Source organism: Crinia signifera, chromosome 1 (assembly GCF_055691185.1).
Source record: "Crinia signifera chromosome 1, ASM5569118v1, whole genome shotgun sequence".
Classification (NCBI taxonomy): domain Eukaryota; kingdom Metazoa; phylum Chordata; class Amphibia; order Anura; family Myobatrachidae; genus Crinia; species Crinia signifera.
This window is the reverse complement of record NC_139217.1, coordinates 246,855,979-247,124,146: the sequence shown is the minus strand read 5'-3', so window position 1 is coordinate 247,124,146 and position 268,168 is coordinate 246,855,979. Positions and strand designations below refer to the sequence as shown.

Here is a 268,168-nt window from a genome sequence, read left to right as displayed (position 1 = left end):
ATTGGTGAAACCCCTGGGGGTTTGAAATGTACACTATACCCCTAGATGAATTCCCTGAGGGGTGTACTTTGCAAAATGGGGTGACTTGTGGGGGGGTTCCACTGTATTGGTGCTTTGGGAGTCTTGCTAATGCAACATACCACCCACCATTCATTCCACCAAAATCTGTGCTGCAAAATCCAAAAATCACTCCTTCCCTTCTGAGTCCTGCCATGCGCCCAACTGGTATTTTTTGGTCACATGTGAGGCATTGCCGTACTCGGGAGAAATTGGGGCACAGACTTTGGGGTGCTTTGTCTCCTTCATTCCTTGTGAAAATGAAAAATCTTGAGCCAGAAGTGCATGTTTGTTTAAAAAAATGTAATTTTTCATTTTCACAGCCCAGTTGTACCAAAATTGGTGAAACCCCTGGGGGTTTGAAATGTACACTATACCCCTAGATGAATTCCCTGAGGGGTGTACTTTGCAAAATGGGGTGACTTGTGGGGGGGTTCCACTGTATTGGTGCTTTGGGAGTCTTGCTAATGCAACATACCACCCACCATTCATTCCACCAAAATCTGTGCTGCAAAATCCAAAAATCACTCCTTCCCTTCTGAGTCCTGCCATGCGCCCAACTGGTATTTTTTGGTCACATGTGAGGCATTGCCGTACTCGGGAGAAATTGGGGCACAGACTTTGGGGTGCTTTGTCTCCTTCATTCCTTGTGAAAATGAAAAATTTTGAGCCAGAACTGCATTTTTGTGTAAAAAAATGTAATTTTTCATTTTCACTGCCCAGTTGTATCAAAATTGGTGAAACCCCTGGGGGTTTGAAATGTACACTATACCCCTAGATGAATTCCCTGAGGGGTGTAGATTGCAAAATGGGGTGACTTGTGGGGGAGGTTCCTAACTTTTAGCACTTATGGTGCCTAGAAACCTACATGGTGCCTAAAAAAAAATCTCATAAAAAGGAGGCTCCAAAATCAAGTAGGTGCTCCTTCTATTATGAAGCCTGTGGTTTGGTCAACGTGCACACTAGGGCCACATATAGGATATTTTTGAAAACAAAATAATTGGGGGAATCAATTTTTAGTCACATTTCTCTAGTAAAATCTACTGTATTCGTTAGAAAAATGTATTAAAATTGAAACTCTGCAAAAAAAAAGAAATTTTGAAATTTCACCTACACTTTGTTTTAATTGCTGTGAAACACCTAAAGGGTTAACAAACTTTCAAAATGCTGTTTTGAATACTGTGAGGGGTGCAGTTTTTGAAATGGCATCATTTATGGGGGTGTCTCACATACAAGTCCCTCAAAGTCACATCAGAACTGAACTGGTCCCTAAAAAAATCAGTGTTTGAAATTTTCTTGAAAATTTGAGAATTTGCTATTCATATTGTAAGCCTCCTAGTGTCCAAAAAAATGAAAAGGAAGTTGAAATAATGATGGAAACATAAAGTAGACATATGGTCTATGTTAGTTATTAACTATTTTGAGTGGTATGATTATTTGTCTCACAAGCAGAAAATTTAACATTTTGCAAATTGCTAAATTTTCCATTTTTTCACGATATTTTGGTATTTTTCACAAAAAAACACAGACTGTATCGACCCAAATTTACCACTAACTTGAAGTACAATGTGTCACGAGAAAACAATCTCAAAATCACTTGGATAAGTAAAAGCAAAAAAAAGTTATCCCCACTTAAGTGAGACATGTCAGATTTGAAAAAAAGGGCTCTGTCATGAAGGCACAAACTGGCTCTGTCATGAAGGGGTTAAATTTCCCACAGGTCAGAGCAGCTAGACCACTGCTTCCCCTCATGGCCATTAGACTGCACCTTATATTAGCATACTGTCCCAACATCAGTTGTAACATGGCAAGGCTGGGGGCTACATGATCGAGCATTGAGGTGCGTAGAGTGATTTCTGCCTCTAAAGGGCACATCAGCAGCGGAAAATTTGTACGATCATGTAACAGAAACAGATTTATATATAATCAATGCTACAAAACGGTGATGCTAGGTTGTGGCCATACCCTGTGGCAGTATATTCTTCTTCCTGTATCAACTTATTCCTTTTCTCCCAGTTGCAACATATATCCCTACAGTCACCTATGTAGCAGTATCATCACAGCCCCAATACAATACATCCTCTTGCACTGCCACACTGGACATATGGTGAGGTAACCCTGCAGCCACAGTCAGTAGTGGTTCCATCAAACTATTGCAGTCCTGAAGCTCTTAATGTGCCCATACAAGGTGCGATGAACTCAGTGCTTTTAGTACTAGATTGCATTGTATCTAGTACAAAAAGAATACAATGTGCCACACAATGCAATCTGATACTAAAAGCACGAGCTGCACAGACTTTCTGTGCCGTGCGATGTGCTGTGTGCGGTAGTGCACATTGCATCGTACCCAAAAACCACACCGTGTATGGGCACCATTAGAGTGATTGCACTCTCTGTGACATGATTAGGTGTAGGAAGTTTTCTTTTTGTTTCAGGCATGTAAATAAATGTGACCTTGTGTGCTTTGCACACAATAGTTTACCTTGACACACACAAACACAATATATATTGTGGATACATATATGTTACTGGAGTATTGTGTCCTAAAAGTGGTATTGCTTTAGTATAAGTTAAAATCCATGTCAATGACTTTAGTCACTCAGGAGTGCATTCACTAAGATGCGAGTTCTATTGAAGATGTGATGTTGCTATGGACAACCAATCAGATTATATCTATTATACATCTAGAAGGTGCTAAATAAAGTAGATTCTGATTGGTTGCCCATAACATCATCCCATCTTAACTAGAACTCCTATCTTAGAACCCCTCAGTATGTGATACACAATAGTAAAGCTAATTTAAGTCTTCTTATTAGACAACCTCTCTAATAATGAAAAATACAATCTTATTGTCAATATACTGTATGTTTGCAGTGCTTTTGTTTCAGTTACAGTATCTGTTCTATCTATATGAATATTATTTTCTAGTTAAAATAAAAGCATCAGAATATTGCAAAAATAAAAAACAAGAGAAAAGCAAAAAGAAACGCTGTTTTAAATGTGAGACCATGAAAGAAAACTATTACGTGACCTTTTTCATTATCAAAAATGTTACCTTTTGACAAAATATACCAGTAATAATGTTTCCTCTTTTATTGGATATGACAATATATACACACAATTATTTTATTAACAACTTTCTGTAAATAAAAATTGCTGTAGAATGATCATGATACTAATAGGAATCCCTGCATCTCACAGTGAGAAAAGCTGTCCGTTTCCATTTTATCACGAATCAATATTTTTATAGTGGATCTTTTACTGATATAATTAAGAAAAAGCAACTTTTACATTGACATTCTCCTATACTATAAATGATTTACACAAAATACTTTTTTTTCAATTACATGCAATAAAATTTAACTTGCGAGGTACTCTATCCCAGGTTAAAAAACATTCTCATTATGACTTTTTCATTATCCTTCTTTTTTATTCTGAATTCATTACACACAGCCATTAGCATGTATATAGCATTTATTATTACATGCAGGACATAATTTTGATGCAGTGTGCCTATATTCATTTCCACTTATTATCTAGAAAAGTTACCTTTGGCATGTAAGGTATCACATTAAAGCAAATCATTGCATGAAATGAAGAATATTCTCCATTACACTCCATTAGATAGTTTTATTCTTGTTAAATGAAGAGCAGTCAACTTTATCAAGTATTTTTTAGCTCCCTCTGGTCCTGCTGGTCCAATCTATTCTAGTGGATGTCCTATAAATGGTCACATATGGCAATGTGTCTCCGGGAGTGATGACAGTACAGCTGGCTTTCATTGCACACAAATTTACCGAAGCCCCCTTTATTGTGAACCTGACAGCGCCAAGGAGCTTTGTAGATCAAGCAAAATATATCTATTTTCTAATTGTCTATTTATCACCTTCCAGGGATTTGTGGACCTCTTATAGGAAGGGGAAAGGAGAATAGCCTTGAACAATGATTCCTGACAAGGCACTGACTCACTTTAAATTAGGATCTGGTTGCTAAATAACTAATTTAGTCCTGCTATCGAGCTGAAAAAGTAGGTATTCAGTGTAAAGTGCCAACCAGGGAATTGATTATGTCTTCTCTTAGTGTGCATGATAAAACTGCCAGACCTGACCAGTGTTGAAGACTGTAGGTAGTTCCCTAGAGACCAGCGGCTTTTCATCATAGAGAATTAGCACAGATTCTACCAAGCAAGCTGCTCAGCCAGACAGTTGAATGGAAAAGATCATGCACAGGCGGAATATATCTGTTAGTTTTGTATTGCCTTTCTTTACAGAGATTTGCAACCTGTGATTAAATATAATTTTCCTTGGAGAGGAGGGATAAATGTGACTTTGTCTGTCACTCTAACAACTGAACACATGGAAATGCTGTTGAGTAAAATTATTTTGTGAATTTATTCCCTTTTGCACTACGTTTTTTTTTTTTTATGATTACTGTTCTCAGTATATGTTTGGTACACATTTTTGGCTTTGGAGGAATCATATTCCATTATTAACTATTAACATTTGTTATAATGTGCTTTTATGAGCAACTAGATAAAAGCAAAAATGATGGCTTCATCAATGTACTTTTACTTTGAGCTGGGACAGTTTTTAGTCCACAAACTCTCTCTACTCCCAGTTCCAATTTGCTCCTACCTTAATCTCCACAGCTCTCTCTCCATGGGCCTTATTTTGGTTCATTCTTTCTGACAAAATCCTTCTTAGATGGACAAAACCATGTGCACTGCAGGGGGGGCAGATGTAACATGTGCAGAGAGAATTAGATTTGGGTGAGTAATTTTGTTTCTGTGCAGGGAAAATACTGACTGCTTTATTTTTACACTGCAATATAGATCTCACTTTGAAGTAAAACCCCACCCAAATCTAATTCTCTCTGCACAAGTAACACCTGCCCCACCTGCAGTGCACATGGTTTTGCCCATCTAAGAAGGATTTTGTCAGAAAGAATGAACCAAAATAAGGCCCCATATCCAGTAAGTTTCAAACAGACCAGTGTCCCTGCAAAAATTACTTTCACTTTCTTTTATGACATCTATTAGCACACAAAGGAGTAATTTGGTCTGTGAAGTGGCCTCTAGTTGTAAGTGGTGGTACTTCACCTCATAGAAGTGAAGAGTAGTTTTATATTTATATATATATATATATATATATATATATATGTATCCCCAATATTCCAACTTGCGCTAGAGCCTATTTGACAAAAAAAATTTTTGTTTTACAAAGTGATAGATGTTTATATGTATGGCAGCCTCACCACTAAGTTCCCTGAGGGATAGGAAACGCACAAAGCCCAATGTTTTTACCCAATAGTGGTATGGCGCCTATAGTAAAGTCCAAATGCAAAGTTTGCAAATTCCGTATCAAGTGAAGTAATACAGGAGGTCTTTTCCAATATTTTTGTTTGTTTATTGTTCTTCACAGGATAGTCAGATAAAAACGCTTGTAGACAATCCCAACGCGTTTCGTCTCACAGAGACTTCATCAGGGGAAATACAATAATCTTGTGGTCGTGATTTTTGTGAAAAATGTAGAATACTTTCTCCATTAAACAGATATTTTCCGGAATAGGTTAATTATGTAAGACATGATATCTCTTAGACCTAGAATACGAGTATAAATTAATATCCGCTGGTAGGTTAGTATAAAACCAATTAATGTGGCCTAAAATGGAACAGATCTTAAAATTCCTGTCGACCTTTTTTTGGGTTGGAGTGGGTAATCTTTGCCTATGAAGTTGCAGGTATTAGGAATCCTGTCAGCCTCCTTTAAATCATGCTAAAAATTAATTTTCCTAAAAACGAGGATGATGAATCTTCATCCAAATAAAAATATGTAAATCTCCAAAGAGACTCCTGTGTGCTTCAGAGAGGCTAGCAGAATCTTGATCTTTGATTCTGCTAGCCTCTCTGAAGCACACAGGAGTCTCTTTGGAGATTTACATATTTTTATTTGGATGAAGATTCATCATCCTCGTTTTTAGGAAAATTAATTTTTAGCATGATTTAAAGGAGGCTGACAGGATTCCTAATACCTGCAACTTCATAGGCAAAGATTACCCACTCCAACCCAAAAAAAGGTCGACAGGAATTTTAAGATCTGTTCCATTTTAGGCCACATTAATTGGTTTTATACTAACCTACCAGCGGATATTAATTTATACTCGTATTCTAGGTCTAAGAGATATCATGTCTTACATAATTAACCTATTCCGGAAAATATCTGTTTAATGGAAAAAGTATTCTACATTTTTCACAAAAATCACGACCACAAGATTATTGTATTTCCCCTGATGAAGTCTCTGTGAGACGAAACGCGTTGGGATTGTCTACAAGCGTTTTTATCCGACTATCCTGTGAAGAACAATAAACAAACAAAAATATTGGAAAAGACCTCCTGTATTACTTCACTTGATACGGAATTTGCAAACTTTGCATTTGGACTTTACTATAGGCGCCATACCACTATTGGGTAAAAAAAAAAAAAAAAATATATATATATATATATATATATATATATATACACACACACACACACACACACACACACACACACACACAAACATACATACATCCTAGAAAGCCTGCTCGAAGCTAATGCCTCAAAAGCTAGTACGTGTAGTTTTACTTGCTGCCAACAGATGGCAGTGGACATATATAGATGGACAGATATGGGTCATAAGTTTGTGGCACAGCAAAAAAAAAAGTAAAGCAAGAAAATGTGCCTCTTGGTTAAAACATGCCAGACTTAAAGTGGGGCAGATGTAGTATGTGCAGAGAGATGTAGTATTGAATTTCATTATATATGCCAGGAAAAGGGTGGTAGCCTCAGGCATTTACTCTTTTGGCCTATTTCCCCATTAACCTATAGAATCCAGGATAAGTTCCCAGAGTCATGGGTTAAAGGGTTAAAGGTTACTGGAAAGCACAGGGCATATAGGGGTGATTCTGATGGTCTTGGTAAGCCGCGAGGATCGCCCTGCCGCTGACGATTCCCCTCTTTATCATGCAAGGAGATGTGTATTGGAAACACATCCCCTCACATGTCTCCGCAGCAGGAGAAATCATTGAATGATTCAAAGGTCCAAAAGTAATTGTCAATGAAGGAACATTAAACCTCTATATTAGTTGTTGCTGATCTTCTGTCAAAGTACAGTAATTGAAGCATCTTTGTGTGTACCTCAACAAGGGAGGGAGAGGAGGGAGAGACCCAGTGCATGACAATGATTTTTTTTTGCCAACGTTATCAATATCGTTAGGATAGGAATCCAACGAGTGTTGTTTCCACCTAAGTCCCAGTTTTTTAAATTAGTGCATATACGGGGCGTGGCCTGCACGGAGCAAGGGACAGCAGCTTTCCCCAACAGCTCCTGATTGAAAAGCTATTAAAAGCATAATAAAAGCTTTCCCCACACCTACATACCCCTCATACCCTGCTACTCCTGCCCCATAGGCATTGGGGAACCGAGTAAGAAGCGCTGCGGAGCCGGGAGACCCTTTATCAGGTCTCTGCAGGTTGCGGCCTACTCGCTCTGAAAAGCCGGGACCTAGATTTTGGAGGCCTGCCCGCATTCGAGCTCCACGGCCGAAATCGCGGCCGAACGGGACCCGGGACAGCGCAGATCAGGCCACCCACAGCCTGCCCTACCTTAGGGGCTTCCCCTGCAGTTGGACATCACACACCCTGAAGCCTTCTCCCCGCTGACAGGGAGGTAAGAAGTCCTGCAGACGCAGTTGCTGGATTTCAGTGCAGCTGCGGCGGCCATCTTTAATCTGCTTCCTAGCTATACAAACTATATATCAAGGCTTGCTAGACTATCTATATAGCAGTAGAGTGAATACCCAGGCTAGCCCTTGCCCTCCAGCCCTCTGGGCTTGTGTGCCCCTCACACCCCTGCCTTAAACCACCCTCACTGGAAACTGGCAGTATTAAAGCTGCTTAATAGGGCTACTGTGTGCTCATACAGTTAAAAAGGAGTCTGCTGACATCAATACTGGGCACATCTGCCTGCAACCACTGAGGTTTATGAACCTCATTACAGCAACTTATACCCTGTAGAACACAGCTTGTGGAGCAAACAACAAGTTTGTGGTGCAGCAGTCAGCCACTCCCCTTTTCATATACATCCCTTCCTGCACACTACCTGCCTGGATAAATATATTCCTCCTGCATGATACCGGCCATGCTTTGCAGGTGGGCCAGGAATCCTCTAACATGAGACGGTAGGCACGACACTGGCTATGGCTGTCCCACCCCCGTTCTATGATATTGTTCCCAACGTGAACATGGTCTAACTTTACCACGCAGAGGGGAATGTGTATTGTGTCACTGCATTGAAACCATCCAGCCATTTCTCCTATACCACTAATGCATACTTGACTCTGGACCTGACCGTCCTGGCACATGACGAAACGACGCTCCAACAAAAAACATACGGGATCCGCATCCAAACCTTCACAAGCGAGAGCATTCCACTCCCTGTTCCGGACATCAGATACTGACCACCGCATACCTACGTCTAAACCCGTACAGGTGATGGATACACAGATGGAAGGTACCAGCACTGTAGAGAAGAGCCAACGCGCTCCAACGCCTCACCCCAGAGCAGACTCCATCGACATGACAGCCATAATGGCACAATTACGCTCCCTCCCGACTCGCCAAGAAATACAGCAAGATTTACTGTCAATGGAGACCCGCCTCCAGGATTCTTTCCAGTCTACAATTTCAACCATACAGACAGACCTGACTCAAATAGGAAACAGAGTGGAAAAGTTGGAGGAACATGCAGATGGTGTTAACTCCAAAATTGCGGATTTGCATGATCTGATATCACGCCAATCCCGCTCTCTCACAGATGCTACACGCAGACTCACAGATATGGAAGACAGAGGGCGTAGAAATAATCTCCGAATCAAAGGCCTCCCGGAGGATATCCCACCACAAGGCATCATAGATGCTTTAACGAAAATATTCAACGAGCTTTTGGGCGCCTCCCCGAACGCACAGATCCTATTCGACAGGGCCCACCGAGCCCTTCGCCCTAAAGGCCCTCCCTCAGAGAAACCCCGTGACGTCATCTGTCGATTGCATTATTTCCATGAAAAGGAAGAAATTTTGCGCAAGTCGAGGCAGGTACCGACCATAGACTTCAATGGATGTCAGGTCCAAATCTTCCAAGACTTATCATGGCATACCCTACAACAGAGACGCCTCCTGAAACCGCTAACAGATGCTCTCCGGAAAAAAGAGATTAAATTTCGCTGGGGCTTCCCATTAAGCATCCAGGTGATGCATGAGGGAACTCGCATTGTGTTACAAGAATACGATGACGTGCCCCAATTCTGCAGTTCGCTTGGATTACCGTTGATTAAGTTGCCGAACTGGTTAGACCCTCTTACACCTCCTTCGCTCCTTCAACCACAGAGAGAGACCTGGAAAAAAGCTGGGCGCCCCCGAAGACGCTCAAGATCTAACCAACCTGGACAGACACCCAGGGACACATGAATGTCTTGATTCCTCCCTTGAATCCATATCCTTTTACAATACGACATACAGTATGTTAAGATACATATTTACTGATGAAGTTGTCATTCCATTATGTTTTCTCTCTCCCTGGTTAATAGTTTCCATTAAGTGTCCATTTTATGAGATGCTACAAGTCACGCAGATGACGGTCACCTAGCATTGGTGTTGTTGGCTTGTGATGCTGATCGAGTCCTTGGAGATATCATACGTATATGTTCGATGAGATGGCTGATATGTTAATTTGTAGTGGCGCATTCACTATTCCCCTCTCACCCCTGTTCTGCTGTAGATTGTTGAGACTGTGGGCTACTGGTAGATGCCCATGGCTCTAAATGCAGAATACTACCACTTGAAACTGACACTGTTGTCTTTTTCACTATACTTTTTTCTTTGTGCAAGCAGACTGGACAAATTGTTTGTTATGTTTAATATCCCGGCTAAACCATATACAGATCTGAACTTGCTAGATTATGTTCCCCTCATGTGTTTCCCTAGTCTTTCCTTTCCCCCTTTCCCTTATACAGGTAATGATGGTGACCTCCCAACAGATATCACACAAGATTCCTCACAATGGCTAAGTTGAAAATTTGGTCCAATAATGTAAAGGGCTTAAATATACCCGAAAAAAGATCACGCCTCTTACATACACTACATACAGAGAAGGCAGAAGTGGTGTTTCTGCAAGAAACTCACTTTAAGAAGGGGGCATCGCCTCGTCTCAGTTCCCGACACTTCCCTATTGGTTTCTTTAACAATTACTCAGGAGCAAAAGCAAGGGGGACAGCTATCTTGTTTGCCAAACACCTTAGGCTTAGTGATATAACAGAAAGAACGATAGGAGATGGCAGAGGGGTGATGGTAAAAGCCACCATAGACCAACAAGTGTTTACGTTTGTAAACCTCTATTTTCCTAACCATAACCAGATACATTTCCTCAGAAATAGCCTGGAATCCATAGAGGATTGCATAGAGGGTGTATTGGTGGTGGGTGGGGATTTTAACTGGACTTTAGAACCAGCACTTGACTCCTCTGTCGGAACATCTAGGACTTCCATGAAACAGGCAAGGCAATTTAGGTCGATCTTGCATGACTTTCAGTTGATTGACTCTTGGCGTCTCCTCCACCCAGCGGATAAGGATTATACTTTTTACTCGAGTCCCCACAATTCTTACTCTCGCATTGATTACCTCTGTGTGGGCCATAGACACCTGGACCTGATACTAGATGCTACCATTGACCAAATGGTAGGATCAGACCATTCTCCTATCACACTCATGCTCTCACTCCGATGTTCAATACCTACTCAATGGCAATGGAGGTTTAACGAACAGTTACTCAGGGACCCCGACTGTCGAGCCCAATTAGAGAAGACTATAGATGAATATATATCACTAAACTCTACAGAAGACTGCTCGGCGGTAACCATTTGGGAAGCCCACAAATGCGTAATAAGGGGTAAATGCATTCAGATGGGCACTCTCATTAAAAAGAAAAAAAACGAATGTCGTTTGGCCCTTCTATCCAAAATCAAAATGTTAGAACAAACTCATAAAACATCCCATACGAGCGACACACTATTAGAACTTCAAAAAGCGCGTACGTCACTCAATAATATGCTAGATGACAGTACCCGTAGAGCCTTCAGGTGGTGCCGACATAAATACCACAGATGGGGAAATAAGCCAGGTAAATTGCTAGCTCGGGCACTTAGAGCACAAAGGTCACTTACATACATAACTAAAATGAAAGACTCTAATGGCAACCTACATGCCAAAAGCAAAGACATAGCTGAAATATTTCACAAATACTATACAGACCTGTATAATCTGACTTTACATCGCTCGTCGGATGCTCTGGCCGCCCATAAATTAGAGTTGGAACAGTATTTGCAAAACACTTCTTTCCCTAGGCTACCCACGGCAGTGACCCAGGCATTAGAAGATCCCTTTACAGAGGCTGAGTTGGTTAAAGCTATCGGGACCTCCCCCTCCGGCAAGAGTCCAGGTCCAGATGGCTTCCCAATTACGTACTATAAGGCATTTAAGGAGAGACTGGTTCCGTTACTTCTACGGGCTTGTAACACAATCTCGGACAAAAAACCCTTTACTAGCCAATCTCTAGGAGCACACATAACGGTGTTACCAAAGGAGGGCAAAGATCCCTCACTCCCATCTAGTTACAGGCCTATTTCCCTACTAAATGTAGACATCAAGCTTTACGCCAAACTCCTGGCCAACCGCCTGGGCCCGCTTCTGCCGGGGATAATTCACCCCGACCAGGTTGGTTTTGTGCCAGGAAGAGAGGCAAGAGACAACACCATTAGAGTATTCGACCTAATTGCACATGCTCAGTCAAATAGCTCACCCATGATGCTTCTCTCCACGGACGCAGAGAAAGCCTTTGACCGTGTGGACTGGGCTTTCATGGAGGCAATATTACGGAGGTTGGGACTGGGCGACTCGTTCCTTCAAAAAATCCTGGCTCTCTATAGAGCCCCGACGGCACAGGTTAGAGTGAATGGGATCCTGTCTGAGCCGATTACTATCTCCAACGGCACCCGACAGGGATGTCCACTTTCGCCTCTGCTCTTTGTCTTGGGTATGGAGGCCTTAGCACGATCGATCAGGCAGAATCCCAACATCACAGGCCTACAGGTGGGAGACATGAACCATCGACTGGCCCTATTTGCTGACGATCTACTCGCGATCTTGACAAACCCAATATCTTCACTTCCAAACCTTATGAAAGAATTTGACCACTTTGGTAGATTATCCAATTTCAAAATTAATTTCACTAAGTCCACTGCCCTAAATATATCCCTATCTGCAACAATAACCACAACTTTAAAAGCTACCTTCCCATTCGAATGGCATCCATCCTATGTTAAATACCTGGGAGTTCTAATACCCTCCTCCCTTCAGAGGACTACCTCCATTAACCATGACCCCTTGTTGCAAAAGCTGAAACGAGAAATGGCGCAGTGGCTCACGCAGAAATTTTCATGGCTGGGACGTATGAATATAATCAAAATGAATGTACTACCCAGACTACTGTATATCTTCCAGACGATACCCCTCAGACTTCCCTACCGTTTCTTGATAGATACTCATAAAGCAATCAGCCACTTTGTCTGGGGGGGAAGGAGACCCAGGTTCAAGCATTGCCACCTTTCCAGACATAAATCACAAGGGGGTCAACAACTACCTCTGATATCGGCTTACTACCAATCATCAATCCTTTATAGGATAATGGATTGGACGCGCCCAGACTCTAGCAGAAAACAGTGGGTGACGCTGGAATCCTGCTCCACACAATTAAACCTCAGACAGGTCCCATGGCTCTCCAAAATTGGGAAAATCTCACATCCCACAGTGGGCCCCACTTTAGATGTATGGAAATCGATTAGGTTTAAATATAATATCTCATCCGTTAATTCCCCGCTCCTACCTATCATAGGCAACCCTTCCTTTTCCCCAGGGCTATCTGGAAGGATCGCTGCCAGATGGGAGAAAAAGGGACTAGACAGGGTGCACCGGTTATATTGTCAGAGCACACTAAGATCCTTCTCAGAAATATGCGAAACAGAAGACATACCCCCCAGAGACTTTTGGTTTTATTTGCAACTCCGCCATTTTATCCAATCACAAGACAAGACGCTAAATCTCAATAGGGAGCTCACTCCCTTTGAGAAACTATGTACACAGAACCCAGCCCCAGCACACGTCATATCTAGGGCATATAAAATCATCTTAGATGGTACATTCCCCAATATTCCCTCTTTCTGTAAAGCATGGGACGACGACCTCATTCATAGGGGGATACAAATTGACTGGAGGAGGCATTGTGGTATGATATCACAGTGTTCTACCAGCTTAGATGTTAGCGAAACCCAGTATAAATTGTTCACCAGGTGGTACAGATGCCCCACATTACTTCATAGGTGCTACCCTTCGGTGTCGCCTCTATGTTGGAGATGTGGCGGGGAGAGAGGTACCCCAATACATATCTGGTGGGATTGTCCCCGTATAGTCCCATTTTGGGACGCAATTATAAAATTGACATCCAAAATAGTGGGGTATAATGTACCCAGCGGCCCTGACCTCTGGCTCCTCTCACACTCCAACCTATCAGTGACTAGATATAAGAACTCACTTTTGAAACATTTATGCAATGCTGCGAGAGCGGTCGTACCCGTTCACTGGCGCTCAGCAAGAGCTCCTACGATAAGGGAATGGTGTCAGAGAGTGGACTTCTACATGCATATGGAGGACATCTACTTCTCTGCACTAGAAAAACACTCCACATATGCATCCACCTGGTTACCGTGGCTTGAATTTAAATCCACAAATGAATACATTTCGCTAAACCCTCCTGTCCAAACGGAATAGAAGCCCCCCTGCGAATCACACAACTTTAGTCACTTGCTTTAGTTAATGTACTGTACCTTCATACCTGTACCCAGCCCCTTGTCTTGCCCCCCCTTCCCCCCCCCCCACCCCCTATTCTTATTTAATTTTGTTAAGAATTTCTGTCTTTGCTGAATATAAAGCTTTTTGTTTGTATATATGATAGATGCGAGACAATTGGTTTTGTTACCTAAAATTCTTTTTTTTTTCCACTTGTGATGTGCAAAATGCGTGTACTTATGTCTCACTTGTTATTTGAAAAATTGAAAATAAAGAATCTATAAAAAAATTAGTGCATATACAGGCTCAGAGGAAGTTTTAATCTGGAATAAGGTATTGATATTATCATGCGATTTATTCCAAAAGCATATGATTTTACCACAATCCTAGAAGCAGTGGAAGAAATAGGAATTAGACACATGGCATTTAGGGCATTCACCTGTGGCGGAAGGGACACAGTGAGCTACAGTAGTCATGCCGGGGTGATATATGCACGCTGGAGAGTTTTAAAGTCTACTTCCTGGAGATAAGAAGATCAAGGATTCTCATGGTAGAAATGTGATGTTTACTAAAGAGGTTCATGGTCAGGAAGATCAGAAAGGTCAGGTAACCATTGATTACTAAGAGTATGCCATCTCACCTCAGAGGCAAGATCACTTAATAATTAGTATAATGGGTTGATGCTATATGTATGCAGAGGATCTGTGAGTAAGATGGTGGTATCTGAGAGCCTAATTGGCTGGAGGGTAAACAGGTAGTGTCTGGTTTGGAGGTACATGAAAAAATGGGAGTAAGGTAACTGGTACTCCTCACGAAGCTGCGTAAAGGTTTTATTCTGACCTCCAGGGTCAAAGACTTTTAAAGGAGTCTGACAGGACTGTGGGCCTTATTCTAGTTCACTCTCTCTGACCAATTCCTTCTTAGATGGACAAAACCATGTGCACTGCAGGGGGGCAGATGTAAAATGTGCAGAGAGAATTAGATTTGGGTGAGTTATTTTGTTTCTGTGCAGGGTAAATACTGGCAGCTTTATTTTTACACTGCAATATAGATCTCACTTTGAAGTAAATCCCCACCTAAATCTAATTCTCTCTGCACAAGTTACATCTGCCCCACCTGCAGTGCACATGGTTTTGTCCATCTAAGAAGGATTTTGTCAGAAAGAGTGAACTAGAATAAGGCCCTTTATCTCTATAAACATAAAAATGGTTGTTGGAAAAAACAAAGGACTGGTTACCCCACAAGGGAATGCGTTGAGTAACGAGGTGATTCTACCCATCCTCCTATTAATCATAAGCCAAGTGTGATAGACGTCATGGAAGAGTATGTTATGCATAATGTGAGTAGGAATGTGTGAGGGTTTAAAGTGGAGCAGGGCACTGGGGGAGAACGGTTAAAAAAGAGCTGAATCGATCGCTATGTCTGTGTACGAGCATTTATTGTTCAGCCAATCAGCGATGCATCTAAATAGAACAGTAGCATCGTATGTGGCAAAGTCTAGTACACCGATACCGCCTTGGCTCTTAGGGGCCATCAGCTTGGACAGGGCAATTCTGGGTCTTTTATTGTCTACAAGTCTGGATGAGATCATTTCAGAGGGAGCATCAGGTAGAACAGTTTAGGTAATATAATACTGTGTAAAATAGCTGTGCGGCCTAAAAGAGATAAGGGCAATAGAAGCTATCCCTCTAGTAGAGCTAAAATTTTCATGATTGCAGGGGTATTATTCCTATATTAGAGGCTGGACAAATCTGCCCAGAATCTGAACACCTAGATATTTAATATCTGATTTGACTATGTTATAGGGAAGTGCAGATAAGTAGTCAGACATTACAGTCTAGATTGGGAAAATGTAAGATGTTTGATTTAGATAGATTAATGGGGTAGCCAGATGTTAAACCAAATTAATCAATTAGTCTGAGTATTTCTGGTATGGACGATGAGGGGTTTGAGACAAAAAGTAACATGTTGTCCGCAAATAAGGATAGTTTCGATTAAAGGGGACCAATATGTACAGTATGCCAGAGTATAGAGAGGAAGATCTAAGGGCGATGGCTAAGGGTTCTAATGCAATAGAAAAAAGGAGGGGGGAGAAAGAACATTCTTGCTTGGTTCCCTTCTCAATAATAAAGGGGTCTGACACCAGACCATCACATGCTATGTGAGTGGGAGGTTTATAATACATAAGGACATGGAGAAAGCCCTCAGGGAAGCCAAAGTTGGTAAGAGTAGAGTAGAGATGATCCCACTCCACTAGATAGAAGGCCTTCTCCACATCCAAGGAAAGGAGCATGGGATTGGAGGAAGTGGAGGCAGAGATTACACTAAGCGCTATACCTACATTAGTCTCAGAGTGTCTACCCCATATGAAACCCAACTCATCAGGGTGAATGATCGAGGGAAGGAGAGGTTTTAGTCTATTAGCGATCATTTTGATGAAAAGTTTGTAATCTAAATTGAGGAGGGGGATGGGGTGGTAAGAGCCAGGTCGAGCAAGGTCTTGACCCGATTTAGGGAGTACTTTAAGTATAGTGGTGTTAAAAATAAAGGGGGTGGGTTGTCAGAGGAGAGGATATGATTGAAAAATTAGACTAGCATGGAAGAGAAGGAGGACCGGGAAAGGAGGATTTTATAGAAATCACCACTGAAGCCATCAGGGCTGGGGTCTTTGTCACTTTTCAGTAGCTTGGATAGTTCCCTCTTGAGAAACGAGGAGTAATAGAGCCTGTGCAGTCTTCTGGGATATCTGAGGGTGATGAAGAGAACCTCAGAAAGATCTAGGGAGTGAAGGAGGAGTGGTGAATGAGGTTGAAGGAGGGGGAAGTGTATTCGTATATAATTGAGTGTAGACGGTCTAAGAATTTCTGCAGTTTCATCATTGTTCATGGTGAGGTCCCCTCGGGAGTTTTTAAGAGGATGGACAACCATCGGATGCCCAGTACCATTCAATACATTTTTTTTTAATTATTTTTTTTTATTAATTATCTTTATTAATGAAGTTTTAAACATACTCACATACAAATACAAGTTTTTGCATTTTTTTTACCGTATTTGTCGAAACGATAATTTCTAGAGAAAAGGTGCCTATCACCTAGTGTCTGCAAATATTCCTCATCAATAGTCTTGGTGGTGAGATAGGCGGTTTTAGAAAGGGGGTTGGACTGGGATTTGTATTGTTGAAAGGCTGTTGTTAATGCTGCCTGAAAACTTAGGTACTTGGATGTATATTCCCTATTATTGTTGGCAATATAGGAGAGTATTTCCCCCCTTATGACAGATTTAGCAGTCATCCAAAAAAATGCAGGGTCAGATTCCTAGTGTGATATGTTTTTAAGGTTATAAGTTTCTCAGGTGGTATCCAGGTGTTTCTGAAATTTGAGTGATTTGGTTAAATAGGATTGGAATTTCCATAAGTGGGAGGTGGGATTTGATGAAGCGAAACCTAATGTCACTGATATGAGTGCATGATCCGATAGAGAGATAGCATTAATGTTGGCGCTATCAACCAACGGAAACAGAGAATATGATAGAAGAATGTAATCTATTCTATAAAAAGTTGCATGAGCTGCTGACAGACATGTGTAGTCCCTTTCTGTGGGATTTAGAGCTCTCCAGACGTCTACCACCTGAAGGCTTTTGGCTAAAGCAGAAATCCCCAATTTAGGGAGTCTGGGTGACTGGGTGACTTGTAACTGATGAGAAGCGGTCCGATTACTGGAGACCAAATTGAAATCACCACATACAGTAGTACCAGTGGGGTGGGTAATAGAGGGGTTAGGGAGGCGGTCAGTTTTTTGTAGGAAAGAGCTAGAGTAATTGTTGGAAGCATAACTGTTTTATAGGGTAAAAAATACAATTAAATATCACCTATCAGGATCAGTACTCGTGTTAGACACCTCATGAGAAATGCCAGCTTTGATAAGAATGACATCCCTCCGAGCTTAAGAGTTGAAGGGGCTTGACCCTTTAACCTGCCAGCCATGCATGTTAAGTAAAGTGAGTCTCCTGGAGAAATGCCAACTGAATAGCTTGTTTATTCAAATGTATGAGAATTTTCGGTACTTGTTTCCTAGCACGGCCACAAATCTTATGGAACGTGTACCTTTAGTTAAGGTACACGATCCATAAGATGGACCCGATTTCCTTTGAAATCAGGTCCATTTGGCCGGCTAGGATAAAATATCGGGGGCATCGCGTCGGTCGGGACCGTTAACAATGGTCCCGACGCGACCGACGCGATGCCCGCGATTTCCCCATAGGCTTCAATGTTAAAAAATATTTTAACATTTAAATCGTGTCGGGAAAGGTAAAATATCGGGGGCATCGCGTCGGTCGGGACCATTAACATAGGTCCCGACGCGATGCCCCCGATTTTTACATATGCTTCAATGTTAAAAGATTTTTTAACATTGAAATCCTGAAAAAATGTGAAAAATGTGAAATGGGCCAATATGACCCATTTCACATTTTAGATGTCCCCGTCGTCACCCCACGATAGACGCCAACCCGAAGCGTGGCGAGCGCAGCGAGCCCGCGAGGGGCGGCGGTGCGCGTCCTCCGACCTTTTCATTCCCCTACTATCCACGTCGGCGTGGAGTTGAGAATAGAATAGTGTGGCGAGCGCAGCGAGGGGACGCGGATACCTTCACAGTTATACGCGTCCCCTCGCGGGCTTCACAGGTGTCCGTGGCGACGCGGACACCTGTGAAGTCCGCGAAGGGACGCGTTTACCTGTGAAGGTATCCGCGTCCCCTCGCGGGGCTCGCTGCGCTCGCCACGCTTCGGGCTCGGTGGCTCGCTGCGCTCGCCACACTATTCTATTCTCAACTCCACGCCGACGTGGATAGTAGAGGAATGAAAAGGTCGGAGGACGCGCACCGCCACCCCTCGCGGGCTCGCTGCGCTCGCAACGCTTCGGGTTGGCGTCTATCGTGGGGTGGGGTGTACGCCGTGACATTTGGGGGGGTTGGGAATATTTTACATTGAATCCAATGTAAAATCGGGTCCCAGGGACCCGATTTACATTTAATAAAAAAAAAAAATCGGGTCCAAAATCGGTCGGTCGCGACGATCGCATCGCATGCGACCAAATCGCATGCGATGCGATCGACCCGATTTTTCCGACACGACCACCCCGATGTAAATCGGTGTGGCCGTGCTAGGAAACAAGTACCGAATTTTCCTCCATTTTGCAGGGGAATTGAACCTCCAATATTCCAGGAACCAATCATCAGGTCAAGCATAACACGGGAGTCGGGGAACCAGACACATACACATTCTGAAATATAAATATAGGTCTCCTAGGCAATTTTGACAGGGGAGGGGGCAACAGGAAATACAATAGCAAAATATAATGGAAATATATTGGAAAAAATAGAAATTATCACTAACAGTCATCTGATGCCTTGCCTTTTAGTGACGTTAGATAAAGGCAGGGTAAAGTCACTGAAGTACTGAATAGGAAAAATGTAGAAACTGTCATAGCATACCTCAACTTAAATCCCAGACATCTCTAACAATAGGGAGGAACAAAAGGTAGTATACACATAGGGATGAGGAAAGGAACCTATACCACTGTGCAGTAAAACAATTACACAGATGTAACAAAAAAAGTAAAAAAGATAAAATACAGACAGATATAAAATACAGACATAAAAAATGCCAGCAGTCGGGCAGTGTAGATTAAGTGTACTGTATATGCAGAGAGAAAGGAACACTGAAGAAATAATGCCGAACACCATCAGGCCTGGTAATCAGACAGGAGCAGGTGCACTAGTGGGCGGTGGGACAGGGTCACTTATGTCTTAGTTGTGATCCATAGCTACAGTTGGTAACGTAGAAAGGCCTTTGTGTTTTTGGGTGAAAGAAAGTCTGAAAAATCATTTTAATGATGTTAAGGAAAAGATAAGGTAGATTAATTATCACCCTCTGTGCTCTGCACAATGAGTCTGATTCAGATATTTTAGCTGTCATGTTTCGCAAATGGACAAAACCATGTGCACTGCAGGTGGGGCTGATGTAACATGTGCAGAGAGAGTTAGATTTGGGTGAGTTATTTTGTTTCTGTGCAGGGTAAATATTGTCTGCTTTATTCTTACACTGCAATTTAGATTTTAGTTTGAACACACCTCACTGAAATCTAACTCTCTCTGCACCTGTAACATCTGCCCCACCTGCAGTACAGCCTGGTTTTGTCCACCTTGAAAAATTGCAGCCTTGCTAACAGGTCTGAATCAAGGTAGAATTTGCAGCCCGAGCGATTATCGAATGACAGCGTATGATGTTCACCCGATTGGCAGCGAGCGAAGGCTAGACTTTGCTCACTGCTTGCAGGGATATTGACACCCTGTAGGCGTTTGGGGGAACACCACCTGCGTTTCCTGGGAATGTTCCATAAAATGCAGGCATTCCCCAGCCATTGGGAGGGAGAGCCGCTGATGTCATCAGTGGCCTTCTTCTCCCAACGGCCTTCGCAGCGCCGAGTGAGTCATGGCATCTGGCTACAGAACTTATTCATGTCTACTACTGTGCCCCATATTGTAAAGTGCAATAAAATATACTATATAAAGTAATGTGTATAAATAAATTCATGTAGCATGTTTGTTTCATAATTCTTAGATAGTATCATTCTTGCACTGACACAATAGTAGAGTTTTTAGCATATTTCTCAACTTTCCGGTTTTCAAAAGTTCCTTCCTTTAGAAGAGGTTATAACCACTATTTGTAGGCAGACGTAATGGGGTGTTAAGAGCTCATCCTACCCAGTAAGATGTTTCTTCACTGAAGGTCCTTTATCCAGGTCACAGCTTTTCTGGTCCACACATTCTCTTGGGAAATATCTCTGCCTAAAGGGACATCACGAGTTTGCCAAATAGGGGTTAACGGCAAGTAAGTGTTCACAAGCTTTAACTTTGATCCGTTAAATAGAAATTATTTTAGAACTTGTATAAAACTTAAATAAAGGTGTTATATATCCTGCTGACCTTTATAATATCTTAGTAATATTTTCTCAAATAGTCATCATCTTTAGAATTTAAGTACAGTACATTACAAAGCTCAGTTTAAAAAAAAAAAAGATTAACTATGGAAGTTATTAAATTTCATGCTTCTTTTCTGGCACCAATTTTCATATTGCCTAAAATATTGCTGAGAATCTATGAATTTAAATTGACCCTGCAGGTGATTTTTGCATATGTAGTAATATCATACTAGAGAATTGTGAGCTACACAGAGAAGTTCTGTATCTGAATCGCCTGTACTAAAATATGCTGAAACATTTTATTGTAATTATTTAAAAATATCTTAGGCCTCCTTTTAAGTGTAGAGCAATTATTGATTTCGCTGTCCAACATTGCCTTAAGGTTCGTACACACGGGGGCGATATTGGCTGAAACCGCGGGGAATATGGTAGCTGAGCGACCACATTGCCGGTGATTTGGAGTGCTGCTGACGATGAATCGCCAGCTGCGCGCTCCCGTGTGTACTCCCTAATGGTTGCTGGTTGCAGGAGCATGCTCCTGCGACCAGCAACTTCCCCCGGCGCTGAGCAGGAGGTCAGCACTGCTGCTCCCCCCCTTCCCCGTGGCAGCAGATGGCTACGTACTGCTGCTCCCTCCTGGTCTCTCTCCCCCTCACCCCGTGAAAGCAGCAGCGTGAGCGTCTGCTGCTGCCCCCTCCTCCCTTCGGATCTCTTCCCCCCCGTCCTGTGTCAGTAGCAGTGTCTCCTTTTCATCAGCGATGAAAAGGAGACACTGAGCAATATGATTGCTGGCGATATATTGCTAGCAATATATCGCCAGCAATCATATCACCCGTGTGTGTACACAGCATTACTGCATACCTCCCAAATGTGCCGATTTTCAAGACACAATCACGTTTTATTGTGATTGTCTCCTAGGTCCCACCAGCAGGCAGCAGTGTCCTGCAGTGTGTGCGCGGGGGTGGGGGGTTGTAGTTGGGAGTTCATCAGTCACTCGCTGCTATACTAAGCAGAGCAGCAGTAAGTAGTAGATGCTGTGCATACAATTGGAAGAACAGACAGATCACCCTACTGATGTGGGTAGGAGGAAGAGAAAAACATCGGCAATTGTGGCTAGCGATGAGTGAGTTGGGATCTCCGAGATCCAAATACCCCGAAATTCCCGATCGGAGGCGGGATTCAAGTCAGGCTCTGGTTTTCCCACCAGACTTGGATCCCAGAGCGTGGCAAAACATCATCATCCAGCTGTTGGATTCTTATGGGGTTTTGGATCCTATATAAGCAGGGCCGGCGCTACCCGCTCAGCACAGGATGCAAAGCAGGGAGGCGCCAGGCTGGAGAGGCGCTCCATGCTTTTGCTATCCTGCTGCGTGCAGATGCTGCGCCTGAGAAGCTAGTCATGACAGCTTGAGGCGCAGGCATCATTAAGCGCGGCTCTCTGTGTCAGGTCCTTTCGTCCTCTCTCTCCTCCCCTGTGAAAGGTCCCTCTGCTCGGTCCTCTCTACTCGACGCTAACCTGTGTAAGTTCTGTCCATCCTCTCTCCTCCCTGCCCTGTGTCATGTCCCTCCGCTCCGTCCGTCCTCTGTGTAGTTCCCGCAGCTCACTCACCTGTATGTGTGTAAAAAAGAGTGAGAAGGGCGCCTCCTAGTGTAGTATCAAAGGTTCTAGTTTCCCTTCACCACAGGTAAAGAAACATAGGCACCCCCAAAGTCAAAAGGTGTACCGTAGTTAGTGGCCTTCCACCACTTTTTTTGAGCGTGATCTCAATTATTCCCACAGGGTACTCTCTGGCTTTCTCCAAAACCACTTTTTCTCTAGTATTCTTCTCCTCTGGTGACTCTCATCGTCATCCCAATATATAAATGATAGGAAGGAGAGAAAATAGAGAAGCAGACTAGTATGATATAGTTTAACACTTTTAATAGTCACCGCAAATGACACAATAAAAACTCGTACAATAAAAAGAGAAATATAAAGCTTATCTGATGCTGCTTTACATAATCATCCTCTCATGGTCTGGAACTGTGTCCCCTCAATGCGTTTCATCCCTTTAGGACTTCCTCAGGAGTGGGTTCAGGTTAGCTCCATACCCTCTATTTATAGCAGGATGACTGATTCAATAATGATTTCCCCCTTTCTTTTCAGACTAACTTCCTGTTCCTGTATTTGGAACGCATATGACGTCACTTGGAACGCATATTTCCTATATCCATATCTCTAATACTAGCCTCTGCAGAAGTTTCTGATGTCTCTGGCATTTGTTTTTAAGGTGCGCATATGTACCTCCCTCTGGTGGTTCCTATAATTGCGTTTCCTATAACCCGTATTACTTATTAAACAGATTTTGCCGCACTGATGACGCGGCTTCCGGTTAAAGGAACGCAGAGCTGTCTGCCGGTGGAACGCAAGTTCCTTCCGGCTTCCTTAGACAGATCTCGCCGCACTTGCGTCGCGGCTTCCTGTTAGTGGAGCGCAGTGCTGCCTGACGGTGGAACCGGCAGACAGCTCTGCGTTCCTTTAACCGGAAGCCGCGTCATCAGTGCGGCGAAATCTGTTTAATAAGTAATACGGGTTATAGGAAACGCAATTATAGGAACCCCCAGAGGGAGGTACATTTGCGCACCTTAAAAATAAATGCCAGAGACATCAGAAACTTCTGCAGAGGCTAGTATTAGAGATAGATATAAATGGAAGTTGTTAGGCCTATGGATATAGGAAATATGCGTTCCAAGTGACGTCATATGCGTTCCAAATACAGGAACAGGAAGTTAGTCTGAAAAGAAGCGGGAAATCAGGCTGATTATTGCATCAGTCATCCTGCTATAAATAGAGGGTATGGAGCTAACCTGAACCCACTCCTGAGGAAGTCCTAAAGGGATGAAACGCGTTGAGGGGACACAGTTCCAGACCATGAGAGGATGATTATGTAAAGCAGCATCAGATAAGCCTTATATTTCTCTTTTATTTGTACGAGTTTTTATTGTGTCATTTGCGGTGACTATTAAAAGTGTTAAACTATATCACACTAGTCTTCTTCTCTATTTTCTCTCCTTCCTATCATTTATATATTGGAATGACGATGAGAGTCACCAGAGGAGAAGAATACTAGAGAAAAAGTGGTTTTGGAGAAAGCCAGAGAGTACCCTGTGGGAATAATTGAGATCACACTCAAAAAAAGTGGTGGAAGGCCACTAACTACGGTACACCTTTTGACTTTGGGGTGCCTATGTTTCTTTACCTGTGGTGAAGGGAAACTAGAACCTTTAATACTACACTAGGATGCGCCCTTCTCACTCTTTTTTACAGATTTTATATACGGTGTTCCAGGAACACATAGGAACACATAGGAGAAGGAGCTGCCACCCCGGAATAAGAGAGGGGGAGTGTATTTTTGTCGGAAGCACCGGACAGTGTATACTTGAGGATGTTCTGAATCCAAAAAGTGGGGAGAGAAACAGCGCTAGTACCACTACAATCCATTCATATATATATATATATATATATATATACATATATAAATATATGTGTGTGTGCATATATATATATATATATATATATACATATATATACACACATGCACACACATATACATATGTTTGCCAAGTCAGAGAGGTGCTTCCCTCCCCTGGCTATCCCTTGCTGAATCCCCAGCTGCCCGGCTACTGCCGATTAAATGAAAATGCCTCCAGAGCCGGGATAAATGGGCAGGGGAAGGGGAGTGCGCCTGCATCCCCAGGCAATGCAACTCCCCCTGACAACGGGCATGTAAACGCCATGGCAACAAGCATGTAATCTTTCCCCCATGGCAGTAAAGCCCCTGGAAAGGAGCATGTAATCCCTTGCATCAAGCAAGAAACCCCTGGCAACGAACATGTAGGTAAGCAGAACTTATATGGCATAATATGTAATAGGCTTTACGGTGTGTGGCATAATGTGTAGTGGGCATTACGGTGTGGGGTATAATATGTAATGGGCATTATGTTGTGTGGTATAATGTCTGTGTAATAAGCATTATGGTGTGTGGCATAATATGTTAAAGGCATTGCGGAGTGCGGCATAATGTGTTATGGACATTACAGTGTGTGACAATGTGTAATCGGCATTACGTTGCTGGTGTTGTGTTGAGGTTTTATCTGGTGCTGTGTTGAGGTTCTACCTGGTGCAGGGTGTTTAAGGGGCTATACCTGGCACAGTGTGTCTTAAAGGCTCTACCTAACGCAGTGTGCATAAGGAGCTATAGCTGGCACAATTTGCATAAGTAGCACTAATGTGTGGTGTAATGTGAATAAAAGACACATTGTTATATGGTGTAAGGTGAATTGGTACTATTATGTTGCCATGCTCCTTCCCCACAAAGCCACAACCTAACTGTCCCTGTCTTTGCTCTGTGTGTTATTGTGTGGCGGGACCCAATTATTTTTCTGGCAGAGGGCACCAAAATGTATAGTTACTGTACTACTGCTACTGGGCACATTGTTTGGCACTACCACTACGGACATTATACACCTTTTTTTCAGGGTCTGCATTTGGCACTTGCTGTCTTTTTGGAAAGTATAGAAGGGCGCAAATTTATAGTTTGCAGGAGGGCACCGAACAACCTAGCACCAGCCCTGTATATAAGACCCGGCAATCAGCACCATCGTCACTACAGCATTGGAGAGGGTAGAGTACGGACTTCTGGCTGGCTGTGGGTAGCGTGGGGTGGGTGTTGGGTGCTGTCTAGGAGTGCTGTATAGGGCTGCTCTATTGGGGACGGGTGCAGTCTTGGGGTGCTGCACAGGGTGCTGCTGTCCTGTGCTGTACAGGGGTGCTGTACCCCTGTACCTGCTGTCCTGTGTTGTACAGGAGTGCTGCTTTCCCATGTACCTGCTGCTGTGTTGTACAGGGGTGCTGTCCTGTGCTGTAATAGGGGGGTGCTGTACAGGGGTGCTGTCCAGTGCTGTAAAGGAGTGCTGTCCTGTGTGCTGTAAAATAAAGGTGCACTGTCCAGTGTGCTGGAAAAAATTAAATAAAGTTGCACTGTCCTGTGTGCTGTAAAAATTAAGCAGTGCTGCCCTGTGTGATGTGTAAATAAAGGGACACTGCCCTGTGCTGTAAAGTGGTGCTATCCTGTGCTGTAAAGGGTGCTGCTGTTTGGTGCCGTACATGGGATGCTGTCCTGTACAGTAAAGAGGTGCTGCCCTGTGTGCTGTAAAATAAAGGGGACCTGCCCTGTGTGCTGTTAAAAAAATAAAAATAAAGATGCTCTTTCCTGTATGCTTTTAAAATAAAGGGGTGCTGCCCTGTCCTGAAAAGATAAAATGGCATTGCCCTGTGTGCTGAGTAAATAAAGGGGCTCTGTCCTGGGCTGTAAAGGGTGCTGCTGTCCCTTGCTGTACAGGCGTGCTGTCCTGTGTGTTGTAAAAATAAAAGTGTGCAATCTGGTGTGCTGTAAAAAATAAAAATTAAGGTGCGCTGTGCTATGTGCAGAGTAAACAAAATAAAGTGGCGCTGCCCTGTGGGCTGAGTAAACAAAGGGGCACTGTCCTGTGGTGTAAAGGGGGTGCTGTTTAAAGGTTGCTCTTTAAAGGTTGCTGTTGTCTCTTGCCATACAAGGGTGCTGTCCTGTGCTTCAAAGTGGTATTCCTGTCCTGTAAAGGGGTCCTGTCCCATGTTGTACAGGGGTGCTCTCCTGTACTGTAAAAGGGTGCTGTCCAGTGCTGTAAAGGGGTGCTGTCCTGTGCTATACAGGTGTGCTGCTGTCCTGTGCTGTAAATATATGTTGCTTTCCTGTGCTGTAAAGGGGTGCTGCTCTGAGTGCTGTAAAAATAAAGGGGCACTGTTCTGCCCTGAAAAAATGAAACAGCGCTGACTTGTGTGCCAGGTAAATAAAGGGGCAATGCTGTCAGTGCTGTAAAAGGGTGCTGTCCAGTTCTGTAAAGGGGTGCTGTCCTGTGCTGTACAGGTGTGCTGCTGTCCCATGCTGTACAGGGGTGCTGTCCTGTAAAGGGATGCCGCTGTCCTGTGTGCTGTACAGGGGTTCTTTTGTCCTGTGCTGTGCAGGGGTGCTGTGCTGTACAGGGATGCTGCTGTCCCATGCTGTACAGGGGTGCTATCTTGTGCTACAAAACAGTGCTGTCCTTTAAAATGAAGAAAAAAAATTTGGAGGAAAATTATGAAAGAACCACTTCCTAGTGCTGACTCAGCTGCCACTAGTCATGACATTGATGATGCAATTCCATCAACGTCATCTGCTAAGGCCTATGCCCAATATTAAAGAAGGCATGCAAAATCCAAGCTAAAATTAATAACAAAAAAAAATGTTATTTATTTGATGAGAAATGTAAAATTGGCAAAATGCCATTCACGACACAAAGTGGCAAGGAAAGGCTAAGGCATTGGCCTATGTTCATGACTAGTGGTTCAGCTTCTCATACAGATGGAAGCCCACCTCTCTCTCAAAAAAAATTAACAGAAAACAACTGTGAATTCTACAGAGATATCACAAATCTCCAAGGAGAGTCTAAGTGTGTCAGCGGTTGCGATATCTAGGCCAGACCTTCCCAACACTGGACAGGAAGAGAAGGCTCCTTCCTCAATTTGCACACCGTCTACAATTGCAACTGTAAGGAGTACAGCCAGTCCAGTTGCTGAAATCGACATTGATGATGTTACTGTAGAGGTACACTGGGAGGATTCTGATGGTGATGTGGTTTGTTTAAATAAGGCACAGGTTGAGACAGTTGTTGGCCGTGGGATGAAAAAGCCCATTGTCATGCCTGGGCAGAAGACAAAAAAAATCCACCTCTTTGCACCGGAATTATTGCTATCCGAATGTGGACAGCAACTGTCTTGCCTTATGTAGCCTGTATAAAAGTGTAATAAGTTGGGGTAAGGACGCTAGCAACCTAATAACATCCTCCCTTATACAGTACATCACCTTCAGAGCATTCATAATAAGTCTTTGCTATGTTCAAAAACTTTGGCTAAGAGTGTATATAAGCAGTCCAGTGACACCTAAATACCTTTTTTATGTTTTATCTAAGCACCTGCAATCCACACCACCAATTCCCGCCTTGTCAATTTCCTCCTCAATCAGAATTGGGATTATGACTGACTCCTCTCCCATTCTGGATTCCACTAGAGCATCCTTCAGCACTACGCTTACTGCTGCTGTTGTTGCTGCTGCTGGGAGTTGATCGTCATCCCAGATGGGGAGTCAGAAGACCACTTCTACTACATTACCTAAGAATTTGACTGTCCAACAGTCCTCTGTGAGGAAGATGAGGATCCTGCACCTCCATAGGGCTGATCTTGTGTCTGATACCTCGTTTCGATTGCATTCAAAATTGATATTTGAGAGTGTCAATAATTAAGGTAAAAAGGCTTCTCAGGTGTGTAATGTTCTCTTTTTCATTCTGATTTCCCAACAGACCTGAATGTCATTATACTGCACCTCATACCAATCATACTGTCCAAACATGGCTACACATTGAGGTAGCCATCTTGTCAAGGTGTATGGTGACAGTGTCATAACATCGAAACAGGTTTGGGTCTGATGTACTGCCTTTGAAAATGGCAGGACAGATGTCAAGATGAGCACTACCATTGGTAGGTAGGTACTGGACATTCATTCCTTCAGCCCTGACCTGGCAGTGATTTCCATCTCTTTGGACTTTAAAGAAGCACCAGGGTGAAGTTCAGCAAGCTGTCATACCTGGCTTCAGGTGCTTCACGCTGGTACTTCTATGCCTGGATAGTACCCTTGGTGACAAGTATGTGGACTATGTGGACAAACACCAAGACCATACTATTGATTATACATATATTTTAAAGTTTAGAGGTCTTGTTACCTTATGTACTGAACCACCCTCATACTACCTGCGCTCCAGGAAATCTACAGTATGATTAACATACATTAAGGTCCTTTGTTGAAAAGGACCATCTTCAGGGAGGAGCGACATTTTAAGTATAAATTGGAACTCAAATCATCAAAACGGTACACTGGAATCTTTTTAGCCTTTTCTTAACATATATAACAGTCTGTGGAAAAAATAGATAGGGTATTCAGTGACCAACAGTGGTAAAAGTTCAATAAATTGACATGAACATGAAATAATCAATAGGTATAGCTTAACTTAGCAAGATGTAGGATAACCCTCAATGCCTTTAGTCATTGGATTTCATCAAGGACGAAGTCCAAGTACAAAATGCAAATGGGAAGGTCTGAGCCTTGAGAACTATGTAACTATAGGCTCATCTTCTCCTTTTGTAGACTTAAAGCTGTTTTAAAAATGTACAGAAATTTATTTTTAATTACTTCTGCCCTGCCTCATTCACTCACACCAGGTATAATTGTCCCAGGTCTTGCAGCGTGAAATAACACCACTTACATTTTGGATATGATTGATGTATCTCCTAAATATTTTTTGCTTCTAATAACAGATGGCAAAAAAAGTGTTTAAGATTATTTAGGATTTCCTGAAGGGCTAATTCTGGCACTTGTACTTGTAGCTGGTCAGGTTACATTGGATTGGTGCTCTATATCCTGAGTAATGAAAGGCACATTTGGTTCCCGCAGCACACAATGGCTCTGAGGTGGGACACTATTACGTTCCACTAACACTTATCTCTTACTCATAATTTCACTAACACTATTCCTTTAATATTTAAATTCCATTCATCACTATTGTATTACTTTCTGTATATACCTCCAGCTTTCTAACACTAACACTTATTAACTCTTTAGATTTTTCACTGGTGTGCTGCTTTGGGCTTTTTGGCTTATACTGATTTTTAGGGTGCCACACCCTGAACCTAGATACAGCAATAGGGACCCTTAATACTCAGAGAGGCCTTGACATTTGGCTTGGAGGCTTTCCATATATTTGCAAATATATGTAATCATGACCTATTATATTATCATGTAGCTTTAAACATGATTTCTGATATCATATAATGTGCCGGGGGTTGGTGGGGACTTGTCAGACTCAGTGGCCATTTCCAAGGCGGCTCCTTCTCTCCCTTAATATTTGTGCTCACATGGAACCCCTAGCACAAGCCGTTTGACAAAATCTTAATAGAACGTAATTTAAAGTTGGGAATGGCAAGTACAAGATGGCCCTATTTGCAGATAATCTTGTGGCAGTAGTTGCTAACAAGATTATCTCACTCCTCAAACCATACTGTGTTTTCCAGTGGTTGAGTCCTGTAGACACACACGCGCAAGTAATACCCTTCATCAATACCCTTCAATTATCTGTATTGGCTTACCTCATTTTCTAAATTGGAACTAATAATTAATTATTGTGTATAATCACTTTCTAATTAAGTGTTTATTATGTTTCTTTAGCTTTGTGTAATGTGAAACTTGAAATAATTATATTTAGTGTTGGCCAACCACGTCCTGTGGAAATCCCATAATCCACAAGGCAATTTTCCACATAGGGGATGTAAAAGCACACAAGAGTGCCTGATGACGCACGTCAACTAACAATTCTAAAAATATAGTAATGGTGAGCTTTGAGGGTAAGGAAATAATGTTTATGAACTTTATGATCATGCAGGATGAAAAGGATCAACATTGATGGATGTTGACATTGAGTCGGCTAATCAAAGAATGTCCACCATGGTTTAGAATATGGAAGCACTGTATAATGTATTAACCCCTTCCTGACAGAGCCAGTTTTTGCGTTCCTGACAGAGCCCTTTTTTTCAAATCTGACATGTCTCACTTAAGTGGGGATAACTTTTTTTTGCTTTTACTTATCCCAGTGATTTTGAGATTGTTTTTTCGTGACACATTGTACTTCAAATTAGTGGTAAATTTGGGTCGATGCAGTCTGTGTTTTTTTGTGAAAAATACCAAAATGTCGTAAAAAAATGGAAAATTTAGCAATTTGCAAAATGTTAAATTTTCTGCTTGTGAGACAAATAATCATACCACTCAAAATAGTTAATAACTAACATAGACCATATGTCTACTTTATGTTGACATCATTATTTCAACTTCCTTTTAATTTTTTGGGACACTAGGAGGCTTCAAATATGAATAGCAAATTCTCAAATTTTCAAGAAAATTTCAAACACTGATTTTTTTAGGGACCAGTTCAGTTCTGATGTGACTTTGAGGGACTTGTATGTGAGACACCCCCATAAATGATGCCATTTCAAAAACTGCACCCCTCACAGTATTCAAAACAGCATTTTGGAAGTTTGTTAACCCTTTTAGGTGTTTCACAGGAATTAAAACAAAGTGTAGGTGAAATTTCAAAATTTCTTTTTTTTTGCAGAGTTTCAATTTTAATACGTTTTTCTAACGAACACAGTAGATTTTACTAGAGAAATGCGACTAAAAATTGATTCCCCCAATTCTTTTGTTTTCATAAATATCCTATATGTGGCCCTAGTGTGCACGTTGACCAAACCACAGGCTTCATAATAGAAGGAGCACCTACTTGATTTTGGAGCCTCCTTTTTATGAGATTTTTTTTTAGGCACCATGTAGGTTTCTAGGCACCATAAGATGCTAAAAGTTAGGAACCTCCCCCACAAGTCACCCCATTTTGCAAACTACACCCTTCAGGGAATTCATTTAGGGGTATAGTGTACATTTCAAACCCCCAGGGGTTTCACCAATTTTGATACAACTGGGCTGTGAAAATGAAAAAAAAATAATTTTTCATTTTCACAGCTCAGTTGTATCAAAATTGGTGAAACCCCTGGGGGTTTGAAATGTACACTATACCCCCTGATGAATTCCCTGAAGGGTGTAGTTTGCAAAATGGGGTCACTTGTGGGGGGGTTCCACTGTATGGGTGCTTCAGGGGTCATTCAACCAGAATCTGTGCTGCAAAATCCAAAAATCACTCCTTCCCTTCTGAGTCCTGCCATGCACCCAACTGGTATTTTTTGGTCACATGTGAGGCATTGCCATACTCGGGAGAAATTGGGGCACAGATTTTGGGGTGCTTTGTCTCCTTCATTCCTTGTGAAAATGAAAAATTTTGAGCCAGATCTGCATTTTTGTGTAAAAAAATGTAATTTTTTACACAAAATTGCAGTTCTGGCTCAAAATTTTTCATTTTCGCAAGGAATGAAGGAGACAAAGCACCCCATGCAGTGGAACCCCCCCCCATTTGGGTGCATGGCAGGACTCAGAAGGGAAGGAGTGATTTTTGGTGGTGGAATGAATGGTGGGTGCTATGTCGCATTAGCAAGACCCCCGAAGCACCAATACAGTGGAACCCCCCCACATGTGACCCCATTTTGGTCACCAGCTTTGGGAGGGGGGCTGGCGCTGCGGCTGGTGGGGGGTTGGGAGGGGTGCTGGCGCTGCGGCAGCCGGGTGGGTGGGAGGGAGGGGGGCTGCCGGGTGGGAGGGGGGGGGGCTGGCGATCGGTGGTGATCGGTGCTGTACTTAACAGCACCGGTCACCACCGATCACTGTGTTACCGAGCGGCTTAGCCGCCGGTAACACAGAAAACGCTGCAATTGGCTGTTCACATTTGAACAGCCAATCGCAGCGATCGCCGCGAGGGGGGATGTCTGCTGTCAGGGACAGCAGACATCTCCAAACTGTCACCGCGTCTATAGACGCGGTGACAGTTTATAAAACCATGACGTATATATACGTCTTCGGTCGGGAAGTACCTCCCGACCATGACGTATATATACGTCATATGTCGGGAATATCTGTCTGGAAGCATATATATATATATATATATATATATATATATATATATATATATATATATACATACATATACATATATATATATATATATATATATATATATACATACATACATACATATATATACACATATATATACACATACACACACATATATATATATATATATATATTTATATATATATATATTTCATTATAACCCAGTTTTCATTATAACCCATATTTACTGCTGCTGCTGCAGCTTGCGGGGGGGGGGGTGGGAGGGGGGAAGCGCTGCGTGCGCTGATGCTGTTGGGGGAGCCGGGTGAGCCTGCTGTTCCCCTGGAGCTGCCGGGTGAGTGCCGGGTGGGTGGGAGGGGGGTGCTGCCGCTCGGTGGTGATCGGTGCTGCACCGATCACCACCGTTTTCTGTGTTACCGAGCGGCTTAGCCGCCGGTAACACAGGAAACGCTGTGATTGGCTGTTCAGATTTGAACAGCCAATCACAGCGATCGCCGACCGGGGGGGGCACCCCTGCCCCCCCTGGGCGGCGAGGGGGGATGTCTGCTGTCAGGGACAGCAGACATCTCTTAACTGTCACCGCGTCTATAGACGCAGTGACAGTTAGAAGCCATGACGTACATGTACGTCAAATGTCGGGAAGTACTTCCCGACCATGACGTACATGTACGTCAAATGTCGGGAAGGGGTTAAGTATGTCAATGTAAGGGACATATTTTTCTGTGCAAATTTTATCATGTAATGCAAAGTGTTTTAGAAATGAAATTGTTAATTTTAAAATAATTAGTAACAGACGGCACACTATTTTATTCTCCCACCACGCCCTAGTGGATGGTAGGGCATGAAATACTGCCTGTCGGCACATGTCGGCTCAAAAATCAGTGAAAAAACCCATGTCGACCTTGCAACGTGTCGACCTAAACCCATGTCGACCTTGTCCATGTTGACCTAGACACCTGTCGACCTTCACCCATGTCGACCTAGAACCCTGTCGACTCAACGGTGTCGAGTTAATGACCGTCGACCTAAGTCGAGTCGACAATACGACCGTATCCCATTTGGCACAATGATTGTCAGTCATTAGATTGATTTAGTAGTCATGTTTCCAAATGAAAGCGTCCACATGAACACAGAAACATTTTGTAAAGCAAATGGGTACTTGTTTCCTAGCATGGCGCCCATCGCATACCGTATTTAGTGGTGTCCGATGCGATCTTCCCGTTAAATTAACAGGAGTGCTTCTACAATGAAATATCGCATAGCATCGCATGCCAGCAAATGTTATGCGATGCGATTTTTAATTGTACAAGCACCCTGATGGGTGCTTACAATGTTAAATGCACCCCCATTGTCAACGCCACCCCCACTATCAACGCCAAACCGATGCGTGGCGAGTGCAGCGAGCCCGCGAGGGGCAGTGGTACGTGCCCTCCGACCTTTTCATACCCCCACTATCCATGTCGGCGTGGAGTTGATTGTAGGCAGTGTGGCGAGCGGCTGCGGATTATGAGCCCGAAGCGTGGCCACGCGGAATACATGTAAAGTAATCCGTGTCCCCTCACGGGGGTCGCCTCGCTCACCACGCTTCAGGCTCGGTGGCTCGCTGTGCCGCCACACTATCTGGAATCAACTCCATGCTGAAGTGGATAGTGGGGGTATGAAAAGGTCGGAGGACGCGTACCGCCGGCCCTCGCGGGCTCGCTGAGCTCGCTTCGGGTTGGCGTTGATAGTGGGGGTCACGTTGACAATGCATTTAGCATTGTAAGCACCCATTAGGCTGCTACTACAATTAAAAATGCATGCAATGCGATTGCCTAAGATGCACTTCGATCAAAATCGGGTGCGCCGTGCTAGGAAACAAGTACCAGTGAATGTTATTAAGGTGTTATATATACACACACACATATATTAGATATGAAGCATGAAAGGGATACAATTTTAAGGTGCTTACTGTGTGCCTGCATTGAGTAGACGTGGTTAGTTAATTGGTTAATGAGAGAAACATGTATGATGCATGGGTGAGTATTGTGTGCAGGTGCATGTATTTTAGCAATTGTGCGTGCTGATTGGTGTTGCGAGTGTTGGTCCGCTAAGCTGCAGCCCTGCGACCCTAGAGTCACTTTTTTCTTGCTAAATTTTTTTGCAATCCAAGCACTGCAGGTGTACCTGCAATGTTGCAAAGCCACCACCCAGCACTTGTGGTCAACACCCCTTGTATACGCCCAGGTTTCTGCCCATTATTGCCCTCTTGTGAAGCTGCGCCCAGAGAAACAACCACATCACGCCTTCATTTTAGGGTTCGTTCCCAAGCATATATCTGTGTGCAAGGGTGCGAGTGTGCACAGACTATGAAACCTGCACATGCACACTGCGGCAGTTGTACATGCGTACTGAGCTTATTTCGCCTTGCGTGTGAATTCGCATACGTGCGTATCAACCAGAATAACCTTCCTAATTCCCATTGACATTCCACACAGATAAAATACCTTGGCATACTGCTTAACAGGGAACTTTCCATGACCAACAGGTTCAGTTGTACCCTTGCTACAGAAAATCTTTACTAGTAGTCCTGAGTGGACTGGACTAGGGACCTCAAGCAGCGGAACTTTCTTTCCAATTCCTATCATCTCTTTTCCCTGGCTTGCTGTTGTATCTCCATCATAACTTCTTCTTTTTAGTCCTCCCATAGTATATTGGAGCCATCTGAGAGACAAGCCCCAGAGCTTGTCCAAATTCTATTGTCTCATGACGTTGCAGGGGACCCCAACCTTCTTTGCAAAGTTTGAGTTGTGTCGTCAAAAGGGTGTAGACCAGCGTGTCCAACCTGCGGCCCTCCAGATGTTGTGAAACTACACATCCCAGCATGCCTTGCAATAGTTTTAGCATTCCCTAATAGCAATACTATGGCAAGGCATGCTGGGATGTGTAGTTTCACAACATCTGGAGGGCCGCAGGTTGGTCATGCCTGGTGTAGACTATTCAGCTGGGAAATTTGTCTGGAGTTCTTGGATTCAGGACCATCCAAAATGAGTAGAGCTTTTCTAACATAGAAATTTTGTATTACCTTAAAGTAAAAAAATATATATATTTTCAGATGGTATCCAAAAGGCAATTAAGTGTGATCTTACTCCTTTTGAAGCCATGTTCACACATACTGTATTTTATCTACACTATATGAACTCATAGTGAATATTGAGGTTTTTACATTTAAAAAGGCCATGAGAGATTGGAAGAGAGTCTTGTGGAAGTGAAATAGAGAAGATGATTGACTAGAGATCTTTAGCACTACACAAGTCAGTATAAGGTCATGTTTTAGTCTACCATGCCAGGGGGGTATTCAATCCCAGGTCATGAACCTGGCCTGTTATTGGTCCGCTCAACAAAAAGGGGGCGTGTCCACGAGATATGGACGTGGATCGTTGCAATACGGCCATGAGCTCGACAATCATCGGCCGTTCTCGGCAAAACAGGCCTGACTGCTTTTAAAGTCAGGTCCAATCTGCTGAGATGCCTTTTCAATGCTGTTGGGAAAGAATAGGCACCCACCACTATTTCCCTCATTGGAAATAGTGGTGGGGGATTGAATACCCCCCATGTCTTAGATCAGGCATGTCCAAACTATGACCCTCCAGCTGTTTTGAAACAACACATCCTTGCCTTGCCATAGTGTTAGCATTCTTTAATAGCAAAGCTGTGGCATGATGGGATCTGTTTTTTTCTGGAGATGTAACCAAGTATTTTAAAAAATGCAATATTTCTGGCAGTTACAGTTGACAAGTTGTATAAAAAGGAGTTCAGGTGTTCCACTTGTGCTACCATGCCAGATTAATGTATTACAATCTCTATGTACTTAGCTTGTTATATAATATATATATATATATATATATACAGTATAATCAATGTAGTTGGAATTTATCAGGTCTCCTGTTTCCTTGTTTGCACTGAGTGCCGCAGTCACCATATTGTTATATATATATATATATATATATACATATATATATATATATATATATATATATATATGTTTGCACTTTGCCGGCACTCCATGTAGTGACAAGTTTCAACGTGGTGGGTGCACTCTTTCAATTATAATGCATATACTCCAAAGAAAGGCACCCCACGCAGGCAAATGTCAGCGATAAGCTGTATTTAAATTATTCCATCTGCCAAGTACTGTACTTTCAGAGCCTCCGCTCCGTCCTCAGGGCATGAACAACAGCCAGTAACAAAAACATGGTATATACAGTGACTCCCCCAGCACCACCCCACACAAAACAGACATTTATACATTACCGGCATCAGTCTCCCGCGCCCGGCGCCATGTCAGCATCCCGGAAGTTCCCAGACCCGAACTTCCGGTTTCCAGAGGCGGAAGGACTGGGCGCACTCACTTGTGCGTTCCAGCCCCACCGTTCCGCGTTCCACCCGTACTTCCGGGTCTATAGGTTATTCCAGTCTTCTTAGTACATCGGACGTTGCTGCAAATGGGGACATTAGACGGGTATAGTACAAAAATTCACATCAATAAAACAGAATCGTGCATGCATAAAAATACAGTGCATAAATGAACAAATACATAAATAACAAAGAAACCAAAATATAAGAGAAAGAGGAAAAGAAAAATACCATTACTATATAAATAAAAAGATAGAAAAATAAAAAAGATAGAAAAAGATCTCAGGGAATAAATTAGCACCTATCCAATTAGACTAAGCTATTCCAATTTATTTTATCATTAAGCCCATTGGGTCTTATAGTGTTCAGACGCAAAATCCACTGAGTCTCCCTGATGAGGAGGGTCCTGGCCCTATCCCCACCCCTCAAACTTATTGGAATCTGATCAATGATAAAATATTTCAATGATTCCAAAGAATGTCCCAGCTTAAAATGTCTAGGGAATGGCTGATCCACATCCTTGCCTTTCAATGTGTTCCCAATGGCCGACCTGTGTGCAGCCATCCTTTCCTTAAATTTCCTAGTGGTCTGCCCAACATAGAACAGACCACAAGGACATACGATGACATACACTACAAAGGAGGAGCTGCATGTTAATACAGATCGGATGTCAGAAACCTTGTTGTGATGAGGGTGCTTAAATGATTTGCATGGTTGGATACATTTGCAAGTACTACCTGTACTAATGAGTTTAGTGACATCACGCAACACACTAAACCACACAATGCACAATGCTGTGCCCTCCCCTTTCTGCCCTCCTGTATTATATTGCATTGTAAATATTAATTATCTATTTACTTAATATATAAAAAAATAATAAAAAAAAAATACGTTCAATACACAATGTAATAAGAATCCGCATTCGGTGTTGGAGAGCCCCCATGAGATATCAGTGTTCCGGGCCCCAAGATTTCTGTTGCCAGCCCTGCTGCCGCTGCTACGCTCCCTGCACATTTCGGTCCCGGCAGCCGGTCCCCTACATGGGGCCAGGGTATGCGCAGTAAGTAACAGGTTCTTGTATAGCACAAAAACATTTTCCGCAGTGCTTTACAGAGCCTAGTTATGAGCAAAAATAGATACTGAATTACAGTACAAGACAATTTTGGACATGTATATGGTAAATATGTATAGTTGCATCAGGGGACAGGACACTGAAGCAATCAGGGTGCAAAGGTTTATATATTCATGACGAGAGAGGGCATGCGCTGGCTCAAGCCTCCATGGGCTGCCTTTGCAGCAGCCTCCGGAGGCTTAATCAGGTTCCCGGGGTCCATCGCATGCGCAGTATCGTCTGCGGTACTGCACATGCGCAGAACCTTTTTTGGGGCTGCCGCGTATTTGCGCACAGAGAGGCATCCCGGAGGGAGGGAACACCTCCCAATGGGACTGCCTTGAGTGACTAGCAGGTCGGACTTCCAATAGGAAGTGTAGGGCAGTATGGATGGTGTAATGGTTAGCATTACTGCCTCACAGTGCTGAGGTCATGGGTTTGATTCCCACCTGTCACAAGTTGTACTGAACTACCCGCCTATTCAGCTCGGGAATTGGCTAGACCTAATGCAGAGGTGCGGAGTCTAACCGTGCCGAGGGTTTTCTGCCAGTGACCCCTCCAATTGCTATTTGGGCTTCTGCGGCACTCGACACGTCGGTCGCGGTCCTCTGATTAGGTTTCCCTTTATGAGCTGAAGGCCGGGAGTCGGTGATATGGAGAAGCGGTCGTCTAGCCGGGTCGGTATCTATGCGGTCCATTAGGAGCCCAGGGGAGAGGCAAGGAAGGTCCAATACAAGCCGGGTCATACACGGGAGACACTGTTGCGGTACACTTGGGATGAGATGGAGGGATAGTCGAGAGCAAGCTGGGGTCATACACGGGAAGGTCACGAATGGAGCACAAGGGGTCAAGCGGGAGAATCGTCAGTAACAAGCCGGGTCAATCACAGTAGCAATAGAGATCAGGATTTAGCACAGTAACGCTGGAGTAGGTGTGAGCCTATACTCTGGCAGAGTTCCCCTGCCAGAGACTTCCTTTTATTCCCTACAGGCTGCTGCTTATTTCCTGCCTGTGCCTTTAAATCTTAGAACGTGCGGCGCGCGCGCCCCTAGTGAGCGCGCGTCCGCGCACCCGGAAGCCGGACACACGCTGCTGGAGCTCCGACAGAGGGAGACCCCAGCAGCCTGCTAACTTGCCGGCTACTGCCCGCATCAGAACGGGAACCCCCAGACTGAACCGCCCGCTGCTTAGACGGCTCAGCCTGCCGCCCTCCATGTCCAGCCTGCCGTCCGCCCTGCCTGACCTGCCGCCCGCAGAACGCACGTCCCCGGACCCGGTAAAAGACTCCCGCGGTCCGGGAGACTGTGACACCACCATGGCTCTAACTGTGCAGAGTTTGTATATTCTCCCTGTACTTGCGTGGGTTTACTTCGGTTTCAGTACTTGTGTATTATAGCGGCGCCCCCGATGTGCATCGCGCAATGTTTTTATCGCATCGCATGGCATGCGATGCGATGCGACTCAATGTTTGCCCCCTATGCAATGAAAGATCGTATAAGCACCATAAACGTGAACCCGAAGCGTGGCAAGGGCAGCGAGCCCGCGAGGGGCGGCGGTACGCGTCCTCCGACCTTTTCATACCCCCACTATCCACGTCGGCATGGAGTTGAGAATAGAAAGTGTGGCGAGCGCAGCGAGCCACTGAGCACGAAGCGTGGCAAGCGCAGCGAGCCCCGCGAGGTGACGCGGATACCTTCACGCGGATACCTTCACGCAGATACCTTCATGCGGGCTTCACAGGTATCCGCGTCCGCTCGCCACGCTTCGGGCTCGGTGGCTCGCTGTGCTCGCCACACTTTCTATTCTCAACTCCACGCCGACGTGGATAGTGGGGGTATGAAAAGGTCGGAGGACGCGTACCGCCGCCCCTCGCGGGCTCGCTGCGCTCGCCACGCTTCGGGTTCACGTTTATAGTGGGGGGGGGGTGGCATGGGGGTGCATTTCACATTGTAAGCACCCATTAGGGTGCTTATACAATGTTTAATCGCATTGCATCGCATTGTATGGCATTGTATGCCATGTACAATGTCATACAATTTTAAAATTGTATGACATTGTACAGTATCGCACGATATTGCGTCGCATCGCATACCATCGTATGCCTTATGGTATGCGATGCGATGGGCGCCGCCAAAATACACAAGTACCCCGGTTTCCTCCCACAATCCAAAAATATACTGGTAGGCTAATTAATCCTAATATGTCTGTGTGTGCATGTAAGTGTGGTAGGGAATATAGGGGCAGATTTATTAAGCTTGGAGAAGAGATAAACTGGAGATAAAGCGGAGAAAAGGTAAAAGGAGATAAAGCACCGGCCAATCAGCTGTGTTTGAAAAAGACAGTTGGGAGTTGATTGGCTGGTGCTTTATCTCCTTTTACCTTTTCTCCGCTTTATCTCCAGTTTATCTCTTCTCCAAGCTTAATAAATCTGCCCCATAGATTGTAAACTCCACTGGGGCAGGGACTGATGTAAATGTTCAAATATTCTCTGTAAAGCGCTACGGAATATGTGTGCGCTATATAAGAAACTGTAAATAAATAAATAATACCAGTCACAGTAAAGCCAGTACAGTCTCACAGACTGCATCTGGCTTCATTTTAGGCAGAGACAGTGGCAGATTTTACCTGGGGGGCTGCAGTCCTGCAGCCCATAGGTAAAAACCGCCACTGTCGACAATGCTAATGAGTATTATGCTTGTGCGTGCCTTGAAAGTAATGACTGACTATGTTAATTTATTTTCAAAAGAGGTAAAGATGGAAAGATGGATATATAACCATTTTTTGAGAATTGAGACTTTTATCATTGAAAACATTTTATACTAAACACAAAATGTTTTCATTAAGGCAAAATGAAGCATCAGAATCTTCATTTAATCCCAACTAATCCTTTAATTAAAACAACAAAGATGGCACATTTGTTAATTCAAAAGAGTGGAAATGTGAGAGAAACAAAATCTTAGAATGTTAATCAGTTGTTCATAATACTGATTAATAGGATGAAAAGTGCAATAATGTAAAGTAAACATTCAGGTATGTGTTCAAAATTAATTATTTTTTTTACCCCCCAATGTAATCACTGTAAATGCATATTGCCTGCAAAGTAAGGGGATACTTAAGCTTTGTGTTCCTGAGCAGAGATACATCTGTCAAGCTTACTACTATTTAATAACATGATTCACATTCCACAGTATCTGTTTTGGAAGTGCATAGGGATGCAGAAACGATGCCATTTTGTACTTTAGTAATCATTCATTTGCAGTATTTGTTTATGCCATTAACACAGGCTGTCTGTACATACTACATTTTGTACATCCTGCATCACGACAATGCATCTACTGTGCTTACAATTCTTTCTTGTAACTAAAAGTACAATGCATGAAAGTTACAACATGGAGAGTGATAAATTACCAACCAATCAACTCCTAACAGGCTGTGATTGAAAAATGACAGGAGCTGGTCGTTTACACTTTATCACTTTCAAGACTTAAAACAGTACTTCTCACCATACATACACTGCCACCTCCAGACCTTTATTTTACTTATGTGCTTTGTACTACAATATTCTTACATTTTCAAGAAACTGAGCTTTGTCACATGTTGCTCTCTACTGCAAGATTCTTAAAGGAATACTAACTTATCTAACTAATGCACATAAACTATCTTTACATATACTGTCTACTACAGACAGGAAACTATTTTTAAACATAACTAGCATTAAGTGGGTGAAATCAGCCAACCTGAAAAGTGAATTGTTTTTCTTTTTTATGCAATCAATTTTTACTGAAATAAAGTTATGCATTGACCATTCCAAGATGAATGCAGGCTAGTGGTATTCATGTGTCTTAAAAGTGCGTACACACGGGTATTTTTCGCTGGCAATATGGTCGCTGAGCGACCATATTGCCAGCGATTGGAGTGTGCACCGGCGATAAATCGCTGGGTGTGCGCTCCCGTTTATAGCCCCCTTATGATCACTGGTCGCAGGAGCTTGCTCCTGTGAACAGCTGATTCCCGCTGTGGCTCCCCCGGCAGAGGTTCCCTTTCATCAGCGACCATCTCTGGTTGCTGATGAAAAGGAGACACTGAGCAATATGATTGCTGAGCAATATATCGCCCCGTGTGTACACAGCTTTAACTTGTGGAAAAGTCAGACTTAGGGTGTGTACACACAGTGCAATATGGTTGCTGAGAAATTTTGGCTTAATATCTCTCAGCAATATATTGCTCAGTGTATCGTTTTCATCAACGACCAGCAATTTTGGCTGAAAATTGCAAGCTATTCTTTCTCATTCTGTCTCTACCTCATTTTGACTAGAAATTGCTGGTCGCTGGTGCACAGTGCATTGTGCACCAGCGACAAGCAATTTTTAGCCATAAGCCCCATACACATGGGGCGATTTCAGCCATAATTGCTGGGGCTATGGTCGCTGAGCGACCATATCCCCATGTCTATGGGGCGACTGTCGCCGGGAGCACCCCAGGGCTGGTCGCTGGCTCCTGCGACCAGTGGCTTCCCCCAGCAGAGACTTAATTTTTATCAGCAACCAACTCTGGTCGCTGATGAAAACGGGACATTGAGCAAAATATTGCTCATCAATATATTGCTGAGCAATATATTGCGCCGAGATCATATTGCTCCATGTGTATGGAGCTATAATCGCAGAAGCATGCTCCTGCAACCAGTGACCATTAAGGGGTGGCTGCGGGAGCGCGTTCCTAACTCCCACAACACAAAAAAATAAACACAGGCGATATGGTCACTAAGCGACGATTTAGCTAGCAATAATGGCTTAAATCACCCCATGTGTACAGGGCTTTATTTTTTTTTAGGGCAAGCTATTTAAGTGTGTCTTTATTGGTTAAAAAAGCCCATTACAAGGCCATGAAAGAACTGTCATAGGGAAACACAGAAGGCATTTCCGGTTGCCTGTAAACCCCCTTCTATACGCAAGTGGCTCAAATTATGAAAATAGCAATGGACGGTATAGAGCAGTGGTGGGGAACCTCAGGCCCGGGGGCCGTATGCGGCCCCCATACCCGGTCTGAGTGGCCCTCCTACCCACCCGGCAGCTCTGCCATGAGTCAAGTACAGGGGACTTCTTGCGAGAGGTCGGTAGTTCTTGCGAGATTCCTCTTAATTAACAGCAACCAAAGACTATCAGTCCTATTCAGCGGCAGCTGCCGGAGCGTGGGACGGCTGCAGCAGGACAATTTGTAAGATTCATTTTTATATATGGCCCCCGAAGGATTTCTCCACCATAAAAATTGGCCCTTGGCACAAAAAAGGTTCCCCACCCCTGGTATAGAGTATGTTTACATGCAGTTTGCAGAGCTGCTGCACATGCCAGTGATAGCGCTTCTTTTACCATGCTTGCTGTGTGTGTGTGGATTTGAGTCCTACAAAGACTGTAGTTCTGGGCACAGAGAGGAAGCCCACAGCTTCTGTGACTATCTACTAGTGCTGACCTACTCATTCGCTGTAGCAGGGGTTTGATTGGCAACAGGGAAGCACTATAACCCGGTCCCATTTTGATTCTGCACTGCAGCTAACTCCAGCCTCGTCCCAGTCCCTCTGTGGTCTGGGACAGATATCTCCCTGCCTACTCTCTCATTGTCATCTCTTTGGTAACTCACTGCTAGTTTCTATCTGCTGGATGCAGGACCATGAATGGAGTGGCTTCTGGTCCCTGCTCCGTAAGAGGAAGTACCTCTTCTGGCAGTGATCTAAATGTCCAGCGCTGGGACCAGGCTTGTTAGTGCATTTGGCAGCTGAGCTACCTGAATCTGTGGTGAGCCCTTCCAAAGCCACTGCCTCATTTTGCTGAGACAGATACAGAGTCTGCTGTCTCTTCGGTAAATCTTCCTGTTAAGGATTCAGTGAGTAAAGTCTACCCATTCTCCTGTATATAGTACTGTACTCCCATTGAGCCTGTATAATAACAGCTTTTAATTTTCTCATAGGTGCCCTTTGTTTTGGCTCACTTCCCCAATTATCATCTCTTTTCAACTGTAACAAGCCCTGGACCTTTGTGCACTTCATTGCCACTAGTTCTCAAAATAAGTTCAGGATTACGAGAATTTTATCTGGTCTAAAGGGGCCTATTCAATCACCAACATGTTACTTTAGTAGCAGCATTAATTTGTCACTAGTTTCTGTGCATGTGACCGGAGGTCAGGCATGCACAGAGCCACTGCTCAGACTGTGAGGAGATGGAAGAGGAATCCACTTGGTTCCCTCATTGCATCCTATGAACTCATTCCCATTTTCTGAGTTTGTTGAATAATACTGTAGGTGGCCCTACCGGTACTCAAATGATGATTTGTCACATAAATTATGCAGAAACACATAGGGCGGTATTCAATGAGAATACCTGCGAGGTGCAGCGAATCCTTTTTTGGATTTGCTGCACATTCGCCACGTTCCGGAGCCTCACCGGCTCCGGTATTCAACGAGTCAGGGGCAGCGAGCCCCTGACCAGCGAATATGAGCTCCTGCGGCGAATACCGCAGGGAGCCTGAGGACGGTGGCAGGCAGAGAGATGGAAGTCTCTCTGCCTGCCCCAGAACGTTTGTGGGGGGGAGGTGGGCTCCCCATGTGCCAGGCAGCACAGGCTGCCCCCCGGGGTTGCCAGCAGGGGACCTATATTCACTACACCCGATCGTAACGATCGGTTGCAGTGAATATATGAATATGTAATGTGCGGCTCGGCTCCGGCGCCCCCTGCTGGCTGCTGTGTAAAAAAAAAAATATATATATTTTTTTAAATTAAATATATATTCATGTGCTTACAGCACATGAATAAAAATAGCATGCCCCTCCTCAGAATAAAATTCCTGATTTTTTGACACCAAATGTAAAAAACAAAAACACTTTATTTTAAAAGTTCACATTCCACATCACCATAAAAAGATAGCGATTGCTACTCGGTGAATCATGGCGAAAAAAACCTTGAAATGTATTCGTCATCTGCTCATTGAATAGGGTGATTCACCGTTTTTGTCAGAAATTCGCCAAACAGCACAAATTCGCCATAAAAACATCGTGAATCAGGCTCATTGAATACCGCCCATAATCTTCATGTGCGTAACAGGTTATTTTAGTGATGATCAATAGGCCTCTAAGGCCGTGTAATTTCCTTAATTGGTACTTTTTAAGAATAAAATAGCATACGGCTTTCTGTTTTGCGAGTCCAGAGACCCACAACCTCTAATGGCAGCCCTGCTTAGCCTATGCTCTCTTTGTATGGCAAGTACATGTATAGATACTATTCTACTAATGTCAGAGTGCCACAGTAATAATCGCAATCCTGATGTTTCCTCTTTTAATGCGTTATCAGGAAACAATGAGACTCAACTGAGCAGTGCTTACTGAAGTGACCCTGTCAAGTATCATAATAAGATTGTTCCCAATGCATATTTCAATCTGGTCCTGTAACCCCCAAAATAGTCATATAGATTGTGGGAAAGAACTTCCAGAACCAAGCTCCAATACACCCACAAGATGAGTAAATGACGTCATAAATAAATTCACTACAGAGTATATCATTTCTTTTTGCAAATTAATCCAATTACCCAGAGTTGGAGTATGGATGTACACTGTCTGCTATTGTGATCACGAAGAGTTCCCTAATGTCACCAAGTATAAGAAGTCCACCATGGCACCACCATTACTGTAGAAAGGGTTCAAGATAATTTTTACTTTGCAGGAATCACTGTTGGCAATGAGCTAAAATAGAAGGATTATAAAGTATCTTTAAGTTGCCATTACACCAAAATCATTATATTGACATCATCCCATAGTATATTTACATTATTTAACATTTAGAGCATCCTTGAATACAATGGATAAAATAGTGTTGTCAGATTGAAAAAAACTAAGTGAATAACAACTGCAAAAATCAATCAAAACCGTGTTTGTCTCATTAAAACTGTTTTGAATTTACAATGTCTCGGAATGTAGATATCTTCCAGCTGTGCTACAATGACAATGTTGTCTCTCCAAGGAGTCTGTTTCCTTGACTAGGGCTCTCCTCTCTCTCTCTCACCTCCATGGAATTGTCATCAATTTCACTTCAACAGCAGCAGTTACAGTAAATGGATTCATTTGTGGGCATTGGGAGCTGAGAGACAAAGGTGACATTATAATTAAGGTTTTTAATTCTATGCCTGAACAGTTAAGTCCAGTATTCATGATAATTAGCCGTCTGTAATGAAAGATCTTTAGTCGTTATTTATCCCTTTGTTTCCTGTAATTGTTCATTTTTGCTGGCTCTATTTGTGCTTCAATTTACATTTTTTTCCATCAGTTATATACTTCTAGTTATTTCTTTTGGACATTTTATAAAATTATTTTTGATGTTTCTTTAATGACACTTCATTGGAAAGATGCAATTAGCAGTTTGTGTCAAAACATTTTAATTCATTTTGTGTTGAATTTGGACCTTATTCTGGTCCGTTCGCAGCTGGCACTCGTTCGCACGGGGATCGATGTTTGGCGTATGCGCAGCCACATTTCTGCACATGTGCATACACCAGGTGTGTGTGGCCACAGTGAACAGAGCGTTGGCCGGGTGGATGCAACCAAGTCTGTGGTCGGGAGGCGTGGGGCAGCGGCATATAGTCGCGCCCATATTCTGACTGTCGGGAGCTAGCCGCATCCCAGTATTGAATGCTGAATAGTCTTGCAAAGATGCAGCCTGATCAGTGCAGTCATTATAGCAGGGAATATTTTTTTATAAAAATGAGAAGTAGATTAGGATAGGTGCATTTAAATTAGGGATGTGCTCCTGACACTTTTTGGGCTTTGGTTTTGGATCTGGATCTCTGTTCATGTTTTGACAAAAACGACCCTTCTGAGTTTTGGTTTTGGATCTTTTTTTTTTTCCTTTTTTGAGAAAAAAAATCATAGAAACTGCTAAAATTACTGGATTTGTTTTTTTTTTTTGTTCCTACAGTATTACTGCCATTAATAACATTCATTTCCACTCATTTCCAGTCTATTCTGAACACCTCACAGCTCACATTATTGTTTTTAGGCCAAAAGGTTGCACTGAGGTAGCTGACGTCTAAGGCGTGACTTCAGAAGGAAACCGTTTTCTACAAACATCCTTATCATGTCCTGAGTGGTCCTGAACATCCAGCTCCTTATCATGTCCTGAGTGGTCCCTTCGGCCGGTTCAGCTGTGGACAAGTTTTTCTCCCTGCACCCACTGACATCTACATGGGTGCCGCAGATTTATGAGTAAGTTCCATACACCAAGACCAAAAGAAGTCTCCCTGGTGGGTATACGCTGACTTAATCTCTGGATAACCCCTTTACACTATTGCAAATACGAGGAATCATATCCTCGACATTTACTACTAGCCGTAAGTGCTGGCCAGCAGGTTATTCGAGGGGTTACAGAACATAAGAGAAAATATTGCTACCTAAATATGCTAATAATAATACCACCTTTACCCAAGTGGAAACTAGTGGTTGATTTAAATTCCATTTATGCATTTTATTTCTATTTTTTGTCTTTTAATTCTATTGTGATGATTTTATCTATGCTTAGTTAAGAATACTATATAAAATAAACAAAACATTAATACTAAACTATTGCGCTCTCTGAGAGATACTTTCTCATATTTCTCTTTCTTATTAAAAAAAACAGGTATTGTAATTAATTATTATGGTGGTAATCAATATTAGGGGGGTTCCCCTATTTTACAGAACAACAGCATAATAGTATCCGTTTCAGCAGAGAATAGATGGAATTTGCAGTCCATCTATTCAACCTTTTCCCAATTTTTTATATCAATTCCGAAAATCGGAATATACTTGGATTTGCAAATCTTTAAATCATGTAAATTTTGCTATTAGAAAATCCAAAATTTAGATTTAAAAATCAAATTCTGAGCCATGAGAAGCTTAGAACCGAGACTTGTTTCCAATCAAATGTCTTTGGGGGATCTGGACTGGGTTTTGTTTTGGTTCGGATCAACAGAATTTGTGTGGATTTAGCTATCTGGAAAACCGAACTGCAATCTCTATTAGGGAGCTCAGAAAATGCCTCCGCAGTGACTTCGTTCTAAGCAAGCCTCCACACAGGAAAGGTGTGCTAAATGTGACAACATTAGAATGAAAGCTCTCTTGAGCAGGGCCCTGGGTCTCTGCCACCCTAATAATTACTTGAGTGTCCTGTCCCTAAATTTTCTTTGTTTTGATTTTGCTCCTTTTTAGTATTGTTGAGCCTTGTACACACTGGGCGACACCAGCCTCCACAAAGTTACAAAATAATTTAATAAAAGACTAGCGCTGTAATAAGTAACAAGTGAATGTTATCTTCAATCTGGGATCTTAATTCTTGGTAATGAATCCCTCCTGTTATCATAAGGAATTGAACTTACAATATGGTTCAATCAGGTGTGCCCGTAGCAGATTCTTTAAACACTTTGAAATAGCGGGGGATACCAGCATGGATTAGACTTACATGAGATTTCTGTCCCGAGTTCACATAAAAGGTTTCTTTGCCGGAGGATAAATGCAGGCACCAGATGACAGGTACAACGAATTTATTACAGCAATCCAAGAATCCAAATGGTAAGCAATAAAATAATTAAAAGAGTCCAAACGCAAACGGAGCAGAGGTGGATATTCAGCAGCTAGTTCCTCACTGCGGCGTGCTGCAGACAAGCGGGGGAAGGAAGTCTGTGTAGCGCTGTTCTGATCCGTCCTAATCTGCATCCTGAAGCTGCGTGATGGTTGCTCTCACTACTTATGTAAGAACAACAATCAGTGGGCTTTGTGTAGTTTTTTGTGCAGACCTCTAGATTATCTATAAAAATGGTAAGGTCAAGAAAATTTACAAATGAATCACTGATAGTATATGTTAGTTCAATATTTTGGTCGTTTTTATTTAAATATGAACAGAAGTCATTAAGGGTGTCCTGACCTCCCCTCCAGACGAACAGGAGGTCATCGATATATCTGACCCATAGCACCAGGCTGGCACTCCAAGGATGGTCGGACCACACTTGTTGGTCCTCCCACCTTGCCATGAATAAATTAGCATAGCTTGGTGCCAGCCTGGTGCCCATTGCCGTCCCTGCCGTCTGCACTATTGCCAAAAGTGCATAAAAGCACAGTGAACCCCCCCAGCCACCCTATTGTGGCAGGGGTGGGGTCTATTACCTCAAATTTGTCTAATTTTTTAGATCATAAAATACAGCCACTTGTAAAAACAACTAAGTTGTACACCAAAGATACCACTGCCGTAATAGACAAATTATCAGGATTGACATGGGAGGAGGGTGACCTCCGATGTAAGAGCCCTCTATACTATCATTCAACACCATCATGGTGTGGCAGCCACTGAATACCATCTTACAAAAGCTGAAATAGAGGGCAAAGATAAAGAATTTATTTTAGAAGGCATCGCCATGATATTAAATAACAATTTTTTCTGGTATGAGGGCGACTTCTACCTCCAGACGGCAGGGACGGCAATGGGCACCAGGCTGGCACCAAGCGATGCTAATTTATTCATGGCAAGGTGGGAGGACCAACAAGTGTGGTCCGACCATCCTTGGAGTGCCAGCCTGGTGCTATGGGTCAGATATATCGATGACCTCCTGTTCGTCTGGAGGGGAGGTCAGGACACCCTTAATGACTTCTGTTCATATTTAAATAAAAACGACCAAAATATTGAACTAACATATACTATCAGTGATTCATTTGTAAATTTTCTTGACCTTACCATTTTTATAGATAATCTAAAGGTCTGCACAAAAAACTACACAAAGCCCACTGATTGTTGTTCTTACATAAGTAGTGAGAGCAACCATCATGCCAACTGGATAAAAAGTATCCCATCCAGTCAGTTTTACAGACTGAGGAGAAATTGTGGTACTTCTGTAGTTTCACGCGCCGCCGCGCGCACACTCTGGCTCAGAAACTTGGCAGACTGCCAGAGGCTCTGATTAACCGTGCGCGTGCCACTCTAGCTCAGACAGAGTGTGCTCGCGCCGCTCTAGCTGTACTGACAGCTACGTAAACAGCGTGGCGGCAGGGCAGCAGTAGCAGCAGCGCGCTGCCCAGGTGCTGGCAGGTCACTGTGGTACTTGTAGTTCCACAGTGAAATAGGCAGCGCCTGGGCACCGCTGACAACAACGGGGGCAAGTGGACACACCCCGGGCACAATGCTGACGTGCCGGGGCTTGTAAAGGACACACCCCGGCACACCGCTGTGTCCCCCATGTACACGCTAAATTCAATGGCTTGCAGTCTAGATCTAGGTGCTAATGCGCCTGGATTCACACTCCCTGCAAGCCGATAAGAAGGAGGGGTCGCCTGGATTTAGGCGCAAAACCCTCTGAATCCAGGCGCCTTGCAACCCGCTAAGAAGGAGGGGGGCGCCTGGATTTAGGCGCAAAAGCCTCTTAATCCAGGCGGCACCCTGCTGGCCGCTAAGATGCGGGGAAGTCTGGATTTAGACGTCTGAATCTAGGCTCCCTGGGAGCCGCAAAGGTGGTGGGGCATCTAAATTTAGACGCTAAAGCGTCTGGATTTAGTTGGGTGTAGGGGTACATCTAAATTTAGACGCAAAAGCATCTAGATTTAGCTGGGTTTAGGGGTACACTATTAAAACCCGTCCACAGTGGCACTAGTCGACGCAACAGCTGTCGACCGTGTAAATCCCACTATCCACGCCCACCCGAACCCGCGAGGGGCGGCAGTACGCGTCCTACGACCTTTTCATACCCCCACTCTCCACGTCGGCGTGGATTCGAGAATAGATTAGTGTGGCGAGCGCAGCGAGCCACCGAGCCCGAAGCGTGGCGAGTGGACACTGACACCTGTGAAGCCCGCGAGGGGACGCGGATAGCTGTGAAGGTATCCGCGTCCCCTCACAGGCTTCACAGGTGTCAGCATCCGCTCACCACGCTTCGGGCTCAGTGGCTCGCTGCGCTCGCCACACTAATCTATTCTCAACTCCACGCCGACGTGGATAGTGGGGGTATAAAAAGGTCGTAGGACGCGTACCGCCGCCCCTCGCTGGGCTCGCTGCGCTCGCCACGCTTCGGGTGGGCGTGGATAGTGGGATTTACATGGTCGACAGCTGTTGCGTCGACTAGTGCCACTGTGGACGGGTTTTAATAGTGTACCCCTAAACCCAGCTAAATTTAGATGCTTTTGCGTCTAAATTTAGATGTACCCCTACACCCAGGCTTGCAGGGATTGTGAATCCAGGCACATTAGCGCCTAGATCTAGACTGCAAGCCATTGAATTTAGCGTGTACATGGGGGACACAGCGGTGTGCCGGGGTGTGTCCTTTACAAGCCCCGGCACGTCAGCGTTGTGCCCGGGGTGTGTCCACTTGCCCCCGTTGTTGTCAGCGGTGCCCAGGCGCTGCCTATTTCACTGTGGAACTACAAGTACCACAGTGACCTGCCAGCGCCTGGGCAGCACGCTGCTGCTGCTGCTGCCCGGCCGCCACGCTGTTTACGTAGCTGTCAGTACAGCTAGAGCGGCGCAAGCACACTCTGTCTGAGCTAGAGCGGCACGCGCACGGTTAATCAGAGCCTCTGGCAGTCTGCCAAGTTTCTGAGCCAGAGTGTGCGCGCGGCAGCGCCGTGAAACTACAGAAGTACCGAAATTGTACTAACACTGAGGATTATGAGATTCAGGCTAATGAGATGAGAGATCATTTTTATCAGAAAGGGTACAAACAAACCTGGGTACAAGAGGCATACAGTCAAAATCTTGATGCTACGAGCACCAGTAAAAAGAATACAGCTAAACCAGAATGTAAGGAAATAAGGTTTATTTCCAAATACACGTCCCAACATAAAGAATTGGAAAAACTCATAAGTAGACATTGGGGCGTCCTTACTAAAGATCCCCTTCTTAAAGAATATGTAGGACAGCGTCCTAAATTCGTGGACCGCAGGGCAGATAATCTTAGTAACATCTTGGTCAGAAGTGCCCAAACTGTACCAAAAAGAACAACTAGGGTTCTGTCCAAAGGCTTCTACCGTTGCGGTACATGTCCAATGTGCAAAGTCTGTAAAACTACATCCAAAACTACAGAATATAAATCCAATATGAATAATGAGAATTTTACCATCAATGACTTTGTCACGTGTAATTCCAAAAATGTAGTGTATTTGTTGGAGTGTCATTGTGGGAAGCAGTACGTGGGACATACTAGCAGACACCTTAAAGACCGTTTAGCCGAACATGCCCGCAATATTAAAAAGGGTTATGAACTACATAATGTCTCCCTACATTTTAGGGAGAAACATGACTGTGATATAAAAGGGCTAAAATCCTTCTGTGGAATTAAAATTTGTAAGCCAGAGTGGAGAAAGAATAACATGGAGGAACGTTTAGTCAAAATGGAGATGAAATGTATATTTACACTTAATACCATGGTCCCCAATGGATTAAATGTGGACTATGAGTATAAGTGGCTCATATAATAATCGGGTGGGTAGTATGGTAACATATACTTACCACTAACTATGTTCTTTTATATCTCCTTTCCTCCTTTTTCTCCCCATTCAAATGTCCGGCTTCTTATAAGTTATTATCAGTCAGCCATTATCCCATTGTTACATTGCCCTTCCACCCGAGTGTTTTGTATTTTTGTATTTTTTGTATTTTTTGTATTCTTAAATTATTTTATCTACCAATGCTGTATAGTTTTTAATAACTTCAGTGTTACAATGTAATTGAATGTTTTAAAATATTTATAACATACATATGCACTTTAAATATATCAGCTAGATCTTTATAGTCGTAATATAGAAGCCAGACACAGGTCATTTATGATTGGTCAATTGAACACCATGTGATAGAACAACCCGGCATTAAAAGCACCGACTATAATCATGGCAACACATCTTGAAAAAGGATAAACCCATTATCCGAAATGCGTTGACTGGGCCGCTTCCAACACGCAGCTTCAGGACGCAGATTAGGACAGATCAGAACAGCGCAACACAGACTTCCTTCCCCCGGCGCTTGTCTGCAGCACGTCGCAGTGAGGAACTAGCTGCTGAATATCCACCTCTGCTCCATTTGCGTTTGGACTCTTTTAATTATTTTATTGCTTACCATTTGGATTCTTGGATTGCTGTAATAAATTTGTTGTACCTGTCATCTGGTGCCTGCATTTATCCTCCGGCAAAGAAACCTTTTATGTGAACTCGGGACAGAAATCTCATGTAAGTCTAATCCAGGCATGTCCAACGTTGGCCCTCCAGATGTTTTGAAACTACACATCCCAGCATGCTTTGCAAAAGTTTTAGCATTCTCTAATAGCAAAACTGTGGCAAAGCATGCTGGGATGTGTAGTTTCACAACATCTGGAGGGCTAACGTTGGACATGCCTGGTCTAATCCATGCTGTTATCCCCCGCTATTTCAAAGTGTTTAAAGAGCCTGCTACGGGCACACCTGATTGAACCATATTGTAAATTCAATTCCTTATGATAACAGGAGGGATTCGTTACCAAGCATTAAGATCCCAGATTGAAGATAACATTCACTTGTTACTTATTACAGCGCTAGTCTTTTGTTAAATTATTTTGTAAAGACTTCCGGTGGGCAGCGTGCACAGAGCAGCTGCGTTTTAGTGAGCTCCTGGAAAGAACCTCCGACGCGGCATAGAGAGAGGGCTCTGCCGCACTAGGAGACCAGGACTCAAAGGGGAGATTGCCCCGGAGTCGAATAGCAAGCCCCAAACAAAAGCCAACACTCACCCCAGTGTTTGGGATTCCAGCTGGGTAGGAGAAGGCGGCACCACCTGAACGCGCGGCCAGCGCAGCGACGGGTGACAGCGGCGTGTGAGAGACGCCGGCAGAGAGAGAGTTGGAGGCAGCGGCAGCTTCGGAAGCCAGTGGGGAGAGCCACAGCCCCATTACCCAGTTCCAGCGGGCGGCGTACGGAGAGGACAGCCAGAGGCTGGCGGCGCGTGAGAGGCGCTGCCAGAGACCGGGAGGAGGAGGCAAGCATTGAGGGACGGAGGGGAGACACAGCCGCAGCGCGTGAGAAACGCTGAGGAAGCAAGCCTAGAGACCCTCATCCCCACTACCCATCTGCAGCAAGCGGCGAGAGGGAGAGACGGACAGAGGCTATTGGGCGTGTGAGAGGCGCCACTAGAAAGAGGACGAAGGAGGAGAGCACTGAATGGTAGAGGGGAGATACAGCCGCATCGTGTCAGAGACACCGCCGGGAGGAGATAGCGCGGCGGGTGAGAGACGCCAGCCGGTTATAGAGAGCCAGCATAGGGTCTACGCAAGCTGAAGCCTCCAGTATCCCTTGGCAGCCCCATAACCAGGTCCCCCGGGCTTGTGGAAGAACGAGGGACATAGAGGCCAACGAGTGCTGTAAAAAAAGCTCCGTGATCAGCCCTTGGCAGAGGCGGGTGAGAGAAGCCCCTGCCTGGTAATATCGCCCACAAAACAAGCTCTTAGCAACGGTGGGTGAGTTAAACCGCTGCTCCAACAGGGCCTGCACTGGCCGGGGACCGTCGGAAACAGCGACTAAAGGCGTGAATGGTCGCGACAGGTACCCTTTTTTCTTTTTTTTTCTTTTTTTTTCTCTTTTGTTTATTGCCCCCTGATAAACTGCCGTTAAACACGCGAGTATTATCTAAACCCAGCTGGGGTTCCCAATTGTCAAGGCTGACTGTCACCGCTAATGCTGACTTGATTTGTCCTCCCAAAACTCCTTAGCTGCAGAGCCGGGGGGCATTCAATTGTCCCTGCAGGTTGTGGCGAATGGGAATAACGTTAAGGAATAGACTCTCTCAATGCCCTCTTACCAGAAATAGGGGATTACAGAATCGGGGAGTAAGGAGAAACTTCTGCAAGTTGTGACCCCCAGAACCCCTCAGAAAAGGCCTTGGTAGAGCCTAACAGATAGGTGCGTGACCCGTACGAAATTGGACAGTAGGAACAATAAAGACACTGCTCACCAAAACACTATTGGGTGTTCTGATGCTGGACTGTGTCCCTGTCTGTACCCCCTCTGTCATACCCTGAACGTTTTTGGACTGGGTGCTGATGGGTGGTGCGAAACTTTGTTTTTTTTCCCTTTTTTTCTCTTTTTTTTCGTTTTGTCCTTTTTTCATGGCCGGCCTTAAAAGTTGGGGAAATTGAACCTCTGGGACTGGACTTGTGCCTAACTTGGGATTGCTTGTGGGGTCATAGACCAGCTGCTCGGGAACGGGTCCAAACACAAAAAGGGATTGCTTGCTGGGGCACGGGCCAGCTGCCCGGAAATAAAGGACACTTGTCACCACCCAGGGAAAAAAAAGGGAAACCCTGAACCCTCCCTTTGGAGAGTACAAGCCCACACATCTGCGGCTATATTGGCAACCTTTCCCTAAAATAACTTTCAATGTGATTACTATGTGTGCAATTTTTTGATTTTTTTTTTTTTAGGTTACAGTTTTTTGTCTAGATTTTCCTAAACCTACCGCCTGTTACTAAAAAATGTAATTTGTAAGAACTAAAGGGAGAAAGGGGGAAAGAAGGAGACAGGGAAAGAAGGAAAGGGGAGAGAGAAAGAGAGAGAAAAAGCCTAATAAACTGAACTTCAGGGTCTGGACTTGGGCCTAAAGTGGGATTGCTTGTTGGGATATAGACCCGCTGTCCAAGGGTTAAACAGAAAAGGGATTGCTTGCTGGGGCACGGGCCAGCTGCCCGGAAACAAAGGACATCCGTTAATACCCCTGAGCTCTTCTCTCTGGATAGCACAAGCCCATATATCTGCCGCTATCTTAGTAAACCCTTCCCTTCCCTAAAATAACTTTCAGTGTGATTACTGTATGTACAATTCTTGTTTTTCCCCTATCTAGGTTACAGTTTTTTGTCTTGCCTTTCCTAAACCTCCCGCCTGTTATTAAAAAACGTAATTCGTAGGGACTAAGAGAAGGGAGGGGGGGAGAGGGGTAAACCCCCAACGGTTGGGGTCGGCCAAAACAAGCCCATTAGGGCATGGATAAGTATATAGCCAAAAATCAGAAAAGGCTATCAGGACCCAATACCACCCCCATAATGGTTAGAAACAAGACAGCAGCACCTAAGGTGACAACAACCCCTCCGAGGTCAGCTTCAAAAGAAACTGAGTCAAATGAGACACTAGCCCCATTCAATGTGGAGGCTATGGCTCAGGAGATCTCAAAAATATTGTTACCAATGATTGAAAAGAAATTAGATGAAAAGCTAGATGCCAAATTGGAGATAATAAACCAAAGGGTAGAGACAATACTATCTAAAATGGAGGAGCAGTCGAGCAGAGTAACAGAAGCAGAACAGAGAATCAGTGACGTAGAGGACACCTTGATTTCATTACGAAACAAGGTGGAAACACAGGCAAAACAAATACAGCAACACATAGAGAAGATAGATGAAATCGAAAATAGAAGCAGGAGAAACAACTTACGCATAATAGGGATCCCAGAGGGGGTTAAGGACTCAGAACTCCAAGAGTTTATAGGTCAGAAGATAGTCTTAGCCCTAAATCTACCCAGTGAGGCACTGAACCCATGCATTGAAAGAGCCCATCGATTGGGTCCAAGAAGAGTAGAAAAGGAAGGCCAGAGGCCTCGTCCAGTTTTGGCGAGGTTTTTGGACTTCAAAGCAAAAGAACAAATTTTAATGGCATATCGCAAAACAAGGCAAGTGACAATAGGAGGGGACTCAATCTTGATGTTCCAAGATTATTCCACAATAGTATCACAAAAACGGAAAGAGTTCAATCCTATTTGTAAATTTCTAATTGACAATCAAAAAAGATTTACTTTACAATATCCAGCAAAACTTAAAGTTACAGAGGATGGGCAAACTCATACCTTCTTGGACCCACTCGAAGCGAAAGCATTTTTTAAGATCATGTAATAAAGTGGTATAGATGGCCAACAGGCCTGTACTCATGACGGCTTTTTAAGATGGAATTAAAAATAAAGATGTATGAATATTGGGGCTTGGTGGGAGGGGGAGGGACCCCTGAGAGGGGACAGAAATTGAATAAAGTATCTTTAAATCCTAGGAGTGAGACCTGGGAGGGTAAAGATAGAAAATCAGGGGGAAGAAAAGAGGGGAAGAAAAATAAGGATTTGAAGCAAGAACAATATAGGAAATATAGAAGAGAAGTACAGGATACAAGGTCAAGTCAAACACAAAGAGGTAATCAGATTTACAAATATAAACATAAACAGGTAGAGAGAGTTAAAAATAAAGGCAACCGTAAGAATGGGAATAGAGAGAGAAGAATCAAGGGGGGGACTAACTCAGGATGAGTAAACCGGAAAAATTGAACATAGCGACCTGGAATGTTAACGGGCTAAATACTCCAGTAAAACGTAAAAAAGTTACTCAACATATTAAAAGACTAGGGGTAGATATTTTATTTATCCAAGAAACACATTGGAAGAAGGGTGAAGAAAACACTTTAAAGAATAATTGGATAGGAGAATGTTTGGCAGCATCATATCACAATAAGACAAGAGGAGTGGCAATTATATTTGCGAAACACCTAACATACATAATAGAGGACACTAAACTAGATGCACAGGGGAGGTACATGATAATAGATGTAAGAATTAATGATCTAAAACACACCCTCGTAAATATTTATGCACCCAATGAAGCACAAAACTTATTCTTTGCGCACATTTCACAAATACTATTAAGTAGGGAAACAGCAAACCTGATTATAGGGGGGGATTTTAATGAGGTAATAAACCCGCACATAGATAGATCAATTCACCCAAAAACGAGTAACCACAAATACAACCCAATGATAAAACTGATGGAAGACCTAGGGGTGAGCGACCCATGGAGATTAGCCCATAGAACTGAAAGAGCATATACGTTCTGCTCAGGGGTATACCACTCTTCCTCGAGATTAGATTACATACTTATTGAAAATAAACTGATCCCCAAAATAATAACAAGTAAAATAGATACCATCTTGATCTCGGACCACGCGGTGGTCTCCATGGCCATGAGCCTACCCCAAAATAGTGATAAAACCAGAATTTGGAGGTTCCCTAGTTATCTCTATCAATCAGACCAGTTTCGGAGTTTTCTTGAAGGTAAATGGGAAGATTATAGAGAGAATAATAAGGAACATATGGGAAACCCAATTTTAATGTGGGAGGCCTCAAAGGCAGTAATAAGGGGGGAGATAATAGCCTATACATCCAAACAAAGAAAAATAGCACAAGGAAAATTTAACACACTAAAAAAATCAACCACAATGGCATATCAGAATTATATTAACAACCCAAGAGAGGAGCTACTAGAAAAATATCAACAAGAAAAACAATTACTTGAAAGTTACCTATTGGCACAAGCAAAACAAAATTTAGACTATACTAAAAACAACTTCTTTAGATGGGGTAACAAAACGGGGGCTCTCTTAGCAAATATGTCTAAACCAACTAAAAGCAAAAATCACATAACTGCAGTGAGGGGAGAAAGTATAGGGACAATTTGGACTAAACCCCAGGAAATAATAAAGAAATTTGAAAATTATTACCAGAACATATATGAAGCGCACCCCTCAGATCAAGATAAAATAGAGGAAACACTTAAAGAAGCTAAACTCCCAAAGCTCTCACAGAGCCAAAAAGAACTGTTAGAGGCTGAAATCAAAGAAGAAGAGATCATAGATACTATTGCCAATATGGCGTTAGGGAAAGCACCCGGACCCGATGGGTTATCAATAGAGTATTACAAAATACTCCAAAAGGAGGTGACCCCAATCCTATTGAGGATATATCGCCAAATACATAAAAATCACATCTTATATCCAGCATTCAATTACGCACATACTATAATGATACCCAAAGCCGGGAAAGACCCCCTAGAACCTTCATCTTATCGCCCAATAACTCTCCTTAACGTAGACTTTAAAATAATGGCAAAAATTTTTGCAACTAGAATGCAGAACATAATAGCCCCAATCCTAACAGAACATCAATTAGGCTTTGTAAGTGGGAGACACGCGGTCAAAGGAATTAGAACCGCCATAACAGCGATAATAGCGGGTGCTAAACATGGGACAAACATACTTTTAAGCCTAGATGCACAAAAAGCATTTGACACTGTCTCATGGCAGTACCTGGAAACAATATTGCAACAAAGGGGCTTTGGGATAAACTTTAGAGAGGTAGTGAAGTTATTCTATACCACCCCAGTTACATCACTTATGATAAACGGTCAAAAAAGTAAAAACATAGAAATGTCCAGAGGAACAAGACAGGGTTGCCCCCTATCACCCCTCCTTTTTAATTTAATTCTAGACCCAATGTTACGTATAATACAGAACTGGACCCTACTTAAAGGTATTCGCGTGGGAACACAGACCATCAAAATAACCGCTTTTGCAGATGATCTCCTGCTCTATGTGGCAAATCCGGAGGAATCCCTGAAACCTCTTATGGAAAAGCTAAAAGAGATCGGTCTCCAATCTGGGTTCGGGATAAACTTTGAGAAATCAATTGCAATGACCCTAGACACTAAATGTACTAAGCCCAAGTGGGCACAGGACATAAATCTAAAATGGGCAAAAGAAGGGTTTAGATACCTAGGGGTCTATCTCCCAAAAGATATAACATGCCTACATGACTTAAACATAAACAACGCCTTAAACCAACTAAAAAAAGAGATCAGGGGCTGGAAACATCTGAAATTGTCATATACAGGGAGGCTGAACTTACTAAGAATGATATCATCACCCAGACTGCTGTACCCTCTCCAAAATTTGCCTCTTCTGTTAACACAGAAAAACACAGTTGAAGTAAACAAATTGTTCCGGGATTTTATCTGGAAAGATAAGAAGGCAAGAATCAGCCTAATCAAGATGCAACAGAAACGAAACAATGGAGGTTTTAACTTCCCCAATGTGACGTGGTACAATCAAGCAGCCGTGTTGAGGCACTTGAGGGATTGGATACAGCAGTCAGAAATCTACACAAACACATCTTTAGAACAAGAGTTTATAGGGGATATTAACTTGGTTAATTTTCTACATTTAGAAAAAGCAAAAATAGATCCGGAGATATTGAGCAACCCACTACTAATGTCACTGAGAAAACTATGGTTTATCTTAAGAAAAAGAATGCAAATAAATCCATACAAATCACAATGTATAACATTCTTACAAAATCCAGATTTCCAGGAGGGAAGGGCAGGCAACCCATTTAAAAATTTGAAGAGTCAGGGGATAAGCCGATTAGAACATCTGGTGGATGTAGAGGGGGGTAAAGCCCTGACATATGCCCAGGCGGTAGGGAAATATGGTCCATTCACGTCGCATAATATTACATTTATACAGGCCCAACACTATACAAAGCAGGTATTACAAAATTTAACAATAAGAGACTTGAATAACCCCTTGGACATATTACTAAAAAAACAAGTCCCACATAAGAAAATCATAACAGCACATTATAAATTTTTATATCAGCCTTTAGATTACGATAAAATAAAAACAGGCATAACAAAGTGGAAAGAAGTACTCCCAAACATATCATTAGAAAAATTAATAAAATCACTCGAAGAATCAGTAAAAACCATACCAGCTATAATGTACACAGAAATGTTCTATAATATATCCCATCAGACATACCTAACACCAAAAAGGAGGTTCGAAATGGGTATAGCTCCAGATAGTAAATGTCTAAAGTGTGATAGAGTGGGGGCAGATTTGTTTCACTGCCTGTGGGAATGCGGTCAGATCAACAAATTTTGGGGGGAAGTGTGGCAGTTCTCCCAAAAACTACTGAAACACACGTTCCCGCTAACCCCAGAGTGGGCTATCTTTGGGATAATAGGGAGGGAGACAAAGATAGATAAGAAGGAAAAAAAAACTGTTACTGGCAATTTCAGCTGCAGCCAGGAAAAGCATTCTCCACATGTGGATAGACACATCTGCTCCCACAATGAAACTCTTTGAAGAAAAATTAATGTATATATTCCGTATGGAATGGGTGGAGGCGACACTCCAAAAGGAAAAAAGGGTGAAAGAGCTCTTTGAATCATGGGGTGCGATCATAGAAAACCAACCAACTACAATAAAGTTACATTTAAGACAATGCTTTCAAACAACAAGTTGGTATGAAGCAAGAGTAGCAGCGTATGAAGAACCGATAAATATCGTAGACAGTTAGGAAATTGACAAAGAAAAAAAAAAAAAAATTTGTGGCTCCATAACGTTTTATATGATTTGTTGTATGATTATTTTGAAAAATTTTGTATTATTTGTTGTATGTTTATTGATCTAGTTTTTATGAGTTTGGATTAAACTTATGATTTTCTCTTTCAACGGAGCATCTAATGAACCAAAGGAACAAATAAGGGGAACATAAAACATATCAAAGTAATTGTTACAGTAAATAAAGGTGGGAAAAAGGGGGCCAGCCAATTGACTGCACCCGGAAAGATATAACAAGTTATGAGATAATCAGGAAGCTCCGCTCAGAGAGGAACGAATAGGGGAAAAAAAAAAAAAAAAAAGATCTAACTCTCTAGCCAAAAATGTATATTTGTAAAAATAACAGATGTAATGATATGAAAGCTCTGTCTTAAAAATGTAAAAATGTATAGAGGAACCTGAAGAGAAACCTCGTTGACTAATGTATCAATGTACAATTTGCTTCAAAAACGCTAATAAATAATAAATGGAAATTTTTTTTATTTTGTAACTATGTGTATCCATTTTGGGGTTAGGGCGTTAACTCTTCACAAAAGACAAGCTGCTAATTTGTCCAGCACTGGGTGCACACAAAATTGACCATTTCAGGACACCAGCCTCCATGCTGAGAGACATGCTCAACACACATCGTAGCACACAATCGATTCACCAGCGTTGTGTGCTGAGCCATCTGTGCTGAGCAGGGTTTTAGCTGTTGTTTATAGGCAAAATCCCGCAATCTAGCAGAATAGACAGTACATGCACACAAGACAGAGCATGCACAAGACAGAGCATCATTGTCACCCAGGACCATACATACATATAGGGTTAAAGATGCGATCTGCAGCCAGAGACACTGCTCACTGTAGATGGACTTTCTGAACCCTCTATATAACACCCCATTCACACCACACAAATATCCTGAGTGGACCCAAGGTTGTTGCCCAGTCCACCCGGGTGAGTGTGCAGTGTGAAAGGGCCATTTTCAATACCCAGGGTCCAGCAACCCGGGAATCCGACCTGAGGTAAAAGCAATGTTGGAACCCGGATCCCGTTCACTGCTATGGAGGAGGTAGCAGCAACAGTGCTGCCTCCTCCTCCTCCCCCACCCAGTACGATGCACCATTGCTCCACAATGCCGCCCACCTGGTGCTGACAGGGTATGATTTATTGCAAATGATCCGGGTTCAAATCCGAGGGGGGGGGGGCATTTGCAATGTGAAATCAGCTGTAGCAGTATCCTGAAGCAGGTATCTCTGTATTCCACTGTGGTGCTTTTATACAGTGACAAGATGGCGCTATGCATGCCCAAAAGACAAAATGGTAGCCCACTTGGTAAAGAAAGGATGCCCCACAATCCACAGACGAATTTTGAATATTGCATTAGCATATACATAATGTTTAATGGCACTTTATCAATTATTGTGTCATATAAAAAAGTACACTTTTTACCACCACTTCTCATATAACTGAGGTGATACAGTACCAAACACCCCTCCTCTACTGTCTGGATTTAAGCAAAGGAAACAAAGATGGATGCCTTATTGTAGTATAGATATATGTTCAGGGTTGTAACAATATTACATTTTTAAAGCTTTTAATACTTGCTTAACTTTTTACATTCCCCTTTCCTAAGAGATAAATGTATGTTAAGAATAGAATGCTTGGTAATGTCAAGGAGATATTCAACTAATTGTTTCTGGTCATTTGGCTCTTGGGGCAATGTTCAACAGGACTAATGTTACCACAGACAAAGCACAGATTTATGCAGAATATTTTATACCTACAGTATATGTTCTACTGAACCTTATCAAAATATGTAGAATTATGGCATGGCTGATTTTTTTCTGACTGGCTGATCTCATATTATGTTCAATTTCCCCTTTTTTATTTATTGATATATTTGTCAGGATTCATTAACTTCTGATACAGGTAGTTGCACTGTATTTTTCTGTATTAACTGCAATTGACTTAAATATAAGAATGCACTGAACCCATATAATAGAGAAGAGTACAGTGATTAAAGTAATGGGATTTATTTTAATTCTTATTTCAGTTATCTGGTGTTAATGAGAATTTTAAGTGAATGCCCAAATACCAAGCAGTGTAATAGAAACCTTTTAAGACTACATGGAAATTGAAAGAGCACATGTTTCCCACAATTGATGATGATTGTAGAAAACATTTACATTTATTTATATAATTTTTAATCTTTTCGTAGCATTACATTCACAAAAAAGAGTGATAATCTCATATGGCACTGATAGGGGGAGACTTGCAAAGTAGAATAAAGTAATTATTAGTCTCAGTAAATAGCTGTCAATCAGGGGTATGTACAGTATGTATAGACAGCAGATTCCCGGAAACTTAACCCGAGGAACTGCAAATTCTCAGAAGTTTAAATGGTCAACAAAACAAATCATAGCAGTAGTGAAGGAGAACAATGGTTGTCCAACCCAGGAATGTGACAGGTAAGGGCAAATTTGCTAAAGCTTTTAGAAAAACACTATTTTGGACTACTCAACTATTCCAGTTGATGGGGAATAGCTGAGAAGCTATCAGGAGTCACAATAGATTGGCTGGAACCAATGGAGGAGATGTAGAGTAAACTGCAGAAAGTCAGGCTGGGGATGGAAACACACAGGCCTGGAGACAGAATATCACAGAAGTAGATCCAAGAATACTGCTATGCTCAAGACACCAACGTACTGACCATTTGAAGGTCTTCTCCCAGTATCCTTATAGTGTCAAGGTGTTGCAGATTGGCTGAGTAGAGGGGATGTCAGAATTGGAGTTTCCATGTGACAGCAGGCAAGATGGTGGTGACCATGTTTGGAAACTGGAGGGAAACTCATGGTGGAAGTGTGGCTCGGCCTGAGAGTTTGGCAATGGAGAAGGGAATAGCAAAGCACTGTCAGGATGAGTGGAGTGCAGCAAAGCGGTGTGCGCCAGAGTGACAGGACGGGGGCTGTTGATGACTGTGGGTCGCACAGGCTGGACACCAGAGCACCTGAGCAAGCCTGGCGAAACACTTGGAAGGTAGAAAAGTTTTTCTCAGACTCCAGCTCATGACATATGTGAGGCTGAGAACAAACTCAGGGCCAAATGTAATAGGGTGAGAGTTTCAGAAAGTGAGAGATTTTGGGAGAGTTTTCCCCTTTTTTTAAAAGCAGCAATCAATTACACTGCAAAACCAGGTTTATTTTGCCATGTAATTGATTGCTGCTTTAAAAAACATGGAAAAACTCTCCCAAAATCTCTCACTTTCTGAAACTCTCGCCCTATTACATTTGGCCCTCATTGTGGTTTTAAACCTACCTGATGTGAGCTGATAGTAAAAGTACATTGGACTGCAAAGTCAATATTGAATAAACCAGATTAATAATCTTTAGGTGTGCATTTACAACTGAGAAAAAGACACTCTTAACTTATTCAGATATGAACGGAGTGAATTCATACATTGCTAAGCTGTAAAATTTAAACCAACATTTTAATAGAGCAAAGAAAAAAAGAATATCCATTTCAAACAGCGTATTATACATTAAGCTGGGTGTCTACTTTGCATGACACATACTTGACAATTACTTCATCGGGCAGCTGTATCTCTGATACTTAGTTATAATGGCCAATCCACCTATAAAGATCCTTGACTCTTGCCCAGTGCCTGGACTCAGGTCTCTGTGGGTTAACAGCTAATGCAGTAACATAGTCTAGAACTCAACAAGGCATTCTATTGAAATAACAATCTTTGGATTTGAAATGTACAGTACATGTTGTATGCAATAGAAGCCATTATTTTACAACTATCAATGCACAATATTACTCAAACGCTCTAATTGGTTATAACAAGAGCAGAAGGGTAATTTAATTTCCCCACTGCAGGCTGAAAATGACAGAGATATCAGGGTAAGGTAACGTTGGAAGGGTAATTAGGAGACAGCATGTGAAAGGAGAAGCAGGGGGAAGAAGTCAATGTCTAAAGTACGTTATAAAAGTATTCCCTTCCTAGCAGGAGACTGTAGCATTGTGTGCGCTGAAAATGACTGAAATGCAGAAACAAAATCTTATTTGTGTATAGGTACTAATGCTATTAAAGCATGAACGTATCCTAGAGAAATATGTATGAGATTAAATATTTTGCTCAGTGTTGCTAAGTGTCACTTGCTGATGAATGGCTGAAAACTACACTGCTTGGGGTAGTATACATTGTATATTTAAAAGTAGTCGGGGGAAAATTTATTAAGGTGGGAGTTCTATTTCACATGGGATGGGCGACCAATCAGAATCTACTTTTTATTTATTAATCGCCTTCTAGAAGATAATAGATAGTATCTGATTGGTTGCCCATAGCAACATTCCATGTGAAATAGAACTCCCATCTTCATAAAATTCCCCCACAGTGTACAAGGGGCACAATTTATATGAAGTTTCAAAAAAAGGTGCCAATAAAAATAAAACCGATTCTAATTTATAATTATAAAACAGTGTTAACCTCAACTAACAAAAACTTAAATATATTCGAGGTAAAAGATGTGTCACAAGAAAACTAAATTCACAGAGCAGACAAATCTCATACACAGAATGCATTTAAATGGGTAAATTAAGGGCATGTTTCTTCTAAGAAACATGCACTGAACATATGTGTATGTTCACCCAAGTGCTGAGTTGACGGAATCCCAAAAATATGATAGCACCTCTATCTTTTTCCGGTAATTACAGCAGTCTTTCATGGGGGAGAAATAGTATCAGTTTTTACATAGTGTACTACACTGGGGCGATATTGGCTGAAATCACTGGCAATATGATTGCTGAGCGACCATATTGCCAGTGATTTGGAGTGCTGCTGGTGATAAATCGCCATCTGCACGCTCCCGTGTGTACTCCCTAGCATGCTCCTTCGACCAGCGGCTTCCCCTGGCGCTGAGTAGGAGGTCAGCGCCGGACGGGCACCCACCCTCCGGTTGAGATCAGCGGCAGAAGGATATCCTTCTGTTGCTGCTCCCCCCTCTTCCCTGTCACAACCTGGAAGCTGCAGCGCTGCTTACCTGGCTGTGCAGCTGCGTCTGTCCAGCAGGGGGTGTGGTGAGTACATGGAGGTGACATCTCCCCCCCTTCCCCTTCCCGGTGGCAGCAGCAGTGTCTGCTGCTCCCTCCTCCCTTCGGGTCTCTCCCCCCCCCCCGTCACGGGCAGGCGACAGGGGGGGTCAAGGGGGACAAGTGTGACGGGCACCAGAGATATGAAGGGCCCCAGAGCTTCCATTCCTGGGCACGGCCACTGCCTGTACTAGCTGGCCTGTCAGTGACCCTTGCGGACCGGCCGTCTACTGTGCACCATCTGTTTTTGGCTGAGTCTGACTGACTCACTGTGTGCCACTGCCGTCTACTGTGTGTGCGCCCTGCCACTTGGCGCTCAGAGCAATCTACTCTGTGTGTGAGCACGGCCTGGTGCCGCAGGCGCACAGCCTTACCCACTGCTGGTGCTGTGGCCTCAGTCTCTGGCTCCTGTACTTTTACTGTGCATGTTGTCTGTTCCGCACTCTGCGAAAGACCTGCCCTGCCTGCTCGTAGCAGCATTCTTTTGTAAAAGTGACATGCCAGCAGCAGCCGGAGCCAGCAGGAAGCAGCAGCAGGAGCCAAGCCAGCAGGACTGAGAACGAGAGAAGTCCGCACCTGAAAGCAGGATCTGGAGCAGCGATAGGTTAAGGCACATGCAGAAGAGGGTTGTGTGGATTTGGGATTAGGTGGGGGGGCCCCAGAAATATCATTGTACAGGGCCCCAAAATTTCTGTTGCCGGCCCTGGCCCCGTGACAGCAGCAGTGTCTCCTTTTTCATTGCTAATGAAAAGGAGACACTGAGCAATATGATTACTGGCGATATATATTCATGGGAAAGGGGCGTGGCCACAAAATAATACTGATTTATATTACGCAGCACAGTTGTCTCCAGTATTCAAATTATGGCAACAGTGCCAAATACATAAATGCCCACACAGTGCAGGTACAAAAATCCTCCCCACAGTGCCAAATACATAAATGCCCCCACAGTTCCAAATACATACAGTACCTGTGTCAGAGACGAGGGAGGGGGAGAGCAGTGGGACACGGGTGAGTGGGCCGCTTCTGAGCGGGTGGGTGCTCATCAATTTCCGTGGGTGCTCAGGCCCTCAAGCACCCACAGAATCGGCACCTATGCCTGGGGACACGGCCTAGTGAAACCTCTAGCATCTGTCTCCTCGAACATGGTAACCATATTTGGGAGTCTGTTTTCGAAGATTCCATGCCTTCCACGTGTAACCTGCAGAGACCTGGCTAAACTCCCCCCCACACACACAATAAATCGCCAGCAATCAACCCCGTGTATACACACCATTACACATGTATGAAGTTACAGTTGAAGAACAATAAAACTTGATGTGAGAAAAAACATGTGGACTATCAAACCACAACTATACTCTGCCACATAACTGAACCTAAAGGTGCATACACTCTAGATGATTTTTTGAAAGATATCGTTAATTTTGGACCTTCTGAACGGTATTGATCAAAATATCTGCCAGTGTGTGGTCCTGCTGCTTATTCATCAAGGTTGTTCATCGACTGTGCAAACAGGGCAATTTTGGATATCTTTCACAAAAAGCTATATAGTCTAGCTAGATAATTCATCGTTTGTTACAGCGTTCTCTGTGTATGCACAATATAGTTTGTCCAGTACACTGGGGAAATTGGTCCCCAATATCTATTAGTGCAGCGCTTCCCAAACTGTGCGCCTAGGCTCCCTGGGGTGCCTTGGAGCACTTGCAGGGGTGCCTCAGGTTGGTGGTCCAGAATCAATTCAAGTTATTTATGGCCAATGAAACGGGCAAAATCAGTGCTTGTGGCTTCCAATTAAGAATATGTGGGTAAACAGAAGCGAATCATGTTTCTCACCACATAAGTGGACCTAAGGAAAACATTTAAATCACAACTTTTTTAAATATTTTTCCTGAAATTAGTCACCAACTTTTTGCCTAGGGGTGCCATGAAAAATAATCTGATACTTTAGGGTGCCATGATTAAAAAAGTTTGGAAACCATTTTATTAGTGCATACATTCTCTAGTGCACAATTTACTAAATTTCATGTTTTTTTTAATGTATAAATAAAAAACTTTTATCATAGAGGTATCATGAAAAAAATGCTAATACAGTACTTGAGGGCATCGTGATTCAAGAAAGTTTGGATACTACTGCTTTAAGGTTTTTTTTTACTAAGCATTAGGTTCTAACCCTATGGCTTTTGATCTTGTTTACTTGTTTTAGTAGTCATTCTTTGCTAGTAAAATTGGCCTTTCAAATTTCAGGCATACAGTACATGCGGTCAGTAGTGCTAGGTTTAGAACCTGACACTTAAAGCAAGTACACACTAGAAGACAGGCTCTACCGCCGACATCATTAATAATATTGGCGGTAAACACAGCTGTACGATATTGTTGATGATATAATCAAGAAAAAAAACAAGAGAGTGGTGTGCAGGGCGCTTAGGTGATATAGATAATAGTGCCTGTATATATTAAATTACTCACATTAATTACTCATCAACAAATGATTCGCCTCAAATGAGGATCGGACGATGTAGGCAAACCTGTCAGAGAGACCAGAACATATTGCAATATATTACAAACATATATGTTATAAACATATAACAATTTATTGGTATTACAATGCACTCACAAACAAGCAGATTTAAAAGCTTTGAGACCACCGATTGTGGATCATACTAAAATCACTTGGTTACAAGTCCGCATTCATTCCCAGGATGGTAGATGGGAGAGTAAGGGAGAGGATGCCAGCTCCTCGCTCCTTCACTTTGTCATTGCGTCCAGATGTTCATGGGTTTGCAGGAAATCGTCACCAGCCTAATGCATTTCGGACTATGGGGGTTATTCTAGTTCATTCTTTCTGACAAAATCCTTCTTAGATGGACAAAACCATGTGCACTGCGGGTGGGGCAGATGTAACTTGTGCAGAGAGAATTAGATTTGGGTGGGGTTTTTCTTCAAAGTGAGATCTATATTGCAGTGTAAAATCATGCAGTCAGTATTTTCCCTGCACAGAAACAAAATAACTCACCCAAATCTAATTCTCTCTGCACAAGTAGCATCTGCCCCCCTGCAGTGCACATGGTTTTGTCCATCTAAAAAGGATTTTGTCAGAAAGAATGAACTAGAATAAACCCCTATGTCCTTCATAAGAGGCTTGATATAATCAACATTGAGCATGCTGTACAGATGATGGGGAGGGTTGTTAACAATGCGTGGGACATTAACGATAAAGAGTATACTGTACATACATCTAGGCCCTTATTCAGATCTGATCGCAGTACAAACTTGTTCTCAAAATGGGCAAAACCATGTGCACTGCAGGTGGGGCAGATGTAACATGTGCAGAGAACATGAACCCCACTAGGAGGGGGCTGCTACAGGGCACCTAGTCATTTGGAGATTGGAGTGCCTGCATCCCACAAACTGTATACTGTGTGTGTGTGTGTGTATATATATATATATATATATATATATATATATACATATATATATGAATATATATATACATATATATATATATATATATATATATATATATATATACAGTTGTGCTCATAGGTTTACATACCCTAGCAGAATTTGTGATTTTCGGGCCATTTGTCAGAGTATATGAATGATGACTCACAAACTTTTCTTTCACTCATGGTTAGTGGTTGGGTGATGCCATTTATTGTCCTCTTTTTAAATCATAATGACAACAGAAACTACCCAAATGACCCTGATCAAATACCCTGGAAATTTTGGCCTAATAACATGCACACAAGTTGACACAAACGAGTTTGAATGGCTACTAAAGGTAACCATCCTCACCTGTGATCTGTTTGCTTTTAATCAGTGTGTGTGTGTATAAAAGGTCAGTGAGTTTCTGGACTCCTGAAAGACCCTTGTATCTTTCATCCAGTGCTGCACTCACATGTCTGTATTCTTAGTCATGGGGAAAGCAAAATAATTGTCAAAGGATCTGCGGGAAAAGGTAAGGTACTTGTTTCCTAGCACGGCGTCCATCGCATAAGATTGTATGCCTTAATTAAGGCATACAATCTTATGTGATCACATACAATTGAAAAGATTTTTAATTGTATGTACAATATTGCATCTTATGGATCTCATCTTATGGATCTCATGGATCTTATGCATCCATAAGATGCATAAGATCCATGAGATCCATAAGATGCCATAAGATAAAAGATCCATCAACACCAACCCGAAGCGTGGCGAGCGCAGCGAGCCCGCGAGGGGCGGCGGTACGCGTCCTCTGACCTATTCATACCCCCACTATCCACCTCGGCGTGGAGTTGATTTCATATAGTGTGGCGAGCGCAGCAAGCCACCGAGCCCGAAGCATGGCGAGCGCAGCGATCCCCGCAAGGGGACGCAGACTACTTCACATATATTATGCGTCCCCTCGCCACGCTTCGGGCTTGGTGGCTCACTGCGCTCGCCACACTATATAAAATCGAATCCATGTCAACGTGGATAGTGGGGGTATGAAAAGGTCGGAGGACGCGTACTGCCGCCGCTCGCCACGCTTCGGGTTGGCATCAATAGTTGGGTGTCGTTAACAATGAGGGGGGGCATTTCACCCATGAGGGGGGGTTAGCAATAAAAATTGGGGTTTGGGGGGCTTTTTACATTGGAATCAATGTAAAATTGGGTCTCAGGGACCATTTCACATTGATTCCAATGTAGAAACCTCGTCGATCGCGTCGATCGCATCGCATGCATCTTATGCCGCACAAACACATAAGATGCATGCAATGCTTGCGATATCGGCCCAACACATACAATCTAGATCGTGGGCGCTGTGCTAGGAAACAAGTACCAAAGGTAATTGAACTGTATAAAACAGGAAAGGGATATAAAAAGATATCCAAGCAATTGAGAATTCCAATTTTCAAATTCTAATTAAGAATGGGAAAATGAGGGATTCTGTGGAAACCAAATCACGGTCAGGTAGACCAACAAAAATTTCAGCCACAACTGCCAGGAAAATTGTTTAAGATGCAAATACAAATCCACAAATAACTTCAGCTGAAATACAGGACTTACAGGAGTGGTGTGGTTATTTCAAGATGCAAAATAAGGAGGCATTTTGTAGAAAAATGGGCTGCATGGTCAAGTCGCTATAAGAAAGCCATTACTACGCAAATGCCACAAAGCATCCCGCTTACAATACTCCAAACAGCTCAGAGACGAGCCTCAAAACTTCTGGAACAAACTAATTTGGAGTGATGAGACCAACATTTTACTTTTGGGCCACAACCATAAATGTGACATTTGGAGACAAGTCAACACCATTCCTTTGTGAAACACGGAGGTGGACCACTGAAGTTTTGTCGATGTGTGGCACTGGAAACTTGTTTAAAATTAATTGCAATGCAGCATGCTATCAGAAAATACTGGAGGAAAATTTGCACCCATCAGCCCGGAAGCTGCACATGGGACGTACTTGGATGTTCCAACATGACAATGATCCAAAACACAAGGCCAAGGTAGTCTTACATATTTATATGATGTATATGTTATTGTGTTAAAGTGTGCGATGTGTTATTACTGTGGTTTTTATGCCTACAAATGCAGACAAACAGTAGTAGAGTTCCTGATAAATCAATTGAACATTTTTTGATAATTATTGTGATATTTAATGAGTTGAGTTTGGAGAACCACCCACCTCTCTGCTGTGGGCATGCAAAATCTGGGAGAAGCCCTAGGAATGAACAGTTTGCAAATTATACCAAAACACATGAGCCCCACGAGGGGGGGGGGGGGGGGGGGCTGCTACAGGGCTCCTAGCCATTTGGAGATTGGAGTGCCTGCATCCTACAAACTGTATATATATATATATATATGTGTGTGTGTGTCCAAGGATGGTCTGGCACTCCCCGCTCTCCTCAAAAATCTCCGCCCAGGTGCCTTCCTTAGGTGGTTAACTGCCCCACCAATACTATGTGTGCCGAAAAAAGAGGCATCACTCCAGGACTTAGGTGCAAAACGTGAAAGACTTTACTGCGTGTAAACGGTCAATGCCGTTTCGGGATCACTCCCTTCGTCAGGACCTACATATATATATGGAACTAGCTTGGAACTGTTAAAAAAATGTAATATAACAGCTGGGCTCTCCCAAGGGGTCAGGTAGACGCTGCTCTCCATACTGTCTATACACATCACGCCTCTCACAGCAGACTGCACTCCAGCCACAACGTGGATTGACTGTTGCAGGCCCAGGCAGGCCTGACTGCAGACTTCCAGTAAGCCTCTTAGTACTGCTTACTCTCTTCTGTCACAGGGTCAACTCTTCTATTTCCCTTTGAGCCTGGATACCCATTGCATTGGCTTAACCCCACTTCACTTCACTCAGACATGGGGAGAAATTTATTAGGATGGGCAACCAAACAAAATCTACTTCTTATTTATTTAGAATCACTTAGTGTGTGTTCCGCTTAAAGGTGGAGTCAGGAGGCTGAACTTGAACAGTGGTTTTGCCTTTTTTTAAATGCCAGCAGCTGGTAAGAAGCAGTGGCTCAACATCCACTGTCAATCGTAACAGGCATTAAATATGCTAGCTGTTGGCATGTCATGGGAAGATCATTTTTAAAGTGCTAGTGGGAATTATGAAAATCCCTGTACACATTATGCGATTAGTACCACCCCTGATATAGTTAACTATATCAACTGTGCCACTGGGCAAATGAACACTGAATTATTTTGTCCTCCACTGTGCATGAAGTTGCTGACGATATTGTCAGATTGCACTACATGCACAGATGCAAGTTTTAAGCGATAATCCTCAGAAGGTCCCAAGATCTAGTGTGTAGGGCTTAAGTCGTATCTATCTCTTGGCATGGTTTATTAATAACTAGTGAAAAAGACCATCAAAATGACGGCTTAGTCACTAGCTGCTCCTACTGTTCCTCTAATCTGTGTCTCCACCGGTCTCTCTCCATATGCAGCTAGTTTGAAACAGATCATTTTGGTTTCACTTTCTGTTAATGAGTGATATAGTCCATTGAGTGGCCTCCAGTGGTCACTGGCAGTACTTCAGCTCTGAGGTGAGGAGTAGTTAACCAGATAGATATAGATAGAAAGAGAGAGATAGATAGATAGATAGATAGATAGATAGATAGATAGATAGATAGATAGATAGATAGATAGTCCTTTTTTTGTATGTTTGTACCTTCTTTTTTAAATTACTATTTATGCCAGTTTTATTTATAGTTGGCATTCCTAGTGTACATGCAAGTCCAACACAAAACTGTGCTGAGATTATAAGATTTGCTGTACTACTGCCAATCATACTTAACTGAGCAATTGACCCAGTCTTGACAGTGTTTAAAATATATGTCAATCCTCATTTATATAATCCACCTGCCTCATTATTTGATGACCTGTGATGACTGAGGTTTGATATCTGCTGGTAAAGGCAATATGTCATCAAAACATGCAATAGTGCTATATGTCTTTAAAGTATATTAGTATTCTGCAGTCCAAGCTCCACAAACTAAACATATACTTACAGTAGCTTATTTTGTCACTACTGTATATGGAGTTTATGTTCTTGTGTCCATCATGAAATGATAAGATGAGACATACTTCTAGGCATTCTTAAGACATTATCTACAGAATGTATACTATTAATAAAGAAGAGATGTAAAAGAATGTAAATTTAACAAAATTTTTTACAGAAAATAATCACAGTTTAAGGGGGAGATTCTGTATAGCAGAAATGCGGTAAAAACCCCGTTTTCGGGGTTTTTACCGCATTTCTATATGCTATATGCCCCCTCCGCAGTGCCAGCGCTGCGGAGGGAATCGTCAGCAAAAGCTGACGATTCCCTGCAGAAGCCTATGGGCTTCTTACCGCAGCGCTGTTTAAGGGATCCGTCACGGATCCCTCCCAGCGTGCCCTGCGGCCGGCGCCGGGGTCTGCGCATGCGCAGATGGACTCCCGGGTCACAGACCCGGAAGTCCAGTGCCGGCACCGCATCGCAAGGGACAGCTCTTATCGCAAGAGCTGTCCCTTGCGTTAATAACGGCATATGTTACAGCATATGCCGTTATTAATAATGCGGTAGCCGGCGATAATGGGCGCGGATGTTACAACATCCCGCCCTAAGGGTGTTAGCATATTGGAAATACGCACATATCACCAGTTTATTTCATTTAACACCAGTATTCAGGTGCTAACTTGTGCAGTCCAATTAAAAAATGGGGGTTATGTTTTTCACCCAATAAGTCTTACTTGGTTTATCTTTTTGGTGAACATTTGTAAATCTGACTGTACCCACAAAAAAAAAAAAAAAAAATACACTTTTAAAATCGGGCACTATTTCTAAATGGGCATAAAAAGCTTAATATATAATAAGTTGTAATTAATTATAGCAGCTGGAGAACTGATATACTTGTGAACACATATCAATTGGACCCAATGGGGGAAATTTACTAAGATGGGAGTTCTATTTCACATTGAATGTTGCTATGGGCAACCAATTCGCATTTACTTCCTATTTATTTTGCACCTTCTAGAACAGGGCTGTTCAACACCGGCCCTCCAGATATTAGCGAACTACACATCCCAGGATGCTTTGCATTAGTTTTGCTATGTGGCCATGCTAAAACTGATGCAAGGCATGCTGGGATGTGTAGTTCATTAATATCTGGAGGGCCGATGTTGCCCAGCCCTGTTCTAGAAGATGATAGATATAATCTGATTGGTTCCCCATAGCAACATCCCATGTGAAATAGTACTCCGATCTTAGTAAATTTCCCCCAATGAGCATCTAAAGCAGGCATTCCCAACCACGGTCCTCAAGGCACACCAACAGTGCATATAGTGATATCCAGGCTTTAGCACAGATGGTTTAATCAGAATCCCTCAGATACTAATTAAGTCACCTGTGCTCAAGCCTGGATATCTACAAAACCTGCACTGTTGGTGTGCCTTGAGGACCGTGGTTGGCAATGCCTGCTCAAAAGGAACCAAGAAAACGACAAAGTATTCTGCACTTAATATACTCTGAGCTGACTGGGAAGAATTCACACACAAATGTTTTAAATCACAAATAAATTTATTAAGAATGACCCAACAAATAGGTCTTCATTCACTATTTGCATGTGCACGTTATAAATTAATAGCACATAAATAGTGATTAAACATGTTAGAATGCTGAGGGGGGAATTAAATCCAGGATTCTGTATTTCTGCCTCCATTCGTGGTCCCGCTGATGCCAGCCATGCCAGCTCTCACTGGTGAGCGCTCTGATTATTGGCCAAATTTAGATAATAAAAATATGGCTCATTATTATTATGGATGTTTCAAATCAATGTTTCAAATCAAATGCCGACATTTTTACCCCAAAAAGTTTTTTCTTACAATTTTAAATTGTTCAGGTGGCAGTGAAAAATAATGTTGCATTAACTTCACATACAGTTGAATTAGAAATATGAAAACGGATCATCACCTGAAATTTAATTTCCCCTTTATAATGCAAATAGACCTGTAATGTGAACTTTATAACATGTACAGTAATACATTATTCTGTGGATCCCAATTAACACGTGGGGTTGTATTCAGTTGTTTTATCACACCTTATCTTATCTAAAGTGACGGAAAATCAGTGGCGATATTCCATTGATCATTTTTTGTGCATATTGCACTAATTATGGTAAGGTTTAGTTGCTATGATAATGAAAAAAAACATCAAAAGTCCAGTTAGGTTTCTTAAACCAGTGATTTTCATGCATCTTCGCCTGGCACCTCCATGGGTAGCAAACTGAAATTATGTTAGTTTGCCCGTCAGCAGAAACAATTGAATAACATCAGTTGGCATGCATGATTGTGGAGAAATGTGAAAACAATTAAAATCTGCTCATGGTGTCCAGCAAAGTCTAGTTATAATAAGAGAGATATACCTAATGAGGAGTAGTCTTTATATTTAAAAGAATATAGAAAAAAGTATTTATCCTCAAATTATTCATAAAGCAGCCTCAATATGTTTTTAGCAATCAAATAAGTGTCACAACAATCAAAGGTAATTCAATTGTAACACAATTAAAAGAGACTGAATAACACAAATCTACAGAAGGTGCTTATAAATAAGAGTACAATGAAAATGTATTGTGGTGAAACAGTTGTGGTTTTACAAGAGAGTGATGTATTTCTCTGATCACAACTACCCTGTGAATGGTTAAGGAGGAGCCGTCCAGCTTCAGAGAGAGTGCTTTGCAGCCAGTTAAGAGAAGCTGGTTCCTTGCAAAGCCAGGAATGGGTCTCTGAAGTGTGTTTGAGGTAGAGATGGGTGGGCTTCCAAACACACGTCTCCGGTCCAGGTTTTCAGGCCTGCATAGCCACGTGTGAGAAGTGGGCTGATTGCAATAGAAGAGATTTAAACCTTGTTCAGTTTAGTGCTCATTCTGCTGAGCACTTAGGCCTACTACCATGTTTCCCCGATAATAAGACACTGTGTTATTTTTTTTTCCTCCAACAAAAAACAGCATAGAGCTTATTTTCGGGGTAGGGCTTATTTTAAAGTAACATGCCCTCAGTCCTTCTTACACAGCCCCCATTCCTCCTTTTAAAGTAACATGCCCTCAGTCCTTCTTACACAGCCCCCATTCCTCCTTTTAAGGTAACATGCCCAGAGTCCTTCTTACACAGCCCCCATTCCTCCTTTAAAGTAACATGCCCCGAGCCCTGCTCCTCACTGACAATACAGCACTTTGCAGTTCTTCTTCTTCTTGTTTTCTGCCTGCACCACTGCTCCCTCCATGTACAGCAGCCACGTAAAGTGCGCGGTGACCTCACGCACTGGGCGCAGTGCATCCCTGGGACAGGGAGCTGCAACGGCTTCTACGGAACAGTAGAAGCATTGCACAAGCAAGGCAACGGTGAAGGGGGTTAGCAGGGGGTGGAGATGGGGTTAGAGACGTTAGTGCACGCAGTCGAATTAGGGAAATTTTTATAGGGCTTATTTGCGGGTAGGTCTTATTTTGGACCAGTGTCCAAAATCAAGGGTAAGGCTTATTTTCGGGGTAGGTCTTATTATCGGGGAAACATGGTAACTAAGGAGCCAGTTAGTAGGCCTAAGTATTGTAGTGCCAGGGACTTTGACTGCCAGTGCCGTAGGCACTGAGACACCGCATGCACCGTGCGCTGCATGGACATATACCTTTCTTTTTATATGAAGCCTGGTTTTCTGTAAACTGGATTTGTGGCTTGTATGTCCATAAATACATGCACAAAAACTGGAACCTGCCTGCTGTGTCCTATCTGGATGGTGAACCTGTTACAGTACAGTATAACCTGTTACAGTATACAATACTTCCTTTTTGCCAAGTTATAGATAGCACAGAGAGACGGGGGACAGGTACTAATTCACCAGGCCCAGAGGCTGGAGGGGGTTTGTCCCCATTCCCAGAGTATTCCTGTGGCAAGCGACATCTTCCCATGATAACTTCAGGAAGATGCACTGCAGATTGAAAGCAAAGACTCTTTGCTCTCTAGTTGGCAGGATCATCTTCCCAAATATTACTGGAGAGATGGCACTGGGTGGGGAGTAGGGACCTGCTTCCCTATCAAGTAAGGTACGATGCAGATGCCCTCCCCTGTGTTACCCCCACTACCCCTCCTTTGTTAAAGTGGTGCCCACTTTGTGGAGTGCACATCCCTGAAAGTATTTTATTTATTACAATGCATAATGTTAATGGGTGTCATCATGCCTACTTTGTTAGGTTGTGCCCTCCTCTTTATTGGGGCCTGGGAGGTCCTCTACGCACATTCTTGTACTTCTTGACTCCGTATAGTTGTGTCCATAAAACATGTAAAAAAATGGAAAGATACAATGCTGCAATTTACTAAGCTGCTGAATTTTCAATATTTCTATTTTCCAAAGGTGAAGGGAAATATGAACAAGCATGAAGCATTGCACAGATCCATGCAAGGCATCTCTGTGTAACAATTGAAAAATAAATAATTTAAAAAACTGTGTGGGGTTCCCCTCTACGAGTATTACCAGCCCCGGGCTTTGAGCCATTGCTGATTGCAGAAATACAGGGGATAGAATGAATAAGGGTCCCCTGTATTTTCAAAACCAGTACCAGGCTCTTGGCCTGGTCTTGGTTCCCAAAATACAGGGGACAAAAGGAGTAGTGGTCCCCTCTATTTCAACCCATAGGGCGGTATTCAATGAGGCTGATTCGCCATGTTTTTATGGCGATTTTGTGCTGTAAGGCGAATTTTTGATTAAAACGGTGAATCACCCTATTCAATGACCAGATGGCGAATACATTTCAAGGTTTTTTTCGCCATGATTCACCGAGTAGCAATCGCTATCTTCTTATGGTGAAGTGGAATGTGAACTTTTAAAATAAAGTGTTTTGTTTTTTACATTTGGTGTAAAAAAATCAGGAGTTTTATTCTGAGGAGGGGCATGCTATTTTTATTTATGTGCTGTAAGCACATGAATATATATTTAATTTAAAAAAATGGTACTTGTGAGTTATCCGGGCTGCCGATTTTTTGATTGTATGCCTTAAGTTAAGGCATACAATCAGATGCGATGCGATGCGATATCGCATCGCATCGCATCGCATGCGACCATCGGATGCGATGACCCGATTTTTCCATAGGAATCAATGTTAAAATGATTCCTATGGAAAAAGGGGTCCTTTTCATACCCCTACTATCCAAGTGGGCATGGAGTTGGATATAAACCTGTGGCGAGCGTAGCGAGCCACCGAGCCCGAAGCGTGGCGAGCGAAGCGAGCCCCGCGAGGGGACGGTATTCTGTGTCCCCTTGCGGGGCTCGCTACGCTCGCCACGCTTCGGGCTCGGTGGCTCGCTACGCTCGCCACAGGTTTATATCCAACTCCATGCCCACTTGGATAGTAGGGGTATGAAAAGGACCCTTTTTCCCATTGAATTCCATGTTAAAATGGACTCAGTCCATTTTAACATTGATTCCTATGGAAAAATCGGGTCATCGCATCGCATCGCATCCGATGGTCGCATGCGATGCGATGCGATGTCCCGATCCGACCCGATTTAAAAATCGGACGCCCGGATAACTCATAAGTACCAAAAAAATATATATATATATTTTTTTTACACAGACCAGCAAGCAGGGGGTCGGAGCCGAGCCACTCATTAAATATTAATATATTCACTGCACCCGATCATTACATATGCATGATCGGGTGTAGTGAATATACCCGGTTCCCTGCTGGCACCCCCGGGGGGCAGCCTGTGCTCCCTGGCACCCGGGGAGCCCACCTCCCCCCTCACAAACGTTCTGGGGCAGGCAGGGAGACTTCCATCTCCCTGCCTGCCACCGTCCTCAGGCTCCCTGTGGCATCGCCGCAGGAGTTAAAATTCGCCAGTCAGGGGCAGCGAGCCCCTGACTCATTGAATACTGGAGCCAGCGAGGCTCCGGAACGCGGCGAGCAGTGGCGAATGTGCAGCGAATCCTAAACAGGATTCGCTGCACATCGCCAAAATGCTCATTGAATACTGCCCAATGTTGCAACATCCCATCTGAAATAGAGCTCCCATCTTTGTAAATTTACGAGAGAGAGAGAGAGAGAGAGAGAGAGAGAGAGAGAGAGAGCGCTACATTTGCTTTTTTGCCAAATAGATTTTCAAGTGTCTGCAAGGAAGCTTACTAGACTGTTCTGTTTCGCAGTCTTATTTGGAAGTACTGTAATATTCTATATTATTCTTTAAGTAAAACTTCAGTAGGCACCACAAGAAATCAGTAAAAAAAAAAAAAAATATATATATATATATATATATATATAATTAAATGATTTATGTTAATTCTGAAAAAATAGATTTCCCCTTTGTCCCGGAGATATTGTATGGTTCTCGTAAATGTTATGACATATTTGATCCTAGAGGGTTTTGTGCCTCATTAGGCTTCGATTTGTATATATTAACTGTGATGAGATTTATAATAAGGCTCAGTTTTTTGGACTATAAGAAACTCGGCTGTACTGAATAGAAACTTTTGTATTGCAGATAAATAGCTCATACATGCCCAATGTACAGTACACAATACTATGCTTTTCAGAACAATATTGCCTTAGTTCATTCACTAAATATGTTTTGGATTAAAAAATAAACAGGAAAAAATGTACATTGGAATGTAAAATGATAAAGGTTTATTTTCCATTTCTATAATTTCCATCACTAATTTTGCAAATTAGGAAACAGTCACTACTTTAGATCACACAGCCCATTATGTACATCCAACATCAATATCTCATTTTTTTTACTGCAGTATCACATTATTTCCCCAAAAAATTTTTGGTAGTCAAAATAAATGGCAAACATTTTTTTTTTCAACTGGAATTTAAAATGAATGAAAAGACAGATTGTTTTTTTTTGTTTGTTTCTTGCTTCAACATTAATCCATCTTTCCAACTTTATAAATAGCTAGATTCTGCATGTAGGTTTTTTAGAACAAAATCTGATTTCTCTCTCCAACTAAATCGTTACACTGTGTTGGAATAAGTTGGTAGTCATAGATGGTCTAGAATTTATTAAAGAAGAAAACCAGGCATTAAATGGGTCCTTTTGTTGTATTTGAGATCTTTTTTTTTTTTAACTTGCGTAAATTTTTATTAAATTTTACAGATTAACAGAGATACATTAATTGAAAAAAGAAGAGTACAATGTCCAAGAATACATACGTATTAAGTCCATTGCTATTATTTAACATACATATGAACTTGCTGTGTGTGAACAAGTATTGAGATATTGGACAGTATACAGAAGAGAAAAGAAGAAAAGAGGGAAAACATAGCATAATAACAATAAATACTTTGCAAATACATTGTAAATACATTGTCCTGGTCTCCTTTTTTGCTTGGTCTATAGAATTTTCTCTTTTACTTTTATTATGTTCCCAATGTACATAGGATGCAGTAAACTAAAAAGGCAGGTAGCATATGTAAACGAGCACTGGTAGTCTTCTTTGAGCGTTCGGCTCAGTGCATATGAAAGTGTATTTAGCATACATGCTTAGGGATGCACCTAGCCCTATCTGATTTAGTGCCGGGCCTAACGATTAGGATGTAAGGGGATCGGCAGCCAATATAGAGTCATTCCACCTCTTCCATTTGGAGTGGTACAGAGCGATAGAGCCGCGTACGCGGTAAAGGAAACGTTCATGCCCCGCAACTTGATTTACCAGTCCGCACCAATGTTGGACATTGGGCGAAGAGGCAGCAAACCAATTGCGTGCAATTATGACTTTGGCCAGTGTGATCAGGCATAGAACGTATTTATATATTACTGGGGAACAGAACTCTGCCAGGTCTAATGCAAACATACATACTTGGGGTGAAAAGGGCGGGATTGATGGTTCAGTAGAGCGTATACTCCACCAGACCTTTTTCCAGAATTCCAACACATCAGGACATGCCCACAGCATATGCCAGAAATCTGCGTCTTCAAAGCCACACCTAGGGCACTCTGCATTTGTCCTCAATCCCGCCTTGTTTAACGACCTAGGGGTACGGTACACTCTGTGCAATATATAAAATGAGACCTGTTGGTATTTCACACATGGGGTGGAGCTTTTAACCGATTCTAGAACCTGTGTCCATTGATCATCTTCCATAGGCCCTAAATCACCTTCCCACCTAGCTTTGAGGTTAAGTAATATCTGGGGATTTACCCATGAGTTAAGGCTAGTGTACACCGTAGAGATCCGTTTACGTTGGCCAAGGTTGAGGACCAGTTCTTTAACTGGGGAGTTTGAGAGGGCAGGTACCCCGCCCACAAATTGAGTCTGGACTGCGTGCCTGAGTTGGAAGAACCTAAAAATGCCCTGTTAGACACCTGGAATTCGTCACATAGTTGTTGAAAAGATTTAAGGGAGTCTCCTACGAATAGTTGGTAAATGGAGGTAAGACCCGCCCTACGCCAGATATTATCATCTGATAAGCCAAGCAGTTCTTTAAATGAGTCATTGTACCATATGGGGGTGTCTCTATCTGTCCCTTTCCAGCCGGACATGATATGTGATTGCTTCCAGACCAACCTCATTTGCTGTAATAGAGGGGGGAGCCTCCCCCATGTCCTCCCCACTAGTAGAAAATGCAAAGGAGACACACCACCATCCATACACTCCATGAAATAATTAGGAAAAGTAGTGCCCCCTGCCTCACCGAGCCACTCAGAAATGTGTACAAGCTGAGCTGCTACATAGTATAATCGCAAGTCTGGGAGGCCCAAACCGCCATCTGTGCGTGCTCTTGTCAGTGTACGCAAGGCTATCCGAGGGGCCTTTCCACCCCACACAAAAGAGGAGACCGCACTTTCTATTTTTGTAAATATTCGCTTGGATAAGTATATTGGGGCATGCTGAAGGACGTATAAATACTTGGGTTGAATGGCCATCTTTATTAGGTTTATACGTCCTGTCATAGTTAGCGGAAGCTTCTTCCAAACATGGATTTTATTTTGAAAGGCGGATGTGATCGGGTCTAGATTTTGACTAACATATGTTTTACTGTCGGGCGTTATCCATATCCCCAAATACTTAAATCGGAGGGTCCACTGTAGGGGAGAGTCAACTGGGAGGCGTTCAGGGACCACCCCCGACAATGGAAACACATTGGATTTATCCCAATTAACCAGTAGACCTGAGAATACCCCAAAGTGATTAACTGTCTCCAGCATAGCTGAGAGGGAGGGACCAGAGTCATTTAAGAACAATAGCATGTCGTCAGCGTACAGAGCCACCACGTCTGGGCACCCGTTAATCGAAATACCCTTGATTCCAGTATGTCCCCTTATCAAGCAGGCCAGTGGCTCAATTGCTAACGCAAAAAGGGCCGGTGAAAGTGGGCAACCTTGCCGAGTTCCCCTGCCCACGTCGAAGCCCCCCGTGACACATCCATTGACCGCTAATCTCACCCGCGGGCCGCAATATAGTAATTTAACCCAGCGAATAAAGTTAGGGCCAAAGGCGAACCCCTGCATGACCTCCCATAAGTACGCCCATTCAACTGAATCGAAGGCCTTGGCGGCGTCAAGAGACACCACCACTGCCCCCGACCCGCCAGCATCTCCTCTCTGTACGTGGCAAAACAACCTCCTCAGGTTCTGTGTGGTTGACTTTCCAGGCATGAAGCCTGTCTGGTCATCGTGAATAATGGAGGTGATGACCGAGTTTAGGCGCATCGCAAGGATCTTTGCAAGAATTTTAATATCTGACGTAAGTAAAGAGATGGGACGATAAGATTCTGGAGCAGTGGGGTCCTTACCCGGCTTTGGGAGTACAACAACAGTCGCCTCTCTCATGGACAGGGGAAGAGTCCCCTTCTCAAACAGGCCATTATACAGTTCCAATAGATAGGGAACAAAGTATTCTCTGTATTTTTTATAGATTTCTATGGGGATACCATCGCCGCCCGGTGCCTTTCTGTTGGGAAATGAGGCTATGGCCGCTTCTATTTCTATGTGTGTAATTGGTGCCTCTAGGAGTGTCACAGAGGAGGGTGAGAGGCGGGGCAGGGGAACTCCGGCTATGTACTCCTTTAACTGGTCAAGGGTGTATGTGGCTTTAGTTGCGTAAAGTTGTGAATAGTATATTTTAAACACCTGAGCTATCGCCAGCGCAGAGTACTGTGGTTCGCCGGAGTTATCCCTGATACTCTGGATGGTACTCGCCCCCCTCTCATCTCTAGCTAGGTATGCCAGATAACTACCCCCCACCTCGGCCTGTGAGTACATAGCATGTTGATTAAACAGCAGTTTGCGCCTGGCTTTATCTGTTAGAAAAGTGGACCACTCCCGCCTTGCCCGATCCCAATGTAACCTGTCTACCAGAGACCCCGATATGACATATTTCTCTTCTCGTACTTTGCACTCCACTTCCAGCCTATGTTCCTCCTCTCTACCTCCCCTCTTAATATTAGCCACCCTCTTTATGAGTGTACCCCTCAGGTATGCCTTAAAGGTGTCGTGTTTTAAAGCAGAGTCGGTACATGTATCGTTACAGGTGCCAAAGGTTTTCCATTCATTGACCAACCCCCGATCGTCCCCAATCAATGTAAGCCAAAACGGGTTAAGCTTCCACACTCGCGAGGTGGAAGTGAGCTGGGCCTCCAGCACCACCATAAGGGGGGAGTGGTCCGAGATTCCCCTTTGTAAATATTGGATATCTAGTATTTTAGGGGAAAGATCGGGGAAGATCAAGGCCAAGTCAATCCTGGACAATGTGTTGGCACCAGTTGAGTGACAAGAGTAGTGACGCTGCTGAGGGTATCTAACCCTCCAAATATCAATCAGACCCAGCTCCCCCACCAGCCTAGCAAAAGGAGTACTCGCGCCTTGCACAGAGGCATCTGCGGGCCGTCGTTCACTCCACCTATCCATATGTTTATCCATGTAATTGTTGAAGTCCCCAACACACAACACTGGCGAGTCAGGGGACATAGAGACGAATGCCATTGCGAGCCTGAGCACCTCGTTATTATAGGGGGAGGTACATATACAGCAAGAATATGCATAAGTTTATGATTAACATAGGCCCTAAGAAAGACAAAGCGGCCATATTGGTCTACTTGGCTGTGCACCAGGTGAAAGTTAATGGTCTTCCTGATAAGGACCGACACCCCTCTAGCATTGTTGGAGAAGGTGGAGTGATACACAGAACCCACACAGGGTCTCTTAAGGGCCAGTGTTTTCCCACCTGTCAAGTGTGTCTCCGAAAGGCAGGCAACATCAACCCTGTGCTTTTTAAGCTGGCTGAGTACCAAGGCCCTCTTAATGCCCACTCCGGCAGTTTCAACAGACATCCTATATGAGGTACCAGTTTTCTATTTGTGCACGCCACTCTTAAATCACCAGTGAGCCAAATATTGGTGGGACTACCTATTATTGATGACCCTAACTGCATTGTTCGGATGATATATACGTGATAGGAGATTTGGATTAGAGAATTACTGCAAACATTGAACATCAGGAGACCAAGACATTTAGGTAAGGACATGTATCCTTCTAAACAACCTATTCCCAACCGCCCCCCACCCTGCATACCTTTCCAACTAGATATACCTTATCCCTTTAACTTTTAAACAGAAAAATAAAAATAAGAAAACGAAGGAAGACTAACTACCGTAAAGAATACAGCATAAACACAATCTACAAGATAAAAGAACCCTGGGGGTATAGGAATACAATGCTTCCTATATACTATTGTGCTACTGTTGGCCCCGCAATTAAGCTCGGATTAATTATCCTTTGAATCCTGGGTGCATACAAAAAACATAATAATGCTTCCGAGATTTTAACAACCCACACTTAGCACGTGATAGAAGACTCAAACTAGCAATTTAACCCCAAGTATTGTTCATACTGCACCCGAGATGACACGGTGGAACTGTCCACGAGTACTGACAACTACGGTTAGTCCCGGGGGCGGGGAATGCGGTCCAGCCATGCCTCCGCCTCTCCGGCTGTGTTGAAGAAGTGTGTGGTCTCTGCATGTACCACCCGAAGCCGAGCCGGAAATATCATGGAGTACTGGATCTGTTTCTCTCTTAGGCGCTTTTTGACGTTAATGAACGTAGCCCTTGATTTTTGCACGTCCACAGCGAAGTCTGGATAGACAGAAACAGCATGGTTCTCGAATTTCAGTGGACCTCGCGTCCTGGCCAGGCGAAGAAGAGTGTCACGGTCTCTGTAGTTAAGGAAGCGGGCGATAAAGGTGCGAGCCGGGGCACCCGGAGGAGGAGCCCTAGCTGGAAGGCGGTGGGCCCTTTCGACGGTGAGCTGGGGGCTGAATTCTTCCCGCCCAAAGAGCCTTATTAGCCATGTTTCGAGGAATTGTTCTGGGGTGGAGCCTTCAGCTCTTTCCGGCAGGCCCACCAGGCGAACGTTGTTCCGTCTCAGTCGGCCCTCCATGTCAGACAGCTTGGTTTTAACTGAGGCCATTTGCGCCGATAGGTCAGCCACCGTAGCTTTTAGGGGATTTGTAACGTCCTCAAGATCAGAAATTCTGTGCTCGGTCTCACCAACTCGTTCACGGAGCTTTTGCATGTCATGCCTGATCAGAGATATATCGGCTTGAACCTGACCGATTTTCTCCGTCACTCTCTGTTCAGAGGCAGATATGGCCGAGAGTATCTGTTGAGTTGACTGGGTAGGCGAAACTTGATTGGAGGCCTGTGCACTCTCCACAGGGGGAGGGGGATCATCCACGGCACCCGTTCAGCCCCTGTGTCGCAGCAAGGATTAGGTGGTTAGGGACTTTGTATGTCCTGTATACGTTGCACACGGGGGACCATACGGACTGACCGGTAGATGATGCACCCAAGGGGGCCCACCACAGAAAGGGCTAGCACTGTGCAGCGCCTGGTATGTCCAGTTCATATATCAAGTGCTGAAATAATACAACTTCAAGCTTTATATTACATAGTGATCCACCAGCACTCAGAGGGGGCCAAGGGCCTGTGTCTGCTCCTCAGTGACTGTGGAGTTTTACCATAATCTGCAAGCGCTGCTCTGTCGCCATGCAGCAGCACAGATTTAATCACTCCAGCCCAGTGCCAGCTCACCCCCCTCTTCCCTCCCTATAACCACGAGGCACCTTTGTATGGTGGCAGCAGAGGCGCCGCGCAGAGTCAAGGCTCTGAGTCCAAGTGGGTCAGATCATAGTCTGTCTCCTCTCCCCTGGGCTCTCCAGTAAGTGCCGCGCCGCGTCTGCTGTGTTAAAATGGCGGCCTCCCGCCCGTAGCGCCTGGGGCAGCGGGATCTCCAACCCGTGGCGCCACAGAATCTTCGCCCGGCTCCCCTCACCTTCGGCGCTCACCAGCCCGTCACTCCCGTGTGCAGCGCCTCTCCTCCCACCGCCGCGACCGTCTTGCCCGCCTCGCGGCCGTCTCCAAGATGGCGCGCGTCTTCAGCCGGGTCGTGGAACCCAATGAGGGAGCAGTCGGGATTCCGACGTTGGAGGAATGACCGTCGGAATCCCGACTGTCGGGGAGCCGTCCGGCACCCCTCTTTTTAGTAGTCAAGAAGAAATGTTGGTTATAAAATATAGCTTTTATTTATCTTAAGTTAAAAATTATTAGCATGAACACACAGACAAACAACATCATTTGCCTGAATAAGTATGGGGGTTCCAAACCTTATCTGTTAAGGTCAAAGCTGTAAGCTACCAAAATATATTACTTTGTATTTCTAGACCAGGGAGGAGTTGTCCTACCCTGGTGCAGTACCGACACTTTAAGACTTGCTGTGTGCAATAAGTGCTATCTACAGCAGTGGAATTATTTAAATTACCCTGATTGGGATGGATTTAAGATTGAGTCCATCTTAAATGGTCAAACAATTCCCATTAATCAATTCTTGTGGGAAAGGTAGGGGGTGGACGAGCCGTGGCTAAGTAATTAAATGCAACGGTAACCGCTAGGAGATGATGTGTGATATTAGTATATTGAAGAAGAGGGACACTCACAGTGGTAAAGAACACAGATTCTGCTGCTGACTCTATGAACCGACACAGGACGGTTCAGAGAGTCTGGCAGTTGGTGTTACTTCCCTAAGTAGAATGTTGTATTGGTCTGCAGACCCTGCTCTGGAGCCACAACTGATAACAATTTTGCCCACAAGGAGAGGGATAAACAACTACTAGCCAACCAGCATCCAACTGTCATTTTCAAATACAGCCTGTAACATGGCAGTTAGGAGGTAATTGGCTGGATCTTTATCTCTCTCCACTTTATCACGATCCATAGCTTAGTATATTTCCCCTTTTGATCACCAGACAATAAGTAGCCGGTGCTAAGTGCATGTGCAATGCCACTGCCACTTGTGCGCTAATGCTAGAACCGGGGGCGCCTACTAGATCCATTGGCTGGCTGACTTCTCTTCTCTAAACATGGGTTTATAAAAAGGTAGGAGCTGCCGCTGAATGCATCTTACTTTATGTCCTGTTCCACAATGAAGCAGAAATGAAGTCTCTAGCACATTTTGCTGAAGCCAATGGGCACTGAGCATCTCTACTCCTAGAGGCAGAAGATGTAATTACACTTTGTAATAAAGCTTAATAAAGCTGCATGTGCTCTTGTTTCAATATTAATACATATCAAATAAAAATAAAGAAGGAATCACAAATAACGTTTTTTCTTTACATATTAAAATAAGTACCTTTTAACTATTCATTAACTAGTCATAGAAAAAATATCTTTACATGGATTCGGCATGAAAAGCTGTCGGTCGGGATCCCAGTGTTCAAAATCCCGACGCCGGAATCCCGAACGCCGAAATCCCGACAAGGGGGGGACGTGGATCGCCCTCCTTGCGGGCTCGCTGCGCTCGCCACGCAGCGAGCCCGGTGCCTCGCTACGCTCGGCACACTAATTTATTCTCCGAGGGTGTCGTGGACACCCACGGGGGGAGAAAGTGTCGGGATTTCAGAGTTCGGGATTCCGGCGTCGGGATTTTGAACGCCGGGATCCCGACCGCCGGGATTTAAACTGCATCCCCTTTACATGTGTGCAAGCATTTTGAATAGTGGGAGATACAGATTCTAAGCAGACAACTGACTGCACAGAGATGTACTAATCACAGCCAAATATTTGGTTGATCTCTAAACTCTGATATTAACCCACAAGTTTTGGGTCTCTGCACATCTCTATTATATAATATAAAATCTTTCATGTAATTAAACCAATGAACTGTGTGATACAACACAAATATCCTTAGGGTGTTCCAAAATCCCCAATCAAATTATTTCTGTTTCTTTGGTCAGATAGACTTCTTTGCAGTATTTATGTAAGAGTTTCCTTACAGCTGAAGTTCAAATTACAGTATCATTACATAAAATGAAAGTTTAATTGTATTATACTTTATGCATTCATTTAGCTTAACCCAAAGTGTAAGACTCAGAAAAGTACATTTTACCTGAATGAGCATCCATGTTCATTTTATTTTTGTGTCATAAATTTTTTTTTAATTACAGGCATACTTTCATTAACACAAATTGTAACATATATGTTATGTTATTTTAACAACAGAGTGGGATTTAAACCTTTGAGTGCCAACATTTCTGTGAAGAGGTGCAACATATCTGCTAAAAAAAAGCCAGCATCACTCACAATAACTGTTTTTTTTTAATATACAGTATTGGGTAATTTTCAGACAACCAATCGGAGGCAGAGGTATTGCAAACGAGTAAGCTTTATTTCCGGCTGACAGGCAGAGCCGCTGTAATAGCTTCTTACAAAGATACCATCAACAGTTCAGATATAACAGTTCAGCTTACCTGAAGGTAGCAGTGCAAACAGGCAGAGTGTTCACATCAGTATCAGTGTGCAGATTCCTCCAGGACAAAGGACCTTAATCAGGTCTGTTCGCATTGGGGCCAATGTTTTGTCATTTCTGCACATGTACATGCGCTTGGTGCGTGTGGCCACTGGGCGGCTGCAGGGTGGGGTGGCGGTAGTGTGGCGACAGTGCGACGGCGGTGCGTTCCATTAGAATATGGAAATGCCCAGCGTTCTCTTGGTAATGGGTCGATGATGCGGGTAGTGGGGGGTGGGATCACCGGATGTCAGCTGCCCGCCCACTTCCCTCAGAATGTGCACCCATTCTGAGCAACCTTAGATCTGCATGCACGTTCCACGTCATTCGATGGTTGCCGACCATCAAATTATGAGGTTGTTACCCCGCAGGCTGCATATGGATGTTTATGTAAATTTGCAGCCAGTGCGTGCAAACGCATGCTGTGAATGGTGGGCCAGCGCACTACCATTTGCAAGGCGGGGTTTGGTTGACTCGCAATGATGTGAATTTGCATCTGAGTGAATCAACCAGAATAACCCCCAGAGAGCGCTGCTGAAGGTGCAGTCTCTCCCACACATTACCCACTACTAACTCATCTTGCCTGGTTTTTATACCTTAGCTTTTCTTTTTTTAACATCATTGATTTTTATTGGAATAAACAAGAAAAAGAGCATACATTTTCATCGAGGTGGTACAATATGCGAAGGGGGGTAAAGGGAACCAATAACAAACAAAGGAAAAAAAGATACAGAGAGGGTGTTATAGGGGGAGAGGGGAGGAGGAGGGGGGGGGGGGTGTACATGAATCAAGGTGAACATATAGTATACAGTATAGTACTCCAATAGTATATATATAAACGTAGCATACATTTACAATGACTTATACATTTATGGTCTTGAAAAATAAACCGTAGGCTCTGACAGGCAGGGGGGTCTATCATTGCTAAGGGGAGTCGAGAGCATTCTCGATAAGGCTAAATTGCCTGGGGTCAGAATTGGATGGTTTAGGGAATATTGACGCCCCAGTTCCATCTGTAATAAATTCACTCCAAGGCGACCAGAGTACTAGTGGCGATGAGGCTTTGTAGGAGTACGGCATGTATTCTGTCTCCATTGTGAAATTAAATTGAATTTTGTGAATGACCTTTAGTAAGGTGGGAGGGGATGGTTGCTTCCATAGTTGTGCTAGTGCGGCTCTTGCTGCTATCAGAATTTGTCCAAGGACATATCGTTTATGAGTTAAGATGTCATCTGGGAATAAATGTAATAGTGCGATGGAGGGGGAGGGAGAAAGCTTTAGAAGTAGCACATCATTGATTAAGTTAAATACATCCAGCCAGAACTGACGTAGAGCCGTACATGACCAAAAAACATGGAAAACATGGCCAATCTCGCCACATTGGCGCCAGCAATATTTAGAGGAGGAGGGCCAAATGGTGTGTAATCTGTCGGGAGTTAAGTATAGCCTGTGTAACAATTTCACATGCATCTCGGTGTGGTTCAGACATCTTGAGATTTTAAATGAGGTGGCTAAAATGTTTTTCCATTGGGATTCGGACAGGTTTATCTGTAAGTCTTTTTCCCACCTTTTCCGAGAGTTATATTCTGGGTCTGGGGCTAGGTCTAGAAGGATCTTGTACCAAAATGAGATTTCTCCTCTAGGTATGGGGTGGGAGATTCTAGATAGAACTGTAGGTGTGAGGGGGTTACTAGAACTCAGCGACTTAGTAGTTTTTTTCCACCAGTGTTGAATTTGGAAGTACCCTAGTAATTCTGAGTCAGGGATTTGATATTTATTTTGTAATATAGGGAATGGTAGTAATAATGTGCCATTTAACAAATCCCCAAGTGTTTTCACACCGCAGGAGACCCACTTTACAAGATTCAGGTTAGGTATAAGTTTGGCAAGGGATTTTAATGTGATGTGGGGGAGAGTGGCGGAAGAGGTATGTAGTTTATCAGCGAGTTTGTCCCATATTTTTAATGAAGACTGGGTAGACGGTAATAAAGAAGGAAGGGCTGGTCTTAGAGGCTTAGGTACGAACACTGCATCTTCAAGCGGGAAGCCGGTACAGGCCGCTCTCTCCAAGATAGCCCATTCTGTAACTGAGTCTGTAGCGCAGATATGTTTAAGTTGGGCTAAAACACAGGCTTCATGGTACAATGCCAGATCGGGGAGGCCTAGACCTCCCTTAGTTTTAGGTGGGGTCATTTTGGATTTCGCGATTTTTGGGGGTCCAGTTGGCCAGACATATTTGGTCAAGATGCGATTACATTCATTTAAGTATTTAGTTGGGACAGAGTAGGGGACAGTGCGGAATATATACATTAACTTGGGTAACAGAGTCATTTTGAATGCAGCTATGCGGCCTAGCCAGGATATCTCATAGTTAACCCAGGATTTAGTGAGGGAAGAGAGGGTCCTGATCAGGGGTGGAAAATTAACCTCAAAAGCTTTTGATGTATATGCCGGGATGTTAACACCGAGATATTTTATGGATTCTGATTGCCAGTTGTAGGGGTAACAGGTCTTAAGGGATGTTGGGATGTTGGTGCCCTTTATAGGGAGGGCGTCCGTCTTTGTTGTATTTAGTTTATAGTAGGAGGCCCTACTGTAAGAGTCTAGGATCGCGTGGAGATGTGGGAGGGTAGAGGAGGGGTTCGAGACAAACACAAGAACATCATCGGCAAATAGGCAAAGTTTGTGATTGAGGTCCCCTACTTCTATTCCTGGAAAGTTGTCGTCATTGCGGATCTTTATTGCTAGGGGTTCAATGGCCAAAACAAAGATTAAAGGGGACAGGGGACAGCCCTGTCTAGTTCCGTTAGAAATTGGAAACGTGTCGGATAGGAAGCCATTGCTGAACACGCGGGCCGTTGGGGCTGAGTACAGAGAGAGAATTGACTGTAGAATTTGACCGCGGAAGCCAAATCTACACAGAACTTCCTTCATATATGACCAATTTAGACGGTCAAAGGCTTTCTCTGCGTCGAGTGACAGTAGGAGTATTTCCTGGTCACTGGACAGGGAGTCCAGTAAATTAAAAACTCTCCGGGTGTTGTCCGAAGCTTGTCTGCCAGGGACAAACCCCGCTTGGTCCGCGTGAACCAACAATGGCAAGAACAGGTTTATACGGGTAGCTATAAGTTTTGCATATAGTTTAATGTCCCCATTTAATAAAGCGATAGGGCGATAGTTCTGGCAGTATGCGGGGTCTTTGCCAGGTTTTGGGAGGGTTATTATTTGAGACTCTAACATTTCTGAAGGGGGGGATCCCAATGTAGAGATCGTGTTAAATAGTTCCGTCAATATAGGAGTCAAAATTTCTCGGAATGAAATGTAGAAGTCATTGATAAAGCCATCAGGGCCAGGGGCTTTACCTTTGGGCAAGGATTTTATAGCAGCATCGACCTCTGAAGTGGTCCATGGGGCGTTTAATGAGGCTAGCTGCTCATCAGTAAGGGACGGTAAATTTAAGTTATTTAAGAAGGAGGTGATAGATGCGTTGGAGGGTTGAAAGGTTGAGGAATCCTGGGAGAGGTTGTATAGTTGTGCATAGTATTTAGCAAAATGGTTCGAGATATCTTTGGGATTTAAAATCTTAGCATTATTATTGGAGTATATATGCTTTATTCTATTCCTAGCTTGTTGCATTCTAAGTTTGCGGGCAAGCATCTTTCCTGACTTATTACCAAATAGGTAAAATTTCTGGCGTAATTTGTTCAATGCTATTTGGGTTTGGGCCACAAGGAGTTTTTGAAGTTGGCTACGGATGTTAGACAGTTCTTTGCGCAAAAGTGTGCTAGGTGAGGCTTTGTTTCTGTCTTCAAGTTCAGTCAGCTTAGACTCTAGATCACGTTGGCGCTGCATATTTAGTTTTTTAAGGGTGGCCCCCGCTTGGATAGCGGCACCACGGGTCACCGACTTAAATGCGCACCAATGGTTCAATACTGATGTGTCATGGGGGGCATTTGTGGCTATGTAGGAGTCGATGCTATCTGAGATAATTTTTTTCGTCATGGTATCAGATAATAGGTGAGGGGATAGGCGCCACGGTCTCTGAGGGATCTGGCGAGGGTTAGGATCCCAATGCCACAGCAATGGTGCATGGTCAGACCATGTTATAGGGAGGATATCGAGGGATTTTGAATGTTGTAGTGTCCATTTGTCACTAAGTATCATGTCTATTCTAGAATATGTATTGTGTACTGGTGAGTAGTATGTGTAATCTCGTCCAGAAGGATTTTGTATTCGCCAGACATCGTATAGATCGAATTCCGTCAGTAGATTACGAAATGCGGCGGAAGGGCCAGAATTAGTGGTGGTAGTAGAGGGTTTCAACAAAGGTGTTTTAAGGGACTTGTCTAATTTGGGATTCAAGACTAAGTTAAAATCCCCCAGGACCATTAGTGAGCCCCTAGTGGACTTCCGGATCAATAGGAAGAGTTTACGGAGGAAGGGGATTTGATTAGAATTTGGGGCGTAAATGGATACCAGAGTGACCAGTTTGTCATTTAAGAGACCTGTCAGGATTAAGTAGCGTCCATTTTTGTCTGAAACCTGGGAATGGAGAACAAATGACATATCTCTGTTAAAAAGAATAGCCACTCCGTTGCGTTTGAAAGGGCCATTAGCGAAGTATCCAAGAGGATATTTGTTGTCTTTTAACAAAGGGGGGCGTAGGGAAGAGAAGTGTGTTTCCTGTAGCATCACAACCCCAGCTTTCTGCTTAGCGAAGAAGGAGAGAGCCAGTCTACGCTTATTTGGTGAATTAAGACCTTTAACATTCAGTGATAAGACCTTTGCCATAGTGTATCGGTGGGGTTAGACGATAACCAATGTATACTATGCATTTCAGGGAGGGAGTCAGTAAGTATACATCTTCTAGCAAAAGAACACACCATGTAATACCGAAACATGTACAGTAAAGGGGGGGAGTGAGTAGGTTTAGGAAGGAGGGTGATAGGAAAAGGGGAAAACCAAAGGAGGGAAAAAAACCAAAACAGCCCAGTGTATCGGGCCTGCATGACTACTGCAAAGAATAAACTACTATGCAGTAGTATCTAAAAGGGGAGTGGGGTTGTATGCGGCTTGGCGCCACCACCCACGCAGCGGGAACGCTCCAATAACAGTAAACAGTAGAAGTTGAAACCAAACCTATACCTCAGTATATTTGGCACAGGAAAACATGTGATAATATATTGCAAACAAAAAATATGAGATTAATTGAAACTTTGAAATATACTAATAGCTTATAAGCTATGATGTAAAAATACCCTAATATGAACTCAAACATTTTAGAATCGAGGCCGTGGGGGAACACAACTATGAATACTTATCCACTTATCCAGTATGTGGTAACTGGAAGCATGTGACACAGTTTAGTTCAGTTCAGCACCTGGCCCCGAAGAGAAGGAATATAATATGATGTGTCGTAAAGTCTTCAGGTGGTTGACCAATCGGAAGATGGAATAGTAGGCCTTTTGGGGCCTGGAGGAGGCTTGACCGTAATATCCCAGTCCATCAACAGTTTAATTCCGGCATCTAGTGACGAGATGGTATAGGAGGAATCTTCATATGACACGATTAACTTCACTGGGAATCCCCAGCGGTAGGTGATATCATTGGCCCGCAGGGCAGATGTTATCGGGGCAAATGCCCGCCTTTTGGCAACGGTGAGGGCGGAGAAATCTGGAAAGATTTGTAAGCCTCCTAATGCGTCTGAGACTCCAGCTGCTCGGGCAGCCTGTAGAATTCGTTCCTTACTCTTGAAGAAGTGCACACGTAGCAGGGTATCTCTTGGTAGGGAGGAAGAGACTGTGCGAGGTCTGGGGAGACGGTGGATGCGGTCAATTGTTAAGTCCTTCTCTTCTGCGTTGGGTAGCAACTTACGGAAAAGGATTAATGCATAGTTTTCCAGTTCGGAGTTGGAAACTGAGTCAGGGATTCCCCTGATTTTTAGGTTATTACGCCTAGATCTGTCCTCCAAATCGGCTGTTTTGTTCTTGAGGTCATCTAATTCAGTCTGCAGGTTGGCATGGGAGGAAATTAAGTCGTTGTGCGACGTTACTAATTCCTCCATTTTCCGTTCAAGGTGGTCTGTACGGTCTCCTACAGCCGCCAGTTCGGTCTTGACCTCTCGGATGGCCGATGATAAATCATTGGTGAGGTCTGTTTTGAATGCCGAGAGGATTTGGCATAAGGATTTGACTGTAAGCGGGGCCTCCGACTCACAGTCCACTCCCATGGCGGAGAAGGCCTTTGGTGTGCCGCTGGAGGGTGTGGTTACAGGGGGTGGGGGTGTAGATGCCGTGTGGATCTTCTGAGCTGGGAAGGAGACACGGGAGGGGAGGACCCCTTTTGGCTTTTTAGGAGGCATGGTAAGGAAGTCTTTTACAGAGATCAAGAACTGGACTGACGGCTATTCCACTCTGGAGATTATGGAGTTAGGTTGGCGGTTGGTTATAGAAATTCACGGGCGGAAGCGCTACATGGGTGGCGGGTCTGGAGACATGTCGTTACATCGTAGATGTCTCAAGAGAGAGCGGCACTGCTGTGGGTGGGGAGGTAGTCCCCAGTATGTAGGGGTGCACAATATATATAATCAGTCTCTTGCAGTGGCTGTGGGCACTAGATGGGTGGGCATGTGTCCAGGAAAGTGTCTCAGCGCGGGCACTTACCAGGCTGTATCTTGTGGTGGCTGTGTATTCTGCTGCTGGTACCTGTACAATGTAGCTGGTGGTCAGTGCTGCAGGGGGACACCAAGATGGCCGCCCGGCGTCTATGCAGCTCTGGATTTTATATATTTTCTAGCCGATTCTTTGGCTTGCAGCTCCAAGCTGCTGCTGAGGATGGTGGGCAGGGGGCTGCAGGGACACGCTGGGGGTGCGCTGTGCCCCAGGCCGTCTGCCGCTGGTGATCAGTGCCGCAGGGGGGACTCCAAGATGGCCGCCGGGCGCACAGAAGCTCCGTTTGCGGCGGCTCCCACAGCCGATTCCCAGGTCCGCAGCCCCTCACTTCAGTCAGGGGTGGTGTGCGGGAGGGCGCGCTGCGTCTCCAGGCGTTTGTGGGTTGTTTCGCCGGCTCCGTCGGCGTCAGGACGGTCCGCCGGTACCGGACATAAATCGAGGCCCCGGCTTCAGAGGCCAAGGTAGGCCGCAAGCTGCAGCAGTCCCCGGGCAGGCTCCCCGGCGTCAGCGCTACCGCCCGGACGTCCGCGGATGTATAGAGGGGCTTCTGCAGGGTGGGGGACCGCAGGCCTGTTGGAGGTTGGTGGATTGCCTGCGTTTTTATTAGATAAGGGCACCGGAGCACAGGTAAATGGCGGCCGCTCTCCTCTCTGGCCAAGCCACGCCCCCTACCTTAGCTTTTCTTAATTAAGGAAAGGGTGTAGTTCCTCCCTGAGCTACGGCGCAATATTCAACTACATTTCAGTTCATTAGCTTCAGACCATTTTCCAACAATATCTAAAGTGAATCATATTCCTTGACTACAGCCCTGGCATTTATAGCTGATATTTTGCACATCTCTCAAAGCAATGTTGGCATTCAAAGAGTTAAAGAAGTGAAAGGATAGTGGAAGCAATTTTCACTGCAAAGAGGATCCTGCCCCCCCCCCCCCTACCTTTAAACAGCTGGCATGGCACTTCAAACAAGCCCAGGTTTGGGAAATCAGTAACAACCCCCCCCAGCCATCTCTCAGCACCTTTGTTTAATACAGTAGAGCAGTGGTTCCCAAACTTTTTTATATCACGGCACCCTAGAGTATCAGAATATTTTTCACGGCACCCCTAGGTGCAAAGTTTGTTACCAAGAATTTCAGAAAAACCATATTCAATTAAATATATTGTGCTTATATGTCATCCTTTGGTCTAGTTATGTGGTGAGACAAATGATTAACTTCTGCGTATCCACATATTTTCTAATTGGAAGCCACAAGCACTGTTTTTGCCTATTACATGGTCCACAAACAATTTGAGTTGGTTCTGGATCATCAACCCAGGGCACCCCTGCAAGTACTCCGAGGCACCCCAGGGAGCCACGGCACACAGTTTGGGAACCACTGCAGTAGAGGGTTCTCACTTGTTGACCCAGTAATGAGAGTGGCTATACAATATGTAAGATTTGGATTATCATTGTGTTTGGGGTCCTTGAGTGGTGTCAGAAAAGTGGTAACTGTAAGGGCACTCAGTAATGTGAAGCCCTGTGAATAGTGTCCTGGTGCAGAGCAGCTGTTGAGTGGTGGTTATGCTATTAAAGTGATTATGAACGATGGAATCTTTATCGGGGGTCTGTGACTCAAGTCTTGAATAGATTAATAAAACATTCTGTTGTCCTCTGCTATCATGGTAACATAACCTTTTTACAACCTAGTAGCAGAGTATAATCCTATAAATAAGTATAAATAAGATCTTTACTGGACTATGGTACCAAAAGAAATCCATATCCTAGAGAGGTTCTGAATATCCTGACAAAGCCTTAATAGGTGAAACACATTGATTGCAGAAGGAAAGAGAGTCCACTGGCTGACCCCTGGTCTAAAACCTCCCACGCCCCCCCCCCCCCCCCACCACCAAGGGGGTCCAAGTCCAAAGTGCGGTGTCTGCCAGGAGTCTCAATGGCAAGTGGAATGGTGGTATCTGCTCATATGGGGGCAGATGTATCATAGCAGCGCTTATCGCGCCGCTATGATACTTCCTGCTTCGCCTCAATAGCGAGGCGAAGCAGGAAGGGACATCGACAAGATGTATTAACATCTTGTCTGCCGAAGCGGGGGAGCGTTAACTCCCCCCTCCGGCGATGTCCCTTTCTGGAGATAGTATTAACTGATGCGCTATCTCCTGTACCCCGGCCGGCCGCACTGGGCATGCGCGGGATCTCGCTGTTCACGCGAGATTCCCAGCGCAGCCCAGACCTAACAGCAGGGACAGCGCTGTCCCTGCTGTTTAGATAGGGCTTTGCCAGCCTGATGCTGGCGAAGCCAACCCGGCTTCGTGCGGAACGGTCAGCGATGCTGACCGTTCATACATTCGGACTGCTATCATTTTGATAGCAGCGCCGATATGGACAGGGGAGCATAGCGCCCCTGTCCATTACCGCATCCCGGCTCCTTCATACATGGGGCAGAAGCGGTATCAGTGCACATACCGTGCGCTGATACCCTTCTCCCCCATAACGACGGATCATACATCTGCCCCATGGAAAGATATCCTCCCACTAGGTGGCTGGCTGGAATTCTGCCACTGGGGAATTTCAGGGAGCAGTGTCCACCACACAGGAACAATTGGGGGAATAACAGGATTGGTAGTTGTAGAGCTGAATCGAGTATGTCCACACTGGGTAAGGGAGTCCACACTGGTGATTCCTGGAAGGGAAGAGAGGGCAGTCCACTGACATGTTTCACTGCCAACTGCAGCTTTATCAAAGCTTTCACCTTTGATAAAGCTGAAGTTGGCAGTGAAACGTGTCAGCTGGACTGCCCTCTCTTCATATGCTTATATAATATGCTTATTGTGATTGTTCTTATATATGATTTTATTGAGTAAAATTTCTACATTGTACCAAAACACTTGTTTACATTCTTTTATTTATTAGCACTGCTCTCATGCCTTGTGCATGACTGGTGGTTTGTGGTTTGATGGGGACTGACTATCCCCCCTGTTGAGCAGCTGCTAATTAATATAATTACAACTACGGTCAAGCGCCTGAATTTTCCTAGGGATTATTTCCTTGGAAACCTCCTTTTTACTTATCAGAAGCAACCTACAGTATCTGTACTGAATGTTAACGCAGTATTCCTGTCCCTATTTTTCTACTGGGGATATAACTGCTTGTGGGGCAGATACTGAAAGAGGTTTGTTGGCCTTCTGGGGGGAATTTCTCATTTGTAGCATTTAGTCTCTCCGAAGGTGAAGTTGTGCTCTGAGCTGTTTATGCACAGGTTCCAATGCAACAACTATGTTCACTTACCGATAAAATTAAGCTCGTGCAATCCCTGTGGCAGGTGCAACAACAAAGCAGTCTGGATCACTAGTTGTACTACAAAACAGCAACTGTCCTTGCCTAAAAAGGTAGGAGATGCCATTGGTTTGCAGTTTTACATATGCACATTTTCTTTTTTCCATTGTAGGTTAGAGATACTGGAATACAGTTTTTCAGTCGTTTACGTGATAGCTATACGTAGGAGGAGATTGCTGAAAGCATCTGTTTGGTAATGTTTTTAAATTGATTGGGTATGAAATGTCAGTGGTGAGGTTCCTGGTGGTTAGAGTCCTGACTTGGGAATCCTGACAGTCAGAATGCCAGAAGATCCTGGTAAGTATTCGAACCCTAACACTAGTCCTAACTAGGGCCAGTGTAAGGCTTCTCAGCACCCTAGGAAATATTTAATCAACTGCCCACCCCCAACCCCACACTGCCACCATTACCCACTTTCCAGTCTATCTAGGAAAAGTGTGAAGGTAGTGTCTGAGAAGTTTCACAGCCACCTGCATCTTATTTTGTAATAGGCACCCAGATCCCTGTATCATAGGGAGCTACCTAATGGTAGAGTCAGCCCTGGTCTCAACCCAATCTGATGTAACCTAACCCTAACTGTCTCCATCCAAAGCCTAACTCTAACAGCTCCACTTGTACCTAACCCAAAAACTCTAATATTCAGTCAGAATCTATCAGCATTGGTACTCCATTGTCTGGCTTGTGACCGTTAGCATTGTGACCACATCCCTTTTAAACCTACTGAAGTTCCTGATAAATTCTTCTGACTTCACACCAAAACCAACATATATAAGGAACATCACAAAAATGTTTTTCTTCATCAGTATGTTGGTCTGTAATGATGACTGGTGAACACAGTTTTATAGCATCAAAGATAAATGTAACATATTCATGGCATATGATAGTTAACCTTTACAGTTTCTGTGAGATTTAAATAATTTGTTTAGTAACACGCTCCTCTACAGTACCTCCAGCAATGACACAGTTAATTTAATTTTGCCTATCAAAGTGCTTATGATTGTGTTGGCATCACAAAAGTATTGCATGACGTCCACAGAACAGAGGCTCCTCTTTTGCACAAGGGACCTAAGACAGCTCCCCTCCGACAGGTAACTGATTGGATTAAGAGGCCCATCTGACAGCATGTCTGCTCAGCCATGGAGGCTAATCAACCTCCCCATCCCGCCTGCTAATAAATCTTGCGCTGGGGACCATTCTGCTTGATGATCTCTCCTTTGGGAGTTTTTATGGCTTCTCTTGAAGAAAACTATTCTAAGTCTATTAAAATTGCAGGTCTACACTTGTCAGGTATTCTTAGGGAGTCATGGGAAATGCCTATCAACCGGACAAAAGTGGCTATTAAATATTCAAGCATAGCACTGTCTTCTTAAGTAAAAAAAAAAAAGAAAATAACAGCAATGAAGAGGGAAATTCTGTAATATCTTTATACTGCCCCAGTTAAAGGGTCTATTACAGTTGTGATTTATCACGTTTAAAGCCAGAAAGTGGTCTTTAATTGTTACCGTATATCAGTTTACTTGGTGTAAAATGTAATTATTTTTAGTTAAAAATGCAATTCAGGTAGTGCTAAAAAATAAACTTCAAATGATTTATAAGAAAAACAGAAGCACATCTTGTTTCATTTTAGTACCAACATTTTTTAATCTTTTTACTTTATTGAAAAGATTTCAAAATTATTTAACAAATGCATATATACAGTACTGTATAATATGTGAACAAGCTATATATATATATATATATATATATATATATATATATATATATATATATATATATATATGGCCCCTCAGTTTATTGCTAAGCTTTTTCTTTTTTTTACAATGTATCAATAGTAACCTATTCACAGGATTCCTTTGGGTCAGTCCAGTATGTAGCAATATCTGTGTATTTTATATATTCTTGTATATATTTTTACTTACTTTTCATGGTGAATGTTTACACTCTGACATCAGAAGGAGCAGCAGGGTCTGACACTGATGACGTCTGCACCCTATACAGGGCCGGATTATAATGGAGGCACAAGGGGTCAGTACCCCTGGGCCCCCCTCTAGCTAGGGGCCCCCTGTGGTTGGCATGTATTTAAAAAAAATATATATATATATTTTTAGCTAAAGATTTTCTGCATGGGGGTGGGGTAGTGCTGCAGCTTCACCTATCTGCCAATGTGACAATGATTAATGATTAATGGTGCTGAGCATCGGGAGCCAATGCACACTGACTGCACAAGTGTGCTGTGCATTACTGGGAGTTGACTAAGTCCCAAGACACTTTGCACCAGAGGGCAGAGGCTGAGAGGTTTGTGCTGAGCTATGATTGGTGGAGCTCATTACATGCTTCTCAGGCCCATGGAGAACAGCATCAGCAGCTTAGTCATGGGCGGGTTTTTAACCAGAGGCAGCACTAGGACTGTGAGGTCTCCCCCTGCATTTACCCATTGACCAGGTTTATTCTGCCTTTACTCTGTGTTTTGACAGTGTAATATTCTCCCATGCAGTTTGCAGCCAGTAATGACAAGTGCAAGGGGGCCCCCCTGTCTACAGTACCCCGGGCCTCTCGAAGGCTTAATCTGGCACTGACCCTATACTGCAACTGAGTAAGAGATAATTTCATTATGTACTGTATATAATGCTTGTACAGTACAGCAACATGTCAGATTGTTCCTGAAGACAATTAAATTCAAAACGTTGAATGCTACCTGCATGTTGTTGTTTTTTTTTTGTTATTTCTTTCAATGCCACCGTTGCCACCCATAGTACCCCATGTATGAAACTGTCAATGGGAAGGCACCCGACACATTATGAACATTTCTACAAGGACATTGAGTGCCGAGCTAACGCTCAATATATATATTTTTGGCAGACTCCAATGGAAATAAAATCAGTTTAGTTTGTAAAATACATGCAATTCAAGTAAGGTACAGTATTTAAACAGTCACATATATGGAAAGAGTACAAAATTGCAAAGACAGTGTTAGTAAAAAGGATATACAAATAGTAACCTAATTTGAAAAGGAGGGCCATTTTTAGAAAGCATTTCTAAAGCTGTGTACACACGGGGGCGATAGGGGCTGAAATCGCTGGAAATATGGTCGCAGGCGACCATATTGCCAGTGATGGGAGTGTGCCCCGGCGATAAATCGCTGGGTGCGCGCTCCCGTTTTCAGACCCGTTCTAATCGCTGGTCGCAGGAGCTTGCACCTGCGACCAGCTGATTACCTCTGCGGCACCGCCGGCAGAGGTTCCCTTTCATCAGCGACCATCTCTGGTCGCTGATGAAAAGGAGAAACTGAGCAATATATGGCTGAGCAATATATCTCCCCCCGTGTGTACGGGACTTAAGGCATGCCAAGAAGTAAGCCTTATTGCTTCACGGAGAGGATCTTTCTGTGCAGAAGGCAGGGTTTGTATATATGGCAACCATATGTTAAAAAAATTCTGCTTTTGCTTCTTTATTTATGGACATCTCTAACCAGTACATGTTAAATGCATGATATGGGGCATCAGCAAAGCAATAGAAAGAGCGTCAGTAGAGATCCATTAGGACAATATAATCTTCCTTCCTGCCGCTGCTATTTTTGCTACCAGACAGCGGTGTCCCATGGGAGGCCTGTCACAAGAAGGTAGATAAATGGCCCAGAGTGCCTATTCAGGCGTAAGTAAAGAATATTCTGAGCATGGATTGAATGTAATTTTGTACCAATGACCAGAAACTGGACTCCACCGGGCAACTGCACATACAATGGTGGAGACCCGCTTTGGGTGCTCGTCATTTACAGCAAGCTGAATCTGACGAGATGAGAAACGGCACCTTGGGCAGTAGCGCACGCAGGGGGGGTTTCTGAGTACCCAGAAACCCCCCCAGGAGTCTAAGGACCCTAGTCTGAAAGCTGAGGGTCCCCTCTTTCCATGGGTACAAGAATTTTGAAAATCGGCCCTTGGGAACCAGAGATATCTGACTTCAAAGCAGTGGTACCCATCCAAGCCTATTAATTGATTTTCCCAGTCAGATATTTCAGGTTCTGTCTGACTTGGAGTTTTGCTTAGGGTATATTCCAAAAGCTGGGGCTCTCCCCCTTTGGGGGACACTAGTAGCTTGTCTCTACTGTTCCCACAACCAGAGATATCAGCCTTCCAGCAGCTGGTTACTGCTCCAGCTCCACACACCTGGTATGTAGTTTTATATTCTCGTTGGCGGATTGCTCTGCCTCCTGAACTCTGATCCCCTAGTCCCCAATACCATTTGGTAGGAGGGATTCTCTAGTTTTATTTCCATTAAAATCTAAGAAATCTTTTTCTGGGAACTGGAGATATCTGCAGTCAAGCAAGCTATCCTCCCACCAGAAAATTATGAATAATAAGCCCACTCCACTATACACCCCTCCTCTGCATATTCAAAATCCTGTACAACCCTGGAAGTTATGTATCAGGGCCCCTTCATTCAGCCCAATGCCCCACCTCTCCCAACCCATCTCCCACCATCTGTGCAGTAAAGGGGTAATTAGTGGAAATTACTGATCCAGGCCCTACATGCTGAGCAGTTGATATGATACCCTTACCACCCGCGGGACATCAAAGCTTCCCCCACCCCTACCGCTGGAGGATCGGTAGGGGCCCCAAAACATTGCTATGCCCAAGGGTCTACACTGCTTATATATGTGTGTGTGTGTGTGTGTATATATATATATATATATATATATATAATTATTATTATTATTTGTATAAATTTGGTCTATCTATAGTACTTTAACTGACCCGCATATACTGGGTCACCTAAGTGTCCATCTCCGTGCTTTGATCCGCCCCTCTGGAAACCCCCTTCTGAAAATCCTGCGTTTGCCACTGTTGGGGGTAATATAGGACCGGTGTAGAAGTTAGACTGACTTTTATTTCCAAAGGAGAGAAAAATCATTTGATAGGCGCCAACCATCGGATGATTTCTCCCCCCTTCGGCCGCATGTGAAGGGATATGTCCACAAACATCCCCTCGCAAGATACTGAGGACATTCAGCATTGGGAGGGGGCGTGACACAAGCATTAGGTCGACATAAATGCCACCCGGCGGAACCTTGCTGAATCAGGCCCTACAGTATGTGTATCTACTTGTGGCAATGTGTAAGTGGGTGGCTGGCTCTACTTGTTATACTAATTGTTATAGTTGGGTATCAGGGTTTCATTATCGTAGAAGTTGGTTACAATTGAACCATGCTGTGAAAAGAGGTATTTTTTTAAATGTGGAAAAAAATATTTCAGGGTGTCTATTTAAAGGAAAATGATTTAAACCTGTGTGCGTGTGTGTGTGTGTGTGTTTGTGTTTTATTTACTTACTCATTACTTAATTTCATAATGGTAAGTATGTACTAAAAATAATGTTATTATAAAGTAATTTCCATGTTCTACTGTTAATCTCCATCTACTGGTTGTCTTTGGTATTACAGTATGGCATAATGTTATAATGGGGGCACTGTGGCATACTTTGCTTAATGGACTGTAGGACACCCACAAATTACTTGCCTTGGGCTCCTTCACAAACCGAGTATGGACCATAGCATAGCTACACAGTAGGTCTACAAGCATTACGTCGACATGACTGAAGATCAATATGCATGAAGGTCGTCATGACTGAAGGTCAACACGGGTTAGATCAACAGGGTCATTAGTTTGACACAAGCATTATGTCGACATGGGGAATATTGACAGTCAAAAGATGGATATGGGGGTTTTCACTTTTTTTGTCCCGAATGTCAACACAGTCGACATGGACACTAAAAAAGTGCACTGTGTCCCCTCGTATGGCATGCTTCACTCGCCATGCTTCAGGCATGGTGCCTCACTACGCTCAGCACACTATTAAATTCTCCCGCCATGCCCTATTGGATGGGGATACGGTTGTACTGTCGACACCGTTGTGTTGACAGGTGGGAAGGTCGACAGGGTTCTAGGTCAACATGGGTGAAGGTCGACAGGTGTCTAGGTTGACATGGGACATGGTCGACATGGGTTTAGATCGACATATGGGTTAGGTCGACAGGTCGTTGGGTCGACATGGTTTTTTTCACTGTTTTTTGAGCCGACATGTGCCGACGGGCGGTATTTTATGCCCTATTATCCACTAGGGCGTGGTGTGAGAATAAAATAGTGTGCCGAGCGCAGTGAAGTGAAGCATTGCGAGTGATGCGAGGGGCTGTGGTTTACTTACAACTGTGTCCATGTCGACTGTGTTGACATTTGGGTCAAAAACAGTGAAAAAACCCACGTCGACCTGTCGACCTAACCCATGTCGACCTAATGCATATGTCGACCTAATCCCATGTCGACCTTGTCCCATGTCACCCTAGACACCTGTCGACCTTCACCCATGTCGACCTAGAACCCTGTCGACCTTCCCACCTGTCGACCCAACGGTGTCCATCTAATGACTGTCGACCTAACTATGGTTGATAAAACGATCCACGCCCATTGGATGGTAGGGCACATGTTTGCTCAAATAAAGTGAAAATCCCTATGTCGACCTTTTGACTGTCAACCTTCCCCATGTCGACATAATGCTTGCTCTGTCCTAATGTCCTTGTCGATCTAACCTATGTCGACCTTCAGTCATGTCGACCTAATGTTTGTCGACCTAGTGTTCGTATTCCCACAAACCTTAATCCTGTGCTGCTATGCCTCACACAATGCCAGATGCACTAAGCTTCAAAAAGTGATAAAATAGAGAGTGATAACCAATCAGTTGCTGTCTGACATTTTTCTAACACAGTCTGTGACATGGCATTCAGGATCTGATTGGCTGGCTGTTTATTACTCTTCATTTTATCACTTTTTGAAGCTTTGTATGTAGTTGTAATATTCTGTTAATAGTTGTCTTCTGTTATCCAATAATGATGTAGAATTATATTATACAGTGCTAAACAACGTAATAGAATTTTAATGGACAATCATGATAGGGTAATATGCAGGACTAGGTGCCATTGATTACTGCTATTGCTGCAGGGAAAGTGCTCTATATAAAATCCTTCTATTGCCCCTTGTTATGCTACCCTTTCCTATCACTACTATCTATAGTAAATACAATTAGGGATTGCAGTGCCATATGGTTTACATAGGTAACCACAGAAAATCTGCAGCTTTACATCCCATAAAACACTTTGTAAAGATTTTGAAAATATCAACTACAGTATATCAGTGGTTCCCAAACTCTTCCCAAACTCTTGAATCGCGGCACCCTATATCAAAATGTTTTCAAGGCACCCCTAGGTCAAATGTTTCTTATTGAGAAATTTAGAAAAAAAATATTAAATTAAGTGCATTGTGTTTATATGTCACAGTTATGTGGTGAGGGACATGATTTGCTCCTTTTTGTCCACATATATTATGATTGGCAGCCACTAGCACTAGTTTTGCCTGTTACATTGACAATTAATAATATGAATTGATCCTGGTCCACCAACCCAAGGCACCCCTGCAAGTAGGATTGCCACCTCTCCAGGATTTCCTGAATTCTCCCTGAATTGGTGGCAACCCTCCAGGATATTTTTGCAGTCTCCCAGAATCCGGGTGACTTTGAAAGCCTCCACAGCCTTCCAACTGAGTGTGCACACTGTCAGGGGCATAGGGAGGGTGGTTCCCGGGGGAGCGCGAGCTCCAGGCGCCAGAAAGGCCACAGGGCATGCACAGTGCGTCTCCAGCACTAGCAAGTTGCTGTCCCGCCCCACAGCTCCCTCTACTTCCAGAAATATTTAAACTGGGCCACAGGAGAGGAGAGGACAGAGGACCACTGTGCAGTAAACAGCTGAGGATGCTGCAGCAGCGCTTCCTCCTAAACTGAGCCTCAGAGGAGAGATAAGCTGGCTGCTACTGTGTATCAATCCCAGGGCAGAGGCCTCTGTGCTGTCAGGCGAGGAAATAGTGAGGCCAGTGTGGAGGGGGGATTTGTCTGTGTGGACGGTCAGTGTTTGGGGCAGATATACATGTTAGAGAAGTGAGGGGGTAGGGAAGGTTGCTGTGAAGTTGTTTTCACTGGTGTCAGGGTGAGGGGAGGTATCTCTGTGGAGGAGTTGTCAGTAGGGGAAATGTGTTATTAAATGTAACAATAGGGACTTCAATACATGTCTGTATTAGAGGCCACGCCCACTTTACTGAAGAGGTCATGCCCGTTTTACAAAGCTACGCCCACTTTTCTGGGAGCGCATGCACACATGAATGTAATTTTGTACCAATGACCAGAAACTGGACTCCACCGGGCAACTGCACATACAATGGTGGAGACCCGCTTTGGGTGCTCGTCATTTACAGCAAGCTGAATCTGACGAGATGAGAAACGGCACCTTGGGCAGTAGCGCACGCAGGGGGGGTTTCTGAGTACCCAGAAACCCCCCCAGGAGTCTAAGGACCCTAGTCTGAAAGCTGAGGGTCCCCTCTTTCCATGGGTACAAGAATTTTGAAAATCGGCCCTTGGGAACCAGAGATATCTGACTTCAAAGCAGTGGTACCCATCCAAGCCTATTAATTGATTTTCCCAGTCAGATATTTCAGGTTCTGTCTGACTTGGAGTTTTGCTTAGGGTATATTCCAAAAGCTGGGGCTCTCCCCCTTTGGGGGACACTAGTAGCTTGTCTCTACTGTTCCCACAACCAGAGATATCAGCCTTCCAGCAGCTGGTTACTGCTCCAGCTCCACACACCTGGTATGTAGTTTTATATTCTCGTTGGCGGATTGCTCTGCCTCCTGAACTCTGATCCCCTAGTCCCCAATACCATTTGGTAGGAGGGATTCTCTAGTTTTATTTCCATTAAAATCTAAGAAATCTTTTTCTGGGAACTGGAGATATCTGCAGTCAAGCAAGCTATCCTCCCACCAGAAAATTATGAATAATAAGCCCACTCCACTATACACCCCTCCTCTGCATATTCAAAATCCTGTACAACCCTGGAAGTTATGTATCAGGGCCCCTTCATTCAGCCCAATGCCCCACCTCTCCCAACCCATCTCCCACCATCTGTGCAGTAAAGGGGTAATTAGTGGAAATTACTGATCCAGGCCCTACATGCTGAGCAGTTGATATGATACCCTTACCACCCGCGGGACATCAAAGCTTCCCCCACCCCTACCGCTGGAGGATCGGTAGGGGCCCCAAAACATTGCTATGCCCAAGGGTCTACACTGCTTATATATGTGTGTGTGTGTGTGTGTATATATATATATATATATATATAATTATTATTATTATTTGTATAAATTTGGTCTATCTATAGTACTTTAACTGACCCGCATATACTGGGTCACCTAAGTGTCCATCTCCGTGCTTTGATCCGCCCCTCTGGAAACCCCCTTCTGAAAATCCTGCGTTTGCCACTGTTGGGGGTAATATAGGACCGGTGTAGAAGTTAGACTGACTTTTATTTCCAAAGGAGAGAAAAATCATTTGATAGGCGCCAACCATCGGATGATTTCTCCCCCCTTCGGCCGCATGTGAAGGGATATGTCCACAAACATCCCCTCGCAAGATACTGAGGACATTCAGCATTGGGAGGGGGCGTGACACAAGCATTAGGTCGACATAAATGCCACCCGGCGGAACCTTGCTGAATCAGGCCCTACAGTATGTGTATCTACTTGTGGCAATGTGTAAGTGGGTGGCTGGCTCTACTTGTTATACTAATTGTTATAGTTGGGTATCAGGGTTTCATTATCGTAGAAGTTGGTTACAATTGAACCATGCTGTGAAAAGAGGTATTTTTTTAAATGTGGAAAAAAATATTTCAGGGTGTCTATTTAAAGGAAAATGATTTAAACCTGTGTGCGTGTGTGTGTGTGTGTGTTTGTGTTTTATTTACTTACTCATTACTTAATTTCATAATGGTAAGTATGTACTAAAAATAATGTTATTATAAAGTAATTTCCATGTTCTACTGTTAATCTCCATCTACTGGTTGTCTTTGGTATTACAGTATGGCATAATGTTATAATGGGGGCACTGTGGCATACTTTGCTTAATGGACTGTAGGACACCCACAAATTACTTGCCTTGGGCTCCTTCACAAACCGAGTATGGACCATAGCATAGCTACACAGTAGGTCTACAAGCATTACGTCGACATGACTGAAGATCAATATGCATGAAGGTCGTCATGACTGAAGGTCAACACGGGTTAGATCAACAGGGTCATAAGTTTGACACAAGCATTATGTCGACATGGGGAATATTGACAGTCAAAAGATGGATATGGGGGTTTTCACTTTTTTTGTCCCGAATGTCAACACAGTCGACATGGACACTAAAAAAGTGCACTGTGTCCCCTCGTATGGCATGCTTCACTCGCCATGCTTCAGGCATGGTGCCTCACTACGCTCAGCACACTATTAAATTCTCCCGCCATGCCCTATTGGATGGGGATACGGTTGTACTGTCGACACCGTTGTGTTGACAGGTGGGAAGGTCGACAGGGTTCTAGGTCAACATGGGTGAAGGTCGACAGGTGTCTAGGTTGACATGGGACATGGTCGACATGGGTTTAGATCGACATATGGGTTAGGTCGACAGGTCGTTGGGTCGACATGGTTTTTTTCACTGTTTTTTGAGCCGACATGTGCCGACGGGCGGTATTTTATGCCCTATTATCCACTAGGGCGTGGTGTGAGAATAAAATAGTGTGCCGAGCGCAGTGAAGTGAAGCATTGCGAGTGATGCGAGGGGCTGTGGTTTACTTACAACTGTGTCCATGTCGACTGTGTTGACATTTGGGTCAAAAACAGTGAAAAAACCCACGTCGACCTGTCGACCTAACCCATGTCGACCTAATGCATATGTCGACCTAATCCCATGTCGACCTTGTCCCATGTCACCCTAGACACCTGTCGACCTTCACCCATGTCGACCTAGAACCCTGTCGACCTTCCCACCTGTCGACCCAACGGTGTCCATCTAATGACTGTCGACCTAACTATGGTTGATAAAACGATCCACGCCCATTGGATGGTAGGGCACATGTTTGCTCAAATAAAGTGAAAATCCCTATGTCGACCTTTTGACTGTCAACCTTCCCCATGTCGACATAATGCTTGCTCTGTCCTAATGTCCTTGTCGATCTAACCTATGTCGACCTTCAGTCATGTCGACCTAATGTTTGTCGACCTAGTGTTCGTATTCCCACAAACCTTAATCCTGTGCTGCTATGCCTCACACAATGCCAGATGCACTAAGCTTCAAAAAGTGATAAAATAGAGAGTGATAACCAATCAGTTGCTGTCTGACATTTTTCTAACACAGTCTGTGACATGGCATTCAGGATCTGATTGGCTGGCTGTTTATTACTCTTCATTTTATCACTTTTTGAAGCTTTGTATGTAGTTGTAATATTCTGTTAATAGTTGTCTTCTGTTATCCAATAATGATGTAGAATTATATTATACAGTGCTAAACAACGTAATAGAATTTTAATGGACAATCATGATAGGGTAATATGCAGGACTAGGTGCCATTGATTACTGCTATTGCTGCAGGGAAAGTGCTCTATATAAAATCCTTCTATTGCCCCTTGTTATGCTACCCTTTCCTATCACTACTATCTATAGTAAATACAATTAGGGATTGCAGTGCCATATGGTTTACATAGGTAACCACAGAAAATCTGCAGCTTTACATCCCATAAAACACTTTGTAAAGATTTTGAAAATATCAACTACAGTATATCAGTGGTTCCCAAACTCTTCCCAAACTCTTGAATCGCGGCACCCTATATCAAAATGTTTTCAAGGCACCCCTAGGTCAAATGTTTCTTATTGAGAAATTTAGAAAAAAAATATTAAATTAAGTGCATTGTGTTTATATGTCACAGTTATGTGGTGAGGGACATGATTTGCTCCTTTTTGTCCACATATATTATGATTGGCAGCCACTAGCACTAGTTTTGCCTGTTACATTGACAATTAATAATATGAATTGATCCTGGTCCACCAACCCAAGGCACCCCTGCAAGTAGGATTGCCACCTCTCCAGGATTTCCTGAATTCTCCCTGAATTGGTGGCAACCCTCCAGGATATTTTTGCAGTCTCCCAGAATCCGGGTGACTTTGAAAGCCTCCACAGCCTTCCAACTGAGTGTGCACACTGTCAGGGGCATAGGGAGGGTGGTTCCCGGGGGAGCGCGAGCTCCAGGCGCCAGAAAGGCCACAGGGCATGCACAGTGCGTCTCCAGCACTAGCAAGTTGCTGTCCCGCCCCACAGCTCCCTCTACTTCCAGAAATATTTAAACTGGGCCACAGGAGAGGAGAGGACAGAGGACCACTGTGCAGTAAACAGCTGAGGATGCTGCAGCAGCGCTTCCTCCTAAACTGAGCCTCAGAGGAGAGATAAGCTGGCTGCTACTGTGTATCAATCCCAGGGCAGAGGCCTCTGTGCTGTCAGGCGAGGAAATAGTGAGGCCAGTGTGGAGGGGGGATTTGTCTGTGTGGACGGTCAGTGTTTGGGGCAGATATACATGTTAGAGAAGTGAGGGGGTAGGGAAGGTTGCTGTGAAGTTGTTTTCACTGGTGTCAGGGTGAGGGGAGGTATCTCTGTGGAGGAGTTGTCAGTAGGGGAAATGTGTTATTAAATGTAACAATAGGGACTTCAATACATGTCTGTATTAGAGGCCACGCCCACTTTACTGAAGAGGTCATGCCCGTTTTACAAAGCTACGCCCACTTTTCTGGGAGCGCATGCACACATGAAGGTGTGGGGGGGAATCTCCAGGCATCGAAGATGTCTGAGGTGGCAACCCTACCTGCAAGTGTCCTGAGACAAAAAAAAATTATTCTCTTACACAGAATCATAATAATAATAATAATAATAATAATAATAATAATCATCATCATTTAATTTTATTCATATAGCACAAATTGCGCTTAGGGCAAGATTTATTAATAGTTCACACCCTTTCACACTATTGTACTATCAGCTAAATGCATTAAAGGGCTTTGGATCTGTTTTCACCAAAACTGCTCCAACTCCTTTGATTCGTATTTATAAGTAACTAGATCGCATTTCCCCTACTTACAATTTTCATTATTTAAAAAATATATTTTTTTTATTAGAAAATGAAAAACAAATCATACTCATCTACCAAGAGAATAACAATAGGTGTTCAGGGGAGAGCTACTGGTCATAGGGAGTCACTGCTGTTCCTGTGGCACCCAGATGCTGCAAAGTGTCAGCTCAGTTTATAGCAATTGGGAGGAGGTGCCGTGGTGGCAGTAGCAGAAATGTCAGCCATTACCTGGCGTACTTTAATACCAAGATAATGATGCAGGGAGGATTTGCAGGGACAGAGCTTTCTTGCAAGCTCTGTACCCGACAGCGATACTTGATATAACCAGGCTTTATATGTATATGTATTCAGCCTGGAGCACTGCTATTCAGTTTACTTACTGTAAATAGAAATTAGTCCAATACTTTAGGATGGAGGCCTCATTTGCAAGGGATCCAGAGTAAGTAAATTCTTTGAAAGGTTGGTGAGTTATTGGGCGGGATGTTATAACATCCGCGGCCCCCCTTCGCCGGACATCGCATTTTTAATAACGGCATATGCTATAACATATGCCGTTATTCATGCAAGGGACAGCTCTTGCGGTAAGAGCTGTCCCTTGCGATGCGGTGCCGGCGCTGGACTTCCGGGTCTGTGACCCGGGAGTCCATCTGCGCATGCGCAGACCCCGGCGCCGGCCGCAGGGCACGCTGGGAGGGATCCGTGACGGATCCCTCAAACAGCGCTGCGGTAAGAAGCCCATAGGCTTCTGCAGGGATTCGCCAGCTTTAGCTGGCGATTCCCTCCGCAGCGCTGACACTGCGGAGGCGCCATATAGCATATAGAAATGCGGTAGAAACCCCGAAAACGGGGTTTTTACCGCATTTCTGCTATATAGCATCCCGCCCATATTGAGATACTCCTTACAACCTCAAATCACCATGGAACCAAGGTATCTATGTACTAACCTTGGAGAGAGATAAAGTGGGCAGAGATAAAGTGGGCAGAGATAAAGGGCCTTATTTTAGTTCACTCTTTCTGACAAAATCCTTCTTAGATGGACAAAACCATGTGCACTGCAGGTGGGGCAGATGTTACTTGTGCGGAGAGAATTAGATTTGGGTGGGGTTTTACTTCAAAGTGAGATCTATATCGCAGTGTAAAAATAAAGCAGCCAGTATTTATTTAAAATAGGCTAAGAAGATAATGTGCAAAAACAGCATAGGAGAACAATAGGAAGCACTTGAGGTAGAATATACAGAAAACATGATAACATATATACAGATGGTAAGAGTTTAATCTGCCATTTAAAAAGACTATTTTAAATCACGTAAAAAAATGCTTGAGTTCGAAATCACCGTTTAAACCTTGGGGAATGAGGGTGTTTAAACGGTGAATCCATCGCATATCATTCTGAGCTAGGAGCTTATCTAGGTCTCTTGTTCGCCATTTGGGTGTAATTAATTGTATACCCCAAAAATTTATTAAAAAACACTCCTTGGATTGGTGATGCGTTTTAAAATGTTCTGCTACTGCGTGGGTTAAAATACCTTTTTTAATATTAGAAATATGTTCAGCCAGTCTGATTTTCAGCTTATGTGAGGTTTTTCCCACATAACATAAGTGTCAGGAACACTCAAGGACATAAATACATTTTTTGAATGGCAGGTTATGAATTCATTCATTTTAAAACTTTTTTCTTTTACTTTCACAGATTTACACATCAAACAATCACCATATCTGTGAAATCCTTTTGTTCTTTCACTTTGTGGTGTCTATTGTACTCTTTACTAAATGACTTCTTAATGATGGAGCTTTTCTATAAATGAAGGTAGGTTTTTGAGGAAGGAGTTCTCCCAGTATCGGATCTTGTTTCAGAAAATGACAATTATTAAAAAATATTTTCTCTATTTTTTTATGACAATCATTGCATTGGGATATAAACGCCCATTGGTATTGATCATCTGCTTCTTTTTTTAAATACTTCTCTCGTATTAGATCATCTCTATCAATATTCTTAATACGTTGTTTTGCTTTTGATAGAATACTTTCTAAATATCCCTTTGCTGAGAGACGGTCTGCCACCTCCTCAATTTGTTGATCACATACTTGTTGATTCGAACAATTACGTTTAACTCGTGTGAATTGACCAAACGGGATTCCGGTTATTCAATTAGCATGGTGCATACTTGATGTTTCAATATAACCGTTCGAATCAGTCGGTTTTCTTAAAGTGCTAGTATTTAAAATTCCATTTTCTATATATATATGTTTAGGTCTAAAAATGAAATCTCAACTTTGCTTATGTTAAAACTCAAATTGATAGAAAAGTCATGAATGTTAAGATTTTCACAGAAAAGATCTAGACTTTCCTGCCCATTTCTCCAAATAAATAAAATGTCATCTGTAAAACAATGCCAGAGCACCAGACCCTCCCCCAGCACGCCATCTTGCCAAATTTTCAGATGTTCCCAATATGACATAAATAGATTTGCGTAACTGGGGGCGAATCTGGTGCTCATGGCTGTGCCTACACATTGCATATAAAATTCTCCATCATGATAAAAGTAATTGTTGCTGAGAATAAAATCAATGCTTTTAAGAATAAAGACTTTAAATTTCTCCTCCAATGTAGACCGATCTAAAAAATATTTGACTGCAATAAGACCCTTTTCCTTTTTAATTATTGTGTACAGGGTACTCACGTCTGCACTGCAGAGAATATCACCATCCTGCCAATTATATGCTGACAATTTCCTTAACAGGTGTCCTGTGTCTTTTAAAAATGCTCTTGTGTTAGACACCAACGGTTGCAGATAGAAGTCTATAAAGGCTGAAAGATTGCTAGTCGGGCTATTACAGCCTGACACAATTGGTCTACCAGGGGGGGGGGCAATCTGCATTTTTATGAACCTTTGGCAAAATATATAGTGATGGTACCGAAGGTTCCTTTATGTTTAAGAACTCAAATTCCTTCTTTGTAATTACTAAATTATTAAAAGCCAGTGTTGTGGGGTCTACGAGGTCCTTACTTATTCTTGATGTTGGATCTGTTTTTAATTTTTTTGTATGTTCCCCCCAGTTAAAAGTTGTTTCTCTATTTCTTTCATATACATTTCTTTCTTCATTATTACAACACCTCCTCCCTTATCAGCTGGCTTTATTATTACTGGTTTATTCTCTTTCAATGTTCTTAGGGCATCATACTCTTTTTTTGTAAAATTGCACTTCCTTTTCTTATTATCCTGAGTATCAGTCATTTTCTTAATTTCATTGCACGGGACCTTATTAAAACAATCAAGAAAACTTCCTCTACAATGTGTAGGGTAAAATGTAGATTGAAGTTTAAATGGGGTAATGATACCTTCATTTTGTGCAGTGGGCGGTAAATCAGAATTTTTCTCCGGAGTTTTGAAAAAACGTTTAATAGTTAACTTTCTAATATATTTCTGCACATCTAAAAATAGATTAAAACTATTGGGTTTTACAGATGGTGTGAATTCTGTAAGGTCCCTCCCAGAAAGGTTGAACACTTTACCTTCTACTTCACTTTATTTGTTGTTAATTCCGATCTTTGAGTACTTTTTCTTTTAATTTTTATTTTTTATTTTTATGCCTGCTCTTTTTCCTGTTACTTTTTTTTAATATTTACTGTCTCCTTCGCGAAGGTGGGTCCTGTTCTAAAAAAAAGTCCGCTCTCTTCCATCATGATCATTGGTCCGAATAAACACAGAGTATCGATTTGATACATCTATATTAAAATCATCTTTTGGTTGATATCTTTGGCGGTAAGGGTATATGGGAGTTTCCATTTATCCTGTTTTTGATAATGATAATTTTCTCTATTCCTCCAATTATCTCTTTTACCGAATCTATTTGGTGATCTTTTAAAAAAAAAATTTTGGGGTAGAGTTTCATAGACTGGCATTTGTAATCGTTCGTCTAATTTTACATTAAATCTTTTTTTCTTTTCCCATACCGCTGGTTTTTTATGTGGCGGTACATTTTGGGATCTGAATTTATTGGGATTATCTTCTAACTCTATCTTTTCCTGTTCTTTCTCTGGATTGGTATCCCTAAGAATTTTTTTTCCCTTTTCTCTCTCTAAGGGGGTTATTCTGGTTGGTGCGGGCAGACCGTGTTCGCACGGTCCGGAGGTTTTTTCTACTGTGCATGCATATCATTCACTATGCGCATGTGTGGCATCTGCAAACCGCTAATGAACGGACTGTCCCGAGGGAAAAATCTGCAATCGCATGTTGACAGTGGGCGTGATGTGGGCGTTTTTAGGGGACAGGCTAAAAAACTGGGCAAAATTGGGCATATACCTGGACGTACACGGGGGTGTGCACTCAAACTGCATGGAGGGACAACCGCCTCACTCGGCGAGCGCAATGTGCATATTTGGACAAAAACAGTCGGACGCCAAAGAGTGCGTAATACCACTCTAAGGGGCAGATTTATTAAGCTTGGAGAAGAGATAAACTGGAGAGAAAGCGGAGAAAAGGTAAAAGGAGATAAAGCACAGCCAATCAGCTGTGTTTGAAAAAGACAGTTGGGAGCTGATTGGCTGGTGCTTTATCTCCTTTTACCTTTTCTCCGCTTTATCTCCAGTTTATCTCTTCTCCAAGCTTAATAAATCTGCCCCTTAGAGTTTCCGCCTGAGTGCGGACGCCCTGGTCTGCTAATTAACGCCAATTACATGTAAATTACATACACCTGACTGCAATATTAAGCAATGCTGCAGGCTATTAAGTGAAATGCCTCATTTCAGTACCTGCAAGCCAGACACAGCCCAGAAATACATAGGAAGGTTCTCTTTCTACACTTCTCACCATGTAAAGGTTGGTTTATGTTTAAGTAGTATTAATCCAAATACACGTTTCAATATGTCCAGTTAGTTATTTTTTACCATCTACACCCTTAGTGAAAGTGTGTTTTACATCTTTACAAAGCAGGATACACAATTCATAGGAGTCGACATGTGTCAACTTTTTCACTGCAACACAAACATACAAGTCTATTTTTTTTAACACATCTATCACGTCTAACACCAACAATGTGTTTTTGGGTCACCATTTCTACTTGCAATGTTTGTTAAATGTCGTATGCTCATGGACACTATTTTGCACACAATCTCACTAATATTTACCTTGGACATAAATTTTTAACTTTGCTATCTCCTAATAACTTTATTTATCACACTCTGTATGTAAGATGTCAGGAAGCACATTATTGCAATCACATATCTCTAGCAAAGGTTCCCAACATCTGCCTATCAGTCTGTAATGTCTTTTTTGTTACAATATTAAATGATGTTTGCACACAAACCATTTTGCCATGCTTGGTAACTGAGACATCTTCACCTCTAACAATAATGCTGTGTACACACGGGGGAGATAGGTGCTATAATCGCTGGGAATATGGTCGCAGGCGACCATATTGCCAGTGATTGGGAGTGTGCCCCGGCGATAAATCTCCGGGTGCGCGCTCCCGTTTTCTGCCCCATTGTAATCGCTGGTCTCTGGTCTCTGGTCGCTTGTTGAAAAAGAGACACTGAGCAATATATTGCTCAGCAATATATTGCAAGCAATACATTGCTAGCAATATATCTCCCCCCGTGTGTACGCACCTTTTTTAAGGTGATCCGTCCGTGCACAGTGGCGTATGCTCAAATGTACACCACTCCCCTTTGTCGGTGTCTGTGTCCGTCCGTGTGCGGCTGTTCTGTGGGCGGACTCACGCTCCCCGCAAGAGTGCGGAAAAAGCTTGCTGTAAACGTCCGTATGCACGTTTCACCGATCCGATCAGAATAAGGCCCTAATTTCTCTGGTACTTTTACTGATTTTATCTAATAGAGACTCTTCATACATAGCAAAATCTTTTATGTCTTTAAATGGTCGTACCATATCCTGTAATGCAATTATTTCCTCATTTAATGATTTTAATGTTTTACCTCTCTCCTTTATGGTCAGATTTATTAGAGCAAAAGAACACTCATCTAATATGGTGTTCCAATCTGCTCTAAATGAGTCATCAGAGGATTTAAAAGATGGTGGTTTTGCAATTTTCAAACCTTTTGGTATGATTTTAGATGAGAGGTAATGTTCTAATGTAACCATCTCCCATCATATTCTGTTTTCTTTTATCATAACTGATTCCAGTTTAAAGATAAATGAACCCAAATTTTCATCACTAATGTTGATGTTTTCATCTTGTGATGTGAATGTGTGTTTAACCAGTTGGTTACGTAGGTCCCTAAATGGAAACATATTATGCAGCAGAAGAAAAACAACAAAGAATGAAAAGACAATAGAAATAGCAAAAAATGGAGTTGAAAATCTTTCTGCACACAATAAACAATACATTTTCTGCTGCATAATTAACAATGCTGGGGTGTCATTCAAAGCGCCCAAAGGAAGTTCATTGGAAAAAGATTTGGCAAAGTAATATAGTGCTGGCAGTGTTCCCAAAAGAGATGAATAGCACCAAAGTGAATAATAAACAATGGAATGTCACCAATTGCTATTCCTTCCAATTTTATGTAAGATTTTTCATCCGTTTCCTCCAGTTAGAAGTATGCACACCTTTTCAGTCACCCCTCAAAGCCAGGTCGTTAGATATACAAGAAAGCAGAGAGAGTACTTCAATCACATATAGGATTTAATAGGATGTACACTTACAATAAATAAAATTAAATGACAGCATATAAAAGGGGTAGAACCGCTCAGTTCCAGGTCCTTCGAATGTAAAGTTGGTGGAGGTCCCAGTTCCGGATCTGGTCACTCGGCAGTCACTCGAAAAGGTCCTTTCACCTGTGGCACCCACTAAGTCCAAAACGATTAGCAAGATTGCTTGAATCCCTTTTTGTAGCAGACGCCGTCTGCATACACAACATTAATTCCATTTTTTTCAATCTCCGCCTTTTGGCGGAAACAATATGGCCGTGCGTTCCACTCATACATCGAGTGCGTTCCACGGCCATTCACTATGTATTTGACATAATAAAAAAATGTTTATATAGATTTCAATGAATTTTTGATAAACGGATTATATTATCTTATAAACCAAGGTACCTAACAAAACAAATACTAATGTATTGTATATGGTCGAATTTTGATATCCATTTAGACAATCAAAATAATGGCTGTGCGTTCACACTTTGTAATTATGCGTTCCACCGCAAACACAGTAATTTATTCAATGTGCGATTTCAATTCTATAATAAATATATAGGTACCATAAGTGAATACATTTTAATATACTGTCATTTCATTTTATTTATTGTAAGTGTACATCCTATTAAATCCTATATGTGTTTGAAGTTATGCACTATATATGTGCATACTTCTAACTGGAGAAAACGGATGCAAAATTTTACAAAAAATTAGATGGAATAGCAATTGGTGACATTCCATTGTTTATTATTCACTTTGGTGCTATTCATCTCTTTTGGGAACACTGCCAGCACTTATTTCATTTATTAACTAAAGATTTCAAAACCAAAACTATAACCAAAACATGAAAATTATTCTAGATCCAAAACACATCACTTATCATGTTGCATCTTGTTTGGCGGCACATTACTCACCATATGTTTAAGACCACCATGATAGACCATTTACCATTTACCTGTACAACCAGTTGTGGTGTTACAGTACGTGCTACTGCAAGAAATGAAACTACTGTATGCCCACATCAAGAGCAAAGATTACAGAATGCCTTTGAAAAAAACAGGCAGAGACATTATCCCCCCACAAATCATATGAACCTGCTGGGGGAATAAAATTCCTGCTGTCTGAGCCTGAGAAAAATGTCATAACCACCTAAATACAAGAGAACTATGTGCAAGGGTGCATCACAAAATTCAGGTCCCCAGTACTCGATAAACAGAACAACTAGTTTTAATTGCTTGTGTAGGCATAATTTTCTCAGAACTGCATGCGTTTAGCATGACAGTGTTCGAGATGCCAGCAGTCAAAATCCCAATTGGCAGCCACAACACAGCGCTGGAATCGCAAGATCACTGGAGATCAACTGCCAGCATCCCAATCGTAAGTATGCCAGGGACTCTTAGCATTAGTCCTCAGGAGTGAAGGGGGTTAGATTCAGGCACTAGGGTGTGAGGTAGGTCTAGGGTGTGTGTAGGGCGAATGTTAGGCTGCAGGGAGGAGTGTTATGGTTAGACAGAATTATTGGTTAGGGTTAAGCACAAAGGGGGAGGCTTAGGGTTAGGTTGTAGTGGGGAGGGTTAGTTATTGGGACTAACAGAGGGTTAATGATAGGCTGTGGGGCGAAGTTAGGTTAAGGTATCAGATAGAGAGGGTTATGGGGCAAGGGGAAAGGGGAATTATACTTACCCAGTCTGTGTTGAGATTCTGGTCATCAGGATGCCACTGTCAGTCTCCTGGCCACTAGCAATCCAATCCACCAGTTTCACATATGTGTTCCCTTAGAATAACCTGGTAAAGGACTCCATGAGGAGGTCCCTTCAGCCATCCAGTATGTTCAGGATCTCTAGTGACTATGGAAGAGGCTGCAGGAGTTGCTGAAGAAAGGGGCAAATAAACAAAATAGATTGCAAATTGTATTGTCAGTGTGTCTCTACACTTATCAAAGCTAAGGCCCAAGACATTGGCTTATACCTACTTTTGGATTAAGTTGACTTTTATTCATGTACCTAAAGTTCTCTGCTCATCATATTATTCAGGCTGCATGCTGTAAAGCATGGAGGGTTGTATGGGGAGCCTGATCCAAAAGAAGGGGCCAAAGTCTGCATTTACAGTTCCATCTGCAGAAGATAGGTGACAATGCACCATCAGTACAGTATTTCTGCTGATGTTATTATAATGTTGGTTTTTCCCACAATTCTATACTCTCCAACCTATCAACTTTTGGTGATTCTCTACTGAGACTAACCATCAATCACTTACTTCGACTTCGCGTCAACCTGCCACCAGTTTCAACCATTATTGTTTTAAATGGTGGTTGGAAAGGGTTAAGTAGATATTGCTATATGTCATTATTTATGACATTACCTTAGCAGTACTTAGTAAATACAGCCCACTGTCTTCTGGGAATAAAAAAAAATCACTCATCCTTACTCTAATGATATGCAAAAAGCATTCAATTCCTTTAGAAATATTGAGAAACACTGACATTTCTATAGATTTTGATTGCCTTTAAAATTCATGCATTATTAAGTTTAGTATTGCATAATTTGGCCATGGAAAATGGCACAAAAGGTTATAACATTTGTTTGACGAAGTATAGAAACTTTTACAACACAGAACACATTTCATGTTCATCAGTGTATAAGTGGCTGAGATACGTCTTTGCATCATAATGTGATTTCAACCTTAAAATTAACATCTGTTTTTTAAAATGTTATGACTTTATTAGAAACTTTTCTACATTGGCCATATTATTAGTAGTGGAAAGAACACCTGGTATTTTTTATAATTCATTAATTTGTTCCTGCAATTGTATTCAGTCAATGCTAAAAAAGCTGCTGTTATCTTTTTCTTCAGTTTAATTTAAAAACCTTTCATGATGCTTAAATAATCCAGCATTCCCTTTTGTGTTTTCAAGAAATTCCTTAAGTAAAAATATTATGCTTTTGTGAAATTGTGCAAATGTTCAGGAAGATAGTAATATGCAAGGGCACTAATCCGCCATGTTGGAAACACGGGGATTATTACTCACTGAGTCACTGTGGCAGATTAGAGCTGGCATACATGACATGCATACATTTATATAAATGTTACTTGTTTAATGTTTTAAGATACAGATGGAGCAGCTCCCATCGGAGCTGCTTCTGGCAACAGAATCACCATCCACCAGCCAAGGAGACGCTTGGCGTGCCACATTTCGTCGGAGCCCTCCACCGTCCTCAGCAGTTCCCTTGCAGCCTCCCCCACCCCCAGCTGCCCCAAACTCTTCCAATCCCTGCCCATCTCCCTGAAGCAGAGATGGGCAGGGAAACAGCTCCCCACCGCCATGCTGATGGCGATGCGCATCCCCGACAGGTGGAGCACCTCTCTGCCGCCACTCCCTGAGATGGCTTAGAGGCGCTCCATCTGTAGTTTCAATGGTTACAAGTGCACCAATCCTTCCACTCAAATAGGCTGTGGTGATATTAAATCTGTGGAAAAATAAAAACCAATGGTCCATTGGACTAAACTGAACTCATTTTCATGTTCAAAGAGGTGTTGCCCATAGCAACCAATCAGATTATGTCTATCATTTCCCTATTACATCCTAGGAAATTATAGACAGAATCTGATTATGGGTAACATCACCTCTTTTCATTTTAAGAAGCGTTAGTAAATTTACCCCGATGGGTTCTTTGTGATATGGCAAGTTACACTACTGGAAGATAAAAGGCCTGCTCATTTACAGAATGCTCAGTGGATATTAAGGGGCCAAGTGTGTTCTGATAAAATATTCCCCAAACCTTCCCCAAACCTTTATGTCCCCAACAGCCTGAACTGTTGTCACAAAGCATGATGGATCTCTTGATTCATGCTGTTTATGCCAAATTCTGACCCCTGTCCAGTTTTGACCCATGCACTATGCACCGTGCAATTTTTGACTACTTGGATGCACAGTTGAAAGTGATCATCATTTAATAAATATCGGCATTTCATATATTCCAGAATCAGGGGCTTGGTTTCCTATTCTTATAACAGTAGTGACACCAGTGTAGTCTTCTGGTGCTGTAACTCACCCGCTTAAAGGTTCAGTGTCCTTATCTGTTCTTCTGCATACCACTATAACAACTAAAGGTGGTCGGTTCAAACGTGGAGAAATCCCAAAGACCCAAATGTAGGAGTGTCAAATAATACTGAATCATGTCCTCTGATTCAGGTTGGCTCTTAAAAAGCTGAATTTGCTGCAGAGTCCGATGCGGGTATACGCATGCATCAGAGAAAATATACATGTACAGACCCACAGTGCAAATGCCTTCAGCGAGTAATACACACGCTGAGACATTCACACACAGCGGTGCGGACAGGGGGCATGCAGGGGGCTGGAGCATGGGGACACCCAGCGATCCCTGGGAGTTCCCACAAAAAAGGTGGGTGCGCCCAGAAAAACAAATGCTGGAAGTTGAGCATTAAACGGCATTGCAGACAGGCCAATTTTTGGATGACCAAAGGTCTTTACAATACTGAGAAAAATCTCTAGTATGAGAGTCGCCCAATCCAGTGTGTGCCTGTTCCTGGATAAGGGATTGTCTAGCTAGTTTAACTCTTCTGTATCGTATGTTGCGAGCAGTAGTATGGCTCGCTTTACTGCCCAATACCAGATGTCTATTGCCTCATAATGGAGGATACAAGATCGAGTGCCTCCAATTCTGTTGAGACATAAATCTGCATTCTTGTTTTCTAGACAAAAGCTGAACTGAGAACTCTTGGGAGTCTCAGGGAAATATTGAGGATATAGCCTATCTGGTGGCTCTTAGCTCTAAGAAATTGATATCGGCTATTGAGTCTCAAGCAAACCACTAACCTATTACTGCTATTTCCTGGGTGAATGCCCCCTACGGTAATGGTTTGTTTGATGTGATGTCTATGTCCAGTTTAGGAAGTAGGAGAGATCTGTGAGGAGGAATAAGAATAAGTGTTATCTGCAAATCTCCCTGTGAACTACTGTATGGGACATAGGAGGATTTTGTATGTCCAGGCCAAACCCCGCAGAAAAAGAGATGATAGGAGATTCTGGGACTGTCTGTATATGAAAATAGCATATGGAAAGCCCAGATCTAAGGCTAGCTTCTTCCCTATCACCTTGGCCAAGTCCCTTATTGAGAACTGATGTGTGAGGATTTGAGAGACGTAGTCTTAAATGGCAGTCCATTTGTCTGTGGGAATGACCATTGATAAAGGAAGGGAAACTATCAAAAATCAAACTTGAAGGTCCTAATACAGATGTCTCAAGATTTATGGTAAAACCAAGATTTTGGAGTGACAGGATGAACTCCCTTTGGACTGAAAGGGAATCCTTTTCTGAATGTACTACCAGGAGATCATCTAGATACAGCGGACCCCTTTTGGTCTGAGGTGCATAACTGCTGGCTTCATGAAGAAAGTGAATGTGTAAGCGGCATTGGACAGTACATTGGTAGAAAACAACTCTCCATAGGAACCTTAGGAGCCTCTTGGGATTTGGATGTACCTGTATCATGTGAAAGACCACCTTCAGGTATATTTTGATACACAGGTTGTTTCGGATCAGCACAAACGGTACGTCTGCTAAACCCTCCATATGGAAAGAACAAGGTTTTACGGTATATACTGTTTTGTGAGTTTACATTTAGTGGTGGCCTGTGTGAACTGTTTCCTTACAGGAAAAAGATTACTGACCAAGCATTTCTTGTAAGTGTCTGCTAACTCTATTTTGCCTTGCAGAAGGGCCAGGGACAGTACCTCATCCATGAGGGAAATGTTTTTTTTCTAACAGGAACATAGCTAATGAGGAAAATGAACAAGGAGGAAACAGAGGCCTTTTTCTACAATTTGTAGCAACTACTTGTCCATGAAAATTGTCCTCCAATGCTTGGGAAAGACAGGGAGGAGGAAGTGAAGAAGTGTGACTTAACATATCTTCTGTCTTTTTGGGGATGAAATGTACTGCCGTCTATCCAGACAAATGGGCCACTTGAAAGGTTGAGGGCCCTTAAGGTCTGCAAAATATTTTTGGCCTTATTGCAGAGTTTTACATTGCCTATAAAATGAGCTATAAAAAGGCCAGTATTAGGTTAGGGAATTATTTTGGCCTAGGAGCTACATTCAAAAGGCCTGCATTAATTTGGTATAAAATCGAAAATGTGACCAATCATCAGAGGAGATGCTCAGTCAGTTTAGTGATATTACTCAAGGGAGGGAGGGGTAATGTTGAGTAAGAAAACATACATTGTTTCCCCCAGCAGACTGAATAATATCAGTAACCAGATTTAAAGACCACCTGGTAGTAGAATTCATAGTTACATATATTTGAACTACATGGGTAAACCAGTGGCAAATGCAAAGTGTTAAGTGCACAGGCACAAAGAATATGTATCCAAAAGCAGCTACTTTTGGATACATATTCTTTTTGCCTGTGCACTTTACACTTTGGAAAAGCCACTGGACACTTTATGGACACACTTGCACTTTATACCCGAGGACTCATACCATATTAAGCCATCTGCGGAGGTGCCGCAGACCTTCGTTTGAAGTTTAGCCCACTGCAACCCAAATATATGGTGAGATAAAGTCTTCATGTTATCCTGTGCTTAATCTATGGAAATATAAGCAGTCCATTTACCATCTTGTTGGAAGTAATATTTTTATCTTTCCATTGTTTTTCGTTTTGTATATGCTTGTCACAATAAATCAATTTTCATTAAATTAATTGGTTATTGAACATCTATTTAAGAGGCTTGCGCTCAACTGAAACATTATTTGTTTGCATTGTTGAGATTCTAGAAGGTGTTGTACCTTCTCTTATGTTTTGATAAGCTGCACCCTGCTTAACTAATTGCGCTGACCTGTTCCACAAACATCTGTTTCAAAGAGAGAAGTGTTAAACAGACTGTAATAGTATGGCACACTTAGAGTGTCCCAGCCACACCAATCCAGCGGATCCATACCCCAAACCCATGTTAACCATGTGTGGGTCCTGTAATTAACTAGTATAGATCCACACGATAATGGTTCTTACCGAAATACAGTGGCATAACTACACACAGGTGGAGCTAAATATTTCCCTTGTGATTCTGTGAGGATACCTGGAAAACATGCATTTTGGGGTTACTTGAAGAGCAGGATTGGGAACCTCTGCTGTAAGAGAACAAACTTGGTAACATCAAGCTGGCAATGTCTAGTACCTATTCTACTCTCTAAGCATTTTAACTTTATGTGTTCATTATTTTAGTGAAGCAAAATCCCAAATTCTGCATTATTAACATATATACTAAATTTCCAGCATCATTATATGTCTTGTATTACATAAAGCGCTCATGACAAACGTGAATTATTAAAAACTTCAATACTGTTAATGCACATTTTCATCCTTTAGTATGTATTAGAAAATATAAATAGCTAAATAACCACAAGCCAATAATAGATCATAGTTAGAATCCTGGTATTAAGGCAAATTAGACATCATCTAATGCAGTGAGAAAAGTAAAGACCAAAACTTAACGTAAAAAGAAAGAAAATCCATAACCTTCTGTCAGGTTGACACGTTAGAAATAATTAGCCAATCAAGTTCTATGACAAAGGTAAAAGTAGTTCAAAAGCAAATGGAACTATTGATATTTGTTTAAATGTGCCAATAGCTTAGACAATGGAACATTGAATAGACTCTAAGAACATACTGGGTGAAATGTAATAGGATGAGAGATTCAGAAAGTGAGAGATTTGGGAAGAAATCTCTGGTTTTTTTAAAGCGGCAATCATTTACACTGCAAAACCAGTTTGATTGTGGAGTATAAATGATTGCCGCTTTAAAAAAACTGGAGATTTCTTACCAAATCTCTCACTTTCTGAATCTCTCATCCTATTACATTTCACCCACTATGTCAAGCAGAAGGAATAGAAAAGTGTCCCGTAATCCAGATCCTTGGTGCTGAAATGTTTATAATGTCCTGAAGATCTTATATATTTCTGTGAAAAGGTCATATCAGTGGTTGGTACTTGTTTCCTAGCATGGCCACAATCGCGGCCATCGGGTGTAATTTTTAGTGGTCTGTGACGCGACCGACGCAATGCCCCCGATTTTCCCATTGAAATGCATTGAAAAAAGTCAAAATCGCGTCGGTCGCGTCGCAGGGGGCTAAAAAAGGCTTAAATGGTCCAGACGCGATGCCCCCGATTTCCCATAGGAAACAATATTAAATGCCTCAATTTACCCGCGATGCCCCCGATTTCCCATAGGAAACAATGTTAAATGCCTCAATTTAACCAAATCATCATAGGGAACAATGGTAAATGGCCCAGAAACCCCCCAAAACACCCCTGAACAGTGAAATGTCCCCCCAAAAGTAGTTTACGCCACCCCACGATCAACGTGAACCCGAAGCGTGGCGAACGCAGCGAGCCCGCGAGGGGCAGCGGTACGCGTCCTCCGACCTTTTCATACCCCCACTATCCACGTCGGCGTGGAGCTGAGAATAGAATAGTGTGGCGAGCGCAGCGAGCCACCGAGCCCGAAGCGTGGCGAGCCCCGCGAGGGGACGCGGATACCTTCACAGGTAAACGCGTCCCTTCGCGGGCTTCACAGGTATCCGCGGAACATTGTTCCCTATGGGAAATTGCGGGCATCGTGTCGGTACCATCGCACCCGATTTTTTGGTGCATGCAATGGCCGCGATGCCCCCCGATTTTTACTAACGATGCCCACGATCATGATCGGTGTGGCCGTGCTAGGAAACAAGTACCCAGTGGTTTCATCAAAACTATCATAAAGAAATATATAGGGCAGGATGTAATGCATTACGAGTCTGGCGGCCATGCGGGATGACAGCTGAACTCCGAGGTATCTTTAAAGGGGCAGTCATTTACAAGGCATGGTTTTGTCTTGTAAATGGGCTGCAGGAATCACAACATATTAAATCCAACGCATCATATCCCCTACATTGTTTTCTATTATCTAATATTCAGTCAGCACCAGTGCCAGATCTTCCACCAGGCAAGTAAAGAATCCCCCCCCCCCTCCCCCATCTGAGCATGGAAATATGGTTGCAGCAGTGGTGGTACAGTCACCTGGGCACAGGAGAGTTTTAAGGCTGAAGTGAGCTTGTGGTAGAACTCCCTGGTTCTGAGCTGCAAGGAGGTGCACGGTGGATGCTAGCAACAGCATGACCAATGGTTCCACCCTGAGACCCACTGAGTAGGAGCCCTGAAGCTCCCCCTGGGGACAGGATTACCCTCACCGAGCTGCCATAGCCAGTGCCCAAAGCCATCAGCAGCAAGAAGAGGGTTGTAATGTAGGAGCTAGAGTTTTATGGACAGGTCCTGGTGGTCTCCTCTACTTCAGATTTACCTAAACTGGAGGGGGACGATGAAGGCTGAGTGTAGTTGTGAATGGGGCGTGGACAATATTATTGTGCCTAGAGGTGGAGTGACCCCAAAAGCTGCTTGTAGTCAGTGCAACTCTTCTTTTAGATAACTAAAAAAAATAATGTCAGATCTTAGAAGTCAAATGGTTATTCCTATGCAGACCCAGCAACAAGTGGACACAAAGGGTACACCTGTTAGCAGGCCCCAAGAATCAAAAGCTGCATTATCTAACTTGAATATACAAACTTAGTGTTCCGGCATTACTTAAATAGGCAGAAAAAAACAGGTGAAGGTAGCACCCCCCCCAGCTCTTCCCTGCTTTCGCTCCATCACCTTTTATCTGGTCTATGCTGTGTTGACATCATTATGCTGTTTCTGTGGCACCGGCCATTCCCTTCTGTCCTTCCCACCACAGCCACCTAGGAAGAGTAGGGTTCCATAAGAGGGCAAATGGCACTGGGGACAATCCACAGAGCTGACAGCTCAACGCAGAAGCTGAAAGCACTGACTACAGACACAAACTACAGCACCCTTGCCTCATATGATGCAGCTGAAACTGACTGGCAGCAGACTGCATTATCAGAGAGACAGTGTGTGGTAAGTGTCAGTGTATTTTACTACTATATTTCCATTCATATGCAATCTCTCTCTTTCTCCTTCTCTGTTTCCCTGTCTATATTTCTCTCTCCCTCTCCCTTTCTCCCATCTCTATCTCACCTCTCTCTTCCTCTCCCTCCCTTTGTTGCTTTTAAAGTACATTGTTGCGTGTATGTTTTTGTGCACTGTTGTTGTTTAGTTATACAGATGGAGCCAGCCTTGTCTTTGCAGGGGATGGCGATGGCGACACCAGCCGCCATCCCCCCGCCACCCGCCATCTGTATCTGCGAAAGAGGACGCGCGCGCACGCAATGCGCATGCGTCCCCTTCCGACGGCGCTTCCCCCGGGTCCCTGCCAGTTTGTCGGCGGTCACTGGGGGTCCCCACCGCCTCCCCGCACCCCCCCCCTAACCCTGTCCGTCTCCCTGAAGCGGAGACGGACAGGTTCCCGTTGCCCTGCCACACGGAAACTGAGACGCGTGAGACGCACGCGCATCTCAGTCAGATGGAGAGCCGGGCTGCTGGCGGATCGTCAGCGGTGACAGTCTGGCGATTCGCCAGCAAGAGGGAGCCCGGCTCCATCTGTATATTATATTACGGCCATAGATTCTGTGTCCATGGAATTGCAGACGTGAACCACCAGCCCTGGAGAGGATGTGATCCCGTGACACATGTTATACAGTGACATTGCAGCCCTGTGGCACATACAAGGGAGAGATGTGTGGGTTCAGTTGTCGAGGTTGTGGTGTGTGTAAGGAGGGGGGGATCAAGCAGGGGCCCTCAGAGATGTCAGTGTACTGGGCACCAAGATTTCTATTGCTAGCCCTGTTCCTGTGACTCGGTAAGGATGGCAGGGGTTGATTTTAATAGGTGTGATTCAGGCAGAAGCCTCAGTCTATCGGTGGCAAAGGGCCTGAATCTCTCACCCAAGCTCACTGAAGCAGCTCTTAATAAGATGGTAAAGTGAAGAGATTTGCACTATATTTCACTTTCAGGGCCTGATTCTGGTTCACTTGCAAAAGCAAATTCTCTCTCTAATGGACAAAACCCTGTGCACTGCAGATGTGTTAGATGTAGCATGTGCAGAGAGATTTCAATTTGGGTAAGTTATTTTGTTTCTGTGCAGGGTAAATACTGGCTGCTTTATTTTTACACTGCAATATAGATTTCAGTTTGAAGTACAAACCCCACCCAAATGTAACTCTCTCTGCACATGTTACATCTGCCCCACCTGCAGTGCACATAGTTTTGCCCATTAGGGAGTGAACTAGAATCAGGCCCATAATCTCTGCAAATTGTAAACTTTTTGAAAGACAAGGCTTGCCATGTATATTAATACGCTAAGCAAGCAGGGATTAATGTGTGTTCAAATATTTTAATTCAGTGACAGCTTTAAAAGGTTATAAGCATTTTGGCTAGTAATCATTCAATAGATGAGCCCCATAACTTAGGCCTAGGGTAGGTAACATGCAGCATTGTGCATGCCCTTTCTCAATTTTAGCATGAATGGCATTACTATGGTGGTGTGAGGGTTGTAGACAACACCGGGTGACATTATCTGAGGGTGTTACTCAGGGGCGGATTGGGGACTAAAAGTGGCCCTGGAAAATATCTGGAAGAGGCCTCATGTGGGTGGCAGCAAATCATTAATGGGTGGAGCCAGCATAACAGTAGGCGGAGCCACATCCAGCTGCGCTGGGCCTTATATTTACTGCAGTGTACAGTGGGGAGAAGGAGGTGGGGTGGGAGGAGGTGGGGCAGTGGCCAGGAGCGGGCAGAGAGGAGGACAGTGGGCTGGAGAAGGTGGGGCTGCATCCAGAAGCAGGACCCTGTGCGGCATTGGCACCATTGATTGCCTGGCAGGGGAGGATCCAGAACAAAATGACAGGGGGGCACCATAACAGGGAAGAGAGGGGGGTTATTTGTGCATGTTCCCAAAACAGTTGGCGATGGGGAGAGATAGAGAGACAAAGGTGGCTACAGGGCAAGATATAGCGAGCTAGGGAAGGTGGACGGAGGGATGGGAGTGAGAGTGGGTGAGAGGTACGGGACAGTGAGGGGGTGAGTCTGAGGCACAGAGAGCGAGGGAAGAGTGAGATAGAGGGGAGAGAGGAGGTGAGCGTAAGAGAGAGAGAGAGGGGGGAGAGAGGGGATGGGGAGGGTGTGAGTGAGATACAAAGAGGGGGTGAGAGTAAGTGGAGACATAAAAATAGGGGGGAGAGGGATGACAGAGAGAATGTAGAGAACGAGAGGGTGCATAAGAGGTGAGAGGGGGTGAGAGCGGTGGCAAATGAAAGGAGGTAGGTGAGAGGAGAGAGAGAGAGGAGGGAGAGGGTTTGGGTGAGAGGGGAAAACGAGTGACAGGGATAATAGTGGGAGCGGAAGTCAGAGAGGAAGGATAGTGAGAAAGGGAAGAGAAAGCGAGAAAATGAGAGGGGGTGCATGAGAGGGGTGAGTAAGGGAGATGGGGTAAGAGTCATGGCAAAAGAAAAAGAGGGGTCGGTGAGAGGAGGAAGAGTGAGGGGGGAGAGAGAGGTTGGCTGAGCGGGGAAAGTGAGTGACGGGAGGATAGTAGGGGGAGGGGAGGGTGAGAGGTGGGCAGAATGAGAAAGGGAAGAGAGAGAGCGGGAGAGGAGGGTGAGAGTGAGTGACAGAGGGAAAGAGAGTGGGGGAGAAGGGAGAGTTTTGGAGAGAGAGAGAAAGAGGGGAAGAGTGAGAAGGGAGATAGAGAGTGTGTGAGATGGGGAGTGAAAGAGAGATGGGAGGAGAGAGGGAGGGGCCGCAGGGCGGGTTCAAGGTATCTCAACACCCTAGGCAAACTATCTGCCTACCTCCCCCATATTCCCACATACACACACTATTACCCCCAGGAGCCTGGGATTAGAGGAGGAGATGAGGTGGTTAGAGGAGGAGGTATAGGAGGAGAGGTGGTGGTAGAGGAGGAGAGGGGGCAGAGAAGGAGATGGGGGTGTAGGAGAGGAGACGGGGGTTAGAGGAGGACAAGTGGGCTGGTAGAGGAAGAGAGTGGGGTTTAGAAGAGGAGAGGAGGTGGTAGAGAAGAAGACAGGGGTTTAGAGGAGCTGGTAAAGGAAGATAATAGGGATAAATAGGAGCAGAGGAGGAGAAAGGGTTGGTAAATGGGGTGGTAGAGGAGAAAAGGGGGTGGTAGAGGAGAAGGGTCTGGTAGAGGAGGAGAAGGGGGAAGAGGAAGAGGAGAGGGAATGGTAGAGGAGGAGAGGTGGTGTAGAGGAGGAGAAAGGGTGTATAGGAGGGGAGGGGTGTAGAGGAGGAGAAAGGGTATATAGGAGGAGATGAGGTAGTAGAGAAGAGGGGTGGTATAGGGGAGACAGGGGTGGTATAGGGGGAGAGGGAATGTATAGGAGGAGAGGGGGTGGTATAGGAAAGGGTGGAAGTAGAGAATGAGAGGTTAGAAGTAGAGAAGGAATAGCAGGCAGGTGTTTGAAAGTTACAGAAATTACTTTGCGCCTCCTTATCCTTCCTTCCCCCTCAATCAAAGTGGTGAGTGTACTTAAGGCAGCTCTCAGGTTGGTAGGGGGGGGGGGGGGGGGGAGTGTGCTGCAGACTTCTGAAGGTCCTGGCATCTGTTTTGGTGCACGCCTCCCCAAGGGGTCTACGATACCCTATGGAGAGGAGGACAGCGGGCAGGAGGACATAGGCCAGGAGGAGGCTGAGCCGCATGGTATATGGTAGGGGGCTGTGTATCCTTCTGTCCCTCTCACCCTGTGTACCTCCCCTTTCCTCCCTCTCACCCTATGTACCTCTCTCTCCCTCCTCTGAACACTGCATCTTTCTCTAACAAGACTGTACCTTGAAAAAAACGATACCTATCGTTTTTTCAATCTTTGTGTTATTATTGGAGTGCTGCCCTCATCCAGGAATCGTCTCTCTCTCTATACATATACACACACTAATAAGAACATTACTTACTTCACAAAACATAAATTTATTTAAACTTTAAAAAGTTTGCTATACATACACCTGCAATATTAGCAAACGGATTTATGGTAAAATAAATAAACTGTAATTTTTAAATGGTTTTCTTACATTAACAATCAGAACCCAGATCTGCCAGTCTCCCTCTTCTCTCCATTATAATTCTGCCATAAAAAGAAACATCCATCTACCGGAACTGCAAAGATCATGTCGTAGATCTTCCCTAGCTTTCATACCTCCACCTCACACAGCAATGACAATAATGGGCCGGATGACTGTGCGGGACACCAACCAAACCGAGTTTTTTTGGGGTGAAAGTTATTTCCAAGATATGGTTTTGCCTTTGGCTGGCATTTCCCAGGTCTGCCGGACTCGAACCAAAATACATCCGGCCTCATGTCTGATAACCGACGCCGCTGGCCTGACACCCCTCCCCCTCATCTCTTAATGAAAAGCACTTTCGAAAAAAAGGCTTATGATAAGTTTTCCCAGGATACCTATAGAAGACGGGCAGTCAGGATGCTGCTGGTCAGAATACTGACACCGGCATCCCAATGGAGGGAATTTCGACAGATTTAGTTATACTCACCCTCCCCCCGCTAGCCCTCCCTTTCCTGCAGCCTAACCAGTGGAGTAACTATAGAAGGTGCAGGGGATGCCTGTAATTCTGTATCACAGGCAGCGGCTCCGGCAGCCTAAAGTGCGGCTCTCCAAAGCCCTGTCACCTGTACCTGCTGGATAAAGGGGCTGGTGTCTGCCCCCTTCACCCAGCCAAGGGTGTCTACCTCTTGCGTGTCCACTCACTGTCCCACCAAGAAATCCACACCGCCTGGTCCCTGGAGAAAATGCCTGGATAATGTCATATGCATTTGAATTCCTGCTAGGTGCTTGAATAGGAAAATTATGGTCTGTCCTGTCTCTATTGTCCTGTCCCTAATGTTCTATGCCCATTCACCTGTCCCTAGTGTCCAGTGCTTATGACTAATGGCCTGTCTATATTGTCCTTTACATATTGTCCTATGCCTATTGTCCTATTTGTGCCATGCGCCTAAGGCGCACGCTGTCTCTTTATAGGTAATGGGAGGAAGGGTGCAAAATTTGAGTTTGGGTGCAAGGGAAGGGCTGATTTCCTTAGCACTGGCCATGCCTCCAGCTCTCCATTCTCCTGTCTTTTACTTTGTCATACTCCTTCCCCTTTGCTATGATGACCCCAAACCTCCTTCATTGTGGCGGACTACTGGGGGGGGGGGGGGCTTTTAAAATGTTGCTATGGGGCCCACAAAGGTCTAGTTATGCCCCTGAGCCTAACCCTACCAGCCCTGCAGCTGATCCTACCCCCCACATGCAGTCTAGCTGACCCTAACTAACCCCACTAGTGCCTAAATTTAACCTCCCAGTCAGCCTAACCTTACCCTTGATCCACCTGCAGCCTAACCCCCCCCCTACCCCTCCCCCTTCCCTCAGCCTGACACTAACCCTCCACACATAATCACCAATTGGGATGCCGGCTCTCAGTCATCCAGCATTGGTATTCTGACGACTACCGAAATATATGGATTGTAAATCACCCCCCCTCACACCCACACACCCATCCCTTATATACATATATGCCCTTCCCACATCTATTATACATACTGTATATACATGCCTGCCTATCACCCCCCTCCCCACACCCATTATACATACACATATGACTATAACCCTCCCACAACCATTACACATACATACTGTACATACATGACTAACCCCCCCCCCCCCCCATCCGTTATACATACATACTTCCCCACCTCTTATATACTTTAACCTACATTGTGGGGCTGCTTGAGAGGATCCAGTCTGCTCTGAGGATGCTGAGCTCTGTCCTTGGCCTCTTCAGGGCAGGGAGTGGACAGTGGAGCCAGCTAGGCAGATGAGGAAGTCGTGATGGCGGGGGCTGAGTATCATCCTATTCCCTGCAGAGCGCACAGTCTCAGAGCTGCTTGCGGAGAAGGGAAAGCTAAGCAGCATGATGCTACTGCCCGCTCCAGGTTTAAAGGCAGACTGGTGGTCTGTGGGGCAGCTGTCTCCCTCCCTCATCAGCCCTTGGCTGGACAGCAGGAGGAGGCGGCGGTTGGTAGGATCTCACTGCCTGTCAGAGCGTCCCCGGCCACCGCTACCACCCATACACGCGCTAGGGCTGGCTTCTGACCATTTCCGTACTCGCGCGCATGCGCAGTACGGGTTTTCGCGCAGGGACCCCTCAAAAACCGGTAGGCATCTCTGGGATGAAGTGGGCTGCTAAACCCTGCCTCCTCATGAAGCCCTCCTAAGTGGCCACACACCGGAGCTGAGCAGCGGCCACATCCTGACACTGACAGCCAGGGAGGTAGGCAGGCAGAAGATTCTTCCCGGCTGTCAGTGCGGCCCGCTGCTGCATACTGTATTTCGGCCTCATACTGTCGGCCTCCCGGGAAACTTCCCGGTGGATATAATGGCCAATCCGCCCCTGGTGTTACTTCATTTGTGGGGACAGTGTGTGAGAGCAACCCAGCATCTCTGGTAGTGTGCCACAAAACCATGCCCTTTACCTGTGAGACCACATTTCTTTTCCAGTGGGTGTGGTCTTGTACCAGGTAACACACTAACCATAGTTACGCCACTGCCTAACAGCAAAACTGTGGGAGTGCATGCTGGGGTGTGTAGTTTTACTGCAACTGGAGTGCCAACTGTTGCCTACCCCTGGATTAGGCACATCTGATATCTGTTAGTATTTTCAATCCACCATTGAGATATACAGTACATGTCCAAGAGGTAGACTCTGACAGGTATTTTAGTTGGTCTTGTTTGGAGGATGTCTTGAATATATCCTCCCAACAAAAATGATTACAGAAGATGCTAAAAATCTTTTATATTCTAAGCTACATTTTAATTGTTTTTTTTCTAGAAGATCCTACACTAATAGATATGAACAACCCCAAAGAGGTCTGTAATACATATATAGCAAACACTAACAATTACTGTATTTAAGTTGAGATAAATGTGTATACAAATATCTGTACACATTTTTTGTTTCTTTGGGATTGTTGCTGATTGACAACATTTCAAAGATTTTGTCCTTACAGCAATGGAAATAATTGAGTTGGTTTATATGGGTCTGCGCTAACCAATTTTAAGCAGCTCTTATAAAAACAATTAGATATAAAGAAAAAAGAGCGCTAATGGTGTTTGAATAATTATAAAAATTGAGTGGTACCTGTAAGAAAGAATATGGTTAAAAATAATGTTTACACACTTTTGGGGAATAAGTGAGAGTTTTAAGAACAAGTTTTTTGTGCGACTCGGTGGACCAGTTACTTTCCCTATCTTACCCTGTGTCCGCTCAGTGTGTAGTCTCCTGGGTGTTGGAATGCTGGCAATTGGGGATCAGGGTTCTTGTTTCCAAGTGGCAGAAAACAGCTGAACCATGCGTCCGTGGCAGCCGCTGCGATTGATCCTCCGGCAAAGCCGATACCCAAAAGTTCGGACGGCAGTCACTCGTGAGCTTTGCAGTGGGCAGTGGGGGCAGGCCGCTGGTCTAGGTGGATGAAGTTTGTAGTCTCCAACGCGTTTCATGTCTAAGCGCACTTTTTCAAGGATAATAAATTGTTGCATGGTTTGTGCTTTTATAGATAAAACTTTATTGAACATAGACAGGAAGTTGTCTTCAGGAAGTGTTAAAAAATGGTGGGAAACACATGTTTTTTCCCCTCAATGAATATTCTTATATAAATTGATATTTTTATTTGATGATTTAAAAATGGGAGGAATAAAATAATTAATAGAAGGTACCACTCATTAAAATGGTTATAAAAAGGCATTTAATTCTATATCTATGTTTAGACCTCTCTGCTCTAGTTTTCATATCATATATCCATTTTGTCTCAGTTCGCCTCAGCTGTGTCACCAAATCTCCTCCGCGCCAATTTACTTTTACTTTCTGTATAACCGAACATTGGAGTCCTGATGGATTTTTATTGTGATTCAGCAAGAAATGATTTGAGACACTGTGGGTTTTTAAACCTTTTAGTATATTATAAAAATGTTCTGCAAATCTGACTTTTGCTCTCTGCTTAGTCTGTCCAATATATTGGAGTCCGCACTGGCACTCCAGAAGATAAAGGACTCCCTCTGAGTCACAAGAAAGATGATCGTTTATTTTGTATTCTTTGCCGGTTTGATTTAAAGCTGTTTACTGGTTTAGTTGATTTTTTTACTATTTCTACAAGCTTTACAATTTAGGCATTTAAAAAAAACCTTTATTTTGTGTGGATATGTTCTGTGTCTGACTTTTGGTAAAACTGGAAACTAGGTGCTGTTTCATGTTTTTTGCTTTCCTGTAAATTATCTTCGGTTTCTCAGGTAGTATTGGTTGTAAAGTTTCATCAAGTTTCAGTATGTCCCAATGCTTGTGGATCATATTTTCTACGATTGAGGAATTACTGGTATATTGCGTGAAAAAGGCATAGGTGACGATATCTTGAATGTTCTTTTTTTTCTTATTAAGTTATGAGGTCTTTTCTTGTCAAAGTATTGGTTTCTGAAAGTTGTTTGTCAAGTAGTTCCTCATTATAACCTTTCGCTAGGAAATTTGTTTTCATTTCTTCACTTTGCTTTTGAAAGACCTGCTCGTCTGTGCAATTGCGTCTCACACGCCGGATTTGGCCTATTGGAATGTTTGATATCCATTTTTTGTAGTGGTTGCTGGTTGATGGCAGGATGTTATTACTATGTACGTCTTTTGTATGTGTTCGTGTTTTCAGTTGTTCTTCCTCCACATAAATTTCCAGATCTAAATAGACGACTTGTTGTTTACTTGAGGATATTGTAAACTCCAAATTCAAGTTGTTGGCGTTTATATATTCTGTAAATGAATTTAATTGTTCCTCAGTGCCCTGCCAGATGAAAAAGACATTGTCTATGTAACGATGCCAATTAACAAGGTGTTCACTGTGTTGGTTTGGGTGCCAAATTAAGTCATCCTCCCTTTTTGCTATGAATAGGTTTGCGTAGCTGGGGGCAAGGGGTGTCCCCAATGCTGCCCCAAATTTCTGCAAGTAAAATGTCTCATCGTGCCAGAAATAATTTTGTGACAGAATAAAATGTATGTTCTCCATGATAAAGTCAATTTGCAAATTCTTTAAAGATGGATCTGATGAAAGAAAGTGCCTTGCGTGTTCGCATCCTTTATTGTGCTCAATACAAGTGTAAAGAGACTTGACATCTGCCATGCACAAGAGGTAATCATTCTTCCATTCAGTTTGATCAAGAATTTGAAGTATGCTTGTTGTATCTTTTGGGTAGCTTCTCTGTTGAGTCACTAATTCTTGGAGGAAGAAATCAGTGTATTTAGAAAGAGTTGAAGTGATAGAATTTAAACCGGAAATGATAGGTCTTCCTGGTGGGTTGGTGATGCTTTTATGTATCTTTGGCAAAAAATAAAATGTGGGGATCTTTGGGTGTTTCTGAAAAATAAAGTCAAATTATTTTTTGTTAATAATGTCCATTTCAAGGCCTTCTTCAAGGTGTTCCATTAATTCTTTCGAGAAGGTTTCTGTGGGGTCTGTAGTGAGGATCTCATAGGTTACAGAGTCTGACAGTAGTTTTGTTGCTTCAGTTTTATACATGTCAAGTGACATTAGCACTACGCCTCCTCCTTCGTCGGCGGGTTTGATAACAAGCTCTTTGTCCTCTCTTAGCTATTTTAGTGCTATTTTTTCTTTTTTTCTATTGTGTCTGTGTTTCTGTTTCTCAGGGATCATGTCGATTTCTTTTTCTAGAAGTTTTTGGAAAGTGCTTATGTGAGGTCCCTTTACATGAGCTGGGTTGAAAGTTGATTTTGGTTTAAATTGTGTATGTTTGAATTCAGAGTTTTCCAGGTAGGTTGTATTGGGAGTGTTTACAAAGAACTTTTTTATACACAGTTTTCTTATGTATTTCTGCATGTCCATATATAAGTCGAATTTATTTACCTGTGCTTCAGATGCAAACTTTAATCCTTTTTGTAACACTTTTGTTTGACTTTCTGTGAGTGTTCTCTTACTTAAGTTAAATATAGTGATTTTTTGTTCAGTGTTAATCTCTTTAGTTTTCTCTTTCAGTTTCTTTCCTGCTCTTTTCCCTCTTTTTCTAAATCTTTTCTTTGTTTCTTGGGGTGTACGGTGCAATGGAAATAATATGAAGTACAGTATAAGTCCCTTAATTGATTTTAAATACAAGTGGAAATAGTATACTGATGATATATAACTAGATATACTTTGAATGGGAATATGTGGAATTAGTGATTATTGAAAAGTAATACCCTTTTGTCCCTCAATTAAATTTGTACAGTATATACAGTATACAATTCATTTAAACCTGCATTGTAGGTTAAGGTCGGTATCCATTTACTTGAAACCCTTTTTCAGTTGATTAAAAACAACCTGATAATGCGATTTTTGGCCAATGGTCATTCGCACGCTTTCCAATAACATGCCATTTTTAATGGTTGAAAAATGGAATCCGATTTCCCGATCACATATGTTATCGCAGCTCTGGTTGCAGTTTATCGCAGATTATACTTCAGGTACCTGAGGCACCTGAGCAGTGGAAAATGACCACAGCTGATTGGATACTGGTTTATATGTGAATCCCTAGTATATGTTCAATGAAATGTATAAGTATAATTGATAATGTGGGATTTGCTCTCCTATAGTATTGAACTGCATTTTAAGGGATGGTAGAGAAATTACAATGTTTAATATGCGGGATGATTACCGCAGAAAATTACTTCAGTCTTATTAATTAAAGTTAGTTGAACCACCTTAATCCAATCTAGGCCTGTCCAAAATTTAAGAGGCATTTGGTTTCTGTTGGACCAAGACTAATAGAATCAAAAGCTTACCTAAACTTGAGATGAAATAAGCACCATTTTTGTAAGAAGAAAAAGTTAGATGTTTTGCTATTGATTAGTTAGTGCAGTGGCTTTGTTAGGTGTCAATCCAGCTAGTGTAGCCAATAGGATCAGTGTGAGGTGAAGGGCTCTAGCAGCATATAAATATCTTGGCTGGGTAACTGCTTCCTCTTGCCAAGTTTGGATTCCCACCCACCTACCCACCCGAAGTAAGAAGTTATGTTTTGTAAGGGCATGGAGGAGTTGCAAAGGTTTAGGACCTTGCAAGGTGAGGTGCAGCAGGCGGAGAGCATGGCTCTTCGGTGGCAAAAAATTAACATGACAGAGATTGACTAGCATTTCCCCTTTGAGAGAGGCGAGTCGGTCACTACCTTAGGGGAGGACCAGGTCGCCATCTTACAGAGGGATCAGTACTTTGCCAATTAAGGGGAAATGGAGCTACTCGGTAATGTTACGCAGGGCGCGGAAATGTCCACGCCCATTTATTTAGTTATACATAAGGGTACCTGTGTATTATCACGGCGCCCGAATTTACTACGTACGCAAACGTAGTGAAATCGCATCGTATTGCATGCCGTTATGGTATGGCATGCGATGTGATGCAATTTTGATGCTTATAATGGCATTTAATATACTATAGCATTAAATGACATATGATGTCATTTATTAATGCCCCACCCCCCCAGTATCGACGTGATCCCAAAGCGTGGCGAGCGGCGGCGGTAAGCGTCCGACTGACCTTTTCATACCCCCACTTTCCACATCGGCGTGTAGTTGATATTATATAGTGTGGCGAGCTCAGCGAGCCTGAAGCGTGGCGAGCGCAGAGAGCCTTGCGAGGGGACGTGTATAATGTTACATGTATTATGCGTTCCCTCGCGGGGATTGCTGCGCTCGCCACGCATCGGACTCGGTGGCTCGCTACGCTTGCCACACTATATAACATCAACTCTACGCCGATGTGGATAATGGGAGTATGAAAGGTCGGTCGGATGCGTACCGCCGCCCCTCGCGGGGCATGCTGCGCTCGCCACACTTTGGGATGACGTGGATAGTGGGGGGCCAAAATAAATGACATTATATGTCATTTTACCATTAAATGGCATTATTCTACGTTCCATCAGAACCCATATCTTATCGCATCGCATGCCATACAATTATGGCATGCGATGCGATTTTTTATCGCATCCTATCTTTTTAATGGATTCACTGACACAGAGCAGTGAATACATTAGATAGGAAAATCACATCGCATGCCATACAATATGGCATGCAATGCGATGCGATTTCACTACCGTGAACAGCCCTCTACGCAAATGGAGTAGTGGGCACCGTGATAATACACAAGTACCCAAATAAGCTATTGCCGAGGGGCCATGATTCTTGGCCACCTTTTAACCAATTCTTACATTCCAGCTAAATCGATTATAATAAATTCTGTCTGTGACTTCAATTTTTCCAATCTATAGGTTTGTCCGTGTGTTTGTTTATTAGCGTTGAGTTTCTGATTAATAAAAACATATGGGTGTTGCTTGTTGCTTAAAGCAGCCCATACACGCTGCGATGCGGGCTGTCCCGATGTGTGCTTTGAGGTGCGCGCTCCCGCGGCACCTCATCGCACAGTACAAAAAGTATGTGCTTGCACATACTTTTTGTACTTCGTTTTCATCACATTGCTTCGCAGTGCATGCACAACGGGTGCACAGGCAATGCAATGCGATGTGATCCGTGCTAATTAAGCACGGAAAGCACGCCCATATCGGGGCGTGTATGGGCAGCATAAGGACTCATTTCTCTTGAACTGGGCCAATCCCAGGATTTCACTGGATTGTAACAAACCATTAATATTTTGAACAGATGTTTTGCTTTTTAATCAGTGGTCTTTTCTATTGATGTATTTTAGAGTACTTATTTAGTATTACACTTGCGTTGCTTTTTGTATTTTCATGTAGTTATTATTTTTATTGTTATTATCATTAAATAATTATTTATGCAAGCCATGATTTATTTTTATTTCATATCAGCACAGTTGCTATGTTACTGTAATTAGTTAATAAGGTGTACCCATTTTACATGCTACTACCATTGTTTGTATGATCGGGACCAATCCCATCAGATCATATACGGATTATATATATATATATATATATTATATATATTTTGATTGCTGCTGATAGATTTAAACATCCACATACAACAAAAATGTATCACATTAGACATGTTCTCACATGTGCTACTCAATTTGTAATATATGCCATCATATGTCCATGCAATCTTTTTTACATTGGCATGACTTCGAGAAAGTTCAAAGAACGTATGGCCATGCATAGATCTTCTATTAAGGCGGCATTGGCCAGAAGAAAAAAAGCGGACCAACCTGTAGCTATACATTTTAGGGACAAGTGTCAACAATTGGAGTCGCTACGCTATTTGATCATAGACCATGTGCCTCCATCAAATCACAGTGGCGATAGAGTTAAACGTCTATTAAAATTGGAAGCTACATGGATCTATGGATAAAATACCGTGGCCCAAATGGATTGAATGAAAGAATCGTTTGGAGTTCCTTTATGTAATTAGTAACTACCATCAGAGAATCTTTTGTTATAATATGGTAGCTCACCTGTGATTAAATTATGCCACAGCTACAACTGTTATTTTTTTACATTTGTAGTGTACATATGGTTCTTCTTTCTTTTGTGTTTTTTTGTCTTAATGAGTACATTGTATTAATGGAGCAATGATGTCTCCTCCACTGGTTTGCACGCTGGTCGGCGGTGGATGCCAGCTGTCATGGGGTGAGAGCCCTGGGTGGCTGCCGTGCATGGCCGGCTGGAATTTGCGAAGTAGCGGTATATAATGGGTTATTGTGGTACTAATTGGCCTGGAAGGACACCATGAGATTGCTCTATGGGTGTGAGACATATTTGCTCTTTCCTGTGTGTCCCCCTTGCTGATTATATTTTAACATTAAAATGATTTATATATAAATGTATTTATTGTATTGTGTGTATATGTTGTTTTATATGTATTTTTGTGACCGATGCTTGTGAGCCAATTGCCTGCTGTAACTCGATACAGTGGTGCCGCGCTCAGTTATAGTTTCCATGACTACACAGACGCCAGTGGGAGAGGCGGTCAGGTGTTTCGGGAAACAGCTGAGTGGACCCGGAAGTGATTGCCCCGCATTGTCAGGCCCTGTGGACGGCTGGGTGGAACGCAATATGCGGAAGTGACAGACCGGTGGAACGCACCAACGTCACTTCCGGGTCCCGTAGTTCCGGGCTGAGCACCCGTTCTGCACCGCTGTAACATGCCGGAGTTGAGGGGAAGTATTGGCAGCCACAGGTATTGTAGTTGAGCCTTGCAGGCTCCCGTTATTGTGCATAATTAAGTTTTACACAGCTGTTATTCATGAGAGAAATTAGTGACCTTTATTAGGGGCGCCCCAGGCACAGCACACCACACTGCCTCCTGCACTGTTGCTGAGCTGTTGTGTCGCATTGATGCCTGTCTTGATAAAGGACTGTGTCCAGTCCGAAACGTCGACCTATTGTATGCTGTGATGGTGATGTATTAAACCACTTATCTTTGTTGAACTATTGGAGTGTGCTCTCTCGGCTGGTTTATCTCACGATTGGCCCTCAGACTTATATATGGTACACGTGTGGTACCTTAAGTGAAGCACCCCACCGTTGCTTACTATCCTGATTGGGAGTGTGGACTTGCATGCCATATATATATATATATATATATATATATATATATATATATATATATATATACTTTGTTTATTTTACTTATTAATATATCTAAAATTACAGTTTGGCAAAACTGTTTGCATAAAGTCAACATATTGTATATTGTAAATTCTCCAGACAAGGTCAACCTTGACATGATTCTTAGCATACCAATTTGTCTGTGGGAAAAGTGATCCATAACTGATTTTCCAAACTCCGAAACTTTTTTGAGCTCAGCCTCATTGATCGGAAATTACTTCACATAGTTTGAATTAAATGAGTGAATACATTGCTGCCTTCATTTCCATTAAGCCCAAATGTCCACTTGAGTTATATTCACGGAGAAAAGACCCTGTCTGCAGGTAGCCAGATGACATGTGTGCAAGAACAATTTATCATATCAATTATTTCCAGTCAGTGCAAAGCATTTAAGTCCATGGGTTAATCCCTTTATAATGCAGCACTACATGGTGCTGATTCTCATCTAGTGAGACATTTGTAATAGTGCAGTGCTGTCATTATTCTGCATTGTCATATTTTCTACATTGCTATATTCTTACCTGCATACTGTAAATGAATGCTGTTCTGGCAACTTTGCTGATAGCAGTTACATTAATCTACAGATGGAGTAGGTTTTATTTTCTTAATTGGCGAACAGTGTTTTATTTATATAGTTGAAGCACCTACAAATAAACTATTCACAGATATGTGCAGATATTCTTTTTATAATGTTTAGCAGTGATGGAGCATTTGCTAAATATAACTTTTCTTTATATGAGCAGTAGTCGCATATTCTTGTAGACGTAAAAAAAAATCTATGTATACAGTATTTGCACTAATATTTACTGGATGAAATGGCTTTAAAGCTTATTTTAATGCCCTCATGGCAGATTAGTTTACACACTCCCAAATTCAAATTTGGAATTTCAGCTATTGGACATAATTCAGATTTGAATGTAGGGCAAATTTGTTTTCAAACTGGGCAAAACTATGGGGGTTAATCTGTTGATTTGCAAGGCTGCGAATTCGCAGCCTTGTGAGTCCGCCAAACCCTGCCTGAAGCCCGAATGCAGGGCTGCTCACCCCCCCCCCCCCCTTGCAGCATGTGTCCCCATGCACAGGTTTCAAATCTATTCACTAGGCAAGGGGAACCTCCCACATCTTTTAATAGTCGCCAAGCATCGAGATGGCATATAAAAGTGACTTTCAAGTCCTTACGCTGGTAAGGAAATGGATGGGCAGCTGACATCCGGTGATGTCAGCTGCCCGTCCCTCGCACGGCCTCATTAGCAAGAGAAGGCCCATCATTCTCCTGGGAATGCCCATGAAATGCTGGGCATTTCCATATGCTAATGGGGCTGCCCGACGCCCCTCTCAGCCCCCCGCCCACTGTCCTGGGTGCACGCACCCTGCTTGTGCATAAATGCATCTGCGCATGGGCAGTCGCACAACATCGGTCCTCCGTGCAAACACACGGGGTATACGAATGGACTAGAATAACCCCCTATGTGCACTGCAGGTGGGGCGAATGTAACATGTGCGTAAAGTTAGATTTGGGTGGTGTGTGTTCAAATTGATATCAATATTGCAGTGTAAAATTAAAGAAGTCTGCATTTACTCTGCACAGAAACAAATATAACCCTCTCTGCACAAGTTACATATGCCCCACCTGCAGTGCACATATTTTGAGAGCAAATTTGTCCTGCGATGAGCTCTGAAATAGGCCCTTAACCTCTGATATTGCCACTTTCATGTGCACTGGGCATATAGAGTTTGGTGACTCAGAAATGAATGCCTGCTCATGGTGCGTCAGAGGAGGGTAGGGATGTCTACTCAGCTAATCGTGGGCTGATGGTTATACAGTATGCATATATTAATGACTGGGTACAGCCTTAAACATTGCCCTAACTTTAATAAACGTTAAAGTTACATTCATGCTGCAGTACTTAGCATAACAGAAACCCAATAAATATATTGTAGCTGTTCTAGATTTGGGGCGGAGACAGGGAGTTGGAATTGTTCATGCACGGAGATGGTCCAGATTGTGGGTGTGTTATGGGAGTGCCATACAGATGCTGGGGAAAGTTGTTACATACATACTGTAGATGCAAAACTGCTCATATAATAGGCCATACTGAGGTGGAGAAACTGCACTTGCCATTGGGTTGGTGGAAGTTTCAATGGTGCAACCAATGGTGTTATCTACAAATGCACTAATCAGTATTAATATGTGTATGGATTCACACACACACACACTAGAATCAATCTGTGTAAGAATCACAGTCATTGCACATTTGGATGCACGGGTGAATACAAAAGAAGGACTTTGTAGTAGCAATTCTTAACAGACAGTGGACACTTCTGCTCGCAAATTGTAAAAAAGCCTCATATAAAAGGATTCATACAGTAATTGGGGTTATTCAGAGGTTAAGGCAATGGCAATAGCCGCAACTACATCTACATTAATGCCGCGAACAGTGGGCATCCTATTGAAAAGCCCACCTACTGCAATGCCAGTGTGTTTACAAAGATGCAACATCAGCATCAATCCACAGATTGGCTGCACCATCAGACATTACCCCTGCTCTATGGCAGACGAAGAGTGTCCGAGTCCGAGTGTCAGTGCAGCTGCATATTTTAAAGCAGTTGCAGACACAGACATGTCTGCAACACAGACTGAAACACTCAGCATGTTACATGGATCTCCGTGTAATTTTGATTTGTACCTCTACAGTCTTTTTCATGGCGCATGTGCAGTGTGGTCACAAAGGATGTGCAGAGGCAAACCACTTGCCCCTAGCACCCAATGGAGGCCTTCAGGGTTGTAATAAGCGCCGCATAAGCCTCAGTCTGAAAATGTTTAAGGGCCTTTTCTGCAAAATGGAAGTGGTGAGGCCAACGCCATGTAGAACCCAAACACTGGAAGAAGCAGTGTCTCACTAAATATATAAAAGTACAAATGCATAAATGTGTGGAAAATAGAAATGCAATTTTAATACTTATGATTTATGGCCAACCATGTGGCCAGCTGGTGTCTGTCTGGTGATCATCCTGCTATCATGATGGTGGACCTATTTTTATATGATGGCCTGGAGCTGCAGCTCCATTCACCCCATTGTTAATCTGGCCCTGGTTATCTCGAGTCTACCTCTGAATTACCACCAATAGGTTACAGTAGGGCAAATTACAAGTATAATTTATGCAAGAACAGCAAATAGTAGTGCAGATATAACAGTACAAGCCACATACTGTACATAAGAACAATTTCCTTTAGTAAAACAAATGCAAGTAAACTAGTAGGATAAACTATGTTCCTTTCCTATTCAAATGTGTGTTTGATAAACGATCAATGTGTTCATATCTCAAGGACTTTTTAGAACAACCATTCACTTTTTTCTCTAAACGAATAATACTAAAACTACATAAGTCTACATCTTATTTTACACAAGTCCACACAAGAAAGTACAAGAAAGTTCGGTACTTGTTTCCTAGCACGGCACCCCCGATTTTGATCAAAGTGCATCTTATACAATCGGCATGCGATGCATGCGTTGCGATGCAATGTGATTCACCCCTGATGGGTGCTTACAATGTTAAATGCACCCCCATTGTCAACGCCACCCCCACTATCAACGCCAACCCGAAGCGTGGCGAGCGCAGCAGTACACGTCCTCCGACCTTTTCATACCCCCACTATCCACGTCGGCGTGGAGTTGATTTTACATAGTGTGGCGAGCGGACACAGATTACTTTACATGTATTCCACGTCCCCTTGCTGCGCTCCCCACGCTTTCGTGCTCTTATTCCACGTCCCCTCGCGGGACTCACTGCGCTCGCCGCGCTTCGGGCTCGGTGGCTCGCTGCACTCGCCACACTATCTAGAATAAACTCTACGCCGACGTGGATAGTGGGGGTATGAAAATGTCGGAGGACGCGTACCGCCGTCCCTCGCAGGCTCACTGTGCTTGCCACGCGCATCAGGGTTCTTGTACAATGAAAAATCGCATTGCATCGTATGCCATTTGCTGCCATGCAATGCTATGCGATATTTCATTGTTCAAGCACTCCTGTTAATTTAACGGGAATATCGCATCGCACACCACTAAGTACAGTATGCAATGGGCGCCGTGCTAGGAAACCGAAAGTTCTCTTTAACCCAGATAAAGGGGTTTGGTGCACTGATATATATATATATATATATATATATATATATATATATATATATATATATATATTTATTTACTTACTTACAGTTTCTTATATAGCGCAGCAGATTCCGTTGTGCTTTACAATAGTAGACAGTGATAAAACAAACTGGGTAACAACAGACAGAGTTGGAGGTAGGAGGGCCCTGCTGCACGCTTACAATCTATATATACTGTATATATATATATATTAGAGATGAGCGGGTCCGGATCTTTGAGATCAGAAACCACCCGAACATCGCGATCCGAGGCGGGATCCGAGCCGACTCGGGAGTTCCGGCCTGAATTCCGGAACGAAAACGAGGCAAAACGTCATCATCGCGCTGTCAGATTCTCCCCGCCAACTTCACTCCATTATAGGAGAGGGAAGAGGGTGGTTGGGATCTGTGCTCTGTGCTGTGCACTTTTGTTTGGTGCTGCAGCGCTCACTCGATTAGGGTCTGCACGCAGGGGCTGCTGACTGTACACGAGTCCAGTGTACAGGGGCTGCAGAGGCTGTGTCCAGTGTGACATGGGCTGTGTCCAGTGTACAGGGCTTGTGTCCAGTGTACAGGGGCTGTGTCCAGTCTACAGGGGCTGTGTCCAGTGTACAGGGGCTGTGTCCAGTGTACAGGGGCTGTGTCCAGTGTACAGGGGCTGTGTACAGGGGCTGTGTCCAGTGTACAGGGGCTGTGTCCAGTGTGCAGGGGCTGTGTACAGGGGTTGTGTCGAGTGTACAGGGGCTGTGTACAGTGTACAGGGGCTGTGTCCAGTGTACAGGGGCTGTGCACAGGGTGCATTGGCCAGTGTGACAGGGGCTGTGTCCATTGTCCAGGGGCTGTGTCCAGGGTGACGGCCTGTGTCCAGGGGCAGTGTCCAGTTTGACGGCTGTGTTCAGTGTACAGGAGCTGTGTCCAGAGGCTGTGTCCATTGTCCAGGGGCTGTGTCCAGGGTAACGGGCTGTATCCAGTGTCCAGTGTGACGGCCTGTGTCCAGGGGCAGTGTCCAGTGTGACGACTGTATCCAATGTACAGGAGCTGTGCCCAGGGGCTGTGTCCATTGTCCTGGGGCTGTGTCCAGGGTGACGGGCTGTATCCAGTGTCTAGTGTGACGGCTGTGTCAAGTGTACAGGAGCTGTGCAAAGGGGCTGTGTCCAGTGTACAGGGGCTGTGTACAGGGGATGTGTCCAGTGTACAGGGGCTGTGTCCAGTGTACAGGGGCTGTGTACAAGGGTTGTGTCCAGTGTCCAGGGGCTGTGTACAGTGTCCAGGGGCTGTGTACAGTGTAGAGGGGCTGTGTACAGGGGTTGTGCACAGGGTGCATTGGCCAGTGTGACAGGGGCTGTGTCCAGTGTGACAGGGGCTGTGTCCATTGTCCAGGGGCTGTGTACAGGGTGACGGCCTGTGTCCAGGGGCAGTGTCCAGTGTGACAGCTGTGTTCAGTGTACAGGAGCTGTGTCCAGAGGCTGTGTCCATTGTCCAGGGGCTGTGTCCAGGGTGACGGGCTGTATCCAGTGTCCAGTGTGATGGCCTGTGTCCAGGGGCAGTGTCCAGTGTGACGACTGTGTCTAGTGTACCGGAGCGGTGCCCAGGGGCTGTGTCATTGTCCAGGGGCTGTGTCCAGGGTGACGGGCTGTATCCAGTGTCCAGTGTGACGGCTGTGTCCAGTGTACAGGAGCTGTGCCCAGGGGCTGTGTCCATTGTCCAAGGGCTGTGTCCAGGGTAACGGGCTGTATCCAGTGTCCAGTGCCTGTGTCCAGGGGCAGAGTCCAGTGTGACGGCTGTGTTCAGTGTACAGGAGCTGTGTCCAGAGGCTGTGTCCATTGTCCAGGGGCTGTGTCCAGTGTGACAGGCTGTGTCCAGTGTAAAGTAAGAGAAATAAATAAAAGTAATAAATAAAATAAAAACACATTTTTGGAGGCTGATGGAGGAGGAAATAGTGGGAGATCAGCAACCTGATAGAAGTGCTGAAGCTGCTACCACCAGTCAGGACAATGATTGGTTTGTTAAACTGTGCATGTCCTGTATACAACATAAGGGTGGGTGGGAGTTTCCAAGCACAATTTCATCTTGCACCTCTTTGTATTTTTTGCTCTTTGGAGCATTTTTCTTTTTTGGGGGTAGTTTATTAAACTGCCACCCTGTCTGCCCCTCCAGTGCCGCTCTGCTTCCAAGATGTGCCAGGTTGGAAGTGTAAGGTCCACATGTATGTGATGCCTACTGCTGTCGCTTAGCTCAGTCATTCAGCTACCTCGGTATAACCTTTTGGCCCAACTACAGTAAATTAAAACAATTTTGTGAGCTGTGAAGTGATCAAAATTTACTAGAAATGAGTGGAAACTAATGTTATTGAGGTTAATAATACTTTAGGGGCAAAAACAGGCCCAAATTCTGTTATTTTAGCCATTTTTTGCATTTTTTTAATAAAATCCAGATCCAAAACCAAAACCCGCAAGGGTGGTTTTGCCAAAACCAATCCAGATCCAAAACACAACAAATCAGGAGCTCTGACCAGCTATGTCTTCTCCCCACTAACCTGCTCCTGTTCTCGAGAACCTATGTTTTCACAGATCTCAGTATAAAAAGTGACATAATAAGCACCATCAGTGGATCTTTTTATATATATCAGATAGTAATAAATACTGTATAGCCAGTGGTGGAACTTGTGAGGGGTAGGCCCAGGTGCAAAACACAGCATGTCACAATTGTCATGACACTTTGGGTGACATTCTATGGGCTGAGAGAAAAGCGCATATATTTTTCGCACTCCACATCGCCGCTCTTCGCACTTTCAGAAATCGCATTTATTAGTCATAATTCGCATATTTAATGGGATGCGCATTAGAGGCTAAAAAGTGCGATATAGTGCGATTTGCAGCGAATTGATGCGAAATTATGTCACTAAAAAGTGTGATTTCTTCCGCCGGTCATGTGCGAATTTTAGACCAACCGGAGTGCGATTTACAAGACTGTCTCCACATGCCAAATAACCCCCTAACCTATTGGCCCACCTAGGTCCCCTCCATTATGCATCACACCCCCTATATAAAGGGGCATTGGCACCATTTCACTCTTTGATAGGAAGTAAGGAGCATGGAGAGAAGCAGTGGCAGTGTGAGAAGAGGAAAAGGGTGAGGATGAGGAGGAGGGTGAAGCTGGCCGCACCAAAAGTGGGAGAAAGGTCCGATTCAGTTATGAGGAGAATGTGGCGCTTGTCCGGGCCATCATACCCCTGTATGACCGCTTACTGGGGAAAAACCAGCACAAGACCACCTCACATCGTAAACGTGGTATGTGGAAGGACATCACCCAGGCGGTCAACGCTCTCAGTCACCGCAAGAGGCTAATCAAAAACATTAAAAAGCGGTTTAACGACATCAAGCGGCAGCTGAAAGAGAAAATGGCCATGGAGATGGAGGAGGCCACCAAGACTGGCAGAGGAAGCCCCACCACAATATCCTACACATCATATGAGGTGAAGCTCCAAAGAATTATCCCCCCTGAGGTCCTGCCTGGGATGCACATTGCGGATACCGATAGGCCGGCAAGCCCACCCCGAGCTGGTTAGTGTCACCACATGCAATATGAAACATACATGCCAATGTATTTAAACTGCAATGTTATTTTGTATTGTTATACTAATTAATGTGGTGCTGTGGAACTACATAGCCCAGCAAGGTCTGACAATGGCAATAGTTTACACCTACTTTAAAAATTATCAGAATGCTGGGCCTTGTAGTTCCAAAACTGCACATCTATTGTTCCACACTGTAACATTTTTTCTAGAAGCTTCATATGTATGTGGCCCAAAAACATTGGTGTACTGGTGGTTTAGCAGTCACGCCTACATACCACAGATTTGCCAACAGTTGTAATGGGTCAAGCAGTGTTTTAATTTTTTTGGTTGACTACAGGTGCAAAACATCAATGTAAAAATATGAATAGTAAATAATATAGCCCTAAACCAAAGGTAAATTTGTCCATTATTGTAATTTATTTGATGATTTTGCACAAAAGCATCTCCATTGCTCGGTACATAAAGTCTGCCGATCTTTCCTTTCTGTGATTGTCCGTCCCGAAGTGATCAAGCATCCAAGAAAAGAAGCTCCGATGGTGCCGCATCTGTGGAAGCAGGTAAATGTTCAAACCACAGGCCATTACACATACAGTACACACACCCATATCACATCAAATAATAAATCACATTACAGTCATCTCCAGCTGCTACATTGCAACGGACATGAATGTAATGTGGCCTAGCCATGTCAATGAAGATTATTGTCAATGTTTCATGCAGGATCATGGTCCATTTGTAAGTACATAGTACCCCTAGGTATGGGCGTCTACCATCTCAGACCCTTACCAAAACAGTACTGACGACAGAAAGGACAATATATGCATCTGTACTTACCTCTTCCTCTGTATCCACAGGTACTGTACAACTAGGACAACAATCCACAGAATCCTCTGATATGCCGGTGGATGACATAGAGATAATTCTGGAACCAGTGGACACGTTTGCGGCTGAGGAGGAAATAAACACATCATCACAGAGTGATCTTCCACCAAGTGGGGTGACTCCAAACCCACCCCCACCCAGAAATACTCCCCCTACAGCTGCTTCTGCTGCCCAAGTAGCTACCTCCTTGGTACATTTCAAGGACAAACAACTAGAATTTATGGCCTCCCAAAGTCTGGAAATGGGCAACATTAAGGGGTACATGCGTGACACCTTTCTACAGTTGAGAAAATTGTCTAGGAGTGTAGGGGTTGGTGTAGGCACTCAGGTGCGTATGGCAAATAGCATAGACACCCGTCTTGCTGAACTTAGTTCTGCTGTAAGGGAGCAGAATATCCATATTGGCAGCCTTGCACAAAGTATTCATTCAATTAGTCAATGGTGTACTGCGCAGACCAATGCGTTGATTGCTATGCAGGCACAAATCCATCAAATGGAGGTGTCAGGTGTCATAGGTGCAACTACATCTACAATTAGGAGAGAAACAAGACACGCACTAGGCGAGTCGAGCAGCGCTTAAATCAATGAATGATACCAAATGGTAAAAAATAGCAAATTTTACTGTTAAAATGTATACAAGATAATATGATACATAAATTACATGAATAAAACCAGTACAATAGATCAGGTGGGGAAATAAATGTAAATTGGAATGAATGGAAATAATAATGATAATGGATAAATGAATCCCCGCCTCAATGGACACGTCTGAGTCAGTAATGGTGGTCACTTTGTAGGAAACAGGTAAGTGCACATTACCAGTTGAAGATGGAATATCCTTTGTAGTTAGCAGAACTGGGGGTCCTCACGATGTCTGTGGCTGAATGGATTGCCACTGGAGGAAGGTAGCTCTCTTGATGTTGTTGAAACCTCTTGATTGGGGTGAGAGAAGATGTTTGTGTCTCGAATCACCAGAGGGAGAGCTGAGATGGTGCACCCAATGGGTAGTTCTGCAATAATGTGGAGTGTGGCTTCCGTGCCCAGGAGTGCCTCTCACTGGTGTAGATGTTGTTTACCAGGAGTTCCTCAGCACGGTGTCCGGGTGGATCACCTCAAGGTGATCCACCCCAGCCTCTGGATATTGCTGTGAATCACTCACAATTCTTGTGGTCACTACTCCCTCATTACTTTTACCGTGGACAATTTCTTATGGCGGACACCGTGCTGAGGAACTCCTGGTAAACAACATCTACACCAGTGAGAGGCACTCCTGGGCACGGAAGCCACACTCCACATTATTGCAGAACTACCCATTGGGTGCACCATCTCAGCTCTCCCTCTGGTGATTCGAGACACAAACATCTTCTCTCACCCCAATCAAGAGGTTTCAACAACATCAAGAGAGCTACCTTCCTCCAGTGGCAATCCATTCAGCCACAGACATCGTGAGGACCCCCAGTTCTGCTAACTACAAAGGATATTCCATCTTCAACTGGTAATGTGCACTTACCTGTTTCCTACAAAGTGACCACCATTACTGACTCAGACGTGTCCATTGAGGCGGGGATTCATTTATCCATTATCATTATTATTTCCATTCATTCCAATTTACGTTTATTTCCCCACCTGATCTATTGTACTGGTTTTATTCATGTAATTTATGTATCATATTATCTTGTATACATTTTAACAGTAAAATTTGCTATTTTTTACCATTTGGTATCATTCATTGATTTAAGCGCTGCTCGACTCGCCTAGTGCGTGTCTTGTTTCTCTCCTTTTTCCAAAAATGGGGAGTGACTACCCCCACACCCAAGCAGCAGCTTTACTGGAGAGACAGCTCAATACCAGGCGCCTGATTATTCCTAGTGAATAAATTCCTTCTTTCTACATCTACAATTAGTAGTGTATCTAGCACACCAGTAAGTGGCTCACCAACTTCCCCACCCCGTCGGAGTATTAGGACCCGGGGTGGCGTGTGCACAGGGTCAAGAGGTGGTAGTGCGCGGCCTGATGGAGGGAAAAAATAATTATTTAACATAAAATAAATTGATAATGCATGTACTATGCTTGAATTTTTGTTACATTAATACACATTTCTATTGTTTGCGACTGACAAATGCAGGTTATGTATGACATAATATACTGTAGTAAAAATGTCACAACGCATACCATTTTGTGTGTTATTCTTCAAACATTTGTTGTGTGATCTGTTCCATAATGTAATGATATATGGGCAAGGTATTGGTGGAAGATGCTGTTGTCTCAAATCTGGCCCGTCCGAGGTTGTGGAACTACATATTTCAGCAAGCTGTGGCAGTCATGTAGTAGTAGTACGTTTATTTATAAGGCGCCGCAAAGTGTCCGCAGCGCCGTACATAGCAAACAAAAAAACAAATTACAAGGTAACGTACAGGGTGTGTTGAAAGATACAGTATAAATAGGGGTATAGCTGGTAGAACTAAAATCAGCATCAGTTCAGAAGTAGGTGTCAAAATTGTCAAGGAGACTGAAGATGAAGTAGAGGAAGGGAAGAACAGGACAGGAGCACAGGTGAGGTAATGAGGTAGGGTGAGTACGTGAGGAAGGAGGGCCCTGCTCATAAGAGTTAACATACTAAAAATAGGTGGGTGGACGAACGAAATACAATAGGATAAGTAGGAACGGAGGGGAACGGAGGCAGGATAGGAGGATCAAAAGAGGTTAGCAGGAGGGATAGGCTAGTCGAAAAAAGTGGGTTTTGAGGGAGCGCTTGAAGGAGGTAAGGGAATCAGATAGCCTGATGGGTGGCGGGAGGTTGTTCCAGTGCAGGGGGGCAGCGCGAGAGAAATCTTGGACACGGGAGTGGGAGGAGGTGATTAGGTGAGAGGTCAGTCGGCGGTCAGCGATGGAGCGAAGAGGACGGGAGGGAGTGTGGATAGAGATCAGTGAAGAGAGGTAGGGAGCTGTGGAGGAGGAGAGAGCCTTGTAGGTGGTGGTGAGGAGTTTAAAGAGAACTCGGAAAGGAATGGGGAGCCAGTGAAGAGATAAACAGAGGGGGGAGGCGGAGGTAGAGCGGCGGGAGAGGAAGATGAGCCTAGCAGCAGCGTTAAGAATGGATTGGAGAGGTGCGAGGCGGGTGAGAGGTAGCCCAGAGAGAAGGATGTTGCAGTAGTCAAGGCGGGAGATGACAAGAGAGTGAATGAGAATTTTGGTCGCGTCAGTGGAGAGGAATAATCTGATGCGTGAGATGTTGCGTAGGTGAAAGCGGCAAGACTGTGAGAGCACGAATGTGGGGGGTGAAAGAGAGGGAGGAGTCAATGATGACACCGAGGCAGCGCGTTTGGTCGGTGGACGTGATCTCGGTTTCACCAATGCTGATGTTTTGAGCGGTCATGCTTACAGTGTGTTAGGGCATGCTGGCCCATGTAGTTCCACAACAACAGGTGAGCCATAGTTGATTGCACAAAAATCACATACATGTTGTTAATATACTTACAAGGTTTTTTACAGCAAGGGATAGGTCTGCACTGTCACACCAGGGGGCTTAGTCGACGAGACTGAGACCTCTGGTGGGGACCTGGACCGGTACCTGAACCGGGAAGGTTGGAGAGGACCCTTGCGCATGGAGTGCGCGACAGTGCACCCAGAGCCAATAAGCAGTCAGAGGTAAAATACAACCGGAGTTTATTTGCAGATGGTTGTAATATTAACAGACAGTAAAGTATGCAGGAGAAATGACAGTTTATGCAGATTGCAATACTTTACAGATGTGATGATATGTGGGATCGATGGTGGAACATCGGATGTGGAGACTGTGGGTCCGGAGTGGCGGACGGAAGACTTGAGCTTGACTGTGGGTCCGGAATGACGGACGGAAGCTTGGCTTGGAGATCCGGAATATCGGACTATCGATGATGATGTGGGAACATCGGATTCGGGTATCGGATATGGAAGGAGACTGTGGGTCCGGAATGACGGACGGGAGATGACTGTGGGTCCGGAATGACGGACGGAAGCAGGAGATCCGGAATATCGGACTAGCGATGAAACATCGATGGTGGATGATGCTGGAGCATCGGAAGGACCAGAGTCCCGGAGCTAGGCTTGGTCGCTGGGCTGAAGAGGCAGGATCACAGGCGATGGAATAACCTGGACTTCACAGGAGATGGAACAACCTGGAACACACTGCAGCATGGAAGACAACACCAGCATAGAAATACACTTGCACGGAGACAAGGACAGCTGACCATACACTGGAGACAACTGAAGCACTAGCAATGGTTCTGAGAGCTACCAGCATACTTATCCCCACTGGGTGGCCAGGATTGGCCGAGGAAGTATGACAGGGAGATCAGAACCAACAGGATTGGACAGCACAGACATGTGACTGGGAAGAACATGGCAGCCCCCATGTCTGCTATGGCGGGAAAGTGTGTTTGTGCACACCATGCTGGATACTGGGAGCAATGGCGGCGGACAGGTGGATTGCCGTGCACTGGGGACTGTCACTGGGAGACAGGAGGCCGGCAGAGATGACGTCTGGACCGCAAGCTGAACCTGCGGAGGCACTTAGCCGGTAAGAAAGTCTGTCTGACAGCTCGGATCGTGACAGCACCCCCCCTTTAAGGGTGGCCCCAGGACACCTTTTAGGCTTGCGGGGAAACTTGGAGTGGAACGCCCGGATGAGTCTGGGAGCATGGACATCGATGGCATTGGTCCATGATCGCTCTTCGGGGCCGTAGCCCTTCCAATCGATCAGATATTGCAGACGACCATATCGGATGCGAGAGTCCAAGATTTTACTGACCTCATATTCTGTTCCACGCTGGGTGCAAACCTTAGGAGCCTTGGGGAGCTTGGAATGAAAGCGATTCAGAACCAGCGGCTTGAGCAGCGAAATGTGGAATGTAGCTGGCACTTTCAAATAGGGCGGCAACTTGAGCTTGTAAGCTACTGGATTGACAACTCGCTCAACTGGGAAAGGACCAATATATCGGGGAGCGAACTTCATCGATGGCACTCTCAATCGAAGATTCTTGGTTGACAACCAGACACGATCTCCTGGACGGAGGGCTGGCACAGCTCTGCGTTTCCTGTCTGCAAATTTTTTGTACCTGCTTGAAGTCTTCAGAAGTGAAGAACGAATGAGCTTCCAGGATTTGACGAACTGCCGGATGGTCGTGTCGACCGCTGGAACAGAGGACACAGGTTGCAGAGTGAAGTCAGGAACTCGAGGATGAAACCCATAATTGGCAAGGAATGGAGTGACATTTGATGAAGAATGATATTGGTTATTATGGCAGAACTCTGCCCATGGAAGGAGTTGAGCCCAGTCATCTTGGGAAGAAGAGACATATGTGCAGAGAAATGCTTCAAGGTCCTGATTCACCCTCTCCGTTTGGCCATTGGTTTGAGGGTGGTAGGCTGTGGAAAACTTTAACTTGATTTGAAGCAGGGAGCACAGGCTTCGCCAGAACTTGGCTACGAATTGGACTCCTCTATCGGAGATGATTTCAAGAGGCAGCCCATGAAGCTTGAATATCTCTTTGATGAAGAGCTGGGACAGCTTGGAAGCTGACGGAAGACCGGTGAGGGGAACGAAGTGAGCCATCTTGGTGAACCGGTCAACAATCACCCAGATGGTGGTGAACTTGTCAGACTCTGGAAGATCAGTTACAAAGTCCATAGAGATATGCGTCCAAGGACGATGTGGCACTGACAGTGGCATCAATTGCCCAGGAGGAGACTGGCGACTGGTCTTGTGCTGAGCACATTTAGCACAAGAGGAAACAAAGTCCTGTACATCCTTTTTGAGGGACGGCCACCAGTAGGACCTGGTGATAAACTCGTAAGTTTTCTGAATGCCTGCATGGCCAGCGAATTTTGAAGAATGCGCCCAACAGAGCAACTTCTTTCTTTGAGCTGGCTTTACATATCTTTTCCCTGTAGGGGGCGTGAGATTTGAAACTCTTGTTGCGGAGAAGGCCACTGGATCAATAATAAAATGTTGATGTGTGGACTTAGACTCACTTTCTTGCTCCCATGAGCGGGAAAGGGCATCAGCTTTTCGGTTTTGTGTCCCTGGACAGAACGACAGCTTGAAACGGAACCTGGAAAAGAAAAGTGTCCATCTGGCTTGACGGGGATTTAAACATTGAGCAGACTTGAGATACAGAAGATTCTTATGGTCTGTGATAAATGTGATCTCATGAACAGCGCCCTCTAGAAGATATCTCCATTCTTCTAATGCCAACTTGATGGCGAGGAGCTCTTGGTCACCGATGGCATAGTTACGCTCTGCAGGCAGGAACTTACGGGAGTAGAACCCACAGAGATGAAGACGACCACCAGGCGCTTTCTGCGAGAGGACTGCCCCAACACCCACGGAGGAGGCATCAACCTCGAGAATAAAGGGCAAGGTGGTATCAGGTTGTCTTAAAACAGGAGCGGAAGTGAACCTCTGTTTCAACAGATGGAAGGCTTCGATGGCTTCTGCCGGCCACTTCGCTGGATTAGACCCCTTTTTCGTTAAGGCAGTGATGGGAGCTACAATAGACGAGAAATTACGAATTAATTTTCTGTAATAATTGGCAAAACCCAGGAAACGTTGAATACCTTTCAGCGAAGAGGGAATTGGCCAATCTTGGATGGCCTGCAGTTTTCCTGGATCCATTTGAAGACCAGAACCGGAGACAATGTACCCTAGGAAGGGTATAGACTTCACCTCGAAGACACACTTCTCCAGTTTACAGTAGAGATGATTTGCTCGCAGCCGGGACAGAACCTCTTTGACCCAATAACGATGTTCTGTGATGTTATTGGCGTAGATTAAAATGTCATCGAGATATACAACTACATGACGATACAGCATGTCCCGAAAAATCTCATTGACATAGTGCTGGAGCACAGCTGGGGCATTGCTGAGCCCGAAGGGCATGACGAGGTACTCATAGTGGCCGTCTCTGGTATTAAACGCCGTCTTCCACTCGTCACCCTCTCGTATGCGGATGAGATTATATGCACCCCTCAGGTCGAGTTTCGTGAAGATGGTTGCACCGCTGACACGGTCAAACAGCTCGGTGATGAGGGGCAACGGATATCGGTTCTTTACTGTAATGTCATTGAGGCCGCGATAATCAATGCAGGGACGTAGGCCTCCATCCTTCTTCTTTACGAAGAAGAACCCTGCGCCAGCAGGAGAAGTCGAAGGACGGATGAATCCCTTTGCCAGATTTTCCTTGATGTAATTGGTCATGGCTTGAGTCTCTGGAAGAGAGAGAGGATAAGTTCTACCTCTGGGTGGTTCTTTGCCTGGGATAAGGTCGATAGGGCAATCCCACGGTCTGTGAGGAGGTAGGACATCAGCGCCAGACTTGCTGAATACATCTGAGTACTCTTGGTAGGGAAGAGGCGGAAGGTCTGCTGCATCGGCTGAAGAATGATGAGCTGGGAGTACCTTTTGGAGACAGGTACCGGAGCAGGAAGGATCCCAGGAAAGGATTTCCGATGTCTTCCAATCAAGACGAGGATTGTGAAGACGGAGCCAGGGTAAACCCAGAACCAGAGCATGAGTGGCTCGGGGTAAAACCAGGAAGGACAAAAGTTCAGTGTGCAGGACTCCCACTTTTACTGTAAGTGGCAAAGTTCTGCGGGAGACTGTCGCATCAGGAATCCTACTGCCATCCACAGCAGTAAGGAAGACAGTCTTGGAAAGACTTTCAGTGGGTAACCCCCACTTGCGGACCAGTTCTACAGTAACGAAGTTGCCAGCGGCACCGGAATCAAGAAGTGCGGAGACAGTCTTGAAATGCTGACCAACTTGTAGGGAAACTGGAAGGACACAATCAGTTGCTGATGGAGAGGACTTAATTACTCCTAACCTACCCTCTCCTTGACGGGCTAGGAGGAGGAGTTCTCCTTGATGCTTTGGGCATGCAGAAATTTGATGTGCAGGATCGGCACAATACAGGCAGAGCTGTGCCAACCGTCGACGTCGACGTTCTCCTGGAGACAAACGGAAACGGTTTATCTCCATGGGTTCTTCTTTGGAATGGACCGCAGGAGCAGTGGGTAAAGAAGGCGGAGGAGTTGGCACTTTAACTGGAGCGCTCTTGTGACGTTCTACAGCCCTTTCTCGGAAGCGTAGGTCTACTTTGATACACAATGAAATAAGGTCACTTAGACCTGAGGGTAAGTCTCTGGTAGCGAGTTCATCCTTAATATGATCGGATAGGCCATGCCAGAAAGCTGCGTATAAGGCCCCATCACACCAGGAGAGTTCAGACGCCAGAATCTGGAACTGGACCAGATATTGCCCGACGGAGCGGGATCCCTGTCTGAGACGGAGGAGTTCAGTAGAGGCAGATGCTGATCGCCCAGGCTCATCGAAGATACGCCGGAATGTTGACACGAAGTCCTTGTAGTTGGACAGGATGGCATCAGATCTTTCCCATAAGGGAGACGCCCATTCTAACGCTGCTCCACACAGGAGGGAGATGATGTAGGCGATCTTGACCCTTTCAGTAGGGAAGTTGCTGGGTTGCAGCTCGAAGTGAATCTCACACTGATTGAGAAAACCTCGACAGGTCTTGGAGTTCCCATCATACTTGGTGGGGACAGAGAGATGAAGGCGAGGTGCAGCAGCCATTACAGGAGGATGAACTGGACTTGGAAGTTCTCTGACAGGCTCAGGGCCACTGAGAGTGGTCTGTAGCTTATCCAGCCGGGAAGACAGATCTTGCAGACAATGAATCACTTGGCTCTGCGCAGCCTCTTGCTGATCCAAGCGAACAGCCAGTTGCTGTACAGGGCTGGGTGGAGATGCTTGGTTTGCGGCTGGATCCATTTGGCTAGTGCTTACTGTCACACCAGGGGGCTTAGTCGACGAGACTGAGACCTATGGTGGGGACCTGGACCGGTACCTGAACCGGGAAGGTTGGTGAGGACCCTTGCGCATGGAGTGCGCGACAGTGCACCCAGAGCCAATAAGCAGTCAGAGGTAAAATACAACCGGAGTTTATTTGCAGATGGTTGTAATATTAACAGACAGTAAAGTATGCAGGAGAAATGACAGTTTATGCAGATTGCAATACTTTACAGATGTGATGATATGTGGGATCGATGGTGGAACATCGGATGTGGAGACTGTGGGTCCGGAGTGACGGACGGAAGACTTGAGCTTGACTGTGGGTCCGGAATGACGGACGGAAGCTTGGCTTTGAGATCCGGAATATCGGACTATCGATGATGATGTGGGAACATCGGATTCGGGTATCGGATATGGAAGGAGACTGTGGGTCCGGAATGACGGACGGGAGATGACTGTGGGTCCGGAATGACGGACGGAAGCAGGAGATCCGGAATATCGGACTAGCGATGAAACATCGATGGTGGATGATGCTGGAGCATCGGAAGGACCAGAGTCCCTTAGCTAGGCTTGGTCGCTGGGCTGAAGAGGCAGGATCACAGGCGATGGAATAACCTGGACTTCACAGGAGATGGAACAACCTGGAACACACTGCAGCATGGAAGACAACACCAGCATAGAAATACACTTGCACGGAGACAAGGACAGCTGACCATACACTGGAGACAACTGAAGCACTAGCAATGGTTCTGAGAGCTACCAGCATACTTATCCCCACTGGGTGGCCAGGATTGGCCGAGGAAGTATGACAGGGAGATCAGAACCAACAGGATTGGACAGCACAGACATGTGACTGGGAAGAACATGGCAGCCCCCATGTCTGCTATGGCGGGAAAGTGTGTTTGTGCACACCATGCTGGATACTGGGAGCAATGGCGGCGGACAGGTGGATTGCCGTGCACTGGGGACTGTCACTGGGAGACAGGAGGCCGGCAGAGATGACGTCTGGACCGCAAGCTGAACCTGCGGAGGCACTTAGCCGGTAAGAAAGTCTGTCTGACAGCTCGGATCGTGACATGCACCACCAACTGTACCCTTGGACTGTGTCTATTGGGCTAAATGTGGGGGCAAAAAGATGTTAGTGATAAATGTAATGTAGGTGAGTTCACTTCCAGCAAAGGTACATGTAGGAATAGAGGGCACATGTGCTTACCAGAAAAGTAGTGCCTGATGATGTCTGTACGCACCAGATTCCCCCTCTGCGTACCCCTCACTACCCGAGGTGTGGTAGGTTGGGCTTCCTGCACGACTGCTGCATGATCCTCCTCCACATAGGCTGGTTGGTATAGGGCTATGTTGTGTAACATGCAGCAAGCATGGACAATCATCACTACTTTTGCAGGGTGGTAAAGCAGCAAACCAGATGACCGGTCCAAACACCGGAATCTACTTTTCAACACTCCAAACGTACGCTCCACCACATTGCGGGTTGCAATATGGGCTTCATTATACCGGTGCTGTACAGGGCCATCGGGGGTGCGCAAAGGTGTCATGAGCCAGGAAAGACACCCATATCCTGAGTCACCTAAACCAAAGAAAAGAAGTTATTGCCTTATATGGTAAGGTATGTGCAGTAGGCAAATAGTATTTACTTTGACAAGAGTAGTAGGCTGGTGAAAATTGAAACACACACACATTTCAGCAGGTACAAATACGAATAGAGAGGGTAATATGTAAAAATGTACTTACCAAGTAGCCAGCCCTCTGGCATTTGTTGTTGGGTAAATCGGTTCCAGAGGCCGGAGTGTCTCAGAATATAGGCGTCATGGCAGTTCCCAGGGAAGCCTGCAACTACACTTAGGATTTTGAGATGAGCATCACATACAACCTGCATGTTCAGGGAGTGCCGCCCACGCCTATTGACACAGACGTGGCCCCGCACGTGCGGTGCCCTAATCCCAATGTGTGTGCAGTCTATAGCTCCCAGCACTTGAGGGAATGCTGAGAGTCTATAGAAAGCAACCTTGTGGTCCTGCCACTCTGAACTGGGGAATCTGATGTATGTCCGCCACAACTTCTTTAAAGCAAGTAACACTTGAGTAAAATGCTTTGAGAAAGTGGCTTGTGATACCCCCAAGGACCATGAGGTCACGGACTGAGTGGAGCCAGTGGCCAAATAGTAGAGGGTACACATTAATTTCTGCAGCCCAGACACTGCATAGTTGCCCCCCCAAAAGGGTCCAAATCATCTCTCACCTGCTCATATAAGTTCAACAAGTTATTGCGGTTTAGCCTAAACATCCCCACAACCTGTTGATCCGAGAGGGAGTCCAGGTACAGCCTAGCACAATACATACGTGGGGTACGCACTATTTGGGGTGGTACCTGGTTCTGGTGCGCAGCTTCCTCCCTCCTGCCCAGCTCCTCCAAATGGGCCAAATCCAAAATGAGCAACTCAAATCCACTCTGCACAATCTCCATGTCTCAAACCCTCACAGGTGTCCTTAATGATGTGGGAGTATATGTAGGAGTGTTTGTGAGTGAAATTAAGGACACCTGTGATGACATTAACCATGTGTGCACTTGACCAAATTGAGTTCTGGGCCAAATCGCCCAACAGAACCTGGTCTGAAAAAATGGCTATTATTAGACACCTTAAACGTGCGATTTGCAAAATCCCATTCCATTAAATAAGCGAATTGTATACTTTTCTATTGGAAAACATCTGGATGCGATAAAAGTGTGAACTTTTACCGCACTTTCAGTACGCATGACTTATCGCACAAAATATGCGATTTAGGGACCTTTTCGCATCAGATTAAATATGCGATTTCACAGAAATCGCATATTTAGTAAAATTCGCCAAAAAACACAACTGTCATTCCATAGAATGTCACCCAATATGTCACACAGCTCCTTAGTGCTCAGGGGCCCCGGTACAATGCACCTGCTGCACCAATGGTAGTTACACTTCTGTGTGCAGCTGTGCACCAGCTAGGAGATCTAAAGCATGCACATATGAGTGTCCATACACTTGTGCGACTTCTACCCTCTGAGAAGTTGCATGCAATCCCCCTTGAGCAGACCGGGACCTTCCCCAGTGTTAGGATCGCATGCAATATATCATATGCAATACTTTCACATACAATAAATATCACTTGCAATCCCTGCCAAGCCTGCCCAAATCGGATGCGATCCAACGGATCATTTCTGCAGCCAGTGCGATGCGCAGACTCCAGTGCAATGTGCATGGGATCATCGCATTGCATCGGACCTCGTGTCAATCACATGTGTATGGATGCTTTTCATGCGATTGATCATCGCAAACAGTATGTGAAATGCAACATTTTCCTTTATAAATTCTACCAGCAATAACTTCAGTAAGTTTCATTTTCCAACAGAAATCTCTCGGATCATACTGGAGGAAAAGTAGACAATCATTTTGCCAGCTATTTCCCTTGACAAAACGATACATTTTCTCACAGGCATCGTGTGCAGTCTATGATAGGAGTGGGCTGCAAACTGACAGTGCCTGAGCAGCAAAGAGAGCACACAGAAAAAAATAGTGAGATGAACACAAGCTTTCCAATCCCCTGCATGAAGCTGATAATTAATAAATGAACCACCATGGGATGCCTTTAAAGCTTTCTCAGATGACATATCTGTCGTGAGCTCGGCAAAGCATTAAATGGCCATTTTCTGACAGAATGACTTCACTGCCTTGGAGCCTCCTGACTTTGTGTGTAATAATTTTTTCTCTGTTTTATTTTTTTATGTTTTATTTTATTTTTTTATTTTTTTTGCTTTCTCTTTCCCTGGTTGATAGCTCTGGTTCATTTCTGCCTGTTTAATTGGGCCCCGGATGAATTTAGTCGACAGGGCCATTCATCATGTGGCAGCCGCTGGCGGACATGCCCAAAGGGAGCATGGCTGACAGCTCCACAAGCTTAGGATGCTGCCTGGCTGTGGAAGTTCACATATTTGGGCATTAGTGCAGCTATTAGTATAACAAGCTTCGTTTATCCTTGTCACTACCACTTCAGCATCTCATGTAATCATCTGAAATGTAGATTACTGCTAGACAAATGGGACTGAGCATGAAAATCCTGCAGAAAAAAAAATGTGACAAGGACTGCTTGTTAAAAAGATGTGTTTTTTTCCCTCACAGAATTTTCAGTCGTTTGCAACATGAGTGCTCTGATTAACCTCAGATTCAAATCTCTGTAACTTTAATGTGTTTGTTTCAGTTGCTACACCTTTATGGTGCAGCAAGCAACTTACTCAGTGGATACAAACATTACACAACTGAAGACAGTTCAGTACAGTACAGTATGTATCCAAATCCATTTAATTAGAATGCCCATTCAATGCAATGCATTATTCATTTGAAGTCTATAATATTCATGATTTCCTAAAAGTTCTAAAAAAATCCACTGCTACTGTAAATTGTATATTGTTACCCATTGAGACAGCATAATATAAAATAGCATACATTTAGATATTCATTTGCCTAGTACAAAGTGTATCTTAGATTTAGATTAGATTTATGTTTTTTTGCTAACTGAACCAACATTCTGTACTGTATGTGTATAATGCATTGAGAGGAAGCTGCCTGTTGTGTGATAGCTGAAGATAATGTCTAACTAATGCTTAGACCTGTACAACCAAGAGAATACATTTTGGTAAAAACAGTGCAATCATTAATTAGTTTTTGCAACTAATATGAGTAATGTGTTACTTGAAATCTAGACATAAATCTGCTGTACCAAGCGACATGAGTGATGAGTGACTAGAGACCTCATATAACACATTAATATGACATACTCACTGTATACCGGAAGCTTTTCTTTTATTATTAGTTTCTTATATAGCGCACACATATTACGCAGCGCTATACAGAGAATAGTTGAACATTTGCATCAGTCCCTGCCCCAGCGGAGCGGAGCTTACACTCTATATTCCCTACCACATGTACACGCACACACAGACATTATAGGGTTATTTTATTTGGAGCCAATTAACATCAGTATATTTTATGATTGTGGGAGGAAACTGAAGTACCCAGAGGAAACCCACGCAAGTACAGGGAGAATATACAAACTCCACGCCATGGTGGGTATCGAACCCATGACCTCAGTGCTGTGAGCAGTAATGCTAACCATTACACCATCCGTACTGCCCATACTTTTGAAAGAAAAACAGAAACAGAAAAAGGAGCAGAAGAGGATGGATGGGGCAGGTGAGCTGATCACAATGGGTCCCAAATAATATTGGTAGCATTCACATTGCAGTATTAGTCAACTTAGATGAAACTAAGAGGATTCGGGACAAGTATCAGGACTTGAAGAATGAAAGGTGAAGAATTCACAATAAATGACACAATAGTGTGCAGCACATGAGGTAGTATGCAGACAGAGGGGTGTGGACTAATAGGACTATAGTGTGTAGGTCAACAGTCAATAGGTTGACCTCTATTGGTTGACACAGGAAAAAGGTCAACACATCAATGTCAACATTGACAAAAGGTTGACACAGGTAAATGTCAACATGAAAATGATGGACAAAGGAAAAAGTGAACATGGGGTTTTCACTTTTTGGTGTCTATGTTGCCATCTGTCAACATGGACACAGTATTATTGTATCGCGTCCCAATGCATGGCTTGCTGCGACATGATGGGAATGGGTAAGTATGCAGCCCAAGGAGGGGGTGGGATGAAGCATGATGCACAGCAGGAGGCAGACTATGGTGACCCTGCATATGCCGGGTCCAATATACTGGTAAGTTATTAACATAGTTGCTCACCTGCAAATGGGATTTTGTATATTAATTACACCTATATGATCTGTTATTCATCATTCTGGATGCCGGTATTACTAAAGATTATCAGCACCCAGAGAGAAAGAAAAAAAACCAACATAGGCAAGTAAGAGAAAAGGTGTCTTGAGGTATCATATGATCAGGGTAACGTGAGAGATATTATATGAGCAGGATAATGTGGGAGAAAAGGCAAGTGACATTTGGTGAGTGCCATTTGGTCAGAGGATGGGGGACAGTGACAGGGACATTTTATTTCTGTGAGGGGCAGAAGAAGGAGCAGTGGTTTTCAAAATGGTGCTTCAAGGAATAGTCTGTAACATGAATTTTGTGTGGAAACAATGACTGAAGTTGAAGCCATGGAAACAGGGCCGGTGCAAGGCACCGGAGCGCCCCAGGCGAGGGGGGGTGGGGTGGCACGGTGCCTACGGGGGGTACCTGCGGCACTGTGTGATCTGGCGGCGGGGTCCCTGCAGTGATGCTCGCAATCCTGCAGCCAGGCGGCGCGGGAAGCGCTGATAGGTTTGAAAACTCACCGCACGCTGATTGGCTGAATCTCAGCCAATCAGCATGCGGAATGTTTTCAAACCCAGCAGCACTTCCCGCCCCGCCGCCTGGCTGCCGGATAGCGCGCATCACTGCAGGGACCCCGCCGCCAGATCACACAGTGCCGCAGGTACCCGGCACGGACACCCCTGCAGCCTCCATGCGAGAGGCGAGGGTCGAAGTGCCGCCCTCCAGTGGCTGGCGCCCTAGGCAAATGCCTAGATTTGCCTAGTGGTGGCGCCGGCCCTGCATGGAAACTGCACAAAACAATGGGTTTAGAATTGAGCATGATGATGATGGACCACCACAAGGAGTGTTTGGGAAGGAAGGATGATAAGGATGGGTTGTCAAGGTACAATTTAAGCTTCAATGGTCAATAACCATAGGACAAAATCAAATAGGGGCCATTTGCTCATAGGAAACATGCTTAAAAAAAGAATTATGGCATTTGTGTGATTGGGTGTTGGTTTTATACTTTGACTCGCAAAACTTTTGCATGTTTTATGTTCTTCACAGAAATAGAGCCACTTTGGGGGCCATCGTTCATCATCATGTTGCCCCTGTTCCACCATTGATAAAAGGGCAACAAATCAGAATATTGGGAAATGTTTGTTAAACGGCTGCAAATACTCTCACTTGGAGATTCAATTTGTTGATCCAATTCCTGGATCCCAAACCCAAAGAATTGAGATTCATCAAATAGTAAAATGTACTTTAATCTCCACCTGCTAGAATCCCATTTTGTTGACTCATCGATCACTACTCCAGGGTAGAATTACTCCCTATCAGGCCAATAAGAGTCAGAATTCCTTATGGACACAAGCTTAAGCATATATAAGAAAACAAACATCATTTACAGTAGATAAAAAAACATAATTTATTTACCTTTAATGCCCAATGTTTGAAAACAGGTAGTAAGCCAATGCATACACAGTTTGAACAATGGACCTTACTCTGTTCTTGTTAAATGTACTCCTTGAGGACCAGTTCTTGGCTTATGCGAATGGGTCCTGTGACACAGAATGCAGGAATGGCATCGGACTGTCAGTGATTGACAGTCTGATAGCGTTTGGGAGAGGGAGGGAGTGGCAATGGCCTCCATTTGTAAAACAAAGATGTGCCACTGCCAGTTATGGTGATGGAGAGGGAATTCCAATGTTGTACAAAGATTTTCTGGTCTCTGCAACAGGCAGAAAGGAACATCTACTCATAGAAGATGTCTGCTGCTACATTACCATACAGTGCTCTCACTGTTGCTTTTACAAGGAAGCAGTAATGATAGCAACTCGTCTCAAGCCACATAAGAATGTCTTTCAAGAAACAGGACTTAGCAGGCACCCAGTCATTGTTCTTTGTAATCATTTCTCTCTAAAGCTTAGAATGCTAGGCAGTCCCTCTTAATGATCTATCTATCTATCTATCTATCTGTCTGTCTGTCTATCTGTCTATCTAGGTTTCTATCTTAACTCAATGTATTTATCTCATAAGAGTCAGGAGGGGCATACTCATTGAGCACATTTTTGTTATATTCTAAGCAATCTGACTAGATTGCTTAGAAAGTAAGCACAGATCTCTCCGTGTGTATGCCCCAAGAGATTAAATAGCTCCTGCTAACTAAGTCAGTGCATGCAGTCAAAATCTAGTCAAATTGCTTAGCAAAGGACTGCACATCTCTCTGTTTGTACAGAATGAGAGATTCTGATTGCAATCTCTTATTCTGAACCACTATCCGGCCTTTTTTTGTTTAAGCAAAATCGCTTAGCAAAAATCTCTACATGTGCTCTACATTGGAGATCTGGACACCGGGAAATCACCTACACTAAATAGCTTAACAAAATTGCTTAGCACACATCTCTACATGTGTGTGCCCCTTAAACCCCGGTGTACTACAATACTGCAAACTTCGGTACTTCTTTACTTTCACGCCGCCAGCATGGCGCCGCGCTACTTCCGGGTTACGCTCGCCACAAACTAAGTAAAATAAACTAAGTTAACGCCATGCCAACATGGATAGTTCATACCTCCACTATCCATGTTGGCATGGAGTTGATTTTAAATAGCGTGGAGAGCGTAGCGAGCCACCGAGCCCGCAGCGTGGGCGAGCGAAGCGAGCCCCGCAAGGGGACTCTGATGCGTGGCGCCATGCTGGCGCCGTGAAAGTAAAGAAGTACCCAAACTTCTTACACTAATAGAAGACAGATTACTAGAGCAAAGCATCGCCAGCTAGAGACGTGGTAGAAAATGAGATACATTATAAAAAACTTATTGTTCAGCCCAGATACTGTGGCCTTCTGCTGGCAGAAATATCAGCCCATTGTTGGTTTGACCAAAAGAATTGCAGTGTGTACCTAACTTTAACATGGTGGCAAGTGTTGAGATAATACTCAGTATTCTCTGTTGAGAAAACTGTTCCCGGCCGATTAATAATCTGTGCGCTGGGTACTAATCAGCACTAGATATAGATTAGCGGAGCCGCGCATTTAAATAGCTATATAAACTACACACACAGTGATATTCGGGCATTTTCTGAGCTATTCAGTGAAATTTTGTAAAATCAATCAAAAAATGCATGAATATCATTCCGTCTATAGGGCCCATTACTTATGGCCTTGTGGTTTCCATGATTATCTTTACATCCTGACCACTTTAATAGCAAGCATGCCTTCAGTAGTATCTGCCTACTCTTGCTGGGGTATGGGGGACTACCCAAAAAGCCAGGAGAGTGAGAAATTATGGTTTAGATTTTTTTTATAGTTGATCAGTAAGTATTATATTTAAAATGCATCTATTAATTTTACTATTTTAAACAATTGACACCTGCATGTGAACAATTCAGTTAAGGTAAATGTAATAGTCTTTGACATGCAGACATTCACATGGAGAGACATTGGAGAGACATTGCAGGACCACAGAAGAGGCAAATTATAAAATTCTATTCCCATAAAGGGTGGTTAGGGGCCACAGTTCATTGCTTTTCCCAGAGTCTACAGTTCTGTTAAGACAGCCTTGGGGCAAGTTTAAAATGTGAAGACAAATTTACAGTAGATTTGAGAGGCGCATGTCCTAGCTCAAATCCAAATTACAGGCCATTATTTTGTTTCACTCGCAAAGGCAAATTCCATCTCAAATGGACAAAACCATGTGTATTGCAGGGGGGGGGGGGGGGCAGATGTAACATGTGCAGAGAGAATTAGATTTGGGGGAGCTATTTTGTTTCTGTGCAGGGTAAGTACTGACTGCTTTATTTTTTACACTGCAATATAGATCTTATTTTGAAGTAAAACCCCACCCAAATCTAATTCTCTCTGCAAAAGTTACATTTGCCCCAACAGCAGTGCACATGGATTGTCCATTTGAGAAGGAATTTGCCTTTGCGGGTGAACCAGAATAAGGGCCACAGTGTAAGAGAAAAGCTATGCAGTATTTGTGAACTATATACAAAAGTAAACAGCACTGTATTTGTTTTGCTTCCAGTAAACAATAATCCCCTTTGCTTACTATATTTAAACTTTTTAAATCTTCAATCTTTCATCCTTGCGTCTATACTAAATAGAATAGAGAAAATATAGAGATGATTTTGTGTTTTATGAAAATTCGGTCAGTAGAAGTCAACTATTTTATATGATGGGTTGAAGGTAATGAGACTGCATTCTAGAATCCTTAAATTAGTAAGTTGAACAACCCCTATCACAAAGGAGACATTTCTTTGTGTAAAAAAGAAATCCATAAAGATCATCTTCTCTTTACTAATAGATTAATGCATAAGAAAAAGAAATGTGACATTTTTCACAAAGCATCTAAAACCTCCAACACTTTCCTTTCATGCATAACTAGTAGAAAGAGGCAGAGTTCAAACACCAAAATCCATTTAACACAGGAGTAAAATTTTTGTTAATATATATATATATATATATATAGATATATATATATATATACACACACAACAGAGATATAGAGTGCGCCTTCTCTTGTGTCACCACCACCACCTTAGATTTTGATGGAAATTAATACTTTGCTCAATGTCATAAGACAATTATACAATTTATTAAAATTCAATAAGACACGTTGAGTTGCAGCATTGTTTCATTCCATGTTTCATATGGAGTCAAACTTTCAATCATCACAATAACCCGACGCGTTTCGTCACTTGGACTTCATGGGATATCAGGGGTGTAACAAATAGACTCTGGGTGGTGAAGAACAGAATTTGGCTTTAAAAACTTAAAGCAAGGTAATCATACACATATATGGTGTCATTCCATAATGGCATACATACCAATAAAAATCTATATATATCTATATATATATATATATATAGATATATATAAATCTAAATATATATATACACTGCAAACTGCGGCACTGCAAAAATTGCAGCTCTAACAACCTGTGTCGATGTTTCTGGATGCTTACCTGAACCCCTGCATACAGCAGACCAGGCACTATCTGAAGGACACAAATATGTTGATTGAAAGACTGAAAGGACTGGGGACTTTACCATCTAATACCATCATGTGCTGTGCGGATGTAGTTAGCTTGTATAATTGTATACCGCATTTTGAGGGTATAAAAGCCGTAGGAGATCTTATAGAAGCTAGCACTGTGTATAGGGGTCCTCCAATTCCTTTTTTCCTCCAACATCTCACTTTGGTACTTAACCGGTACTATTTCTTTTTCAATGGCATCATGTATCGTCAACGGCTGGGGTGTGTGATGGGGTCCAATGTGGCCCCATCGTATGCCAACGCCTACATGAATAAGGTTGAACATGCATTATTTTTTGATGGGCCCCATGCTGACAAAGTATTACTTTATCTGAGGTTTATAGATGTCCTCCTGGTCTTTTGGACTGGGACTTGAAGTCCATAATAGCACCAACAGTCCCGTGAAACTCACATATGTGATAAGTAAGGAGGTCACTAATTTCCTTGATGTAAAGATTCAGGTGGTGGATCAAAAAATCTCCACTTCAATCTACATCAAGGAGACAGACCGAAATACGATCTTGAGGCATGAGAGTAATCATCCCTTTGCCCTACACAAGGGCCACCCCTACTCTCAGATGTTGAGAGTGGGGAGGATTAAGAGTGACCCATTACAAAAAGAAAGAGACTTGGATCTCATGCAGGAGAAATTGTTGGAGAGAGGGTACAAAAAGAAGGACATTTTCAAAGCTAAAAACAGAGTTCTTGGAAATTCCATTGATGTGATTTCATGGTACTTATATGTTAGTTTGGCACTTACTATAGAAAGTACGCTCATACCCCCACTATCCATGTCGGCATGGAGTTGAATTTATTTAGTATGGCGATCGCAGCGAGCCACCGAGCCCGAAGCGTGGCGATCGGATGTGTAAAACTAAGCAAATAGCTTAGTGGACGCCCAACTAACATATAAGTACCGATTTCTTTAGTTCCATCTAGGAATACTGACATGTCTGACAGAATGCCATGGGTGACTCAGTATGCCAATGGCAGTGCTGAGATCACCAAACAAGTTAAAAAACACTGGCCACTGGTGAGCACGGATCGGGAACTGAGTGACCTTAAAAATGTACGGATTATGCCAGCTTATAAACGAGGCAGAAATTTGGGTGATCTGTTGGTAAAGGTTGATGTCAGTGAGCTAACAAAAAAGGAGACACCCACCCATTTTTTAACTAGGCCTGCTGGTTGTTACCGGTGTGTTGGGTGTACAACCTGTAGATCGATGTTGGTGGGAAAAACTGTAAGTCATCCGCATTCAGGACGTCAGTATACCATCAGGTATCCACTCACATGTACAGTACCAGCCGCATCGTGGTGTACATTCCGTCTTCCCCATATGGTCTTTACTACATGGGCAAGACAGAGTGTCAATTTAAAGTAAGCATGGTGAATCATAGAACAACTATAAGACAGGCATTAACCTCAGGTACCAGTGATCAACCAGTGGCTAGGCACTGTGCACAGAAAGGACATAGTATAGCCAGCATTTGGCCCAGAATAATAGATCAAATACCCACAACAGCAAGAAAAGGTAATAGAGGAAAGTGTCTATTGCAAGCAGAGGCAAGATGGATCTTTATGTTAGACACCATCTCCCCCAGAGGATTGAACGAGCAAATGGGGCTCCATTATTTTTTGTGATGGGCAACAGATGCCAGTTCAGTTAATGCCGGGGTTCTTTAATAAGCAGGAAATAGCATTTCATAAAATTACTGAGAATTGAAAAAACATATTTATTATTGATATTATGGTGTATTAATAAGCTTATATGATTATACAATTATAGTACCCATGATCAGATTTTAAATGTATTGTCTTTTAACTGTTTATCCATCATGCACTGATCACGTATTGGTCACATTGTTTTTTGTAGATTGGTATGCCGTTTTCCATGGCAACACCTGCTGTCCAGGATGTGTAGTTGTGAGCCGCCAGTGTCGAATGGTGATGGACAGTGCAAGTTGATGACGGGGCACGCAAGTCACAGCCGCTGAACGGCACCTGCGATTATCTCATTGGTGTCCCCGTGTTACCGAACGGACCAGCGCGGAGACTACACACAGAACGGCGCCGGTGAGTATGCCTCTTATTTAAATACTTTGGTGGGTGGGACCCGAGTAGGGTATATAACACTGTCTATTTGATTGTACACTTGTTCCCTGAGGACGAGCCTTGGCGCTTGAAACATGTCGGAATAAATCCTGATATGTGCTTGCAATAAACCCCTGTGTGACGCCTTATTTTGCCAGCATCTGTATGTATATATATATATATATATATCACAGAGGACCGACACTCCGCTTGAATAGGAAATCCTTCCAGGAACCTTCACATAAATAGCATACAGATTCCAGACGGTGCGGCACACAGAAATAAATAGACATAGCTTTCAACGTTTCAATCTTAATGCGATTAATCCTGACGAAAATCGAATTAAGATTGAAACGTTGAAAGCTATGATGCAGAGTATGTCTATTTATTTCTGAGTGCCGCACCAACCTTTTTTATATAAAAAGGATTGTTCATTGATATTGGCGAGTGCTCATATCTCGTAAAGAGTAATGGACTGTCTTTAGGGCACAGACATGCCTGTACCCTTTATGTGCACCCCACTGTTGCCATTTCTATTAGTGTGAGTGCGGTCACCCACTGGACTATATATATATATATATATATATATATATACATATATATATATATATATATACACAGTATATATATACAGATTCCAGATGGTGCGGTACTCAGAAATAAATAGACAAACTCTGCATCATAGCTTTCAACGTTTCAATCTTAATTCGATTTTCGTCAGGATTAATCGAATTAAGATTGAAACGTTGAAAGCTATGATGCAGAGTTTGTCTATTTATTTCTGGGTGCCGCACCATCTGGAATCTGTATATATGCGGGGCAATTGTTGTACAAGATCTGAAAGATTATAAATGTTAAATCGCCAGACAATTGGCGGATACCAATGTGTATCATTTTCTGCAAAGAGACCCCACTAAGGTATTCATGCTGGAATTAGGTGGGTTGTTAAAGGGTACAGTGACCGGGGGAATTATTAGCGAAAATTTATCTAAAGCTTTATTACCTTAAACCCCCGTGGTCCTGCTCCTGTACACCTTGCCTAAGATCCACAAGAGTATGGTATCTCCACCTGGTAGGCCAATCATAGCCGCCAGGGACTCATTATTCCAGAACGTCTCTACCTACATTGATGCTCTTTTACAACCTTGTATTTCATCCACCCCGGGTCTCTTGCAGGATACCATGTCTTTCCTTAAACGTTTATCATCTGTGAAATTGGTTCCACCTGGAAGCCTGTTGGTCAGTCTGGATGTAACGAGCTTGTATACGGTGATACCCAATGAGAGTCTGGTGGCAGTTAAGAAACTGATCATTGGGAATAAAGCGTATGCGGGCCCGGATATTGATTTTTTCCCTCCAATCATTGGAGATGGTGTTAACCCATAACTATTTTCTTTACGATGGAAGATTTTATCTTCAGACCTCTGGCTGTGCGATGGGGTTGAATTTAGCCCCATCATACGCTTATACGTTTATGCTGCAGGTGGAGACGGATCTCTTCTTCACCGACATCGATGTGTCTCGCATGGTGGTGTTCTATGCGAGATACAGCGATGACCTGTTTCTTATCTGGAATGGTCCAGTGCAGGTCTTGACACAGGTGATTGAGAGACAGAATGTAAGTGCTAGCCCTGTTAAGTTGACATACACAGTCGACACCGCATCCATCCATTTCCTTGATGTGTTGATAAAAGTTGAGGAGGGTGTGATCTCAACTAGTGTCTTTACTAAAATTACCGATTGCAATCCTCTTTTACATGCCTCAAGTTTCCATCCCAAAAGTATGAAGTATGGGTTCCTATACTCACAATTTATAAGGGCTAGGAGAATTTGCAGTACAGAAAAAATGGCTGAGTTAGAGATTGAAAAAATGATTACGAAATTCCTCTCTAGGGGCTATCAACTCTCATCCCTCCTGCAGGCTAAAGATAGAGCCATGGGCAGAACAAGAGATGAGCTGCTCCAGCAAAAGAAGGATAGGGGTCAAGGGAGACTTCCATGGGTTAACCATTATAATACCACCAGCCCCATAATTAGTGCTACCAGTAAAAGGTTATGGCCGTTAGCAAGATCCAACGAGGCCTTGGGGCTCCATGACACTAGCCTCATGAATTGTTACAGTAGAGGCAAAAATATAAGGGACATTATAATGAAGACAGATGTTACCGGTTTGAATACCACCAGTAGTGTACAATTTCTTAGACGCAGGCTTGGTTGCTTTAAGTGTCTGGACTGTACAGCGTGCCGCTCCATGACAGCGAGCCCATATTTCCTCCATCCACACTCAGGAAAGAAGCTGTTGATGCAGCATAGACTAACATGTACCACCAAATTTATTGTATATATGTTATCGTGTCCCTGCTCCTTAAATTACATTGGTAGGACAGAGAGAACCTTACGTGAATGGTTGGCTGGACACCGTTCATCCATCAAGGCTGCTCTGGAGAAAGGGAGTAGTGACCAGCCGGTCACTCGCCACTTTCTCCAGGCCAGACACACTGTAGCAGCCCTTAAATGTATTATTATTTATCATGCGCCTGTCTCTTTACGCAGTGGAGATCGCGCTCTAAAACTATTGAGAAAAGAGGCGAGTTGGATACAGAGACTTGGTACATTGGCACCGGGAGGCCTGAATGAGGCACCGGGGCTTCATTGTTTTCTATGATTAATGATACCGCCGTCCTTCGTGATCTTGCAAAGTATTTTGATGTTCTCGAACTGTATGCTGATTGTGACTATGTATGCATTAGCGTATGTTTATTAACATTGTTACTTATATAACCTGCTATTTCTGCTGTTTTTTCATTGTTTTTAATATGAATGTTTATTCAGTTTATTCAGTCTCCATGGTGATCCGGGAACACGGCAAGCGGCGCCCTGAAGTATTGCCGCCCTCTGCCAGACTTGGAGTCATGGTAACAGAGTGACGCGTGTGACGTCAGTGGAGAGCGCGAGCTTGGTTTCCCGCCACCACCATACTGAACCACTGGGGAGGGTATGTATATAAGTGTGTGATCTCAGTTTGTATTGTATATCATGATGACGAGACGATAAAACAAAAGTCTTGAAATGTTGACTGCATCTCTGAGAAATTATTTTGTCCGAGTGCCGCCTACACAAACCTTTATTTATATATATATATATATATATATATATATACTGTATATATATATATATATATATATATATATATATAAACAGACATTGTAGGGGCTCTGCACACACTTGTGGTCACATTCTCTCATGCACCCTGTTTTTAACTAAGATTCCATAGCGTATGTTAACCATTTCCCTAGATGATTAGTGACAGGTTTGTTGGTAGCTGCTCACCTATAAAAGCAAAGTGTGCTGTGCGCTTCAGACCAGATAGCATGCCTGGAATCAAACATTGATGTGATAGCTATGTGTATTGTAGCCATTTTCAGCGATAGTGTTAGGACCTGCAGAAAAGTGGGGTCCCTTGAAGGGGGCTGCAGGCTTAAATGCATTGATCAATTCATGAACCATATCTCCACTATTTATTATCAGTTAATTTAGTGTGTGCAGAGCCCCCACAATGTCTGTTTAAACAATGTGGTCACAAGCCATAGGGCACCCCAAAACTAGGAAAGGTGAGTGCCGATGTTAAGTGTATATATTGTTTATTAGATTAATTTTTTTAATTAGTCTTATTGTGGTCACATTCTCTCATGCACCCTGTTTTTAACTAAGATTCCATAGCTTATGTTAACCATTTCCCTAGATGATTAGTGACAGGTGTGTTGGTAGCTGCTCACCTATAAAAGCAAAGTGTGCTGTGCGCTTCAGACCAGATAGCATGCCTGGAATCAAACATTGATGTGATAGCTATGTGTATTGTATCCATTTTCAGTGATAGTGTTAGGACCCTGCAGAAAAGTGGGGTCCCTTGAAGAGGGCTGCAGGCTTAAATGCATTGATCAATTCATGAACCAATCTCCACTATTTATTATCAGTTAATTTAGTGTGTGCAGAGCCCCTACAATGTCTGTTTAAACAATGTGGTCACAAGACATAGGGCACCCCAAAACTAGGAAAGGTGAGTGCCGATGTTAAGTGTGTGTATATATATATATATATATATATATATATATATATATATATATATATAACCACAGAAAAATGGGTGCACTCACCGGTCTTTTTCCAAATGCAGGTGTTGTTTATTTACATACCACAGCCGATTGTTTCAGGTGACAGTGGGCATGGTCAACGTTTCGGTCTAAACATAGACCTTTGTCAAGACCCCCTTTCTCCTGCCTCCACCAGTGCACAACCCACAATAGAACACAGTGGACCTTTTATGCTCACACATAGGTACTAAGGCAACTCCCCCTTTGCTCATTCCGAAAGTGCCATCCAATCTGACAATGAATAATGCAATAAAGTAACTGCGGTATCAACCTACACTTTCCACAATCAATATCAAATTATGTAATGGTGCTCACCCATATTTCTCAAGGTGCCAGGAAGCGGGCCGGTGTGTGTCTCCATAACGCTGTATTCAGCGCTAGCCGTGGCGTGCGTTCCAACGCCCAGCGTACGTTCCACCAGCCGGAAGGTGTCATCTCAGAATCATTTCTGCCTGCTCTAATATCACTGGGAGGCAGAACTCGCTGCATTCTGTGTGGGGCTGTAATCAGCGCTAGCCGCGGCGTGCGTTCCAACGCCCGGCATGTGCTCCAACAGCCGGATGACCTCACCGCCGCATCACTTCCGCCCGTTAGCTATGGGGAGCTCCAAGTGTCAATCACCAATGTCACTGGAACGCAGAAATCACTACGCTCCACATACAATAAAGATAGGGATATCAGACTAAGTTAATAATAACCAGAAACAGTTCCATTTTTATATTTTACTAAAAAATGTATCACCAGGCGCACTAATACACTAATTGTGAATAGCAGATGTTGAAATGAAAAAAAATATGAAAAAAGTTGAAGCAGATTTATAGAAATACACTCAATGAGTTGTACTCATTAAGCCCTCTTGGGGAGATGGTGTCCAATCTTTGTATCCATCTGGCCTCTTTGCGCAGTAATAGAAGACCACGGTCCCCTCCTCTCTCCAGCGGTGGAACACAGTCGATAATCATATAAGACATTGAGGCTATTTGATGGTTCAGTCTGAGGAAATGCGCTGCCACTGGTTTGTCAGTTGTCTTAGTGGCGTAGGCTAACCGTATTGAGGAGCGCTGCTGGTTCATCCTCTCGCGGAAAGTCCTAATAGTCTTGCCCACATAAATGAGCCCACACAGGCATTTTAAAATGTATACAACATGATCGGTTGTGCAGACCAGATGGTGTTGGATTTTGATCTTTTGCTCGGAATGTGGGTGACAAAACGTTGTTCCTGTTATGAGGGCTCTGCAAGTTGTGCATTGTAAACATTTGAAGCAACCCATCTTTCTCTGTAGCCAGCCTCTTCTGCCAGTGGAGGGTCGCATATCTGGGCGAAACAATACGGGGGAAATTTACTAAAGGAAATTTGTAAAAAATAGGTGTATTTGTATCCAGAAATACACTTATTTTTGACATTTACTATCCCGAAAATACGGCAATTCGTATTCGTATTGATAGCACATCAATACAACTACGAATTGCCGTATTTTCGGGATAGTAAATGTAAAAAATAAGTGTATTTCTGGATACAAATACACCTATTTTTTTACAAATTTCCTTTAGTAAATTTCCCCCTACGTCTTTTAAGTTTCTGCCTCGCAGAAACTTGAGTGTATTTCTATAAATCTGCTTTAACTTTTTTCATATTTTTTCATTTCAACATCTGCAATTCACAATTAGTGTATTAGTGCGCCTGGTGATAAATTTTTTAGTAAAATAGAAAAATGTATATAAAAATGGAACTGTTTTAATTTTATGGGCAGGGGCGTAACTAAGGCTCAGCAGCCCAAGCCACTGCGGGGGGGGGGAGCCAACAATATGTGGGCGCAGTGTCACCGCACAGTACCTGAGTGTTGGCGGCTCAGCAAGGCATGCAAACTTGCAAAGTGCTCCCTTGCTGAGATGAGGTGTGGTGCCTGGCTGCTGCAGCCTGCACCCGTCCACTCTGTGACACTGACAGCAGCGAGGCCAGCTTCATACATAACGAACGATCTCCCTCTCCTCCGTCCTGTCCCTGACACACTTCGCTTGATTCATACAGACTGTGGCAGGCTATATAATCAACCCAAATCCTCACAGTAAAGCATATTACAGTGAGGCTTTAGATTGATTATAAAGGCTGCCACAGTCAGTGAGTGAGGTGAAAGAAATGACTTCAGGAACTTCGCTGTGTCCAGAGTCCGGACACCTGCTCCTGAAGCCTGCCTGCAAGGTCTGAACTTCTCTGTACTGTCTGTTTAGTGGGGGAACAGGCAGATAAGGGATAACTGTGATGGGAGGGACAGGAGGCATACAGTAGGTGTTATGGGTCATAGGAGGGATGATATAGATGGGGGACAGGAAGTATTATTTATGAAAACAAATGCAATTAATGTATGGGAGGGGGGGGCGCAAATAAAAATTCTGCAGGGGGGCGCAATATTTCTAGTTACGCCACTGTTTATGGGTTATATAGTTCGATATGTGGACCTTGAGTGCTAGCATAAGGTACTATTTCTGGTTATTATTAACTTAGTCTGATATCCCTATCTTGTATGTGGAGCGCAGTGATTTCTGCGTTCCAGTGACATTGGTGATTGACACTTGGAGCTCCCCATAGCTAACAGGCGGAAGTGATACGGCGGTGAGGTCATCCGGCTGTTGGAGCGCATGCCGGGCGTTGGAACGCGCGCCGCGGCTAGCGCTGATTACAGCCCCACACAGAACGCAGTGAGTTCTGCGCCCCAGTGATATTAGAGCAGGCGGAAATTATGCTGAGATGACACCTTCCGGCTGGTGGAACGCACGCCGGGCGTTGGAACGCACGCCACGGCTAGCGCTGAATACAGCGTTATGGAGACACACACCGGCCCGCTTCCTGGCACCTTGAGAAATATGGGTGAGCACCATTACATAATTTGATATTGATTGTGCAAAGTGTAGGTTGAAACCGCAGTTACTTTATTGCATTATTCATTGTCAGATTGGATGGCACTTCCGGAATGAGCAAAGGGGGAGTTGCCTTAGTACCTATGTGTGAGCATAAAAGGTCCACTGTGTTCTATTGTGGGTTGTGCACTGGTGGAGGCAGGAGAAAGGGGGTCTTGACAAAGGTCTATGTTTAGACCGAAACGTTGACCATGCCCACTGTCACCTGAAACAATCGGCTGTGGTATGTAAATAAACAACACCTGCATTTGGAAAAAGACCGGTGAGTGCACCCATTTTTCTGTGGTTATTCTGTTGAAGTGCCTAAACATTTGGGACTTTCTGGTTATGTGGCACCCTGGCAGCTGACTGTGTGTACGGAGAGTGCTGTCCTACCTACATGGATATATATATATATATATATCCACAGAAAGTCTGCACCTAATGACACTTCAGTCGTCGCTGTGGTGCTCACTCCAATGGACAAAATCCAATAGATAACAGAAGTAAAGCAGAGGGCACTCACCGTTTGGATGAAAGAACTTTGGAGTTTATTGGAAGTAACAACATGCCTTACTTCCAATAAACTCCAAAGTTTTTTCATCCAAACGGTGAGTGCCCTCTGCTTTACTTCTGGTATATATATATATATATATATATAGTCCAGTGGGTGACCGCACTCACACTAATAGAAGTGGCAACAGTGGGGTGCACATAAAGGGTACAGGCATGTCTGTGCCCTAAAGACAGTCCATTACTCATTACGAGATATGAGCACTCGCCAATATCAAAGAACAATACATTTGATATAAAAAAGGTTTTTTTTATTCCATCGATGCAATTGCATCGATGGAATAAAAAAACTTTTTTATATCAAATGGATTGTTCTTTGATATTGGCGAGTGCTCATACTGTATCTCGTAAAGAGAAAGCTCCATAGCCACGGGGCACACGTGAGCGTCTCGTGCGTTCGCCCCCCTGGCAAGAGCCGGCCGCTGGCGGGGGCTGCAAGAAAGAGGCCGGCTCCATCTGTACCAACAGTTTCGTAAATTTATTTCCTTCATCAGAGTACACCAGAACAATGCAAAAACACTTACCTAAATAAGATATATATATATATCTCAATGTCTCCGTCACTCTGGTCCATTATATGCAATGCTGCTCCGGTGCCCTCCTGTGGGGGAACCAGGGTCCACCACTTCAATAGTAGACAAATGAGGCGGCACTCACAAGACTTTGTTAAATTCCTCAGGAGCAAGAGGAAGTCGGATACCTACCTAACCGGGGAAATGCGTTGACCACCAGCTGAAAGGGTAACCCATCCCGGAGACCAACCCATTTCTCCCCAATATTAGCACACCAGGCTAACTGGATCCAAGAATAACGCTGAGGCTGTGGAATTTAGCCCAATCTCTGAATTGGATGCCAAGGTGAGCTACAAACAAGGGAGTCCTGAGCTCTTGGAATCATAGAGCACTGGGAAAAATTGGTCCACTTCATCAAAAATCATTGGATTACAAATATTCTTCTACAATGGATGGTAATACCTATATACCCTCATTCAGCTGGTTATGACTTTTAAATTATATACCACTAAGTTTATGAAGAGACTGAGCCCCACAATTAGTCATGTTTTTAATAATTATTCTTTTAATAAAATTGTATTGTATTACATTTAATTATATATTCATTTATTATTTGTGGTCTAATCAGTAAAAGTGTTAATTGCTATACCGTCTCAAGTGTGTTTTTCAGCCAGCGCCGGTAGAAAAAAAAAAATCTTGCCATATATTATTAGGGATTGCGCACCCCACACATTTCCTACTTTTTATCTATAGGAAACAGCTCCCCACTACCAACAAAATAAAAACACAAAAAGATATAACATAATTAACACAGCACCATCTGTCTTATATTCTGAAAACTGCAATGTGGTCCATAAGCCCATGATCCACAAATATGATATATATTATAATACAGTAAGCTACTGGCATTTCATTTTTATTGTTCATCACTGAGACATCCAGGCTATTAAACAAAAACCTAAATGGAAAAACACCCAATACCTCTGTGTCAGACCCACTTTTAGAAATGTTCCCAATAGTGCACCAAACCCCAGTGACTGGTACCCACCTAAATGCACCAGTGCAAGAATGAGCTAAAATGTTCAAACTAGGAAGGAGTCGCACACCACATTGGAAAAATCATATTAATGAAAAACAATGACTTAATCAATAGCCCATAAAACAACACAAGATCAGTGTTCCAGATAAGAACCAAAATGTTGAGTCAACCTTGATCTTAGCCATAAGAGCACCATGAATCATTAATAAATGACCCAACTAAAACTTTGATCAATCAAGTAAGTTAACCATCCCCACCAGGTAAGACAGATGCTTAACAAGTCTCAACTTGCCTGTAACCTTTAACATGGTAATACAGAGACCTTCGAGTGGAGAATACAAATGTTTCTCCACCATGGTCACACAAACATACTGCAAATCACAAACAGATTTAACATTCTGGGGTGAGATGTAATAAGCCTTAAAAAATATATCTCACTACTGCTGTCAAGTCACCATTCAGAGAGACAAACATCAATATCTACACTAAATGCAAATATCTGCTGTTTCCATTATCATCATTGGTGAACCATTCTAATGATGACCATAAAGGCACCCTAGTGCATACTTACCTGCAGTGACTTCTTCTATCAAGCCTTTTTATTGTTTAGTCCCAGTCTGAGAGTCTGAGCCTATCCGTACTTACCTGTTACCTCCTGGCTCATCTTCTTCAGACTTCATCATTCCCCTGTGTGGGGTTCCTTCATAGACTCTAAGTATCCCATATGCAGTCTAAGTTTATTAAAGAACCAAGCTTTCATTATACTCCTGCTCCGGACCAGAGTCACCCTTCAGACATGACAATGAGTAGGTGGGCTACTTCCTCTTTCCACTTTATCTTTCATTAAAGGTTTGATTCATCTCCCCTTGGGTTTTAAAAAAAACAAGTCAGGAGCTGATTGGTTAATATTTTTTTTTTCAAGCATTGATGAATCTCCCTCTATTTATCACATAAATATAAACAAGACAATACAAAGCACTGTGCATGTACAATAGTATTTAATTGAACTAATATTCAGATTCAAATGATAGTTTCCAGATCGTAGACTGTTGGTTGGTAAAATATATTAGTTTTGTTGAGGAGGGCTTCAGATTTTCAACTTGTACTGGGAGATAAGTTGCAAGGGGGGCCCTAATATGTTTACACATATTAGGAGATCATTTGCTAGGGTGGCCCAAAGATTTTGACTGCCTATAGAATGCCTATTCTACATGTGTGGAAAAAAAACAGATTAAACTCTGTGCCACATTAAACTGAGTGAAGGCCCCTAGTCCAGTGTTTCCCACCCTCGGTCCTCAAGTACCACCAACAGTTCACATTTTCCAGGTCTCCACACAGAATTGCAAGTGAAATTATTAGCACCACATGTGGATCTTTTACAATGTGTCAGTAAATAATGAGAACAACTATGCACCAGCCATGTGGCCTGGAAAAGGTGAACTGTTGAGGGTACTTGAGGACCGAGGTTGGGAACCACTACGCTAGGGGCCTCCACAGTTTAATCTGGCACAGAGTTTAATCTGGTTTTCCACACATGTAGTATAGGCATGTGTGGTAAACTAAAAAAAATGCAGCAGATTAAAATGCAGCAGATTAAAATATATGTATTTCAAAGAACCCTGGGAGGAAAATACAATAAATGTAATAAAAATAATTAAAACAAATCCACTTTACAGTAATGTAAATAAAAGTAGAGTATGTGACTTATGGATATGGATGAGAGAGGAAAAAAAGAAGAAGAAAGGGGAGCGGAATAGAGACAGAGGGGTTTATTTACAAATCCACTTTACAGTATGTGACTTATGGATATGGATGAGAGAGAAAAAAAAGAAGAAGAAAGGGCGGAATAGAGACAGAGGGGTTTATTTACTAAAATGGGAGTTCTATTGAAGATGGAATTTTGCTATGGGCAACCTATCAGGTTCTATATATCTTCTTCTAGAAGATGCTAAATAAATGACAATTGGTTGCTAATCGAAACATCACATATTTCATAGAACTCCCATTTAGTAGATAAGCCAGTAAATAAATCACAGAGAGAGACAAAGAGAGAGAGAGAGAGAGAGAGAGAGAGAGATTGACTGGTGGTTAGTGGCACTGCAGGTATAATAGACAGTGGTCTTTCTGTATCAATTCATGTTACATTATCAAAGATGCCCCCTTTGGGTTTGTGCCTTAGGGCCTTATTCTAGTTCACTCTTTCTGACAAAATCCTTCTTAGATGGACAAAATCATGTGCACTACAGTGGGGCAGATGTTACTTGTGCAGAGAGAATTAGATTTGGGTGGGGTTTTACTTCAGAGTGAGATCTATATTGCAGTGCAAAAATATAGCAGTCAGTATTTACCCTGCACAGAAACAAAATAACTCACCCAAATCTAATTCTCTCTGCACATGTTACATCTCCCCCCCCCTGCAGTGCACATGGTTTTGTCCATCTAAGAAGGATTTTGTCAGATAGAGTGAACTAGAATAAGGCCCTTAGTTCCCTTTCTACAGCATGCATTATTTCCTCTCGCAATAGCCATGCATGATGGTCATTATAACAGTAGTAACGCTTTTTTAATCAGAACATTGTGTTGGGATAAAAACATAATTAACAACAGCTATTTCTGGCTATATGGGATCAATTTAAAAAGAATATACTAATTACAAAAATACTAGTACTAATAAAAAGTGCAAATATGAGAATCAGTTTCTGTTGTATGATGCAATTTTCATTTAAAATTATGTGGTGTGCACTTGCTAGTAGCAAGAATTAATAAACTACGAGGTCATGGAAATTTTTTGCTCTTTGGGGATTGCAGTTCTCACTTCATTGACTAAAAGAATCCATTTGATTAGCTGACTTAAAAAAGTGTTAAGCTAAATACATTTAGTATCCTTGCTTGAAGGATTAAGCTATGTAAGAGCTTGAATTTTGATCAGAGGTGAAAGGAAGTATGACAATGTTTGAATATTGATATTTAATCTTACCCTGTACTTCTTCTGCATACATGTATACTAACTAGCAGCATAATATCAAATGTAATCTCTAGAGTTTGTTGAAACAAAAATCATAACATACATTTCTGGTTTGTGGAGTATAACTTATTTAAAACAGCAAGAATTGGGATATCTAAATCAGGGGCTATACTTATAATAGTTAGACAGGGGGAATCCCATTGCCCCAAATCCCCCTTATGCTTAAACCAAACCTGGAAGTGTCTGCCTTTTTGCGATACTGTAGAGTGAAGTAATAGGCCAATTATTATCCAATTAAATTCTAACATCCCTTCCTTCCAAAAGACAGACTTAAGCAGCCTTATTGAGTTAAATTAATTATTCTACAATGACTGGATAGTTAGGATAGTTAGGTGGTCATTGATATCAAACACACTGAAAGAACACAGATGTTTCTCAGATAGGATATCTGGCACAGGATACATTAGTCAAGACATTCATGACACAAACCAGTTTCCTAAACATCAGTCTCTCATACCAGTTAACTGTTGTCTTATTCAGGAAGCATCTCTCACCCTGTAATGTTGATGGTATGAGAGACCAAATTACTTCCAACACGGACATTAGCTACCATGACCTTTCCATTTTTTCCTTCAGCAGTGCCCTCAATTGCTCTCTCATCCACCATCCTAAGGCGAATCTTCTGTGAGCTCACCTTAGGACTCCTGCATTAAGGTTTTATACAAAAAATAGGTTTGCATGTAAAATACGTAAGGTGATACAGGTCGAGTATCCCGTATCCGAGTATCCGTTATCCGAATTATTCCGAAATACGGACATTCCAGAAAGTGAAAAAAAAATTTTTTTTTGCTAAAAACTCACTGGGGACATTTGTAACAGCATCACTGGGGACATGATATGTAACTGGCACTATATATGTGCAAGACAATGATTGCTTGGCATTCAAATTCAGTGCTGAGATAGTACACACATTTTGTTTCACGTTTTGAAACCTTGTTTTTTGAACAATTAAAATATATTTGTGTGTATTTTATGTGGTAATAAAATATATTTGTGTGTATATTATGTGTTTATACAGCATACATGCAAGATACTTCAAAATACATCATTGAAATATTAAAATATTCCGAAATACGGAATAATCCGTTATCCAAAATTCTCCTGGTCCCGAGCATTTTGGATACGGGATACTCAACCTGTATTGCAAATGGAATTGAGGGTAAAATGTTGCTTTTTGCAGATGACACAAAGGTATGCAACAGGGTAGACACACCAGGAGGGGTAAAAAAATGATTGATGATCTAGGAAGATTAGAAGAATGGTCAACTACAGTTTAACACCAAAAAATGCAATATCATGAACTTGGGTCTCAAAAATCCAAAGACTTAATATAGTATAAATGGCACTATAATGGAAACTACTGAGGAAGAGAGGGATCTAGGTGTCACTATTTCAAGGGACTTAAAGGCAGGTAGGCAATGTAACAAAGCAATGAAGATGGCAAGTCAGATGCTTGGTTGCATAGGGAGAGGTATCAGCAGTAGAAAGAAAGAAGAAATAATGCCACTGTATAGGTCATTGGTACGACCTCACCTAGAGTATTGTGTTCAGTTCTGGAGGCCATATCTCCAGAAGGATATAAATACATTAGAGACTATACAAAGAAGGGCAACTAAAATGGTGTATGGCCTACATAAAAAAACTTACCAGGAAAGACTAAAAGATCTTAATATGTATACTTTAGAGCAGAGAAGGGAAAGTGGGGACATGATACAAAAGGGCTTTAGGTACAGGTGGTAGAAATCCTTCACAGGAAGAGGAGCAAAAGAACACAAGGACATGCACTGAAACTAGAGGGAGGAAGATTCAAGGAAAATTTGAAAAAAATACTTCACTGAAAGAGTAGTGGATAAGTGGAATAGCCTCTCATCAGAGGTGGTAGAGTCAAATACAGTAGAGCAATTTAAACATGCTTTGTATAGGCATATTGATATCCTTATAAAGACATAAGGATCAAACATGGTTTGAGGCAACATGTTTAAAAAAGGGGCAGACTAGATGGGCCAAGTGGTTCTTATCTGCTGTCAACTTCTATGTTTCTTTGTTTAGATACAGACCCAAAATACGTTTCACAAAACACTAAAAGTGGCCGGTGCATATCCCTAAAAATACATACAGCATTTCTTTTCATATAGTATATATAAGGGGAAATTTGTTTTTGGATGCAGAAAACTGTTATGTTATATATTATACAGTACATGAACCTGGTTTTAGAATTATAATTAGATATGTCTTCATCATATATTTATGATTAATAAGTTATTGTAATTACATATAATGTGTCTATGAATTTATTTCTTTTTTAGAGATGCTATCATAGAGATGTGATTTATGATTATATGAAGATATTCTTACATGCAATATACTCTGGTACATGGAATGTTTTTGTTTTAGTTTGATTCTTCCCATGTGAATTAATGTTATTGTAACTACTGTACATATTTAGGGGGAAATTTAATAGGACGAGAGATTCAGAAAGTGAGAGATTTGGTAAGAAATCTAGAAAAAATTTTAAAGCAATAATTTACACTGCAAAATCAAAGAAGTTTTGCAGTGTAAATGATTGCCGCTTTAAAAAAACTTGAGATTTCTTACCAAATCTCTCACTTTCTGAATCTTTCATCCTATTTAATTTCACCCATTTCATACCTACATTTGCTTATATGAATATACTATTCTGTTTAGAGATATCTTATGATCTCACACAACTAACGTAAATAATTTGTGGGGAAAAAAAATTATTACCATAAGACAATGTTTCAATCCGCCGTTGGAAGCCATGTCAGATAGATACAGTAGATAGATAGATAGATAGATAGATAGATAGGAAAGGGTCATCATAGCAACTTATCTTTGGGCACCAGGACTCGCCTTATATCCCTCCTAAAAAAATATGGGGGGAGGGGGTGCCAATGCTTTTTCAGACCCAGGCCACCAAAACATCTAGATATAGCTCTGTGTGTGTTAGTGTGTGAGATGATGGGAATATGGACGAATCAGCTGTCTTCAGCTTCTGCCCTGTATCCAATGGCTTCTATAACCATTTTATATGTGCTGGTTCTTGCCACATAGTTTTCTTTTGGCTTCTACCATGTTGCCATATGATGTCATATCATTTTTGACTATATATACTATATATAAAGGTAAAATTTTGTCAATGTATCTGCTATCCTGACGAAAAAGCATTACGTGTGTATACATTCCCCGCCAGCCAGCAGGTTAACGAGAGCACCGGACGCAGATGTACAGTGGAGTACAAGGAGTGCCGATACCACATATTTTTGCTTATATTACCAGCCTGCAAGTTGCGTTACAGGATCTGGTACTTTAAGGCACCCAGTAGTTGAAGTATCACATACCTCCCGGATCGGTGTGTTGATTTTGGACTGTCTCTGCTAATAACATTATTGATTAGCTATTGTGAACATAGCTTTATCTATTACTACAGCGATTCAAGGAGAAGGTGCATCAGTGGGATTTGTTTCACTATGGATCCAGTTGACGCAGCCATGTCCCGACTTACGCTTACACAAGGCGAGATGTTCAGATATTCCGATGTTGAGGCATCACAAATTCTACATACTGAAGCCTTATCGGATAAAGAGGAAATATTAAATGAGGAGCTCTTCAGGTAGTGGATAAAAATTAAGAAACGTGAGACTGATTATCGATACTATGCAGTTACTCTATCGGACTATTATAAATAAAAAATGATCCCAAGAGGGTACCGAATAAAAAATGTTCCAACTATAGGACGTCAGGATGCCACCTTCTGTAAAAAATGGGTGGCTACCCTGAACAAATGTAGTTTCGTCTTAATCCTACAAATCATAGAGCAAGCCACAAGGGAAATGAATAAAATCAAGGAACAACTTGCACAATTTGAATCTGTTAAAGCGGTACATCTACAACAAGACAAGTCGATAAATTGGCTGGAAAAGCTTCAACAACAGATGGATCAATATACAAAGGACTTAATCAAATTTAAAAAGAACAAATTGTCGGCTGTAAAGACAGATTATGAAAAGCACTACGTATATGTTGGCTCACTGGTAATCAAGTGAGGGAACGGAGGTGGAATAAACCACAGAGATATAGACGCTTCCAGTCACAGACAGAGTCTTCTGCAGACTCAAATACAACTAATAGTGACATGGATGGTCCCTCTACTCCAAGTCACCCTTTAGGGGTAAAAACCAGGGCGCAATTAAAACCAGGCCAAAAAGAACAAGGACGCGGAGAGGAGGTCAGGGGCATAGGCAGAGGCCACCGTGAGCCGGGAAACGCTGATCTTCAACCTCTCTGACCGTGAATTAACAGATACTGAAGAGAAATTGCTCAATTACGGTTTATATTTTTTGCCGACAACAAAGTTTGATCCTTTTAAATGGCAAGTCGAATCTTTTAAATTGGATAGAACTTTGAAATTAAAGGAACATTTTAAAGATTCCATCAATACAACACCGCAGAGACTTGAAATTCCGGCCAAGCTGCAAGCGATTCAGCCAAAATCCAAATGTATTCCTTTCTCAAATAATCCATCCCTGAAAGCCTTTTCTAGAGTGTTGAAGGACTCAGTGTCTAAAGAGACTAATTAACAAAAGACACTTGCAAATAACTTATCAGTGGAGGAATATAAAGCCCTACAGGTTTTACAGCAATATCAAGACATTGTAATCCGACCCTCGGATAAGGGGGGATCAATAACGATACAGAATAAAATGGACTATATCGAGGAAATTGATAATCACCTTGCGGACGCGGCTACTTACCTCAAACTATGTGGGTATCCTACCCAAAGTTACAAAATTGAACTGGACAATTTTTTATCGCATGCAGCGGCAGAGGGATTAATTTCGGCAGAGGTGAAAAGTGCGCTGATCACGGATAAACCATTAACACCTCTGTTATATACTCTGCCGAAAGTACACAAAAGTCTAATAAAGCCCCCTGGCAGACCAATTATTTCTGCCAGGGGATCTTTATATCAACCAGTTGCAATATACTTGGAAAGTTTTTTACAACCATGTGTACAAAATGAACGTTCATTCTTGAAGGACACATCTACATTGCTCAACATCATTGATGCTTTGCCCATGTTGCCAGAGGGGCTGATGTTGAGCACGGTAGACGTAAAAAGCCTCTATACTTGTATTCCCCATGGTGAAGGTTTGGCCGCAGTCAGGCTGCTGATTACCAACAACAGGTGTTATAGAGGACCAGATGTTAATTTGTTTATTTCTTTGTTAGACTTAATCCTGACAAGGAACTATTTTCTTTTCAACGGGGTATATTACCTCAAAGTGGCTGGGTGTGCCATGGGATCGGCGGTGGCACTGGCCCTGGCCAATAGTTATGTTTTCCATTGAAAATGAAATATTCTTCTCCTCTCAAGACATTTCTAAACACATTTTATACCTGTTATCGTCAAAGGGAGGAATTGGTGCAATTACTAGAAAATCATAACAGCACCAATCACCCTATCAAATTTACATATGAAATGGATATGACTCAAATACACTATCTAGATGTACTGATCAGTAACACGCCTTGAGACATCTTTATTTTCTAAAAGTACTGATAGGAACAATTTGCTCCATGCCAAAAGCTTCCACCCGCCCAGCTTGAAGTACAGCTTACCGTACTCACAATTTGTTAAATGTTGCCGTATTAACACCAATGAGGCAAACAAATTAGAACAGCTAGAGGCATTACTAAACAAGTTCTTACTTAGGGGCTATGACAAACAGCTTTTGTTACAACAAAAAGAAAAATCTTTACAATGTAACAGAAAAGACCTCTTAGTTTCCTCTAGCAAATCAAAAACTCTGACACGTATCCCGTGGGTCACTGAATTCAATACAGGTAGCTCTGTGGTTAAAAAAGTGACACGGAAATATTGGCCGATAATAACAACGGATAAAAATGTATCTGCCATTAACAAACAAACGATCATGCAGTGCCACTCCAGGGGTAAAAATCTGAGAGATCTCTTAGAAAAAATGATGTCTCCTCTGGAATTAATACAAGAATCCAATATAAAAAAAAATGGGGTGTTTTAGCTACGCTAAGTGTGTAACATAGAGGTCCCTAATAACTGGGGACTCATTTTCCCACCCGCAAACGGAATTTTTTTCCCATAAAACATAGACTCAGCTGTACTTCTAGGTACGTTATATATATGATTGTCTGCCCCTGCAGCAAATATTATATTGGAAAGACTGAGCGCATGTTTAAAGAAAGGATAGCGCAGCACAAGAGTTCCATCAGACAGGCCATAGAGAAAGGGTCGGCAGACCAACCGGTGGCCAAACATTTCCTATCAGCATCGCACAATCTAGCTGCAATTAAAATAATCTTTGCGTGGCGGTAATAGAGCCAAACGCTTATTGATTCTGGAGTCCAGATGGATATTTAGACTCAACACCATTTCACCTTTTGGTCTGAATGATAAGATTAATTGGAACGCTCTGATTTGATTATGATTTCTTCCTGATTATGCCTTGTATGTAATATAGTGTTATGTATTGTATGTAATTTTTACTTTATGTACTTCATGTATATATCGTTATCTATTGTAATGCATGTGCCATTTCTCTTTTAGTGTCCGTCCTCCATAAGTGCAGCCCCTTCTCCTGGAGCTACGGGCGCCATGATGGATGTCTCAACGAAAATGATGGATACACTTGCGCTGTCCCAAGATGGACTTCACTTGTCTTTACAAGATGAGACTTGCCAGCAGTTTCTCAAATATAAAAACAAAAATATAGCAGCAACATTTAGTGATTGTTCCAATGCTCAGACACTTTCAGGGAGTATCACCCTTTGGAACTGACCTCTCTGCAGGGCCCTATAGGCACGTAAAGGTATCTTTGACTTGGATTATCCACTCTATAAATCTTATTAGATTAGAGCTCACCTTAAGGCTGTGCCCTATGGGCCTTGAAAGGTTTCTTTTCACACCGGTCAGTTGAGAGACATCCCAATCATCACGATCCAGAGTGGTAAAACAGCTTTTATTCAGGTCACAAATAGATACAAAATGTCCAGATACCATAAAAAGGGTAACAATAAAAAATCCTTTTAAAAAATAGCTAAAAAGTCCGTACACAATGGGGGTACAAAAAAGAACCAGTCCTCCAACTCTCACTGATGGATGTATTGTCAGCCTGAAACGCAAGCCCTGGTGTTGCTAAGGCAATGGGCTTTGCGTACAGCAGGAAGTAGGTCATTTCAGCACAGAGACGGGACCGCCCGGAGGCTGGACATGCTGAGGGGAGATGGATAAAAGATAGTGAGTAAACACATGTCATTTGCTGTAGGTTTTTTAGTGTGTCCTGACGACAGGGGTTACACCCCGAAAGCTTTATGTAATACACATACTTTTTTGCAACGTTGAAAATTGCCTCTGGAGTGCCATTTCTTGTGGGGAGCTGTGTTACTATATTTCGGGCACTGGCTGGATGTATTTACCTTATTGGAGTGCCGGCAGATTTGGAGAAATATATATATATATATATATATATGGAGTGCAGGAACCGGCACTAGCTGAGTGTAATCTGACCGACTGCTTCAGTTGCCCTCTGTCCCTGATCACAGGGATGAATAATGCGGGTTACAAATGCGGCACTCTGAAGACTTATATCAAATAAGCAAAATAATGCAGACGACTCCAAGGAGTGGTATCAACGTTTCGGGAGGTAAATCCCTTTATCAAGATATGCATAAACGAAAGACAGTACTTACATATATAGCCGTGTGAAGACAGACAACACCCAGTGCTCCCAACCGCACAGCTCCCCCTCCGGAGACCCGATGACGTCATGGACGCGACCCAGCGTCGGCGCACCCAGCGTGTCCAAGGGGAGTGGCGGAGATCTCCGTGTGCCATCACCATGGTGATAATAAACAAATAGCGGTCTGCAGGTATAAGTAAAAAGCGGAAGATCAGGATACAAATACAAGGCATAAACGAGTGTACATATAGTAAATAGTGGAAGCAGCAAATGTCAGGATAAATAAAGGGGCAGGGCTGGATGAAATTAAAGGAAACAGGAGAACGGTAATATTTCGTTCAATCCATGGGGTTGAACAGTCTGTAACCTGTAAATCCAGCGCGCTTCCAACTGCAATAGTGCGCGATTCCTGTCGCCACCACAGATGCTTTCAGGGATGCAGTCTATTATTTTGTAACGCAGGTTGGATAGTGTGTGCCCTTTTTCTTTCCAGTGTCTTGCCACGGGTTGGTCCGATCTCTTGCCTGATAGACAGGCCCTAATGCTGGTTTTATGCATCGCGATGCGTTCTTTAAATTTGCGGATCGTCTTTCCTATGTATAAAAGTCCACAGGGACACTTGATATAGTAAACAATGAATTTACTAGTGCAAGTGAATGGATAATTGATTTTTATCTTCTTTCCCGATCTTGGGTGGCAAAAGGTGTCAACTATCTCGAGGTTGCTGCAAGTCACGCATCCTATCAATCATTTTTGCGTTTGACTATATTGGAACTCACACTGAAATTGGAGATGTCGTTACGTACGACTTGATCTTTAATATTCTTGCCACGTCTGTACGAGGGCATAATGCCAGGGGCGGATTTAGGGATGAGGGCGCCCCTAGGCACAACAATAATGTTTACTAAGTAGGACAGTTTATAGGGGCAGTATCTGCATGTCCTATCCATTTACACTCTATTTAAGATGGAATATAGTACAGTACAGTGGATATTTTGCAGTTATTGGTACATTTTGGGCTGACAGTACTATCACAGGCATCTAAGTGCCGCCCCCAAACATGTGCCGCCCCTAGGCCGGTGCCTCACGTGCCTAATGGGAAATTCGGCTCTGCATAATGCGTGTTTGTTTCAGTGCTGTGAGGTTCTTATCTGTGCTGACAATTGCCCACATCGATCTGGCAGCTTTCATAACATGATCACTGTTAGTGGAGTAATCTTGTGTCCAGATGATAATGCCTTTGTTATCTTTATTGCGGGAGTTAGTCAGTGCAGCATCACGGTCCATCCTCAGTATTTTTTCTTTAGTTTTTTTCAGCAGTTTTAACGGGTATCCCCTGTTAAGAAAGTTTTTGGTCATATTGTTAATTTCCTTTTCTGCCTTTTCCTTGGCTGTACAAATGCGAAGTGCTCGCAGAAACTGCGAATGGGGTAAACCCCATTTTAATGGAGTAAACCCCATTTTAATGGAGGAGGGTGGTGACTGCTACCTAGCAGAAGAGTATTACGATCAGTCAATTTATGGAATACTGAGGTATGAAGTGAATTGTCGATGATGAGTGTTATCATTTCATCCAGGAAGTTTATTGATGTATCGTCTGATTGAAAGGTAAACTTAATGTCCGGGTCCATCTGATTGATGGTATGCATGGTTTCAGAGAACTCTGTGCTGGTTCCATCCCATAGAAGTACGATATCATCAATGTAACGATAAAAAGCTTTGATCTTCTGTGAAGAATAGATCTTTCTCCACTTCATGCATGAAAATGTTTGCGAAGCTAGGGGCCACACAAGACCCCATCGCAACGCCAGACCTCTGTATAAAGAACTGTTTGTTAAAGATGAAGTAATTTTTTGATAGAGCTAGGTCAAGAAGGTCAATAAAGAAATGTGCGTCTGGACCATTGTAAATGCCACTCGTAGTAACTGCCCTTCTTACTGCCTCTATGCCCCTTTCCAAAGGTATGCTGGTATATAGAGATACCACGTCTATGGTACATAACAGGAGCTTTTTAGGTAATGGAGATATAGCTTGCAGATTAAGTAGTAGAGAAGTCGTGTCTTTAAGATACGTCGATTGTTTGTGCACAATCGGCTGTAGGAACAGATCTAAAAATTGTGCGGAGGTATAGAATAATGAATCACGGGCTGCAATGATCGGCCGGCCCGGCGGTTTCACTGCATCTTTATGCAGTTTATGGAGTGTGTACAAAATAGGGACTTTGGGGAATTCAACTGACAGAGCCTCCCTAATGTCATTGGGGATTATGCCGCTGGATACACCATCTTCGAGCAATCTATCTAGATCCCTCTTAAATATCATGGTGGGGTCATTTTGTAGTAAGCCGTACACCTTGGTGTCTGATAATTGGCGATAGATTTCAGATTTATAATCCTCTAAATTTTGTACCACTATCCCGCCTCCTTTGTCCGCAGAGCGGATAGTTATGTCTTCATATGTTTTCAGATCCTGTAGTGCTTTATGTTCCTCTTTAGTTAAATTGGACCAATTTTGGTTGGTTTTGTTGCAACTCTCTTGTATGGCAATTTCCATATAATTGGTGAAACTTTTAATAGCGCAATTAGTTGATGGTGGGTCAAATGTCGATTTTTTAGAGAATTTGGGAATGACAGGTAAGGCAGCAGCAGAGGGTCCAAAGTATTCTTTCAAGCGCATTCTTCTGCTTAATTTATACAGATCAATTTGGCTGTCAAATTCATTGGATAAGTGCGTGGGAACAAACGAAAGACCTTTACTTAATACGCTGATTTCTGCTTCTGAGAGACTTCTCGAGGATAAATTGAAAACTATATTCTCCTTGTGTATTTGCGTTTTTGCTTCCCTGGCCCACTGGCCGCCACGCCTGGTGAATTTTCTTTTGATCTGGCTGTTTTGCCTCCGGTAGTAACCCCTAAAGGGGGACGTTTGTTGCTGGTGGAGGGCTGCTCTCTTGCACATTCTTGTTCACTGGAAGATGGGCCACTGGAGCCTTCAGTGTCAAACCTATATTTACGGTATCTCCTATTGTAGGGCCTGCGTTCTTGCGGCTGACTTCTGCCGTATGCCCAACTGTACACGCGGAATTCTGCGTAATCCCTTGTAACGGTTTCAAGTTTGGCTTTTTTAAATTGGATGAGATCAGAGCGATATTTCTCAATTTGCAGGGATAAATTGGACAACCAGTCTTGTGATTTGTCGGATGAGATTTTGGGTAGGTGGGTTGTTTCAAAGGTTTTAATTTTCTCTCTGGTTTCAACTAATTCTCTCTTTGATTCCTCTACTACCAACAAGATCAGGTCGTAAGAGCATTTATTTAAGACAAATGTCCATCGCTTGCAAAAGTCTGGATTATGGCATCCAATTGTAGGCACGTTCTTAATCCTAAATCCTCTGGGTATTTTTTTATCGCGAAAATAGTCTGACAAGGTTATGCCATGTAACTGAAAGTCAACTTCACGTTTTTTAAGCGTGTCAAATGTGTCATCAATTGATCGATAGTGTAGGCTTTGTCGGCATCAGTCAGTCTGTCTGTGAACAAGATGGACTCAGCTTCCGAGTCTGTCAGCACCAAGGTATCAGCAGAGTTGAGGGTGAGGTCCTTGAAGCCAGGGACTGCTTCCTGTGCCGACATTCCAATGTGTCGACAAGTGTGTATTAAACAAAAGTCCAGCACCGCAGTAGAAAGTGAATGTGTAGACAGAAGATAGAAGAGTATATCCGGATGAAGGTAGGTAATCAAAGTTCGCTGTGCCTTGTTTCTGTCTGGCCTGAACGGCCGAAAGACAGATATAAATGGAGTGCAGGAACCAGCACTAGCTGAGTGTAGTCTGACCGACTGCTTCAGTTGCCCTCTGTCCCTGATCACAGGGATGAATAATGCGGGTTACAAATGCGGCACTCTGAAGACTTATATCAAATAAGCAAAATAATGCAGACGACTCCAAGGAGTGGTATCAACGTTTCAGGAGGTAAATCCCTTTATCAAGATATGCATAAACGAAAGACAGTACTTACATATATAGCCGTGTGAAGACAGACAACACCCAGTGCTCCCAACCGCACAGCTCCCCCTCCGGAGACCCGATGACGTCATGGACGCGAACCAGCGTCGGCGCATCCAGTGTGTCCAAGGGTAGTGGCGGAGATCTCCGTGTGCCATCACCATGGTGATAATAAACAAATAGCGGTCTGCAGGTATAAGTAAAAAGCGGAAGATCAGGATACAAATACAAGGCATAAACGAGTGTATATATAGTAAATAGTAGAAGCAGCAAATGTCAGGATAAATAAAGGGGCAGGGCTGGATGAAATTAAAGGAAACAGGAGAACGGTAATATTTCGTTCAATCCATGGGAAAGAAAAAGGGCACACACTATCCAACCTGCGTTACAAAATAATAGACTGCATCCCTGAAAGCATCTGTGGTGGCGACAGGAATCGCGCACTATTGCAGTTGGAAGCGCGCTGGATTTACAGGTTACAGACTGTTCAACCCCATGGATTGAACGAAATATTACCGTTCTCCTGTTTCCTTTAATTTCATCCAGCCCTGCCCCTTTATTTATCCTGACATTTGCTGCTTCTACTATTTACTATATGTACACTTGTTTATGCCTTGTATTTGTATCCTGATCTTAAGCTTTTTACTTATACCTGCAGACCGCTATTTGTTTATTATCACCATGGTGATGGCACACGGAGATCTCCGCCACTCCCCTTGGACACGCTGGATGCGACGTCGCTGGGTCGCGTCCATGACGTCATCGGGTCTCCGGAGGGGGAGCTGTGCGGTTGGGAGCACTGGGTGTTGTCTGTCTTCACACGGCTATATATGTAAGTACTGTCTTTCATTTATGCATATCTTGATAAAGGGATTTACCTCCCGAAACGTTGATACCACTCCTTGGAGTCGTCTGCATTATTTTGCTTATTTGATATAAGTCTTCAGTGCCGCATTTGTAACCCGCATTATATATATATATATATATATATATATAAATATCTATATATCTATAGATATAGATATATAGATATATATATATAGATATATAGATATACCTATATATATATATAAGGGCGGAGTGAAAAAACTGAAATTGAGAAATTCAAAATCGGCTAGTGTGGAAAAGTTGTGACTTGACTTGAATAAGAAACGTGCAAAAGCATTTTGATCTGAGTCAACATCTTCTGTTCTGGCAAGAGGCCTGAAGTTTCACTTTTTTGGTGAAAATGACAAAAACTATAAAGAAGCTCCAATCTAGTTAAAATTATGTCCGGATGTCTTAGTGTGGTTCATTAATATACTTTAGCATAGTAAAAGAGAGTACGAGCTTGTCCTAGTGCAAAGTGAATGATTTTCGTGAGAGAAAAAATCCCTAATAATTGACCCATTTTCATGGTCACAATTGTGAATATTGTGTGTTTTCTCCTGAACGTGTTTATAATAGAAGCACAAATACTCTAAATGGAATTTCGGTGACACTGTGTGAAATATAACACTGCATAATAGCCCTTAATCAGACCTGATCCCAGTACAAATGTGTTCTCAAAATGGGCAAAACAAATGCTGCATTGCAGGTGGGGCAGATGTAACGTGCTGAGAGAGTTAAATTTGGGTGGGGTGTGTTGAAACTGAAATCTAAATTACAGTGTAAAAATAATGCAGCCGGTATTTACCTTGCACAGAAACAAAATAACTCACACAAATCTAAAGGTGGCCATACATCTACAGATCGATTGTCAGATTGGGCCGGTTGGAACAAACAGCTGGTAATATCTGAATGACAGTTTTTCAGCATTTCAAAGCAAATGGTCAACTGTCATTTGCTCTCATCTTTTACCAGGATTTTGTTCCAACCAGACAGATCGGACAATAAATCTGTAGATGTTTGGCCACCTTAAATCTATCTGCACATGTTACATCTGCCCCACCTGCAGTCCAGCATTTTTTTGCCCATTTTGAGAACAAATTTGTACTGCGGTCAGGTCTGATTAAGGGCCATTATGCAGTGTTATATTTCACACAGTGTCACTGAAATACATGAAATTGGATTTATGCTGCTCTCTTTGCAGTGCATATACAAAGATAGACAATCCTGTGTATATAAATAAGAAATAACTGTTGCAGTCTGTTATTGAAAAACAGTAACTGTTACAATAAGTATTACAAGTAAGTGTAAACTGTCTAATGCAGGGGTCTTCAACCCATGGCCCGCGGGCCACGAGTGGCCCGCAGAGCTGATCTCAGTGGCCCCCTGCCCGCCATGCACAGGATTTTTTTTTTTTAAGTAAAAGAAAATGCTGCCGAGGGAGGCAGTGTAATGGAGTCCCCTTGGGTGCCGCCTACCCGATTTCCATTGGCTGCAGGCAGGGCAGAGGAGTGGATCCAGCGCTGCTGAGGGAGGAGGAGGCACGTCTGGTCACGAGCTGGGGAGTTGGGACCCGGCGAAGCTGCGGGAGGAGGAGACGCAGCTGGCGGGAGCAGGGGACCCGGCACTGGAACTGCAGGAGGAGGAGGCACAGCTGGCGGACGGGACCCGGCGAAACTGCAGGAGGAGGCATGGATGGTGGAAGCAGGTGACCCGTCAAAGCTGCAGGATGAGGAGGTACATCTGGCGGGAGCAGGGGACCTGGCAAAGCTGCAGGCATTACTGGGGGCATTGTGTGTGGGGCATTACTGGGGGCATTGTGTGTGAGGGGCACTGCTGGGGCATTGTGTGTGAGGGGCACTGCTGGGGCATTGTGTGTGAGGGGCACTGCTGGGGCATTGTGTGAGGGGCACTGCTGGGGCATTGTGTGAGGGGCACTGCTGGAGCATTGTGTGAGGGGCACTGCTGGGGCATTGTGTGTGAGGGGCACTGCTGGAGAATTGTGTGTGAGGGGCACTGCTGGGGCATTGTGTGAGGGGCACTGCTGGGGCATTGTGTGAGGGGCACTGCTGGGGCATTAGGTGAGGGGCACTGCTGGGGCATCATATGTATAAGCAGGAGTACTGCTGGCATTATGGTCTGTGGCATAATGGGCATCAGTGTGGGGCATAATGTGCAATGGGCATAATTTTGTGTGGATTAATGTGTAATGGGCATCACGGTTTGGGATAATGTGTAATGGGCATTATGGTGTATGACATAATGTACAACAGGTATAACGGTGTGTGGCATAATGGGCCTTATTTTGGTTCATTCTTTCTGACAAAATCCTTCTTAGTTGGGCAAAACCATGTGCACTGCAGGTGGGGCAGATGTAACATGTGCAGAGAGAATTAGATTTGGGTGGGGTTTTACTTCAAAGTGAGATCTATATTGCAGTGTAAAAATAAAGCAGTCAGTATTTTCCATGCACAGAAACAAAATTACTCACCCAAATCTAATTCTCTCTGCACATGTTACATCTGCCCCCCCTGCAGTGCACATGGTTTTGTCCATCTAAGAAGGATTTTGTCAGAAAGAATGAACCAAAATAAGGCCCAATGTCTAATGGACACTATGGTGTGATGCACAATGTGTAATGGGCATTACGGATAAACAGTGTAACAGTGTATATTGATTTAAGTAGCCTTTCATTGTTTGGGTTTGATCTGTGAGGCATACTATTTCACTGTGTGGGCCTTCATGTTTATATGTCATTGTGCAGCCTTCAGTCAACTTAAGCGTGTGAGGACAACGACCATTCCTACGGTAACCAATGTCTGGTCATGCAGGTTGCAAAAGAGGTGTCAGGTAATTGTTTTCCTGCTAGTTCACACTCGTTATAATTAGACCACGCCCCTTATAATTAGGTCACACCCATTTTTGGGAGCGCGCCTACGGCACGTGCAATTTATTCAATATCAAATTATATATGGGGGGGCATATATTTTACTGTTTGCACTGGAACCCAAATTGGCTGCTGATAACTATTAGGGTGTGTGTGTGTGGGGGGGGGGGGGGTTATGTGCTGAATATGGGTGGCTGTGCCAACTATCTATGAAGGACTGCGCTGACGTTATACGATGGGATTCTATGGGGCTGTCCGAAATTCCGTAGGCGATTTTAGTGGCCCTCGGGCTTCACTGGATTTTTTTAGGTGGCCCACGCTGTCTTAAAGGTTGAAGACCCCTGGTCTAATGTATCATTTTACATATCACTTCTGTTTATTGACAGAAAAACAGTGTTGCATCCCCTATACTGGGAACATGATTGGGCTGCATTACAGCATATAATTATGCCAAAGATAAGCCAATATATTAACTGTTAAATACGTTGAAGTGTATTATGATGTAATAAATTGTAAGCTTGCAGCAGGGCCCTCTAACCCCCAAGTCTGTCTGTCATTACCCAGTTTGTTTTATCACTGTCTACTATTGTAAAGCGCAACGGAATCTGCGGAGCTATATAAGAAACTGTAAATAAATAAATAAATAAATAAACAAATACATCTAATGTTTAGGGGAAAAAAAACAAGAACACTGATTCAAAAAATAACAGGTTAATCATTCTATGAGTGGTGTCCAGCAGTACATATATGCCAATTACTGTGTTCATTTCTAGGCAGCAGGGCCGTCTTAACAGCAGTGTGGGCACCTGGGCAAAGCAATGCACTGGGGCCCTTACCCATTCTCCCCTCCTAGGGGTGGGGGGTGGTATCAGCAGCAGCTTTGATGTCCCACGGGTGGCAGGGGGTGCTCTATCTTCCATTCAACATGTAGGACCTGGAGCAGTAACTTCTGCCAATTACTCCTTTACTGCAAAGGTGGTGGAAGGGAGAACACTAACGTGTGGAAGGGGGAACTGAGCTGTATGAAGGGTCCCTTGTAAATGACTTCCAGGGAGGTAGGGGGTGTTTTATACACAGGGGACGGTTGGATAATGGAGTGGGCTTAATATTCTTCATTTTCCGGTGGAAGGGCAGCTTGTTTGACTGCAGATATCGCCATTATCTGGAAATAGATTTCTTAGCCTAGTATAAAAACCTAGAGTCCCAACTTTCAGGAGGTGCTGGGAACTTTGGTATCAGAGATCAGGAGCCAGAGCAATCCATTGACAAAAATATAAAACTACACCAGACGTTTGGAGCTGGAGCAGGGACCAGCTGCTTGAAGGCTGATATCTCTGGTTCTGGGCATGATAGAGACAAGCCGCTAGTGTCAGAGAGAACCTGAGAAATATGACTGGAAATTGTAATTAACAGGTCGGATGTGGACTGCTGCTTTGAAGTTGGATATCTGCATTTCCCCAGGGCCGATTTTCAAAATTTTGGTATCCCTGGAAAAAGGGGATCCTCAGCTATCAACATACAGCCCTTATACGCCGGGGGCCCCTGGGCAAGTGCCCATTAAGCCCATACAAAAAGACAGCCCTGCTAGGCAGGATTGATCAGCAATACTTATTACAGCAGAATGCACTTTAATGTATTTAACTGTTAATATATTGGCTTATCTTTGGCATAATTATATGCTGTAATGCAGCTGCAGGTGGGGCAGATGTAACATGTGCAGAGGGAGTTAATGTGGCCATACATCTACAGATTTATTGTCCGATCTGTCTGTTTGGAACAAAATACTGGTAATGGATGAGAGCACTTTGCTTTGAAATGCTGGAAAACTGCCAAAAACTGTCATTCAGATATTACCAGGTATTTGTTCCAACCAGCCAGATCTGACAATCGATCTGTAGATGTATGGCCACCTTTAGATTTGTGTTGAGTTATTTTGTTTCTGTGCAGGGTAAATACCTGCTGCAATTTAGATTTCAGTTTCAACACACCCCACCCAAATTTAACTCTCTCAGCACGTTACATCTGCCCCACCTGCAATGCAGCATTTGTTTTGCCCATTTTGAGAACAAATTTGTACTGCGATCAGGTCTGATTAAGGGCTATTATGCAGTGTTATATTTCACACAGTGTCAATGAAATTCCATTTAGAGTATTTGTGCTTCTTCTATTATAAGAACGTTCAGGAGAAAACACACAATATTCACAATTGTGACCATGAAAATGGGTCAATTATTAGGGATTTTTTCTCCCGCCAGTCAGTCACTTTGCACACAGTCAGTCACTTTGTCAGACAAGCTCGTACTGTTTTTTACTATGCTAAAGTATATTAATGAACCACTCTAAGACATCCTGACATAATTATAACTAGATTGGAGTATCTTCATAGGTTTCGTCATTTTCACCTAAAAAGTGAAACTTTAGGCCTCTTGCCAGAACAGAAGATGTTGACTCGGATCAAAATGCTTTTGCACGTTTCTTATTCAGGTCAAGTCACAACTTTCCCACACTAGCCGATTTTGAATTTCTCAATTTCAGTTTTTTCACTCCGCCCTAATATATGTATATATATATATATATATATATATATATATAGATATATGGCTGTTGCAATGGTTAGCATCACTTCCTCACAGCAATGTGGTCATGGGTTCGATTCCCACCATGGCCCTAACTGCGGAGATTGTATATTCTCCCCGTGCTTGTGTGATTTTCCTCTGGGCAGTCCGGTTTACACCCATAATCCAAAAATATACTGGTAGGTTAATTAGCTCCCAACTAAATTAACCTTAAAATATCTGCATTCATGTACATGTGGTAGGAAACAGGCCCATATTCAATGCGGCCGGCGAGGGGGTTAAACGGCAGGGATCACAGAAAACAAGCCATTTAACCCCAGCGCTGGCGGCTCACCATATTCAGCATTCCAGGGGAATCCTCGCTGTAAGAGGTAAGCAGGGATTCCCCCTAACAGCGAGGCTCACGGCTAATGCAGGTAGCACTGCACCATACTATAGGCACCATACCTTCTACAATAACAATTCCCATCTTAGTAAATGTATCCCTTAGACTGAGTTATTTGAGTAGAAGGCTGACCCCCCTAGGATTTGAAAGGCTGAACCAGGTGGTGCCCCAATCCCCGGGACCGGCCAGGAAGACCCAGGTGCACAACCTGGGGGAACTGAGAAGTTCTATGAACAGTGGGTACATTCTGACAACCAAATTCAACACTTTGGGCCTGATGCAATAAGCTTTAAAAAGTGATAACATGGAGAGTCATATCCAGCCGGCCAATCAGCTCCAAACTGCCATGTCACAGACTGTGTTTGAAAAATGGCAGACAGGAGCTGATTGGTTAGTTGTTTATCACTCTGCCATTTATCACTTTTTAAAGCCTAGTGCATTTGGCCCTTTATATGATAAGCAGTATAGTATTAAATGTAAAGGAGGTGTTTGCTGGCTTAGAAATCTGGAATAAACTGTGTGAATTTTAACTCAATTTTAAGTCTTCATTTGTTGAAAATATTTACCAAAATACTATTTTTTTATGTTGTATATTACAGCTTACAAAATATTGATAGAATATATAATAGAGATATTAAAGTGAACACAATCAACTTGAATGTAGCAAGTAAAATAACTCTTAATATTGTTGCCTTCAGTTTGATTTTCTGCTTGACTAGTTTTCTTTAAGGGCCCTGTAAGGATGCCAGCTCATCAGCTTTTATTGTTAATCACAAACATAATTTTATAAATCCAAATCATACAATTCTATATTGTGCTAAATATGATAAGCAAGGTAATGGAAATTTTGCATTTAGGAGCTCTCCCTTGTGTCATAATGCACTTTAAAACTTCTCTGTAAATGACTCCAGAAATGATGTGGAGTTTATTCTGCATATAAAGTGGACTATGATAATAAATGTATTTGCCACTTGCCAAAAACACCTTAGTAATCACATATAAATAGTATGCAGCCCCTTTATTTTTAGGGGGATGTTTCAATAAAAAGATTTTTTTTTTTATTATCAGCTTACTGCATTAGGCAATTACTTTGGGTACAATACTGTAATGGGACCCTGAAGTTCCCAATTCCCAAGGTCCTAGTATGACCTTGACAAAAGATAAGTGTCCTTGGGGTCATTATTGTAGTTGTTCTTGCTTTCATTACACTAAATCTGATGTTTAAGGCTCCCTCTGAATATATTAATTTACATAGAGGTCCAGAAATGGAAATTAACTAACAAGAGTGTTCCATTGAGTTATCCTGCACTTTGGGGGAAATTTACTAAAGGAAATTTGTAAAAAAATAGGTGTATTTGTATCCAGAAATACAGTTATTTTTGACATTTACTATCCCGAAAATACGGCAATTCGTATTCGTATTGATAGCACATCAATACAAATACGAATTGCCGTATTTTCGGGATAGTAAATGTCAAAAATAAGTGTATTTGTGGATACAAATACACCTATTTTTTTACAAATTTCCTTTAGTAAATTTCCCCCTTTGTGTCTAACATGATCTTTATGGTAAGGTAGCTGAACAGATGTAGCCTGAATTATACCAATGTGGTATTTCAAGCTATTTCAGATAGTTATCTTTAAAATTAGTTTTTAAACTGCAGTTTCAACAGTATTACTAAAGGAATATGGTTGAAAATAAACTGAGTTTACAGTACCAATGTGCTAAAGATGATACCACCTCTAGCAGCAACTTGATGACAGAGAATGAGAGAAGATAGATATTGGCTGTGGAGTACATGGAAATCACAATGTGTGGAATCATATACAGTAAATGTATTAATATTATATAAAGCATGTTTGATTTAGTAACTATACAGAGTAGATATTATCTTAAAAAATGATTTGCTATTCCTATGGCTGTCTGACCTTGTCATTTATTTTTCAATCTATCCTCATAAAGTCCATACACTGCGTGTTTTTGCCCAGCTTGTTTGGATAACAATTATGGGGAAAATTGCTGGGCAGACAAATGCTCAGTGCATATACAATGAGCGTTTTTCACCCGTTTTAGTTATTTTTCCCCGGGGTGGGTGGCTTTCCATAGCAGGATACTATGGAAATCCGTCCACTCCCTCTCTTATCTGCTGGTAATCCAAGAAGATGAGCGGTCAGGGCAGTGAATATGTGGGAGCACGCATCAGTGCTCAACACTCATAGCTGTCCCATACACACTGGGTGGATTTCAAGCTGAAAGCTGCTCAAACGAATATACTGAACAGCTTTCAGCTGCGTATGGCCTTAAATCAATAGATTAGCAACCTTAACATTCATTTTATATGTCATAAACAGAAAGATTAAGCCCAAATTTGTATTGCAAGATTTGTTCAACCATTATGTTCTCATCATACATTTGTATACTAAAAAAAAATATATATATACATACCCTCCAACATGACCCATTCCATTAGGTACAAAATGCTCTGTTCCTGGACTTCCCTGCCAGTGGCAGTTACAGAGGTGGGGCTCCTGCACAGTCCACTATTCAAAGAGGGGTGGTCACATCAACTGCCAGTGAGTCCAGGACAGTTATGTTTGGGGTGGCACTAGGTGTAGTTCCCCTTTTTTAATATTGGGCTGTGCTGCAGCCTTACCTCTGTAACTGCCACTGGCAGGGAAGTCCAAAAATAACATTTGAATGTATTGGTTTTTTTACCCATTTAAAAGTCAAGTTTTATCCCTAAGCCTATAAAATAATTTTCCTAATTGCTGCTAATTCTTCTTACACTGTTTCCCACTTCTAATTATATGCTTGTACTTGACATTGAAAGTATTACACATTGGTCATGGAGGCTCTTTATGTATATGTGCCCACCAAGATATTGCCAGGATTAACATTTCAATTACCTAAATGATAAAATATAAGTACAGACAAAGGGTTTTTCCAGAACTTTGTGGGCACCATGGCAACATTGTGAATGGGTCCTCAACCTAATGTTTCTATCGTGACATCTTACTCTGCAGCAGTTGTTCATATTATAACCCATAGTAGTGTTCTAGTTAATTTTATGCCCATAGTAGTACCCTAGTTAAAATTAGGCTTTATAATAGTGCCCTAGTTCATTGTATGTCACATAATAATGATCTGCTTCAATGTATACACCAATGCAGTGCCCTAGTTTACAATACAGCACATTTTAGTGTTGTTAATATACATTATGCCATACAATATTCCCAGTACATAGTATGCCGCTTTGTAGTGGCCCCAGTTCATAGTGATTATTTTATGCCTCAGTGTAGGCCTGTATCACAATCTATGCCACAGCATACTCCCCACGGTTCACAGTGCAACATTTCAGTGCCCCCAATTATATTAATTGGAATTCCATCATCATTTTAGCTTAAATTTAATCTGAACTTATTAATAAAAAGTAGTCTTAACATACAAAGCGTAGAATGTTTCATCTGTTGGCAACATGTATAACAGCTATGACTGCAACCAATTATTTTGGTTGCCAAATGTCAAGTTATTTCTTATTTTTATGATGATGATTGATTATTATTATTATTATTATTATATTATATTCCTATATTGTCTTAAAAATGTACAGTAATATTGTGTACACGTGGTAAAATTTGGCTTCCGATGTTCCCGATATAGTAAACATCGGAAGCCATATCGCATGCAAATCGCATGATTTTTTTGGGCTTGCAAGCCCGATGCGCTGCTGTGTGAGCGCAAATTGGCAGCCAGATAGAGAGGGCAGGCAACACTATATAGTGCAGATCTGCACTATATAGTGTAAATTGTGCCCCTCTGTCACCATGAGATGCGAGTCCCGCTGCGATCTGATCGCAGCGGGACTCGCATCTCACGGCAGGATCTGCCGTGTGTACACACCTTAAGTCACTGTGTTTTTGGTTTGCATGTTTGTTTATGTACTCTGTAATTGGGAACTGAAGATGTCTTCTTGCACCATACCTAAGACGATAATAATAATAATAATAATAATTCCTACCCAACCTTGTTGTTACTGTACCTCCCATCGGCTCCCTTAACTGGTTCCAGTTTATAGATATACAGTGTCTAGATAGACCATCAATAGGTCTACCCCAAAAGGTTCTTACTTCAGCGCGGTGGGATAATATAATATAATATAGAATTGAATATTGTGTCGAGCATAGAAACCATGAAAAAACTATACTAAACACCAGTATAAAGAGACTATTGCTTTAAATCATGTACATGTCACTTATATTTCAAATGGCATGTTGCTAAGGGCAACCAATGTGAATGGTCCCCTTTTCCACCTGATTATGCTTGTTTAGCCTCTAGCAACATTTCATGAGAAAGTGTAGGTAAATTAAGTAGTTTTTGGGTGGTACAAATGTGTTATTGCTAATATTTCGAATCTCATTATTGTAATTTTTCAGTATTTCTGTGTCAAAATTTGCATAACTTTTGCAACAGTGCAATGTGTTACCTTACAAACATAACAGTACACATGGTACCTTACACTCTAACACCAAAATGATGTTTTCTAGGTAACACAGTATATGGGTGTCTCCCTTGGCTCATCACACCTCTGTGTAACACACAAGGCCCTGCACAGCACTGCTACAATGTTGTGGAACGCACCTTTGGTGTGCTGAAAAGTCATTTCTGGTGTATACACCGATCATCCGGTACACTGCTTTACCACCTAGCAAAAGTAGTGATGACCATCCAGGCTTGCTGCATGCTACATAACATTGCCCTGGGCCAAGACAATTATACAGAGGAAGGCATTGCAGTAGTCATGGAGGAAGCTGAATGTACCAACCTAGGGTAGTACACGGAGGGGGATATGATTAGGAATGAGCTGATTCGGCAGAATCTCTCAGGTATTTGGATGTGTGCAATGTACTAAACAAAATGTTCAAAACAATTTAAATACCTTACTGACCCCAATGTTTAGGGGAATAAGGCCAAACCCCTGAGAAGTTCTGGTATTCCTGTTGGATACTTTCATGCATACATGCTGGTAAGTACTGTATGGTGTGCAAATGATAAAAAATGTACCATTGTCAATGTACTTTACCTTTTACCCATTTAAAATTACATCAGTGCAAATCATCTTTGAAACCCTATTTCATACATATTTTATTTAAAACATTACCATATAAAGCAAATAAATAAATAAAAAGATGCAGGTGACAGTAGCCAAACAAGTTTTACTCAGGGAAAAAATGTCCCTCCTACCTCCATGTCGGTTTGTATCTACCCAGTTTGCTTAATCACTGTTGTTTCCAATTGTAAAATGCAACGGAATATGCTGCGCTATATAAGAAACTGTAAATAAATAAATAAATTAATAATACACATATACATTTGTATAAACAGTGTAGTTGTAGTAAAATATAACCACAATCAATGATTGTCAGAGAAAGACAATCCCCCCCCACCCCCAATTAAGACTTTCTGGGATTGGTTCTACTGCAGCCCCCCTCCTCACCTTTGCCAACACCACACCTCATACACACACTTCTATGTGGCGGTAAAGTACTGATAATAGTTGATGGGACAGGAAGAATGATATTTTCAGATTGGGAGGAAAGTTGGGTGTGTAGTTATACCAAAGCAGTGGTTTATGCCATAATGGCCTGGGTCTCCTACACTCTTATTGAGTGTTCTTAGTGAATCAGTTTGTGTCCTAAGGGCCTGACTGATTTCTGGTTATTGATGGTGGCAGCCATTCAAATTTTTGTGCCAATAGTTACGCAGGCAGTGTTGACGACCTTACGCAATTGCTGCCACATATTTTGAAGATAGCCCTGCATGCTTTGCATCCATAAACTCCAAATGTATCTAATGATCTTGCTAAATCATTGTCAGTAAGTGCTGTAGGGGCTGGTTGGGTAACTGGGGTGCATTGGGGTAGCCTCACACTTGTTTGCATGACGGCTGGCTGTGTTGGTTGCTCCACAGGTTCAAAGGACTCTACTGTCTCCAGAATAATTTCTTAATTGGGCACTTGTGTATTATAGCGGTGCCCCCGATGTGCATCGCGCAATGTTTTAATCGCGTCGCATCGCAAGGCATGCATCGCATGCCATGCGATGCGATACGACGCGATTTTTGCCCCCTATACGATGAGACGATACAATGCGATTTTTGCCCCCTTTGCGATGAAAGATCGGATAAGCACCATAAAGGGTGCTTTTAAGCACCCTAATGGGTGCTTACAATGTGAAATGCACCTCCACGCCACCCCCCCCCACTATAAACGTGAACCCGAAGCGTGGCGAGCGCAATGAGCCCGCGAGGGGCGGCGGTACGCGTACTCCGACCTTTTCATACCCCCACTATCCACGTCGGCGTGAGAATAGAAAGTGTGGCGAGCCCCGAAGCGTATCGGAGTCCCCTCGCGGGCTTCATAGGTATCCGTGTCCCCTCGCGGGGCTCGCTGCGCTCGCCACACTTTCTATTCTCAACTCCACGCCGACGTGGATAGTGGGGGTATGAAAAGGTCGGAAGACGTGTACCGCCGCCCCTTGCGGGCTCGCTGCACTCGCCACGCTTCGGGTTCACGTTTATAGTGGGGGGGGGTGGCGTGGGGGTGCATTTCACATTGTAAGCACCCATTTTAAAATTGTATGACATTGTACAGCATCGCGCGATATCGCGTCGCATCGCATACCATCGTATGCCTTATGGTATGCGATGCGATGGGCGCCGCCAAAATACACAAGTACCCTTAATTGTCCTCCATCACTTGTGGCTGGAGCGGTGGATGCCCCTGTGAATATGTTGACATTGGTAAATATGTTCATATTACTGAGGATTATGTTTAAGTGTGCCATTTTGTGCCAGTGTTAGGATATGCAGATTCAAAACCTTCCTTTATACTGAGTTTTTAACATCACCATATGTTGTAACATGATGTGATGTAGAAATACAGTATATTGATGCGGTCCCATTCTTAATAACAATATTATAATGAAGTAATGAGGTGTGGGTATTAAAAGTGGCCTGCACACCATCTGACACAGTAATGGGCCACATAAAGCCACTTTTGACATTTATTGTGTGCATGTTTCACCAAGGAAACATGGCTTACCATGGAGCGTTGGGTTATTTGTTGTAAAATTATTTCTCAGTGAATTTGAAAATGTAGGGATGTGTTTTTGGTATGCCGGATTGCAGTTTTTATTTTTACAGTAATTACTCACATATAGCTTCAGAATCCTGGCTTAGACATTGGGCCTAAAGCCCTGTACACACAGGGGAGATATATCGCTCAGTTTCTCCTTTTCATCAGCGACCAGAGATGGTCACTGATGAAAGGGAACCTCTGCCGGCGGTGCCGCAAAGGTAATCAGCAAGCTCCTGCGACCAGCGATTAGAATGGGGCTGAAAACAGGAGCGCGCACCCGGCAATTTATCGCCGGGGCACACTCCCATCACTGGCAATATGGTCGCCAGCGACCATATTTCCAGCGATTTCAGCCCCTATGGCCCCCGTGTGTACACAGCTTTATTCAGATCTGAGCTCACTACAAATTTGTTTGGAAAATGGCCAAAACCATGTGCACTGCAGGTGGGGTAGATGTAACATGTATAGAGAAAGTTAGATTTGTGTGAGTTATTTTGTATCTGTGCAGGGTAAATACTGGCTGCATTATTTTTACAGTTAGTAAAAAATATTGATATAGTGAAAAACACTAGTGATGTTTGTTAGTAGATGATGGTGTAATAAATATGTAAAAAAATGGTAATTCACACATTTACAATAGTATGTAATGTTTTTATACAATAACAGCAGTTATTAACTACATGACCCAGCATACCCCCAAAACCTCTATTTGGAACTATATCTTTAATGAGGCCACTTTGCTGGGATCTGTGGTTGCTTATGGCATTCACAGCCCCAGTAATTTCCTCCCACATTTGACACTTGCCCATCATATTGGTGCATGCATTATCCTTGCCAAGAAGGCAGTTAAAAAGGAGCACAATGGCATGGATAAGGGCAGAATTTTCTTTATATTAAAAGTGCACATGGTGCCCACTGGGAATGCGCCCTGTGGTAGAGCCTGCAGCCCCCTCCATGTCCTCCTCACTCTCCTCCTCTACACCCTCCTCATCATCCTGGCCAGCATCACCCTCCTCCTCCTGCCAGTCTACCTCAGACATGTCTGCTTCCTCCTGATCCTCCTCATGATGCATGGCTAACAGGTCCTCGTGTGCTGCTGTAGCTGGTTATAGCAACACCCTCCTCCTGCTGGTCCCCTGCTGGTCCTGTTGTAAGTGTTCCTCCTGCCTCCTCCCTGGAACTGCCCTCTTTGGATTTATTCTGCATCTCTCACTGCTAGTCTCTCTGGGTCTTTTGCCTCCTTTCCTGTCCATGCTGCTCTCCGCACTACCTTTCAAAAGTTAAAATGGCACCAGACCCCTTTATATAGGTTTGGTTTGGTAAGGTAGTGTTTGAAATCGCATTCCAGTTGGTCAGAAATTCACACATGACCAGGTCATAATATCGTGCCACATCGCACCATATCGCATTTTTTTAAGCCGGGAAATCGCATTCTATTTTTTTTTTTTTCAAATTGCCAATTTCAGAAAATGCGATTAAGGTGCGATTTCAAAACCTTACAAAAATAAATTGCCCTCTATTAAATGTCACCTATAGTATCCAGCATCGGTTCCCACACCGACAGACTCCAGCATCAGCTCCCAGGATAAAGTACCACCATCAGCTCCTAGGCTGAAAATCCAGCCAGTACTTACATCATCGGTTATCTGACCGATAGTTCACCATCGGTTTTGAGACTGATCAAGACCTATAGATCCTTAAGTGCAAAGTTCATAAGCCAAAAACAGCCAGGTTCAGGAGACCAGAGCAGGGGTCCATAACCTGCACATCGGGTGCGGCAATGACCAAAGTCCCTTGTGGAGCTCCATGGTGAAGACCACTAGCGGATTAGACTCCACGCCATGCATCTGGTTCTAGCCAACTTCCTGTTCCAGCTGTTCCCTTGGGTGCCACTACCTCTCTCATCTCTGCATGCATGCTAATTTGGTACTCTTTACTTAGTGCGGCGCCCGTCGCGGGCATCGCGGGTACATTAATGTATGGCCGCGACGCGACCGACGCGATGCCCGCGATTTGCCATTGAAATCAATGTAAAACATAAAAATCGTGTCGGTCGCGTCGCGGCCGCACATAAACGCACCCGCGATGCCCGCGACGCGATGCTCACGATTTCCCATAGGGAACAATGTTAAAAGTCGCGATGGACCCGATTTTAGTGTTAAATGGCTCAATCAACCCGATTTGGCCATAGGAATCAATGTTAAATGGGCCACAGAGCCCATTAACCCTTAAATGTCCCCCCAAATTTTTAACGCCACCCCACGATCCACGCCAACCCGAAGCGTGGCGAGCGCAGCGAGCCCGCGAGGGGCGGCGGTACGCGTCCTCCGACCTTTTCATGCCCTACTATCCACGTCGGCGTGGTGTGAGAATATAATAGTGTGGCGAGCGCAGCGAGCCACCGAGCCCGAAGCGTGGCGAGCGCAGCGAGCCCCGCGAGGGGACGCGGATACCTTCACAGGTAGACGCGTCCCCTCGCGGGCTTCACAGGTGTCCGTGGCGACCCGGACACCTGTGAAGCCCGCGATGGGACGCGTCTACCTGTGAAGGTATCCGCGTCCCCTCGCGGGGCTCGCTGCGCTCGCCACGCTTCGGGCTCGGTGGCTCGCTGCGCTCGCCACACTATTATATTCTCACACCACGCCGACGTGGATAGTAGGGCATGAAAAGGTCGGAGGACGCGTACCTCCGCCCCTCGCGGGCTCGCTGCGCTCGCCACGCTTCGGGTTGGCGTGGATCGTGGGGTGGCGTTAAAAATTTGGGGGGACATTTAACGGTTCATTGGCCCTATTTGGGCTGTGTGGCCCATTTTACATTGATTTATATGCCAAAATCGGGTCCATTGAGGCATTTAAGTGTCAAATCGCGGTCAATCAGGCTTTTTAACATTGTTTCCTATGGGAAAATCGCGGTGATCGCGGTAATCGCGGGCATCGCGACCATCCAATTTTACCCGCGATGCCCGCGATTACCGCGATCACCGCGATTTTTACCCGCGATGACCACGATTTTGATCGGCGGCGCCGTTCTAGGTAAAGAGTACCGCTAATTTTCTTAAATCCCCAAGATTCCAATTTGCAGCGCCCTCCACTGGCCCACCAAGGTCACAGCTGAGAACACAAATTTCTCAAGCACTGACACTGGGGCTACACTGTAATATTTGAGGAGTGCTAAAGAGTACATTTGACATAAATTAACATATTAGATCTAAGTGATTAGTTCATTTGTCATGGCTCAAGTTTTTTTTGCCTTTTACCTTCGAGACAGGCCTGACCAGACTAGGACCACAGATAACATGCAATTAGATGTGACTGGGATCACTGATCTCCCAAACGACCTCCAAAGACCCACTTTTTGGTAAGCCTAAATAAACCAATTATCCGGTACGCCTATTACTTTCTATCCTCTTGGTAACACAAATTTACTACACTAGAGGGCACTGTTTCTCATCCTTTAAAGTAATATATTCAGGTTGAGTATCCCCTTTCCAAAATGCTCTGGCGAGAAGAATTTTGGATAACAGATTATTCCGTATTTTGGAATATTTTTATAATTTCAATGATGTATCTTGAGGTATCTTGCATTTATGTTGTATAAGCACATCAAACACATGAAATACACACAAATAGACTCTATTTGTGCATTAAACAAGGTTTCAGTGATGGAACGTGTCAATGGTTGGTCCCAGGTGCAAAAATATCCTCCACTCCAACCCAAGTTCACTATATGCTGAGTGGTAGCAGTGGGCCCCTTATTCTTCAGGGGCCCCAGTGCAATGCACCTGCTGCAACAACGGTAGTTCCTCAAATATATAGATCCTGCTTAAAGAAGATATATTTTTAAGGTCCCTTTGAAGCTCTGTTCTCCTATTCCTCCAAAACTAATGATACACATTAGTACACATTAGTACATTAGCAAAATTTCATTTAACTCCTTGTTCATAAATAATACAATGTTAGGATTTAGCAGATTGTCATTTGTGTTTTAAAATAAACAATTACTTATTTCAAATAATGTAAGTATTTGTAAAGGAGTATGTTAAAATGTATTAATAAATATATAGCCAGATGCTGACCACCTCAACAATAGCAACAGTTTACTTTAGTAACAAATACCTGGTGCTATACTTGTGGTAGTCTACCAGTTATTATATTGCCCTTCATTCTATCACTTACACAAGTCTGAAAATTTACATGAAAGCCACGATAAATTTACTGACTCTTATAACTCTCTCACTACGAAATAAAGCATACAGGTGTGAACTTAAAAAAATTACTTTTATTTTCTGAACCAATAAAATTATGGTAAATATTTACAAATAATTATCTCACATAAAGATTACATAAATTCAATTGTTCACAAGTAACAGTCACTCCAATGGAAAGACACACAGATATCGAATCTACGCCAATCTTATTGCATGTTGTTTTTTTTTAAACTAATCTAATGGTTGCATTCAACCATTTAACTTAAATAAATGTACAACTTTACAGACAAAGAAAATCCTGGTTAACAAAATTACTGGCCATCCCAATCCTTAAAATAAACATTAAACAGGAAAAAAAAAAGTGAAACATCTTTGGCAAATTGGCACTGCTGTAATTACATTCATATATTACACATAAAGCAACACACAGCACAAAGAAAGAAAACACCAAAATTTCAAGTCAAATAATTTTCCTACAAAAAATAAATACAAAACATACACATATTAATAAGCATTTTGTGTTTCTATGGGAACATAGAAAATCCCAGTATTGAAAGGCATATTTTCCATTTACTTTGTGATGAATAACATGTAAGCTTTCTCTGTGTAGCCATGGTGAACCTAGGCAGACCTGTTATGTGTATTTTCCATTATTGGAGTTGCCATTAAAAAGAAAAATAATAATTCAGTAATTATGGTAATGCATATTATTTTTTAAATGTTAAGAATGTGCAAGGCCACTATAAAGTGAAAACCAGGTAATGACAATGACAATAAGAGATTTGAAAAATTTAGTTTTAATAATTGCAATAAAATAAAAATAAATGTAGATAAGATTCAGAGCAGAAAATTAAGGAAACCCTTACAGACATCATTTGAAGTCAGTAATTGTATTGGTGAGCAGGTACCACATGGTGTAGGCTTCAGTGATTTAGTAGGATATTGAATAATTTGTCATCACTAGATATGTTTAAAAAATTAGTTGTGTTTGGTTTAAAATTTTATATAACATTGTTGTCAATTGGTTTTACTTGCAGTTGCCTAAACTAATCTGATTTGTGATTGTGTGTTTCCTGTACACTATTGTGCTAGACATGTTTATTTTATCCTGACATGTACAGGATCTAGATTCAGTCCAGATTACCAAATAGGCAGAGTTGGCACTAGCCTATGGGCCCTGCACCTTTTAGAGAACCCACGACAAAGGATCAAAATAAGATTGACTTGATCATGAAAAAAAATTATAATCAAGCTGTCTAATAAGATAGAAAAGTAATACACCCATTAACAACTTCAAGTACATAAACAATAGATATCAGATTCATATTAAAGTTTCCAGATTGTAATTGGTTGGTAAAATGAAAAACATATTAGGAGATAATTTGCAAGGGGGCCCCGAGATTTCGACTGCTTAGGGGCCTCAACATGCCGGCACTGACTAGATTTAAAACACATAGTTAAGTCTTGATCTATTTAATGCTCCTTAAATAAAACCCGTTACATAACAATCTAAAAGGGACTTGATCATTTTGGTGCAATATTAAAGCTTCAATCCTGTGAACAAGAATGTGATGTTATTCCTACAACATGTACATGGAATAACAAAAGTATTAGTGATTAGTCTGCTCTGGGTCATCATCCTATATAAAAAAGGCTAAAGCTGCTCCTCACCTTTATGGGGGAAATGCAAGTGTTGTGCACACAGCAATTAGATGGGGTCCGAATGAGAAATACAAGTGTTGCTTTATTCAGTTGTGCACATTACTGATATGTTGTTCCATCATCTTGACTGGTAATTGGTCTTTTAATAATTTAAATGTGCAGAAAATTACACATTATGTATATTGTATGTGGCCCTGTGTATGGTATGACACCCTGTCACTATATTGTATATACTATTATAAAATGTCCTTATACAGTATAAATCAAAATAAATAAGCAGTGTAAAGTAAAAACAATATTGTTTCAAACTTTAACACAACTTTAACATTTTCTTTTTTCCAAGGCCTAGACCCAGGAAAGGCTTATTACCACCTTTGGAAGGCTGTTCTATTCATCAAATAATATAGAATATAGCATTAGATAGAACTGAATTATATGATGCAGTACTATTAAAGAGTAAGTCCCATTTTTATTTTCTGATATGTACCTTTGACAGTTTATCATGTATGGAAGAGGTTACTGACATAAATTTAGAGTAAGTGTACAGACTTACAAATCCAAGAGGGACTTAATTTTTCTGCGTTCACACCTAATAAAATAAAAAATATTTCCGTTTTAGCTGTTGCATGTAATAGGTAGGTGGTAGTAGTGATGTTTATGCTAACCTTCTTTCCACAAAGTGACTGTTGAGATATAATATGACTCCCAATCCAAAATCACATAAATAGTATATACAGGTATATTGTATGTTAATATTATTTGTTCATGATATATCTTAAAAGTTGCAGTTTTACACAACTATTTTATAGCATAAAATGGGATTATAAAACATTAAAATTTTTGCAACACAAACTCATCATTATTCCCAATTTCCAGTTCAGAAAGTTATACACCTGATTGCAAATACATGTGACAAGTAGACTATAGAACAGATAATATATCTTAGAGTTTGGTTCCCAAAATGAAACCATCATTACCCCATCTCCAGCATTTGTCCTCCTCACAGAAGAACAGGGGACAATAACATGGGTGACTGTTACAAGAACGTATTTACTGCTTAGTTAGTATCATGTAAGGAGACCCCATGGTATATGTAATGGATGGGGAAAGTGTTTAGCTAGGCAAAATCCATAGACTTCAATTAAATAAACAGGTTGTTCTGAAATGTTCCGCGAAGAGCTGTGAAACCAACTCTGACCTCACTTGAGATTTATTTGTATTTTTTTAAAGTTCAGCATAATAATAATAATAAGATGATGGAGAAGAAGAAATATTATTATAATTATTATTATTATTATTATTATTATTAACAATGTTGGTGCCAAAATCCTAAGACACAAAACATAAATGAGTACTTCGGTGGAGACAATATACATACAGCGTACAATTTTTTATACATTTTAAAATAATGGTTAATTACTTAGTTCAGTGTTACACAAATATTTTTGTCATAGTTGGATTTGGAATGGTTTTTGGCTTTGGCGACATTGAAACCTTGTAAATCCTTATTCACAGACAAGAATAGGAAATAAATAAAAAGCATCCATCTTTTTTTTTAAAGTAACATTTCAGTGTTCTCAAATATCAATGACATATATATTTAAATAATACATATTGCCATGCATGATGTTATACCGTATGTGTATATCTTTAGCATCTAAGCAGGTGAAGAATGGGGCTCATCCTTTACCTTACTAGGATGTATTCCACAGATGCATTTTATTCAGACACAAATGTGCAAAATTTAACAGAAACAATAACAATCTCTCCTTATGCTCCAGATTAAATGAAGCGACAAATGAAAGTTTTTTTAATTAAAAAATGTAAATAAAAATGAGTTTTGTATAACGAGAGGAGCAGTTTGATATTTGTGACATTTAGTATTTCACACTCCATGCAAGTCTGTGATTCTTATAAGAGTGTAAAGCGTATACTATATGTAGGAGCCAACACTCATTTGCTCATCAAGTAACAAATGCACCAGGTGCCTTCCCTAGGATACCTCAGCAGGGTCCCACACATATAGTAGTTGAATAGGCGGCACTCCAGTGACATTGTTTCTCTTCAACGTTTTTAAAAATGTAATGATCTCATCATCAGGGTACTTGATGACGAGATAATTCAATTCTGGAAACTGGTTTCTGTTTCATTTATTCAGCCACTGGCGTGCCACCCGTTCAACTGCTATATACTTACATACACACTAATGGTAATGGAAACATAAAAGTCTGTATTTCAAAACTATTTTGCAGGGGGGGGGGCGCCCCGGCGCTTACCTGCTGCGGGGGAGGGGGTTGCGGGAGTGTTGCAGCGTGGCTCAGGGGGGTGCCGGGAGTGTTGCAGTGCAGATCGCGCACGCGGGGGGCTTGGGTGCCGGGCGATTCGGCGCTCACCTCCATACCACAACCAGGACCCAGGCTGCTGCTGCACGGCAGAACACAGGGGCGGGTGTGTGCGTGCACTGTCTGCAGAAGGACAGGGCACACAGTGTGTGGTGTGTGGGTGTCACCCCAGCCTGTCACTCCATGGGGGGCGGGGGAGGATGGGCGATGCAGAGGTGGCCATACCATCCATCTTCTGCACTCCAGTCGCCTGCGCCCTAGGCAAATGCCTAAACCTGCCTAGTGGTGGCGTTGGCCCTGACTGCTACTGTATCTCATATATTTATCATTTCATTCAAGATAATGTATCTACTGTAAAACTTGCATCAGATGTTTTATTTTAAAAAAAAGTTTGCGAATATAAGTTAAATACTACGTGTGCTGATGTCTCCAATATAAATACATATACATATAAAATGGACAAACAGTTTACATCCAGGCTGTCATTCATTCATTCATATGTTGGTATATTCTCTATACAGTTAGCAAGATGGCTGCTTCTGTTTATAGATCATGTCTGGGCTGAGACGAGACCTCTCCATATGTAGAAGCAGTGACTACATGATATAAGAAAGTACTTTAATAGAATATTTATTCTATAGCCATGTGCTCAACACATGCTGGCATTATCCATGCAATACTGAAAATGTACTTTCCACTTTGTTATTATTTGTATAATAATTGTGTTTTTTTATACCAATGATTATATTATTAAATGAAGGCAACACAATATGTCCATATGTCCATAATGACTAAAGTACAACAAATAATAAAATAGTTAACATTTTTATAAATCCTGGTCAATGATTTTTTTTTTCCATTTATTAGATCACCTTATAACAACTAGAGTTTGAAGAGGGCTTATTTATGGAAACTGATAACATAATGGTTAGGTAACTATAGCAACCAATAAGATTATTTAATTTACAAAATGCAGTTGCTGTGCCTTATAGCACATTTTTGCTACTAGCTAATTTTCACGTATATCCTCCTAATGGGGCCTACACATGGGGCAATGGGAGATTTTGCTGTGCTATCTAGCTTTGCTCAGAGATTGCTCAGCAGAGATCGCTCAGCACACAGAGCTGTAGCAGTGATGTGTGCTGAGCGATCTGTCACTGCCCATGTTCTCAATAGAGAGAACATGGATGATGGCTAGCAATAGGCGATAACGACACGTTGGGCCACACATCGCTATCGCTATGGGCCCTACTCACAGGCAATTATGCTTATTTTCTATGCAATCTAGTCAAATCTAGTCAGATCGCTTAGAAAATATCGCAACATGTATAGTCACCATAAATCCTAGATCTAGAAACAATCACTGAAAACATAGTCATCGTAAGATTCTTCCATCCATATTGAAATGTACAGTATATTGTAAATAACAATATAAAAGTAATCCAATACTAAGAAGACAATATTTCAATACACTGTAATCCAACCAATTAGATAGGAGTTTTGGTCAGTGCAATGTTAATGAAACAATCTGCCTGGCTAGTTGTATAATGTTTTGCAATAGCCATCAAAGTAAAGCACAGTCTCACAGGTGACATACATCCTATTGGACAATATAGTACAGCATATTTGTGCTATACCAATTATTTTTATTATTATTATTATTGTTGGATTCAACATGTGTCTGACTTAAAGTACATAGTGAAATAAAATGATCACATTTGATATTAATTTATTCCAAAATGTAAAAAATAAACATATGAACAAATGAGGGTTACTGCATTAACCAGTAACTTCAGTAAAAGCCATGTTACATGTTTCAGTGAAATAGAGCGTTCTTCCATTCAAATATCGAACATCTCTAGGGTTTTTCCCACATTCGTTGTGGGAATCAGCTCCATAAAAATAAATAATCCATTTAAGCCCATTCCATGCTGCTTTTTATCTAAATATAAATAGATATGAGCTGCGGGATTTGACCTCATATGTTAGATAACTAGATGCATTGTGCGGTGTTTTGTCTCTATTTGCAAATTCATTATAAAACTAGGCACCATGTACGATGTGAAAGTAAGCAGTGATTGTTACACTATAGTGAGAGTGGAAGAATGGTCCCATACTGCAGAGACTTCACAGGAATGACTGCATAATGAGATGCCTTTGCATGGTCTTATGATGATATTGTCCTGAAGGGAAAAGGCTAAAGTAACAATGTAGCTCAAATTTATGTACCTGCTAACCACGTCAACATTGATGGAGAAGCATTTACATGAAAATCTTTAGCATTTTATGAACCCCTTTATTTTTTAATACACAAGTGATGCTAATATACATGTAATCCCCTGTAACCATGAATTCATGGGAACGTGCAATACATACAGTCTCAATTCTCATCCCAGTAGCAAATCTCCTGGTTATTCCATAACAATATAACCATATATAATAAGATCCAATTCCGATATTGTAAAAAGGCATGGCCAGATTAACAATGGAGCAGATAGAGCTACAACTAAAGGCCTCTACATAAATATACAGAAGGAGCCTGTTTCTGGCTTCATGGTGATCACTAGCCACCCTGCCAGCCACATTATGAAAACAGTTTGGGCTAGTTTTCTCACAAAATGTTGCATTATTTATACTGTATTTCTATGTATGTATGAAGATGGTGGGGCTGATAGTGTAGGTGGTGTATACACCCACATCGCTCTGGCCACGTCCACACACACTGATTACAGTTTTGGGCCCTAGAAACATCTTTTAGTCCCAGGCCCACGTGGCCCTTAATGTGGCCATGTAAAAAGGCCGTATATTTTGGACTTGATTAACATTAAAATAAGACAATAGATCAGTAGTTCCCAAAGTTTTTTAAATCACGGCACCCTGTAAGTATGAGAATTTTAGATGATGTGTTACTTTAACATTCTGCAAGTTTGATATGAATGAAGCCTTTTTACAATAAAGAGTGTAGTCATATATATATATATATATATATATATATATATATATATATATATATATATATATATTGCATCTTTAGGAAGACATCGGGGCAGTTGTCAATCGTATCTAGGAGTGCCGGACCTCCACTTTTATTATATATGTGTGTGTGTGTGTGTGTGTGTGTGTGTGTGTGTGTGTGTGTGTGTGGTTTATAATGTTCTGGGTATAAATCTGTATACATGGTTAGTTTTGATTACACCACGTATAATGATTATTTTTAATGTTAATATATTAGAGCATTAGAACAATATGTGTATTATTGGTTGAATTGTTATGAAACTAGAAGTTTCCTCTGATCCATTACCTGTATACAAGCTGCAAAATGGGTTGAGGGGACACATACAAAATATCCAGGTGTGGTCCGGTCAGGGATTCATAACCATACCTTCTGTATGAAGCTTCTGCAGAGGTTCCCCAATGGGTTATGGACATTACCCCATGACTCCCATACCACCTAACAATGGGGTCAGACAGATCTTTCGGTAGTCCTGCCTCTCACTTAATACTAATAACCTTATAACTTAACAGCAGTAGGTGCATTATCCCATATATAGTAAAACAACAAACAAGTAGTTGTGACCATAATTAGACATGTAATGATAAAAATACATAAAAGCTCAATAGCTTTAATATTACTTGGGAACAGTGAACCATCCTCTCAATCTGTATCTGCAGGATAGCTTTTCTCCTGTTTCCAAGTAATATCAATACATTTTGGTGTCAATATTTTGTATGTATTACTTTTTTATTTAACAGTTGGATATTCTGGAATGTAAAATTAATATTTTATTAAAACATGTCTCTCTCACTTTTACAAAATACATTTTTCCACATAAAGTTTACATTGATTTGATAATAAATGTTGTATTAAGTGGTTTTACTTGTAGGAGAATGACTTCCATTGAGAAGCATCTAACATCTGGTTTCCTTAAATATAAATACTTTGGGGTATTGATTCAATGACAGAACATTGCAAAATGGCATACGTTTATGGAAATCATAATAAATATGAATTAAGCATACATACTGGCATCATCCTCAAAGGTAGCCATAGTGGATGGTAACCTGGTGTAATGTTGACTTAAAGCTTACTGAATTCTATGGATCAGTGCAGCATTTTACAAAGTATAGTAAGTATGCTATAAGCACTTTCCGATGCACACTTGTGTCCTGTTGCAAATTATACTAAGCTCCTCTCATAAATCACACACAATATTTACAATTAAGCTGGATAGTGAAAAATAATAAAAATTAAAAAATTAAAAAAATAACAAATAAATGATCTGTTTAACTGTTCGCATCCATTCCAATGTAGCCAAGGCAATTCACCATTCCAATATTCACTAGGCTACCAATATTAGCCATCATAATTAAGGACCAACTCCCATCATTGAATAGATGGTTGGAAAATAAATGATCAGCTGTCCAATATGACAATTCTGGAATACTCCTTATTTCCTTCTCAAGATATCATAGTAGATTCATTCATATTGTACAATTCCCACAAATAATAGCTGTTGTAAGTGCTTATGTTCTTGTTGCATTCTGTCAGTGGCGGTCATAGGCAGTGGCGGCTGCAGGGGGCGCTGCTCCTCTCGCTGTACTGTAATAGTATGGAGAACCTGTAAGATAGAAGGGGCATTGATAAGTAGTGCAATCTGTGTACTATTCATCACTGCAGGAAATCACTGCAATATGTAGGTTTCCATTCAATGTATTACTGCGATATTTGTGGCGGTTCCCCCATTTCTGATCTCAATAGTAGACCCCATATGGAGACTGCTTTATTTTGAGAATTATTGAGCGCCTATCCATGGATGTGATTTCCAATTCAGAAATTCATATTACCGCAAATAGTAGAAATAAAAAAATTCTAACTGTCCGATCCAAAACCTTTGCACAGAAGATCCGTCGCGCAGCTCCCCAACGCTGACAGGGTTAGAAGCAGGTTAGCGGGACGCCGCTCCCTGCTTATCCCCTTCACGCATCCAGATCCCCATTTCCCCAGCAGCCCTGGAAGATCAGGACAGAACCTGCAGAGAGACATAAGCCCAGTTGGGCTTATGGTCAAAAGGGATCCGTTGATACCCTGGTTCCCTCGAGGGGGCTCTCAGCAGCTACGCCATAAAATAGGCTAGCTCTTATACCAGCATCAACATTGTGCATGACATATATATTTATTTACTACCATCTCTGTTTGACGCACTTTTTTTTCATTAAAACACTATATTTGAAACCTACTTACTGACTCCACCCATCTTTGTTAATTATATAGGAGGCATTATTATCTAAATACATCAGGTGAGCGCCTGACTACCCCTTTTTTTGTATCTAGTGCACTTGTATGAGCTTGGACCACTCAAGTCAAGCAGCTCCCACCGACATAGTGATATTAGCGCCACACCCCAAACCCTTTCTTCTGGATCTAAAACCTGACAATTGATAAATTGGCCCCTGTGTGTGAAAAGCATGTAAAGGGTGAAGGAACAACACATCAGCCTTTGTAGTTGTAAAAATCCAATAAATAATAACCACATTGAAAGTATAGTACATATCCCTGCTAGAAATATATTCTCAGTTTCATAGAAACTTAAATGTTGGAGAGAATATACAGTACTTGTTTAGCAACTAATAAATTCATTTAAAAGGTACTCTCAACATAATGGATTACAGTGATAGATTTCAGCTAGAGCAGTGATGATGCTAGACCTTTTGGTTTCAAAAAAGATAATTTAGTCTATCATATCCTATCTCCTTTGTTCTAAGTATTTTAGGCTGCATGGACAGCTTTAGGAATAGCAGAGAATTTGGGAGGCGATGTTTTACCAAGGTCTCACTGGCTGACTTGCATTTGTGACATCTAACTTTAAGTCACTTTTTGGTCCATTCTGAACTGTCATAACATAGTGCCTGGTTTGGTGGTAGGCTGGGGGTGGGGTGCCCAGGACAGGGCAAGGCTGTCCTGCTCACCGGGTCCCTCCCCATGGTGTACTCACAAAAATATGTGCGACCGGCAGCCTAGCTGCAAAGCCAGGCACAGGCTAGCCATGTTTAGGGTCAATGCGACTGTGTGTGACATCACAATGCTGCCACAATCCTCACCAGGTGCAGCTCGGACACATCTGAAAAATGGCGAAAATGCTGCGTCCCACCCCTGAATACTGTATTGTCGCCATCCCTGTTGCACCGTCACTGCACCCCATCAGAACTTAAATATGCAAGTCACTGAATAGGTTATCTATGTACAGTGACATGAATTCACAGCCATCGCATAAAGATGTCATATCAGGGAAAAGGCTTTGTAACATGTTATGTATAGTTATAATTAATGATCAGTTATCTGGTCACAAATAATTTTATAACGCTTTAGTCTAATTTTGTATTGCAAAACTATTTAAAAACCTCATTTTATTTCAGTATAGTATATTTCCAGTAAATATATAAATATTTCTTTCTAAAATCAGATTCATAGAATTACAGAAAGTGTTTGCTACAGTATATGCTCTATATTTATATATTTTGAAGGCAGCCTTCTGCAACCTTTAATTAGGATATAAAATCTTTAATTTGCTATCACAATTTAAATTAACATACATGGTTTCGGATACAGCTACGCAGGGTAAAAGGAAGTCCAGGCCAAAGCCATATTGCTTCTCAAAATTCCATTATAAAAGTTCAGTTGAACATAAGGTTAAATATTCGGTTATTAACTTTGCTGACATTATACAGTAAATCATCTACACGATGGAAAGGCTCATACTGTATGAAAATAGGTTTCTGCCATTTAGAAAGATATAAAAATAGGGTCTATTTTAAATAAAAATAATGTAGCTACAATTGGGGTAAAACCTACAACAATTACATTTTACCGGTGCCTTTGTATATCAATTGAAAGTAGGTTTTTCTTTGTTAACAAGTCACTTATCGTGATTTCAGTCTTTCTGCAGATATAGGGGCCAATTCAGACCTGGTCCAGATTCGGCCCCATCCCCGATGGTGGAGGTCTGCGCATGGGCCTAGGCCAGGGCTGGGCAATTGCGGCCCTCCAGATGTTGATAAATTACACATTCCAGCATGCCTTGCATCAGTTTCAGCAAGGCCACATAGCAAAACTAATGCAAAGCATCCTGGGATTTGTAGTTCAAAATTTTTTTATTCATTGGGGCACTTGCTGATTGACAGGCTGGGGGAGGGGGGGCGCTTCGAAGTGGGCACCAGCATTTCGTTAACCTGCCCACCAAAACTGTGGGCGCGCCCAATGAAACGCTGGGTGGACCTAAGCAAACGCAGATGTGCCCCTGATTGTTTGGGATGGGCAGTTGACATCACATGACATCAGCACCCGCATTCGATTCGGCCATCACCGTTCGATTAAAGAGTAAGTCCTTGCTTACTTTTTATAGCGAACAGAGGAAAAATCATTTGAAGAGTATTGATGATTTATTTCTGTCAAATATAACTTTTGGGGAATAGTGTCACATGATGACTCATTTTTGCTCTGTTGCAGTCAGCTTAAGGCGTTTGTGCCAGGGATAGTTTGTGCCAGTGTCCGATGGGTAACCTGGTCTCTGACTCCAATTATGACAATACTGGCCGGCGCTTTTTGCTTAAGGTAGACAGCTAAGAGTTAGGCAGAGAATGTTCCTCAACCATTCTTTGTTTGTTTGACCATGCAAAACAGTAGCTTATACTGTCCGTATACAAATCAGCTCATACAAATATCAGGTAATATACTGTATGTGTTCTCGTTTGGCAGTTGTTTATTGCAAGCTGCAAAACTTGGACACAAGACTTGCATAGCAAATGTCAAACATAATAATTTGATGTTTTCACTTTTTACACCATATTTTTATTAATGAATAAATAAGTTCTTTTTTTAACATCAATTTTAATGCTAATACCAAACTCAACAGCGAACACCAAATACGGAGGTTTGTTTACGAGTATACGCTAAACTTTTTTGTGACCATAGATTTTTTGAAATTCAATCACAATTGAACCAGTTTGAAATTTATTATTTAACATAAAATAGAATAGACACATTGTATGTGGATGGCTCAAAATGTCTAGGTCGACAGTCAAAAGGTTGACATGTACTTGTAATAAAGATTGACATGTACTAGGTTGACATTGACAAATGGTCAACATGGAAATGGTCGACACAGGAAAAGGTTGACAGGAGTTTTTCCATGATATTTTCTATTTATTTATGACTTTTTTAATCTTTACTATCCCTATGGATTCCGATTGGGAATGGCAAGTGTAGCAAGCCATGTCTGGGTACATGGGACACTATTTGGTGGTCTATGTGCTCAGGTATCAACATTGACACCAAAAAAACATGAAAAACGCATGCTTATATTTTCCTGTGTCGACCTTTTCAAGGTCGACCTTTTGATCCTGTCGACTTTGTGCATGTCCACCTAGTGCATGGCGATCTTTTGGTGTCAATCTAGATATTGTCTGTGAGTTAAACCTTACTGCACTCTCTTTTCCTATACTATTGTGCCAGTGTTGTAAAATATTTGAAAAAGATTATAAAATTAAAATGAATAAAAAAGAAACTGCATTGTCACAATAATGGGGAAATTCCAGGGGAGGCATGCCACACATGTATATCATTCATATACTGTACACAAGATTCAGCAGAAAGGATGATCTATATCGTAACCATACATTTAATCTAAGGATTCCTGCCACTACCTGTTACGTTACACAACATGTACAAGACACATCTACTGCAAAAGAACAGGAACATTGTATTAAATGAAATCCTTTAAGTTGAACAACGAGTTGGGAAATAATGAGGAGAATGGTAAGGAAGTTCTTAGACCAAACCAGCATGAAATTGAATCATTTTTCTTCATTAACCAGCTCTTGCCATTATCTAGGTTCAGCCTGTGTGTGTTAACCAGCCTTAAAGAATATCCTACAGTGCATGTCTGTGCTTCCTTTCGGAACACTACTAATCTACATGGAGGTTGCAGACTTCCTACAAGAACCTCATTTTACATTAAAGCTTCTCCACACTTCAGCAAGTCAAATCCTGGTTACATTAGTAGCCCTTCAAGGATTTTGTTGTAGAATAATACTTATACCATATACAGCATGAATCAGTGTAGTAAGGTACAGTTTCTACATTAATGCAATTTGCAATATGTCCTTTTACAGCTTAATGCTACTTTCCATAATCAGACTATAGATGACCTACAGTATATGTTTATAATTATTGGGGGACATACAAAACCCGTAGCGCGCGAGCCAGGGCCTGTCCTTCCCTCACATGATTTGCGACCCTTCCGGTGAATCCCAACCAGTGAGGGGAAGGGATGCTCTGCCTCCCCCAACAGATGCCACCCATAGGCCCATGCCTCATGGGCCTAGTGGGAAATCCGGCCCCGCCCCACATAGCTATAGGTTATATGCGTGCCTTTTTATATCATACATTATTCTAAATAAACAATACCATACACAACTTATTTCCTATATACAAAATAGTCTGTCATGGCAGAAAAGAGATATTATCTCACCCCATTTTATAATGGACAGAGGTGGTTTAGCTAGATCTTCATATTGCCCTAATTTCTTTATATTTTCCTTTTGGGAATGCTTACAGGGCGGATTGGCCCACCGGGAAACCGGGCCACATCCCGGTGCGCCGGTGCAGATTTCCCCCCCGGCTGGGCCACCAACCGTTCTACCAGGGCCAGTGCTAGCATCATCCTGCTGGGAATATATGTGGTGGCCTTATTTGATTTGGGCTGTGCTGCCTTTCTTTATGACCAGGATGCAGCCGCCGGTCGCTGTTCGGTGACGCTGGTCAGAAGCAGCTGCAGCGTGGATGGAACCAGCGTGGAGCCCCCCCCAGTAGTAGCGTCAGCACCTCCCCCACGGCAGTAGCATTATCACCCCACGGCAGCAGTGTAAGCTTCCACCCCCCACCCCGCAGTAGCGTTAGCACCGCCCCTCCCCCAGGCTGCTTCGATATTGTTCCCGGGACGGATTTCACTTCCAATCCGCCCCTGTGTGTAAGTATATTATAGAGTGCGGACGGATTACTATTTATTACTTTTTTCTTATTACAAAAATCCAGTGTACCAAAAAAAGTTAATTGTAACCACCAAACAAGAACCACATACTGTATAGTATTTTGACTAGAAGTCTGTTGACAACACTACCACAAACAAGTTCCTGTACATGAAATTAGGGACATTTCATCAAATTTGTTACCAGTTTGAAATTTGAAATCATCTGTAATAATGCTCCAAGTACTGTATTATCTAATCATAAGAAGAACAATCACCTTGGAGTAGCTATGACATATACTGTATAAAAGCACATGGTCTGTGGTATTGTATTTTTATTTCATGGCATCCAGTAGATGGCATTGCTATTTATCACTTTTGTATTTATTTTTACAAACATTTTCAAAATCAAACAATGTGGCATTAAAATCATTTACACTTAAGTTTTGTATTCATTTCTACTGTTAATAGATTGCCCTTGTTATCAGGTGGTATTTATGAAGACACATTATGAACATGCGGCAAAAATGTGTTGCCCATATCAACCTATTAGGCTTTACATTTTTGTTGCTAAGTATCTTTTTTATAAATATCACATCATCACGTATATTAGAACATTCAAATTAGCCCCTGTACCAGGAGGACTTACAATCTATATTCCCTACTACATGTACACGCACATACATTCATTCTAGGGTTTATTTTGTTGGAAGCCAAATGACCTACCAGAATATTTTTTGATTATAGGAGACAACCGGAGTACCCGGAGGAAATCCACACAGGCACACGGTAAGGGCCATGTTGGGAATTAAACACATTACCTCATTGTTGTGAGGCTAACCATTACACTATCCGATGCTGCCAATATATACCAATATATATATATATATATATATATATTTACATAGATTTTGAATATGTTTATTTGGATGGCTCTTTTGAAACTGTTTCAGGTATATAAAAATAAATAATTTGCTGCTTTAATACTTTTTAATATATGTTTATTGTTTTTAAAAATGAGCGTGTGATTCCCTAAATTTACAAATAAGATTGGTTTATCTGAATTAGGTCATATAGTCTTTTTTGCCTTCAGTAAATCTTGAAACCTTCTAGGCAAAAATAATAATGTAGTGCTGACAATTAATTGGAATTTCTACTTATCTCATTTGTGCAAATTATGCAGAAAAAAATCCTAATTATTTTATGCAAAGTCAAAGTGGACTAATTTTTGACAGCAGTGTTAAGGTGTTAAGCATATTTTCCTTTGATAAGTGTCTCAAAAAGCCGACATAGTATTAGCTATAAGAATGGGTCAAAGTGCACTTATTAAAGTCAGTATCTCTTTAACATGGTATAAATTTGAAGAAAGTTCAGCAAATTATATGTATGTGTGTGTGTCTGTCTGTATGTATATATATATATATATATATATATATATATATATATATAGTGAGAGAGGGAGAGAGATAGAGAGATACAGATATATATATATATATATATATATAAATATATATATATATATACTATATATATATATATATATATATATATATATATACACACACACATACAGACACACACATGCTAGGCTTTAAATTATTGGACATTAACTGAATATATATATATATATATATATGTTTAACATCAAATATTATTTATTTCTGACCTCGTTTTTACCTTGTTTTGACATATGTAAGGTATTGACTGGCATACCATGTAATTTATTGAATTGTGTAATGTGTGCATAAATATCAGTGCAATACAGCAATCACATAGTATAACAAACATTACTGAAAATGGAGGCACATATAATGGAACACACAGTTAAATAACAAAAGCATATCTCATTAGCAACAGCTAACTAAAACTTAAACGTGTATACAGCTCTTTTTCTCACAGTTTTTCTGCTGAAAAGCTATTCAAATATATTGAAATATATTCACAATTTCACTTAATGAGGAAATTAGACTCAGGGGGTATTTATTAATCAAGCAAGTTTCCAGTTGGTATTTAAGACTCCGCATTTACCATCTGCTGTATACTGGATACATTGTTGTATTGCACTTATGATCTCTAGTCAGTTTTTATTGGACAATTCAAATAATTACATTTGTTACAGAAAAGTCTACAAAAGTGAAAATAATATTTGTTATCATTGTGAGAAAAACTATTAATGCCGTAAAGTCCAGGTAAGTTGTGCTTACATACCACCACAGCCGCAGGAAATTGTGCCAGTCATTTCATTCCCTGAGCAGCATTAATTAAATATATATATATATATATATATATATATATATATATATATATATATAAAAAGTACAGCAGGTCCGGCACTCACTCCTGTTCAAGTTGCTGCGCCCGGTGCCCTCACTAGCAAGGGGATTGGTAGTATACACAATGTGCGGCACTCGTAGCGAATAATCAAGCAGAGTCAGGTTCGTATATTAACGTTTCATTTCTAGTGGAATTTCATCAGGGACCATGTCCCTCTCCCTAAGAGAGGTGGAGATCGAGGTTGCATCCTGCTACAGAAAGAAGTGCAGTGGATCAGGAAGATGGACACTCTGGCCCCTAAAGGCCTTAATGAAAGCTGTAGTCTAAATTGCTTCCTGTAATATGTAAAATTTGCAAAAACATTGTTTTAGGAGCCGGCCAACCATTATATGTTTAACATAACTTAACATAATTATGCATTTAGAATCATAGTGCCATGTCCTCTTAACAAGCATCGATAATAGTTACTAGCAGGATATTAGCAACTTTATTTTATTTTATATTTTTTACTAATTATGAGGCAATTGTCTTTCACATGTATTTTTATTAGATGTGTGTCTCAGAAGTTATCACCATTCTCTGTGTCAACAGCATGCCCGGAGGGGCCACAGCAAGGGGGAAGCTGTCGCGAACGGGGTTGTGTCCTGTACAAGCGTTGCTAGGCGATGAGGGAAGCCGGAAGACACCGGGTGATCTCAGCAAGCTGGATCACGTGAGTAGCCTGAACTCCTCCTGGCGACCTGGCGCGCTGACGCAGGACGCAGTCATTCTGCGAGTGAACGTGCGCTCCCTCACGCTGACGCCACCCGGAAGTGACTGTACACCGAGATCATCTCCATGGCATCAGTAAGGTATATATACCGTCTTATTGTAATGCACTTTTACACCCTGATGAAAAATGTCTAAATACATTTGAAACGTTGGTACAACTGTTTGGTTTCCGAGTTCTATTCTACTGGAGTGCCACCCTCATGCACTTGGATACATAGGAGTAATTTGTTCTCCCGGGAGGGCACCCAGTCCATCTACCTAAGATCAGCGGAGTGCCGGCCACCCCCAACTTGTTATATATATATATATATATATATATATATATATATATATATATATATTAGACCAATGGAAGACTGCATTCACACTTAAGTCAGGCAATAGAGCGGGGTGTCCACAAAGGGTGCATGCAAAATGCCTGGACCCCAAAAATAGTCCAATTCACAATCAGAGATGTATATATATATATATATATATATATATATATATATATATATATATATATATATATATATATATATATATGTATATTTTGCTACTTGATTGGCATATGTATATTTTGCTACTTGATTGGCATTAGCCTTACCTTGATGTACATAATTTTGTCTCTGGTGTATCTGATAATGTCTCATGTATCAATAACTCTTTCTGAAGTGCTGTTACTGTATTTATTGTCCATTATTAAAACAACTTTGACCAGTTAATTTATGCAATACATTATTCAGGAGTAAAAACAGCAAAATAACAAATTCCCAATCAAAAGCTATATACCACAGCCACTTTTGTGATGGACACTTGCCCTTCATCGGACTCTACAGTTTTTATGTTGGATTCTACATTTCCTCAAGTCTTGTCTATACTTAATGTATATATATACATAACATTAATATTAATGTAGTTGACAGGGCATTACAAGTTCATGGCTGTCCCCCTATGTACAAAACTTCTTAACGCCCCTGCAAATGTGGCCCAAATACATTAATCTGTGTGTTCTATAAGCAAACGTCTTGGTGTTAAAAAAAGATACATTTTTGGATCCTTTAGAATGTACGCTCTCTCTAGTAGGACTCTCTATTTTTGTTTTCACTAAATAATTATGTAAGTGGGATAGAATTATACATATATGGTAATATTTTAAAACCTGTATGTAACTCTTTACATCTTGTATTTAGGGTTTTTTTCTTACATATTCTAATCCTATGCCCTGCACAAAAGAAACACATATGCAACATTCAGAAGAGTTATATTATAGAATGAAGTAATTAAAACACAAGATACATACTACAATATTTATGTACAGTAACATAATGAATATTATATGTGTTAAAGCAGTAGTTATCATACGCACCTAGTAATCCAGGGTTAGGAAATCTCCAGGAATCATTATATGAGGAATACTGTGGATGGCTGTACGGACTTCCAGAGAAATCACTCCCTTAAATGTAAACAAAATGTCATATGTTTAAGCATATCTTATTTAAAAAATACAAATTTCATTCAATAGTACAATAAATCAATGTATGACTTCTGGAAACCAGACAATGAGAAGAATGTTTTGAGATGAGGCGGTAAATTTACTAAAAGATGGGATTTCTAAAACTTTAACATCAAAGAGTTTTTTTCCATCTGAGTAAGTCTAGGGCTTTCACTAATCTGCCCAAGAACCAGGCTGGAAGTGGTCATCGCTGATGTCAGAGACCCACCCAAAATACTCCTTGGCACACCTGTGTTTTCATACACACCATGAAAATGCCATGTTATCACCCCTAATGCTAGCTTCCTGTCAATCAAAGTGCAACTGCTATTGGACTGCTGTGAGTATGGATATCTATTTGCAATATGTTTACATGCATGCGCAGTCGTACGATAATTAGCCAAACTGAAAATTCTCTAAAGAGCAATCCATGCTGAATTAGGCCCTGTGTGAGGCCAGTTACCCCATACTAACTGGCTCCATGAAATGGGGAGTGTTTTGGAAATTATCTGTTACAAAATACAATTTGTGAAAGTCCATGGGTTTAACACATATCTACTTACATTATACCTCTCAAATTTTGGGCTGTTGAATTTGGGACCTGCCATGCCGAAAGCATGACTGATTTGAGAAGTTGGTGGAACTAAGAGTGATGTGGGTCTGCCATAAGACAAAATGACTGCCACAACCCCCCTTGCCATTACTTTGGGGCATGCCCAGCGCTCCCCGAGCAGCTGGACAGCTCCTGGCTCCCTCTCCACATTGAATATAAGTTGTTCGTATGCACACAGCATCTATTCAGCAAGCAGAGAAGATCAGCAGTGATCTCCGGTTCCCCCAACCGGCCCCCCACCACCCCATGGTCCCAAATGGATGGAGTGCTTGTGTGGGTTTCCTCCGGGTACTGCGGTTTTCTCCCACAACTTAAAAATTCACTGATAGGTTAATTGGCTCCTGACAACAATAACCCTAGTGTGTACATGTGGTAGGGAACATAGATTGTAAGCTCCAATGGGGCAGGGACTGATGTGAATGTGCACTGTACAGCACTGCAGAATACAATATGTGTGCTACATATATAACTGATAATAATAATAATACTCTAGCATAGGAGACTAAGGTTATAAGTTCTATAGGATAGGTCCACAGGGCGGTGGAAAATAGGAGTAGGGAAGGCAAATGATATTACCACAATATGAGTCTGCTCTGTAAACACACAGTTCTTGATCACCAGCAACATTTGTGCTGCCTTAGCCACTAACATGAGAACACTCAGAACGTTGGCTCCTATGAATACACCTAAAATATATTTATATCAAAGTGGTTTTGTGAGAGAAAACTAATATATTATTTTAATTCTTCTTTCTTGGTATCCAAAAACAGTGACCAATTTAATTTATGTTGCACTGAAATAGAAAATATTTTTACAAGTCGTACCAAAATTATTTTATAGGCTATGATTCCAGTTCTCAGAACAAGGCTGCAGACCTATTGTGTAGCAGGTGGATGAAGGTGTAATCGTTTGCATATCCTGCACACTGATTGCATAGACAGGCTTGTGTTTCACTGTTTGATCTCCTCTAACTTCTCCTGAACCAAATTTCCCTTTACTGACTGCTTCTGCAAACACACATGTCTAGCTATCTCTGGGGATACGCTACTGCCTGACAAGCTGAGGTTTCCAATTCTCTAGTTTTTATGCCTGAGTAGTTAACTGTCAGCCTCATGTGAGCCTTATGTGGTAAAGACTAGCCAAAGGCTTGGGGAAACATTCAACACCAGCAAGTAAGTTATTCTACTTCCTACTGTACAAAATACTACCTCCTTAGCCTGATCCTCATGTGTTTTCAGTGTAAAAGAAAAGATTGGTGGGGAATGCAAATCAGACCATTAAAGAAATGTCTGCTGGGTTGTTACAGGTAAGTTAAGTATAATGGTTTAAGTAGATACACTTTAATGAGCTAAAATCCTGCATTCACACATACAGTAATACAAATATCCTGGATTCTGTTATTTGTGGTGACACTAAAGACTTGTAGTTACGCAAAAATACAATGATTGGCTGTTGATGCTCATATGTCTAATATAAAGACCAATAAGCACTTATTCTTTCATTGAGATTAAATAGGCTTTTATAAATCGCAAAAATAGGTACATGGTGAAAGTATTCAAATGAAAATACATTAATTTGCTTCATTAATTCCAAAGCTCCAACTCTTGGATTCTAGCAAGACATTTTTTCAGCACTTGTTAGCAGTAGCACACATAGTAGCAGCACTTTTCAAAACTGTTGGCTGACTACTTTGTAACATCAAAAATAGATATTAATACAAACATTTTAATATTTTGACAGTTGTTAGCAAAACAAAATAGGATGCACATTGCACGGCACCTGTAAAACATGATGTCCGTGTTATACTGTAGCTCTAATATCTGGTGGTCCTTGACTAAGCTTCCCATATAGCTTAGCTTTAATTTTTCAGACTTTTAATATGAAAGATGGAATGATAATTTTCCAAAACTTGCAATGCAAATCTAGTATCATCTAGAGCAGGCATGGCCAAACTTAGGCCCTCCATCATTTGTGAACCTACACATCCCAGCATGCCTTGCCATAGTTTTAGCATTCCCTAATAGCAAAACTGTGGCAAGGCATGATGGGACTTGTAGTTTCACTACAGCTGGAGGGCTATAATTTGTACATGCCTGATCTAGAGCATTGTTGTGAAAACTGTGGTGCTCTTTGGGTCTTTTATTCTTCAAATATGCAATACATTCCTAGGGGAACCATTTCTAGAGGGTGCTTAGTGGAATCATACACTGTCCCTTCTACATAAGGTTTGAGAACACGATTTACAGTACAAAGACAAAAAAGTTACATTTTTAAAATTTTTGTGGTTAACTGACAACTAGCAACTTTAATGAAATCCCTTTGCTTCATTCATGTTTTCTCCCTGAATGTAATCCTAGGCACGAAAAAAAACAGATCTGCCTTTTTCATGCCCGTTCAAACACTAATTAAAAGAAATCTCTAAAAGCAATAATTAAAATTTTGAGTTGCTCTAATTTTGTCTTTAAGATTCCTAGGTATTCTTAGTACCAATTACCTTTAGTTAAATATATCTAAATAGTGTATCCTTCTCACATTTTCAGCATTGAATGACTTTGTATTTGCTTTCTAACATTTTCCTTTGTAAAAGTAATCATACGGACCATAAACTTCTTCAGCAATTTCCAATAACAATCATAATCTGGGGAGTTAAGCTATGCTTGACTGGATGGAGAATCAAGCTAAACACTGCACTTAGCAACTACATTTATAGAAGCAGCTTGTATTTTACATTAAAAGGTGCATAAAAGAATAGCTATTTAATGCATACAAAATAGACATCTATAAAACGTGGTATCTGATGTAAAGCATCACATGAATTATGCTACATTAGATGCCAACTGTGTACTTAATATCAATAAAACAAACACTATATTAAGCTTACATTAATTTTTTCTATTGCTGAGAGTACTATGCTAGCATTAAAAAAATGGTATTAATTTCAAAATGTCCTTAAATAGTGGTTGTTCTATCATGGGGAGAATACTGTACATTCGTCACTTGGCAGGACATTTTACTCCTGAAAGGTTTATATGTGAATATTGATCAGTGGTGCCGAGGGGGGGTACTAAATACTCGGGCCTAGATCTTATTAAGGGGATCAGTGGGGCCCCATTCTCTAGCAGCAGTTTGTTTGAACCCAGCACATGCTGCTTTGTTCTGGCTGGAGAGGTGCTTAAAGTGCTGGGCCAGGGAGGTGCTTAAAGTGCTATAGTACAGCCATGTGACCCTTGATTAGGCCATGCCCCCTTAAAAGTGCCTGATCCCAGCTAGGCTCTCAACTGCCCTGATGATGATTACTTTAAATAAGTATTATTAATATTTCTAATGTATTATAAACATTGCAAGTATGGAAAGCCATCTTGCCTTCTGTCTAAATTATGTAGACAATTGTAAGGCTAAGTCAATCTGGCATGCAAAGGTCAACTACGAAACATCAGCATCAACATGCCCCCTTATATGTAAGTTAGCTCAAAGAAAATGTTGTTTTTTACAACATTGCATTCAAATAAAATACTTTTTCATTTGATTATGCCAAACATTTAATTAAATAATATTATATTGTAATTATCGTATATACTCGAGTATAAGTCGACCCGAATATAAGCCGAGGCACCTAATTTTACAACAAAAAAACGGGAAAACTCAAGTGGGACCCTCACTCGAGTATAAGCCGAGGGGGGCTTTTTCAGCATAAAAAATGTTCTGAAAAAGTAGGCTTATACTCGAGTATATATGGTATTAGAATTATATTTATGATTAAATATAAAAGTAATAATAAAAGTATTTACAAAAATGTGGGCATTGTTTTATTTACTATAAACTTTATTTTAAAATGTATGTATTTTTCTTACTCTATTTATATAATCATCACGAGCGTTAAGGACAAGGGTGGTAGAGTTGCAACAGTAGGTGTTCCAATCAATTTTCTATTAACCCAGCCCCCAAGAAGAACCCCAGCATTTTTCATGCCTGCGGGGAAGAGGCAAGCACAGCATGCGTTTAAGAAAACAAAGGCATGCCAGGCACATTGTTTGAAATGGTCAAGGCCAATAGCTTAGAATACTGCTTTACTGGCCCCTGCAGTGTGAAAACACCAGCCATACTAAGCAACCTAAGGATTACTGAGATGGATGATGCACAATCAGGTTAACATTTGTCTGCATTTATCTTTGGATTTAGCAGTAAATCAGACATGCAGGTAGGTGGTGTTTACACAAGACACCACCTGCGGCAGATTTTAGTTTAGCAGCTGTGTTCATCTCAGAATCAGGTCCTTAGCCTGATTGAAGCATGTCTGGACCTTATTGGTTCTGTAAAATGAGCACCTGGAATTCATGGGCAATATCTTGTCTCATACTGGTCTAGGTGTGAAATAAGTTCAGCGTATATGTGGTATAGGGAGCATGAATGTATCAGGGTTATGATTATACCTGACAAGTAAAGAAATAGCACATCACACAACATATTCATTAAATACATTAGCAATAACATTGTTCTTGGTACTACTCTGCTCCTGAAACCTACAGAAGATGCTAGTACATGTTTCATTTGCAGTTAGCTGTGTTTAGTATGTGGCTCTGGACAGCCTACTCTGCCTTGTGCATCATATATTCCACATGTGTCTGTAGGATTATGAATGTTAGCATAGATCTCTTACAGTAGGATAAAGGGATATTTTATTTAACCCCAGAGTAAATGAGCTCCTCACAATCTGACTGTAGGCTTTGTAGTATGGATAGCCCAAGGCTTTAGTAACTTTGAGTTCTATTTAACAAGCCACTGCAGTATCAATCATTATGTATAACTGCAGCATTATATCACTCCTCAGAAAGTTTATTTTGCTCTCTGGCATCCCAGAGACTTGGGGTGAAAGTTTAAAATGATATAAACACGTGCGGTTAATGTCTACTAACCAGAAAGGATGATAAGTTACATATAAATGCAGGAATGTTTTGTGGGATGGAGGAGGAACAATAAAAGGTTTTTATTGATCCACTGATGTTGTGTATCTGCACATGAGCAGGAGCATTTCTGCGCATGTGTAGATGCAGGGAACGTGCATCCACGGCGAACATTTAGTTCACCAGGTGCACGAACCCTACAGCGGGGGGGCGGAAAAGGGCAGGGTGGTGCTAGGCAGCACCATTAGCATATGGTAACGTCCAGCATTTCATGGGCGTTACCATCAGAATGCTGGGCATTCTCAGGCTAATGAGGCTGTGATGGACATGCAGGGGGGGTGGACAGCTGACATCACCAGAAGTCAGCTGCACGTCCTGTCCTCGCACAGGACGCACGCAGTTTAGAGTCACTATTTAGGTGTCTCCGAACTGCGAGCGCTGGAGAAACCATTTGATGGTCGGCGACCATGGAATCAGACTCTCCCCGTCTGCGAATGGATGATTATGTAAATCATCCATTTGCAGCCCTGCAGGGGGTCGTGCAAGTGAGGGGGAGGGGGGGGGCGGCGGCTGATGGACTTGCAGCCTTGTGAGTCAATCTTAATAAGGTCCGAAGTATATGACGCAAAACAAATACAACTTTATTAGTGGACTCATAACTCCATACAGTATGCTCTGGTGTGAGCAGAGAATGTAGGAGGGACCCTGCCACAATTACAGCCCAGGAACCTAGGGCAGCCCATGCTTCGTGCTAGGCATCCCAACATGCAAACTGTGGCCAGGCGGAGTGAACAAGCAGCAGGAAGGGGCAGCAACATGCACAAAAATACAGAAACATATAGAAAAGGGAAGAGGAGTGAAAAAAGCAGGGTAAATAGGACACTCAAGGCAATGAGAAACAGAACAAAAAAAATAATAAATAAATATGAATTTTGAAAAAGGCAGAAGTCAGTGAAAAGACAACAATAATTTTAAAATCAATGCCACAGCAGGCGAGAGTCACAGCAATATCAAGGGAAGAGCAAATACTTCACTGAAGCTCCCAAGCCAATAAGAAAGAAGCAGAATAGGCAAAACAGGAGAAGAATGACACAACTAAGTTAAATTGTCTACAGGGAAACAATCGAGTCTGCTTCTTGCATTTATGACCAGGACAAAGAACCATCAACAAAAATAAGAAGGTTAACTGAACAGAAAGCAGGACCATTAAACCCACCATCCCACATATCACAAGAAGTCAAATTGCCTTTAGTAACCAATCACCATTCATCAGGCTAAAACACGCCCAACAGAAATGCCAACAGACAAAAGTGCCTGATTCAGACCTCATTTTTGGAGCCCAGCGATCAGGAATACGCCGCCCAGTGAAATCCCACCCCGTGCAAGCCTGGAAATTGTTTAGCACAGCTCGTGAAAATATTGCAGGCCTACAAATAGCTGCAAACCCATTCGCAAGATGCTCACCCTCTAATGATTATTCCACTGTGCAAAGCCCAGCTCTTACTCCAGGCTGATCGTGGCCAGAGCTGATGTCACACGACTTCCAGTCATTGTACAGGATCTTGTCTTTGGGCTGAGTCAGACCTGATCGCATGGCTACTTTTAAGCAAATGGACAGAACCATGCTTCACTACAGGAGGGGCAGATGTAACATATGCAGAGAGAGTTGCATTTGGGTGAGTTATTTTGTTTCTGTGCAGGGTAAATACTGGCTGCTTTATATTTACACTGCAATATAGATTTTAGACTGAACACACCCCATCCACATCTAACTCTCTTTGCACCTGTAACATCTGCCCCATCAGCAGTGCAGCATGGATTTGTACATTTGCTAAAAAAAGCAGGGTTGCCTACCTGACCCTCTCCTTCAGGGAGAAAATGCTCTGTTCCTGGGCTTCCCTGGTAATGTATGATTGCCATCACCTGTGGTGAAACACCTTTCGTATTAATGACCTAGCTCCCCACAGGTGATGGCAATCACACATTACCAGGGAAGTCCAGGAACAGAGCATTTTCTCCCTCATGGAGAGGGTCAGGTAGGCAACCCTGTAAAAAAGTAACCCTGCAATCAGGTCTGAATCAAACCCTACAGTATGTTTAGAACAGGCTGTTAGTACAATCAATAAAGGTGCTTATAGGCAATCACAAGAAGAGGGCAGCGAGTATTCATAGCACATAAAATAAGAGGTGCTTGTTTGAATTACATTTTTTTTGGTATCCTTATTTATATGTGTTGCTTGTGGATTGGTTACCACTGACTAACTATATTAACCCATGCATGGGGAATACATTATGTTGTTATTTTAAACAGTGTTGGAAGTTATTTAACCTGGTTGAAAAAAGTGAGATTCTACTTATACCCCTTTCACAACAGAAGCAAATTACTGGGTTAAAGCTTTTCAACCTGGAAATTTGCTGGAAAAAAAATGATTTTCCTTTGGTATGAAAGGGTCAACACGGATCTTAAATCCCAGCACTCCGACCCTGCTCTTGATCAGGGTCAGTGAGCTGGGATTTAAGAACCGTGTTGACCTTTCCACACCACAGAAAAACCCAGGTTTTTCAGCAAATTCCCTTATTAAAAAGCTTTGACCCGCTAATTTGCGGGTGGTGTGAATTGGGGACAGGCTACACCGGGCAAAATGACCCAGCACTCAAAAATTACCAGGTAATTACCGAGTGGCCGGTGTGAAAGGGGTATTACACTGGTGTCACCAAAATAATAATTATCTGTGGCCACAGGGTTTTTATATGGAATCCAATAGTAGGTTGCATGCAACTTTTAATTCATTCCATATATACTCGAGTATAAGCCTACTTTTTCAGAACATTTTTTATGCTGCCTTGGCTTATATTTGGGTCGACTTATACTCGAGTATAGTACATCTGAAAATTGGTCTTGTACACTTTTTCATAAAAAGGATTTTTTTGTTCTAATATTACCCTTGACTTGATTTTTTTCTGAGGATGTGTAAACTTTTATTGATTAGGACAGCACTAATTATACAGCACTAGATTATTTAGCAAATAGTAGATATTAACAATGGATTCTCAAGGTATTTAGTTCTAGAAGTTATATTATGGTTTGTATTGGTGTTAAAAAAATGATCATTTATACTAGTTTTACTTATGTTTTTACTTTTGAAATAAGTAATGTGTATCAGTGTGTAATGAGTATATTCATATAACAATATAAGAAAAGTTTTAATATGGCTTCATTGTGTAGCCACTGATAATGCAAAAAATGTCACCTCTGACGGATGAGATGGCGGTTATGCAGGATATGCCTTGCTGTGAATTTGCTGGGCTAGTCTTGACCTGTGTTGCCTTGTATAAAAATTTAATGTTGCTTTCAACATATTTTGTGATGCACCACACAGGCTTTTGGAATGAGATATTGGGAGTGAATGGATTTACATTTAATCATTTCTGAGTTAACTGCAAGAATTTGTTCTACAACTAAAATAACTTTCACTACAAAACATCAAATAAACAAAAATAATCAAGAAATAATAAAGGTATAAAATCAAGCAAAACAAAAGTAAATGAATATTAAGGTTAAAAAAAATATTTATGGATCACTAAATTTCTTTTAATATAATAAATTCCTGTGACTGGCCGCAGTTTTTTGTGCAGTTTTATTCTCATAAATATTACATTAACTTATTTGGTACTTATGTATTATCTGGGCGCCCGATTTTTTCATTGCATGCCACTACTTAAGGCATGCGATGCGATGCGATTTTTCATTGTAAAGACCAGATTTTTAATTGCATAGTCAACCATGGGTGATTTCATACCCCCACTATCCAACTACGCATGGAATTGATTTTATATAGTGTGGCGAGCGCAGCAAGCCACCGAGCCCAAAGCGTGGTGAGCGCAGTGAGCCCCGCGAGGGGACGTGGATTACTTTACATGTATTCTGCGTCCCCTCTTATTTTATGCGTCATTTCTATATGTCTTGTACTGTATTTCTAGGGATATGCAAAATTGTTTATCCATGCTTTGTTTTTCTAATTATTTATATATTTTGGTGTGGTAGAATTAATTTGTAATTATTTATATATTTGTGGTATATGTTGTATTTTTGTTTTACTTTGTTTACATTTGAAGGGTTCGACTATATTAATATAGCCACTAATGCCAAGAGTATGAGTTTTATATTGAGCGCTATCATTATAACTTTCTAAATAATATGTCCATTTCAAGTAACTATTTTGGGGAAGAATATGATGCTGCTAATTTGTAAAAAAGAATTAAAACATTTTTTATATAAAATATAATCTCCAAAATATAAACGTCTAAAAAGATTTAATACAAATTGCGTTAAAGGAAAAACTGAATCAAAATAACGGACATGTTAAAAATATTCCCTACAAAATAAAACTAAACTAATTTATGTGTCAGAAGTCTGTGAAAGGGCAATAATATACTGCTTTAGACTCTCCCAACTAGGTCCAAGTGATCTAGCAATTGTTGCAGTGCGTGTGTGTTTGTGTGTGTGAGTGGGTTTATGGTATAAAATGTTGACAGTCTATAGATCAACAGTCGATATGTCGACACCAAATGGTCAACATGCACAAGGTCAATGTTGATAAAGGGGGAAATGTCTGCATGAAAATAGTCAGTAAATTGTGGACTCCAAATTAGTGTAGTGTACTGCATCCTCTCTCTAGTCTCGCTTTGCTCGCCATACTTCATGCACTCTACTGTTTCCAATCATGTGTATGGTAAAAATCAAAGAAAATGAATAAATAAACCAATAGAAACTCAAGCTGACCTTTTTCATGTGTTGACCATTGCCAAGTCAACTTTTAACTTTTGTCGACCATGTGCATGTTACCCTAGGCACTGTCGACTTATTGACCAAATACCTTGGAGGGGGTAGTGGCATGATGAAGCATTTAGCCCCTGACACATCCATTTTACTAGGAACATGGTAGGCCACAAGAGGGTGCCCTAGAGAGCTTCCTAATATGTATGTCTCTTGGAGTTGAGTTCTGTAAATTTTAAGTTTATGGGGTATATTTATCAAATACTATTTATGGCATATCACCCCTGAACATCAATCTCCAGGGGGATACCTGCAAATATTAGGCATTTTATTAAATGAACTATGAGGGACCACAGAAGATATGAGAGAGGAATTATAGCAATATGTGCAACTTTCTGGAATTAAAAGCCAAAATGGTGCATTACTGCACAAGCTTTTATGCACAGAAGAGCTGCATGGAATAGATTTCACTCAATGTGCCCTTATCTCCGGTGCTGATATCAGATGCCAATAGCTGATATGATCCGGCAATATACAATGTATATATATATATATATATATATATATATATATATATATATATATACATACATACATATATGTAGAAAGAGAGAGAGAGATATCTATATATATTTATATACAGTATATAGCATAATAACATCATCCAATATATTCTACATAGTATGAAAGCACACTCCTGAGAACGCCACATGCAATGATGGACAAATACCAAAGTAAAAAAGTTGACCATGGTTCCCTTGCCATCTTTTCCCTTCTCCTAATTATATTTCTAAGAGTTTGTACTGCAGTCAGTTGTCACTCACATTTGGGACAGATGAACATTTCTGAATGCTGCATTTTTCTGCTTATATAAATGCTATGTTTTGCAGTGGATGAACTGACATGGTGCTGTCAATGTAAACCACATTCATGTTGTCACACAAGAGTGGTTTACCTCTTTAAAAGCTGAACAAAGCTTATCTACTGAACTCATAGGGGTGATAGAAAAGCTCAGTCTATAAGTGTTTAATTGTTCCCATGGCAATAGGGTGCAGAAGTTAAAGAATAACGTTCTTCCCTATAACACAAGAGCAATTAAGCTAAGAAAAAATGTTTCATTCAGCATTTGCAGAACTTTAATTCTTGGTCATACAATTATACATTAAACTGACAAGTTTATTTTCAAGAAAATATAAGGTATATGTGGTCACAGGAGCTCTTAATGCAAGTGAAATAGGCCAGCCTTGGGCTGACAAAAAACTTGAGAGCTAGTTTGAACACTAGGGGTGACATTCTATGGACTGCGATTTGGCTTTTTTTGCGTTAATTAGAGCAGAAAATGGCGATATCGCATTTTTCCTTAAAATCGCCAATTTAATGTGATGCGTTAAGGGACTGAAATCGCATATTATGTGCGTTAAGGTATGCTGAGTAAAAGTGCGAGATTAATTCGCATTTTTATCGCATCCAGATGTTTTCCAATACAAAAGTATAGAAGTCGCTTATTTAATGCAATGCGCATTTGCACATCGCATTTTTTAGGTGCCTAATTATCGCACTTATTTCAGACCAGGGTCTGTTTGGCGAATTAGCCAGAACCCTGCACAGATCGCAATGTTCTGTGCAGGGTTCTGCTGTAAAAAATAAAACAAAGGGTTAAAAAAAAAAAAAAACGAGCGCGGGGTCCCCCGCCCGAGCATAACCAGCCCCGGGCTCACTGAGCCGGTGCTGGTGACATAAAATCAGGGTCCCCGACAAATAGGGGTCCCCTTGATTTCATGAAACCAGCACCAGGCTCAAGGTCCAGCGCTGGTTCCCAAAATACGGGGGACAAAATGACTAGGGGTCCCCCGTATTTTAAGAACCAGCACCGGACACAACCAGCCAGCAGGGTAATGCCACAGCCGGGGGAAACTTATTATATAAGCTCCCGCGGCCAAAGCATTAACCCCCTGGCTGGTCAGCATGGGCCCCCCCCCCAAATGAAGGGGTCCCCCCCCCTCCAGGACTTACCAGCCCATGCTGAAAGTCCGGGGCTGTCCCCGATGCCCCTGGGCGGTGGGCATCGGGCTGATGGCTTGTGTAAAAAAAAAAGAATTAAAACTATTGTTTTATACTGGCGAACTATGAGTCCCAGCAAGCCTACCCCGCATTCTGGGACTAGGAGAACCACAAGTCCCAGCATGCGGGGCATTAAAGGGCCCGCTGGCACTTGTAGTTCAGCAGTACAAAAAATAGTTAACAAAAACACACTGACACACTGTAAAATAAAAGTTTAATACACACAAAACACACACACACACTGATACTTACCTACCTTGAGCCCGTAGGTCGGTCCCTGGGTCCTGGGTCCGGGCTCCGGGGCTCCAGGGCAGAAGAGTACGGTTCCGGGGCCTTGGTCCTGGTTCCGGGGCTGGTCCTGGGGTTCCGGGGCTCCTGGGCTGCAGAATCCGGGATCCGGGATCCGAGGTAGTCCCCAGGGGTACCTAAGGAAGCAAATCCAACTCACCTGGTCCCCGGCGACGACCTCTGAATCCTCTCCGGTGACAGCGCTGCTCCCATCTGGTACCTGGCTCGCAGGACTTTGACAGGCGCAGAGATGTTTCCTCCTCGGCGTCTCTGCACAGAATGATTTCTTGGCCAATCAGGAGCCGAGAAAGTTGGCTCCTGATTGGCCAGAAATCATTCTGAATACAGACGCCGAGGAAGTAACATCTCTGCGCATCTAGGAGGATACTCAGAATTTTAATGATTTCCATAGGTTCCTGACTTGAGTCATTAAAACAAACTGAAATCTGCTCAAACTCATCTTCATACACTCTGACCTCATTTCCTGGAGGGTGGAAGGCTGGTAGTGTGATTGTTACTCTGTGGTATATATGGACCCCTAGCACCTGGTAGAGGGTTTGCTTATTTGGACCTGGCAGGTTATGTGGTCTTGACAAAGGTCTGGAAAAGACCAAAACACCAACTGAAATACTTTATCTTGATTGGTATGAAACTATTAAAGACATTTTACTTTAAATGGTTGACTATATGACGGGGGTCAAAAGAATCTGAATGATCTTGGAATGACACCCAGATGGTTCATGAAAATTTCACTAGTCTGTGGAGCAGTGGAAACATGTTCTGTAGAGTGATGAATCATGCTTCTCTGTTTGGCAGTCAGATGGGTAAGTCTGGGTGTGCTAGACCCATTATTTCCAGTAAAGGACAATCTTTAAATCTTGTGGAAAGCCCTCCAAGTAGAGTGGATGCTGTTATAGCTGCAAAAGAGGGGCCAACACCATATTAAAGTATATGTATTTGAATACAGTGTCATTACAGTCCCTGTTGGTGTAATGTTCAGATGTTCAAATGGATATATATATATATATATATATATATATATATATATATATATATGCATACAGGTAGCCACCACACTCGCCATTCCTACGAATGGGGTATAAACTGCACTCGCCATTCCCAGGTTGGGGTGTGCAGTGGCTTGTGACCACATGATCTAATAAATACAGATACAGGGGGCTCAACACACATATATACATATATATATATATATATAGTGGGTAGACGGACTGGCACTCTCCTTTCCTGGGTCAGCCGCCCTGGTGCTCGGCTAAGCAATGGTTAGATGGGTAGAAGAAAAAGCAGGCACTCCAGAGACTTGATGCAAAACGTGTATTGAAAAATCAACAATAAAAAACAGCCAACGTTTCGAGGCAGCAACGCCCCTTTGTCAAGGTAATATTATTAGTGTAAAACAGCAATGGTTTTACACTAATAATATTGCCTTGACAAAGGGGCGTTGCTGCCTCGAAACGTTGGCTGTTTTTTATTGTTGATTTTTCAATACACGTTTTGCATCAAGTCTCTGGAGTGCCTGCTTTTTCTTCTACCCATCTATATATATATATATATATATATATATATATATATATATATATATATATATATATATATATATATATATATATATATATATATATATATATATATATATATATATATATATATATATATATATATATATATATATATATATATATATATATATATATGTAGGAGAGTCCGCACTCAAGGTAGATTGTAATCATAGGGGGTGCTCCAACAGATGAATGAACATCATAGGGATATAGAGATATAGAGAAATGGGCACTCACCAAGGTCTTAAATTCAGCAGGAAAAATTTATTCATGTCAAGCAAGTACATCCGACGTGACGTGACGTTTCGATCAAAGGATCGTCATCAGGAAAATATCAGCATACATAACAAGTATCATACCCAACCAATAGGCAACCTGGTATCCATCCATAGAGGATGGATACCAGGTTGCCTATTGGTTGGGTATGATACTTGTTATGTATGCTGATATTTTCCTGATGACGATCCTTTGATCGAAACGTCACGTCACGTCGGATGTACTTGCTTGACATGAATAAATTTTTCCTGCTGAATTTAAGACCTTGGTGAGTGCCCATTTCTCTATATCTCTATATATATATATATATATATATATATATATATATATATATATATATATATATATATATATATATATATATATATATATATATATATTTATATATATATATATATATATACATATATATATATATATATATATATCTATATACATATATAGCTGGACAATTACTGTGTTAATTAGTTATGATGTGGTAGTTGTGGTATAATAGGGAATTATTCAGTATGGTATAGAGATCTTGGGGTGCAAGCTGAGAAAACAGATACAGTATCTTGCAAACAAATAGGTTTCCTCTGAATTGACTGTCCACCTTAAAGTTTAACCCCTTCAGTGGTGGGTTTTTCTGAGGCAGGAGTACCTAAATAGGACAGGTTTTTCCTGTCCCAGAAAAGCCGTCCACTGATGGGGTAGATGAGTCCCAGCGCTCCCCTCCCTTCCTGTGACCCCCCAGCCCCTCCGCTCCAGCGGTCTTCAGCAGAGCTCCCCTTCCGCTGCGGCCGCTGCCGATCATAGCAGCACACTGAACGGCAGCAGGCGGCAGGCTCGGGGATGTTCGGAGTGGCTTGGGAGGACTCGGACGCCCAAACACCTGAGCGATCCAGAGTCCCCCGAGCCGTGACGAACATCCCGATCCTGCCGCCGTAATGGCGGCGGCAGGGGAGCTCCAGCATATGATCATACACCGGAACGAAGGTGAGGGGGGGGGGGCACAACAGTGGAGGTGGGGAGGGAGCGGCCTAATGGGGGTCGCTGGTGAGGTAATGCACCAGTGGTGCACACCTGCAGGCACCACTGGCACACCCCTGTAGATTCGTGACATGCCCGGAAATTTTCCGGGACTGCCCGCTGCGGCACCGCAGCTTGGTCCGTAAGATTTCCGGGACTGCCACTAAAGGGGTTAATTGTTACAATAAATTCATATTTAGTGGAATTGCTAGGAAATCTAGTTATATCTCCTGATGTGTGTCATAATTCAGAAAAAGTAGGTTAGAGGGCTCTGAAAAACAATTAGGCTTGGGCCTGGACGATGTTGCAATAATCAAACCCACCACAGTTTAATAAAACACATTTGTAGATAGAAGCACCTACTGCATTATTTAATACAGGAATAATATGCAGACAGTATTTGTTTAAAATACGCTTCAATGCCCAAAGTATCCTGAGTAGTATAAACAAGAACCGCAGTAGGTATAAACACTTGGAAAATAACATTTACATAAAAAAAGTTTCCTTCTGATTTTCATTTTTTCCTTTCAAAAAGTCAGTTATAGCAAAAATCTGATGTATTTACAATTTTATAAAGTATTTTGAATATAACATGTAATTTAACAATTATAAATACAGTATAATGTTGATATTATTACATTAACAATAGATTATGTTGCAATAAAAGTAGAACCTAGTAATACCAAGTGGACAATGCTATAAAAAAAAAAAACAGTGGTTCCATTTATTTAACTGTGCGCGATACCCCCTTGTAAGGATAACAACTCTCTCATATAGCTGACTGTTACAAGCTGAGCTGTCATTCATAAAGTGTCCCCTGTGGCTTGTCTCGATGAGAATCTTGAAGGGTGGGTTTTCTGGGCCACTTCTGTCAGAATCTCAAAGGAAACATGGCAGTGAGTGTGGCTCTGACAGCTCGGCTGCTGAATTAGGACCATTTGCATGCTAATTTTCACCGTGCTTAGCTCTCTGGCAGATTTGGAGCAAGGAACGGCCCCTGCATGTTTAGAACAATGCTTGACTGATCTAGCTGCGTTAACGAGCAAATTATGGTAATTTTGTTATTACAAATGCATAGAATTTTCCAAAGAGTGGAGAAATGCACTGTTATTCTGTTCTTCTTCCTTCACTCTTCTAAACGCTGAACCTTTTGTTTATACGTACTTTGCTTTGCTTACTTATGTTTAGATGTGCGTAATGGCTCACATCACTATATATTTTTCCTATTAGAATTTCCTGCAGTTGATAGTTTTTTAAATTACTATATGCAAACTTGCTACAAAATTTTGGTTCTTGTTTAAACATAGTCTAAACATCATTTACTCATTATAAGTCAGCTAAAAAAAAGTAAGGGTTTCTAAATAATTTTAGGACATTTTGCAATTCCTGATTGATAGTAAAATCTTACCTTACGTTTCACCTACAGTAAAATGATTGGGCTTCCATATTCAGTCTCTATTGGCATATCAAGTTATGTGGGGTACACACCAGGACGATATGGCCCAAAACGAGTCAATTTAGATACAATCTCGACCGATTGTATGTAAATTGGCCATGTTTTGGGCCATTTCAGTGTCCTTTTGATGCGATCCCGATCCGATGCGCGGCCCCGCGGGTTGGTCGGCCTTTTCTAAGATCCTAACTGATCTCAGAACCTACCATTGCAGTGGGTGAGGGTCGTGATCGGATCACGATCACATCAGCCGTATTTTCGCGGCATGTCGGCGGTGCCGACAGCTCGTGAGCGAGTTGTACGTTCCTGTGACGACCCACTCACGAGCACCATCGTTCTGGTGTGTACCGGGCATAATACATATAGATTATATGCCTTGGAGAGTGATACAGTGGAGAGAGAGACAATACCAAACAATATGCCCCTAACTGTCATTTTTGTCTCTCAAACAGCCTATAACATAGCAGATAGGCGCTGAATAACTGGTACGTTATCTCTCTCCACTTTATCACTTTGCAAGACTTAAGGCCCATACAGACTTTACAAGACTTAAGGCACATGGCAGTTAGGAGCTGATTGACTGGTACTTTATCTCTTTCCACTTTATCACTTTACTAAAGACCCATACACACAGGGCGACTTTGAGCTGAAAGCAGCTCAGTTTTATCGTTTACTGCTTTCAGTTTAACCACTTGAGTGGTATGCCCGGAGATTTTCCAGGCTCAGCTGCACTGCCGCAGCGGGCTGTCCCGGAAAATCCCCGGGCATACCACTATTATACAATAGGTGCGCGCCAGTGATGTCCAGGTGTGCACCACTGGCGCAGCACCTCTACAGCACACCCCCGTCACCAACTCCAGTCCCCCCAGTACCTTTTCTCCAGCGAACGGTACGCCGGAGCTTCCCTGACCCACCCGCCATCCAGCCCGTCACTCATTTTACAGTGACGTCGGCGGCAGGCTCGGGTATGGTCAGCCACGCTCGGAGGGACTCGGGAGCAGTCAGGCACCCGAGTCCGCCCGAGCCGCGAACATCCCCCAGCCTGCCGCCGACGTCACTGCTGAATGTGACAGGCGTCATAGGCTGGGGTGAGAGCTGCAGCAGGGAAGCTCCGGCGTACTAACACCGGAGTGGAGGCGAGGGAGGGGGGGGCTGGCTTCCAGCTTTCTGCGGTGGGTTTTGCTGGGGCAGGACAAACCTGCCCTGGTAGGTTTGTCTTGCCCCAGCAAAACCCACCACTCAAGGGGTTAAAAGCCACACAGTGTGTACGGGGCAGCGATGAGCAGTGAGTGCTGATGTTTGCTACCACATCATCATTGACTGCCATCGTTCACCTGCTGGTATTACAAGCAGATGAGTGATGGGGTGGATGGCTTTCCATAGCATCCTGCTATGGAAAGTCGCCCATCCCCTGTGAACATCGCTCAGTGTGTATGCACATTGAGCAATTTTCAGGCCAGTGATTTTTACATCATTGCTGTCCATACATGCTGGGCAAAACTGAAACAGCTGTATTTAAAGAAATGCATTTCTTCACTACTTAATTGGATATAATTTTGTTTCAAGTAAAACTTATCCCCACAAGATTTTCAGAATTGTTTAGTTACAAAATTATTGCTTATTGCAAGCTGACACATTTTTGTATATGTCTTTTCCACAACTCTGGTTTTTGATACTATTCAGCCAAAAAGCTTCAAAATAACAAGTATGCTAGAGCAGGTTTACAAGTTTCAGACTAGGGGCCTAATTCAGATCTGATCGACAACTTTGTTTTCTTAAAATGGGTAGAACTTTGTGCACTGCAGATGTAACCTGTGCACAGAGAGTTAGATTTGTGTGGGGTGTGTTGAAACCGATATATAATTGCATTGTAAAAATAAAGCAGCCAGTATTTACCATGTACAGAAACAAAAGAACTCACCCAAAACTCTCTGCACATGTTACATCTGCTGCACCTGCAGTGCAGCATGGTTTTGCCTATTTTGAGAACACATTTATCCTGCGAGTAGGTCTGAATTAGGCCCAAGGACAGTTACCATTATCCGTGCCATTCCCTAAATGGATCTCTAAACATGGCAGACCCCTGCCATCAAATATTGAGTTTGCAGAACTAAAAGTGCCCATACACCTTGCGATTTTAACATGCGTTTGTTACGGATTTGGTTGTTACCCACGGTTGAAGTCCGGAGACAGGGACGTGAGGATGCTGGTGTGGTGCTGCAGGAGGCAGGGAGCTGGAGATCAGGCGTGAGCCCGTAGCTGGGACCGCTGTTTAGGACGGCCACAGCGAAACCTACACTAACTCTGTTGAGTCCCCCGGGCAGATGGAATACCCCTGCGGTAGTGCTAGGCTTCGCCTGTAGCCGCCGCGTTCGAAAGAGCCAGTTACGCCGGCTCTGACCCCGATGCAGCCAGGTGTTACGTGGAGACAAGGGGTGAGCGATCGCCAGGGGGTATCTCAAGAGGCAGCTCTAACTAACGGGCCTAACTGAGAAAGAACCCCTAACTAACCGGCACCAGGCCAAGGACGGGACAACGCGACCGAGTCGCAAACCCAACAGGAGATAGGGAATCCTCGGAACCAAGAAAACAGAAAACGGATATTCCCCAAAACCGGATGCAGAGAGGAAAGGGGAAACCCCTACCTGACGGAGACTAAGGAACAAGATAAGGGGAAAAATAGAAGACAAGAATAAACCATAACCTGACAACAAGAGAAAACAGTCCCGCGGAGGGGAACGGCCACGGCGGGCCACAACAGAGATGAAAGAAGAACCGGGGCTCCACAGGAGCACTTACATGACCCACGAAGAGAGGGAGAAGGTGGAATTCACGTGGACTCCGTCCCGGGACAGGAACACTGAACGTAGGAGTGAGGAGATGCCGACACAGAAGACGTCGACACAGGGAACACAGAAGATGCTGACACTGAAGACACTGACGCAGGAGACACAGGAGGCGCTGACACTGAAGACACTGACGCAGGAGACACAGGAGGCGCTGACACGGAAGATGCTGACGCAGGAGACAACTGGAGCCACAGGGAGAAACCCAAACACTCCAGGGACCAAGGTAGCATATAGAACGCTAAATGCAGGGCTGCAGGAAGCTTAGCTGCAGAGGATATCCTGGGATCCAGACAGGAGACCGAAACAAAGGACCAGACAGAAGTTCCCTGCACATGCAGCAGGAACTTTAACCAGGAAGCTGACAGGAACTGAACTGACAGGAAATGAGCTATCACTGGCACGGATCCCCAGGAGAGCATGGCTTATAAAGGCCTCAGGTGATTCCAGCAAGTGCTTGATTAGCTTAATGTCTCACAGCCTAGTGAATAAATTAAGCTCCCAGAACACAAAGCTGTAATGGCAACAGACCTGCCACTGGAGGTCACCAGTGAGCAAAAATGCCAAACAGACAGAAACTGGTTCCTGACAGTACCCCCCCCTTGAGGAGGGGTCAACAGACCCCAAAATCCAGACCTCCAAAAATTAAATGCATCTGGACGACGGGGCAAAGGCAACAAAAATGAAAACACAAGCTACAACCACAGCTTGTGACAGTGCCCCCCCTAAGGGTGACCACAGGGCACAACCAAAACTAAAAGATGATCCAGGAGAAAAGATTAATGTTTCTTTCTTCTCTTTTTCCTGGATTTTGAAGGGAAAAATAACTTAAGGCCCCACACATTATCAGATCTGATAGTACCCTCCCCCAAGCTACAGCTATGGGGTATCAAATCAGATTCAGGGTTGGAATCCTGAACTGAAGAGATCCTGAACGTCTTTTTCACAGACGGGATGGGTAACGAAGAAGAATGAACGCCTTGGCCATAGATGGAATCTTTGTGAAAGTCTTTAATCTCAGACTTTTGACTGGACAACTCAGCCAGCACTCTCTTGTCTGCCATCATTAAGGCAGGAGCAACTGCTGGACTCTTGCCTGTGAGTATACAAGGTGAGGCGAAAGTGCAATGGATTGATTGTGAATTTCTCAGAGCCGGGACCTTATACCTCTGGCTAATGTTGGAGACCATATCTCCAGGAGCTGATGAAGCCTCAACCTTCCTCTTGGGACTGAACTTTTTAATAACGGCATCACAAAAAGAGGAAAGATCCTTAAGGCAAGGGTCACTACACCTGATCAGCTTGTAGGCCCATGTCTGAGGTCTACCCCTAAAGGCAGAAATGATGAGGTCTACAATGTTAGCCCAAGTGACCCCTGAAGATGGTCCCGATTCAAAAAGGGAAGTATAGTGTTTGACCAGGGCAATAAAATGGGCAAGGTCTCCATCAAATACAATGGACATGGAAACGTCCACCTCTAGGACCTCAGAGCTAGAATTCTCTGTGTGAACGACCCCACTAGAAGTTAAAACTTCAGAAGTCTCCTTGGAAGCTAGCATGACCGAGACCCCAACTGGGTTTATGGCTCTCAAGTCCTTTGCTGAGGCTGTGGTCTTTGGGACCTCAGCCAAGGAGATGGCCGCCCTTTCCAGGGATTCAGCCTTAAGGGTACCTCTTGGGGCAAAATGGACTAAGCCCCCCTCTGGGATGGGACAGGCAGAGTCCTCTTCCGGGGCCGGACAGGCAGAGTCCCCTTCCGGGGCCGGACAGGCAGAGTCCCCTTCCGGGGCCGGACAGACTTGCCCACCTTCTGGGGCGAAACAGACTTGCCCACCTTCTGGGGCGAAACAGACTTGCCCACCTTCTGGGGCGAAACAGACTTGCCCACCTTCTGGGGCGAAACAGACTTGCCCACCTTCTGGGGCGAAACAGACTTGCCCACCTTCTGGGGCGAAACAGACTTGCCCACCTTCTGGGGCGAAACAGACTTGCCCACCTTCTGGGGCGAAACAGACTTGCCCACCTTCTGGGGCGAAACAGACTTGCCCACCTTCTGGGGCGAAACAGACTTGCCCACCTTCTGGGGCGAAACAGACTTGCCCACCTTCTGGGGCGAAACAGACTTTTGGGCCCCCACTCGGGGCTTCGGCTTTTGGGCCCCTACTCGGGGCGAAACAGACCTTTGGGCCCCCACTCGGGGCTGCAGCCTTTGGGCCCCCACTCGGGGCTGCGGCCTTTGGGCCCCCACTCGGGGCTGCGGCCTTTGGGCCCCCACTCGGGGCTGCGGCCTTTGGGCTGAACACTTTCCGCATGGTTTTTAGAAAACCCGGAAGATCCCTTAGGATGGGATCGTCAGCCTCTATGAGAGGTTTAACCCACTCCAAAGCTCTTCCTCTAAAGCATAATAAGAGATAACGGACAGCAGAAGTAGGAGTTATCTTCACATTATGTGAGAAGTCCATTTTAGCGAGGAATTGCTGAGCAATTGGTCGGAGCTGGGCCAAATCTCCATCGAAGTATGGAGTGTTAGGAGTATCATCAGACACGCCCGGCGGGCCTTGGGCATCAAATTGGCTCGACTGACCTCGAGCACCCAAAACGTTCAATGAGCCCCAAGCGCCCTTGCCGCTAGATGAGCCCACGGCATCAGACTCGCCTATGGAGGCCAGGACTTTGAGTGCCACTCCTGGATCCACAACCTCAGAGGCAACTCCGTGGACCCCAAGATCAGGGAAGATGTCACTAGAAATCCCGGCTGAGACTGATGTCAGGGATTCTTTCTCTGGAGTTATGCCTCCCAAGGCCTCATCAGGAGCAATGACCTCCATAACTCCATGTGGGATTAAGTTCCCCAAGACCCTCTTAGGGGTGACGGTTTCAAGGACCCCCTCTGGGATTATGCCACTTGAAGCCCCTTTTGAGGAAAAAACCTGAGACTCCTCTATGGGACATAACAGTTCCAATGTTGAAAGAACGTTGATCTCCCTGACTGGAAGATTAGCATCCAACGTCTTTCTGTCTGGAATCTTTGTGGATGAATTCCACATTCCCGTCTGATTCCGTACCTCAACATGGGGCGCTCTAGTCTTAGGACCCCAGTTATAAGTCGGAGCGCTACGTATGTGGGGTGTGTGGTCAGGCTCCTCCTGCTTAGAGGAGACAGGCATAGATGGAACCTCCTGATACCACTTGGATTGAGGAAAATCCTTCCCAGTACCACCACCAGATCTGCGCAATTCGCAATACTGGAGAAAGTGGCCTGATTCCCCACAATACAGACATAGGTTAAAGTCTTTACGCCGTTGCCGCTCTTCTGGTGTGAGCCTTGGCCGTAAAAAACTTCTATGTCTCTTCTGAATCTCCTGATCTGAAGTTTGCCTGATTAACCCCTTAGCCAGGGTCTCCCTAGGAGCTGGTTGAGCCCCAAAAACCTCAGACAGGTCCAGGAAAATTTGGGTTAACAGATCTTGCAATCGCAGAAATGACTGCTGCAGATCCTTAACCCGCTCAGGTTTTAAGGCTGTAAAGGCCGTATTTAAGGCCATCAAGGAAGCTTGCAAGGCCTGCATAATTAAGTACAGAAATGAAACAAACAGAAAAGACCACCTGAGTATAAAGCAAAACCCCGTACCGGGCAAAATACTGGAAGGGAAAGAAGGAAAAAAAAATCTTAATATGGACAACTCTATAGGTCCCGCAACCAATCAAAAAAAACACCCAAATCACCTTGAAACAAGATTTTATATATGCATGTACCCCTATGACTACCGTGAACACATGCATATATCGGTATGGCCAGTGATAATGTTACGGATTTGGTTGTTACCCACGGTTGAAGTCCGGAGACAGGGACGTGAGGATGCTGGTGTGGTGCTGCAGGAGGCAGGGAGCTGGAGATCAGGCGTGAGCCCGTAGCTGGGACCGCTGTTTAGGACGGCCACAGCGAAACCTACACTAACTCTGTTGAGTCCCCCGGGCAGATGGAATACCCCTGCGGTAGTGCTAGGCTTCGCCTGTAGCCGCCGCGTACGAAAGAGCCAGTTACGCCGGCTCTGACCCCGATGCAGCCAGGTGTTACGTGGAGACAAGGGGTGAGCGATCGCCAGGGGGTATCTCAAGAGGCAGCTCTAACTAACGGGCCTAACTGAGAAAGAACCCCTAACTAACCGGCACCAGGCCAAGGACGGGACAACGCGACCGAGTCGCAAACCCAACAGGAGATAGGGAATCCTCGGAACCAAGAAAACAGAAAACGGATATTCCCCAAAACCGGATGCAGAGAGGAAAGGGGAAACCCCTACCTGACGGAGACTAAGGAACAAGATAAGGGGAAAAATAGAAGACAAGAATAAACCATAACCTGACAACAAGAGAAAACAGTCCCGCGGAGGGGAACGGCCACGGCGGGCCACAACAGAGATGAAAGAAGAACCGGGGCTCCACAGGAGCACTTACGTGACCCACGAAGAGAGGGAGAAGGTGGAATTCACGTGGACTCCGTCCCGGGACAGGAACACTGAACGTAGGAGTGAGGAGACGCCGACACAGAAGACGTCGACACAGGGAACACAGAAGATGCTGACACTGAAGACACTGACGCAGGAGACACAGGAGGCGCTGACACTGAAGACACTGACGCAGGAGACACAGGAGGCGCTGACACGGAAGATGCTGACGCAGGAGACAACTGGAGCCACAGGGAGAAACCCAAACACTCCAGGGACCAAGGTAGCATATAGAACGCTAAATGCAGGGCTGCAGGAAGCTTAGCTGCAGAGGATATCCTGGGATCCAGACAGGAGACCGAAACAAAGGACCAGACAGAAGTTCCCTGCACATGCAGCAGGAACTTTAACCAGGAAGCTGACAGGAACTGAACTGACAGGAAATGAGCTATCACTGGCACGGATCCCCAGGAGAGCATGGCTTATAAAGGCCTCAGGTGATTCCAGCAAGTGCTTGATTAGCTTAATGTCTCACAGCCTAGTGAATAAATTAAGCTCCCAGAACACAAAGCTGTAATGGCAACAGACCTGCCACTGGAGGTCACCAGTGAGCAAAAATGCCAAACAGACAGAAACTGGTTCCTGACAGCGTTTTGACCTTTTAAAGTTCAAAACGCATGGCATCGGTTAATCTCGCACCGTGTACCTGCAGGGATGCGATGCGATGCGCATCCCCACGGGTACAATATTGTATAGTACAGAAAAGTATCTGCAGGCAGTACTTTTTGTGCTACATCGCATCAGTTTTGTAGTACATGTGATGCAATTGATGTCCATTAGGTAACTATAAAATCAAAAAAGAAAAAAGAGGCTAAAATCGCATCGCATCAAACCCGCACAGTACAGTAGATCACATCGCTTCCCAATACAGGTGCCAAAATCACACGACATAAATGAAGTTCAAAACGCACAGCACACATATCGCAACGAGTATGGGCACCTTTATTTAAATAATAATAATAAATATTGCATGTATGCCATTTTTACATTTGGATGGTTAGTTCAAATCCCCCTAGATAAAAAATCTTCAACTCCTCTCACATAGTAGACCATCCCCGGAAGACCAGCGGCTTGGGAAATACCAATGCTGGCACTGTAGGAAACGCTTCTCACAGGCTGACAGCTGAAAGTAGTCTCAGAGTAGGCTCATTAAAAGGTTGTCATTTTAGCTCATTAGCCAACTGCCACAACTTGTCTTGTCACCTGCGCTGGAAACATCTCAACAACCTGTGATTTGATCCAACTTCTTTAGTCTCTATAGCTGTAATCACTGCGTAAGATCCCCAGTGGGAGGTTATTAGCACAAATCGCATGTTAGGTATAATATAATGAATGGCCCCAATGCCAACTTCATTGCTATTTTGCCTATATTTCTGTATATATTTTTTTAATATATAAAAACAAATGTCCTGACTGACTCATCAACACCCTTCCTAAACTCCTGGACCTAGAACCATGAAGGGGAGAATATTCCTTCCATGATGTAAAATTCAACCCCTAAGGTAGTAAAAAAAAAAAGTGTTTTTACAGATTGCTTAATAGCTCTTAGGCCAGACGAAATATCAACTTGTTTTCTCTGACACTGGGACAGATGTATTAAGCTTTAACAAGAGATAAATGCAAGGGTGATAAGGAGAGATAAACGTCCAGCCAATCACCTTCTAACTGCCATGTTACAGGCTGTGTTTGAAAAATGTCAGTAAGGAGCTGATTGGCTGGACGTTTATCTCTCCTTATCACCCTTGCATTTATCTCTTAATACATCTGCCCCACAATACCTAAAAACCTAATTCAAGATTTTGTCCTAATCAACCCCGAAAAGGGGCAAGTTTGGACTGGGGGCTGAATTATAGAAACCTTCATATCTTCTGCATGTATTTGTTGCATTAGAACATTTTTTGGATGCATTGTTCAAATCTTTACAAATAATTATTTTTTTTAAACTTTGAGGGGAGTCGGTGTTCATATCCTACATACATCTTGGTTGTAGGTTGTAGTTAAAGGTCTGCTTTACAATGACATCAACAACATCTAGGGACAGTCAATGAAGGTGGCAAGGATTGATTTGAGGGAGGACTACTTCTCACATAGGGCCAGATTCTCTAAGCTTCAAAAGTGATAAAATGGAGAGTGATAAACAGCCAGCCAATCAGCTCCTACCTGCCATGTCACAGACTGTGTTTGAAAAATGTCAGGCAGGAGCTGATTGGCTGGCTGTTTATCACTCCCCATTTTATCACTTTTGAAGCTTAGAGAATCTGGCCCATAGACAGTTTTAAGGGGCCTGCTCCAGAGTAAGCTCCCCCAGTAGCCAGGTGATTTTAGCACCTGAGCGGAGAACCCACCAATGTGGTTTACAATGAAATATGTCTTATAAACCACAGTCAATCTATTACTATTAAAAACTGTTTAAATATTGTTATTTAATCAAGAAACTACCATGCTTCTGTACCCAAGAAACATAAAATTAACTAAGCATATAAATTAAGTTACGATGGTATGAAGGAAATCGAAACATTAAATATCGATGGGCACATCAGTTAGTATATTTATTTAGTGCCACTACATGCACCGCATTCTTCTACAAAGTGTGTATTACTGTATTTAGACAAAAATATTGAAACATGGACAGCATAGGTAATAAGTGGGGTTTATGCTTAAAGTATTTGTATAAATACACAGAATATATAACCACTGTATGAATATTAATTAATGAATGTATTCACAGCTTAGCAACATTGAATACATAATATTAAACAGTCATACAATATTTAGTGTCAGAACTTGTGGGTGGTGAGCCAAGGTGTAAAAATATAATTTGGGCCTCCTTCCTCTTCCCCAACACAAGTTCCCAATATGCAGTGGGTAACAGGGAGAGGCAGATGGTGGTAGGGAGAGGCAGGGAGAGGAAGTGTGACAGGGAAGAATATTTGATGACAGGAAGAGGGTGATAGGGGCAGCAGTGGGCCCCTTAAGATGTCCGTCCACTTATCTGAATTGGGCTGATTTCGCCAGATTCTGATGGACGAGAAATCGGCCCAAATCGGATATGTTTGACATCCCCTCCGACCTAATGCATCAGAGTGGGGAGGTCTGACAGGCTGCACATTACATTTATAGGATAAGACCCATCAGTGGCACATTGCGGGTGCTTTTTAGCACCCACGATGTGTTGGGTCTAATCCTAGGTGTGTGCCAGCGGTGATGCACTGCTGGCACACCCCTACAGTATGTGCAGTGGTAGGCTCCATGTAGCATTGGAGGTGGGCAGTGGGGTCTGGTCATAGATGGGGGTCTGGGCATCAGGTTGGAGCGGCGTCTGGGAGCTAGTAGTGGCAATTCTCTCAGCCAACAACTGGGCGGCTAGTCTTTACAAAATATTTTTGCAAATTCACCAGCCGCTTCCCATCCTGCCTCCTGGCAAATGCCACTACAAGCTCCTAGCCATCGTTCTGACCTGCTGCCCAGACCCCTGCCGACAAAACCCCACCGATGCCTGGACTCCACTGCCTGCCCCAACAATTTAGCATACATCTGTTGTATAAGTGATATATAATGAATGCCCCAAATTGAAGAAAGTGTTTCATCAGCTTTCTAAATGTGGAACAGACCTGAATTGCACAGCATGTGATAGATCCTGACATAGTCCACTCAGTAGCTTTATGCTGTGGATAGCAAATTTCCAGAACCGGTGTACTTAAAACTCAGTCAGGTATCCAAATTAGTTGAGTAGCAAGATGCAGCTGTATGTACAAAAAAAAGTACTGAAGGTCATCTTTAAAGCCTTACACATTGCTTTTGGTGCTCCCAACTTCATCAGAGGCAGATTTAATTTTTGGATAATTTCAAAACCATTATTTAGGCATTTTAACTAAATATATTCAATTATTGCTGTATCATGTATGTAGCTTGGTTAATCTGTGAATAAATTGAATTCATTTTTATTAGTCACATAGAAGATCTGTATTCTATGTATGTATATATAAACCTATTGCCTGTACATTCCTGTACTTTCCATATGCTGTAGCTATGCTTTGTATCTGCACAAGTGACCATGATGTTTGGGACAGCTGCCATATACGCTGTGTTGTAAAATCACATTTAAATTCTCATTATAGGCGCAGCAGGAGCCTTTTTGGATGCATTATATAAAGCTGTAATGCAATACATTTCAATTCACAATAGTACAGCAATTATATTTTATAACATAACAAGACACCTGATAATTACAGTTGCCAACATTAACTCAATGTAATAACCAGCACCAGTGCCCATATCGCCATATGTCTTATGCCATACAAGTAAAGAGATTTTCTGATCGGACTACTGGGCGTTTTAAAATATCATGTTTAAATTGAGATACTGTATAAATATATACAGATTATTGAAATATATATATCACAAGAGAATATTCAGCAGCATCTTCTAACATGGAAACATTGCAACTGCCATACTGAACAAAATAAATGACCCCATGTATAGAATGGAAAACAAAAAAGGGCCTACGTATCAAACCTCTCTGTCTCATTAAATTATTTGGCAATAGCAGATTCCACATGATTTCCATTAAAGTAAAATACCTATTTATAAAGGCTATAATGCACAAGATAGGACAGATACTGTATTGCAGTATATATAAGCGTTAGCACAATCTTTACTAACTAAAGAGATCGCAGAATGTGAAATCAGAAATATTAAGACCTCTTCTCCTCTGCAAATGTACGTAGCTGCCGAGTTTTCAGGATTCCAATTTTTCGATGGTGAAGTCATTCATATTGGGCTGCCAATTTTACAGGGAGCCAAACACGGCCGACCCTAAAGCATCGCAGATCAGTCAGATCCATGCAATGCTTCTCTGTGTAAAAGTAAAGAAAGTGTAAAAAAGTTAAAAAAAAAATGGTGGGGTTCCCCCTCCCAATCATAACCAGCCCAGGGATCTTTTAGAAACACAGGGGACAAATTGAGAGTGGACCCACTGTCTTAAAAAAACCGCACCAGGCTCTTGAACCAGTCCTGGTTCCAAAAATACAAGGGTCAAAAGAAGTATGGGGTCCCCCCATGTTTTTGAAACCAGCACTGTGCTCCAACAGTCAGCAGGGTAATGCCAAAGTCAGGGGACACGTATTACATAATGTGCCGCAGCCGTGCCATTAATCTTGTAACTGGTAAGCCCTTGCCGGGGTCCCTGGGGGTGGGAATCCCCAAATAAAGGGTCCCCACACCCAGGCCACCTAAGGCTAAGGATGAAGTCTGGGGCTATACTTGGCTACACTGGGAGGTGGGTGCCAGGTTGATAGTTTTTTAAGTGTCAAAAAAAATAATATTGGGTTTGGCTGTGGAACAATAGTCCTAGCAAGCCTCCCCTGCATGCAGGTACTTAGAAAACCACAAGTACCTGCATGTGGGGCATTAAAGACCCACTAGGACTTTCAGTTCTATAGCAGAACCAATACTAAAATAAATACACACTCACCGTGAAAGTATAAGTTTATTTACATACATGTACTCACACATATTTACCTACTGTATGTCCCCAGCAATGCATATTTGGTACTTGTGTATTATCACGGAGCCCCCGATATTAAGTCGCACAACTTTTAATCGCATTGCATGCCATACACCGGGTGCACACCGATGCGATTTAAAATTGTACAAGCCCCCTATACGATTTTAAATTGTATAAGCACCCTAATGGGTGCTTACAATGTTAAATGCACCCCCATGCCACCCCCAGTATGAATGCCAACCTGAAGCATGGCGAGCCCGCGAGGGGCGGCGGTACGCGTCCTCCGACCTTTTCATACCCCGACTATCCATGTCAGCGTGGAGTTGATTTTATATAGTGTGGCGAGCCCGAAGCATGGCCAGTGCAGCGAGCCCCACAAGAGGATGCGTCTTACTTTACATGTATTCCGCGTCCGCTCGCCACGCTTCGGGCTCGGTGGCTCGCTGCACTCGCCACACTATATAGAATCAACTCCACGCCGACGTGGATAGAGGGGGTATGAAAAGGTCGGAGGACACGTACCGCCGCCCCTCGCGGGCTCGCCACGCTTCGGGTTCACGTTCATAGTGGGGGTGGCGTGGGGGTGCATTTAACATTGTAAGCCCCCATTAGGGTGCTTATACAATTTAAAATTGCATCGCATCGCATTGTATGGCATTGTATGCCATATACAATACTATACAATTTTAACATTGTATACCATCGGGGGAAATCTCGTCGCATCGCATTGCATTGCATACCATCGCATGCCTTATGGTCTGCGATGCGATGGGCGCCGTGATACTACACAAGTACCGCATATTTTACTGGCACCACTGGCCACCAATGTTACTTACAGTATAATAAGCCAGTAATATATACATTGCTGGCATATGCCAGCAATGTATATATTACTGGCACCACTGGGCACCAATGATTGTTTATTAGAGAGTAATATATACATTGCTAGCACAGGCCAGCAATGTATATATTATTGGCACCACTGCCCACCAAGGGTTAAATTTAGCTGGAACGGGGAAGAACTGCGTTCCGTCAGTTCCATTTTGGAGACGGAACAGTTCCGCCCCGTCCGCTCACCTTGCCCCGCTGTTTGTCCCTGTCTGCATCGATAAAGGAGACAGCCGGGCGTGGTAAACCCGGCTGTCTCTCTCAGAGCAGGTTCATCCGACCATGGCAGGGCATTTCAAATGCCAAATAGAGCAAATTGGAGCTCGCAGCTCAGCAGCCAATCAGGAGCCACCACTGCCTTATTAGCTGCCGGGCCACAGGCTCCGATTGGCTCACAAGCCAGTGCATCATTTGAAGTAGCCACAACGTGAGCAGATGGACCTGCTGTGAGACAACCACTTTTCCACTGCTCTGCCTGGCTGTCTCCTTTACTGCACAATGCAGTGTACATAGTTACTTTCCATGGCACTGAGCATGTTACCCCTGGCACTGAGCATGTTACCTCTGGAAAAGAGCAAGAAAACCCTAGCAATGAGCATGTAGGTAAGGCGGCACTATTGTGGCATAATACATAATGGGCATTATGGTGTGTGCCATATTGTGTAATGGGCATTACGGTGTGTGGCATATTGTGTAATGGGCATTACGGTGTGTGGCATATTGTGTAATGGGCATTACGGTGTGCATAGTCCCCTGTCCCACAAGGCTATGCCTTAAATTTTTTGCACGCTATCAAAGTATATGTTACCGCTGCCACTGCCCCCCATGTATATTTTGTTATGGCGGTAATGTATACATTGCTCGCGGTAACGTATACATTGCTGGCGCAGGTGAATGAATTTCTCCCTCTGCACAGCTGCAAATGAAATTGTTGCAGTGCATATGGGTGGAATTTTGCCTGGTCGGGGCGCGTGGGGTGGTGTTTACCTGATCACTGGGCTCCGAATATATGCAACCCAGCAATCAAGGATCCTGATCTGCCTTTCTTTGTAATAGAAGTTGGTACAATGACAGATTACCTTTGAATCATCTCATTACCAGACTGGTATAATTTGGAATTCCAAGTCTATGAAATTGGCTCATCCTTATGAGGAGTGACCATCTAAACTTCAATTTGTTGTGATTATCAAATGGAAATTTCTGTATTTCTGCCCCTGATGAAGTCATATACTGACGAAATGCGTTGGGTTCTATTTTCGTTCTGAAGTTAATGCAACCACCAACTTGGCTGATTATTGACCGAATGGTCAATATGGAGATTTAAGATAATAGATGTCAATTTTAACAGTGATTTTTTTATGACTGTAAATGTCGTTACATTAAAACTTTTAAATGACTGATTGTCTATCTAATTCTATATGACATTAGCGCTCTCTGAGAACTTCCATTTCGATTTCTTTCTCTGAGTCCTGTCTAACAGAGGTTTCCTCTCTGAGTAGCTGCTTTAGGTATTAGCGCAGTTTATGCTTAGTGGGTAACATTATACCTACAGTATCGGGTCTATTTAATAAACTAAAAAGTTGCTTCATTATAGCCTATAATATCACAAGCTACAGTGCATTTGCAAAAATATAAATAAAGAAACTCCAGTTGAGGATATTTTTTACCTTGCCAGGACAAGTCTTTACAGCCGAGCTCTCTTCCGGCATGACAAAATATATCAATACTCCGATAGTCATGGTTCATGATATGCCATGAAATGCTGTGATATTTTTTTATGCTGCTTTTTGGCATTATCTTTTTAATATACTGATATGGAGGGTAATTATCGTGCCTAGGGCAGGCAAATTAGCCTCAAGCAGGCAAAATCAAATCTCCGAAAACAGACTAGTTTTCGAGCTAAAATGGGGCTTTGTGTTTTCGGGAAATTTATTATTTTATTTTTTGGTCTCTACCACATTGGATAGCCACCAAGAAATAATCAATAAAAACTTTCACTCCAGATATTTCTTTGGAGCTATTTAGATACACCCACTTTAGAATTTGTTATGATGGTACATTCTCATTGTTTTAAAAATACAAATGTGAACAACCAAGATACATAAAGTTTGCAGAGAATAAAATGCACCCAAGAATATATTTTCTGCAAATCCAGTTAAATAGTTTATAGTGCTCTGAAAAATGATAGAAACAAAAGAATGTGAATTAACACTTTTGAGAGCTGTAAAATAGGATTAAGTTATGAAAAGATGGACACATGGGATTGTTATATCAGTACCATGTCCATTGGTTAGGTCAGGTTTAATGTTTTATGCATGCATTGAGTCTCAATGCATTGTAGAACAATTATGTCCAGTGGTCAAGTTCTGATAGTTATATGTCTTATCTTATGTCTGTGTAGAGTATCATTTTATTATAATTAGAGATGTACTGCCTGAAACCCCAGAATTTCTATTTGCATTATTTCAGCTCAAATGGAAAAATTCCAACCAAATTAAAAATATATATTTCCCTGTAGAGGTGAA

At 42.7% G+C, this 268,168-nt stretch overlaps 1 protein-coding gene and 2 long non-coding RNA genes across 11 annotated transcripts in view; 1 reads left to right on the top strand and 2 right to left on the bottom strand.

Moving 5' to 3' along the window:
- Nucleotides 1-28,820: 28,820 nt before the first annotated feature.
- LOC146072634 (uncharacterized) lies at nucleotides 28,821-135,469 on the bottom strand. Of its 2 annotated transcripts, XR_014473221.1 has the most exons (6): nucleotides 135,139-135,469; nucleotides 121,380-121,521; nucleotides 121,091-121,278; nucleotides 68,903-68,961; nucleotides 36,936-37,120; nucleotides 28,821-28,990 (listed from the first exon to the last, which is right to left on the bottom strand). It is a non-coding gene; the product is annotated as an uncharacterized LOC146072634 (long non-coding RNA). The 2 variants fall into 2 exon arrangements; XR_014473222.1 differs by lacking the exon at nucleotides 68,903-68,961.
- Nucleotides 135,470-135,575: 106 nt separating this feature from the next.
- Nucleotides 135,576-193,611, top strand: LOC146027682 (uncharacterized). The gene is made up of 3 exons (XR_014455076.1): nucleotides 135,576-135,695; nucleotides 174,189-174,388; nucleotides 193,206-193,611. It is a non-coding gene; the product is annotated as an uncharacterized LOC146027682 (long non-coding RNA).
- Nucleotides 193,612-223,429: 29,818 nt separating this feature from the next.
- PAX5 (paired box 5) overlaps nucleotides 223,430-268,168 on the bottom strand; it is a 254,571-nt gene continuing 209,832 nt past the window's right edge. For all 8 annotated transcript variants that reach the window (XM_083179807.1, XM_083179794.1, XM_083179784.1 and 5 more), the window contains 2 exons: nucleotides 234,816-234,902; nucleotides 223,430-225,019 (listed from right to left, as the gene is read on the bottom strand). In XM_083179807.1, coding sequence (XP_083035933.1) covers nucleotides 224,946-225,019; nucleotides 234,816-234,902 — 161 coding nt within the window. In that variant the 3' untranslated portion in view covers nucleotides 223,430-224,945. The remainder of the gene's footprint in view (nucleotides 225,020-234,815; nucleotides 234,903-268,168) is intronic.